Genomic DNA, 285,067 nt, shown 5'->3' on the forward strand with positions numbered 1-285,067 from the left:
CAGTAAGAAAATGCCTCATGCCAGAAGGGTATGTTAGATCTGGTGATGCAGCAATGGGATTTTATGACAGGTGTCAATCTGAAGGAAGATCCTACAAGGAACACCAGCTTGGTGGTTCTCAGTTATTTTCAAATGGTTACTCATGAAAGGACATGACTATTGCTCAGTCCTTGTCTCTGTCAATCTTTTTCCAAGAACACGGGGGAAGGTTAAGAGAGAGATGACTTCACTAAAAGGTCATTGTTACTAGTTAGGGCATTGAGTCAGTTTTGGTCGCTAGAGAATGTGCTGGCTTTCCACTTCCATCTTTTCCAAACCTCATGCTACATCATCAGCTATTGCTAAGCGTGGTGACAGAGGGAGGTGGCAGAGGTGGGATGAGCAATAACTCAATATGTTTGGGTTAATGAAGACAAGGAAAGGGTAACTATGACAGGAGCAGCGATGGGGCAAAAAATTTTTTCTTTCCCTTCCACAAACTACTTAGACACTGTATATTCCCCACCTTCACAGCCTGACTGCTTGTGATCTTAAGGCATGGTCAGGAATTTCCTTTGCCTTAAGATACTGATTCTCAAAGAAAACTTTTTTGGACCACAAAAATTTAAAAATCACTCTGCAGAAATCTTTCTCGGGGACACTAAAATTGTTTCTCAAAAGAAGTGATGTTAGAACTAACCAGCATATTATTGATAGGTGTGTCCTTGTTTTAATTTTGAGACCGATGACTTCATGCTGTTCTCTAACAGTAACTTTTCAATATTTTAAGTGATACTTTCAGACAAAGCTCTAAAGCTATTACACTTTTTAAAAGTCTTGTATTTCCATCTATCTGTGCATAATTTCCTCGGGAGGAGCTGAATTTTAGCTGCACAAACAGATCAGCCAGTCAGAATAAGAGATTCACAGTGTTCTACCCTGAATTTTCACATTATTTGTAATATTTATTAGTTAAACCTTTTTTTATCTTTAGATATTCCTTTCAAGATACTCTTATTATGTAAAAAAGCTGTGGTTTGGCAAAAAGTATTAGGGCATGGTTACCAGTGTAATACTATTTCCATCACACCAACGATGTGACTACAATAGGTATGCTCAGAAAGGGCAATTCCAAAGATGACAGAGAATGAAGAAGATGCAGGATTTTGCATGTCCCTGTGAAACATACGACACAATCTTTCATCACAAAAGGAGGCAGCTGTTTTAAGATATGCCTGAAAATTTAATCTAGGGAGTTTCACTTCAGCTAATTCAAGCCATTCAGATGTAAATACAGGATTACTTGGTGTAACAAAAGCCATAGCAAATATAAGAGATTTCTGATTTGGTAACGCAATATATTTTACCTGTTAATCATTTCCTTAAAACAGTAAATGCAGAACCTAAAACTAATGAGACACTCTGTCAGTTCTGTTCAATTGTTATAAAATTGAACAGGCTGATGGAATTTCTTGTTTCCCAGACTTCACACATTTCTACTTTTTAACTATGTTAATATTTTTCTTGTTTCTTTAGTAAAGACTTCCTTCTGAAATGACAGCATCAATTTGAAATACATTAATTTGGAAACAATGAGGTATGGTATTGGCATGGTTATACCATTAAAACATCCTGTTTTCTTAAGCCAGCTGTGCTATCAAAAAAATGAATGAGAACTAGCTAAGTAGATGGGTTTTTTTCCTTTTTTTTTCCTTTTTTTTTTTTTCTCTAAGTAGTCTCCTGAATCATTATCAAATGGATAAACAGCATCACTTTTAAAAATGCAAATAGCCATGTCAAGAAAATGTCTTTCTTGTCTATCCAGACTGCAACATGTAGGGGTTGCTGTACCAAAGCCAGCTTTGAACAAGATGGTTTACATATTGGGAGACAACTAGTTATGCCTATATAGAATGACATCAGGTCTAATTAAGCCTAATTTACCCTACCCATATTGCTGTGACATTGTTACTATATTTATGTGGCTGTGGTGACTCGGACTCGTGTCACTTTCAGTCTTGATTGGAACTCTCTCTGCCTGTGAGTGGAGCCTCATCCACTGAAAAATCTCCCAGAGATAAAACACTCCCTGGTAGCCCATAGTCCGAGTAGTTACCATCTTTGTGTCTTCTTGAACATAAAACGTGTATCAAGTTCTCTTCTCTGATATTCTTATCTCTGAGTGACTTAGTTTACACACTTCAGAGACTACATCTCCTATCATAGCTTTGACTTTTCTCAACAACTGTAAAGGCCATTGATGACACGAGGTTTATCAACATAGAGGGCTTAACAGAGAAGAGTCCCCACAACTCCTGACTTACTTTTCTCGTCACTAGGAGTACAAACTACATGCAGGTATGATCGGGACTACAAATTCCAGAGAGCGTTTCTACTTATGTATAGAATTAAATTATGTTAGGAGAAAAGAATTTACTATCTCCTCTGGTCTACAAGTGAATCGATTCGTTTCAGTACTCTTCATCTCCTTTGAAACAAAATGAACCAGGTTAGCTTAAACAGTTTGGCTAGCAGCTTTTTTTCTAATGTTCTGGGAGACTGGAGGTAACAGGTCTTGCTCTGAGCATATTTTACTCCAAAATTAAAATTGAGTTCAGATGTCACACGCATTACCAAGTGAGTCTTGAGAAGAAAAAATACTAGATGTTTTGTGAAGAAAATACTTTTTTTATATACTTTTTTTTTCCCTGAACATCATTGATTTCTACCTTTTAGATGTTTTCTGTAGTCTAATCAGCTGCGTCACAGAAAAGCTGTGGAACTGGGAGATTCTTCTTTCTGGAAGAGCCACTGTCAAGAGGCCATAGTTTATCAGCTCTGAGTTCCTGATAAATATATATATATATATTAGGATTTACCAAAATTAAGACAGGGACATAGTCTGAGAAGCACATTATTTGGTGTACACAAAATGTCTCAGGCTGTATACAAACAACGCACCTCTATGGAATTTTCCTGGTATCATTCCCTTTGCTAATATGTTCAATACAAATTCAGGAATGGCTTTTTGCAACTCACGGCAGTTTGAGTAACACCTAAGTAACATTTTGTGTTACAAAGCATCCTGGAAGGAAGCAGGGAGTTAACAAACATGTAACGCTGATGACTATACTCAAACCTCAGAAACCTACGTCCTGATAGCTCATAATTAGGATGAAAAGAGTGTCCATCACCTGACAGTGAGTTACAGCAGTTACTACTGGCCAAAATCCACTGCCACAAAACCAGACTGTCATCATCAGATGGTAAGACGTGGGCCTGTAAAAAATTCTGAGGTAGCCATCCAAAAACTGACAGCTACCTATATTGGACATAAATAAGCCAATTTGGCCTCTTTTTATCATGTCACGAGGCTAGGAAGTGCTGTGAAATATGATCTTACGGAAAAATAATTTTGCTCTCAATGCTGCTCATCCCCATCAGAAATATTCCGCCTAAATTTTGTTGGGGAGTTGGAGCACAGCTGCTGTGTGGTGTAGGTGAGAACATTGCAAAGCCCCGCTGCGTGTGGACGTTGTTGGCTCTTCAGGAGACGCTTACCCGCGTCTCCAGAGGCCGCCCCGCACCGCCAGGCCCCGAGTGAAAGCTTTTGATCAAAACCGTGGGTTTTTTTTTTTTGGACTGTGTTTTTCTTGTTTTTAACTGGCGCTCGAGCAGCGGCGCGGAGCGCGGGGCCGCGCTCCCCTCAGGGAGCACCCGCTGGGGGCGGCGGGCGCAGAGCCGGCAAGGGGCTTTCGGTGGGGGCAGCGGCCGGGGACGGCGGGGCGGCATGGCCCGGCACAGCACGGCCCGGTACTGCTCGATACGGCCCGGTACAGCCTGGTACGGCCCGGTACGGCCCGGTAGGGCCGCGTATGGCAGTGCCTGGTACCGCCCGCCCCGCCTCAGCCGCCACCCAAGATGGCGTCGGGCCGGGCCCTCAGCACCTCACAGCGCCCCCTCCCCCCGCTCCCCGTCACCGCTCGCGTCACGGCCCCGCGCGGCGGCGGCGCCGCTCCCCCTCCCCCCCTCCTCCCCCTCCTCCCATTGGCCGGCGAGCGCGCGCTCCGCAGCCAATGGGCGGGCGCGGCCGGGCGGCCCAGAGCGAGGCTGCCCCTCCCCCTCCCCCCCCCTCCTCCCCTCAGCGCCCTCCTGGCCCGTTCCGCCCGGCCCCGGCGGCAGCGGCGCCCGGAGCAGGCCCGGCGGCGGCTGCGGCCTCGCCTCAGCGGGAAGGGAGCGGAGAAGGGAAAAGAAAGGACCGAGAAGGGAAGGGGAAGCGGAGGGGAACCCATCCCGGCGGGTTCGGGTCCGGCAGGCGGCGGAGGAGGCGGCGGAGGAGGCGGAGGAGCCGCACTCCCCCACCCCCCCCCGCCGCCGCCATGGCGGAGCAGGAGAAGCTGGACAACCAGCGCCTCAAGAACTTCAAGAACAAAGGCCGCGACCTGGAGGTAGGGCCCGCGGGCGGCACGGCCCGGCCCGGCCTGCCCCTGCCTGCATCCGCCTGGCAGGAGGAGGAGGAGGAGGAGATGGGGGGGGGGGGGGGGGGAGGAAGGCGGAGGCCGCGCTCCGGGCCCGGCCGCGGCCGTTGGGCCCCGCCGTGAGGGGCAGCGGCGGCTGCAGGAGGCCCGGCCCGGCCCCGCTGCGCTCCCCGCCGCCACACGGCGCCTCAGCGAGGGGCAGGGCCCGCCGCCGGCCCCGCCGGGCCTCCCCCGGGGCGCTGCGAGCCTCCGTAAATTCCCTGTTTTTCCCCTCTTTATCGCAGAAATAACCACCCCGACCCGCTTTCGTTTCCCTCCGAACAGGGCGAGCGGCGGTGTTGTAGCGCCCGGTCGGGTGGCGGCGGAGGCGGCCGCGGGCTGTGCTGCCCGGCCTGTGAACTTCTGGGCGGCCCCGCTGCTGCGCACGCGTTGGAGGAAGCCAGCCCCGCGGCCCGGCCGTGAAGCAGAGGGGAGCAGGGAGTTAGGGCTGCCCTAGCAGACGTTCACGGGGTAAAACCGGGCACCACGCCTCGCCCAGCAGCGCTCTTTGGGGAAACCTGCGCGTGGTGAGGTTGTGAGCCAGCAGCGGGCCTCGGCCTTCCCGTTTCTGCTTTCCTCCGGCCTCGCTGCGTGTCCCCGTGGTTAGCGTGACACCACGTCCTAGCCTTAAACGTGACGTACAGAGTGCGGTATTTTTTTAAAATAAAGGCAGCGTTTGAGTTGCTGTCATTCGTGAAAACATCTGCCACGTTTTCCCACTTGGGTAATCCAGGCATCAGTAATGCCTCAGTTTAAAACTTTGATCAAACAACGTATTATTCAGTTACATACAGCGCTCGGTGATGCCAAAAAAGTTGGAAGTGAGAATAATTGCTGCAGTGTTTACTGATAGGGTTGTTAGCTTTGTTAGCAACTGTTTGCTAAGATGTTCATTTGTTTTTGTATAAACTGTCTTGTTATCATCAAATAGATAACTCTAAAAGCAGGGAGAGTTTAGAAGGGTGCACGGTAAAGCACGTGCTAGCACATTAAAAATGAAAGTAAAGGGAAAATACAGGCTGCAGTTCATCTGTGTTTTCTATCCTGTGGTGCCTACGTACTGAGGTTTGAGGTAAATCACCTGAAGTGGGAACGTTCAAGGTGGACACACACATACAAAAAAAAATAATAAAACAAAACAAAAAACAGTTGGGCACTTGTGCCTCAGGAAGCAGGTAGCCTCTTCAGTATTGTTCTGAATTTGCTGAAGCATTTAAGCGGCCTTCCTCACCGTGACAGAAGCCCTGGTAGGCCGTGTTAAATTTTAGATACTGACATCTACCCAGCAACTCTTGGAGCATACGCTTGCTACTTAAAATAACTAGCCGGGATGGTTATTTTTCATACGATGGCTCAGGCTTATGGCTATCGCTCGTTAACTGCTTCCGCGCCACATGTGTCGTTAGCGGGTGAGGTGTGGGTGATGTCTGCTCCCAGCCAAGTATCCTATGGCAGCAACAGTTGCTAATGAGTATATTCAGCTGGCTCCCAGCGCCGGCGATCCTGCGCTGCTTCTAGCAGAAGGATGGCTTATTTACTTCGCATAGGAAGCCAGCGTTTGATCTTTATCTCTTCCCTTCATCTTGCCTCCTTCACTCTTCCCCCGTTTAACCTCGGCTGAAGTTGTGCTTTTAGCCATTAGTTACTTCTGCTCAGCGCTGGTGATCCTTCTGTTCTATGACAGTTTGCCTCCATTTGACATATCAGAAAAACTGAAAAATTATCCCAGTATTAGGTTTGGGAATGCCAAATTCACAGGTAATTCTAGAGGCTGTGAGGGCTGGCATGTTGCAAATTACAGACTTATAAAATAACATATATATATGCTTACACATTGCTCAAATCAGCCCATTTATGGTTAAATGCATAGCAGTTGCTCTCAGGTTGTGCTTAGCTTCCCAGTCTTCCCTTCCCAGAAAGGTTATTGTGTATCTTGTAAAATACAGAAAGGGGATTTTCAGTGTTTTAGCTTCAGAAATGCTAAGCATTTATTTAGCTTTTTGAATACTTACCGAGTTAAAGTTGGATTTTCATTTTCCAGTCCATATCAACGTGCTTCTAAAAATACAAAGTCTGGCCTTGAAAAAAAGAACAAAAACACGTGTTTTACGTAGCGTTTAGTGCAATTCCTTCGTACAATTAAGCATTGGGTAAACATGCGTGCACGGACATGTCACCTTGTGAGCAATTGCTGCCATGTGTTTTGAGATGACAGATTGGTGACAACATTGGGAATAGAGAAACACAAACCGTTTGCTTGTTCTTTTTTTTCTTATTTATAGGACTGATTAAGGAAACATTTAAAAGGTTATTATGCTCAGTATCTGAGGAGTCTGTGGCGGGAGAGCAGTAATTTGTGGCTGACACCAGGGCAGTATCTCTATGTACGGTCGCGGTTAGGAGGTGCAGGATGCTGCTAAGCTCTTCCAAGATTTAAGAGTCAGAGCTGTGGGGGCAAAAAAAAAAAAATTGCACTTTCATAGTGAGAAGGAGCTGGCCTTACAGAACAGCAGGAATGGTCACTTGTTAACATCAAAAAAAAACCAAAATCATACTGAAAAGAGTGCTTATTTGTTGTCTTAAATTATGCAAATGCTTGTTTGCTAGGAGAGCTAGGGAAGGTAACTTTACTTTTTTCATCTTTCCTCTTCCATGAGAAACAGGTTTTACTTGGCCTTGATATTTTTTTTTCCCTTGAATAAGAATGGATGAGCTGTTTTCTGTTTTTGTGATAAGAAATCTTGTTTTCTAACATTTTTCTCATTGTAGTACCATAGACCTTGGAATCAAATGCTAGGTCTTTCTCTTTTCTACAAAGAAAAAGTACAAGTTGGTCACTGCATCTGCAGTAGAAAGAGCTTTGTGAATGAGCTGTTTCTGTGTCATTCTGTTTGATGGTGCTGCATGCTGGGGTCTCAAGTATAAATAACCTCGCTCCTGGGAAGGGTGGAAAAGAATTTTTTGCTGTTTTTGTTTCAGCAGATGATTAGAAATTTTATTTTCTTTGGTTGCTTACTGCAGCATTCAAGTTTAACTGACGTTTAGGTTTTCTGAAATGAAATCAAAGTTGTATTTTTTACGTATTATTCCTTTGGAAAGACTGGAAGAAACTGGTGACTTTATGCTGCCCTTTTCTTCCCTTACTTGCCTGTGTGGTTGGGTGAGATATTAAGAATTGCTTTAATAGTGCCAGCACAGGAGAAGTGTCAAACAGCTTTCTGTCCCGTAACTGAGAAACGTGTGGTGCAAAATGAGGCTAGCGATGTGATGCAGGGTACTTCAAAACCAACGTTGGAGCAGCTATTGAGTCTGGGTGCTTGAAGATTAGCTACGGCAGGACTTTTAAGGGTTGCCACTGGAGTTCACTGGGCTCGTAATACTGGCGATGTATTTGGAAACACCAAGGAAGCTTTAGAGGATTGAAAGGAAGGTAATGTCATGAGAGATACTGGCTCCCAGGTGGTTAGAAGCTTTTCAACCTTTTCTGTGTCCCACACAGAGTACTTTGGTTGCAATTCCAATAGGAAGGAACTGAAGGAGAGCAGGAATTTCACTCTGAGCTAGTTAAAAATAGGTTCCATTATGCTGACTTGCAGTTCTGTGATGAAGCTTACACACTTTGTTTAAAAAGTCATACTTCTTCAGGAAAAACTAGAGTGACAGCATGCACCATGTCATTGATTTTCTTTTTTTTGGAACTGAGAGTCCCTGTTACAACTCCAGAGCAGGCGGAGTTGCTGAGATGTGTTTTTCAGGTGGCACCTTGTAGAGACTGTGGGCATTAAAATTCTGTGGGGTTTTAATCCGTGATCTTGAGAGCAGACTATTGCTGTGGTCTGCAAATGACACAAATTAGTATAGGAGGGAAATAGTAGATAGGGGAGGGCCTAACTCACTTTTCTGGAGTTTTACCAAATCCAGATGTGAGCTTGCAGACACCTCTGAGGAGTAATTCCCTAGTTTTGCAGTTCAGCGCCATTTATTTCTGTGAAGAATGGGACCGGGTTTCGTAGTCACTGTGCTGGGCAGCCTGGCTCACAGACCAGCCTTCTCGAACTGTACAGTAGTCGGGCACAGGCCCGTAGCAAGTGGCGCCTTTGACAAAAGCTTCCAAGTGCCGTATAGCCCGCTGAAGGTGCTGGAGGAGTGCTCCCTTTCCCCTGCTCCCCCGTGGTGTCTGTCAGCGGGGTCGCAGACCAGCCTGGTGCTAGGGCAGCTTTGTAGGGAGGGAGATGGCTGAAGCAGCTCTGCCCTACAGCAACTCGTGCCTGTGCAGTCCTGCTATAGGAGCAGTGCCTTTGGCAAAGCGTTTGCTGGAACGGGGGACATAGGTAAAGTTTGATAGTTTTATGTGTGCTGTCAAACCTTTTTCTTGTCGAAGGTGCACAAACAGCTGCTCAGGTGAAATACTTTATAGTAGCATCCCCCCAAAAAGGATGGAGACAGACTGTGCGCGTGGTAGGGTTGGGTTTTTGAGGAGCAGGGATACAGAGAGAAGTAGAAGAGGGGTCAGGGCACGTCAGCTGAGAACAAGCTCCAGCTATGTGCCAGTATCCTGGGAAAGGGTGGAATGCTTCTGAATCAGGTGCTGCTGTGAAAAACACTGGAACGTGTCAGGATCCCGCAGCTAACACGGGATTTGGGTGATCAGCTGCAGGGCTTGAACGGTAGTGTTGCTATTGAAGTCTGGCAAGAAGAATCTCTTCTTGTGATCCATCTTTATGTATGCTAATTCATTACGTTGCCATAACTGTTATGGACGTAAAGGTGTTTGTCCATTCTCACTTGTGTGAGATCACGGGGGCTTGGTACAATTCTGCAGTCTTTTTGAGAGAGTTTTCCTCATTTTATTTTGTACTTGAGCATGCCAGGTCATAGGCTCTGGAGAAATTACACCGAACACTACGTCAGAGGCTGAGAGCAGGAGCCTCCAGCAGGATGTGTGGCTGTAACATCGCAGCGCCTTCCCGAAGCCCCTGCGTGGCGGGTGGCATCCGGGAGCGTGACCGCCATCAGGTTCTCTGGAAGGGCAGCAGCACTTCGTGCGCGGATAAACGACCGAGAGCTTCTCGCCTTCAGCTCTGGTCTTCGGAGCCACCGCTCATCTTCACCGGGATCCCGGGGTCACGCTTTGCTGGGCTCGAGTGGCACGCGGCTCCCGTGGGCACAGCATCCTGCGGTGCCTGCGCTGCAGGCAGGGACTTCCCCATGCCCAAAGTGAGGTGTGCTTCGTGATGTGCTGCGCAGCGCTGGGCCGTGGGCTGCCCTGTGGCGGTGCCAGCAGCCTGCAGCGTGCGTTAACAAGTGCACGTGCGGGGAGATAGGTGCTGAAGGAACTTTTCTGTGTTTTGTGTCAGTATAGGTGTGAGTTGGAGCCACTACGAAATGTTCAAGCTTCATTTCTGTACTTGTAAGAGAAGTATTACAGCAGTGCAGAGAACATCTGTTGGTGCAGAGCTGGATTCATAAACATTTATTATCAAGTACACTTTTTTCCCTCTTTAGAGATTGCACTTTTGAGATTCTCACCGTCACCTGAAGAATTCTAAGAAACATCTGAAAAGCTTATCTGCTGTGGAGAGCAAGTCCTAGCAGTGAATCTAAGCAGCGCTGGACTCCACTATTAATTCTAGTTTTGACTGACCTAGTAATTCTCTGAAGATGTACATATTTTCTGGCTACTTGCTTTGGTGCTTTTTAGTGTGGGACAGGCAGTGTGTACTTGGTTGTTGTGCCTCTGCCCCGGTGGTTCCGGGTGCTGCAGCTGCACTAGGTAGGCACGTGCCTTGCCTTTTATATCACGGGAAGCTGTTGGGTGTGGGTGTTCCTCACCGCTGTCGTTAGCCTGTTTTTCTCATGATGAACTGCATTTTGGTCCTCAAACGATGAAGGACTCCACCTCCAAAGCAGTGGGGAACCGTGCCTGCTTTTCCACTCCCATCCATTCTTTCCCCCTTTTCCTTTAACTCCATCCTTTGAGAAGGTAAAGTATCTTGCTCAGAATCCAAGTTTTGATTCTGATAAAATGCACATTCCTTTCAATAAAAATAATCATGATCCTGAAAGTGGAGCCGTAAACCTTACCTTCAGAGCTGTTTCTTGCCATCACCCAGAAGCCATCCTAGCTGCTCCTCTTCCTCGCATCCCGCGTTAATGCAGTCCCTTATGCTCTGGAATTGCCAGTGGCTCAGTAAAAACGCAGTTGTTTTAATTCTACTCGTTCACTGTAGAGTTTGAAGTATGGAATAAAATCACTGCAGACTAGATCAAGTGATTTTTCTTTTTCTGTTTACGCTCTGGTAACACAAGCACTAGTAAACCAATTTCTGTGCCTGTACAATTCCATCTTCTTCTGAATACTGTAAATGGGAGGCTGTAGAAAACCAAACCGATTTGTTCTTACAGTACCAAGGGTTTTATGTGGCTTTCATTTCTAAATAATATTTTCATAGTTCAACTGTGCTTATTAGGTCTCTTAATTTGAACTTGTTTAGGAACCTATTCCCCAAGGCACAAAGCTAGTTCTGTTTCGTACAGTGGTGAATGTGCACAGCTGAAATCTGTGGATTTGCTGCAGTATCTGGGAGAAACAAGTGGTGGTGCGGAGCCTGGCCTTGGGGTGAGGCAGAGCTCCGGTACAAGCAGCCATGTCTCACGTGGCAGAGGACGCTCACGGGTACGCCGGTCCGAGGAGCCTGGTGGCATCGTGTGGAAAAGGGCGTGCTGTTGTCTGGATCTGCTTATTCTGAAGAATTAATTATTGTCAGTTGTTGCTTTAGCAGCTGTACTTTGTTTATACGAAGGATTACCTGCGCAATCTGAACTTCAGCCTGCTTTTTCAGTATAGTTTATAGTTTCTTGAATCAAGAAAGGGTCATGAATACCAGGCAAACTTAGTGTGCTTTGTTACTTTGCCATGCTTGTAATACTTTCGGTGCTGTTCTGCTTTATATACAACTCCTTTCAACATTGCCCTTTGAGACAGTTGTTTATTCTCCCATTCAGTATACTTTCTTTTTTCAACACAGACCTAGGAGAGACTGTTTTATTATGCAATAATACAGACAAAAGTAATTATTTCAACTTCCTGTTTGATTGCTACTTCTATAGTGAAAATGAAATCTCGTGTATAAGTACTGTTTAAAGTGCATGAACTTGGAAATAGTTGTGCAAAAGCTTAATCACTTGAAAAAAATTCAGAACATAACGTACTTTGGTTTTGATTCTTTTCAGAGTATGAGAAGACAAAGGAATGAAGTCGTTGTGGAGTTGAGGAAGGTGAGATGAACTAGTATTGTTTCGACAAAATGGTATTTGGCTATGTTGGCTCTTTAAAAAATAAAAATTAAAACAAAACCTGTTGTGTGTTCCGCTGCAGGTCACCAGGAACACCATTGTTAAACTAATTGTCTCTGCTAGTTCTGTAGAGGTGCTTTGGTTTAGAAGGAAGCTCTAGACTTACCATACCCCGTACCAGAAGCTTTGTATTTCAGTTTCTGTCCAGAAAAACAGAATTGTATTTGTAATCTACTGAGGAGAATAATTCCTGCTTTTGCAGCAAGGATTTTATTTCTAAGGATTGTAACTTTAAAGATTTTAAAAGGCTTACCTTTTTTCCTTTCAAAACCAGGTGTTATGTCTGGAGACATAAAGCTGTTTTCTTTCCCAAAACTGTAGTTCAGCACTGTTTGGAGTCATTGGAAATATAATTCCTGAGAAATGTAGTCATAACTTGAATTACGTATGGGATGAACAGAAAAGTAGCTTCTGGGAATGGCCTTGTCTTGTTATAAATACTGACAAATAAGTTGTAGTGTCAGTGATGGATACGTGAATATGAAACTTCAACAAAAGTACAGTTAATGCTTTAGATAAAGTTGGAGAATTTTTCAAAGCAAAAGTGATTTCCAAAATGCGCTTCCCTCTATTGCTTTTTCCAACTTCTTGAACATTGGAACTTTTAACAGTAGCGGTGAAAGAATGTCCATGATGCTGGTTTAAAAAAGAAGCTTCTCTTCCATTCTTAACAACCCCCCCCTTCTCTTTAAGAACAAAAGAGATGAGCATCTTCTGAAGAGGAGAAACGTACCTCATGAGGATATCTGTGAAGATTCTGATATAGATGGTGACTTTAGAGTGGTAAGAATTAACTTAACTTTAAACCATGTCTTTACTTTTACTTCAGAGACTTCTGATTTCTAACTGTTGTTTTATTTATTTTCTAGCAAAACACTTCTTTGGAAGCAATAGTACAGGTAAAAAAAAAAAATTGTCTGAACATGATACATATCACGGTGATAAATTCTGAAAGGTCTAAATTCTGTCTTCTTTCAGAATGCTTCAAGTGACAACCAGGGTATACAGCTAAGTGCTGTGCAGGCTGCAAGGTAAGACGCTCTTCTCAAATATACTACTTTCATTCTTTACTATGTGCTTGAGTTCAAACAACGTATTCCAGCTTAATTGGAAAAAATGTGTCGTTTACTGATTAAAAAATTAAAATCAGTGATAAATAGAACTTCAAATAAAATACCTGGGTCTTTGAAGCAGTCAACATTTTTGTTATGTACAAATAAATACTAGGATTCATTTTTGTTCAGTACTCCGTAGTACAGTAAAATATAGCTAGCAGGGCTACAAAGTCTTTACGTTTAAATACAGAAAGAACTGGCAAAATCCTTTTTGCTGGTTCTGTCATGGATTAGGCCACTAAAACCACCTCTTGTTTTGAGAGGAATTCTCTGTAGTTGCATGTGTTGAAGCATCCTAAAATACTTGTATAAATTTTGCTTGCATAAATTCAGTATTTAACTGCTGTTTCATGAACCTCCTGCTTTGTCATTGTAGCAGAGAGCTACAGCTTTCCATTTTTACCCGGTGTGGCTGGGGGATGTGCAAGGGAAGACTTCCATTTCACCTGACTTCTTTTATATCTGGAAGTCAGTTTGATGTTTGGGAGTTAATGTATTTAAAACAGATAAGGGAAAGAGCAGTTTCTATGCTTGTTTCCATTAGGCAACTTGCCTTCTTCAAAAAGCTCTGTCATCTCAGGGTAGTATCGTGTAGAACGCTATTTACTAGAGCTGTTCTAAGGCAAGTTAGACTGAAATATAGTGGATTAAGCCTGTTTTAAAAGGAAATGGGAACATCCATGTGAATGTCTTAACACTAATTTTTTAAAATTGAAAACTAATTTGAAGTTAAGTCAGCACAGTTGTTGGAATGGCCTTAAGTATTTTTAGAGGAAAACAAATGCTTTTCAGCCTTAATTAATCTGTACCACCCTTTGGTCTGAAGTTGGAGCAGGAAGGAGAAATCTTGCCCACGTCTAACCCCCCAAAACAAACAGCTGGAATAACAGGGATAGAAAACTGATTAGAAATGCTTTTTTTTAAAATAAATTTTTAAAAACCACGCTCCCAAAACCTGAAGCTTTAATTGGCTCTTGTAATAAGAATTCTCTACCTGTTTGAGCAGGTGGTTTGTGAATAGTTTGCACTGTGACAGTTTTGTCACTGAGCAAGAAGAAGAAACAAGCTTCTGCTGTTCCTGTCAAAGCAGCCAGGATCGTCTTATCTCCTTTTGTGGGCGAGGGAGGGAGAAGCTGCAGGAGGGTGTAACTGAGTTACTCTGGTGATCTGTATTTTACTGACTGACTAATTCTGAAGTTTATTACCGGAGAAAACATAGTCACTGAAAAAGGCAACGAATGTAGTAACTTCATTTTTTTCAGTAATTTCAGTTTTGGGGCTTAGTTATTTTCCCTTATTATTGAAAACAATCCTGTTTCATCTTTGAGATTGAGGTAGATACTAGGTAGGAAAATTCTCTGCCAGAAGATAGTGCAACACTGGAACAGTTTGTCCAGGGATGTTGTTGAATCTCCCTGCATGGAGGTTGAAGGCATGACCGACCTGATTAAGCATTAGCAATAGCTGCACTTTGAACAGAAGGCTGGACTAAACAACCTCCTGAGATCCTTTCTAGTCCTCACTTGTTGTATGATTTGTCTAAGTTTTGTGTTTTCTTTTCCTAAACAGAAAGCTGCTTTCCAGTGATCGCAATCCACCAATTGATGATCTAATAAAATCCGGAATATTACCTATTTTAGTGCACTGTCTTGAAAGAGATGACAAGTGAGTATTTCTGCAATTCGGAATATTATGTTGTTGTGAGAATTCTCGGAATTTAGCTAAAGTGCCTATGAGTTCCGGTTGAAAACTCATGTTGCAATATTTTTTTTCTTATTTTGTAGTCCCTCTTTACAGTTTGAAGCTGCATGGGCTTTGACAAACATTGCATCTGGAACCTCTGAACAAACACAGGCCGTAGTTCAATCTAGTAAGTCCAACAGTATTTGATCATTGATAAAGCATGCGCTGTAGCTTCCACAAAAATAAAAAGATCTGAATGATACTGTAAAGAGCATCCACACTCCTGTTTCTCTGTATCTCAAGCATGTTCACCAATCCATGTGATAGGCTTGGTCCTTTCATGAGATAGCTAGGATGGTTGAAATTGAGTTGTCAATCACAGGCCCGTCGCTGAAGGACCTGCCCATGAAGTGTCCTGCCAGAAGTTCTACTTCTTCTCTGGCAAGCAGCATCAATTGAAGTGCACACCCGCTTTTGTTCTTCATTTTCTCAGATTTTTAAATTCAGTTGGGTTTCATGATGGTGAGTAATCTCTTCTGGGAACTCACACTTGTAGCAGAGTTATATCTGCTGGTTTTCAGTTTTCAAATATTAAAAAGTCAAAAAAACAAAAAACAAAAAACCAAAAAACAAAACAAAACAAAAAAAAACCCTCATTCAGCTCTCTTCCAAAATCAAGTTGAAGCAAAAACACTACGCTGGCCTTCATGTTTTGAGGAATCTGAAGTTTGGGGTGGAATTGTACTTGAAGTCTGAATTGCCAAGTACTACAAGCTTTCTTCTGTACTTTTAACGTGGCCTAAGTGATCTGAAAAAAAAAAGGCAAAACAGAAGTGTCATAAGAGCTTCTTCCTTGAGACCAATGGAAGAATCAAACATGCGTTTAAACAAAACTGTCTAAAATCTAAGGAAGAAATCCACAAAAATTGCACTGTGAGATACCATTATCTTTAATGGTTGGAATTAGTGTTGTATTGCAGTTTGTGCTGCTGATACTGTTAAACATGCTATGCTTCCAACAATGAAAAGACCCAGAATTATACCTAATTTTGTTTTTTCCCCAACACCACCATTATATATTGACTACTTGGAACTTCTATTCAAAGTAGTAAGTAACTCTAAAATGTGTATTGTGGTTTAAGTGATGAAATACCAATGTTTCTTTTGTTAAGTAATTCTAAAATGTGTGTTGTGGTTTAAGTGATGAAATATCAGTTTCTTCCATATCTTCCATGACTGACTGTTTAACTTGAGTGATTGAGGTAGATTGTCTCTTTTTCATTGTTAGTGCTAAGCAGTTACAGGCTTCACACAACCTGTGTGTTGTCTGGCTTTATATTTTAAAGTAAGAGGTATATACCTCTCTCACAAGGAAGTTCGTAGCACCAGCACCATCTTGTCTGTTAGATGGTTGGGTGGGTTTCATCAGTTCTTAATTGGAAAAATAGGTTAATTATCAATAGCAAATTTGAAGGAATTTAAGGCAGGTGATGTCAGTCTAAGGACTTATTTTAAATGAACGTATGCTTTAAGACTGCATAGTTTGCAAGATTGGTTACCCTTGCTTTTACAAGCTCTGTTAAGAGCCTGTTAACTTCAAGGGTCAAATCCAAGCTTTATCAAAGTATGTATCGTTGCTAATACTTGTGATTTGCAGTTGCATCTAGAATTTTCTTTAGGAAACCTAATTAGTATATATTGTTCCACACCTCTTGATGACTTAGAACACTTCTCTTTTTAAACCTAGCTTGTTGATGGATTGAAGACAAGTGCCAATTACAGTTATTATCTTTGTGATGGTCTTTGATTTTTAGCTAGGTCTGCATGTGTGCTCTATATTAGCTGACCTAATATTTAAAACATATGAAAGTATGTTTTATGTCTTGTAACGAATGTTTTAATTAAAAAAAATGGTCTGTCGTTTTTCTGAAAGCACTTAATAGTTGTTGGGGACGACTTTCTTCTCTTGCATATAGGCATTGTAAAATACCTCTTTAGTAGAAAATATGAATTCTCTTGTGATGTGTATTTTTTTCAAAAAAAGTTCTACATTGAAAGTTTTACTACAAAATACCAGCATCTCTTAAAATTTCATGTGTTCTAAAGTAAATGAATGTTTATTTCAGACTAAACTTTGTCATTAATGTAAGCAAACACCTTTAGTGCTAGGGTTAAAGAAAAGAGATTAGTTACTTAAGTATGGTGTGGTTCACACAGAATGTGCTTTAAATATTGGATCAGCTTTAGTTTTAAACATTAGGAGTATTCTTCTGTCTGACCCCAGCATGAGGTAGAAATGTAGCTGCCTTGATGAGTTTGGGGAGTTTGTGTTATCATTTGGAACCTTGTTACTGCTCAATCAACTGACTCCCTTTTTTGTCATGTAATGGCAGCATTTGAAATCATCTGTTCTGCAGAGATCTGCTAGGTTGTCCCAGTATGTTGGATTACAGCTCTCAAATCGAATACAGTCAGAACTTAGTGGTCTAAAATGAGACTTAAAGTTGAGGATGGGGTATCCATATTAGACCAAGACGACTACCTTCACAGAAACAGCCACTGTTGCAGTACATATACTTTCATAAGGATTGTCAAAAGATGCTGAGTGTAGAGTCTGGAAATAACGAGAGGAAAAATACACAGTGACTTATTTCAGTATCATCTGGGAAGTTAAAGTTCTGACCAATACTCAACAAAGGGAGAAATTTCTCATGCGGTCTGAAATTTTATTTAAGTATTTCAACTATTTTGTCTTTTGAGAGATACATTTCTTAACAATTGCATGGACTTCTGTTTGTATTTTTCAGATGCTGTGCCACTTTTTCTGAGACTGCTGCATTCGCCTCATCAAAATGTTTGCGAACAAGCTGTGTGGGCTTTAGGAAATATCATAGGTTTGTGTTACTCCTGCCACTAAAAACTAAGTTCCTTTAGAAACTGAATGAATAAACTAACTAGGATTTTGTGTTAGAACTTGGAGGTGTACAACTGTAAGATAAAAAGCAGTTGTTGCTGGCAGTCGCCCTGTTCTTAACTTCTTCCTGTTTTCTCTATCATGCGCTAAAGTATACACACAAAAACATGCCTCCACACTTTCATTGCAGGTGCAGGAAAACAAATTATTGGCAAACAGGCATGCAGATTGTTAGAATGAAAACTTGCTTTGGGTTCTGAAATTTGGCCTCAGCTCACATACATTGTATAGAATTGTAGATGAGTTGTGATCACTTGGTCTTTTGATTTTTTTTGTGCAAACTTTAACACCTTTCTGTTAAGAATTTAGTTGTTTTTAATGAGTAGTTCAAAATCAACTGGACAGGAGGCTGTAGGCTTTATGTAAGCATGTAATTGATAGATGTAGATATGTATATCTACATAGTTCTAAAGCTCATATTCTTAAACTTTGTATGCATTGCAAATAATTGGAGTCTTAAATACACAGAAGTTACAGGAGACTGACTCCTTCATAAGCATCGATGCTGAAGAGTGGATCCAGTGTTATTTTACTAAGTAGCCATTATTAATAATTCTTTAGATGTTATTTTGTTGGATGTGTGCAGAACCAGATGATGCAATTTAGTCTCCCAAACAACAAGGTGTTGGACTTGTGCTTATATTATGCTTTACAGCTCAGTGTCCTCAGGTTATCTTTAGGGATTTGCAGCCTGTTTTTAATTTAAGAGGATAATTTTGAGGTGATACTTTTTGTGAATGGAATGTGATGATCTTTGTCTTCATACTTCTTTGATATCTTCAACAGGTGATGGACCCCAGTGTAGAGATTACGTTATTAGTCTTGGAGTAGTGAAACCACTGCTGTCCTTTATCAGCCCATCTATTCCCATAACTTTCTTAAGAAATGTTACTTGGGTCATGGTCAACTTGTGCCGTCACAAAGATCCTCCTCCGCCGATGGAAACCATTCAGGAGGTGACTGAATTACTCACTGCTCAGTCAGTGTAACTAAAGTGAAGCTGAGTGTCTGAATGCCTTAAAAATAACTGTCTGATGGTTCTCTTCCTCCTCAGATCCTTCCAGCTCTCTGTGTTTTAATTCACCACACAGATGTAAATGTAAGTAACGCCACTTTGAGACAGTTTTGTGTTCTGGTGTAGTTTTTTACGTGAATCATAAAGCTTGCCATACTTGAGTAACTTTCTTCTTTAAAAAGATAAATATGTTCCTTCACGTTATGGTAAGCTTATTTTGATATCTCTGTTTTTAAGCAACAGTTACAATTTTGCCTTATATTTCTCTCTGTATTTTTACACGTACTTACTTGAATGTGCTTTCCCTACATTTATCCCAGCTTTTCGCTGTTTTTCCTAAGTTCATCCTGATAGGAAATCAGATTACAATTTCACTTGTTTTTCTGTGAGCATTTATTAACAGATGTGCGTAGATTTTTGACTAGCACTTAAGCTTGTGGCTGTAATGAAAAATCTGTGTGAACAAGAAGAAAAAAATGGGTATCTGCATATATAAAATATTAGAAATGTTAGCTAGTATTAGGTGTTGTTAATACACCTGAGACAGTAAGTATGGTCATTAGGTTATTTTAATATTGAAGTAAATGACTTCACTAAAATTATGAGATTGGTTTAGGCAAGAAGCTGACCTAAGTCAGAACTATTTAAGATTTAATCTTTGCTATAGTGAAGTTGTAGCTCAGTTGTTTAAATTATGGCAGCAGTGCTTTACCAAAATGTTTAAATATAATTAAAATGTGAACTTTAGCTAATATACTGTATGCTAATTCTGTGTATATAAACAGGTGAAAATGAAGCTTATACAAGTATCTTGAGATCATTGTATTTGTGGATCAGTTAGAAGTTGTTAGCTCAGTCATTTTTTTGTAAGCTGTCACTTGAAATATCCGGATCTACTGTTGCTGAAATTTGCTTCTCTGTGTGAATTCTTAAGCAGAAGAAATTCTAAGTTGCTGCTGTACCAGACTTCAAGAAACTTTTTAGCTTTTTTTCTTAAATGTTTTGGCATGATGCCAAGAAAATAACTTGATCTTACATGATGTGTGGAGCACTTGCTTTAGAATGCTAAATGCCCCTAGTTTATTTCCTAGGGCTTTCTCTTATTTCCAGGGGACCATCTTTCATATCTCACGTTGTCCAACAGTGCTTCATGAAAAGGGCAGATGTTTGATTTTTTTTTTTTGGATGGCATTCATATCCTTTAAAATTTTAGCTGTAATCAGCAATTTAGCTGTTGTTCAGCTGTTTTTAGTCTCTGTATTCTTAGGAGCTAGAATAGGTCAAATAGCAGGTCTAGTTCTGAATTGTTTAGAGTGAAAGGTATGAAGTTTGTGGAGCAAAGTAGGTTATGGATATGAATCTGCTGTATTTCATTAGTTCTGGTTTAAATATATTTTTTGTAAGACTGATACTCCTGTGCTAATTACAAATAAATGTTTTTTATGTTAGATATTGGTAGATACAGTCTGGGCACTTTCGTATCTAACGGATGCTGGCAACGAACAGATCCAGATGGTGATAGACTCTGGAATAGTCCCTCATTTGGTTCCTCTTCTCAGTCATCAAGAAGTTAAAGTGCAAGTAAGTTCAGATAACGTGAAGGAAGCGTTACTCAAAATGCAATACTAGAGAAAGTAGCTGGTTTCTATTTATAAACTGTGTTAAGGTGTAAAAGTACCTTTTCCTGTGTGATGTGGCATTTGTATAAATTTTTTTTAACCATTTGAAGGTATAGAATGTGCTCAGTTAGAAAAATCTTTGTTCTTTCCATTTAAAAGATTTTTGTGTGAATGAAGTGAATGTGTTCTGTTTCAGACTGCTGCACTGAGAGCTGTAGGAAACATTGTCACTGGTACCGATGAACAGACACAAGTAGTTCTGAATTGTGAAGCTCTTTCACATTTTCCAGCACTTCTGACACATCCCAAAGAAAAAATTAATAAGGTATGTCACTGCAGAATTTGGACCTGATTGGTAACTCCTTTATGTTTGGCTTAGCTCTCTTGAAACCCACATAATGTAGCGGGGTAGAGATTTGAGTAACTAATTACAAAATACCAGCTTATGTCAAGATCAGATAGGGTGGTGATATTTTTTTTCTTGAATTTGAGATCTGTAGGAAAATCTCTGAGGAGCTGCAAACTTGTACTTGACAGGAAAGGTTGTTTTCTGATTCTTCTAGTTTAATTTCATAAAAATTCAAGCTTTATCTTGTAATTCTGGCTGTTGACTTAAAAGTTAGAATTCTTGGTAAGTGAAACATCATTTTAATTAAACTGACTCTCTTGGAAGTGATGAAATAGAGATAATTGGATGTCTCTTTGAATGGCGAGTGTGTGATAAATAGCATTGAAATGGGGTGGGTGGGCGGGGAAGTGAGTGTGCGTGTGCATGCGTGTATAGAAGAGGCTTTAAATGGGGGCACTGATAATGAAGTGCTGATTCCGGAGTGCATCTGAGGCATGTTGTTAAATTCTGGGGTCCTGTTTTCCGACATTGCCGATGATTAAAGCCCAAAACAAGCTCACCAAGACAGGCCTAGGCATCTTAAATCTCTAACAGGTTCATTAATAGAAGTGATCCTGTGATCTGATCCAAGAGACTCAGTTGAATTTTCAAGTATGGGAATGCGTGAATTTCTGAATCTCATCTTGAGAGAAATAATTGTCCACAAAGTTCTCATCCTGGTTAAGTTGAGAGGAGAGGGGAACCAAGAGAGTGATGGGAAGCTTCTGGCAACGAAGTATATCAACTGTAAGATTAAAACAAGGAGATGGTCTGAAACAGTGACAAATTTTATGTGAAACTGTGTTCATTATTTTTTGACTAAAGTATAGGCTTTGCATTAGGAGGTGGGTGGGCAGGGAAGGGCTCTTTTTCCTTGTTTAACATAATTCATACATAGTCTTTGGCTTAGTTCATCATTTAAATGTGAGGACTGGGAGGGCATACTCGCAAGGGAGGGAAAAACTTGGCTTAAACATTTTCCTAGACACCTCCATTTCTGTTGTTGAAGGGGTGTCTTGGGCTAATAGAAGGGTCCTACAACTTTACAGCATTCCTGAAAAAAAACAAGCATTTAAATGATAGGTAGTGCATTTTCTTAATGACTGACACAAATGAGAAATGTTGTGGAGCAGTTAGTATACATCTTTTACCACTTGTTTGGAAAATGTGCTGGTTCATATTTTGGAGCTTTTCTGACCATCAGCTGAAAACTGCTGTACTGTCCTCAGTAACAGAATCAATTAGAAATGCTCATATGTAGCCTTGTTAAATACTTTTTCTACTTTGTCTGTGGTTTGGGGGTTGTAACTTGGTTACAGTGAAAGACTGAAGAGTCTTGCAGTATTTCCCAAGGCAAGACTGTTGTCTTTGTTTCCTGCAAGTCTAGTTTGCATTAGGGATTCAGATATGTACAATCATTTCTTAGTTATGTTTGAGCATTGCATGAATTGCAGATCCAAAAAATATGAATGTAAAAACTTGCTGGTGGAAATAAAATACAGTATACAATAGTATCCAAATTAATGATTTCTCTAATCTTTTTATTTTGCAGGAAGCAGTGTGGTTCCTATCTAACATCACTGCAGGGAATCAGCAGCAAGTTCAGGCAGTAATAGATGCAAACCTTGTTCCAATGATAATACATCTTCTAGATAAGGTTAGATAACAAGAAGGATTTAACTGTTCATTTCCTTAAGTGGGGAAAATGACACTGAATTCATTGCTTTGTTTTACATAGTACTGTGAAATGGGGGGGGTGATAATGATAATCTCTACCCTTAGCATTTTCATATGTTGCAAGATGTACGTTACTGTTTCGAATGATCTTTCACAAACAGCATGTTGAATGTATTAGGGGAAAGAAGCAGATCAGTCCTTCTTGGTTCCTTCTTAGTCTTGTTTAATTTTTTTATCTTTGTAAAGACTGGGAGCAGAATTCTGTGCCCAAATGTAACACAGAGGTATGGATGGGGAACAGTAACGTAGTTCCTAACGTTTTGCCAGAGTCTAAGGACTTAATTCTCCTTTGTGTTTCCCCTGCCTGATCTGGAAACCTAAAGACATGCTCAATAGTTGCATTTATTAACCTGTTCATTTGTGACATTTATCAAGTCTGAGAGTAGTCCAAGTAATGATACTGTAATACTAGATCATGGAATGGGAATGTCCCATCCATTTTTTTAACAAGTAAACCTATCAACAAAAAGTAGATGGGTGTAGGAAATAACTGTGGGTGGTGTTCAGTTGTTTATTTGCGGAAATGGCAACACGCTGTATGCCTGTATAGATGTACGCTGCTTTTCAGTGATACATAAGCTTGCAGAGATGAAGCTTTTATTGCCCTTTTTATTAAATAGTGAATTCACGTAGTTGCTATCAAACACTTCTGGATGCTTTTCTCGTGCTTTTTCAGTTTTCTCACTGCTTGTGGAGTACCAGGGCTTGAATGCTAATCAGTCATCTTTCTGGGCTTCAAATATCTGTTTTGGATTTCAAATGTAGAACCTTGGTGTCTTTTAAAACACTAGTATCCAAACTGCTTTGTGTTTCCAAGGATCTGCCGTATGAGAAAGAAGGGAGCTAAAAGCATGCTTTTGAATGGAAACAGTACCACGTTATTATCTTTCAAAAGTTTCCTACTTTTTGCTTTACCCATGACTTGATTTTTCTTTCCTGAAGTGTGGAAGGAAGCTGGAAATACCAATCTTGTGATGTTTTCAGCCAAGACAAAGATGGAATGTCTTGCACCTGAATAAAGGCTGGGATTAAGACTGAAGAAATACTTGTCTTTTCTTGTTAGCATTCATAAATGCTAACTTATTGGTCACTGAGAAAAGCATATGGGACACTTCTTTTTTTAAAAAGTTAGAAAACTTGACTAACTTCAGAAGCAGACAGTTATAGTATGTACTAATATAGTACATAGGGTATGTTTATCAAAAGGGACACTTGCCACTTATCGCTCCCTGTAATATATGACAGCTGTTGATAAGGAATGTGGGAGAGGGGAGTGCTATGTTTTTTCTTCACTGTGCTACAAACAAATTTCCTTTGGAAGATCAATAAAAACATGGTTGCAGGGATGGGATGAACACGCTGCAAGTAGACTCAAACATCTACAGGATCTGTTAGTTAACTTCCCTCCTTAATGAAAACTGATATGGTGTTTCTGTGGAGAGTTGAAGCTTTTACTAAAATACTACGTCACATAAGAACTGGAATGTTTACTTCTATTTACTGTTGTAATTTTAGGGTGACTTTGGTACCCAGAAAGAAGCTGCTTGGGCAATAAGCAACTTAACAATCAGCGGAAGAAAAGACCAAGTGAGTCAAACCTTAAGAAAAGGTCCTCAGACTTCTGTGCCAGCATTATGAATGTGTAGATTACTCTCCAGTTCAGTAATTTTTTCCCCTTCTTCCACAAGGGATTTAGGAGTGAATTTAGTTTCTCTTTTTGGAACGAACTGAGATCAGGCATGTCAGTGGGGATTTGGGTGGAGACACTTCTGTTGGGATGGGGCCTAGTAGGTATGAATAATTGCGTTCAGGCTCTGACAAGAATCTTGGTCATTCGGCACTAGTACCTTTTTTCCATTTTTTTTCCTGTTTGGTTAAGAATGTGATAGTTATAATGATGGCAGCCACTGAGTAGAAATACACTAGTTCCCTGTTAACCCAGAATATTAAATCGAGGGTGTGTGTCTTTCAAAGATGAGGTTGAAACTTTTCTAATACTGAAAAACTTACAGTATCTACTACTTGTTTAAGCAGTATACACATATATTGCTATAATATATATATATTGCTATAATAATATATAATATAATATACCCAAATAACATAATTCAGAGATGTTACCTTTTCATGCTATAAAAAACAATTCTGAAAGTGACTGCTACAAACTAGTCTTATCCTGTTTGGTAACTGAGTGCTTTGATTTCATTAAATTTGTCTGTTTGTGTGCTTCTGGCGCGTAGTTTGTCACACTCTTGAGATCACCACTTGTTTTTTTTCCCCTAGGTGGCATACTTAATTCAACAAAATGTAATTCCTCCCTTTTGCAATTTGCTAACAGTGAAAGATGCACAAGTAGTGCAAGTGGTTCTGGATGGACTAAGTAATATATTAAAAATGGCTGAAGATGAAGCAGAAACCATAGCCAATCTTATAGAAGAGTGTGGAGGTATGGTGCTTAATTGTTTTTATACTGTTTTGCAGAAATTGATTGTTTAGCCTCCTACCACGTGCCTTTGTGTGTGTTGGCACAGGTGTTTTAAGCAAATTATTCTTGTGTGCTCTGCACCTGTCTGCCAGTAACTTACATCATGCTGGAGCTACTTGCTGTGTAATTGAGCTACGGATCAGTAACTGGTGTGTATTGCTGCTTCCAAAAACACGTGGATTTGGAATGTCACAGGTCATGGCAACCACACCAGGTGTTGAAAAGATGTTCCTAGGAAAAGGGAGTATGACCTAGTACTTACTGCCCCCGGTCTTCCCCCTTATCTCCAAAGATTCCCCCAACCACACATAGGGGGAGGAGAAGAGAAAACAATCATTGCTGGCATTGACCTTACGACTTTTTTTTATTGTAGTATGACCGGGTGTACTTTTTTGTTGTAGTGTGTATTCCTCAACCTCTGATAGACTTTGCTGAATCTCTAAGAAGCTTTTATGCTTAAGCATGTCAAGCGGGTTTTAATAACATCTTACTGAGATTCACTTTATGCCTAGGTTTGTTTTTAATGATTTTGTATGATGAGGCCTTATGGAGAGGGATGTTTTTTTTTTGTCTGAACTCAGTATTTTAACTTGACTGTCTTTTGTGTGTTTTCTGTAGGCCTGGAGAAAATCGAACAGCTACAAAATCACGAAAATGAAGACATCTACAAACTGGCTTATGAGATCATTGATCAGTTCTTCTCTTCAGATGATGTAAGTGTGTTATAGCTCTGAAATCTGTTTTTGTAATCGTTTGGTTGTTTTCATAGACGTGGTTCAAAAGGGCGACAACAGCTCTAAAGACCGCTTTATAGAAAAGCGCTTGTTCTTTTTTTTTTCAGAATTTTTTTCTACCCAATTCACTGATGAGCACTTACATTAGTGCTGCACATATGTATGCAGAATTACAGACTTATTTCAGGGCATTCATTGAAACTGTAGCTAGCATTCTTTATTAAAATTCCATCAGACCAGTACTGACAGAATATAAAACCAATTCTAAATGTGATTAAATAAAAATCTAAAATGGGCTATTAAGCTCATGGAATTTTTAACTAGATGCCACGGCCTTTCTGAATAGTTGATTATAGGCAATGATGAGAGGCTTTTAGGATTTTGAAGGACATCTGTTTAAATAAATAAAAAGCCTTGTCCTGATCTGTATTCCTGAGTGGTGCAGTTGCATAGATAGCAGAAATAGGATGAGTTTTCATGTAAACAGCCTGCTGGATGTTACCACCATAACCGATGAATATGAATTACTCTGGCCTTAAGCGGGATAACTTTATTATGCTGAATGCTTGCCCTCACTGTTTGGGTTACTTGCATAGATCTTGTGCTTATAACCATGGGTTCTGAAAAGCTTGCCTGTTTTTAGTCTGGGAGAGAAAAGCATTGAGTTGTCCACTGGCATCTTGAAGTGTCATAGCATTGGATTAGCTGGTGTCAATAGCATGAACTAGTTGCTTAAAACTTCATCAGAGTCAGTGACAAATGAGCCCCTTGTGTAACCTGTTGCATATCTTCCATTCTTCATGATGACCTATCTAAAGTTCTGATAGGCAATTTAAGCTGCATCCTGAGGGAACGAAATACTAGCCTTCAAATAGTTCTCTGAACTGCCAGCTTCTGACTAAGCTTGGTTTTCACATCTGATAAGCTCCCTGCTGACTTGAGTAGCAAATCTGAGATTCTGCTCCTTAAGAAAAAAAGATTCTGAATAGTAATTGCAGAGGTAGGTGTCAAGTGAAAGTAAGGGTGCATCAAGTGGAAATAAAGATGGGCTGATCAAGAATGTTGTTTTCAGCTTAAACATGTAATACAAATCAAAAGAGGGTTTTAGATTTGTATGCACTTTAAATCATAAAACAAGCTGACTGCATAGAAGGGGAATACAATAATGTCAGTCTGCATCATGAAACGAGGGTTTTCTTGTTGGCTGAACGGCTTTCAGGAACAGATTACTGCAGAAATGGTAAAACTCGGTAGGGCATGTTTGCAAGTGGAGGTGTTTTTTTGTTAGAGTCCCATTTCTATACAAACAGTAATACAGAGGTCCCTCTTAGGAACTCAGATTTTGTGCATACCACGGGACTTGGAATTTAATATGCTACCAATTTGGTAACCTGTATACTACCTATTTAAATTGAAACTGCAGTTTCAGCTTATTTCTTACTTGATTTAGTGATATTGGTTGCTTCTAAGAACAGTGACACTTTATAAACTGGCAATAAGTATGATGTTTGACTGACAGAATGCTTGCGAAGAGTGAAAACCTCATAAGTGAGACTACTGGGTGCCATGTAGCCTGTCTACTAAATAAAATCTAAACCATTTCAGGCTAACTTAGTGTGTCATAATAGTACTCTTACTAAGTTGAGAAAGATCAACTGGAATTTATGCAACGAAGGAGATCAACTGAAGGGAGAAAAGTTCTTTAAGATTATCTGTCTCTTTAGTGAGGCTTTTGTGTTTCTGTTCATTCTTACGGTGTTCTTGTTCTTTCAACAGATTGATGAAGATCCTAGCCTTGTACCAGAAGCAATACAAGGCGGAACATTTGGTTTCAATTCATCTGCCAATGTACCAGCAGAAGGGTTCCAGTTTTAGAGTGGTATTTTGGAAGTTAGGTACAATGCAGCACTGAATAAAAAAAAGGTTTGATCCATCAATCTTGGCTCATGGGATCCGCTGCTGCATTAAATCGGGAAAGAAAATGTGAAGATTTCATTTGGAATCACAGAAAAGCCCAAATGAAGTCAAGATGGCGAGTGGGTGCGAGTGAGAATGAGTGGCAAAATGTAATGAAAAACTTCACACTGAATGCTTATTTAGATTGTTCAAAGAAAAAGGGCTACAGGTCAAAGATCTTCAGTGCCTGAGAAGGAACAATGACTTACTAGAGCAATTGGGGGGAAATGCAGTGCTATCATCATCAAGCCTTGTAAGCATAAGAGAATAGGATGCCCATATAAGTCCAAGGAGAATGAGCCCAGGCCTTGCTATGAAGCACCGTGTGAATGGACAACATTGAATGAATGTCTGGACTCGATGCTGTGGAGCCAGGCTCATGTTTCAAATCTGGGGCTCTTCAGTCATGAAGCAGACTCCTAGTCCTGGAGTGGCGTGTGTACGAGAGTATGGTTGTGATGCTGTATGTGAACGCATGCAAGCTTGATTCGCCTTCAGGGGGCTGATAATAAACCTAGTAAATCATCAAAATGAGTTCATAAGTGTTAACTTACACTGGACACAAAAACAAAGACCGGTTTAGCAGCAGACTCTGGTTTACTCCTGCAGCCTGTGTTTCTTTTTTGTTGTTTTTTTCCCCTCTTATTTTTCTTTTTAGTTATTTTTAAGTTCTTTCCTGTATGGCTTATTAGTTATTTGTAAAGTCAGAATTTCAGGAAGGCTTCCCTGTGCATTTGCACCAGATGAATGTTTGATGTTATGAAAAGCTTTCCATATCATCAAAACTAATTTGTAGATTTTTGCATGAAAAAAATCATACATTTCCCTTCAAATAGACTGTGTTGCAGTACACAAGTTACCATAATAGTAGAAAGCAGTAAAATGTGGTAATAAAATCTCATCCTTTTCATTTTCAAAGATAACATGAAGACCTTTGCATGTGGTAATCTACAGCATAGTTCATTTTTAGATTTTGTTGAGTCCTGTAACCAAATGTTTCCGTTGTGGTAGAATACCGTGCTGTGTTTCAATGTTACTTGTTTTCAAACTTTGTTTTCTATGAAAATGATATGGAAACTTCTAAAAATGGAATTTGGTGCATATGTACTGCCGAATAAAGACCGAAAAGAGGTGTGAATAGATGTACAAATCAAGTCATGGTTTGAACACCTTTAATATGCCTAATCCAATTGTTTTAGACTCTTTTTATCTTAGATGTAGGCAGCCATGAACAATCTATTTTGAGCCACTTTAGAGAGAACTTTGTATTTTTAAAACTTGCACAAAAGGGATGCAAGTGTTTTTATAATTGGAGTAATGCCTCAGTTTTGAGGTTCTGCACACTAAATTAAAGGTGACATTACAAATTTGTACAAAATGAACTCTTTATAAGGTGGCTCATTGTAGGAAATGCTGTGCCTTCCCCTTTGAGCACAAGTGTTGCATGAACAACAGTTTGCTATAATAAAACATACCAGATTAGCCACCATTAGCATCTATATCTACCTTGTGTTTTAAAATCAACTGGTAATTCTGAAACACTGTAGAATGGATAAAGATTATTTTGTGATCATAACTCTTTGTTGGACTAGAGTATTTTTGCAGCATTCCTTGTCATCAGAAACATGGTTAAAGTTTAAAACTAGAAGCAGCGGAAACTAGCTTGTGAAATTTATCCAAGTAGAGTGCAGGCTAGGCTGTCTTGGGGAAATAAACATTAAAACTTGCAACGGTGTTGTGTGCGGTGTGTCTTTTTGCATATACGCTCCAGTTTTCATGAAAAGGTGCTGAAGATTATGTGGAGAATGTTGTGTTGCTGTTACAATTTCCAAATCTTTGACTGTTTTTTACATGCCAAGCATAGTGTAGTGCAGTGTGTTACATAGGCTTGACGGAAATATTTTTGGTATAGATTGCTACTTTACCTAATTACATAGTAAAATCAAAATAACTATTTTACCTCCTCGAAGGGTTAACTTGGTATAGTGGCTTTTTTAAAAGAAGCTGATGTAAGTAAAATTACTCTTTTTTATTAACTTCACACTAAACTGCCTATGGAGGATGTACTGGAGAAAATTGCTGCATTGTTAGACCCCCTTCTTCTTGGAGAAAGAGAAAAACAGATGTTTGTAGCAATTTGTGTGTTTGAAACTGGAGGGGGAAAAAATCAACCAACACAGTGGCAAGGTCATAGAGCAGTAAATGCTTCCTCCTGACACTTCCTCAGATGTTACATACTTAAATAGGCTTACTTTAACCCAATGCTGTGCTACCTACAGCCTGTCCTTTCTTACAGCTGTCATAGTGGTTTGCTTTTGTTTTAAAATGCAGGAAATTCTTGTCATCTGCTTCACAGCAGATGCTGGCCTTGTTAATACACCAAATTAGTGGAAGTTTCGAAATTCCCGCATCCACAAGGGGGCAGTGTACAGAGTTCTTCAGCAGCAAAACTGAAATGAAATTGTAATGCCATTTTTTCCCCAGAAGTTACTGTGTAAGGTAACTAAATTCCTAGGGAAAGGGGAGTTGCATGGGATGTTTGGGATACAAAAAAGGGATAACTTCACCTTAAGGTTCACTTTTAGGAGCCTGGTCAGGATGACAAAGACTTTAAAAAAAAAAATAAGGCAGAGTTACTTAAGGGTACAACTTGGCATTGCTGTGATACGAGTCCCAGGTTAATTTTCTGCTTACGTGCAATGTTGGATACGTTTTAGCTTCTGACTTTACTGAGTGGTGGAAATGCTTCATCTGCAGAAGGAACTCAGAAGGAACTTTTTCTTTTTTTGGGTATGCTTCTCAAGCTGTCCATTAGCAGAATGCTGCTCTGTGATAATGAGACTCTGTAATCGTGCAGTTGATAACTTCTTAGTCACTGTTCAATTCTAATATAAATAACCAGACGTGCAGAGGTGAGGTTGTACACTAATCTGCCTTGTCAGTATTTTGAAGTAGAAAACTGACTTTTATGTTGAACTTAAGATAGTAGAGAGCTGGAGAGGAGGAAAAAAAAGACCCTGAAATGTTAAAAGGTCAAAAGTTAATCCCTAGTATAAATGATTCCAGGTAGAATATTTACTCCGAAGACCAAATAGTTGTCCTGGGGTTTTAGGACTGGACTTAGCTGACTTAGCCAGGAGGAAGAGTTCTGTGAAGGGAAGAATATTAAATTTAATCTGAACAAATAGCTCAAGAGAAGCTGACCCTGTTTCTTTCTCTCCCGCTACTGGATGTGGAATAGCCCCTGATTGTGTGAGGCGTTTCAGCATAGGAGAGCCATTCACTGGAGACATGAAGCTTGAGCAGAGAAATACCTTTCATCTTTCCTTCGTACAGCTGTATCATTGGGTGGATCACGAGTGTTCCCAGTAAGTTGTCTATTTCTGCTGTTTGGGTAGTGGAATGGGCTGGGCTTGCTATTTTAAAACAACTTCTGGGTAGCGTGTTAAGCTACCAAGCAACATAAAAGGATGACAAGAAAAATTACCTGGCAGCTAAGGTAACTTGGTCCTGAGGAAAAGACCCTGATCGCTTCTCTCTAACAAGCGATCTGCTTTCATACAATTTCAAAACCCTCCTGAAAACAGTGAATGTGCCAGGAAGAAAGAGGGGGGTGCCTTTTTCTAACTGACAGTGAAGAAATCTGCATGTATTTGTTAACAACTCCTATCATACCGTTTATTGCATAACTTACTGAATTGCTTCAGCTGTTTTAAAATTAAGAATGTCTTCATATTAATACTTGCAGACTCTTTGCCACTTTTAACTATAAATGTTTCCTCAACTCTGCGTGTCACCAAATTACTGGCAGGAATGCTGGTCACAATGCTGGAAACAATTACAGAAGTCATGCATCTGGATCAAATAGACTTTATGAAAGGAAACTTAGTAGCAGAAAATGTGTAAAGTTTACAAACTCCTAGTAGTAGCAAGTTTTAGCTACTGCCAGAGTGAAACTTGGAAGGCACAGGCTTGGTTGAAAGAGTTAACATTGTTTCAGTACCTACAGAATAGTGACTGGAAACTTAATTTCCATAAAGAAATTCCATTCTTACTTGTAAATCCTGTGAAATGGGGTTCCTCTATTTATTCTGCTTCTTTGGTGTGTGCTCCAAAGGTAAAGAGACCTCTACGTATGACAGTTTTAATAGCTTGAAGAAAATACCTTTGATAGACTTCTAAGTGTCTATAAAACAATGTTAGTTACTATTACTAGAAAATGAGATGTGGGAAGCTCTAAATGCAATCTATTGGTAAATCCATTACAGAAGCTTTGCAATTTGATGGAGAAGCATGTGGTCTGGAGTCAGGTTTTGTATTGGCAATGCTAGATCACAGTAAGAATGTCATTCTTTGGTAGTTTTTAACATTAAATGTTGTTCCATCTTGAGAATTATTTCTTTTAAGTACATAATAATAAACTGGCTATAAACTAATTACATTCTGTTCTGATCATCGGTTATTTTGTAAATTATCAACAAAAGCTCCCTTGGTTGGGCTGCTACTTCTGTAACTTGTTCCTTAAGACTTTCAAGGTGGGAAGTAGTAGAGGGGAAATTATGATAATTTTTTTATTCAGTCTTATGTAGTGCCTGTACCCCAGAAACAAAATGACTTCCAGGTTGCGTGTCTGTGCCGTTTGGACTCTTGGGCACTGTGGATTACGAGGAGGTGTTTCCTGCTGTCGCAGGGGGCTTAGCGTAGGTCCCTTAGTAAAGCAGCAACATGTTCTCATCCGTCACCACAGAAATTAGAGTATTGAGGAGGTGGAGAATCTTCTTTCAAGAAACATGAAATCGAAACGTAGACCTTCATGAGCTTGGGGCAGGGGAGCGGGGGAACATTCCAATACCATGGACAGCTACAGACTTCGCTAGCCCAGGAGCCATGGTTATCTCCTGTGCGTGGAAAGAGGAGCCCATGTAACTCTAGTAGTTGGTTCGGCATTGAAATCAAGGCCGAAGTCTGAGTGCTTCATCAGCTGCAAGGGTTTTTTTTGCAGTGACTGTCTGTTACCGATCACGTTCTGTGCATGGCTCTCACGGTACGAAGCTTTAAAACTCTTGCCCGAGCAATACCGTGACGGTAAACTTTTGCTGCATCTGTTATGTGCGGTTACTCCCCTCCTTACAACCTTTTTTTTTCCATAGCTACATGCCCAGTTTGCTTCTTTCTCATTTAAACTGTTTGGAATCTGTCACTCTGACAGCTTTGGACCCCTTTGCTCAGACCACGCAGTTCATACCTGGTGTTGTACTGCCTTTGACAGTACTGACTTGTAACGAACCAGAAGCGTGGTAGCCAGCAATTAGACTTCTGTGGTGGAACCAAAGCGTCAGGGTTGCAGCTTGGTTGTATCCTAGGCCTGAAGAAGCGTTTCCTTGCCGAGTGTTGCATTTTCTCCAACTATATCACTTGTTCTTAGCGTTTTCATCTTTCAACTGCTGTTTGTGTGCATTTTGCCCCGTGGACACCTTTTAGAATTGTGTAAATACAGGAATACAGACTTCAGTGGTTTGCCCCCTAAAAAAGTATGTTCCAGATTGATTTGTGCTGAGACAAATGCTGTCCGTGTTGCTGTGCCTATTTTATGTTTGTGGACTTGTGGGATACCTATTTTTTACTAGCTACTTGTCTTCAAAACTTTGTTACAATTTTCATATTTCATCCAATTTAGATCGCAGAAACGTTCTCTAGCGGGTTGTTACTGCCGCAGATCCTACCAACACGGTTCGAAGGGGGCTGTCTCAGGTTAATGCTGTCACAGGGGCTCTGGCGCTAGCACGTTGCAGACTGTCAGCTGTGCAGATAGAGCAGTGGCCAATTGTTCATAGCAATTTGTCAGATGCAGAATTCTGCTCAAAGATACAACTTGTTCCCTAAATTTAATTTGCAAAGATTTGCACTGTGATGCAGTTAATGTAATGCTAGCAACAGAACATCCGCGTGGTTGCAGCCTCCTTTGTACATCAGAGAGAAGGGCAGAAGAAACTTTTGGATGTAAAGATTTGTGTATCTGGCTTAGTATTTTTCTTGTTCAAATAGTAAATAAAATATTTAAGATATTTCTGTAATAGAAAGTAGATTACAGATCTCTCAGTGATCAGTTAGTGAGTGCTCGCATTCTGTGTGGAGGTTCATCTCTGACTTTCTGTGAAATGAGCTATCACTATCTTGACAAACTCACATCAGCTGGTTCAGTGATGACCCGTCTGGCACGATGATGTGCTGTAATCCTCCAGCCAGTACATCAGTCCTCTGAGAAACGGTTTTCTGGTTTGGTTTTTAGCTAGGTACTTAGCAAGCCCACAGAGCTGCGCGAGCATAATGGAATCGCAATAACTGTGTGATAGGCGCAGACCGGCCTGAAACTGCTAGGGGAGGTGGAGGCAGGGGGCAAGTCCAGCAGAACCTGCAGGTCCTGTCCCTGGTACCGTGAGCAGGCAAAATGAGCGCTATTGTCAGGGATCTGTCCACCTGTAAATGAGGGGAAGACCAGGATTTAAAGAATGATTTTTGACTAAATAATCAATTTCTAAAACCTGGTGATTTCAGCTAAGACGGTTTTCTGCCTTGAAAGGATGAGACTGTAAGGTGGTAAAAAGTAAAGGGGGACCTGCAGGCGGCAGTTCACCCCCAAATCCCTATGAAACTAATGCTGACAGATGTACCGGTTATTTACATGGCAAAGTAGGAAAGCAACAACTAGCACCAGCTCTGGATTGATCATATTTTATCTCATGCCAAGCATGATAGGAAAAAATGTACCGTGCACCTGCAGTCTTGTAGCATCCTCTTTGATCTGTTCCTGGGGAAGGTCTGGGCGTGTGAAGGGACCAAAGGAATGCTGTTAGCAACAATTCTACTTTGGGATGTACGGAATAGGCAAATGGAATATGAAATGAAGCGACACAGTTTGAGAAAAAATATACCATGTTTGAACAATAAGAAAAACACTTATTTGCAAAACAAACATATAAAATACAACCCTACTGTAACAATACCAATATGCAAAATTGCCCCCATATGGAAATAAAGCCAGCGTAACAAAATTTCTGCTGTTTTAACCTTCGCTGTTTCAGTTCCACAAATCTAAGGCAAACCTAAACTGAACTAATTATTTGAAGAACCATATCTCATATTTTGGAAATTTTATAAGTAAATTATTTCTTATTTTAGAATTAAGTGTTTTGACTTTTTTTCTTCGTCTCACTTTGCAGTACTGCATCTCTTCTGGGAAGGATGCCTTCTTTTGGAAGATTTTAAGACATTTTACTCCTGTTTTCAAGTAAGGAATGACCTAATGTTTCTCCAAACCACTATTTTTATTTTTTTTAAGGAAGGCTTTGTTTTACAGCATCTTAAGTCCCTCTCATGGCAAAGCAAGAATTTTACTGAAAAATTCTGACGCATAAGGTTTGGATAAATATTTTACTGGGTAGTGTCTGGATAGTTGAGTGGGCAGGTCTCAGAGGGCAATGTAGTCAGTACCTCCATGAAGAGAGGAGCTCTTGCCTGCGTCATTTAGCCTTTTCCTCTATTAAATGGAAATTTCTTTCTCCCATGTTGTCTTCGCTGTTTGGGGGGAATAACCCTCTTCTATTCTGGAGTCAGTCTTCTTTTGTAGGATGGGGATCCTCGGGGACATCTGGGCATGTATTTTCTTGTTTGGGAGTCAAACCTTCCTCTAGCTGGAGGCTGGTTTCCTCGTGGGTGAGGTGGGCACCTTCCTCTGCTGGGGGTTCAGCTCCTTCTTGCTTGGAGGGCAGACCTGGTTCTGCTTGGGACTCCGTTTCCCTCTGGAGGAAGGCAACGCATGCGGCCAGGGGTAGGCCAGTCTCAAAGCAGTGTATGTTGTTAGCGCTGCCGTGCTCATCCACAGGGACCGGGTGCGTCTGCTGCCGACTGGTGCTGGCGAGGCAGAGGGTCACAGAAAGATCAACGTGTGCCCAGGCGGCGTAGCTCCAGCCAGTTGCAACGACTGCTAGGGCACAAGCAAGGATACAGAAGTAGAAGCTTGAGCCAAAGACCGAGGAGTGGCCTAAGAGCTGTGGGCGCTCTGCGGTGCGGAGGCCGTGCCTCGTCAATGCCCAGAGACCGCAGGACGAGAGCACTGCCATGGCAGTGAACAGGACAACAAGGCCGTGCAGGAAAGGGGCGGTCACCCTGCCCACCTTCAGCCCCAGGATGTCGAACAGCATGGCCCCGCAGCTGCTGAGGAGGGCCAGCAGGCAGCAGAGAGCTGTCAAGCTCATAAAGGCGAGTCCCGCACGGCCCACGAAGTGGCAGTTGGAAGAGGGCTCTACGTGATTAAGGACACAGATAATGCCCAGCACGAAATGGAGCGAGTCGACTCTGACCACAACCCAGCTGGGGTAGGCTGCAGTCGTGCACGTCACCCCCAGGGCTAAGCTCTGGACTACAGCTGCCTCCAAGCTGCCCCTTCGCCTTTTGCCTTTCTTGGTGTGCAGGTACACGGGACGCATCGCCGCTTCTGTGGAGCAGGACGGCGGCTCGGAAGCGGGGAGCATGGCCACGTCCTGGCCCTCAGCACTGGCCCTGTCTGGGTGGTGGCGCAGGCAGGCCTTGCTGGGTCAACAACTCCAGGAAAAGCACGGTGCTGAAAAACGGAGAAAAGCAGTTAGTCCTGCTGAGAGCAAGTGCTGTGCCTTGAGCGAAAACCCTCGTGATATATGGCCAGTGGTGCTGTAAGCCCAGGCCCTGTATCAGGCGTACTCAGAAGCAACTGGAGCTGCCAGGTAACACGTCAAATCGCACATGATATTCGTATTAGGTCGTCCAAATTAGCTGAGTGTCACTAAAATATTTGTGTATTTCTTCCCCTCTGTCACCGAGAGGGGAATAAAAGGCGTATATTTTTAATCCTTCCACATTTGCTGTTAGAATGCAAAAATAAGAGCAACCTACCTTCTGTGGAGACTGTGTGGAAAGCCAGAGTAGGCAAAGGCATGACCACAAGGAACACGTATTAGAAACCAATTAGATTCAGGTAGCAGAAATAATCACCAGCCAAGAGTTTTTGTAACAAACACCATGAAACAATATAAGAACTTGGAAATGTATACTTCCTTGGAGCCTTTTTCCTTTTGAGCTTGTTGCACGTGGATGACAGCCTTTATACTGCCACAAGTAGTGATAGAAAGTGCTACAGTGACAGAAAGCACTACTCAAGGTGAAAATAGTGAATAATTCCTACATGACAGGATACAAAGAAGTTAAAAGTGTTGGATATTCGATACTGAAGTGGTGTAACTAGCATAAAAATGAATTTAAGGCTCGTATTATCATAATGCATTTCCCTCCACAAAAACCAATTACAGTAGAAATTATAAACTGCATGCCTATCTGCTAAAGTGTGATGGTTAATTCATTATAGTATGATATTTCTATTATTCCAAACACAATTCCAGATGTTTCCCAGATATTTATGTAAGGTCCTCTAAATGCCAGTTTTAAGACAGATGTTTAGGTAACTTTTGAATAATGACGTATTATGATTTACGTTACAACATTAAAGGAATTCCTTTTTCAGATGCACTGTAAAAGTAACACCTGAGAACAACTGTACAGTTTTGGTTTAGCGTAGTTCAATGGATTGTAAATAAGCATGGAATATTCTGGAGTATGAGAGAAGTCTACACATTGGGTACTTTAATTGATTTACCAGTGTAACAGATGGCAGTAAAACACTGTCAGTAACAGTGATCCTAATCCTTTCACTTTCTACTGCAATCTCTGGTTTTGCTCAGCAAGGAGAAGACAAACTCTACAGTCTTCATTATGGCTGCCCATTTTTAAAGTGTGGCAGTGGCAGTTTTGCTTCACTTAAAGTACCTTCACTGCCTTTAGGAGCCAAGGTAGGTAAACAAGCCCAACATTAAACTGAACCTTAATACTTACCTCCTTTTTTTTATTATTATTTATTTGTTTATTTTGTATTTCTCTGATTAGTACTTGCCGAAGGTCTGTTCCTGGTCTCCCTGAAGCAGATGTCAGAAGACTTCTCTCAGTTTCCAGCTTCAGGGTGAATTTATCCCATACTGCGAAGACAAAGGGCTTTGGTAAAGCACCGGTTGCAACACTGACGCAAAGGTGTGGACAAGGAAAACACGGCTGTATGCCGAGGTGTTTCCCTTTTCGTGAACGCCTCATGTTTTTTATTACTGATGATGGTGACCTCAGGTGTGTTGTTCCTGATTCGCCCTTCTCCTGTGTCTTGCCATACACGTGTTTCTTTCCCTCAACCTTGAAAATTCAGTCAAGTATATAGTATATATAGACTTATATATGTATACTTTAACTCCAAATGACTTCTTAATCACAAATTACCTCCTGGCCGCACCCCAACGGTTTGCACTGTTGGCGTCCAGCCCCAAAGCCTCGGTGGAGCCGTCCCAGCCCGCAGGGGAGCTGAGTCCCTGTCAGCCGCCCCGGGGTCCGCTCCCGCTCTGCCCGGAGCCCCCCCACACGCGGCGGGGGGGCCGTCAGGGGCCGTTCCGGACCGTTACCGGCCGTTAGGGGCCGTTCCCGACCGTTACCGGCCGTCAGGGGCCGTTCCGGACCGTTACCGGCCGTCAGGGGCCGTTCCGGACCGTTACCGGCCGTTAGGGGCCGTTCCCGACCGTTACCATTCGAACGGCGCGGCCCGGGGCCGTTGGGCGCCGCCGCCCGGGCGCATGCGCGGCTCGGGGCGCTGAGGGGAGCGGCGGGGCCGGGCCGGCGGCGGTGAGCGGCGGGCACCGGGGGGGGGCTCTGAGGGGACCGGGGGGGCTCCGAGCGGTGCCCCCGGCGCTGGGGCGAGCGGTGGGCCAGGAGGGGTCGCCCGGCGGAGGAGCAGGGCAGGGGGCGTGGGGTGTTTGTGGGGTGGGTGACGGGAACGCCGCTCGGCAGGGCCGGGAGGAAAGCCCCGAGTGGTGGCTGCTGGTGCCCGGCCCGTGGTCGGTCACCGGAGCCGGGAGCTGCACGGCGATGCCGTTCGTCCTGGCGGCTCAACAGGTACTGGAGCCGCAACCGGGCCTTTTATTTCCCGGAGAGTGAGTTCCGTCACCCTTTACTGCGATAACAGCCGGTAAGTGGGGAGACGCTGGCCGTGCGTCGCTTCGCTTCGCTTCTTATTTGGGCTTCCGTGCTGCTGGTACAGGAGAACTTCACGGCCCCCTGCAGCTCGGGGGCTTCTGAGGCTGGCTTGGCTGAAGCGCAGCAGGGCGCGGCGAGGTCCCTTCGTGGTCCCTTCCCCTCCCTGTCAGAGCGCAGGGAGCCCGGCAGCACCCAGCTCTGCCTCACCTTCCACTGTGACGCTTCCCTTGCTTGGCTCGGCTGTAACCTGCTGCCAAACTCATCTTCTAAAACCCTCCGGAGCCAGATGGGGTCTGTCAGCTTGTTACAGCTGATTCTTATTGTAAAGTGGTTACTTACCACCTAACCGCTGCATTCCAGATAGAACTGTTTCTAAACAATGGCTTGCATAATTAACGAAACGAAGGGTGTCTGGCTCTCTAGGTCAGGAGTGCAGTGCTGTCAGTGAACACGCCCTGTTACTTTGACCTGCTTAAATGAAAGCTGTGCTGGGAAAAAAAAAAATACCCGTGAAGTCTGTACAAAGAACGTCAGACTAGTCATTTTTGAAACGTAGCTGTAGCAGGCATGCTGCGTTACATGCTTTCATCTCATCTGTTGTATCGCTCATTAGAAGAGGACAAAATGCCACGAAGTAGGCCTTCTGTTGTTAGGAGATTTCTGAAACCGGGTGTGTTACTGGCACAATTACTCTTTGAATTTTTGTAGTATCTTCTGGTTTGTGATTTGCTTATACTGAATGACTCTCCTAGTGTAAATACCTATGTACACGTGTGTATTTGCTACCAGAGTTGTTTGGAATATTTAAGGAAAATATCTGCTCGGTACGGGAAAGCATTTATGAGCTTCCTGCCTTTTCTTTCTTTCACTGGGAAACTTTTTTTCTTGTTCTTTGCTTAACTCTGCTGTTAGGTCATCTTTATCTTTTTTCCCTGGCATTCCCAGCAGCTCTGTATCTGGTAACCATCTACTAACTTATTTCCCCTGTTGTTCACGTGCAGGCTATTTTCTCCACGCTGCTGCCGGTGATTTAGGCGCTTCTACCTTCTGCTTCCCCAGCACAGCTGCTGAGTAATCATCTAGAACGAACGGAAACAATACAGGGCACCAACGGCGAGGATCACTGCTGGCAATCAGGGTAATGGTTTTAAACTTCTGAGTAACCGGGCAGGAGAAGCCCGGTCTCTGCCCGGCCAGAGGGGCTGCGGGCAGCAGCGCTGCAGAGCGCGGCAGGTCCCGCCCGGGCGGCCTGGAAGGGGAGGAAGAGGGGCGCGACAGGCAGCGGAGCCGCGCAGGCCTCGGGACTGGCCTGACTTGGACTCGCTCCTGCCTCAGCTCCAGCAGCCGTGCTGCGATGCGTGCCTCCGTTAGGGCTGCGCGCTGCCCCGCCAGCAGCTGCTTGCTTTTCAGAGCCTGGAGGTGGTTCGTGATAGTGCTAAGGAAAGCCTGAAATTGGCTCCTTCGTTTTTCTGGTAGCAGGCAGGTACTTTGCAATTAAAACCAGTTTTTGAAGATTAATTTTATCTTGCCTTTTACGCAGATCGAATAATGTAGACACGCTTTGTAAAGAAAATTTCCCTCCTGGAACATTTTGTTTGAAGGGAACTTACAGCCCTACATTTAAGGGGGGGGCGGGAAGAAGTGGTGTTAGACATAGGGGGTTTTTTAAGTTGTATTATTTACACATCTATGGGAGAAAATAATGAATGAGGGTACTTGCTAAGGATTCATGTTTTTTTTTCTAACCATGAGCAAAACCTAAAAAATTAGTTAAGTTGAAGTAACTTTCCTAAGATTCACTTTAATTTTATCAATATATACATTTAAATGTATTTCCTACAGTAATTAATAATTTAGAAAAAACAACACTTATGTAGCCAGTGTATTAGATTAGTTGCTTTTTCTGTCTTTTTAAGGCAGAAGTTGGAAATACGTGAGTAGACAGTGTTCATCTATGTGAAGATCATTAGCTTAGCTCTTTAAACCATCGATCACTTGCATTTTTCATGTTTTTTCCCCTTGGCAATGAAAATGCCAGCGTAGGTTAGGCTACTGGTTATTAAATTTCACATTGAGGCCTTTAGGTTAATAAGACAACTTTAAATGATTGTAAGAAGAGTTCAAATGGTTTTCTCTTTTTCTTTTGTAGGACATGCATCACTTTGAGGAAGAGTTAACGTGTTCCATCTGCTACAGCCTGTTTACAGATCCCCGTGTTCTGCCTTGTTCCCATACGTTCTGTAGAAATTGTCTGGAAGGTGTTCTTGATCTGTCAGGCAACTTTTCCATTTGGAGACCCTTGAGAATTCTTCTGAAGTGTCCAAACTGTAGGACCGTCGTTGAGATTCCCGACTCTGGCACTGAATCGCTGCCTATCAACTTTGCACTGAAATCTATTATTGAGAAATACCGTCAGGAAGATCATTCTGATGTTGCGACTTGCAGTGAACATTATAGGCAACCGCTGAACGTTTACTGTCTTTTGGATAAAAAAATGGTATGTGGTCATTGCCTTACAATAGGAAAACACAACGGGCATCCCATAGATGACCTCTACAGTGCCTACATAAAAGAGAAGCAGTCTTCTGGAAAAATTCTTGAGCAGCTGACTGATAAACACTGGGTGGATGTATATTTGCTTATTGAAAAGCTGAAAGAACAGAAATCCCAGTGTGAAAGCGTTGTTCAAGATGATAAAAAAGTAGTGGTTCTGTACTTTAAGAAACTGAGCGATACATTGGAGCATAAAAAACAAGCTCTGCTCTCCGCACTGGATGAAATCAACAGACAGGTTTTGGAAGAATATGATCCTCTCATTGAGAATTTAAAAAAAATGAGGGAAGAACAGCTTGAATTAATGTCACTGAACACGTCTATTCAGAAAGAAGAGTCCCCGCTTGTTTTTCTTGAGAAGGTGGATGGTGTATATCAACGGATAAAGGCTTTGAAAGAGAAGCAGCTACCGGATGTTAAACCTGTTGAGATTTACCCCAGGGTTGGTCACCTGTTGAAGGATGTGTGGTCTAAAACCGAAATTGGTCAGATCAACAAGATCCTTACTCCAAAAATAAAACTGATTCCAAAAAGGAAATTACAGAGCAAAAGCAAGGAAAAAGAAAGAGGAAAATCTAAAGAACTCCTCCAGGCTGTAAATCCTCTAACAGTCATGCTTCTTTTTGTAATAGTAGCCATAGCTCTGTTTGCATTTCCCAAACTGGTATCGTCATTTGGAATTGAAACTGTTCCCACTTACATTTCAGAATTCTTGCTATCTATTTATCAAGGTTTTTGTGCTCATTTGCAGACTATAGCGGATGCGCTGTGCCGTAAATTTAATCTACTGGTGAGGTTTTTAGGGATGATTGTTCCTCTTTGGCTATTTCAATGATTAAATTAGAACTTACTGCAGGAATCCCCAAGATTTATTTTTAATTGAAGTTTCTACTTAATAGCTGGGTTGTTAAAACGATACGCTTTTTCTTTCTTTTCCATATTCTTCCTTTTTCTGTATAGGTTTCATCATTTAACTCTTAGTTAAATGAGAAGATTTATAACCAAAAAGACGTGTTCATCTGCTCGCACAGCAAGTAGGTAGGTGGTTGGTAAAACTGGAAGCTAGGCAGAAGCAATGTCTGTGAGGAAGCTGTAGGCAGCCTCCTGATTGTAAAAACTCCTCAACCCTCTATGGTTTTTTAATGGTAACATAATCTAATTATGTTTTTAATAAAAACACCACAACATTAAAAGTTTAAAAAAAGCATCTCAGGTGGCAAAGTGGCTGGTCCTAGACAAGTCAGTCAGTTACAAGCTCTGGTGTACGTCAAGCTTGCATTTAGTGTTTTATTGACCTCTTTCTAAAGGTAATTTAACTGACATACCTGATCTGTAGTCTTTAAATCGTATATTAATGGACCTCGTTTTCATTTTGTATGTTTCTGGTTACTAGTGCCATGATTTCATCCTTTTTTATAATGTGTTTTTTAAATCTCTTTTAAATAGTTATCTCCAGTTTACAGAGCGGTGTCTGCAGTACTTGTGGTAAAGTATTGCGTGCAGGTTTTAGTGCCACCTACGCACAAATCAGGTATTTATTTAGGCTAACGGGGAATTTGCACCACTTCCTAAAATGAGCCTTGAATTTTTGCTGAAAGAATTAATATGTAGTGAAAACAGATACATATTGCAGTAAGTAGCAAAACTCCCTTTGAAATCGGTGGTGTAAGGATTTCAAATGTCAAGAGCCCTTAAATATCTTGAAAATGAGTAAATTTTCAGGCTTTCAGCACAAATAATGGAGGTCTTTACCTTGACCTAGGAGAAAAAATGACAGCATTTTGTTCTGCAATCAAATAATCAGTACCATGCTTTACTTCTTTTGAAGAGGTACTAAGCTGTGCTCTGAGAAATTCACAATGGCAGCAGCCCTTGACCTTCAGTTGTTACTGAGTCAGCTGTAATCAAACAGCCTTTAAGCGCTGCCGTCAGAACAGCAGAACACAGAGGAGTTTACAATGAACTAATGATTTATAAAAACCAAAAATGGACTCTTTATACGTCTAATTATGACTTCATAAACATAATAGTATATTTTAGGATAGCAGCATTCCTTGGGTGCTTGATTTATTATTATTTAAAAATATACGAGGTGTTTAAATAGTGATTTAGTTCTGTGGGTAGCCTTTCGCTACGTGACACGTTAAAACCCGTGCGCAAACCCAAACTTGTGTGTTGCTACCAGCAGGCTCCGGTGGGGGCTCCTGCGAAATAGCAACCGCTGCCACTGACTGCAGCGAGAGGTGAGAGCCGGCTCAGTCCCCCGCTGTGATGCTGGTGCGTTCCTTAAGCCTAAGTGAAGTCTGACGAATGTTGATGTCCTGCTGTTGCTGCATTGCTAAAACGTGAGGTGTAAGCGAAGGGCTGCTGTGCAGCACCCTTCTGCAGCTTGGGGGTTTCTGTTGTGTGGCTTTGACTGAAAGGTGTGAACCAGCAGTGCGCCAGAGGAATTTCGGTTTCTGTAATTTGGACGTGCCTTTTAGCGTTACAGAGTCAAATCCCAGTGATACCACCGGTCAGGTTTTGAAATAGTGTGTAGGTGTGTCCGGGGACTGGATAAAGCGGCACATTGATTTCCCAGTAACACTTTGGAATCGGGCTAGTTGTTCTTCTCTAAAACTCTGCTAGAAGGCTGGCATTTGGCGTGTAAGTCTCTGAAATCCTGGTGCTAACTGTATGCCTACTACCACGAGGCTTCTTTTTTTGACTTACCTTCCTGTCCTTTATTTTCCTAACTTTTAAAAATCTTATGAAAATTTTATAATGAAATTTTATTTTTCCAGACAACACGAATTTGTAAGATGCCTTTATCACTGATTGAAACATTTAGTACTTGTACTTATGTACTATATATTTTAATAAATGCACATACAAATAAAATGTATTCTTACAGTAGGGATGGCTAACACCTTGATTTCTTTACTGTACAGAGTCTCCCTCTAATCCTAAACAGAGCCGGAGCATGGGGCTGAGCTGGAGCCATGCGACAGGAGCAGCAACTGTCGTTGGAGCAAGAACGTGGGTATCCGGCAGTGCTGGGTCTGCTTCCTTTTCTTCCCCTTGCCCCATTTTTTGTAGTACAGACGTGGTGAAGGGTCTCTGACGCAGCAAGCCCTTTAGTCGCTTGATGCAGAGTTCGTGTTGTTTTGCGTTATCCAGCTTGGGCCCCTTTCACTTCTGCCCGTTGGCGTGGTGGATTCACTTCGGCTGGGTGCCAGCTGCCCACCCCTCCTCTGAAGGACGGGGCCAAAATTCGGCAGAGGAGCTGGAGGGCTGAGGTAAGGGCAGGGGCGTCACGCAGCAATTACTGCTGCGGCCAAAACCAATTCACCCTGGGGAAGACTAAGTGCCTGCTACTTGGTATGGGAGTAGATAGTGAGAACTAAAAACAAACTGAAACCATAAATTGAGCCCCGAGCTGTACTTCAAGGTGGTCTAGAGTCAGCCTGAGATGGGGAGAAAACGCATGGCTGGCGTTAGGATGGGTAGGAAATGCCTTGTATTTTTGTCTTCTGCTGTTGTGCACTTCACTGTTGCTGCTCTGTGATTTCACGCAGTATTTCACTGGGTGCGCCACTCCCCTATTCAGGACGTGACAACAAAACCCAGGATAAACTAACTCAGGTTTGTTAACTGTGCTTAGTATGAAAACGGCAAAGAGCTGGAAATGTAAACAAGGACTAAGCACAGAAAAAACAAACTGCCGGTCTAGAACTGTGCTTAGCAAGCTTTTCTACTAACAGCCATTTTATACGCACATCAGTGGTTAATTATTTTTTTAAGGCGATAATAAATATTTGGCTAAGCCCTGCTGACTAACAGGAGCGACTTTAAGTAGCACGTAACGTACAATTATTTTCTGACCAAAGGAGATTCTGACATACAGCAGTGAAGCATCTCATCCCACCGTATGAGCCACGTCTAGTTCAGCGATCAGTTATTACTGAAAACGTGCCAGATACTGGCCTGACTTGTGGAGTAACACATACAGCTCCAGTACTTAAAGTACGAAAAAGCTCTGACTCAAAGCACACCACGTGAACTGAAGCGCTGATGCCGAGTATGGAAAACTTCCTGTAACAGCTGGGCGAGCGACAGGAGGAGGGTGAGGATTTGAACAACCTTGCCTCCTCAGCGGGAATCGTTCAGCCCTTTGTGAAACGATGGTAAGAGCAACAGGTGAGTTACTGCGGGATTAATAAATAAGCGTGCTCTTTCTTTGATGGCATTTAAAGGCAATTTACTTACAGTAAAACCAAAAAAACAAAACCAGGCCTTTATAACTTCATGCGGAACCCAAGCATTGACATAAAGCTTGCCCATGGAATATTAGAATGCAGCTAGGTGGTGTGTAATTAGAGAAAGCTTTGTTTTTTCTAATCAATTCATATAATTAAGACCCCCATAGACTGTATAATGATGATAAAGGAATTTATTTAGAGACTAGTTTTATTAACAAGCTCAAATAGAAGCCTTAAAACTAAAGGAAAAAAAATCTCAATATACAAAGTTTTATTAGAAAAGACACAGTGAGCAGCAATGAGAATGTAAATAGACATTGAGAAGTATTTCATATTCTTGTTTTCATTCATGCTACTTTTATATTACGTACAACACTGCCAAGGTTCGGCCAGTCCTTTAGATGCAATGACTTTTGGGTTGGTTGCCACGCCTTTTGTGGTATTGTGAGTCTTGTATATTCCAATCAGTCTGTCTGCAATCTCAAACATGTTGTTTCGCAGGGAGATGATGATAAATTGTGCATTTTTTGTTTGTTCCTGAAAAATAAGTTATTTGCATTAGCTCACAGGATTTCAGACAGCTATGTTCTTGCATGGTGTCTGTATGCAGGTTTTAGGAGCTGTGGATGTTGGCGATAAATACGCCGATCAGTCACGGTGTCGTTAACAGATCTACAGCCGATGACTGCTCAAAACCTCACAACACACTCGTAGCTTGCTTGGCTTTCAGCACAAAGCACTGCAGTTGACTTGAGCACGAGCTTCCCCTGTTTTCCTCTTTTACATGACCTGTTCGAGTGAGTTTGTTTAAATATAAACGTACCTAAAGCTTCGCAGACATGCAGTTCATCACAGTTTTAATGTGAACTCCACCAGGCTTACTGAAGGTGGGGGTTGCTAACTTACCTGAACAGCTCTAACAAAGGCTGTGTTAGGGACACAAAGCAAAACAAACCTATCTCCACACACCCTTTGATAAAGGGGACAAGCCTTGAAGGCTTGTAGTTCTGGGACACTAAGGCACAAACAGGTAAAATACCTAGAGTTGTTACTGCTTTAAAAATAAAACCACCAGTTTTCTTTAGGAACCCAGGAGTAACAGTGTAAATTCACAAGTGTGACAGTAATGCATTGCTGAAGCAAAGTTTAAAATAACAGTTGCAGATAGGTATCCTTGAATTGCTTTCCTGATTTTAAGTAGCTAAGTCATAATCTTTGGCACTTCTAGGCTGTTCCTAAAACCAGTGGTTATACTTTGGATAATTCTGAAAATTTTAAGTTTAAATCAGCAGTCAGGAATGCAGCCATGTAAATGTTTGCTCAGCTTAACTATGGCCATGACAGAACTTCTAAGGGCCTGAAACAAAAGGCACTAAGACACAGATCAACGCAGCCTCCTCACTGAAGCCTGAGGGAAACGGCTCGTGTTAAGGAAATGGAAGCATAAAACCAAGGAACCTCGGCCACACCTCAGAGTGAAGTCATGAGCTTGGGTACGTGAACACCTACACTAAGGGCATCTGCGCCGACTAGAGCTGATCAGCGAAAGTGTATTTTAAAGAGGAAGGAGTAACGCAAGGATAGGCTGGAATACAGCACCACCAGCAAGCTCCAGCACTCTTTAGACAGCTTCTGAAACTACAGTCAGAGGGAAGACAACCTGTATATCCTGTTAGTAGCCTCATTTCGAGACAGCAACAAACTTAGCAGCTTAGAAAAAAATATGCAGAGAGCTACATTCTAAGCACCTTTCTGGAAATCTGCTTAGTACGCAGTTTCTGCACAGTTATTTGCAAATAGCACACCGCTCATAATATTTAAGTCTGCTTTGTAACGGTGATACCACTTTGTCTTTATGAGCAGAGAAGAAAAAATCTTAGGAAAAAATAGACTGTAGTAGTTAAATACTTACATATATGTAAAATGCTACAATAGACACATTTTTGAAGTCAAGTGCTGCATCAATCTCATCCATAAAATAAAGCGGTGTTGGCTTGTAATGATGAAGCGCAAAAACTAGAGCCAGTGAACTTAGAGTCTTCTCTCCTCCTGATAAGTTAAAGATCTTCTTCCAACTTTTCTTTGGAGGCCGAACACTGAAACAAGTTAGAGTTTGTGCATTATTTCTGTTCACAATCAAAATAAACGTGCTGTGTGAAAAGCGAGTCTGGACAGGAGGGAGTTCTTGGAAGACACAGGCATCTAAAGAAGCCAGACAAACCGTGGATGAGCTGCTTGATGCTCAGTCCTCCACAACCGGGAGGCACTGAGCTGTTCACCACGGGTAGCTCTGGGGGTGCTCACTCAGCTGTTCTCTGGGGGAGGCCTAACACTTAAGAATTGCTATTTAATTACCTTTCAAAAGTACTATTCTATTAAGTATTGAATGTACTCTTAGGACCATTTAAGACAGAACAATCCCCACTTACCCATATGACTGACATGATTCCCTAGGCAGAGTTAAACGACTTGGGAATTAACAAATCTGGGAAATCACTTCAAAGTCAAAGCTTTCTAACTGCTGCTAGTTACTTATTTCTCCAAGCGAAACGAATCTCCTCATTCTTCAATGCTAAAAAGTTTTGGCTTCTGTCAGCATCTCCCAGTATTTGCTAAGAAGTAAGACCGCCTTGGTTTGCTGATGACCACAGAAAATTTACTTTAAAGAAAGTCAAAAAAGCAATAAAGCAAAAGAATTGCAGCAATATCAAGTATTTTGACAAACCTAAACATGATTCCCTCGGAGAACGGATCCAGGCTGTCTACAAGTTCCAATTCAGCATCTCCTCCCAAAGTAAGCATCTGGTAGTTTTCCTTCAGTTTATTCGTTATTACGTTGAATCCTGCCATAAATTCATTTAGCCTTTGTTTCCTCAGATCTTCAAAAGCTTGCCTAAATTTGTCTCTCTCATTGGTAATTTCATCCAATTCAGCCACACGTTTCAAGTATAACTCTTCCTGTAGAAAAAAAAGAAACACAAAACAAACAAAAGTGCAGTTAAAGAAACTGTCTCTATTTGAGATTTTAAGCTTTTTTTTCTTTTTTAATATTTGAAAACTCATTTTCCCCTGAACGACTAACAGCTTTGAAACAAAAAAATAGACAAGAACATACCCTCCCTTTTTTATTTGTTCACTTCTAAAACGGACTCCTACAGCCATTTAATTAACTTGAAGTCCTCATTAAACGAGTGTCTATTTTAGTAGCTCTGTGCTTCAGGTAACCTTATAGCTCACGAACTCTCTGCTCGTAAAAACTATGCGTAGCTGGTGTAGATCATCTCTCAAACATTCTGCAGGAATATTAAAATCCTTCTGGCTCCACTTTTAAAAATAACTTATTTTGTCTTTATATTTATTGCCAGCAATGATAATGATCTTTATATTTTTGTGAGATGGCTTTAGAGAGCAGATAGAAAATCCTCATTTAAAAAAAATAATCTGTTGCACAGTCCAGCAGCTTGAAGTGAGTACATGAGGAGAAAAAGATCTTAGTACAGTGTGCATCTGTCCAGTCAAAACTAGTTGACTCTAAATAAACAAACTTTCACATAAGAAACTTGTCTTCACCTAGCATCTATGGCATCAAATATACAAACAGTCTGTAAGCTCCTAGATGCAACCTTCACAAGTAGCTCAATATGAGCTAACAAATATCCTGCATGCTAGCAACAGCACGGCATGCAGAGGAGAAAAGGGGAAAAAAAAATCAAGTGTTCCATTTTAGTTTTCAGGCGCAACACAAGGGAAATGAAGAACAGGACCACATTTTCCTTGTATGCTTATAGGTATTTTCCCTTCTCACTTAGCTAAGGAGTGTATTTTTGCATGTAATTCAAGCGCAAGATCCATTTGAGCAGTCACCTGAAGAAAAATGCATGATTGGAAAGCTATCTCTGTACTTCACCAATTAATAATTATATTAATATCAAGATTTACGCACTGGAAAACATAAAGCCACGTACAGAGCCTTGCCCTAGCGGAGGGGTGTACCACGCTATTGCGCTGACAGGCAGTGCAGTATCAGAAAGGCGAATCCTACCACTACACGATGGTCATTCAGCTTACCTTCTTCCTGAATTCTGCAATAGCACTGAGGTTTGGTTTCATTTCATGACACTGCGCTTCCAGGAGAGCTATCTGATTGGTGATAATGTCTGGATCCTTGATAGCCTCAAGCTCTTCTTGACTGAGCACTGGAAGTTCTTCAGGTGGCTTATCTTCTATGACGTGCAGTGATAATTTTGATATCTAAAATTCAAAAAGTTACAAGAAAACTTTAAAGATCACATCAGTTATCACATGAACATGTTTCTATAACATTTTCTGTATTAGTATATAGTGAACCTTCCAAACATTCCAAGTTTCTTCACTTAATTCTCTTTAAAATGAAGATTTATTTTTAATTATCAGCTTTAAATTTGGAGTAGGAAGGACACATAATACAATGACAATGTATCTTTATGATCTCCAAAATTCCAACTAACTGACCTGTTTTTCCTGAACGTGTCTCTCTGTGCACATGCCTGATCTTTGCTCTTTCCAGAAATCAGGAAAAACAAAACAAAGCCACCCCTACCATAGTCTTTTGTTGACTCTCTACACTCAACTAGCCTGTGGGCCAAAAAAGTCAGGATTCTGTGCAGAATTGCTTCCAGAAGAATTTAAAAGCCCTACCCCAAAGCTGATCAGAGATGTTTTTGATGAAATTAACACACCAAGAATCAGACAATGCTCAAAACTGGTTTGTTCTAAGAACTGAAACAGTCAAAACGGACATAATGGGCTTTGAGTGGCAAGCAACAAGGTCTGTAAAAAGGCGACCTCTGTGTTCACACTGAGTGTGGGCTGTCAGCAGTCCTGCTCCAACCCCAAATCCAAGAAGCTAGCTGTTGTAGCACCTCGAGTTCATAATTCCTTGTTCCTACTGGCTCTGAATTAACTTATGAGCTGGTTCAGGCAGTGAACTCTGACTAGCAGAGTTTCTCCCTGGCCCCACTGAATTCCTACTGGCCCACATATCTACGGCGAGGGAGTGAATTTGCTGCACCAAATGGGCTGCAAGTTTCTGGTGAGATGTTTTCAAGGGAAAGGTGTTAGTGTGTTCTAAAGAGCATTTCAGTGGATACAGCACTGAATATGGTTATATATAACCTGCCTTTTAGTTATCAGCGTCACACTCCTCAATTTTCCTTCAATGCTCTTAATTAGTCTTAGATAGTGTTACATCAGTTACAGGTAGCCTACCATTCTTTCTTAAGTAAAAAAAAAGTCAGAAGCTGAACCATTTCATGCATATTATCTTTTTTAGAGTTGGCTTTTACAGCTCAAACACCAATAAATCATGAGCTAAATATCATTTTTTGCCTAAATTATCTGTTTTCTACTACACGGTAACATATTAGTCTTTTGGGATCTCATAGATCAAGTTCTATGAACTAAACAATTTCCTTACCTCTTTTTGCCAGTATTTAACCTTTGATTGGTGTGTAGAAATATGACCGTCAATTTGTTCGATTTTAAGTCTTACACTGAGAGCTTCCCTTTGAAGTGCATGTTCATCATCTTGAATAGCACTTATCTGCTGGAGTAAACTGCGATGCTCCTCCTGAACTGCTGGCAGTGCTTCCTACAGAAATGACAAAAGAAATGCATTAATCAGTTGCCTGTGAAGCATTACCAGTTTCTCAGGTTTGTTTTCACTATATTATTCACAGAGCTTACTCTCCACAGTCTTAAGTATTGATGTAACCAAATACACTCTTGTAATTAGGTTGACCTGATCCCTGAATTCTGGAACACCACTTGTGAAAATATGCCACAGATTACGTTTTTAATCTAGATCTGGATTAAACAAATCCTTACCTGAAGATCAGACCATTTACTAGGACTGTTTTATTTTTTATTTATTTTTTATTTAAAGATCACCTTTCATTAATGATTATTTTTCATTAACGATCAATTTTGTAAGAATGCACACAATATATTGTTGGACAGAGAAAAGAACATTCTTTGCTGTTTAATTCTCATATGAATTTTTGGAGAATGAGTAGTAGAGTAACTTAGAAAAAAGGCATTTTAGGACAGTGTCATCAAGTCTGAAGTTCAAACTGCTTTTTAAATGAAGCTACCAGCTAATGCAACCAACCCATTTCCATATGGCTAGGCCTGCCTGGAATGTCTCAGGATGAAGTTTAACAGACATCAGCAATTAGGACACCTTTGGCACAACAAATACTATCTACAATTTATTTCAGAGTGCATTCTCTATGAAGAAATACACCAAATAAACATTATGCTTACTTCAGCTTGCCTGCGCTCATTCATAACCTCAGTGGCTTTGTCTTCTAGCACAGTCAACTCTTCTGTTAAGTCTTTAATTTCTTTCTCATTATCTCCAATTTCCTTCTCAGTGCGAAGAACAGCCTCTTCAGATTTTTTCAGGTTTCTGAATGGATACCAAGGTATTTGTATACTTTACACGAGTGCAAATACGACATAACGTAATCCAGAAACATGATCTTAGAAAGCTTGTTCGCTAGCTGCTGATAACCCAACACGTTATAAATAGTCTCAGTTTGAGGTGAGTCAGAGGTAAGTCAGTTTAGAGAAAGAGCTTATGACCTCCTTCCCTCAGTTTTCCTCTAGCCATAAAGAAGTGAGCACACATCTCCTCCGGCCTGACAGATCTCCCCCGTGAAGATGAAGATTTAATGGTAACCAGACGTGACTTGTGGCTATACAAAATTGCTAGGCTTTAAAATTGAACACATCGATGTCTACCATACCTTTGTGCGCTCTTGATTGCCACTTGGGCTTTAGTAATAGCTGAAGTATGTTCATCTATTTCTTTGTTGATCTTATCAAGTTTGTCTTGGTGTACTTTAAGTTTTTGATTATTGGTATCAATTATGAGCTTATGTAATCTTTTAACTTCGCTTTCCATTTTACCAGCTTTTTCAGCAACGCGCTCATAATCTGTCACAAACAAAATGGGGTTAATGTCATTATGCTGTCTCTAGGAGCACCAGGCTGTTGCAATACATCAAGATTCATGTGACAAAAAGCTCTGCTGTGTTAACATCTTGAGAAATGTACGTATTTCTTTGTACTGCAAAAAATGTGTTTTTTTTAATGTGGCAACAAAAAACACTACCCACATCCTTCTGACAACTGTTACACCACCAAAGCATTTTTGGTGTAAAGCATCACTATAATGTTTATATACTACTTAAATACATGTATAATACAGAAGCAGCAACATGTTCCAAGCTCATTCTTTGCATTCCTTTAATTGGAAAATGCTCAAAGGGGTAAAATTATAAGAACTAGTCACTACTGTTCAGTAGCTGGTATGACCACTTAGTTAGATTCATGCCAAATAGTACGATAGCCTACTCCACCTTCAAGGTAGATTTGTTTCCTTGTTCAGCTTATACTTGCAACTCAACAAAACCATCCTGGTGATTTGAACAGCTTTCAAAAATCAAGATACCTGGCACCATGGTATTTTAAGGGGAAAACAAAATAAAAGTCTCACAGTAAGTTTGCTACAGATTTATAATTTCCTTTTGGGGACGGAAGAGGAAAAGCAGAGAGCCTTCAAAGGCAGAGTGCAGTCACCTCTCCAGAGGACTGCACAGGTTTGTGTCTCTCCATCATATGGCAGAAATATCTGAGAAGATATTTATAACCTCAAATTTTAGCGTGATTGAAAAAGTAAAGCATTCCTACACTCCTGAAGTTTATCGTTGAAAAAGAACTGTGGGGAAGGGAATTGTGTTTTTATTGTGTTCATATTATTCCCCAAGTAAGAAATACAACCAAGCAGTCAAGGTTTACTTTCCTAAGCTACTAATTTCTTCAGGGGAATTATTATTGAAGTTTTGAAAGCAAATTCAGTTTCACAAAAACCCTGGGGTACAGCATACCTTCAACAAAATGCACAGTATTTATTTCATAGAATCACATAATAGTCCCATTAGAGCATGGCAAACGGCTTTACTTGACTTTAATGTCATTACTATCCACATTAACAATTCTTACTCCTAACGAAACTAAAAGAATCTCTGCATTCCTACATGTAATAAAGCCAATTAAATAAAATCTAATCAAATAATCGAAACATACTAAAATTTATGTTTACTTCAGCTTGACCGAAACACAAACAATTGCAAGAAAAAGGTTTGGAAATGAGAATTTCTAGAAGAAGTGCTTTCCAACCTCACCCCCAGCCCTTAGAAGAGGTTCCAAACCAAGATGCTGTACAGCACCAATAATCTGGAAGAACAAAGCCGTAGCATTTGCTCCTTTATTAGTAACTGATCGTAACTCCATTTTTTATTTATAATCCCTTTTTCCACAACAAGTACCTTTTTTGTAACCATCAATGATTTTTTCCAGTTCCTTCTGTTTGTTTTTGTCCGGAGCAGTAGCAATTACGTTTGCTTCAAGTTCCTTAACTTGGCCTTTTAGAAGAACCTCTTGTTCAGAATAATTCTACAGAAAAAACAGCTGTGTTAGAACTCCATGCATTAAAAAAGATCTTTGACACTGACAAGGCCTGTATTAACTTGAGGCTGAGAAACTGGTCTCCCGCACATGCATGGAGAAGCCAGATAGCGCCTCAATAAGAAGCTTGTTCACCTGGATACTTGCTGTATACTTTTCTAAAGTATTTCTCATTTCCCGAACATTGTGGCGTAGTTTTGGTACATCTTCTTCGAGTTGCAATTTCTCTTCTTCACACTGTTCTGCTCTTTTGGAATCCTTCTGCAGTTGAGATTCCATTCTACTGATCTACACAAAAATGAGATGTGATCACTTGCCTCGTGTCACCACCACAAAACACAGCATGTTCTCATTCGTGTGCTAGACAGTCTATGATTTCTTAAAGCATGAGATGAAAGTGAAGTAAAAACTTGAGAATTTGCTGTAGCTGGACAGAACACGGAGGCCGACTGCTGAGAAGATCAGTGAGAAGTGAAATAAAGAGGAGCAAGCATAAGGAAAAAGAAGCTGTAGGATCCCTGTCAAAATAGCTTGTAATAGAAAATTGCTTCACGGAAATAAAAAGAGATTAAGCTTGGAAAGCTTAAGTCAGTAATGAAGGCAGAATCCAAAAAAGATACAAGCAGAAGCTAGATGCAATTTCTATTGTTCTTTAGTTGGTAAGATTTGGTGCTCGTTGGATGTTGTGGTAAGCTGGTTTTAGGAAGACAGGCTTCTGCATGTAGTCACTGACTAGGCGACCAAGTCTCGAAATTCACCTTCAAGAGTAGGAGGAGTAGTGGTTCATTTCAGATCTCAGCCCATTTCCTTTTTCTACATATAAAGAACTGCCTGATAGGCACAGACACGGATATACTTCAGCAAACTGCTGTTTCTGTGTCCTCAGAGGTAAGCAGATATTCAACCCTTGTTCAGAATAAATTCAGAAGGCAAGCTGTATTTTGATTTTTTCAAAAATATCCTTGTCATAAAAAAATTGAAGAAGAATTCTGCCACTTCCTGAGAAATCTTATAATGTTACAAAGCAATGGACCAAATCTGTCTTTTGTGCTGCTGAGCTCTGCACTGCAACTGTTCCTTATGGTCTGTCTCTTCCACACTCTCACACTTACCTTCAATTAATTTCCAAGCTATTAAAAGGCTGCACGATGCGACTAAAAATTAAGAAGGCATACAATGGTAGGAGTGTGAACAAGTGTGGGTAAGTGTGCATCAGCTTTATAAATCACTATGAGTGTGTCTTGCATCTTGTTAACTACTCACACAGATTTAAAAGGACATAGGGCATATGTGTATGAACTGCCAAAACATAAGGAACTTTGAAGAAATTCCACTTTTAATTAAGATTATGCACTAACCTCTTCTTCTGAAACATCAATTACAACCGAGGAGCCCATTCTGCCCTTTATTACTTTATTTCCACCACCAGTCATTGTTCCTAAAGTAAAAAAGAGGAAAAGAAGTTAGCGTACTAATTTTGCATAGATATCACCTATGAAGCGCTGAATATCTAAGTGTAAGTTTGCACTTAAATACCTGATTGCTCGATGACTTCCCCTTTCAACGTTACAACCCTCCACCTTTTATCTTTTTGGAAGGCTATTCTGGAAGCGTCTTCCAAGGTATTAACTACCAGGGTATCACGTAACGCAAAGTAAAAAGCCACACGAAAGGTCTTGTCTTCTATTTTCACCATATCAAACAACCGAGGAGCATTTTCAGGGGTTGGGATTTTTTTAAGATGTTTTTCCCATACAGCCATCTACATCAAAAAAGTAAACAAACAAGTGAGAGGATAAATTACGAAGTCATTTCATTATTGTGAGGTACGTTAAGGATTTAAAGCAAATGTAATCATTCTCTAGTTAAGTGTAACAATACTTCTCAGAATGGTAATTAACTGGAAAGCTTCCTTCCTTAGGGATCTCTACTTACTTGCAGCATAATTAAAAACTCACTGATAATTCATTTGTCCCTTTGCTTGCCAAACTTGTTGCTTAAGTTTCATAGTTTACAGTTACTATATTACTAGGATTATTAAATTTGCTAATTTAAGAAAAAATGAATATAAAAATTACATATATATATACAAAATACATAAATAAAAAGAATAGACTAAATGACACACCAAATATTTGTTGTACACATGCAGGTATCCAAAAAGCTTTGTAATTCTCTGTAATTAAACTTTATTTTTTGCTAGTAGAATATTCTAAGGTACCAACATCCTATTGAAATGTTTTATATTCTACCTTTACATGTATTAATATATATGCAGTGTAATATATCAATATAAGTCATATTTATACATATAGATATTAATACATAATATATCTGCAATATACAGTATTAACACTGTGCACCTTGGGGTAAATCAGCAACATAATTTGTTTTACCAGAGTGCCCATACTTACTTTGTCCAAGGCTATAAACGTGGCAACTCCAATTCCTGTTTTCTTTAAGAATTCCACACATTCCTGTGCAATATCAATTGTATCAACAACGATGTAATCTAAGGCACTACAAGATGACGAAATAGCAACATCATACTTTTCATCGATAGCTCCCAAGTCTCCCTAGTAATTGAGAGGTGGTAGGGGAGAAGCAGAAGTACTCTGATTAGCTTGGCATCAAAGTTTTGTCTTGGTATTGAGAGATAAGACCAAAACTTTACATAAAATGAAATGAGATGAAAACAAATTATAAAATTTTTATTTTATTTTTTTTGTCAAAGAACTTAAACCTTAGTTAAAATTTGCAAATTAGTATCACACCTGACCTCTCCTGCACACTGCTACTTTTATATTTCTCACGTACTTGTTTCCATGATAGAAGATAAATTCATATATTTAGAGCTTCAAAAGTGGTAAGCCTGGCAAAGCAATGTGGTAGCACGTATTTACTGTCTGTAGAAAAAGGTAAATTTTATATGCCAGTATTTTAGTGAGGCAGTCTGGCCTAACAAAATCATTTCATATATTGGTCAGCTAGGTCGGACATGACATTTACCAAATGGATGGTTACCAACTAATTCTACCTTCTGTGGTACCAGAAGATAAAAACACCACTCCACTTCTCTGGTATAGGTGATCCTAATTGTCAAAGGAATCAGATTCACCCCAGCTGTCAATCACAGCCCAAACTCAGAAGCACAGGCAGGACCAAAGCACGGGGAGGTTACATGACTTTGTTAGTATACTTGGCTTGAACATAAGCTTTCTCGTAGCCACTGCCTTTCCTTAGTCCCAAGGATAGTGAATTTCAGTAATTTTTTTTTTTTTTAAATTTATACCAAGCCCAGAGGATTTGCAACTCTGTCCAAATTAATAAGAGAACTGAGAAATTCTACCTTTTACTTATATACACAAAAATACTCTGTCGCCATAAATTTTACGAATAAATCTATAATGGCCTTTTAAAAATTACCAGTCTTCCGTATATTCCACGAATATTTCCAGACTTCTTCTGCTGAAGCAGAGCCTCGAGCACTTTTCCTCGACTGCGATTTTGTGCTAAAGAACTTTTGGCTTCTTCTACTTTTTGACGCAGATTTCGAACAAGATCCTTCACTTCTGTTTCATCTGTTCCCAGCTTCTCAAGCCTATTCTCTTTCTAAAAGTTAAAAGAAAGATGTTATCTTAGCATCAGAAAACCTCCTGTATTCAAGGACATTTAGATTCATGACTGTGTAAGCAATGAAAGTAGCTATTGACAAGGAGAGGTAGCAAAACCAGAAGAATGGCTAATGGCTGAGATTTAGTATATTTTGATATGGTACAATAGCTTATGAATTGGGCTTAGAACAAGGTATCGGGATTTTTTTCTGTGGTGACTGAGAGTGGAGCAAGAAGTGAAATTCAAATGGCTCCGAAACATAGCCATTTATTTACCTCACCATGTCTAATTATTATATTTAAACTGATTTCCTTGCTGAGATGCACAGAATTTAATTTCCCATACTTAATGTTACCATTTTCTTAATGCAAAAAAACATTTGAAAGCAGAGACTTAACTTCAGTTGTTAACTGAGTATCCAAACATATTTTTTAATGCTATTTGATTGGAGGAAGCTTTTAATTTATTTTCACCATGATAACTGCTAAAACACTAGGACTTTGGTTTGTATATCACAGCATTTAATTATAACTCAAAGAAATAATGTATGAGAAAGTTAGGTCTCACCTCCTTTAATTCCTGTTCAGCTTTGGGTAATTTTGCAGATATGTCTTTGATAGCAGCTTTCCTTTCTTTGAGAGTTTCAGAAACAGACGTCAGAGCCTCCTTTGCCTTATTTAAGTGAGACAGAGCAGTGTTGTGACGGCTGAGGTAGATATCAAGCTCTGACTGTGCTACGTCCATCTTTGAACGTGCTTCATTCACCGTTTTATTAAACTCCATAAGCTCCTTCTCTTTGGCCTGCAAAAACGAACGTTACAAGTCAAAACAGACAACTGTGGAATTTATTATGCCAATCATGCTATGTGAAAAAAAAAGAAAATAGGCACATTCTTTTTAGTAGCAGAAAATAGATATGAAAACTGTTAGTTAAATAGAAGATCAAGTCTATCTGAATTTATTAACAAACTTGGGTAATACAGTGAGCGTACGAAGTCAAAACAGTTCAAACCTCTTTTTCTTGCTGAATTCCTTTTGTTTCTTTCTGAAGGCTATTCATAACCTTCTTGAGTTTTTCTTCTTCTTCATCTTTTGCCTTTTCAAGAAGCTCTTTCTTAGATGTTGCATCGCTGATACTTTTTTCACTATTAGAAGATGCATTTTTCAGTTCTTCTACCTACAGAAGGAAAAGATTTTTAACTTTCTCTCCCATTGAAACAAAACACTTTCGCCTTATCTTTAAACCTTCGCCTTTCAATTTCTATGTAGAAGCCAAAGTGTGAGGCCCAATAGGCTGACTCTGCCTGGTATTTCTATCTACTGAATGAAAAGGGAAAATGGCATCAGGACGTGATGAAGAACCATATATATATATATAAAAATATAATATATATATATATATAAAATATAATATAATATATAGATAGATATATATATAAATATATATATATATATATATATATAAAAAATACATGTCCTGCAGATTGCCTTATGCTCCAGTAATCAGCATGCATCTTGCAGTTATCATTTCGTCTTTAGCATACTGGAGGCTTCTATATTCTCTGTCTAGTTACAAGGCATCTTATCTTCTTTTGGACAGCAATCTTCTTTTCGACAGCAGAGTAGGTTCAAAAGAAGATTCCTTAAAGGTACTGACAAGCTTCTCTCAACATTTCAGAGGCACACTGGGCAAGAATATAATTAAGAGAACCCAAACACTTTTGAATTTAATCAGCCTGTATGGTGTGGCAGTACCACATTAATGAAGATCACATTTTTTTTTAAGATTAGATGCATCGTGGCTCTAGCAAGAGGCCTGGATTTTACCTGCAAGTCTTGTTCACTTGTAGAGCCAAGCTGTAGCTTCATGCATAGGAACAAAAGTATCTGAGCCACAATAAGGCTTAATTCTTTCATACCTACTTTCAAAAGGCTATTTTTTGATTCAGTGAGTGACTTAAGATCTAAAACAAATGGTAGCAGCCAACTTGATAAAATATATCCATTAAGTTCATGTAATTAACTATGGAAAGAGAAGAAAAAATGTTTAAAAGGGTAAAAACTTTGAGAACAATATCCCTGTAATCTCAACAAATATGGCAAAAAGATGCTTTTCAAGACATGAGACCACTCAACAGAATTGAGAAGCAACAGGAAAGCTTCTGACTTTGCCTGTAGGCAGGGAACAGCCTGGTACTGCTGGCCAGTCTCCCATAGTAAGATGTGCAAGGAACAGTTATTTAAGGGATAAAAAAAATACATCACAGTTTTGCAAACAAAAATCCCAGCTGCCAAATGACAGAAAATATCTGGCTGAAAAATTTAAAACATTTTTAGGTTTTCTTTGCTGCATGAAGTAGAATTGGTGTCCTTTTTGTTTACCTTTACCCAGCTTCACAAAGATGTTCTTATCTACAGCAACCAATTACATTTCTTTAAGTAAAACAAGTTGTAGCTCACACTACCTTTTCTTTGTCCTTTTGAAGTTGCTTTTCCAATTTTTTAGTCTTGCTTTTAGCATGTTTTAATTTTTCCCTTACTTTAACATCCTGCAAGTCCAACTCCGTAAATTTTGCTTTATTTTCCTCCACAAACGCTGTAATTTTTTTGAGTTTCCTAGAAGGGAAAGAAGAAAGAATTATCTACTCTGTATCTTAAAAAAAGTAATTTCAATAGAGCTTGGCTTGGTGAGCACACAGGATTTAAAGCAATACTAAGTCAGTTTTTCCGAAAAACAGTATCTAACATTTACTATGTTCACAGTGTTTTCCCCAGGTAAATGTTGTTTAATCAGCAAAGATCAACTAGTAAAAGCAATATTAAACACATTTTCAGGAACTTTATCTTTTTCTACAATAATATTTGTGATTCACGTCTCTCAAATTACTATGGTCTCAGAGGATGAGAAGGTTCATACTGTAGTCAGATTGAAGAATAGTACCCAGATAAATCAATTGTAGGGAAATTCAATTCAAAGGTTAGAGTTTCATATGGAAATCAGAGAAAAATACCTACCATTCATGTACCTAAGCATTATAGGTATGTATATAAAAACCGGAAACAAAATTCCAGTTATTTTTCTGTACAGTTAGCATGAAAAAAGAAGTATGTACTTCTATGTCCATAAAAAAACAGATATTTTCCTGTTGTTAACTGTGGATATTACACAGATTTCTCTAAGAGAAGCAAAGTGTCGGACCAAATCAATCCAACTAAAATATCAAAGTTTATTTCTGTGTAAAATACCACTTGATACATGCCAGAAAATCTTTATGTATCCTATAAGTGACTCAAGGGTCCCACAAGGATCATTGAGTCCAACTCTTGGGAGAATCTGATTTTTTTCTGAAAATCCTGGTAATTCTAACACCATATATACGCAGAACATATAAAACACAGTACTCCTAGCTTATGAATCCATACCTAAAATACTTACTTGTCAAGTTCTTTTACAGCTTTATTCTTGGCTTTCATTTCATCTGCAAGTTTGCTGCTCTTCTCATTAATATCTTTTGTTTCTTCCTGTGTTTTTTCTTTCTGCATTTCCAAATCATTTATTCGTTTCTGTAGGTCATAGCTAGGAAAAAAAAAGTATTACAAAAACATCATTTTTAGATAAAATCAACATTCTTAATGAATATATATTTCCAACAATCTGACGGATAATAAAATGATTGTCAAATATTATATCCTAATATCCATTAACATTGCCAATTTAATTCAAAACTATATTGACTGTTCAGATAAAAATAATCTTTAAATTATCTACTTTCTCATTTTAAGTATAAAGCTGTAAGAGGTTAATCTGCCAAACTAGCGTTGCTTGTAAGAAGCTGGCAAGCAGGTTTTCTTCTGTTTTTAAGTTTTTAATGAAAATGATCTATCATTATTTGAGAATTAACTTTGTCACTTGAAGCTAAAAATCACTAGTCTCATACCATTCGACTAACTTTGAATAGCTGATATGTCTGTCAAGAAAAACGAAAAATTTCTTATTACAGATATGGACGCAGAGTTTAACTCCACCACTACCACATTAAAGCCAGATCAAAACTTCAGAAAAGTACTTACATATAGTATTGACAGATTTTATTCTTTTCTTTAAACATTTTATTTTCCAAAGAAAGAAATTCAATGGCTTTATTCTTGTCCGCTTCTAAAGCATCCTTTTCTTTTTCCACCATTTTAATTCTATTTAACTAGAAAAAACAGACAGTTAAAGCTGATTTTAATGCTAGGAGACAGAAGAACAAACCGTGAGAAAAATAAGCTCCAGACCCTTTATAACACACAGATAACACCTCTGGAGAGATGCCGTCCCACAAGTAACTCTGCAAGTCTATTTATTACTGTAAACCTTCTGAAATAAGAGATCACTATTTCCTGAGCAGAGACTGAGCAGAGACTGTATTTTAGGGCAATTCAAACAGTAATTTAAAACTAAAAAGGAATCCTACAGATGCTAGGAACAGCTCAGGCAAACCAAGGAAAAGTAGGTGAGCAATAAAAAGGAGTTACACAGACAGTCTGTACCTATTTTCACTAGCCCCTTTCAAGTTAAATCCCGTGACTACGTCTTTTGTTTTCCTTTCCAGCTTAAAAGAAAAAAATCTACAACATATTAGGATTTACCAAGGATACATCAAGTGAAATAAAAATGAACTTTGATATTTTACTACTTTTAGAACTAAATGCGTAAGTAGGATGCTATGAAAGCAATTTCTGCAACAGATCTGTGCAGCTGAAGTCACGACAAATTTTCTGTAAGTTTCCTCATGCAGTTGGGTGTGCATCACGGTGGCAGTGCTATGTTTCCCTCCTACTTCTCCTACTTGCTGTTTTGCAATACGACTCAGGCAGGGCTATATCTGTATGTATTCAGCTAGCGCCAACCTGTTTTGCTATTCAGTCACTGAGCAGAAGCATTTAACACATGCAGATGTGATCAGAGATGTTCAGCAGGTAAAATCTTGTGTTCCAACTCATGCAAACCTTTGGGAATCAGAAGCCAACGGCTTTGTAAGCGTTTAAAGAAAGGCAACTGACATTGACTGCCCACTTTTATTAGTGACAGAAATATTAAATGCAATAAAGAGTTAAGTTTCACGGTACTTCTACTGTTGCAAAGAGTGCCAAATCTTTACCCAACAAGTCTTTATGTTAACTTCTTCTCTAAAAGATCTAATAATGAAACACTGCAGGTTTATATCTTCAACTTATAATTCAAACCAAACTTTATGAGACTCACCTTTTCTCCTCTCTGTTCATTTAAAACCTCTACTCTGCGACACAGAGTTTGGATAGGTTCTTTCAGTCGTGCAGACCCTATCAAGTCTTCCAAGTATTCGAGCATGCCTTCGTCATGTTCAGTCTGGCCTTTCGGTTTCATCATTGAAATCTGTTCAACTTCCCCCTTGGAAAAGAAAAGTTTAATATTTTCTTAACTCTTTTTCCTGGAGGAAAGAGTTAGCATTCTGAAAACACACAAACGCCTTTGGAACGCACGTATACGGCCGCATCCTAACATTATGAGAGAAGAACAAAATAGTCAGAACTGACTGATCATAGTCGCAACACGTGGGAAAGATCAAAATGAACAGACTTCCTCCAAGCAGTGCATGATGATGTGCGTGAAAAACAGCATCTCTTTTGAAGCCCACAGTCAGGTCTAAATTTTGCTTCATTGCTCTAAATATTCAAAATGTTTTCCCCCAACCTAAAAAAAGAAGAAGAGAATAAAGCATGCCCTCTAGGTCATGTAGCACCCAATAGTCGTTAATCAGGATTGAAGTCCCCGAAAGTTCCCTTTAGAAAACACCTGTAATTCATATAACTGAGACTTGATGGTTAGAAAAAAACACTTTAGGTATTAGACTTCGTTTATTTCATTTTCCTCTATATACAGCATTAGCTTTACATTATTAAGCTGAACACTAACAGCAATTTGATTTTTACAAAATAAGATTTAACAAAGATTAAACTGAGACAATGATGGCTTATTTTACTGATGTTAGCATTAGCTAATTAAAAAAAAATCTGCTGTATTTTATGCTTAGGACAGAGCAGCATGAAATCTTCAAAGTACGGATTATATTTTGTAAATAGCCTGCCATATATCAGAAGGTAAAGACATGAATATGAATATATGTATATTAAAGTCATGTCTAAAGCAAGAATAGATGTGACAGAAGCTGCAAAAGTTAAATAAAGAGAAGACCAAGTACAAACTACTCACTACTCAAAAATTCGGAGAGCTAGGCATACAAGACACCTTCTTTGTTAAACAGATACACAATATTGCAGGATTGTATTGGCCTTTGTGACATGTACTTAAACCCATGATATAACAAGTTCTAATATGATTTTGTTTTAGAACTGTTAAGATTTAAAAACAAGATTTATATTCTAGCATCCAATCTACGTACGTAAAAAAGGCCTGTAAGTCAACGTCCACAGACTGAAAACGCACTCGAGAATTTAGTTGTCACTGTTTGCTGCTTGAGCTGAAGCCAAGTCTCTACAAAGTATGGATAAGGACGAAATTCTCAAGAACACACAGAAGATGGAGTGATTAACAAGACTGCTGGAAAACCAGAAGGGACTGCTTTGACAGAAGTCGACAACGGCTAGGATTTCTAGGCCAGCATGATGAATCAGAGCTGTAAGCAGCTAAGAGAGCTGAGGACGGGGTACTCCTGGACATTGACTAACGAATGCACTAGATTTTTTTTGCCAGAGTAACTTTGTTCCACTTACTCAGTGCACAATGACACCTAGCGGCCCTGTTTTTCTTCCAACCAGTAAATACCATTTGGCTGAGTAGAAGGGAAAAAGTGAAGTTTTGCAAATTTTAAAAATGAGAACTAGTAATTCCTTACACATTCCTTACACATAAGAAATTCCCATGTTAAACTAAAACACAGAAGCCAAAGTGTTATTTTTTTAATTTATTTTAAAATTCTAGAAGTTAAACGCACCTAAGCTATTATTTTTTGATAATTACTGTTTATAAGAAGTGTGAATAGGTTTGCCAAGACACAAAAATCTCACTTTTTACTTCTTATGGGTATTAAAAAGGCAAACAATTAGTTTCCTAATAATTGCAGCTGCATTATGTACAACTCCAACTACATTTGTTTCCTTCCAACATAAGTATGATTTCTCTACCAAAACCACGTGTCAGTGCCATGTTGCTCATGGATAGGGCACTCATTGTAACCTCCCAGATTTCTGCAGAATTGTCACATAAATCTCCATACTGTTTCTTCCTGCATTGTAATTGATTCCTCTGTTTACATCCAAGAAAAAATTGTCACTGAAAATCCATCTTCCATGTTATACACCCTCAAGGTAGGTGCTGCAGTTTGACTTTGCACTTGCTTTCCTCTTCTATTCCCCCCTCCTCTCTTTTTAAACTGGGCACAAACCACAAAATGATGCTGGATTTAACACAAGTACTCTAAGTGGACAAGCATGGAACATAAAGCAACATTTTTTCATAACATGGCTTTTAATAAGTATAATTAACCCTCTTTAAATCATGAATATCTAAGAAAGATAACGTAGTTGTGAGGGTTCTCCACAGCTCACTAAATATAACTGAATACAGTACAACATGCTTAATGATATAGCACATTAGTAATGAAGCTTAACCCTACTGTATCTGAGTCTAATCTCATAAATTAAGAAATCAGAGTTTTGGTGGTCTACATGGTGAATAAATACATCACATAACGAGGAATACAACCTTACCCGTGTGTAAAGTTTAGGAAATCGATACAACAAAGTTTTGAGAAGTTGAAGTGAATTGGGTACTGGTGAGAAGATGATAAACACAAACTGAATTTGTTGGGCTAAGTAGTGCCAATTTTATATGCAACTCCTCTGCCTTAAAAAAGGCAACAAGTTTAGAATTACATAGCGTTCAGATCTTATGTAAAGACATGCAGATAGTACTAGGTACATACATTTTTAAATTCTTTTCTTATGAAGGGTAAAAGTGAAAACAATTGGACTACTTATATGATAACTGAACCCTAAGACTATGAAGTATTATTTAATATTTAAATTACTCACCAGGTTTTCTGTTAAGAAATCAGTTTAGGCTATCCCTATAGTTAGCACGCTAAGAAATCAAAAGGTATCCAGTTATTAGCATTGATAAAGGAGACTGAAAAAGTTGTACCTGATCTTCTTGCAAGTAGTCATGACAATGAGCAACAGGAGAAAATGTTTTGCAGCTTTGCATTCTGTTAAAACTTGATACAGTCAATTTAACTGTTCTCTAATTTTTTAAACACTTGATCCTCTATTATCTGCACTGTATCAAAAATATATCGCCGTTCATTTATCTAGTAGAAGATCTTTCAAAACACGGACAGCATTTCTGAAAGTGAAACTAAGAAGACAGCAGGCAGACATTTGTTGAAAAGCACGCCCAAGCGTGTTTTCATAATGTAGCTGTCACACCTACACTTGAGAAGTCGCAAAACTGACCACCAGGAAATCACATTACCTATTTGCCTCAGCCACCTTCCTCTCGCTTGCAGGCATGAATTCACTAGGGGAGAGGGAGCAACGTGCAAAAAAAGTTAATCCTCTATTTGAGAAGACAATCAAAATGGATGTTAACATTAAGAAATTGGTGACGCTGACAAACAGCTAACAGGACAAAACATCCTTTTTCTATATACGTATATATGAAATATATAATGAAACATATATACACATGAAATACATATATACAAGTATGCATGAAAAGTATGAAAACCCACCAAATATCCAATTAACATTTTGAGAAGGCTGCAAATTTCTAAATGGAAGTACAAACTAAATTTCTCAGTTTCTGCATTGTGACAGACTGAAATTATTGGGATGCTGGCACATTACTAGTGACAGAAGTGGTCAACTCAGACACTGCCTAATAAACATAAAGAACAGTTTCCACAGAACGTCTCAGATTAGTTATCAGAAAACAGTTATTGGTGCATTTTGATGGAGAACACAAGTCAATCAGTGTAAAAAATTTCTGACAGCTGTGGCAAACAATCAGAAAACTCATGTGACAGATGGCTACCAAATTATATATATTTAAAAAAGCAAGAACCTTTCTCACTTGAAAGCCATTTCCTCTAGCCAAAATCACAAGGAGTAACTTCAAGGAATTTTGAAATAGAAGATTCTGCCTTCCTTTGCACAGCTGAATTATTTCACTGCCACGATGTTTAAGATACTTTCTAAGTGCAAATTTCTATTGTAATATTACAGAGAAAAAACTTTAAGGCAAGTAAACTGTAAAAGCCTTCAAAAACCAACATAAGAGTTTCAAATGAACCATTTGAAACCAACGCCTCGGGTAAGGACACTGAGGGGGTCAGCACAGGGTGGAGAAGCTCCAGTAAATACCCTAGACAGGAGAGCCTGGACTTGCTCTGCCTGTCAAGTTCAAGCCCACGAGGACACGGTGGGTGGGTACCCATAAAGATGTCTGCTGAACTGCCAGAAGAGGTGCCAAAATCACTGTGATCTATCGCTATTTAGTTATCAGGCTGCCAAGTCAGCGGTCTGTCTATTTTGAGTTCTGTGCATTTCAGCAGAAGTTAAACTTGCATCCTTTGAGTGATTGGGGAACGCTATACATTCACTGTAAGATATCTAATATAGGCTGAATCCATTAATTTTCAGTTTTCACACTGCATGCACTCTTCTGTATGCATGTTAGACTAAAATTCTCATCAGGGCAAGCACATCTCAGATAGTACAGGCAGCCTGCTTAAGAAGTCACTCTGCTGCTGTATGTACCTTTCTAAAACCAATTTGTGCAGGGCAAGAATTTCACCTGCCACGTAGCCCTCAAAAGGTGGGACAATAAAATGCCTAAACTCTCCATCACCTAATTTCTTAGAACTACTACCTCTGTTTTCTCTAAAATCATACATTCAGTTCTTAAAACAACTAATTCCGCAGAGCAGAAAGCTTTAAATCAGCTTACCCAGAGTTTATCCAAATAAAAATTTGAATTTTAAGCAAAGTCAAACTGCTCCGACCCATTCATTAAGCTGCCTTTCTTCAACTCTTATCACCAGTCCTGAAATCAGAGTTTTTTCACTTTTGCAGATAACTCCTAGCTTGTTGATTTTGGCAGACAGTAGCATCATGTTCCTGCAACCTCCCTTTAGACTGAGAGTAGGGCCTGTGAATTGAAACTCTAGCCCTAAAGCTACTAAGTCTGACCGGTGGCTGTAACGTACTAATCCTAATACTGACGTTATCCAGCTCCAAATGGTGATAAATTGAAGAGGTTGTTATTTTGCACTGTGTACAGACAGAAGTAGTTCCATCTGTCGTAATGCTGGGATTAAGGAGGTTCAGAATAAAGCTCTCAGATTCCCCTTTGAAATTGTGGTATGAAACTAGTAAGTCTTTTAATTTGAAAGATTGCTGAAAGCAGTCTTAAAACTTCTCATGAAGGATGAAACAATACCTTTCTTTGTTGTGAAAATTTATCTGCGTTATGACTAGTGGTTTCTGGAGAGCCTACAGAGAAAGATGCCTGCTTACCAATTACTGCCTCCTCATCCATGAAAAGTTGTGAAAAATAACTTTTAAAGGCAGTGTCTTGCAACACAAAGTTTTGTCAACTAAACCGTTAATGCAGCACGCATGACATCTACTTTGCTAAGACATCCACTGAAGAATTATAGCAGGAAATAGGTAAAAATATTTTTTCCAGGATCTGGGGTTGTCATTTTCTTATGCCATAGTCTGAAGCTGTGAAACAAAGTGCTGAATAACTTAAGATAAATTAGCATGGTCCTATACAATCTAACAAATTAGACTAACGTTTGGGTGTTAAAACCCACACATCAACACTTCAGAAGCATGGTGAAGCATGGACAAAATAAAACATGTTTTGGAATATTTTGTAGTTTGCCATCCAGTAGACAAACGTGAACAGAATTCTGGGTTGAGTACTGGGCAGTTCTGTGGTTGTTTTCTTTTGAGAAGTTTCTGGGGCAGGGTCTTTTTTTGTTTGTTTGCTTTACACTAGTGTAGCGTAACTACTACAGTTACAGTAGTGTAACACTTAACTGAATTGAAATTTATATTCAGCCATACTCATTAGAAAGTTTTAGAGAAAATACTACCTCCAGGATGCAATACTTTATGTTGGAAAAACCTCTCATGTTTTGATACATCACTGAGACCAAGCGAGGCACTACCTTAGAGAGCAGGACATCCTATTTGCCTCATTTTTGCACTTGAACTGTTCAAGTAGAACACAGAAGAAGGCTCTTGAATCCTTTATGGAACTTTAACATGCTTTGTATATTGAAGCCAGGCTTAAAAAAGAAAAAAAAAATCATATTTCCATGATACGAGTAAGTTAGATAAATTCTTTATACAGCTTTTCTTTTTGTTTATATTTTCCCCACCTTTGAGGCACCGGGCAGCAGCAAAGCCACCTTCCTCAAACTGTACAAAAGATGACCACTGCAAATAGGGAGCACCTCCTGTAACAGCCTAGGTATTTTCCCTCCCATACTAAGTTCCCTGAAGTTTCAGCAGTCAGATTTAACTCCCTAAACCTGGGTGTCCAATCTACCTAGCTGTGGTTCTGCATCAATAAACGGGACAGCTGTTTCAGAATTATTTTGCTATCACTGTTTGGAGTAAAGAAAAATAAAATAAACCTAGCTACTGTGGTCTGTCCAATTGCTAACTCCTGCCTTGTGACCAAAGTGCTAAAATATTTAAAGACTGAAATCTATTGACTAGTGTTATGTTCAAAACAGGTAATTTTGTTTCACAAAATTTTAAATATGACAACTGTGGCTATAGCCAGTGGTAATTTTAAGGCAATCACTTTTTTAACGTTCAGAACAACATTGTATTGGTTTCACTGTAATAGTGGCACATCCTTGATAAGGTACTAGCTTTTAAGGCTTCTTAAAGACCCACAAAAATGAAGTTTTGTTAGTGAGCCCAAAATCTTGGAGTGATGAGTATCTGCAGACTACACCGTAATCCAGAATCTAACACCTGTTGCAGCACAATTATAATAATCTTGCAACTTCTTCAATACTATCGGTAGGTATATTTAATTTGGTTATTAAACTAACTGATTAAGTGAATTACAGTTTGCAACTTTCTGGTAATAACCAATTCTGCTTCATTTATCCCACTGACTTAAGTGATGCAGAAATCTAGACAGTAGTCAAGACCATTATTGCATTTACCTTTGTCAAGCAACAACAGATTAATGGTCCTGCGATGCTTGTGACAGTGTATTATATATGCATGCATAAGATTCAAGGTAAGCACATTGAATTTTAGAGGAAAATGGTTTAAACAAGTATATTTGTTCCCCCCCAAAAAGGGCCATTCAAGTCAGGAGGAAAATTCATACCACATTAAGCTTAGAAACAATAGGATTGTCTTTATTATGCAACAGGTAGTCAACAGAACTTGTCCCTTAAGCACCGAACTGAAGCAAATAGTGGACTTGTAGCCTGCACATCCAGAATGCTGAGAAAATAGTACTTGCAGTTACAACAACCAACTCTCATTCAAAGTTTTGTAGTGGATTATAGCAGCAGTAGTCTGAATCTGTCATTGTTTCTCCTACTGAAGAAAAGCATGTGATCAATGTCATAACTTGATTTCCCTTCTTAACTTTTTACCGTGGAATGCTAGACAGAAGCGATCTGGCAAAAGACAAAGTTCTCTTAAAATAATATTAAAGCTTAGAATTTTGAATCTTACTTCACAGAACACAGGTTATTTCCGTTTCTCCCTTAAAACATTTCTCCCAGGCAAGGGGAACGTGGACAAGAGATTTTCTAAGTATTTCATCAGTGAGCTACAAGAGTTGAAAATTCAGCACGTGCAACTTCTTAGCATCACCAGCATAACGAACAGCAATGGCTCATGCAGCCAGCGGAACGAAACCAGTAACATCAGGGATTTGCTTGAAGGAGAAGCCACATTAGAACATCTAGAATGTTTACTATAAGAGCCATATTTCTACAAAGACTACTTACAGTATATTCCAGTTAGTGTTTTTCCATCCTTTGTCTTCTATTCTAACCCACTTAACACTGACATCAGAAGTAGGACTAACACTAACTGCTGCTACTAGGGTGTGGGCTCTTCTGTTGTGCAGCTCCAGTTCTACAGGATTAATTGACAACTCAGAACTACTGCAGTCAGGAACAAAATTAGATGAAAAGCAGTAATGAGTATCAACTTGTATCACTTGGTAAGTGCTAGCTTGGAAGTTGATTAATTCTCAGTTTCTCTGACACAGGCTGTCTCACGAAGTTCTTTCCAGTGTATTTTATGCAGTTCCTTGATATTAAAGGTGCCCTGATTGCACTTTTATCTTACGTAATATGAGCCGCTAAGTTGCAATGCGAGATGAGTCTTCCCATTTCCCTGTATGCTACTTGCACTGTTTTCAACCCCTTTCCCGTTTTTTATTTTTATGTTTTACTCGCATGACAGTGCTCACACAACTTTATTTTTCACTTTATCAAAATGACATATCTCACTTTTTAAGCAAGAATACGGTATGAAGTGTCAAAAACCAAGTGCTAAATTTGCGTACCTCAAGTCTTCCACAGTGGTCATTTCAATTTGACTCAACTTTGACAGTGTGCCCATACTCCACTCTCCATGTAAAGTTTTGACTATGAATTCTAGTCCTACGCAACACTGAGCCTTTGAAATGACGTACATAGATAACTAATTTCTGCAAGCTTATTCTTCTCCTGGAAATTTGTAGCACAGTTCCTCTTGTAAGCCACAACACTTTCTTCCAATTCTGTGTTATTGCTGCTGTTACTTAATGCTTGAAGTCATCTCTCATTACTGTCCTTCAATTTTACCAGATGACAAATAAGCAGAAGACTACGTATCAAATATTCAACTTTGTTTTCTGCCATCCAAGGAAAGTGTTATGAACTAGGTGGGAAATCAAGGAAGGGAAAGAAGTAATAAAGTACACAAATCTACAATGCCACTACTGTCCAAAGATGGAGGAAAAACTTAGAATTAGCCCGTTATACAGCGTTCAGTTGTCTGCACTAAAGTACTACTCTGCATTCTGGAAATAATTTAAAAGTAGCCTTTGTCAAGCTGTTTGCACGTCCGTCTAATTTTAGAAGCTTTCTTAAGGACATTGTTGTATTCAATACAAGAATACAAATTGAGTGCAAGTCTAGAGTCACTTTGGAATCTAAGTCAGCTATTGCAAATTCAGCATACAGTGTTTGACTGTTTTAAGATTATTGGTACATTCTAACTAAACCACCTAAATGATCACTCAATAACACCAAGAAAGCGCATTTTCGCGTCCTCTTTCCATTTTTCCCTATTTTTCCAAAAAAAAGTTTAATAAACATTGGTTACAGTGTTCGTTCGGAATTTGCAAAATAAAAATCATGTAAACTAGCAACAAGTTTTCTGATACCAAGAGAATTCGTTTCGAAATTGCAAGTATAGAAGTATCAGCGTATCTTGTACTGCTCTGTATTCACATCAGGACAAAGCTTAATATTTAAGCAGTGAAATTACTTCTGTACTCTATGCATCAAGTGTGAAGCTTCTATTTTTACATAACATCTTATTCAAAAATATCTGTTTTCATTTGATTATCATACTTGTTTTAATTCTCCCTACCACTTCAGCTGAACTGTCCTTGACCTCTCCAGAACAAACTTCTCTTCACCACCAACTTTGGCAGCATAGATGTCCATTTATAATCCCAGTAGAGCTTTTCAGCTTGTGCTCGCCTTAGATGCTTTAGCTCAAGTGTTGGTGTGCCTCATTAGGAAAGCAGACCTCAACAATTGGGAACTTCTGGCTTATCTCAAAGCGAAAAGAAAATCTGCTCCCCCTCATTTCCTCTCAAATACACTGGAAGAGCGACTCCTACGTTATTTCCACAAAGCAGCAGGTGAAAAACTTGACTAAACTTCCTTTCTGGCAACACAAACTTGCCATAGGATAAGACTTATTAGTACATTAAAAACGCTGTTCCAATCAGTTAAAAAAAAGCATATAAAAATCACTGTAGCTGTTTATACTTGCTTAAGATTACATGGGAGTATTTTAATTGTCTATCAAAAACATGTGACACTAATTAGTAAAGAATTACTTAAAACATTTCAGTTTGAAAGAGATAAAGGTCTAAAGTAAATTGATTTCAATTCATAGAAGTCCTTTATTTAGCACAAAAGCAATTCAAAATCTTGCAATATTTACTATTTCCACAATATTCATCTGCAAAGCCGCTCCGTAGGCGTTGGTTATGAAAATCCACTTTCTTTTTAAAAAGTCTATATTAACTGTACTTCTCTTACCTTGAAATATATCAAAAGCCCATTTCAGCAGGTGTTAACAGTTACTGTCCACAGCTTGTTTCACTCCCCAGACGTGCCTACCCCACGGATGTCCTTAACTGACATTCCTTCAAGTTCTCCCTAGTTATTTAATAATTCTGGAGAGACAAGCCAGCCATGATAAAGAGGCTGAGATTTCTGTCTGGCCTCAAGATTAACCTGCTGGAGGAGTCACTATTGAGCAACAGCAAACACACTTACCTTCTGAGCTTTGCCCAACCCGGTTAGTGCACAGAACCCACAGTTTTCTGCACACTGATGTTCCAAGCATTCAAGAAAAGCTAAAAGACTTATGATTTTATTTGTTATTCTTTAGAGATATACAAGTTACTGAAGCTGGGGTATTAAGTGTGGAAGAGAGAAAAAATAGCAGCTAGATGATAGATATTACCGCAGTGCTCAGCATACTTTCAAAAAAAAGTGACAAGAAGCATTTTTTTTCTGTTGCAGTTTCAGACTGTGGCAAGCTCATTAATGGTGCACTGAACAGTTTTCTGTTCCCAAAGTGCTAAACAGCATACAGCAATTTATTAAAAAATATAAGATATGCAAGCGTTGGAACCTAAAGATCACAAGCAACAAATTTCTGTTAAATGTTGGCAACATCTCATTGTAACCAAAAATATACATATATTTTTAAATAAGATTTTTCTAATTAGCTAGTTCAGGCACAGAACTTATAATATTTATAGAACTGCTCAATTAGTGTTATATATTCTGTTTTTTTCACAGGTGTTTTTTGTAATGTTACTCAGAAGTCATCAGTTTGATTTTAATATTTTCAGTACAACATCAAAAGTACCCATATCCTGCCTTACACAACATTTAAAATAAATAAATAAATAAATTAATAAAAAAGATCTGGCCTAAGCTTTCAAACTTTATCCTAAAAAGCACCAAAATCTGCTATGTCAGAGAAAGACTGCAAAATGGGGGTGGGTAAAGAAACAAACAAAAAAAAGAGAGTCTTCTGGAACACATATTTGCTATTGAGTAATGTTAAAAATGCTAGCAGGACACTAATAAAGTAACTAGAAGTGTTTGTTACTATTTGTATAACCTGTTCTTTAACAACTTTTCCTTTAGTATTACTGAATACTCTGTAACAGATAGAAAATAGCATTTGACAACTGCTTAACTAACATTTTTTCCCAAAACCTCTATTAAAAGTGAAATATTTTTATTACACCCTATTGACAGTCAGAAATCAAAGAGACGTGATTTATTTTAATGGGAAATTTTTCTGACTTGATATTGAACTAAACCAGGCCATTCTAACTGAACTATAACATGAGAGAAGCAAAAGCATAATAGAACTGTCACTTATTCTTCAAACTTAATTTGAAAAACATTAGGGAAAAATGGGCAATGCTTGTCACAGTAGTATGTAGCCTTAGCTTTCTGACATGGTCTCATTTACTTCTAATTATAATTTTCAGTGTTTGGGTTTTCAAGTTCTGCTGTCATTATGTGGCAAACACCGCCGCATTTCCCAAATGGAAAGTACTCAACTCTGTATGGCCCAATCCACAGACTTCACTTAAAAACAAAAATGACACAAACTTACATGAAAAGAAAAAGGCCCTTGCCTCAGTGACACTAAGAAACAAAAAATATCTATGGGGATTCCTCTGCAGTTCATTGTAACACATTATCCACAAAGTTCAGTGGAATGAAAAACATGGTTGGAACCATCTCTTGATGTCTTAATATTGATTATACTTCCCCTGATTTTCCATTATACACATGAAAAACATGAAACTCAAGCTTTTAGGAGTAGATATGTTCCTCCCATTGGTAAATTCCTGGGAAATGATTGTGGGAGAAGAAAAATCAAATTAGGTAAAAAAAATACATTTAAAAAGAAAAGCTGTTTAGCAAAACTCCCTCTAAAATGCTTCCTTCCCCTCCCAATAGAGGAAGGGCATGCTCTCCAACAACAAGCTTTAGATACTTCTGCACCATAATTTCTACCAAAGTTTAATCTTTCACTGCAGTCTCTCCCTGTTAGAAATTTTCCTGTGATGATAATTCTGAAGAACAGCTATAGAGAGAAAAAAGTGTATACTACCAGTTGTTTGGCTGGAGGTACTTCTCCCTCCAAGTTAAAACAGAAAATAGGAGTAAGGTGTTGGATGGAATAATTAATTGGCATGGAGACTTCACAACAGACATATCCTCTTTTTGTGGGTGTAACTGTAAAAAAGGACGGCACAAGAAGACTTGAGGAAGTGAAGCAAAGAGAACTTTTTTTTTTTGATAGAGGGGAACTGGAAGCTCCTTTGACAAAAACAGGCCTAAAATAATCTCTATTGAAAATTTCAGATCTTGGGAGGCTTCCGCTGTTCATTAATTTTCTAGGCCATGATCCTTCAGAGTAGATTTGGGACTTAGTAGTGAAATAATTACAGGTAATTGCACATATATTTACTCAGTTGACTATTTAAAAATTTCCATGAAGTATTATAACCCAATTTTAAGTAGTTCTTTAGCACTAGCAAAATTCTAGATTATTTAAGCACAAGAAAAATTACTGCGTTTCTCTTCAGCCTGTCTTTTAAACAGCAAACATATGCCAGCGAACCTTATAATGTTAAACCCAAATGCAAATGTAAGTTATGTTGATAAATTCTATTATTTTTACAGTATGTGTTGTAAACTGTAGTTTTTAAAACATATCTTGAATTGGCTATAAAGCTGCTCTTCTTTGAGTACCCTGGAGTTGGTAAATAAATGTAAATAAAAAGTACACTTCATGTGCTTTTTTCTTGTAGTCGATTTTTTAAGCAATTAATTTTTATATACATGCTTCCGCAGTAAAACCATGCCTATAATATAAGAACTGTACGTAACTTAACAGTAGAATCATTAAGATTTAAGTTCATATTGATGCACTTTTATCTAAAGTATAGACAAGTTGCTGAATCTCTGCCACGCTTAAGCAGCACAATAATATTGGGGTTTAAGGTTTATTTTACTACACCAATATTTACGTGCTGCTAGGGCGGAACAAGTATGACAACTCTTCTATTCATCCACATGTCAGGAACACAAATTCATTAACAGAAAAATTTATGTTAGCATCTTCAACTGGTTCTCTTCCTTAAATTTCTAAAGCAGCAAATAATGATTCGCATCTTTATTAGAGCATGCAAACCATGATGTGCTGCTAGAGTACTTTAAGGCCTCAAATATAAGACTCAAATTCTAAACGGTATTTTGGTAACTGTAACTGGAAATACAGTTTTGCTTAAAATTGTTTTTATTCATGCACCAACCTGTAAAATCAAGAATCTGTTATGGTCCAGATCAATTCCATGACTTCGAAGAAGAATACCAACATCTTTGAATGTTGACTTCTTTCCATTAATGTGATAGACAGAAGAATTATCTCTATAGGCAGTTCTAGATACACAAAAATTGCTGTTAGGAATGACTTCATAATCATCTCCTTCCTGTTTTGAGGAAAAACAATGCCAAAAGAACAATTAGTATATCACAGGTTTACCTCATATTTCACAATTAAGCACAGAAATTTTATCATGTTAAGGCTTAGGCTTACTGCACTCTGGGGTCCAATAGAAGTGGGAACTGCCTTAAAGATATATACCTCAAAAAAATATCTTGAGAACTGGACAAAAATACCCCAAATTGTTTAAACAGCATGGCCCTCATATTATGCCTTTCCCATCTCCAACAGAAGCTATTGCTTTGAAAATACGTAAATTATTCTCTTTACCACTGCTTCACATCACAAAAGAAACAGCCTACTTCAACTCTAAAGTGCCTTTGATATTCTGCCCTTTTAATTTTAGTTTAGGAAGTCTTGAATGACTTGCCACCGTCTACATTTAAGCTCTTTTATAGTGCTAGGAAAAGAAGTTACTCTTAGCTGAGGAGCTCTAAAGAGAAACTGTAGAAGACAAAAAAGCAAAACATTAGAGATGTGATAAATATGATATCATCAGCTTCAAAAGAACTTACCTAAAAAGCAGCAGCTACAGTAAAGCTGGTACTATACTTTTAAAAAGTTCAAATTGTTGCATGCTTCTTGTATAGACTAAAATTGCCCTGCCACTTTCCCAGATTAAGCCCCAAGAGCATAATGAAATTTGTATATAATGCATTCAGAAGTTTTTAACATCATAAATTTAGCTTCTAGATGTTAACAAAGTCAAGTCAAAAATAAGAATAAATAATTATTGAATCTGGCTCTTACAGACAGAAGCAAAAGATGTGTAAATGTAGATCAAGTCAAAGAAAAATTCTGTTTTAAAACAGTTCCTTTAAAGACTGTATATATTGTTATCTTATTGCCACAAGTTTTGAAACTTCAATGTACATTTCCCACTATATTGACTAACCTCAAACTCAAGATGATACTTCAGCCAGACTAAGTGTCCACAAAAATTAAATTAAAATCAAGTAAAATAAATTGTTTGCACTGTAACTGCAACAGACAATTGTCAACAAAATTGTACAGAAGTTTTTAACCAATTTGTGAAGTGGCAAACAAAATAAATATTTTTTAAATTGTCAACACTTTCTATTTCATTCAAACAAAATATCAGGTTCAAAAGTGTTTACTCATAGGGTGTGAAGTGTAGAATTTTTTTTACGAAAAATCTATTTTAAAATTGCAGGCACGTTTATAGTATATGAAGTGTAAATAAGAGTTTCAGATTAATTTTACATTTTCTAAATTTTCTAAAATACTTTCAATTGGTTTGAAAAGTTTTGCTTAAAAGGGTTTTATCTCTTAATCTATATGCTTGTAATATAAGCTTAAGAATATGCAACATGTCCAAATGTAGACTTAAAAATTTTTAGAGGTGTTGTTAATTTCAGAAAAAAGCTTTATTTACTTGAGGTAAAAGAAATGACAACTCTAAAACGATTTCTTAAAATGACTATCACATATTTCTAAGTAGCTTTAAAATGAACATGTTCCAGATAGTAGTGTTGCAGAAAAAAAAAGAGAAGAGCTCCTATTAATATTTTAAGAAGTGCACTACTCAATAGAGGATTTTTAAGCTAATTCTAAACTTTGAATTGATGTTTTACATCCCAATGGTAAACTAATTATGCTATGAAGTTTTCCCCAGCTCAGACTAATCAATTATTAAAGCCGTCAAATCCTTAAAGAAAATAAGTCTCCCCTGCTCTGAATAGAGGAATACATACCTTGTCAACGATCTTTTGGAAGTGGACTTCCACAGAACAACTCTGGATGTCCATATGCTCATCAGAACTATGGATCAGCACAGAGAGTTTTTTGGATCTGATTTTTTGTGCTCGATACCCAAACACAAAAAGCATTGCATCAATGATATTGGATTTTCCACTGCCATTTGGCCCAATAATACATGAAAAACGCTGCATAGTAAAAGAAAAAAAAAGTGACAGTCAAAGGGAAATAGATCCTGGCCAGTGTAACATCATCTACTTCATTTGTGAATAGTTTAAAACTACTATTTCTAGTGAAGAAAACTGCAGATTATTTGATAGCTTAATCTTCACTGCCAAAGGTAGAGCAGTACAGCTTATTTAAGAAAAAAACACCTCAACTCAGCTCAGCTTTCTAAATTTTAACTTGTTAACTCAAAACGATACTGCACTTAGCAAGCATGTTCGCAAGGAAAGTTTCATGATTAGCCACGTAAGTCTCTTGTGGGCACTAAAAAATATTCTCATTCTTCAGACTTACCCCTAAAAATTCCCCAGTAAACGAAATAAAGAGAAAAGTGTGCTTTTTTAAGGTTTACTGACAAATTAAAATTGTACATTATCAGAAAGTTGCACTTAACTGTTTTCTCTTCTGTCCAACAACTAAAATAGAGAATATCACCCTAGAAGCAATTCTAAAACCTAAATATTCTTCAGTTTTTCTGAGGTAAGGTTATGTGAAAATACAGGAAGGAATACCAGCACTGTGAAGTCTTACCTTCATTTAGGAAATGATTAAGGTAAAAGAAAGATACCTTATGAAAAGGTCCCAAAGTTTGCTCCCCTGCATAGGATTTGAAGTTGTGGTTTACAATATGAGTTATCATGAGACGAGGAGCACCAGGTTCATTGGTCATTGCTGGAGGTGGGGGAGGAGGGATGCTACCCAAAATCTCTTCTAAACTTCGATTTTCAAGCACCTCATCTGAGACTGCTAAAAACCATCCAAAATAAGCAGAAAGAAAATTAAGACTATAAGCTCTCAATGACTAGACACCTTGTAAAGTGTTCAATTCGATAAGCAAACATCGTTTCCATATTAACCAGACCTGTACATTTGAGTGCAATTATTAAAATAAGCTAAGTGGTATTAAAATCCTCCTTCCAATGAACTGAATCTTTAAAAAGAGGTACTTAAGATGTCCCATCGATTCACTAGTGGGTTTGTTCTTTCATTATGTAATTCTTATTCTAACACACTTTAATAGGCACTCTGTAATTACAGTTGCTACAACCGTCACAATAAGCCTACAAATCTGAAACAGGCAAAGTCTTTCTAATTAATAAGTGCAAAGCCACATTTCAAGCGTGCTCGCAAGTCACTCTGCAAGATTTGGGGATCGCTGCACAATGCTCTGAAAGCTGTAATGACAGCACAACTACTCTGCAAAGACAGGAAGTTTGTTACGAAAACAAACTGGCCCCCTGGATATCTGCTAGTTGTAAGCAAAGCAGCTTTTCAACAGTTACTAGCAACTTTTTCTTCAAATAGACAGCAGTTTTTGCCACCAATTTCAACATATCAATCCATTTGTCAAATACCTTTGCTTTAATAACTGCCTATCTGGCTACCGAAAAAGACACACGCTGCTGTTTTTCCAGACATTTTCAACAAAAACCTCAAGGAACACAAGAAAACACACTGGTTCATGAAAAAGAAAGTCAAATCATTTTAAGAGTTAAGTAAATAAACTTGACATTTATTCCATTCCAAGAAAACCCATACCATTGGCTGCATATAAATTTGAAAAATCCTGCTGTTGTATCATAATCTTAAGTACAATGTTATAGAACAGGAATACGAAATAGGCTTTATTAGGAGAAAACCTACAAAATTGCTTTTGCACTTGTACTGTGTCACTGGTCCAAACACTTTAACTCTTTGCAAACCCTCTTTACCACTTTAAAAGCAGTTTAAACTTGCCAGGAGTCAAGGCTTTCAATATTCCTTTCTAAACGAGAAAGGAGTGAATCCCCATCTGGCATAATCAGTAAATTCAACTGAGCATTGTTGCTAAACATGCACTATCGTCTAGTTTACATGCCATCGGAACCACAAAATTCAGACCTACCTTGTGGTCGTACTTCACCAAGCTGTCTGCCTCCTTGTTTTTCCACTTCCATGTCACTGGCGGAATCCTCTAAAGGCTTCCTGCCCTTCTGATGGGCTGCTGTGGATGTTTTGGTGCTCTTGCTTGCCATGGTTATCTGTTGGCTGCTCCCCTCCAACTCCAAGCAATCAAACTACTGAAGGGATCTACCTCCTTTTCTGACATAAACAAGAAAACCCTGTGATCTACGCGTTGAACTACAATCCCCTAAGGAATATACCTATGTGTTAATCCAGATGTTTGACTATCGTGGAAACTAAAGACTAGATGTATTTTGAAGGCAAAAATCCAAATTCGAAACGAAAACAAAGGCTGAGCCTCGCAAACATATCATCCATCACCCCAAAAAACAACGGACCCACCCTAATCTGCAGAAACAGTACGAATCTACCTACTGAAAACTCACACGGCCATGTTCAGTGGAGTTAGCACGCTCAGAGAAAGCAACCGTGATGCTGGGGGCCAAAGAGTTAAAGACGCATTTGCAAAACAAACTGAAAAGCCATATGTCTCCCCTCTCCTGGAAGCGCTCTTCACATACACCTTTCAGACCTGACACCCGCTTTACTTTCAACACTCCATGCTGGCTGTATGCGTGTACACAAACAAAAAGAGCCGTGTAATTATAGCAAACGCTTGGCTCTTAAGCGGTTTAAATCAATACGCTCGTTTCACGAGATATAACAGCCTCTACTGCTAGCATTCAGCATTTAACAGAGAAAGCAAGACGAAATACCTTCATCTAGTTCTGATGTTCACGTTATCTGATCAAGAAGGAAGCGGTACAAAAGTCCATCAGCTGGCACTTAAGCACAGCTCCCCAAAAAAAGTAGAAATAGAAAACAACCGATGCGAAGAAAGACGGCCGCGGGAGCGAAACTCTCCCCAAAGAGTTTAAATCGCAGCAAGTGGCGAAGTTACTTTGCAGAAAAAAACAGACATGAGAAAGTTTACTTCTCACAAGATAAAAAACTGACGTGGTTAGAAAGTCATCTTACAATTGGTGCCAATCATTTGACGTTTTCAGACCTACCCCCAGCCCACACTCTCATGAGAGCCCTTCATTTGGGACAATGGGGGAGGGGGGGAAACGAGCGAGAGATCTCATTTTAAGGCAATTTGAGTCAGTGCCCCGGTTCAGAAGTGTTCCGCAATGGCTGTCTCAGACAATTAGAGCTCTCAGAGCACCAGATTTACTTATTTTTTTCCTCAAAAAACCGTTCCGCTCAAGCGGAATGGCGCAATACGGACCCATCTACCTTATCGGCCCCTTCCAAGCCGCACAGCCTTCACCAGGAGGGACCAGCCCGATCCCTCACCTCAGCCTTCAAACCGCGATGAAGCGGCCGCCGGCTCCCTCACGAACTTCCCAAGCCCGTGCCCAGTCCCCCCCCCCCCCCCCCACCACCTCAGGCCAGCCCCGAGGTGCGGGTTGAAAGCATCTCTCGGCGACCCCTCGCCCCGGGCAGAGCGAGAAGGAGCCGGGCAGAGAGGCTCCCTCACGGCTCCGAGGCCGAGAGCCGGTGTCAGCGAGCAGCTCGGAGCCTTTAAAGCCACCCCTCGCCCTGAGGGACGCGGCTGCAGCCCCGCCGCGGGCTTTTCAAGCGGCTTAGCCCTCGGGCTCGGGGCACGGAGGAGCAGCGGAGCTGGCTGCGGGAAGGTCCCCGCTTTATAAGCGGATCAAAGCCCGGCCTCCGCACCCCGGGGCTCGGCACCCCGCTCCCCCCGCCAGTCCCTAGGGCGCAGGGGGAGCGCTGCCTCCCCTACCCCCGGGGCTGCGGACAGCCCGCTGCCACCTCTCCCCCCAAAACCCCTCACGCAGCGGCGCCGGGCACCGAGCCCCTCGCAGCCAGGGGGGCTCCGCCGCCCCTCAGGGCTTTGAGGGCAGCGCCCGCCGCCCCCGCTCCCGGCCGCTCTCCTCACCGCCTCAGCGACCCCCGCCGCTCGCCTTCCTCAGGGACGCCTCCTCCTCAGGAAGCTCCCCGCGTCCCCCTGCCCCGGGGACCGGCCGCCGGCTCCCCGTCCGGGGCGGCTCGGAGCGGCAGCGGGGCTGCGGGCCGGGCTGGCCGCGGCGGCTCGGCGGCTGCCACACTCGAAAATGGCGCCCAAACGGCGAACTCGAACCGAAATTCGTTAGAAAGGCGCGGGGCACGCTGGGAGGGGCGGGGGCCGGCCCGCCGCGCGTTTGAAAGGAGGGAAAAAAAAAAAGGGAAAAAAAAAAAAAAAAAAAAAAAAGCCCCGCCGGGCGCCATCTTGGCGCCTCACCGCGCTCGGGGCCGTTTTTAGGGTGTTTTTTTATTTTATTTTATTTTATTTTTTTACGGCTTTTTAACGAGGGAGGTTGAGGCGCGATAGGCGGTGGTTGAGGCGCCTCAGCCGCTCCCCGTGCAAAGGGGCCGGGGGGGGTCGGTCGGGTTTTGGAAGTAGGTCAGTGGGCGGCGCCTGGGCGTGCGGCGGGACGGCTGGGCCGAGCGGACGGGGCTTTTACGAGTACAATATAATAATAATTAATTAAAAAAAAAAAGTGATAATAATAAAAATGGAGCGGGGTTTTCAGTCGGCGCTAATGAACGGGCGGCGCGGGGAGCCGCGTCACCTGGTCTGTCACGGCCCGCCCGGGCCCGTGAGGTGGCGGGGCGGGGGGGGGAGGAGGAGGAGGAGGAGGAGGAGGAGGAGGAAGGCGAAGTCTCGCGGGAAGTCGCTATAGAGACGGGGGGGCCGCGGACACGCCGCCTGTGCCGGGAGGCAGGCGGGAGCCGCCGGGGGCCGCCTCAGGCCGGCCGCTGAGGGAGCGGCCGCGGCTGTCTCCGCTCTGCTCCCCCCGTCCCGGCGCAGGTAAAGGCGGCCGGGCAGGGGGCGGCGGTGTGAGGGGGGGGGGGGCTACGAGCTGGGACCCGCGGGGGTGCGGGGAGAGCCGCGGGCAGGCGGGCGGCTGGGGACCGGCTGGGGACCGGTGGTCCCCCGGCTCCACGGGGGTGCTTGGCGGGAGGGAGCGGCCGCTGGGGAGCGAGCTGGGCACCGGCCTCGGCCCTGTCCCTGAGGGAAAAGGGGGGGCCGCGTCCCTCTGCCTCCCTCTGTCCGCCGCGCACAGCCTTGCTCAACCTCTCCGGCCCTCTCTGAGCCCTCCTGGGCCCTCCCTGAGCCCTCACTTCTCGTCCGGCAGCTCCGGAGGGAGAGCAGCTGAGGGGAGGAGAGCGCAGGATGGGAATTGCGACGAGGAGGCACGGGGCTGAGGTGGTTTTTTAAAAAAGGGCAACAGTTTGAGGCCGGGAGAAGCTGAGCCGAGCTCATGTAGAGCAACTTGCTGCCTGCAGTTGGTGCCCAGCCGCCTCCTTATTGCCGTATCTTTTTTAAAAGCTTGTAGGAAATGCTTTCAGCTGATGCGCTAGCAGTTAGGCTCTGCTGAGTTCCTGCCCTGAATGCATGCACGAAGGGTGTAGGGTGAGAGGAGTCGCCGCTGTCCGAGCTGTCCTGTGCCCCTCACACCTCCCCTGGCGCTGACAGGTGCAGCCGCACGGCCGCGGAGCGCTCTGCGAGTATCTCGGGCAAGGGGAAGCGTTCGTGCCGTTCAGGTGCACGTAAGGAGTGTTTCGAACTGGCCTTTTCAAAAATCACGATAATTATTTCATTCCTTGAAAGTAAATTAACAGAATTAATGTGAATTCATGACGACACATGACGATTTGTTTGGGGTGTCCCTGTGGTGGAAGCTGGCCATACCAGCACGTCTCCTGAAACTCTCAAGTGAGAAATAAGAAGTTAAAAACTACCAAGAAGCAGCTGAAAGGGTGGGGTTAAGTGTGGAAAACATTGCAGCGTAGGCTGAACAGGTATATGGCCCCGCTGAGCAAAGGCTTTACTACTATATGGAAGTCAGGGACTTGATTAAAAGTTGGAAGTTGAGCACAAACTTAGGCCCCTTCTAAACGCCTGCATGGTGAGTTTTTTGGTTTGCCACGCAGTTTTTGGTTAAGGCATGAGAACGAAATTAGACATTCAAATATGAGAGAGAGAATTATTTAAAAATTACATCGATTGACACACGCAATAGTTAAGTAGGGTTGAAAATTAAGTTATTTTATCCTTTGGGCATACTTTTAATGTTTCTTAAGTTCTGCGTAGTACATGTTTGACACGTGGTCGTTTTTATGATGGAAAAAATTCCAGGAGTTCAGAAGGTCGCGTTGTGTGTCATTGTGCTCTCCTGGAGCATACCGTTTGCCCCAAACCTCTCGCACTCACTTCTTTCCATTCTGAAGGGAGAATGTGTTTTAACCCGGATCAGTGCCTCCATCCTGTCCAGGCACAGACTCGCAAGGCTTTTGCTGTTAAAAGAGGGAAGGGGATGGGACTGCGGGACCTCTTTGAACTGGTTATGGAATTACTGCGTTGCAGTGAAGTATCATGAACATTACAAATAGCGGTGGGTGACAGAGTAAGATATTGTATAATTTGGTCACAGCAGGATTGTTTTCATAACATAGCTTTTCTCATAGTGCTGTCACTAAGCACGAAGCTTCTTGAAAAGTTTGTGATTCCAGGTTTTCCCTTGCTACTGTCATGGCTATATGTCTGCACAAGGCTACGTCAGTGTTTCAGCTTACAACATTCCAGCAAAATGCTCCTACCATGAGTTGTTCTTTAAATTGCCCAGTGTTTATACTCAGCAATCACGTTAAGTATGCAGTTGGGTACTGTACAAACAGAATTCCCTTAAAACTCAGGTTCATTTTGGTGCTTATTTTGGCACAGTGCTAATGCAATACTGGTCATTCAAAACTTTGTCTTGCTGTTGGTATCTTCCTTTTTAGTTTTGGCTACTTATATATGTTTGCTTTGTTTTATTACAGTTATAATATTCCTACGTACCGTTTTTAATGATACATCTGAACAACTGAAATGAGACTGAAGACTTCACTTTTAAAGGAACCAAAGCATATCCTTTGTCTCAGAATAAACCACAGAAAAACATATCATTTTTGTTTAGTTTCTTTTCTAGAAAGGGTTTTATTTATCTTAAACCTTGTAGTAAAATATTTGTAAATTGCAGGTCTCTTTTTTTTAATCTCACCATCTAGTACAGTCTTTAAGGGCAATGTTTTAAGAGATGTGGAACATTCTTCAGAAGCTGTCAATGTTTTGCTACTAACTTTTGAGTTTTTCTTTCCTGTTTGTAGTGATGTTAAATCTTTCCAAGGCAGTAAATAGGAGTAGTGATATTATATGCTTGCTTGTAAGAGGATGCACACATAGCAGATATAAACAAAAGTGTGATATTACATTTCTTAACAAATATGTCAACAGTTTAAATACATTGTGGTGTTAATAAACCAACACCACGTGTGTTGATGTGAACAATAACAGGGCGATTTGCACTTGTATTGTTCACTAAGATGCTGTACAGGTGTAACCCAACAGTTCTGCAATGTTTCAATAAATAAATATATATCATAGTAATTCTATTTTTGCATGATATGGCTTGTCTGCTTTATATCCTGGTGAATTTCTATCATCTCTTTCCTTGATACAAAAGAGCAAAGAAAAAAATGAAGAATTATATTTCCTATATACGAAACATTTCATGTAATCTTATGAAAATAATGTTACTGTACTGAGATATTGTGTCCATTTTTAATGATTAAAATTTTCAGATTTCCTTAATTTAATTATACATAAGGAACTAGTTAGCTGTGTGGGATGGACTACAGCTGATGAGCTATATTCCTGCAGTGATGACCACCAAATTATGAAATGGAACCTTTTAACTAGTGAGACTACCCGAGTAGTGAAACTCCCAGATGATACTTATCCCATAGATCTTCACTGGCTTCCCAGAAGCGTAGGTGGGAAGAAGCAGTCCCATGCTGAGAGCTTTGTTCTTACAAGTTCTGATGGTAAGTCAATTAAAAATACTTATAATGTTATACCACTTTGTGCTTATGTCACAAACACTCACAGAATTATTTGCATGTAAATAATCTTCAATAAAACAATTTCAAATACCTATATAGGAGTTGCACTGATGTAATAAAATAGATGTTTCAAAATTAATACATTGTATTAGTATAGTTTTCACTGATACAACATTATTAGACATACTTCTGTCAGCAGATACATAATTGTATACGTAAAGTTAAATTCTGTCATATTTCGCAGCTCGTTTCCCATTTGTCTATTTCATTATCCAGTAGCTTTAAATATGTCTGGACTACTCACCAACATAGATCCCAGATCACTTACAGCTATCAAAACAGAAGATACCAAAATTGCTTAATTGTTATGTTTAATATCAACGTAGGCTATATCTTGGACATACTACAAGAACACGTCTCGTATCTGCTTTCTCTGGAGTCTTGAATATCCCTCTGAAGTAGCTAGTTCTGGCTGTCATCAGATCTGTAAGACTAGTCTGTGTGTCTGCTATGGTGGCAGACGTGTATACACACATATCTGCTGTGTGCTGCTGTGTCTCCAGTGTAGTCGTGTACCGGACTGGACTTTATGACAGTAGTGACTGTATTCCAGTGCGCGGATTCTGCTTTGTGCAAGGGAAGCGGGAGCCAGGAGGTTTGATGATTGCTTGTTTTCTTTCTTCCTCCCCAAAGAGACGTTAATTTTTGTCCAACTTAAACACAGTCAAAAATTTTTCCTGTATGATGGCAAATTTTTCATATCCCTGTTTCAGTGAAGAAATCTTAGGTAACTAGTTTCATTATTATTTTACATTTATTATGAAGCAGTCCATTCAAGTCATGTCAGACTTGTCTCCTTTCTTCCTGGTGCTGCAATTGGGATTATGATCCATGCCATTGACAGTTTTCTGCATATATTTTCCCTTTCTCTTCTTCTCTTATCCCTTTTCTTCGTTAAGTAAAACACTTGGATTCTACATTTTTTTAAAAGAAAATATGAAAAATAACAGCAAAGAGAAATTTTCATCCACCCCCTTTTTATTTCTGCTGTAAAGAACCTACGGTGTGGAAAGCCAGTAATTTAGACTAGGGTGTTTCTTCCTGAACCTGTCAGTTTTAAAACTAAGACTGCAAGGTGTTTGATCCTTTATGAAATCTGCTTTTATTTTATCTTACATTGACCTTGTTATTGACCACGAGCCTGCTGATGGGATGTTAGTTTGGGAAGGGTTTCTAACACTTCCTTGTGGTACATCCAAGAACGTGGCGAATGGGGGACTTGGAAAAGCTCTGTGACTCGTTTGCAGAAGTTGGGCAGTCCTTACATAGATCCTAACATCTTGTACCTTTGTTTTAATCTGTTGAAAATGCAGTGAAAGGTTTCAGAATAAGTCAACTAACTGTCGCGCTGACAGCGTTAATTATGTGCACAAAGAAGCAGATCACACGAATCTACTAAACTGAGTTCATATTCTTCTGCCAGCTGTCAGAGGTCTTGGTGGTAAAGCTGCGTTCCGACACAAACGGCAGCGATGGGAGTTTCTCAGCAGTGAACTCAAAGCACTTCGCTGCTTTAAATCCCTGCCAGCTCTTTCAGGCAGAACAGATCGTGGTCAATTGTAGAGTTTCCATCAGAATAATAATGGCCATCAGTCCCTGACCTTATCGATCGCTTTCACGGGGACCTGTTGATGGTTTCAGTGGGGCTGGTGGATGATTTCCAGTTAACTTCTGCCCGGGTTGTGGCCAGAACCTTGGATTTGTGGGTCTAGTATGTTTCCTTTGTGAGGGCTGCCTGTGTGCCTAGCTTCCCAGCGAGCCTGGTAGGGAACAGAGGGTTTGTTACTGGGCATTAGCAGGCCGGAGCTGGTGTGTCCACCGTGGCTTTCTGTATGGATGGGGAGAGATAACACCTGCTTGAAGAAGGCAGGGAAAATTGATTCCTTGCATGAAATTTTGTCAATTTCTCTGGCTGCTAGCAATGGTTGCACTTTACAATAAGGAAGGATGAGAGTTCAGTTCACAGACTGGAGGCCAAGATCTCTTCAAGGTATTTGATATGTAGATGAGGGCTACAAATACCTTCATGAAAAAGATGACTTAAGTCCGGTATGCAATTTTTTTTCTCTCATTTTCCTCTGGGTTTTGTATCAGTAAGATACATGAGGAAAAATAAATTGTATCCATAGATTAATTGAAAGGTTGAAAATCTGGTTTTATTTTTTTCAGAAATCTTAAATAAAAAATGAAAAAAGCATGTTCTGGTAGCATCCCTTCTGACATGCTTTAGTCTATACCCCTTGCAAATTTAGGTAAGGTAGCAGTTCTAGTTGATGTAGCGTCTAGTAGGTAGGGGTGCCCTTCTCCTGCAAGTGGGTTAATTGAACTGCAACAGAGCTACCCGTTAGCAATAAAGAGTCACGAATAACATCATGTATAGGTAGGGCCCCGAATCTTATCTGGGATTTGTTAGGACTTTTTAAGGCTGTCACTTAATTCTTAGAGGTTGGGATTACTCTAAGTGACTTAAATCAATTGTAGGGGTTTATAGTGAGGGGTTCTTGCAGCCTAGCAGATGATTCTTGTTGCTGCACGAGATTTTAGTTGTCTGACCAACAAATTCTAAACCAGTCCCTTAATCTTGATCTGCATTTTCCTTGATAACTTTTTTTGTTCATTTGTAACTTTTACCAAACGTATTCTGTCTAGCCTAAAGTTGTCATTTTGGGATTCTAGCTAATGTTGGAGTACTTCGTAAAGATTTCAGCTGCAAGGAATAGAGACAAAAGGGCCAGGAAGAATGCTGTCTCTTCCATATTTAAAAAAGGTGGGGGGGGGGGGGGGGGGGGGATTTTTTTTTTTATAAAACATGTAAACAATCATGTAACACTGTCTCAGAATCCATATGCACTTGAGAGTCTGTAAACTGTCATTGTCCAGCTTCTGGAGATCAGCTTGATTAACTTTCACTTTCTTTTAATGCAGCTGTTTCTTGCATGCAGTATGAACTGATTTGGCTGCCTCTGCCAACTTGCAGAGGGATTTTTTTTATTGCTCAGTGGGATTTTTTTTTTTCTTTTTACAAACACATAGGCCCTTTGGATTGTACAGTTCTCGGCACATTCCTAAGGCTTATCACCTTAACGGTGTTACAGCTGGAATAGGTACTGTCCATTCAAAGTCTGCAGTCTCCTGGCCTGTCTTGTTTCTCGGGTGACAGAAGGTTGTACAGAGCAGTGGACACCCTGAGGTAGGAGGGTAACATAGGATATTGCATAAGGAAGATAGGGTGTAGTTTTTATTAAACTGAATAGAGTAAATCCCAATTTGTATATAAGCTTCGAGTCTAAATTTAAACAAAACTGAATGAAAAAACTGACCTAGAAACTTTTTTCCCTGTTCCCTAAGAAAAGAAAGAAAGTGGGACTCCATGGTCAGACTCGGAGGGGGCTTGCTGCCAGGTAATCAATAACTTTGGAGCTAGCTCCAGAGAGACAGAGTGCCCTCCATCCCTACAATTTTTATGGAAAGGGGCAGCAACGTGATGAAAAAACACTGAATTACTGAACGCCATAACGAGGGGGCAGCTGTGGCACAGGCTGGTGACAGTCCACATGGAAGAGTTGTCACCATCCCCGCAATGCTGGGAGGATTCAGCTGGACTCCCTTCTTAGGCAGTAAAATTTGATTAGCTTTGCTAATCATGGAGTTAGTTATTTTTATCGTAATTAATTCATGTTTTTTGTCTTGTATAAGTCAGCACTTTATCTGCTTTCTCACAGACTTTTTTTTTTAACCTAGTAGCTGTTGTTCAGACTAAGGGGTAAGCTCCTAGCAACGAGTGGTAAATTCAGCCTGAAAAGTTGATTTTTGGAAAACTGTTCCTGAAATGTATTAGTCAAAAAAAATTATAGTTTTGTTCAATTTTACCCAATGAAATAGAAATAAAAAAAAACAGTGCTAACCTAATTTGGAGAAGAATAAATGGAGATAAATCTTGATGCAGAAATTTTCAGTTTTTCTCCTAGTGTAACCTAGCACTTTTAATGGATATAACTTATCTTGAAAAGGTTTGTTTTTTTTATGCATGTGTGAGTGAATTACTGCATTGTAAGTGTATAATCAAGTTTTGTTTCTGAATTACTTTTTTTTTAATAGTAAAATTTTAAATTTGGTTTAGCTACTACATATATATCATGCCTTATGTGTCAAGCCTGCAATTTTCCTGCAGCAGCTAATTCGTCTCTGTGATAAGGATTCCTGGAGATTTGCTGAATCTGATGGAAATTGAGTATAATGTCTTTACAGGGTTGCATTTAATTCCTGGTTCAACTCCAGATGTTTGTGAAATTAGAGCAAATGTAAATTTAATCCTCTTGGGTGTTCTTCTGAGTTTCATCTCTTGTGGGATATTGTTCTTTTACTTCCTACTTACATTGATTATGTTACTACTTTATTTACAAAAATAAAGAATATGTTCAGTTTTATATTGGATATTAAGCACAAATCATGAGGGAATAGACCTATTTTTTAACTCTTTTTTTTATTAATAATTTTGCATTAGGTCAGCATTTAAGAGTCTGTGAAAAGTAATGAACAAAACATACATCTTTTTTATTCTGTATTTAAATAGGCTGCTAATCTCCCACTTGAAATTCCTCCAGAACTGGAGAGTCACTTTAGGCTTGAGGACAGCTTCTGGCTTCAGTACTTCATAAAAATCAGGGAACAGTATTCTACAAATCTCAGATTTAAAGTAAGGTTAAGTTGAATCACTTCTATCTATTCCAAGCATATAGCTAAAATTTTCCCTTTCTTAATTGTGTATAAGAAGGCAATAACTTCTATTTGAAAGCCTCTACTACTTGAATGTTAAATTGAAGAACAGAAGAGAGAAGAAGGCAGAGAAATCCATTGAAAATTGCTTTTGGAGCAACTTCCATGTAAGAATGCAATGAAAAAAATGTATTTAATGAGTCGCATTGATTTGACTATCATAAGTTGTAAATTCATGTTGGAAAAGTAAAGAAATTACAGAAATAAAGATGACAACCTTGAAGATTTTGATTTGTGCTTAGGTATTACTGAACAGTTTTTAAACACACGATCCTCTTTCCAGATGAATTCTTAGCACCAAAGATGGACCTGTTTTTATTTGAAAATGTATTCTTTCCTACTAGGCCACAAATTGCTACGTTTTATTATTTGGAAGATGTCTTGTGAAAAAGTAGGAGCTGGCAGACCGGGAAGGGGTGCAGAAGATGGATCAGCGAGTTGAATGCCTCCCAGTGTCACAGGGCTTTATCCTGTACAGTGACATGGCCCATTGTTTTCCCGATAATGTGACTTAAACCCAAATACTCAGTCACTTGCCAACTGTCAATTTTTTTGTTGTTCTTTGATTTTTGTTTGTTTGTTTCCTGGTTTTTGTCAGGTTGCGGGGGCGTCTTAGAGGAGTACCGAGGCCTTTACTGAGTGGTAATGAAAAGCCAAAATGTGTAGTTCAGTGTGTGATCTTTAAAATGGTCTGTTCAAATAAACTGATTTATACAAACCATTCTTTTTCTTCAGTATTAAGTCCTTAGCTTGGAAATCCTGCATTGGCAGAGAGTTGGCTGGATGCTTGTGCCTTTTTGTTTATATGCTTAAAATGAAGACAAAGCGTAATTGTACTCATTTGAATAATACTAGGAAGAGCGCTGATGTCCGCCTGATGTTTATTTACTGACAGATCTACCAGAATGCTTTGTGTTTGCTTTTAGGCTGCTTTTGTTTTCAAGTTTTGTTTTTGTTTTGTTTCTTAAATTGAAGTGCAAAATAAAACACAATAAAAGTCACTTCAGGCTCCTGGAAGCGCAGGCCGCTTGCACAGTAGCCAAGATTGGTGAAGTGTTTTTGTTTTTTTTTTAATGTGTGTTTAGAGTGGTGGTGTCTAAGGTTTTACTTTCTGTGTGGTTCATAGCTAACTCCACTCTCACCTGCACACACATACTTGCCTTGATAACGTGTTTCTTTACTAAGATAGACAGGTTTTTAGTCTGTTTTTCTGCCCCCAGCTCTTTGTGCCAGGCCCGGCCCGTGCTGGTGGCGCGGCCGCCTCTGCCTGCACTCAGCCGGGCCCTGTCTCACTGCTGCTGGGTTTTCTAGAGATGCTCCTGGCACCTCTGCTGATGGCTTCCATCATCCAGTTACTTCAGGGGCCGTAGCCTACCCTACCAGCTTCCCTGGGGTCAGAGAGCCTTCCTCCACCTCCGGCAAGAGGCAGCCGACTTCTGCGCTTTTCCTTAAGGAGCGCTGAGCCCGGCGGTGCTCTGGAAGCTTTCCCATTAGCTGGTGACTGCTGAAGGGTCTTTTTGCTGATGTCAATATTGTAGTTCCAGCTAGGTATCTAGTTCTTCTGCACAGGAGATACCTCATTTTGGCAGGTTAAGCTGCCTTCTTTTTATCCATTCCTCTCCCTCAAGCTTGTCATAAGGGCAATGACCAACGAAAATACCTTTGGGCACTTATTTCCACGCCGTTCTTAACTCAAAATATGCCCCCCATTTCTCTCTGTGTTTTCTCAATACGTTCTGGGATCCCACTATTTAACCAGACCAGGTGTGGCCTGTCCTATAATTCATACTCCCAAGCAGGAGGCTCATATGTGTATGTTATTAACGGAAAACTGATCCCATCTGAAGTGACGGAGCATTTGCGTGCGCTTGGTGTGAGGTAGCCGTGTAGTGTTTATTTCAAAGAATTCTGCTCACGCTGAAAATAGCTTTTAGGGGCTTACTGGCAGATATTAGATAAAATAATTTTAAAAGAGTTTTGGTTTTAAAGTAGTTAATTTGAGTTGCTGAACTATTCTAAGCCACACATTTGTTCTGCCACATGTTTCCAAGCCCTCCTTTGTCTGCTCTTTGGTCCAGTTTAAATTTGATCTTCCTGGATTTAAGCAACATCCCTCATTTGGAAAGAAAGACTTCCTCATGCTTCTGTTGAAATCATTAATAGCTTTGTTTTTTGGCTTCTGTGAATTTCCATAACAGCCCCATAATGCAAGCAGTAGGACTTCCTCAGAGAAACGCGCTCGCTGATGGTCAGATTGTAGGAGCTTTTCCATTATCCTTTTGGTGTTGAGTGATTTTTCAGATCTTAAAAAAAAAGAAAACCCAAGGACTCTGCTGAGCTGCAGCGTGCGTACCTCTGTTTGTTAGCTTTCGGACAATGAAATAACAGCAGGCGGCTGCGTCCCCAGAGAAACGCGCACACTTTAGAGGGGCACAAGCAAAATGAGTAGGCAAAACAAAGATTACGTATACCAAAAGGGGAAAAAAAAACATGTTTTAGCTAGTTTACAAATGTTTCTTCTGCAAAAGTTCATTTGTTTGGGCTAATCATAGTTGTGAACAATGTAATTGCGCTTTCTGTTCTTGTTTCTGTTGGTTTCTTCATCTCGTTCTGCGTGTGCATTGTTAACAGAAGAGAACAAAATAAACACCGATTTGCAAAAATAGGTACTCAATTTCTGTATTGAACTTTCGTTTAGGGAAGTTCCACTTAATTTCCAAATCGGGAAGAGTAGAGAAAAGCGTGGAAGCCCACTGCGGAGCCGTGCTTGCAGGAAGGTGGAATTCCGAGGGAACAGCGCTGGCCACAGGTAAGCGCTCCTGAGGAAATGAAGTGGTTTGAAAACTGAAATAACAGAAGAGAGCTCTCAAAATAAAGCCGTTTGTTTTTTTTTTTCATATACGTAGATGATATGCCATGAAGAAGTGAAAGGGTACAAAAATGTAGTATTAAAATTTATGAAACATTAGTGCGTAATAAAATGTGTAGAGCATGAGCTTTACGCTATAGGATAAACCCAACAAAATGTTTTGGAAACATAGCTTAATCCCTGACATATATTTAAAAGATGTAGTCCCAGATTTCTGGCAGGTATTCTTCTTATATTGAATTTGAATGAATAAAACTGAGTCTATTAAAGTGTTCACATAGTGGTCTAGCTTGAAATTCTCTCCCTTGTGAGAAAGGGGGGAAATGGAAACACAAAATCAGTAACAAGTAAAGTGTGCCAAAATAAGTTGCTTTTTTTTTAAGTCTTTGTTATCACTCGAGGTATTATCACTTTGTTTAATATAAATTAATTTTGTGCTGTTTGATCAATGCTGTTTTAGAATATGATTCGCTACCTTAATACAAAAGTGAGTAAAAAAACATTTCTGTTTTATTGTGATGCTGTTTATTAGAAGTTATCCTATTTACTTGAAAGTAAATGTTTTTAATATCAATGCTTAGAGGCTTTTGTAAATATTGAGTACTTCGTAAAGGAGAATACTTGTGTGTTTTTTTCTTGTCTGTTAAAAAAAAAAAAAAAAGGTCGCTAAGTTGGCACGTTTATACCTGCACATGTCATTGGAGCTTTTGGGCCAGCAAAGTTTACTGAGGCCTCATGAGCATCTTCGATGTTCCTGTGCAGCTCTTCCTTGACTGTTTGGAGTGGCGCAGTCTAGCTGCTGTCTAATTCTTTTCTCTGTCGGTGCTGGAAGAGTGATCTCCTGGTGTCTGCATCTCTACGTGTCTTTTTTTCCCCTAAATCTTTTGGTAATTAATTGCTTTTGTCACTTTCCTCAAGAAAACCTATCTTGATGTTAAGGGGAAGCTAATTATGTTTCCTGTGATAGACTTCTCCTTGATTTCTGCTGGTGTCAGAATTTTCTGCAGCCTCCTGTTGATCTAGCACAGCTGATTTCTTTGGACAAGATCCAACTCAGTCCAGAAGTACTGAAGATAATTTTGGATCTGCTTGTTTCCAGACTCAGTCTGTCTCTAAAATGGTGCTTTAAGGGACTCCGTCTGGCATGTTCCTCTTAAATCCCAGAGGAATAGAAATATTGTTCTTTTTAAAGGCAAATTTGCCTCAGGAAGTTCTCCAAAGAAAAAGTCAAACTTGCCTTTCTATTTTTTATTTATTTATTTTTTTGAAAAACTGCATGATGCTTATGGGGAATGTGTGAATTCACCTCCACATCCAAATAGCATACTCTGAGGTCAACCACTCTTCTCCTGCAACAACAGAGTTGAATAGAGAATCGTTGGTGATACTGTATCAGTTAAAATGTCCTTTATGGCTCTATTTTTACAGTATCAAATGGGCACAGGATTTTTTTTCATAGTGTTTGTTACACTTTTAATACTATCTAAGAGGTAAATCTTCCATATATAAAAACCTGAAGTCTGGAAGTAAATTATCTTCAAAAGAAAGAATGGCATCAAGGGTCCAGGTGCACCTTTTTCCCGATCAGTCGAATCAGGGGGATTTAAATAAAGGCAAAGAACTGTGCATTTTAAATATGATAACACCTTAGAAAATCTCTGTTCTTTTATATGTACATAACTAAATCTGCTGTATAGCATATAAGAGTTTTGATAAGTAAATTAAGTTTCTTGGTAGCATGCAGTTATGTTATGAAATTTAAGCCTTCCAAATTGAGCCCCCAGTTATCTTCAGTTTCACCATTTATCAACTGTGAAGCCTCCAGTTTAATACTTAAAATCTGCGCCTTCTCTCTTTGGACTCTTAAGAGATTCATTTAATCAGCCTCTGGGACATTGAACTGTAAATAGATGCAGACTACTAGCAATGCTAAATAACAAATACGTAACTTAGAGTGCTTGAATAGGGATGGACTTTCTCTTGCTAGGAGCAGCTTCAGATAAGACCATAAGGAGTTTCAGGAGAGGAAGAGACTTGTTGATAACAGTAGAAAAGGACTTAAATATTTTTCTTTAAAATACTATCTATTTGCATGTTAGGAAGACTATGTAAAAACTATATTACTTGTGTAAAGATCCAGGCTTATTTTAACTTCAGTACCTCCCAATAAATGCCGTAAGTTTACAACTGCCACGATTGTTAGACTTATTACTGCTTTTAAGTTGATTTCTGTGATAACTTTTCAGTTGGTGAAGATGGGCAAGTGAAAATCTGGTCTAAAAGTGGAATGCTGAGATCCACGTTAGCTCAGCAAGGTAAGTTAATTTTCTTAAAGTTCAGTTAGAACTTTAAATTTGAGGCATCTAAAATATATTTAAATAACAGACCCTAAGCCTGGTTTGGTTAATGATCTTTATGCCCAGGTAATCTTCACTAAAATTAAAGATAAATCATGGCATTTTTCAGCAAATATTTTCAAAGCAGGAGCTTCTCTGCAATGAAGAAGAGCTTCTATTATCCGTTTTGTCTTTTTTTGAATATCATATCTCTTATGAATTTTTTGTCAAGTGATTATTTTTTTTCAGGATAGAGCACAATCACCTTTTCCTACTGACATGCTAACTACAACCTGTAGAAGTTTCTCAGTGGGTGTTTGCCTTTTGTTTTGTCTTGGGCTGGATAAATTGCTAAGATGTAAGGAAAATGGCAAAAATATGTTTAATTTTTATTACTGAACTGTGATTAGAAGTTCTGAGTATGAAATAGTTTGTTTTAGATTCCAGTTTTCCTGTTTTTTTTTTTTTTTTTTAACATTTGCTTTTCATCTGAAATGGTTTGTATTCGATCCCTCCCTCCAAACTGTTGTTTTTATATGATAAATTTAAAGGAAAAACTGTGTAGCTTGAATTTTCAATAAGATATTTTTCAAGAAAAAAAAGGTAAAATTAAATGTACTGTTGCAATATTTTCAGACAACAGTTTCAGTTCCACGCTAAGGATTCTGGAGAGACTAAAGAATTAAAAATAAGAAGAATCAGTTTTAAATATTAAGCCACAGACTCTTACAGCGAAACTGAGGAAAAAAAAGTTACTAAGAGCATTGCAAGAATGCTTGAAAGATGCAAAATGTATATAGGTTAGTTCCTCTGCCCTTTAAAACTCTTAACAGCCCTATTTAACCCAGTAACTAATTTAATATATGCAAACAGTCTTACAGAAGTGAAACCATTCCTGTACTTCATTTCTTTGTTGAACTGGGGCTGTGGAGACCTAACCTTGATCTTGGCTTTGCAACTACAGTTCTATGCATAGTAGAACATTTCAGTTATTTTTATTAAATCAATTTAAAATTACATTATTGTAAAAATACAACAGTGCAAGCTGAAAATACGTATTTATACAAATGCAGTTTGGTATTTTTGAAATGCTGTTTTCTTATAATTACAATTTCTAACATTTCTGTACTATTTCAGTGAAGATACTGAGCTAGATTTTGTTTTTCAGACTTCATACATTGAGATCATGTGACCTTTTGACATTTTTTAAGAAACCACATGCACCTGGGGTTGGGTTAAATGTCAGACCCTTATCTCTTTCTAAAACAAATTATCTAAATTCTTTCAACCTGTTGAAGGCATCTTAACCACAGGAGTGAATGTAAAATGTATTTCAATTTTGTTGAGGAAGTTCATATTCAGATGTAATATTTTTTTTTCATGCTTACAATGTAAAAAGGTAAGCTAACTGAACTGTGACTTTTGGAAAAAAATGCTTGAAGCACAAACTCATCTTTATTTTTCAGTTATATGTTTTAAGTTTTTTTTGTGTTTTTATATGCTTATTTGAGGTTTCATGTAGATTCTAAAGTAAGAGACATTCTAGTTTGAAATATGCAAGTTGAATTTCCATTGATTTGTTAGAATTTCTGGTACGCTATAAGAATTGGGTCTGCTTGAAATAATTATCTATGTATTTGTGTTTTAAGATAAGGACCTATGAGGCTCCAAAGCCCTTTAAACGTGATAGGATCAGATTCCCACAGACCATTCTGTAAGCTGCTGACATACCTAAGGTCAGAATAGGATTCTGCAGAAATGTGTATGTTGTTTAAGAGGGTTATATTGGGTTTGAGCTAATTTTTCACTTCTTTATCGATAATCTTGAGAAATGCAAGGATTACTGTTACTAACATTCTAGTCATTCCACTCTTTGTATTAGGAATAAATTTTCAGGCTCTTATCTTTGGTTGATGGTCTACGTGCCTGTTCTATCTTTGGATTTTCATTCACTAGAAAAACATGAACATATATTTTCCCCTTTTTTTTGCTTTTTCGGAACTTATACGGAGTGCAGTGGCCGCGTGTCCTTCCGTTGTGCCAATGCACGGAGTCAAGTTCGTGTGAGCCCACGGCCTCTGCTGCATCCAGCCTTTGGCCATCATGTGCTGCTCTCGTTGCTGTATTGCTCTTTGAGCACGAGCTCGCTTTTTCACCTGTAGAGTATCTTCATCTTCTTCCTTTACCTTTCTGGCTACTGGAAGCAAACTGACAACATCTGGACTGGAAACAGTCTAATTACAAGGTGTTATGAAGTGGAGCTTACTTTTTAGGGGACAAAATGTACTCAAAATGTACTCAAAATGTACTCAAAATGACACTCCTATTATAGAGCTGCAATAGAGACATACGTTGTATGAATTATATTTCTACTCCTGTGAATGGGAGAGGTCTCACACAGACTTGCTGTTGTACATACCAAAGTATCTGCTGTGGCTGAAAGCGTCTGAGTGGCTGCTCCATCACTCTGGCACTCAACCTTAGCTCCTTCTCTGCTACACACAGTGGCCGCTGGGATGAATCGCTGGGGATTAACATCTGCGAGAAGAACACTGAGATGTGAAGAAGCCCACCCTGCATGCTTCGTGCTGATACTCCTCCTTCGGATCTTCCCTTAGTCCACCTTGTCTGCTTTTATCACATCTTTTGTCACAGTACTTTGTCCTCAAGCTGTTTATCACCAGTACAATTCACTGCAGTTTCTGTCCTGCTGAACTTTTCTCTGCACAGCAGTGCAATGTGTTGGCAGTCTTTTCCCAACCAAGTTCTTGTTAAGTGCAGAAGGAAATGAGTTAACTTAGCTCCTGCTGTTAAGCCCTGGAAATTGTGGTTAAGTAGTCAGCCATCATAAAAAAGTTAAACATTTGGTTTAAATCTAAAAGTCTTCTGATTGTTAAATCAGCATCAGAGCAGGACAAAAATTAGTTTATTTAGAATTTCTGTGCAGCTGGTGACAGAATTTGTCATTTTAAGCATAGATTGCTGCCAGTAGGATAATAGCTAGTGCCAGATTTGCTTAATGCATGCTGTATGTTTCTGAGTTGACTCCTATCATGGTTGACAACAAAAATTACATCATCCTATATTTCCAAGTAACATAGAATAAATGACTTCATAAAAGCAAATGTGCAAGGTACAGAAATATTCAGGAACAATGACATCACTTGCAGTTTAGACTTTTGAGTATGTGGAAGCTCGAATCAAGTTTAGTGTGTTGAATTGACGTTGCCATAATAAAACCTTTTTCTCTTCAGAGAGAACATCTGAAGACCGAAGTGGTACGATATTAGATGATTTTAAGAAAGTCGATATGTCAGTTCAATTACTTAGCTGTCTAAATCTCAAAATATTCCCGTTAAGAGGTAATACCTAAGTCATTTGTTTTTTGAAATGGAGCATAATTGCCAGAAGTATATTTGGAAAGTTTACTGCCTACGAACATTTCTCAGGCCTTTGTTTTTTTTAATTACCATAAATGATAGCTATACTAAAAATGGTTTATTTACTCAATATTAATTCATTTGATCAACTTGATAATTAGTTATCAGCTAAAATATGCAGGAATCCCTAAGAAGTGCAGATTTCTGAGAATTCAGGAGAATTGCTTTCTGTGTTCCTCTTCTAAAATTATGAAGTCATCAAATACAAATATTTAGCTTGTAACAACTACTCTTTCTGAGGTTTCTTATTTCTCAGGTAGAATTTTAGGCAATCGAACCCGTCTTCAAGGGCCTTATTTCTGCCAGTGAGGATGTTCAGTCAGTAGGTGAAAAACAGGCGTGAAATAAGGCTTCTCTTTCCCATTTCAGAAGATGCTGAAGCAAGTCTTACAAAAAGGAACAATGATCTGACAGGGAATTACTGCCCAGTCCGTCTCCCTGCACTTTTATATGCACAGTTTCCATGCCTTGTACTGTTGAGGCTGTGCTGAAACTTGCTGCTCATTGCTACAGGGCTTTTGCTGTGATAGAAACAAACGTTTGGACATGCTCTTTACTTATTTTTTTTACTTCTATTTGCAAGGAATCAAGCACGGTAATACTTTGATTCTTCTTGAGGGGAGACTAATCCTGTCAAGTACTACGGAAAATATTTGCATAGTTGGCAAGTCTGATTTTTTTTTTTCCTGGATGCTTTTTCAGTGCAATTTTTCACTTTCTTCTATTTTCAAAAAAGGTCATTTAAAAGCTGTAACATAACATGTGTTTAAAACAGAACAGTCAGTTTGATTCCAGATACCTCGTTGTGGAGTTTTCAACCTGAAAAAAAAATCAGTTAATTGGGAAAAATCTATGAAGTCTGCAGGCCACTCTTTCTAGTGTTATCTTTTGTCATTTGATTTTGTAAGCTGCTTGTATGTGCAACGCTTGCTTGTTTTATAAGTGCAGCAAACCAAAAAAAATGTGTTATGTTAGAGGATTCTTTATGGATCCTGGGCATCTTAAAAAATATTTTTGGTGCAATACAAAACTGCCTACAACAGTAATAAATCCGTATACATTTTTCTGTAACCCAGGTGTAGCATTGGAAAAGCCATCAATTATTTATATATTTTTGTAAGTGTAGATGTTTTGTTCAGAGGTCAGTTTTAGAGTGGTCCAACTGAAAGTGGTAGGTGTTCATTTCTCGAGTGGATTTGCCAGGGCTTCACTCCGTGTATTTTTGTTCCCTCGAGGAGTGCGGGAAGGCTGCGCAGTGCGAGCTGAAGGTCCTCAGGGCTGGTTTTCGGGGTCGTGTCCATGTTACTGCTGTTCCTATGGCTGTCTAAAACATGAAGTGAACCAGTAAACGTGGCTGTGAGTGCAGACAGACACATGTGGAGGACAAATGGTTGCCTGTAGGCTGGCTTTCTGCTACTCCTGAATCTTTGATGTGTGATTTGAAGTAACCAGTTTGAAGTGGCTGTTGCAGTTTCTGCATAATTTGATCAGTTAAGTCATAAGAAATGTTTTCTTTGTGTCTACAGGAACACCGGTGTACTCAGTAGCCTGGGGACCTGATTCTGAAAAGGTTCTCTATACTTCAGGAAAGCAGCTGATTATTAAACCTCTCCAACCAAATGTTAAAGTTTTACAGGTATCATTAATACATTAAGGTCTCACTTCCCATGTGAAAACTCTTTTCAGTTATCTATAGCTTTGCCAAACATTGAACGTTTGTGCTAAAATTTTCCAGGCAGCATGCATGTGGCTCTTTTTTTCTGTCCACCTCCTATTTCAACTAAAACTTCCTTTTTTGAGAGAGAGAGAGAAAGTATTTACAAAAAGGGAAATGCTTAATCACGTGCCTGAAGAATATCCACAATAGAAATTGTCAAATAATTTTTAGTTTACAGAAATGAACAAGGAGGAAGCAGAAAGATGCAAGAGCCTTTCCCTTTCTATTTGTTAGAAAAAGGCTGAAAGATACAGCAGCAGTCCTCTGGAACGTTCTTTTCGTGCAGATTGTTAGGCTTTCATTCGGCCTTGTTCCAGGCTGTCTTTAATTTATTCTTCTACAGAAGAGAATAAGCCCGTGCATTTGTATTGTTGGAAACCTTGATCTACACTGGAGTGTGTGAATGCTACTAAATGATAATTAATGGTAAGTATTAAACATAGAAATTCTCAGACTTGTTGCATTTATGTTTTTGTTTTGTTTTTCTGTTTCAGTGGAAAGCCCACGATGGCCTTATTTTAAAAACTGACTGGAACTCAGTCAATGAACTTATTCTTTCTGCAGGTGAAGATTGTAAATATAAGGTGTGTACTGGTTAACTTTTTAGGGGAAACTAAATTATCCAAAACATATTTGTAGGCATTCTGAAGTTTTCTAATCTTAATACCACTGAGAAGCTCAAAATTAAATGAGAAGGCTTTCAGTTTTCAAGAAAAACTTGTTACTCTATTTACATTATTTTTAAGCCTCACTCTGTCTAGTAGCATAAAATTAGAAGCGTGTCTGAAAAGGTATGCTAGAACAAAAATTAGTAAAATGCAACTGAAATAAACTCCTACAGGAAAATACGTAGAACTGTAAAAATGAGTACTTGGAATAATGTAACCTAACCTATGACATATTTGACATATCTGAAAGGAGTAATGACAAAATTAGAGGAGGTAAAGCCACTGCAAATGACTTGATGCTATTAATTGACTTCTTGGTCTTCTAGTGGTTACATTCAGTGAGAAAATCTGTTTGGTCTAGAAATTTGAGGAGTACCTTGCATTTTTGGGAAGCAAGTGCAAATAAAATAAACCTTGTCGTTATGTTACAGACTTACAGTAAAGTACAGGAAACAAAACTCATTATATCAAAATATTTTATATAGAGAATAATGTAATATTTGCCATAGCAGCAAAGTCAAGTCCATTGCATTAAACTAACCAATATTGATTAGGAGCAGCCTATAATGAAAGATGAACTATAATACGATGTGTGATTTTTTTTTTTTTTCCAGTTACACAACAGCACACTAAAGTAACTAGGAGACTGTATTGCTCTAACTTTTGTAATTGTGAGGGTTAGGTCTAGAATACATAGAGGTGCATGCAAGGTGTGGTCATATAACGTTTTTAATATATTTTTTTAAGGTATGGGACAGTTATGGGCATCTACTGTACAGCTCACAGCCCCATGAATATCCTATAACATCCATTGCTTGGTCTGGGGATGGAGAATTATTTGCTGTGGGGTCTTTTCATACTTTACGTCTATGTGATAAAACTGGGGTAAGTAATAATGCTGAGAAACGGCAGATGTAGAACTGTGCAAATTTATTGATAATACAGTAAATATTCCTGGGGTTATACTTCTTGATCTGCCTAGCTGCACATCTAAATATGTTCTGGTAGGTAAAAATTCTTTAAATAATATTGTCTTTCAGGACATTATACTTTTTTGTTTTTGTTTGCTTGTTTGTTTGTTGGCTTGCTTTTTTTTAAAAAATTTTTTTTCCTTTAAAACTGTAAGAATTTACAAGCATATCCTGTAAGGCTATAATGAAATGCTACTAACTGAAAAAGCAAGTAGTGAATGACAATGAGCTGTCTTAAAAAAGGAGATAAAAGAACAATGTCCATGGGGAAAAAAAAAAAAAAAACCAAGAATAAAATTTCCTATGCATATATTATTTAGCTTATTTTTCCTTAAAAAATTCTAAGAATCGACAGGCATATTTTATAAGATCACAAAATGCAATTGTCAGACATCAGAAATGATAACGCTAAAGCAGTAGTAAAAGAGGAGCTAAGAGAACATTTATGATTTTGTTTCTAATGGATGGACAGGGCATAATTATTCTAGCTAAGATATACTTTAATCCTCTCATCTGAGCTTCTCTATTACTACCTGACTGTAGAATAACAGAAGAAAGACGCACCTAAAGGAGCTAACTCTCGTTTTGTTGTTGTTGTTTGCTTTTTTTTTTGACTTGCAGCTTTACTCCGAGTTTGCTGTTGCTGACCTAGTATTTTTTTTTCTTCCAACTTGGTCTTCAATTAAAATTAATGTGGTTTCATCTGCCTTCGCTGGTATTCTAAAAAAGTTAGCCCAAAGCACAGATTGACCTGATTGTCTCTGTGGATTTCCTGTGGTTCTGCATCTTTTTGTTCAGACTCGAATTGCATCAAACCTTGCCGGTTTGGGACTTTCATTGACCCATTCTCTACCTCTTTTGTTGTTGCATTCATTGCACTTTTGCTCAGGTTGGGAAAGCAGCGTTTGCTGTGGTGTCTGGGGGCATCCTCAGTACCTCGGGTTTTTCCCTGCTGTGAACCGGGACGGCACGTTTCAGGTAGCTTTACATTCATGAGAATAGCCTTTAAAAATTGTACGAGAAGAGGCGTGCAGGGTAGGATCTCTGAGTCTTCGTATTTCACTTTCTGTACTGATTCTGATTTTGGTAATCTTCCCTAAAAAAAAATAAATGTAAATGAGGCCTTTAAATTTGAAGCGGGGATTGCTTCAATTTTCTGTGCCTTTCCCTCTTGCTTTGAGAAATTCCTCGTGCTACTTAATCTGTATAAGTAAAATTTGTGTACAGTTGTCTTGAAGGAAAGCACCTCACATGCAATTTTCTTCTGGAAAGCATTACTCTGCAGATTTTTTGTTTAATCTGCTTTATTTATATCTGATTTTTTCAGATATTTACGTTAAGGAGATTTTTTTGATCACCTATGTGTTAAAAGCACACTAGAAAGTTCAGAAGAGTAAAGTTGAGTTGGAGCTTTATTAGCTTGTGCAAACGAAAACAGGTAACTTTCACATAGGTTTAAAAAAAAAAAGTTACTGAAGTAGGTATAAAAAATATAGAAGTAAAAAAGGTATTTCCTGTCTCTTTTTGGTATATGTTTTGAGAACAAATATACTGTGAGAAGTTTCCTTTTATCACCTCACATTTCACGTGGATTATACAAAGCAGAGAAAATGCATATTAAACAGTGCAAACATCGTTACAATCGATTGCAGTTTCCATCGTGTAATGTTTTTCATCATTGAAACTATTCTTTTAAAAGCAGGTATATCTTACTGTTAGATTTCTCTGTCTACGTTTTGTTCAGAGTTAAATACTGCCTCTCTCAAGAAAATGGATAAATACTCTGTGCATGCAATCATAACGATTGTGTGGTCACCTCTCAACTGTCAGACGGTGGGACGTTCAGATCGCTGTTCACAGTCTCTATCGCCGGTGGGGACATCATTTCTTCTCCTGGCATCCTTCTGGTCGCGTTAATGTTAGGCGTGGAGAGTGTGGCATTGTCTTTTTGACTGCCCCCAAACTTTTTTTTCCTAGGCGAAGTGGATAAGAGGATTTGTCTCCATTTAATATGCCATGTAACTCTATTTAAAATGTAATTAAAGCAGTAACCTGCTCTGTTGCCTTTCCATCTGCCTATATAAATATGCCATTGTAGAAGTGTTTCTATACATATAGCATATTTTGCAGCCAAATAAGTTATATTTATGCTAGTACAACTACATCTGTGTTGGACGATGTTATGTAACACAGGACTTTAAACAACCAGACTGGCCGCTACCACTAGTATTCTTCCTCAAAGAGCACTTTAAACCGTGCTCTCTTCATTCACAACCACTTTCCGCCTCCTTTCTGAGTACTGGGATTACGGAGCTATATTAGCAAATGGTAAACTGAAATACATATGCTCTTTTGTGGGTGGTGCCAGCAATTTAAATAACATTTTGCACTCAACATAGATTTAAGCTTAAATGTGACGAAGACTGATGTACTGGAAAAGGAAGACAAATACTAGATATTTTTTTTCTGCCATCTTGTAGGCTGTTTTGTATAGCTTTTGTTTCTGATCTCCAGGGCATTACTGTTTTTCTTGCTAGCCATTATATAATCTAATTTATTGTAAGTACAGTTGAAACTCCTACTAACTAAAAATGAGTAATTTTTTAATCAGTATATAATAAGAAGTCTGCTTGTGGACTTTAAAAAAATGCAGATAGGTTTATTTTTTCACAAAATTAAGGGCTCTTTTACCTGGTTTATTACTCAACTCTCAAAGAAATAAAGGCATGTACAGTAGCTAGTGCCAGATGTTTTTCTCTATTTAGCAGCTAGCAATGATAAATTATTATCTTCAAAAGTCGTGACTTTTAATGAAAGTTTCTTTCCTGACATTAAATGTAAATAGTTACTAAAGAACTAGCTTTGCTAGTAATGGGGGAAAAGGAAGAATGATTCACATACCACCAGAGTGATGGAGTTTGAAGAGAACCAGACCTGGCTTTTACTGGTCAACATAGACATTTTTATTATGTCTGATGTAATGGAGCTATATTGGCAAATTGCTCCTTAGGGAGCCATCAGGCGATATATATATCATTAACTCTTCTCTAGCATATGTGTTCAGTTTTGGGACATAATTAAATTAAATTCTGTTAGTGTATGTTCTTTTCTCCTATTCTTTTTTTCTTCCTGGATACTTTGTTCTGGCAGCTGTACGTTAAGAAAGAAAACTAAAAATATAACAGTAACTCTTAGAAAAGTTTTATTTCTTCATTTAAAAATCACCTTTGCTCTTGATAGCTTTATTTATCTAAAATAAATTATTATGGCTACCGTACAGAATAACAAACAAAATATATTTACTGTTGGAATTTGTTGTCTGCCCTAGTGTCTGTGATCATTAATCCTGTAGAGGCTACTAAGATTAATTTTAAGGCATAAATATTGAAATGTAATGCTGGATGTGTTGAGAGATAGACTTGAACCCTCCTGGTGTTCGCAGCTTTTCCGAATCTAATCACTTGGATGGAGGGCAATGCTTAAAAAGTTCATTTATGTAAGCTATTTCCTGTGGCTCTGCGTGCTTCCCTTGACATTACTGATCAGGTCAAAATATTTACACAGTAAGAGATGGTAAGAATGACTGAAATTCACTGATTTCCTCCTTCTCCACTCCACTCCCACGTAAGTGCCTTAGAAAATGGACCCTACCCATCTGCTCCTAAGACAGGTTGTGTTGTGAATGCTTTGGAGAGTAGAAGAATAATATAAAAACCACAGCAATAAAATGTAGGGAACATTGCCTAATATCTGTAGAAAATAAAGGAAAAAGATCTGCACATGTAACAGCTATTCCTCACCCCATTTAAAGCAAGTGGAAGTATGGTGCTATGGCTCTGTTGAGCTCTGTTGTTACATGGTTCTTTTCAGCTTTTTCTCAAGAAGACAAATATAATGAGTTATTGCATTATTTGTTGCATTATTTGATATCCAGAATTGGTCATATGTTAAATAGTTAGCGGTGTTTTTTTTTCCTTATTTTTTAAACTATTGATAAATGAGGGGAAAAAAAACATCTAAGGATTTTAAAACTACAGTGTAGCAGGTATCTACAGAGAAGCTTTGAAAATAATTTAAGATTTATCTTTAAAACCATGATCCCCATTCAGGACAGTGAAGTGTGTGACTATTGTAAAATTAACGTTATGTCTTTTATATTACCATTAGATATTAGACTAATATAAAAAAGATGGCAAGATTTTGAAAGTGGCTGTATACAATGCGTGTGTTTTCGTACCATTCAGAATTGTCCTAAACTACAACACTGTAGAAATCACAGCAAATCTGTTTCCTATAGAGTTACAATGAGCTTTGATCCCATTACATTTAGTCTTGCTTCTCACAGATATGCATTTGGCACTGTAGCAAAATAAGTTTTTGTGTTTTTTCTTCTGCGCTGTCTCTATTTCATCTACCTTTATTAACAATCAAGATTCTGAATTCTTTGTAGCTCAATAAAATAAAAAAATTTACAGATGGGTTTCCCATGGAGTTATGTTGCTGACCAATTCTTTCCAAGCTGACATATTTTAATTTATTAGAATTGGCTAATGTGACTTCTGGAAGAAAATGAAAACATGTGGATCATCTATGGAAGTAATAATCTATATAAAGAATTACATCAATGTTTCATTTTCTAAGGTTAAGAATTTATATGGGACAGTTTGTCATCCTATTTTTAGTTCTTCTGGGGTCCAATAATTACGAGAGCGTGCTTGGATTTCAGGAGAATTTTTGGAAAGCAGCATAATACCTCCCCTGGAGGTACTGGCTTAGTCGTTTTTTTGATAATTAACTTTAATTACTAGAGCTAAGTCCAACAAATGTTTGAGAAGGCAGCAGGAACCCTTCTTAGTCCTGTGCTTTCTTCAAGTCACACGCTGAGGAAAGTTTCTCCTTCTCAGGTAGTAAATTGCTGTATCTCCACCCGTAGCTCTGGATTCCTTACCACCAGTTATGCGTGTTGTCTGTGGTCTGTAGGATCTTCTGTGGATGCTGGTGTGGTGGGAGTTGGAAGCCCGATAAGGGTGTTTTTGGTACAATAAGCCTTATGTTTTATACTCAGTAAAATAAGGGTGGAGTCGCGTAGAGACATACGCATCCTACAAGCTAGGTCTGTATGTGTATGAATATTCACGTGCTTCTAAAGCATCCGAGTATAGATTTGCTTTGGATAATTGATTTTATAATCTCGTAATATTTGACGTGTCTTCTGTTATATGATAAAATTAATAGGCATTTTCTGAAGTGAAGCTTCCAGGCAGTTTGCACTAAAACATCACTTGCCAGCCTTAATGGGCATGCAGACTGCAGTAAGTTTTGAGATATCAGCTACCAGTGCACTAATGTGAATTCCCCAGCAGGGCACAAGCCAGACTGGTCCTTCACTTTAAAATAAACAAGTAGAAGTTCTTATTTAGCAGGAGCTGAGCCTTTGTGCAAATGTCAGCCTGGTCGGGCTGCGCGGGGCCAAGAGCGTGCGGTTCCTCTTGGTCCCTTCTGCTCTATGAATCCTGGAATGGTCTGCAGGGGAGATCGCATGTTTTCTTTTTGTAAAGAAAGGCAAAATTAGCAAAGATGATAGTTAAAGCCGGCTGATTAGGTATGTTGTGCAGATTCTGACTTCATGGGGAGGCTCAGCAGTATCAGCTTTAGTTCAGCCTGTGTCAGTGCTCCCTGCACCAAGCTCCGCGCACTTGTAAAGAGACCCTGAACAGAGACCAGCCAGGAACAACGAACCATCCACGGTTGACATTAGTATTATTTTTATCATTTAAAATATAACAGAATGCTCTTTCTTCATTACGTTTCTTTTCAATGTATTTATGCAGTGGTATTATGTGGATAACCATTCTTAACTTACTGCACTCGGTCCAGAAATAATAACTAACTCGATCCTTCATATTGAGTCTTGATCTATCAATATTATGCATTTGAAAGGCTATCCTTGTTCCTCTGAATTTGCTCATTAAAATTGACCCACGTCTCAAGAGCCTACTCCGTTTCCATTTCTGGAAGTCAGACAATATTCAATGGCCGCAGTGCTTCATCTATTTTTACTACATTGTGTAATCAGAAAAGGGAAGCTTAAGTTATTGCTTTTAGGTATTCATTTAATATAATGAAACTTCTATAACTACTGGTTTTGTTCTTGAGGGTAGTTCATTGAATTCAATAAAGAATTAATTATGACACAGGAGAAGTATAAGCCAAAGAGTAATACCACAGGATAAGATTGCAGCATTTCGGACAATGTTGGAAGAACATTCGTACAGTCATTCATACAGTCATAGCCATATCCTGTTTTTTTTAACTCAGTGTATGGAGGGGATGCATAACAGTTTGTAGAAATTGTTTCTGTTTTGCAAATGAAGAGGTAAATTATCTTTATTTATTGGAGCTTTTTGTGTGCACGATGTATCAGACATCTTCAGGGAGTACGGATCACAGGAGTGCTCTGAATTACATCAGGTGCTTTCTGAAAGGAATAGGAAATAAAACTTTCTAACTGTTTTATATTTTTAAAAATGTATGTATTTTAGGTTGTAATCTGGAAACATGTTAGTAAGTGTTTGAAATACCTGAAAGAAAAGCAGACTTTTGTCCTATAAAGAGGTAATTTGGGAAATGTATGCTCTTTCAGAGGTGCAGTCTATCTGCTCTGCATAAAAAAGTTAGCCCTAAAGCCAGATGCTTCAAGCTCCATGATGTGGTTCTTAGTTGATGGCTTGAAGCCTTTATCTGACGTAAATGGCCTTAGAAAAAAACTCTTGTCTGCTTGAGAAGATCCTAATACCCAGCTTTGAAATAGTTCTTCTTCACACTCTTTTCAGACCACATCTGGCCAGCTGTGAAAAATGTCTCAGATGTAGGAGGACATGTAGAGCATTCTGAGTGTGCCTGTTGCAATCATCGCATGGCCCTACAAATCAAGAGCTTACTCATTCCCCATGTAAGGATGTCAGACACAAATTAAAGATATGCTTTTAATTACTACGGAGTGTCTCATACAGAGCTCATCCTGTTGAGGCAGAAGAGTAAGTTATGGACTTTTCTCCAAAAAAGAAAAAAAAAAAAAAGGAAAAGTAAAAAGCAATTACCTTCCCCAACTGCAGATTATATAGGCAGTGAATGGTGTGTCTGAGCCAAGAGGCATGGAAGCTGAAACCTTAAAATTGAGTGCTTGAAATTGGAAAGTCAGTCAGTGCTGACATTGTCTTTCACTTGCCCTCGTGTGCCTCGGCCGTAAAAGAGCCGTAACTCAGTAAGTCATCTCAGAGAGTACGCTGCACATCGTCAGCACAACTGGGAGCTTGAATTTCATCCCGTTGTGTTTCCTTGCTATTGAAAGTTGCTCCGACACCTTTATTTTAATACGATTTTTGTGATTTCATTTTGGATAAGTCATACAAAGACTTTGCGTGAAGGACTTCATATTTCTTTGGTCTTATGGGTACTGCAAAAGAAATCAGAGTATGAAATGTGTTAGAAACATTAGGTGAATATTTTCTTCCAGCTGTCTCCCCTTTGGTGTAATATCATGTATCTGAAAGTCACGAGAATCCAATGTCTACATTTAACTTCGATCACATGTTTTTTCTTAATGATTTGATTCTTAAGTTTTCAAATGTGTTTGAATATTCAGGTAGTTCTGCAAGAGCTAAATGCTATTAAAAATATTCTGTTATACAGTTCTGAAGGGGCTATAGTTGAGATTTGCTTCTCCTTTTAAACTCTGGTTTAAATTCTTCCTAGAAGTCCATAAAAAGGTTATTTCATTTTTGTCACCCACTTTCAGGGAAACGCTTGTTCTCAGGTTTGGGATGACTTGTTTCAACTGCGTTTCTGAGATGCAAGAAAGAGAAGATGGGTGTCTTGGTCTGATAATTCTAGTTTTTGACAAGAGTGTATTGACAAGGATCCACCTAAATTTAGAGGAGTCTTGCACATAAGGCTGAGTGAATTTGAGAATAAAGGTTTTCACTGGAGAAAATGTAAATATGGGAAAGGAATAAAATTAAGCTTAGCATTAAATGTAAGCTGCTCTAGTTCTCTCCAAGGCTAGGCCAGATCTCAGACTGTGGTTGCAGTAATGTTTCAACTTCTTGTTTTTGTTGCAGGCATAGCAACTGGAAACGTTAATACATCTTTCCCCTTCAAAATAACAATAACAGAGACTAGGGAAAAAGGCGGGCAAGGTATCTAGCATCTTCCCGTGCTAGGAGAGCGATGCGTAGGCATCTCTTTCAGTGCTTCTCTCCATCCGCTTAGGTTGGCAGCATGGTGAGGAGCAACGGCAGCTCTCTGTGCAGCAGCAGTGGCTGCTCTAAGCTGATTTTGCCTGGGCAGTGCTAGTTCTGTGTGCAGGAACGGCCGCCGCTGCAGCATAAGCTGAATGCACACACTTAGGACTGTAGCCTACTGTACCAGCGTTACCAGTGTCATTGTTTCTAAGGGTGCTTCCTTAATTTTCATGTAGTGATTGCCTAGGTTTATGGATGGCTAGGTACGCTTTAAATATACCGTGTCTAGTTAACTTTTACCTACTGTACTTCAGGCACTGGGACATTCTTCATTTCTGCCGTATCTGATGGTTTCCTTTTTTTGTGTCCCCGCTTTTCAAGTAATCTGATTTAAGAATCTAATCTCTTTGGTTTGCTTCTTAAAACTGTGATAAAAAGTTATGCCATTGATACATTTCTGTTAAAAAAATGTGAATAACTCTGTAACTATTTATTACAATCAATTATTTCCAAAAAGTACAAAACGGTTAAGAATTCTTTTCTCTTTTTTTCTGCAAGTGGTCCTATGCTTTAGAGAAGCCCAACACTGGCAGCATATTTAATATTGCTTGGTCTGTTGACGGCACTCAGCTAGCTGGAGCATGTGGCAACGGACACGTCATCTTTGCCCACGTTGTGGAGCAGCGCTGGGAGTGGAAGAACTTTGAAATAACATTGATTAAGAGGAGAACCATGCAGGTAATCTTAACTATGCAGAACTCTACATCCCGAGTAGTCGCTTTCTAAGGCTTTTCTCAGTACCAGATTTGAATTTTTAATCCTCAAGTAACAAATATTATTGACTATCCTTTATTTCCATGTATATATCACTGAAAATGTTAAGATCATAAAATGGCCAGAGTTAGCAAATAATGTAAATAGTTATCCCTTGTACAGAAGATCGGATCTCTGTAGACTAAACCATACTGCCAGATGAGCCAGAAGTACTTTATCCTCCAGAATAAAATAAAGCCCATTTGGAAAACATGTGAAATTAGCTGTGGGAGGCAGCTTATGAGAGATAATTTCAAGTGTAATGAAAATGTTTATGCAGAAAACAATACAAATACGTGGGCCAAAACCAAAGCATGGTATTATTTCAATAGTGTTACAGTAACTGTCAGCAAAGATGAAGCTGCCTGACTAAGTGTAGGCAATACAGAGGAACTTTCTTTGCCTTACCTGCATTCATAAGATGCTGGAGGGACTGATGCACCTCGTAACAGCTGATCCTTTAGCTAGGCGTGCTGTGCCCATGTCGTTAGTGAAGCTATGATGAATGTTGCTGTCTCAGCGAATTTCCAGATACATTTGGTTGCTGGCTGTAGCTGCTTATCTGCACCACGTGCTGTATCGCAGCCTAGATCCAGATCTTCCAAAGGTACAGAACTTTGTCATGCATCATATATCACACATCAGGTACCGGCTTGGTGCTTCCAGCCCCTGAGTGCCGAGCCATAGGCACCGAGCTCCGGGGGAGCTGCCAAGTCTCAGCGCTGCTGGAAGCCAGCAGGCCCTACATGTGGTTTCTGGAGCTTAAGCTCAGGATCCTTCCTTCGAAAAATCTTGGCCCGGATCCACATTTAGGTTACCAAATATCTGGGAATTAATACAAAAATATGAATTTTACCTTCTAACTTGTCTTCTGTGTTCCCAGACACTGACTCACAACATTTGCTCAGTGGACAGTGGGGTAATATAAGATTTCCATCTTACAAATTTTCCAAATTACACATTTGATATTAGACACCAGGCCAATATTTTCAATATCAAATTCAAGTTCCTAAATTCCTAATTAGGCCCTTAAATGTTTTTTGGTCTCAATTCTTTCATGTTGACTATGTAATTGGGAAAAGTTGTAACAACAGGAATGCTGTATAACAATTGTGTCTAGTGGGTGGGATAATATGAGTCAGTGTCTGGGAACACAGAAGACAAATTAGCAGGTAAAAATTCATATTTCTTCTTTCATTCCCAGACATCGACTCGTAACAGATGGGCTCTGTTAATAACTCCAGGGAGTTTGAATATGCAAACAACTGAGGAAGGATAGCTAACCCTGATCCAAGATTTTATTTTATTTTATTTTATTTTATTTTATTTTATTTTATTTTATTTTATTTTATTTTATTTTATTTTATTTTATTTTATTTTATTTTATTTTATTTTATTTTATTTTATTTTATTTTATTTTATTTTATTTTATTCCTATATATTTATATAGAAAAATCTTACCCACAAAATTTCTAGATGCATTCCTTTGTCCTTATTATTACAATAGCAAAGTTAGTTATGGACATATCACTGCAGTGAACACAAAAATTAATATGCCTTTGGAAATTGTTCTAGACCTCCATAATAATTGAGTTCAATCCTCGTTTTGCAATTGGTTGAAGAATGGAGAAAATCAAGGAGAAATTACCACCCTAGTAGATTTCATGCAACTACAATCTAAAGGCATTTTTGAGCTCAAAAATCTGTGTTGATTACAAACTGTGATTTTCTTGTAACATTGTCATCTGAGCAAATTTTCACAGAAATGACACGGCCTACTTAATCAAGGTCATATCCTAAATTTCTCTTAAAGTATGTTAAATAGCCAGAACTGTTTAATAACAAGACAGCATATCTTTATCAAAACTTTGGTTATTGCTAAGTGTTCAGATGGGATCATGATGGGATCACTGAAGTATTTATTACATTTCAAATTGTTTAACCAGCTGAACAGTGAGTGTTAAAATGGGAACTTTCAGACATCCTTGATCACAGATGCTTTTATCAACTCCATGTATTATATTTTGCTTATACCTTCTGTGTTCCAATTAAGCATTAATTATTCATTTCTTTCTTTTAAGGAAGTCTATCCAGCTCTTGAGTAATTTTTATTCCTTGAGCATTCCTGCTGTTGTGCTTTTTCTGTTTTTAACGATTGACTCTTGGAGTACCCAGCTGTGATTATGCTATTGATTTTTGAATAGAACATCCATTCACAAAGACAGAAAATTAACAGATAAAAATTACATTTAAAGCAAAATTTCTTTTTTTTTCCCCAAAATTTGTTTCAAAAGCATATTCATTGTTTATTCAGATTTTATAGAACCTTTGCATTTTAAGTTTTCCACCAGTACTGTGCAAGTGCCTATTCCAACATAATTGTGTTCTTCTACTAGTGATATAATAGTATCAGCATGTGCTTATAATAAGAAAGAATATAATATTTAACAACTTTCATTTCATTTATTGCCATTTTATTCATCTAAAGATTTCTCTCAATTAGGTGCACAACGTTATTAATGATGCAGTTGATTTGCTGGAATTCCGTGACAGGGTTATCAAGGCCTCTTTGAACTATGGGCATTTGGTTGTCTCAACTTCTCTTCAGTGTTACGTATTTTCGTAAGTAATACGTATTCATGAAGCTTTTTTGAATTTATTTAACTGTTGTAAGAAAGCAGCAGAAACTTTATTTGAAGTACAGTAGTTCATGACCTATTTGTTTTTGAAACTAATTGAAATACTCTATCTAGCATCATATACAACAAAACGTATTTGAGTACAGTTCCCCTCCTTCTGTCATCCTTTCTTCCAGCTTCTTCTAGCTTCTTGTACAGCCAGTCAGTGCACCAACATGTGGGTAGAAAAATTTCTGCTCTTTTTCAGATAGAGGCAGCTGGATGCAAATGTATTTGTCCCCATTAGGTGACTCCATCCAGTGACTTTATTTGAATACTGCTTCTGGCATGCCAGTTGTTTTGGAATAAAATCAGAATGATTCAATCCTACATCATTTTTTAAGAACATGATATTCTGTTTCATATGCTGAGATCTAAAGTTTACTGCTGAAGCAACCAATCAGCTCAGTGAGACGACTGATGTTGAACAATAATCCAGCCTGTAACAGGGCGTGCATCCTGACTCCAGATCACTCTAAGAGTTGAGCTGCGATTTAGAAGTACTTTAAAAATTTACTTGCTTCATACAAACGTGATTTTTCTGTTCACTCAGACACCTAGGTCAGCTACAGCTAGTGTGAAGGGATGCAAAAAAGAAAGCAGAAGTGTTACTGGATCATACTGCACAGTTATCAGTGTTACTTGGCTTCTTATATGTCGTTTTCCTTGTTGAAAAACTCCCTTTATAACAATATTAAATGATTAAAATGTGTGTGCTTTACTTAGTGAATTCAACTTTGTATTTACGATGGTGTGTTACGATAATGGTTTTAACAAGTGACGAATTTCTTTTTCCTGTAGTACAAAGAACTGGAATACACCACTTATCTTTGACCTGAAGGAAGGAACAGTCACTTTGATTCTACAAGCAGAAAGGTAGCTTACTGTAATGTTCATTATTAGATACTTCTTGAGATGTGTTTCTGAAAAACTTTGCCACCAAGTTCTTAGGAAACAAAACAAAACAACACACAGATTTTAGAAATATACAAAAAAATATACAGTATTGGTAAGTAGCTTCTGAAGGCGTAGCCAGTGTATTTGACATACATCTGTGATGGTGGTAATGAATCTTATCATATATTACATGTGTATGGCTATACTCATTTATGGAAGAACGTAAACCTTCCTCTATTAAAGTAACATCTCTTTTTTATGTTCTATATTGCTTTTTTGAAGTGGAATATATTTTATAGAAATTATCTTAGGCCTCCAAGTTTTATTAGAAACATTGCCAGGTATGCAAAATAAAAAATAAATGATGCTTTCATTTTTCTTACATATATGTACTATGTTTACAAGAAATTACATTTTTTTTTCTCAGTTTAAAAATGTTTTAATCTGTATTTCCTGAAAATCATTTGTCAGAGATCTTTACATGTGCTTTTGTAGGAGAGTCTTTTAAAGGACTACGAATAGGAGCAGAATTCAAAAATCTTCAGTTTCAATTTTAGTCTTAATTCTCTTGGGCAAGTATTCTTGGACAGCTTTTCCAGCATAATGCAGTGCAATACTCCCTGCGTTTTTGAGTGCCCCAGATTAAACACGCGTGTCTTGGACTGCAGAGAGACTGCAGTACAGGAAAGGGAAGCAAGTAGCCAGGATTCTGAAGATCGAATTCTAGATTTGAAGTTTTGTACTGCTAATTAAAAGTATAGTTTGCAAACACGATACAGGTTCTATGGCAGTGAAGGTGATCCCTACTCCACAGAACTGAACCTAAGATTTTAGTAAAATATGTCTACATTGGCAGACCTGTGTGCAAACAGATGGTGGTTCATTTGGTGCCAACGGCAATGATATTTACAATAGTTGGGAGTCTACCGTTTTTTTTTTTAATGGATGTATTTTGTGTCTATGAACTATAGATACTGTACTTAACAAACAATTATTGTTATGCAGAAGTATTTATATTCTATATAAAAGATTGCAACGTGTTCTGGCAAATAATTTATTTCACTGAAGCTCTACATCTAAATAGATGGCAAGCAGTTTGTTAACAGTGTCTTCTATTTTCTTTACGTTATAATCCAGTCATAGTGAAGGAAATGATGCAGATAATACTCTTTCAAAGCTAGCCCTAAATATTAGGGCTTTTTCTCAAATATATGCACAAAGTACACAAACCGATGGTCAGGGTTCTCTTGTGTGGTGATGTGCAGGGAATACTGTGTGTAGTTATATGCTGTGTCATCAGGCGTCATAAGATTAAATCTTAAAATATCTATAACTGATAAAATCATAGTAGTTCCAGATAATAAATATTTCTTATGGAAAAAGATAACATTCACATTAAAACTGAAGTCATCTGCTCAGAGCTTTCAGAATGTCAACTATGTAAGGCTTAGAAATTATGTCATTTAACTGAAAACATTTGCAGAATAATAGACAATTGTCTTCAAATGGTTGAAATGGTCATCCTTCTTTTCTATATTATTAAACAATTAGCTTTTTTTTTTTTTTTTAGGCATTTTCTTCTCGTAGATGGTGGAGGACTTTATTTATATTCCTATGAAGGGAGATTAATTTCCTCTCCAAAATTTCCAGGAATGAGAACAGACATTTTAAATGCCCAGACAGTATCTCTGAGTAATGATACTCTGGCAGTAAAAGACAAAGCTGATGAAAAGGGTAAGTTCTCAGTTCTGATAGTTCCATGTTTGCTAATAATTTATTGTGAAGTTTTCAGCATCTGTGCATTTAACTTTGTTTTCCATGCTTAGCATAATTATTATAAAACGTAAGCATACAGCATGAAGATTTTATTGATGGTATAAATCAAATATAATAATATAATAAAAATGACGTAAAATGATGGGTCTTGTATAACTTTGATTAAAAAAAAATGAATGAGAATATATATGTTTCCGAACTTCCAGCTGCATGTAATGCATTGGAAAACCATGGAATATTTGCAGTAAATACCTGCACGGTGGCTCTTCCATAATAATAAAATGGACTTTTATAAGTAACAATATATTTTAGTGAAATGTATTCAGAAGAAATAAGTGGTTTTCAAAACAATTATAAACAGGTAAGTGAAAAGTTGGATTTTTTCTGGTCTTTTTTACTCTGTGTATTTCTATTGCACAAGTGTATGTATGGTTTTTTATATATTAGTATGTATAACACAGACTTTATTGCCATATTGACACCTTTGATGCAGTTAGGATAAAAACAGTAGAAGTATTATGGATAAATGAAGAAAACGTGGAAAATTCATACAAGAATACTGACTGCTGTCTGCATCTGTATCTACACAAACTTTGGATTTTGATGGTAAATCCACTCTCTGGCCCTGTTCCTTTGGCCATCATCCTGAATAAAACCCAAGAGCATCTCCAGCTCCAAATCATTGCTATTAGTGTCCTGAAAATCTTGTCAGCCAGTTCTGCACACAGGCTGATCTTCATCAAAATTGTAATTTACAGAGTTTGGGTATCTGGCTATGTTTTCAAAATAAGCTCACCAAATGAAACTACTGATAGCAGCTTCTGTTCTGCTAATAAGTAGGGATTTGTATTTTTATTTTTCCCTATTCTTGCTACGAATCCCACCAGTAGTGGTAAAAAGCCTTATAATATGCCAGCACATGGGAAAACAGATTCTTGGCACAGGAAGCTGTGGCTTATCTAGGCCTGTTTATTCTTCTCAACTCACCCTAGCAGAAGCATTTTTTTCTTTGCCCTATTTTGAGGGCAGGTCTGTTTTTCATAATGCAGTGCATTATAGAAATATCTAAGAGCTGAGCGTGCTGCAGGAAGCAGTTTGCACATCAGAGCCAGGAGCTCTTTACAAGCCCATTTACTCCCAAACACAGACAGGCATAACTTCAGCGTCGTTATGTGGATACTCTCCCTCTTCCAGTAATCCAGAAAAAAAAGATGTGTATCTATGCACTTAGTGTCCTTCCTCATTCTCTAGGGAAGCTGGAGGAGGGAGGAGAGCTTGTTCTGAAAAAGGAGCTCCTGGCCCTAGCTGTGACCAGCTATTCCATGAAAATACGTGTGTGTTGAAGGCACACAAGAGCTGTTCTTTCTCGGACTGGTGAAAGAGATAATTTAGCTTCTAAGTAATGTTAAGATTTCAAGATATAAAAAACCAAAAACCACACACATACACAAAAACGCACTTACCTGAAATATCATAATAAGCATTGTAGATAGAAAAAGTTAATCAATTTCACTTGCCAGCTAGGTACAGCAGATTTCTCTTACCCCCCCTTAATCTCACTTCCTATAGCTATTATAGTGGCAGCAGAATTGGTTTGTACAGCAAGATCAAAATAAACATCATGCAGGGAGCCATGCATAAAAGTGAGAAAAATACCACTTCTCAGGAACAACTCATTTTCTTTTGTATATTTAACCAGCTGCCAAGAGTAATGCTTGTGCAAAACCCTTTCTTTTCCTCCTCTGCAAACTCGACCGATGCTTTCCGAACACCTGCTCTTACAGTTTCTTTTTTTTTCCTGCCTAAATAACCACTGACCTCAAAGCAACATCCTGTGTCCTAGTGAGAGAAAGACGCAGCAGGATTAACATGTTAACATCGCCATCCTTTGGAGTGAGCATGCATGTTCATTTTATGGTGTGTGCTTACAGGTAGCACGTCAAATCCTCAGGTGGGATGTGTTATCAAGCATCTGAAATGCTGTCACATCTGTGTTTTCCATGAACTGATGCTGAATCGAGTGTTTAAATTGGAGTTTAAATAGGCAGTAAAGTGCTAATTTTCTCATTATATATTACAGTGGCTATCAGCACCCTGAAAATAACAATGTTTGGGAATTTTCACAGAATACTCTGACTGCAAAATGAGAATATTCCTGCCTGTGCTCAGCAGACTACGATGACTGCATTTTCCAAACTAAGATTCTTGTTTGACCAGAGCGTGAAAGTTTTTGGTAAACTAAGCACACAGTAATATGTATCCACTTACAGTTTTATCATACTCTGAAAACAAATGGAACTTATTGAAAAGTCTGTAAAGAACTGTTGATTTTAGCTAATAAACCATATTTTTGTCCTTCAGTTATCTACATATTTGATGCTTTGTCTGGAAAGCCACTGGGTGATGGAAAGCCTCTAACCCATAAGGTAAGATGAAAGCTAGAAAGTCTCTTTTTTGTTATATTTTGAAATTAATAATCAATAATGCTTTGCCTGATGTTAATATATTTAATAACCTACTAAAGTTTATGATCTTAATACAGAGCAGCTTGACAACTCTAGTTTACTCTTATAAAATAAAAAGTTAGATTCTCTATGCAGTGTTCATGTACCAAGGGATTTACTCTAGGTTATATTCAGTTCCTGGAGAGTTTTTCACCTGCACTTGAGAGACTGAAACTACAGGGGGGATCAACATTTATGTTGCTTTTACTTTTGGACTGCCATTTCTATTTCTGTAGTCTTCTGTAGTAAATTCCTAAACTCTGAACTCTTCTCTGCTGCAGTTCTATCTCACTCTGCATGAAATTCAATTTATGTAATGCTTCATTCAATAGAGAAGACACATTAAAAAAAAGTGTCTGCGCAATCCAGTTTTTCAAGGGTTTTGTGTCTTGTTTTTAGTAAATCATTTGTTTGAATATCATGTTCTCCATGATATGAAATTCCAAAATAAAAATTAGATATTTTCATATTTCTTTTTAGTCAGAAATCATGGAGATTGCTTTGGACCAGAAAGGACTTACAAGTGAAAGAAAAATAGCTTTTATTGATAAGAACAGAGACCTTTATATCACTTCAGTTAAAAGGTTTGGGAAAGAACAGAAGATTGTCAAAATAGGTGAGAAAAAAGTCTAAATAACTTTTAATCAACATGTTACCAGGGAAACAGATTTTATCTAGTATAAGAGACAAAATTTTGCTTTGTAATTATTAGTGAGATTGGACTTGAATAAACATTGGGAATAGTTCTGTGGCTTTCATACGATACAGCAATAGCAACAATTTTAATACGTTTTATCTAAATTCTGATAACTCTTTCATCAGTTACATATAAAGGAGTTGTTAACATTTAATTGCTGCTGCAATTAAATTATGTTTTAAATTATGTATTAATTATGTTACTGCATAACAGGGTAAGCAACTAAGAGGATATAGCAGAGGGATGTATTTTTCAGAAAAATTCAAGCTGTTTGAATACAGAATATTTCAGACATTTTCTTGTAAAAGCAAACACTTCGGTTTATATTTTTTTAATTAAAAGTCTAAATTCTGTAGACAGATGCATGATCCAGTAAGTACTAAGTACTTACTCCTCCAGTAGAGTTTCAAGAAGTATACATTTATTTTGAAGGTTCTTGTGCAACTGATTCTTATTCTGTTACCTTTAAATGAAGGAACAATGGTTCAAACGTTGGCTTGGAATGACACATCTAACATACTTTGTGGGATTCAGGATACCCGTTTTACAGTCTGGTACTACCCCAACACGGTCTATGTAGATAAAGATCTTTTGACAAAAACTCTATATGAAAAAGATGCAAGGTAATATATCCTTTTTGATCAAAGTGTAGTATATTTTTTTAACTAGTTTTCTCATTCCTTAAAGGATTATATTAGTTTTGGCAGTTGGAGGAGGAGAAGCCAGGTCGCATCTTTCAAAATTACTTCAGTGTTAACGTTATTTGATTAGGAAGTAAGGAAAAAGTGTTTTAGGAAGTGAGGAAAAAGTGTCTTATGAAGTATACCATAAAGTTTGGAGTTGAAGTAATGATGCGCAGTTTAAAAGTAGAGTAACATCTTGATGCAGAAGCAAAATTTTAATCAGACATCTCAGAATAATGTCTTAGTTGTTTAAAAAAAGAAAATTGATCAGTTTAAAGTATCTGTTGTAGATCGATAGTATCAGGACATCTGGTCACACATAACGTTATTTCTAGCTCATCGTGTTTACTTTCCATGTTTAATTCAGCATGTGTACGTGATAGGAAATTTTTCATAAAGAATGCCTGAATTCATAATTTCATTCTAAGAGTTATGGGAGCCTAAATATATTTCTACTGAAAAAACATATATAAACTAGTTTTTGCACAAATACACGGTTTGCATTTGCCTAACAGCCAGTGGATGTGCATAGCTATCATTTTAGTTTTAGAGAACAACAGAACTACAATAGGTATAACTGTTGAATAACTAGGTGCTTAAATTTGTATATGCTTTGAAAATAAAGTATAATCATGCTGTAATTTTATAAATAAAGATTCCTTTAAGTTGCTAATTTTCTTTTCAGTACAAAAGAAGTGAATATTAACTGACTTTTCTTTCTCTACACAGTGAGTTTAGCAAAAATCCCCAGATTGTACATTTTGTAGGAAATCAAATAACAATTAGAAGAGCAGATGGTTCACTTATTCACCTTAATATTTCACCTTACCCTGTGATTCTTCATGAGTATGTTAGTAGTTCTAAGTGGGAAGATGCTGTCAGATTATGTCGCTTCGTCAAGGTAAATTTTAATAATTGGCAACATTCATATACAATTTCACTGATGTGTTTTGTTTGTTTTCGAATATTACTTTAATAATGATGATTGCATGTAAGACGTTAGATCTTATTTCCATTCTGCTTTGTTGTTGATGATTGGAGGCTGGTGGTGAAAAATTATATAAATCTTATTTTTATTCTCACCTCCAATAGATTAAGCACAGGTACTCAAGGAAGCTGGTAATAAGCTTAAGTTTTAGGCCTTAGATACGACTGATTAAAAATATTCTGTATCTCCACATACAGTTGTCTAGTATTTTTTCATATTCTATTTCACTTTTTTTTCCTTCGCTTCCTTTTGTATGTATTTAGGCAACAGCAACAGATGAGGTGAGTCTGGCAGTCTTTAAACAAAGAAAAATCCCACTAAACCATGCCTCCTTCCCCCTATTTAATAGAATCATAGATTCATAGACTGGTTTGGGTTGGAAGGAACCTCAAAGCCCCTGCTGTGGGCAGGGACCCTTCCCACCAGCCCAGGCTGCCCAAATCCCATCCAGCGTGGCCTTGGGCGCTGCCAGGGATGGGGCAGCCCCAGCTTCTCAGGGCAGCCCGCTCCCATGCCTCACTCCCTTATAGTGCAGATTTTCTTCTTAATGTCTAATTTAAACCTACTCTCGTTTAGTTTAAAGCCATTACCCCTTGTCGTGTCACTGCACTCCCTGACAGTCCCTCCCCAGCTTTCCTGCAGCCCCCTTTAGGTACTGGAAGGCCCCCATAAGGTCTCCCCGGAGTCCCCTCTTCTCTAGGCTGAACGACCCCAGCTCCCTCAGCCTCTCTTCATAGGAGAGGTGCTCCAGCCTCTGGTCATCCTCGTGGACACGCTCTGACAGGTCCGTCCGTCTCTTTCTTGCCTGTGAGCCCCAGAGCTGGACGCAGCAGTGCAGGTGAAGGCTCATGAGAGCACGGTAGCTCTAGCTATTCTAGCTGCTCTGCTTGCTACTCCTAGAAAAGAGCTTAGCACTTCTGTATGATTATCATGACCTGAAACGTGTATTTGCTTTATAAATCAATACGTATCCAAATAATTGAGAAATATAATTATTTTTTGTGTTGCCCTTCTAATAGTAGGCTTCTGTTCTGGTATTTCTTAGTGGGAACTGGGATTTTCAATATAGTATAATGTTAACTTTTTCAACAATCTAATTGCAGCATCTTTAAAAATAGAAAACAAAACCTCTGTGTAAGTAGTAACATTAATAGTATTGTTTCTTTCTGTTGATAGTGAAGCTGTAGCTGTAGGTAAACTTTTCTGTATTTCATTGACTTTACGGGTCTTACCAGTTGTTTTTCATACAAAAGTGATTATAAGTCAGGATATGGGAATATGTTTAGAGCATACTCAATGTGGCTGTTTATTCTTACTTAAATCAGCAGTTCTCTCTGCAGCTTTTAAAAACATATTTACATTACAAAAAATATTTATTTTCAAATTTACTATCAAACATGCTTAACAAAAACATTAAAAACAACTTAATTCTGAGTGCATATGGACTGACAAGTGCATTCAAAATTATATTTTTGAATATATAACCACCTGCTGGTTTCAGATATTGTATCCTAAGATACTCTAAGATGTTTAAGTAGTAGGTCTTTTGTTGTAGTGTAGTTAAACGTAAAAAAGGAGGACACGAAAATGTTAGGATTTTCCTAAATGTTTTTCTGAGTCTGTGGGGTTTCCTTAAGAATGCCCAAAAAAAAGCAATAGGCACGAAAATAGAGAATAGGGTATAATATTATTACCATTACTACCAAGCTTTTCTAATTTTTAATTCTAAACATAAAATGAACTGAAAATATCACAAAGGAGATGGAAATTTTGAAGCTCTTATTTACTTTTCAGCAGGTTCATAATCTGTTCCACTATCAAGTATTTGTTCCTTTCTCCTACCTTTATCGTAAGCATACTATATATGAACAATTATTGCTATTGTCAGCATTATGGTTCCAGTAGTTATTTGTGAAGCCGGGTTGGTATGAACCAAGTTAAAATAATTATTTTAACCTTCCTCAGTGCTTTGGTGTCCAATGTAGTTCCACAAGTAGTGATGGGGACACCAATGATGAGGTCGTAAAATAATACTATGGCAAGAGTTCATTACTGCCTGAGATGGTGAAAACTAATGATTCATTCGGCCACACTGTCAATCTCAGCTGATCACAACATCAGAGTTCTTATAGTAAGGAATTTCTGAAAAATAATAACATAGGGGATTTCTAATAAGAGACTTAGACCACAGTGCAGTGAATGGCATACTGAGAAATATTGTATTTTTCTACGTTATTTTCAGAACCTATATACTTGCTTTGAGAAGTCATTCTTGGTATAAAGCTAAATATTTGAAGTTTGAGGAATTACTTTTTTTTCTTTTTTTTTTTTTTTTTAATTTCAGGATCAAACTATGTGGGCATGTTTAGCGGCTATGGCAGTTGCCAATAAAGATATGGCTACAGCAGAAATTGCCTATGCATCAATTGGTGAGGTAAGAAAATGGAGTTAACTATTTCCGAGTTAAATAGCTGCAAAATGATTTAATTAATTGATTTCCCTTATTAAACTATTATAAATCTCATTAACAGATTGACAAAGTTCAGTATATCAATTCCATCAAAGATCTTCCATCAAAAGAGTCGAGGATGGCTCATATACTCCTCTTCAGTGGAAATACACAAGAAGCTGAAACCCTGCTTCTTCAGACAGGCCTTATTTATCAAGCTATTCAAGTCAACATTAATCTTTACAACTGGGATAGGTAGTATTTCTTTAAACACAATATGTTTATAAGCAGTCTTACTAAGGTAACCTGTAATTTTTTTAACCTGTAAATTTTTTTAGTTCAACTGTGTTATTGCAGATGCTTTCCTCAATAATTTTCTGTCTGTGATTGCCCCAAGCTGTAAAAAGATGATCACAATAACTAAAAAAGTAAAATTAATTGTTTTCTATCAGATTTAGAAGATAAAATTATTCTGTGATAAGAAGTCTGAAACATGCTTAGAAGCATGTTTAAGTAACATTTTACTTTTTTATGTTGTTAACACAGAAAAGTCCCTAGCAATACCTCAAATTGTATGTGACCCCCAAAGAATTAAAGCTGTTTTGAAATGTCTTGTTGCTAAAAATAGGTGTGTGGCTGTTCAGACTCCCAGCACTGTGTAGGTGGATGAAATATGAATTAGGAATGAGAAAACAAAGTAGGAATTTCTCCTTTAAACAAGAACCCCACGTTTTCTAAAAGAATCTTCTGAGGCTATTTATTACTAATTGCCCTGCTATTATGTGCATTTTGCTGTGGGCAAAACATTTTTTCCCCCTCGTATCTGTATTTTTGATCGTGTTGCTTAATAAGCATCATGTAAAAAGTAAGCTTTTCAAGTGTTAAGTATTCCTTATACAATTCAAATGAAAGCAGACATGAGGGTAGTCAATTATCCTAGTCCAATGGCTAATCTTTCCTACCTATATAATATTCTTAAGTGCTGTGTAGCCTATGCTGTAAATACATATGTTAATTCCTGACTATTATAAAGTTATTAAAAATGATTAATTTTGCCCCTTTTATCGAGTGCTGAACTCTAAGCATTCTTATTCTTTTTCCTTGAAGTAAAGATTCTTATTGTCAAGCTCCAATGATGTGATGAGGTTGTCAACAGAAATAAATTGTTGGATATTTTTCATAGCATGCATCATAAAGTAGACAGTCACATTTCACTGGCTACTTTTAACCTATCAACCCGTGATTGATACTAATGGAAACCGCTTGGCACTACAGATTAAGAATCTTTGCCTGCAGCCCAAATGCTGTTCAGCATATTGTTTTGCAAAACCGTGGTGATTGTAGTTGTGCCAGAACATTTATATAGCCTGACAAGCCCGTTTCTGTTTTATTCCAGGGCGCTAGAGCTAGCAGTAAAGCACAAGACACATGTTGACACAGTCCTGGCTTATCGACAGAAGTTCCTAGAGGACTTTGGTAAAAAAGAAACAAACAAAAGATTTTTGCAGTATGCAGAAGGTGTAAGTATTCCTTGGGATTATTCCTACAGCTTTAGGTCAGCCTGTTCTTTGTAGCCATTGTGAGGGTGGAGTTGTTTTTGCATTTTTCCTTCTTTGGTTCAAATGCGGACACAAATCTCAAGATTTTACATCTGATTGAGTGCAAATTCATGGCTTGATGTGTGGCTACTTGCCTAGTCATCGTTGTGCGTGTGTTTTATTTGAAGGCACAGATATGGAATGTACATATTTAGTACCTGGCAAAGATTGTACAAATGAAGGCACAGTTGTTTTCTATAAACAGGGAGCTAGAACTTAGTATAGTTGAATGCAGACCTCTTAAATGTCTTCAGCATTTTTACATACTTTTATGGATAGCAACGATAACAAACTTTGAAAGTAACCATATATATGTTAAGAGTGGATTATGAACTGTTCTGCCAAATATGATAAATAGCTATATATATTTCTTCAAACCTCTGGAAAGTCTCTCCATAATCAATTGGTTATTTCAATGTATTAGCATTTCACAGATCTTAAAGATTGAGGAGAGATCTTACTGTTCATAAGCTAAAAGTATCTCAGATTCCACCAGAGTATCTTCAGTGCGTTACCTTGATGAGAGGTACCGCATGTGTACCTTAGGTGGCAATTTCACTGAGCAGCCCTTATGTCCCTCCTGCTCTTCCCCTTGCTGTTTCTAAGCATTTTGAGGGTGCAGCTATGAAAAGAGACGTGTACTTCAACAGATCCTTTCAGCCACAGTCGCTGATGGGTCAGGAACTGCATCTGAGCTGTTAGCTCAGATCCTTTAATTGGACAGTGCCCATTACTTCCAATAAAGCTTGATTTCTAATGTAAGTCATTAACTTTTAGCACTTCTGAGGATGTCTCACTTCATAAACAAGAATAAAAATCTGCACAACATCTAGCTGCCTGATGAACTGCTCTACAGTACTTTACCTAGGAAATGCAGAAAAATAACAGAACGGATTCCAACCACTCTTACTGTGCAGCATTTTCAGCTGCTGAGCCAAAAGTTTGCCTTCTATGTACTTTAGATCCATTACTGAGCAAAAATCATATTAATCCCCTGATGCTTCTGAAAGACACTTTTTAGATAATACTGTCTTGTCTTTAAATCATCAAGAGAGCTGGAAGGGTTCCTAAGCAATAACATCTTGTCAGTGACAGGGTGTGAGCAGAGTGATGTGAGTAGAGCCTATGCAGGGGTTTCACCTTACACTCAGTCTTGAAGATTGGGTGTTAGAGTGTGGGAAGTTCCTGGAGTCAACAAGTCCTCGAGCTGTATTCCCTGTCCATGTCCTGGAGCTCTTGTCTGCTGGATCTGAAGCTAGGAGGGGACCTACCTAATGAAGTCAGTTTGATGCTGTTGGCTACTGTGGTAACTGAATTCCTAATGCAGCCTGTCAAACTCAAGCAGCGAATTTAGAATAAAATGATGAGGACGACAAAGAGAAAAATCAAGATTTTGCGTTGCTATTCCATCCCTGGGAAAAGAAAGATCTCTCGCTTTTTTTTCTCACCACCAAAAACTCCTCCAGGCTTAAGAACCGAGGTCTTTATGTCTTTTCTATACTGCAGCTGAGACCACTGATCTGCGATCAGATACGGAATCTAAACAATGTGCTTAGTTGTTATATCTCACATCTTTATATATAAGGTATTATGTACCTAATATGTATACTGAGAATCCATATCTTGGCAGTTACTAGGTGTCACTGGCAAGGCTTGTTGGCTTCACTGGCAAGTAGCTCTCTGGGCTAGATGGTAGAATTAGCCCTTTCCATGGTATGTTTAGCATCTGCGTGACATCTGTTAAAGCAAACACATTCTTTCTTAGAGCTCCATAAAGATTTCAGTCATCAGATCCAAAGCACCTGGACCCAGCAAATGCATCCTGAATTGAGGGATTAACCTTTTCACATGAGAATGTGGGTATTGCAGTTACATCTTCCCTGGCAGAGAATCTTCCTTATTTCATGACTTAGTTAACAGGATAACAGCTACTCTGGAAATTCCCTGTGCAGCAGTTGAGATTTTTTCCCCATCCCATCTTTGACAGTCTTCATTCTCCAGCAGGGAAACTGAACTTTGCAATTACTTTTTTGTCCAGTTTTTGGGTATGTTTTTGTAGTCATCAAATGCACCATGATCCATGCTTTCTTGTCAGGCATTTTTGACACAAAGACAACTATTGTACCCAACTGTACCATGGATATCGTACTGTATCTATTGTCTGAAGTTTCACTGAAGTAGAATACAACCAGAAGACAACAATTCTCTGCTGCTGGAGAAAAGCCTAAATAAAGCTAAAACACTTCTTGATATAGAAAAATTTCAAGCAGAAGTCTCATTTCTGTTATATTAAATAACTAGTGTAATATGCCAACAGTTTACTTGGTGGGCTTTAGGTGCAGTCAAAAGATGCTACTGCATGTATTATTGATAAAGGTATAATCTGAGTAATAGGACACATTTCATTACATTTAAGTTAGATGTAAGATGATCCAAGTTATTTTCCTGTTTTAATGTTGTTGGTGTTTTTTTTTCTTTACACATCAAGATGTAAATATTTTTTAAATTATGTCAAGTTTTCTTTTAATTTAGAGGTGGAAAGCTCAGTTTGCTAGAACTCAACTGTGCCTTGGTACATTCCATTAGTGTAAGTTGACATCCATGAAGAGCTACATAAAGAGCAGTAAGGTCACTTCATAACTTCAGATTCTCCTGCCAGTGAATAGCTGTCTGACCTATCTATACAATATTATTTGACCTTGTTGTACTCGCTTTTCTGTTCTTGCAGCTGGAAGTTGACTGGAATAAAATCAAAGCCAAAATAGAGATGGAAATTGCTAAAGAAAGAGAACGAGCAGCAGCTAGTGCCACAGTGAGAGCTAGTGTGACTGTGCAGCAATAACTGTCCTTTTGGCAATATTAGTAAGTGCTTCTTGAGTATTTTGTACTGGCATATTTTGACAAACAAGTAAAAATCAACAAACATTTTGCAGGGAACGGGAGTTCGAGTTGATGTAGTTCTTGTTAATTGTTGGATGACAGGCAGAATTATTTACTACAGTGTCACTTCGGGCTGGATTTACTTTCTGATGCCCTAACTCCAGTGAATAGTTACACCGTAGTCCATAATAAGTACATACAAGAAAAAAGGGGAAGTTAATTTTTGTCTTTCCATTATTGGCTTTTAAATTTTCATTGCCATTAAAATTGTTTAACATTGGTTGCCCCTAGTTGAGTACTGATTTCCCTGTTTAAGCAACCAGTTAAGTAACCTGGGTATTGTAATCTGGTTATTCCTGCAACCTCAGGGAGCCTCTGAGAAGACGTGTTTAAATTGCCTTGAAATGAACTGTAAGCATTGAGAATTAAAAAAAAAAAGAGGTTGCACTTGTCAGTTACAGAACATTTCACTTGCAGTTGTACAGTTCTGGTAGTACCTAGTTCTGCTAATATCTATCTATTAGCAAGTTCTTCAATAGATGATTTCAGATTGCTTCAGCAACTCAGGTTTGTCTCTTAGCAAACAATTTCATAATAAAGAGTATTTTCCAAGGTAGTGTAAATTGTTCAATATACTGTGGAAGTTGCTTTGACTGTTGTTTGAAGTAATGAACAACGTTATGGGTTGGTTTTGTAGCATCTAGCACATTTAATTGAGAATGATACTCAGAGCTTCCTAAAGGTTAAAATATCATATTCACTTAAAATAGGCAAGAGCTTTACACGTATTTTCTCTGCCCAAAGCATTTGATTTTAAAAAATTGTTTTTACATGTGTGCTATTTCATCAGTACATACTTTTTTGTCTTCTACATAAGAAAGTGACTGCAAATGTTAGATGCTCTTTATAGAAGCCCTTTGCAGTATAAAGATGTGAGCAGGTTATTCAGAACTGATGCTTTAGAATAATCTTTCAAATGTTACCATCAAAATGTTAAATATCTATATATCAGGTGAATTTCTTGTGTTTTATAAATGACTATGTGACACTTCTTTTGCACAGTTCATAATTTTCTTAATAAAAATAATCAAATAAGTGTGGGCTTTTTTAATGTAGCTGATAGATAAATTATTAGGCGATCGCCTAATTGATTTGCCTTGTTGCTAAATAAAACAACAATTTCGGTGTAGCTCCTTTGAAGCTCCCAAATACATCAAGTACATGTGACAGCGAACACCTTCTTCACCTTCCATTGACTTGCAGAGAGCACTCACTAGTTCTAGAATTGAGCCCAAAATATCACTAACGGCAAGTGTTTAATGTTAGATTTATAAAGGCTGGCTTATATTTGTGATGCGATGTAAGCAATTTGTGAAAACCAGCTAGTGGTGATAAAAAGTTCAGTATCTCAACTCAGTCTTGCTCTTCTATTCCTGGGCCAGCTGGAAGCGCAGTAGAAGCAGCAAATTTGTTCAGCTTCTTAAAAATGCCTGGTGCAACAATTAGCAATTGTAAAGTCTGAGATAAAACAAGGGAATGGATGTTGTGCTTGCAAAGATCCTGTGTTAAAGTGTCTGCCCTTCAGGTTGGTGTTTGCATTGTCCGCAGTGATGCAGCAGTACTGCAAGCTGGTTTTCCATGTCTAAGTATGAAGAAGTGTTGTATAGTTACGGGATGGAAAAGGTGGTTCTGTACCTAGACGAAAGCACAGTGAAGACCTAAAGGTGTTTGCCACTGAGATTCATTTCTTTTCTGTGCTCTTCCAGACCTGAGCTACGTGCTATGCTGAGCACGTTTGTGCTAAATAGAAAAACAAAGAAATTGTAGGTAACAACTTGCTCATTGAGTGTTGCTGTCTTGAGGGCTATATGTTATGACCAGCTGACAACTTGAAGGTGTAAATTGCTGAAAATTATGTACTAAATGTTTTGGAAGGGAATATGAAAGCAAGGGTAGGCGTCAGTGGTGACTGATGAAGAGCAGTGACAAGAGGTTTTAGCACATCCTCGTGGATTACCAAAATAAATAAAAAATATAAAAGGAACTGCTGCTTTAACATTGCTTTGCATCGCGTTTAGCTTTCATTACCATCTTGGCTGCGCTTATTCCAGGTGCTGCAAATGGTAAGATGACTGTAGGTATCTTGTGTTTGTACAGGGGGCCAGAAGCTGTCTCGTAGCAGCAGCCTTGAGGGAGGTGAGAGGCAACAGCAGCGAGAGGTGGGAGCTGGGAGCTCCAGGCTTCCACTCTACCTGTGGCTTCTCCGTGGCCTCTCCCAGCCTCGCTTTTGCCGTCTGCAGGTGGGAGCCCTGTAGCTGGCTGTTGCAGCGTGGGTTTGGGGATTCCAAGAAGTTAATGTGTGTGATGCGCTTGGAGAGCGGAAAGGCTGGCAAATTGTAACTTTGAAGGATTTCAACCCCCCAAACCAGGAAACCTTAATGAATGGCATGGCACTTGATGAAGATGGCCGGTGTTGTTATTCCCTTCTGGACAGATGAAGTCACTCACCTGTGCTCATCCAGCCAGATGCTCATCCACACAAGCTGGACCAGGCTCCCTGTGCCCGCTGAGCTTGGCCCTACCCAAGAGAGCTGGAAGGGGAGCATCCTCGTCCCTGCTGGAAACTGGCGGAGTTGGTGAGGACCATTGACGGGCCAAGGAATCGGTTGGCAAAGCAGAGGACTGCTGCAGCTGTGCAGCTCTCGCCAAATCTAACAGAAACTGCCCAGAAAGGAGCTGACCCGGGTTTCAGAGGCGAGGGGCTTCGGTGAGATGCATACAGTTAGCACAGCTGTGCGGGGAGCCTCCCCGGCTCTGCCTTAAGCTGCACTGGGATGTCATCCAAACCTGTCAGCCTGCACTCTGGTAAAAGATAAAATTCGCTCTTGTAGATAGCAAAAAATGTCCTGAAATCCTGTGGGACTTGGTCTTGCTATTTCTTCAGAAAGCACGTAGCTTCTATTTAACAGTGAATGGAAATACTGATGGTAGAAGGGGGACAGAAAAGAGCCTTCCATAGAATTATGATGTGTCGGTGCTTCGGGTTCCAAAAGAAGCAAAATAGGAACCGAAACGTTGCTGTTACACTGACAAAGTGGGTCCTAGGAATGGAAAATGCCTCAAAGCTGTGAACTCCACTCCTTCAAGCAGTGAAGTAATTTAAGAGCTGTATCCTAACGGCCTGGTGCCAGCCGTTACGTGATTTTGGGGGTATATCTGGCAAATCTGCCCGAAAATTAATGTAAGCCCCCACGGTGTTTGTTTTGGGCCACTCAACCGAAATGATAACCTCCGTTACCATTTAGCTCTCCGGAAAAAGGAAGAAAAAAGTTGGGAATTTTCACCACGTAAGAACAGAAGGCAGCGCTCTGGCAAGACGCGGCTGTCTCTGCGCGGCTGGGTGAGGCCAGAACTGAGCAGAATTGGTCCCACAACTGAGGCTGAGCAAGGGGCGCGAGGCAAACCGCTGCAGAAGCAGAGGTGAAGTTCTGCGAGGTGAGCACGGCAGCCCCAGCAGCACCCGACTGTGTTCTGCCGCTTGAAAAGGGGACACATTTCAACTACATTACAGCATGGTATGCTGGGAGGCCAGTTTGGCTCGTTAAAGCCGCATTGTTTTCAGTCGCCTTATTTCACTTCAGAATAGTCAAAGCTATAAATAGCAAATAATGGAAGAGCTGGCAGCTTTTTAAAACAGATCTCGTGGTAAATGTTGGTAGTATTTAGAAATAGAACGAAAAATGATTTAAAAAAATCATTTATTTATGTATTAATATTTCAGGATCGACTCAAGGCATTAAATACAGGGCTGGGGCAGGGATGGGAGCTGCCAAGGTACCCAAGGGCATGGAGATAAACGGTACCGAGGGCAAGAGGTACCCAAGGACATGGAAATAAACGGTACCCGAGGTACTGGGATGAGCAGTACTTGGAGACGTGGGGACAAGTGGTACCCGAGGGCATGGGGATGAGCCTGGGGTTGTGGGGACAAACGGTACCTGAGGACACGGGGATGTACCCAAGGATGCGGGGCTGAGCGGTACCCAAGGGCACGGGGATGAGCAGTTCCTGACCCCTGAGTGCCCGTGCTGCTGGGGGCCCGATCCACCCCTGTATCCGTCCACGTGTTCCGCAGTAACCCTGGACCTCAGCTGTGTTTTTTGCTGATTCCCATCAGCTCAACTGCAAAACTCCTCAGGCAACCGGGAAAGGAGCGAGAGCTCTGTTCCAGCCATGGAAAAACTTACTAACGTGAAACATGGCAAAAAATGACCAGCACTTTTCTGCTTGGCTTCCTCTTAGGCGATCAGGCCAGATCTGATACGCAGCAGCTAAGCCACCTACGTGCTGTCACGTGTGCCGGGTCAGCTTCCTTTGTCCTGTTTACTCGACCCGCAGTGATTTCAGTGCTGATACCCGTAAGCGATACTCCTGCTGTCATCCTCGCGTTTGGGTAGTCTCACACCGACCGTATCTGCTGCAGATTTTGCAGGGCTCAGGATCAAGGACGGTGAGAAAAGGTTCCCTACAGAGCAGCACTGGGCAGAGGCTGCAACGAGCAACGAGCTGAGCACAAGTAACTCATCACCAGCTCATCGTTGTGCCTCCCCCCAGAGCTGCAGGTGCCCGGGGCTCCAGCAAATGCCCGGGCTGCCGAGCGGTTTCTGTGAAGGAGCCGCCGAAGTCACTTTCCTCCAGTTTTTGGGGGATGTGCAATTACCGATCCTGCAAATGACCCCTGCAGAAATGCATCGATCCCTTTGGAGCAGCAGATCGTTAAATACTTGACCTCCAGATCTTTCAAATGGTGCCAAAGAGCTGACCGGGCACAATAATTATTTTATAGTCGGCTTAATTTTCCCAGCGACCATTGGCACTTGTGTAACTCCAAACCTGTCTTCACGGGAGCCCGCTGCATAAAATGCTCTCTTTGGCACGATGCTTCACATCTGCCTTTCCTTTTCTTTTATGTTTCCTCCAAATATGGGAAAACTAATTGGGAGAAAGCACGCCGAAGCAGGGGCTTCTCCTTTTGGCAAGACCCTGGAAGCCTCAGCGCAGGGAGCAGCACTGTGAGAAGTAATCCCGTGGCTCGTGGATGACAATCTAGGTTTGTGACAGAAACGAGCTCAACCCTTGATGGTCGTCACAACGTTCAAAGCGTTTTGCCAAAGAACAAGTATTTTTAAAAATTTCTGTAAAAACAGAAGCTCATAAAAATGCCCAGCCACAGCTTGCTTTCGAGCGCTGCTCAGTTCGGGCGAGCTCTGAATTGCTTGAATTAAAAACACATAGCTGGGCTCTATTACTTCATATTTTCTGAGCACATCTGTAACTGCAATAAGGCTTAGGAAACAAGAAGATGACTCTGCATATGTATGAAAAAAAAAAAGCCATTACCTCACAGCCCAGAAATCTCTACTGCCAGCAAATATTTTCTTTTTAGACTATTAAAAAAAGGGAAAGTGAGAGAGAGAGGCTCAAACACTCATGCATGACTGCGATTCCTTCCCAGACTAGGTCATTTCTTCTGCTTAACGATTCTGGATGTTCTCCAGAAGCAAAATGTGTTTTCTTCAAATAAATAAAATGTGGAAATATCGCAGCAAACTTGTATCGATATCAAGCGTGCTGTCAGGCATCCCAGTTTCCATGTCGCAGTTAACTTACTCCTTTTTATTCCTTCTATTCAAAATAAGCATCAGCAAAGTTGGATCGTGCCAGTTCTCCCCCTGCAATACCTCACTGCGACTGGGACTCGAACCCTTCGATCTGTGAAGGCTCCCGTTCATTCACCGGCCTTGGCCGAGGCTTCCAGCGCTACAACTAGCGAGCACAACACTCACACAATGAAGCCGCTCGTGTAACAGGCACGATTTGCTCCCATGGCTGTTTGCCTTCTGAGCCAAAGGTATTAATTTCTGCAGATGATCCAGGATTATGGCCGGGGTTCAGCACCGTCCAGGAGCAGAGGTTTCGTTTCGAGGCCCCTGCTGGCAGCCCATCGGGGCGGGCGCGCTGCCGGCCGCGGTGTTCCACTTCAACACACCAACGCCGAAATACATTAAAGCGCGGCAACAACTGAAAGGCAATAAAGAACAATTTGTCACGGTTGGAAGGATCGCTGCCGTGGCCTGGAATAATGAAATATTTTTTTTTTTTTTTTAAACAGGGGGCAACATTTTTCCAAGCCACAGTCCTCGTTAGTCACGCCGGTTCTCAAGGGGCGGCAGCGATACAGTCATGAATTTCTGAGATGATTTCATCTCACTGTTATTTACAACTTAGCCCAAAAACTCAGCCTCTTCCTATTATTTGTGGTTAAATATAGCAGCGGATTTTTTCCCATTCCTTCTTCTCTCGGAGCGGTTTCTCTGCCACCCACACGAATCGCATGAGTCAGAAGGCACACGAAGGAGCTGTTCCCATCTGGCCGGGCCCTCGCTGGCTGCGCTCGCACATCCCGAGGTCACCCCGAGCATCGGGAGGTGAAATAATGTCTGTCTGCTCGCAACCGGGGGTTAGCTGGGGTGCCACGAGCCCGGGGGCACGGGGACGGTCCTGCCCTCCTCCGGCTCCAAATGCCCTGCCGCGTCCCAGCCACTCTCCTGCATCCCCGTGCAGGGGTTTCAGGTGCCCCAGTTTTTATCCCTGCCAAGCAGGGGGTCACCAGGAGCTGGGCAATGCTCCAGGCAAGCTGGAAAACCTCTCCTTTTCCCTTCTTGCCCTTCCCTTCTGCATCAAGATGCTTTCATTGAGCAGAGCATTTCCCACCCCAGTGCTGCCAGCACCACTCCATCCCCGGAGCCCCTTTGGGATACGGCAGTCAGAGGGGTTTTTGCTGGGGATAAATCCAACGTCCACCCGAAACGAGGCAGGTCAGGGCATCACCTGAGTAGCAGGTCAATAGGATGTTAAAAAAAATCAGAAAAAGGAGAAAAAATGCCGGTGGCTTCAGTGGGAGGTGAGGGATGCGCTCAGCCCCGGCACGGGCTGGCGGCCATCCCACCTCGCTCCCACGGAAAGCATCCCTGCGCGATGCTGCTGGATAAAAACCACGGAGAGCTCAGCAGCGAGGCCGGGGAGGCTGCGGTGACGGGCGCAGAACGGAGGCTCGGCCTCCGCGGGGGAGGACGGCGGGGCGGGGGCGGTTTGACCCTGCTATTTTTACCGCGGCGTTTATTCGCCGTAACTAACCGTGCCGGCACGGAGGCGGCGCAGCGGGGATGCGATCGGCTCGCAAAAACAGGAAAGGCCTCGGCGTGGCCCCCGGCCCCTCCGTCCTCGTGGGCTCCTGCCGGTGACCACCCAGCAGGGCTCCGGCGGGGCTGTTTGCGGCAGCCCACGGGGCGCTGGGCCCTGTTGTGAAAGGGCAAACGTTCAGGGTTGGGAAATGAGGCGCGTGGGTCCCGTGAAGCCGAAATAGCTGATTTGCCATCTCCCCTCCACCTCTGAACCGGCCCTGGGCATCTGCACACGCCGGATTTATTAATTCAGTCACATCTGGGGCAGCTGACATTTATGTTCTGGAAGTCAGGACAAAAATATGTGAAATGCATCACGGTTTTGCTGCTGAGGAAAACTGCAGGATGCCGTGTAAAGGGTTCTGCCGTGAAGCTCGGTCCTGTTCTCACCTGGCACCATGCATGGGCGCAGGGGCTATAAGGGCAGGAGAAATCGGCTGTTTGCAGCTGCAGTGACGCACCACGTGCATGGAGGAGCTGAAAACAGGGGCCTGGTACCCTGGAAAGCCGCTGGCTCTGCACAGGGACACAGTGGGTGTCCCCTCCTGGGGCTGAGTGTGTGGGTCCCGGGGGGATGGATGCATCCCAAATCCTAAAACCCCTAAAATCCACGGGTATTTGTTGTGGCCTTGCTCATCCCACTGTCTGCTCTCCTGGGGGGGTCTCTGGATGACATTTGGATGGGAAACGCTGGCTCCCTGACCACGGCTGCCCCAAACCCAGCGCCGCCCCTTTCGATACATTTGATCAAACCGATGTGTCTGGGGCTAGAGCTCCGTTTTTCCTCTTTTCATTTTCATTTCCCCCTCGCGTGCAGGCGGCCTGGCTTGCGGCCCGGCTTCCTGTTTGCCACGGGCCGCGGCCGGGCCCTGTCCGGCCTTCCTGCCGCTCCCCGCTCCCTTCCCGGCCCCCTTTCCCCTCGCCGTGCCCTCTGTCCCCTCCTGGCCCACAGCAGCCAGGAGCAGCCAGTCCCTGCCTTTTATTTAAGGAAAATAAATAAAATTTTAAGGAAAGTAAATAAAAAAGCACCAAAAGCAGCAGAAAGGTCTCAGCTCGCTGCCGTTATTTCCAGCCGGCAGCACCTGCTCCACCAGGAGAGCTGAGCCTGCAGCACCTTGGTGCTTCATTGGGGCACAACCCGCAGATCCCCGCTGCCACACGTGCCATGCCATGCTGCGCCAAGCCGTGCCAAGCCGTGCTGTGCCGAGCCGAGCTGTGCCAAACCGTGCTGTGCCGCGTGGAGCCATGCTGAGCCGAGCCGTGCCGTGCTGAGCCGTGCCAAACCGTGCCACGCGGAGCCGTGCCGAACTGAGCTGTGCCGTGCTGAGCCATGCCAAACTGTGCCGTGCCAAGCCGTGCCGAGGCATGCCGTACTGTGCCGAGCCGTGCCGTGCCATGCCAAACCGTGCAGAGCCGTGCCAAACCGTGCCGAGACAAACCGTGCCGAGTCAAATCGTGCCGAGCCGTGGAGCCGTGCCATGCCGAGCTGTGCCGAGCCGTGCCGAGCCGTGCCAAACCGTGCCGTGCCGGCCCCAGCCGTGCCGAGCCGTGCCGTGCCGTGGAGCCGTGCCATGCCGAGCCGTGCCGTGCCGAGCCGTGCCGAGCCGTGCCGAGCCGAGCCGTGCCGGCCCCAGCCGTGCCGAGCCGTGCTGCAGGCGAGGAGCCGTCGCCCCCTGCCGGCTGCAGCCGTGCCCGCGGGCGGTTCGGAGGCGAGGGCCGGGGGGGGCCGGGGCTGTGCCCCCTGCCACGGCGCCGCCGCGGTACCGGGCGGCCGGGGGGGGCTCGTGGGGGAGCTTCGGGACCTTGCACGGGCTGCAGAGCAGAGGGGTGAGTTGGTAACGCCAGCTGTCAGGCTTCCTATTTCTATACCTACACCTATACCTATAGCCATCTGTACCTATATCAATCCATCTCTATCTCTATCTCTATCTCTATCTCTATCTCTATCTCTATCTCTATCTCTATCTCTATCTCTATCTCTATCTCTATCTCTATCTCTATCTCTATCTCTATCTCTATCTCTATCTCTACCTATACCTATACCTATACCTATACCTATACCTATACCTATACCTGTATCTATCTATTCCTATTCCTATTCCTATTCCTATTCCTATTCCTATTCCTATTCCTATTCCTATACCTATACCTATACCTATCTATTCCTATTCCTATTCCTATTCCTATTCCTATTCCTATACCTATACCTATACCTATCTATTCCTATTCCTATTCCTATTCCTATTCCTATTCCTATTCCTATTCCTATTCCTATTCCTATTCCTATTCCTATTCCTATTCCTATTCCTATTCCTATTCCTATTCCTATTCCTATTCCTATTCCTATTCCTATTCCTATTCCTATTCCTATACCTATACCTATACCTATACCTAATCTATCTTTATATCTATACCTATACCTATAGCCATACACCTACCCCTATACCTATACCCCTATATCTATTCCTATACCTATACCTAGAAGCACCAGGCTCCAGCAGGCCTCCTGGCCGCTGCCTCCGGAGCTGAAGGCAGCCCGTTCCAGGCCGAAGCCAGCAGCGAAGGGCTCCTGTGCAAGTTGCGTGCCCCACTTGTCGCTGGGATGAAAAGATCTGGATTTTCTGACAGAAGGCGCTCAGCAGCACAGTACAACGTACTGTCCTGGGCGAACAATAAAGCCCACATCTCGAGCTTGGCACAGGACGCTTTCACAGCCGCCTGTATGAATGAATATGTGAGCCACTATTCTTTGAGTACATTCAGGCAAATTCTCCCACTTTGCATACATTTTAAGGATCCCCATACATCTCTGGAACACACGCACCCTTGTGCTGGTGCACAGCGCGCCGAAAGCAGCAGCAGAATCAAATGCTGACTTAGCTTTTCTTAAAAAAACATGAGCCCGCTGTGGGGGTAGGCAATGAACTGGAGCTCTGAAAATCCTGCAGTGCTGTGACTTGGTGTTCTGGGGCTGGCTTGGGCAGGAACATCTCTGGGACCACCAAGTTCACTAGTCCGGAGCATTTGTAGCAGTTTCTTTGTGTTTCTCTCTCCCTCTCTTTTTTTACAGCATATTGACAAATACATTAGTTGCTGAGAAAGAAAGTGTGTAGACTGACTATAATAACTATATAGTAGTATATATGATAGTATGTATTTATTTATTTTATATTTATTCCTGGCGAGGAGATCCCTGCCGCAAGGTGCCCATGGTGCAGGTAGCAGCTCGGGGCTCTGGCCCATGGCAGCTCCCAGGCTCGGGTACCCCAAGCCTCTTCCAGGATGAAAATCATCCTGCAAGCAGTGCCGGCTGGCCGGGCATGTGTTCCCAGTCCCAGCTGCTCAGAAAGAGCAAGTGCCGTTACGGCTGCCCATAAATCACCGCTAATTGTCTGCTGTCCTGGAAAGAAAGATGACTTCTGCCTCCAAAACTGACTGCAGGCCTTGCTCCGCTGCTGCGTGGCTCCAGTTTAAACTGGTGAAGGGTTGCTGATGCAACACTGGAATAGTATCCAGCGCTGGGGAATCAGGCCCGCTGTGGAAAAGGCTTAGTTTGAGTGTTTTGGACCGGGCGCTGGCACTTTGAAAGGCGATCTAGCTGCTCTGTGACTCTACAAACAATGTGTGCTGGGCTGGGCCTGCCACTGGAATAATTTAAGAATACTTTGTGTTGGCATAGTTATCAGGGTGTTTATTGCGTGGATATATTTCTTCACCTCCGTGTGAGGGTGCCTGGAAAAAGTCGGGAAAATAATGGCTCCAGACAGCTACCCTCAGCAAGCTGCTCGGCGGCCAGGGACGACGCCAGGACCATCGGCTCTGCTTCTGCCCCTGTCCAACTGTGCAGCGCTTTGCAGCCCCCCGGCAGCACTGGTTGGGTTACCTGATGACTGGCCCAGGAGCACGCCAGCCCCACGCCACCGATGCCCCGTGCACCACCTCCAGCTCTCCCACCCGTGAGTGTCTGACAGCAGGACGTGCCAGCAGTATCCTGCAATTTCGCTGTAAAATAAACACTCTGCTCTTCTTCAACGGCTGATTATATCTAGCCTACAGCCTTTCTGGGAAAGGCAAAGCCACAAGCGCAAACGCTGTGCATTATATGGCTGTCTTTGGTTTCTCATTTCTCCTGTTCTGTCTTGCTTTTCTTATTTACTCTTCATTGTATCCTATTTTGTGAGCACTTATTGTCACTTACACACCCCTGTCATTGTTCCTGCTCCTGCGCTCAGGAAATGAACTTCTTCTGCCTCTTTTCACTCTGTTACAGGCTTGACTTCCCGGTGCTGATCGCCAGGGGATTTCCTATGGCAACACAGCCACCCTTTTCCTTCTTCCCAAACTGACCCCTGTGCGTCGCTTTTCTGGTGTTTCATGTGAAGCTGCTTTCCATCTCATCAGGCTTCCATCACACTCTTATGAACGCTCTTCGCAGCCCAGGCCTTGCACCTTGTTCCTGCAACGTCTGCACGAGCATTTTGGATTTTCCAGAGCTATTTAGACCCTTGGGGGTAACAATACTGGCGGCGTGCGCGGCCGCACCCAGCAGCCAGGCTGGCAGGGTGTGAGGGCACAGGGGCAGCGCCGGGGGGGCTCCCGAGACCAGCTCCAGCCCATTTGACCCCCGGATGGGAGGGCATGGGAGCTGAGCACTTCAAAGGCGCCAGAGCAGCCTTTGAGACTGTGTTTACTTAAATACTTGTGCTTATTTATACAGCTAACCTTTTTTTTTTTCTGTCCTTTGCTCGGGGCAGACGCGCGAGCAGCGGGGTGTGCACGGCGGTACCCAGCTGTGCCCAGGAGCTGCCCGTGAGAGGGGGCAGTGACACCAGACCGTGCCACCCGCTCGCACACGCCAGCGCAGTGCCCCGTGGAGGACTTTGTGCCCCGCTGCTGACAGGAGAGGAGAGGGTCAGAGGTTGTCGCGCTTGGGGCAACGCAGCGGAAGGAGGACGGTTGTGCGATCGGGGCCAGGGGGGCTTCTGGCAAACGGGACAGCTCAAAAGCCTGAAGCGCTTCCTGAAACACCCCCTTCCGAAGGGCTCAGCCACGGCCCCAAGGGCCTGGTGGACACCGGTGTGTCCCTCAGGCAAAGAAGGCTGGCGGTGCCTGGTGGCACGAGGCCTCGTGCGGCCGGCAGGCCGAGGGGAGACCCTGCCCCTCCGTTCAGCGCCGGTGAGGCCGCACCTGGAGCGCTGGCTCCTGTTCTGGGCTCCCAGGTGCCGGGGGGACGTGGAGCCGCTGGAGCCCAGCGCAGGGCCGCCAAGCGGGGCCTGGAGCCCTCGGCTGCGGGGAGAGGCTGCGGGAGCTGGGGCCGCTCAGCCCGGAGAGGAGGTGGCAGCCGGGGAGCTCCCCCAAGCACAGAGCAGAGCTCAGGGGTGCCCGGCACCAGGGGCAGAGGCTCCGAGCACAAACCGGAGCCCAGGAGGCTTTTTTCTGGGCGCAGCACCCCCCCCCCCGGCACCCAGGGCAGGGGGCTCCGGGTGTTCGCTGGACTCCGGGAGCACCCCGCCACCAAAACGCGCCAGGTGGAGAAGCTTCTACCTATCACCCTCTTGTTTAATTAACACGTCCCTGGTGTGCTGCTGCAGGTTTGGGCCGGCTTTATTCTTGATTCCTTTTTTTTTTTTTTTTTTGGTGCATTAGCAGCTGTGCCAGCACCACCTGCACAGGCACGTCCCCCTGCCGGGCAGCCCGGTTCCGGGGGGGGGGGGGAGCCCAAATACCCCCCCCTTGCTCCCCTTCCCCCCCCCCCCCCCGCGCTGCGGGGAGGGGCAGGGGGGGCCGGGGGCGGTCCCTTCTCTCTCCCTCCTCCCTCTCCCCCCCTCTCCCTCCTCCCTCTCCCCCCGGTCGCTTCCCGCCCGCCGCGATGTCCCGCCGCCGGCAGGAGCCCGACAGGTGAGCGGGGACGGGACCCCCCCCCCGGAGCCCTCCGCCCCCCGGCATCAGCCTCCACCCACCCCCGAGCCCCCCGCACCCCGAGACCCAGCCCGGCCCCGTTCCCCCAGCATCCCCCCCCCCTTTCCCAGCGTGGTCCCCACCCGCATCCCCCAACAACCCCCAGCTCCCCCCAGCATCCTCCTTCACCCCCCCCTGCAGCCCCCCACCATCATCCCCTCCCCATTGTCCCCACCTCCCCGTTGCCCCCTCCGTTGCCTCCGCCTCCCCATTGCCCCTTCTCCATTGTCCCCCCCCATCCCATTATCCCCCCCATCCCCAAAACAATCCCCCAACCCCCCCCATCCCCAAAACAACCCCCCCCTCAAACGCCCCCCCATCGCCTGGATCCCAGCGAAGAGACCCCATCCCGCGCCGGCGCATGGCCCGGCCGCTGGGCACCCATCCTGCACCCCCCAGGACGTCTGCGGGGCCGTGGGGTGCAGGATCCTGGCCTGCCACCTGCAGCGGGGGCTCCCCGGGCCCCCCACTCGAGGCCAGGGCCCGGCCGTGCAGCCGCCCGCCATCCTCAGATCCGCTCGCCGTCGTCTCCTCCGGCAAACAAAAGCGCTCGGCGAGCCCACCGCGCTCCCGCTCTGCCTCCCTGCGCCCAGCACCCCGCTGCACCCCGTGCCCTTCCCAAAACGGGCGGCAGCTGGGGCGGTCTAGGGGCGAGCGTGTTTATCTCCTGCCTGCAAAGCTGCGGGCACCAGCGTGGTGAAACTGTTTTGGTTTTGGTTCAGCAGGGGCCGAACAACAGAGCCGCGCAGCTCTCGCGCGGCAGGAGCTGAGGCTGTGAAGCGCGTTTCTTCCCGCGAGTAATTAACTGGTTGGGGGCAATAATTTGTTAGCCCGAGCAGGCCTGTTTCTCTTCCTCGCCGCGTGTTTTTTAAGCTTAGGAGGAGCAAAGCGCGGGGCTGGAAGCCATCTGTAAACCTTATTTAGCAGGGCAGCGCTTGGTGCACGGCTGCACAAGCAGCCCCTGGCTCGGGCGCGCGCTGGGCTCTGTCCAGGCTTTTTTCCAACGCTGCAGATACTCCCAGTGTATTTTCTTCAAGGCAGTTTGGGTACGATTCCCGCTCCTGCCCGCGGTGAGACTCTCACCCAGATGCCTCTCCGCGTCTAACTCTGTTTTCCCCGGCCTTGATGGAGAAATCTTCCCGCTTCGGGCTGCGTGGGAGTGTCCCTGCCCAGCCGCCCGCCCCGCCGCGCTTCGCCCGGACCTCTCCTTGCGTCGCTTCCTCGCTCCTCAGCCCCCAGTTTTAAGGGTTGTTTTCCTGCTGCTGTCGTCGCCCGCGCAATGCCGCGCTTCGGGCTGGCTGCTGGGAAAGCAGAGATACTGGATGGTGTTGGCTTCTGGTTCCAAAGCGAAGCAGAGCTGGATGTCACCTGCTGGTTCGCGGTAACTGCACCCGGAGCGGTTCCCTTCCTAATCGGATGCTTTTGTGGTGGTGGTTCAGCGGGGACGGCGCTAGAGAGCTTTGTGGAGCTCCCTGGAGAGGTTTCCAGATCCGATGAAGATCCATGAAAGATAAAAACAGCAAATTTCCCCTTTTCAAGCAAAAAAAAGGACAATGAAGTTGGGTCTGGATTTGCCGTGGGTCGCCAACAGGTGATCGGATTGGAGTAATTTGCCACTTAGGGGTCATCAAGGCTGTCTGAGCTCCATGTGTTGCTGAAGAAGATAAATAATGTCAGCATCCTGCTGCTCCACCCAGCCTGAAGACTGAACAAAGGTCTCAGAAACATCAGGGGCTGTGGACAGGCTCCTGCTCCTGCTCTCTCCTCTTATTTCCCTTTGTTGTCTCAGCAAGCCTTTGCTCTGCTGTACTCACCCTGATGCTTCCCTGCCCTACGAGCGCTGATAACCTTCTTGGCTGCTTGTCAAAGCAGCTGTTTGTGTCCTGGAGAGCCTGGCTTTGCAAAAGGGGCTGGGGACCAAGGGCTTGTCCTCGTGGGAACCCCTGGGGCAGAGCCAGGGGGCAGAGCCAGGTGTCCCCAGCATCCCTGCAGCAAGAGCAAGAGCCAGGGTCTGGTTGCATTGAGAAAATCCATTTTTTAAGCACTGTCCCCCCCCCATCATTACTGCTTAACTTGCCTTAAAACCTGCTCAGTTTCCTCAAATTCCCTGGCTTGTATGGAAGGGTGGCAGAAGATTGTCAGGTCTTCTCATGCATTTCCCGTTTTGTCTTCCAGCGGAATCGAATCCCTCTCTGCAGACGAGCAAGGTACAGTAACTTTGTGAAGTACGTGGCTTCGTTGGGTTTGTTGTTAGAAATTCCCATCCTTCTGAGAGAAAATCACAATTTGATAACTACTGGCTATAAAAAAATAAACGTGTAATGCTTTAGTTTCATGGATAAGATTTTTGAGATTTTATACTTGTTTACAAAATTCATGTTATTTTGTTATTTATTCTTTTCCTCTTATCTGCATAGTGCAAAAATGCCAGGAGAAGAGCTAGTCTTGCACTGAAAATTCAGTAGATGGCTGCCGAATCTCCGTGCATCCAAGCCGGAGCACTCGGTGAGCACCATGGGCAGAGCTGGACCTGCCAGAGACCTCGTGCCAAAAAAAAAAATAAAAAATCAGTGCATGATCATGCGGAGAGGGCTTTTATTCTGCTAAATGGTTCTGTGAAATCTCTTAACACCCCTGCTCGGAGCACGGAGGCGTGCGTGTCGAGGCGGTCTGGCTGGGACATCTGGTGTGGGGTGGAGGACGTGGGACACCGGTCCTCGCCGCATCTCTGTGGTTCCTCTTGGCTGGCGATGACAGTCTGGTGTTGGGCACGTTTTTTCGTGTCTGTTGGGAGTCGGCAGCCGTGGGCTGGCGCTTTGCTCTGCCTGCTGCGGTGGGTGCGTGGAAGGGGGGGGTCCGTGGCCGTCCTTGCAGCCCCTCTGCCCTGCAGCGCACCGTGTGCCGCTCCCTCCTTGCCTTTGCACCTTCGGTGCAGAGCCCTGCACACCGCTGCAGACGCCGGTTTAATTCAAAGCGAGAAAACCTGCTCGGGTTTTATCAGCACAGGAAGCGGTGGCCCCGTCACTTTCCTGGGCTGAGGATGTGTGAAGCGTGTGACGCTGCCAGCCCCAGAGACTTTGATTATAGGTGTTCAGAAGTTCCTTTTTCTCATGCAAAACACGCGCGTAAAACCCACCGGTTTCCTCTTCCAGACTTGGAGGCCTCCTGCGAGGAAGGAGCGGGCTGTGCCGAGGGCTGCGCCGAGGGCTGCGCCGAGGAGCTCCCAGCAGGTGAGCAGCACCAGCCCGGCCGCGTGGGGCTGGGAACCGGGTCATTTGTTTTCCAATATTGGTTTCTCTTCAACTCACGTTTGTACGAGTGGTTTATGAGAGCCGTGCGTGGCACAGCCCCAGCCCGGGGCACTCCCTGGTGGCACGCACCCGTCCCCGCCGGTGCTTCTGCCGGCTCTTGTGCGTGCCGTGGGAAACCGTGATTCAGCTGGGGGAAGTGGGATGTGCCGGGGCGAAGGGAGGGCCCAGAACAGTCCCGGTTTGTTTAGGACATCATAGATCAAAATTAAACGTTGAATATCACGTGTACCCTTCAGGAGGGCCTGTGCGACCCCTGAAGTCTCCGATGCTGGGACGTGAGTCTGTGCCTAAGCATGGCTCAGTGTTTTCTTACTGTCATGTTACCTAACTTGCCCACCAAACAAATGTATTTAAACTTCTTAACGTATCCCTTACTTACCTGTGGGATAGCTTTACTTACTCCTTCCTGGCACTAACGGGGTGTGATTTTGTTCAGGAGAGAATGGTTCCGAAAGCAGCTCCAGCAGTAGCTCAGAAGATGACTCAGGTGAGTGTTGTGTTCCAGTTTATTTAATTTCCCTCTTTGGAAAACGTAACTTCAGTTTAAATACGCTGCTCCTTATGGGAATAGTCTCGAAGTTACTGTACAGCGCTGTTAATTCGATGATTGAATGTGGGAAAGCAGAACGATATTTCTGTGAGCGCATTATTTCCTAGTCACTCAGTTCTGAGCCTCGCAATAATAGAGGAGCGGCAGCTCGTGTGGCACTGGCCTTCGCTCACACAATGCCTGCAGATGTTTGTACACCGCAGTAGCCGTCCAAAGACCGAGAGGCTATAAATCTGCATAAAAGTTGGCAGCACAAGTGGCAAAACAGGATGGACAGGAAAAGAATTAAAGGAAGTGTTTGCCGTTGATGAAAAGCGTGTGGGTTTTCGCTTGCGCGGGTTACACCACGAACAGTTTATTCTGCTTTCATACAAGACTGAGAGTCTTTACTAAAGAATTAGAAAGCTTTTTTGTTTTATTTTTTTCCATCAGATACTGAGGAGTCTGATACAAGACGGTCGGGTGAGTGTGCTGCTTTGTTCCTTTCCTGTACCTGCCTTAGGAAGCCGACACGGCTTCTTACCGGGATGTGCGAGGGCAGGCAGACAGCGACCGAGCGCTGGCACAGCCGCTGCCAGCCAGGGCCCCTTCTTTTGGCACAGACACTTGCTGGAGGGCATTATCGCGCGGGCCGAGTGCATGCGTGGTGCGTGCGAACATGGCAGCACCGCTAACTAATGAGCAGCGCTGCCGGAGCTCAGCCAGGCTTCCTCTCCCGCGCGGGGCTCGGAGCGATGCCAGCGGCCGCTCCGTGCCCAAAATAGTGCTCCAGGACGGGGTCCAGCTCGCTGTCATGGCCTGGGTGTTTCTGTGATGGCTTCCAGGCAGCTCAGCACAGCGTCGGATAATAATAGATTTTTCTTCCTCTCCCACATGTGCCTACCTGGGAGGTGTTGACGTGACGGGATGACGGGGAGGGCCTGCCCGCAGCCTGGTGTGGCTGGGCTGGCAGCAGCGGCGGTTGCATTTCATCACACCTTGCGGCGTGAGCTCTGCCAGTCGCGTTTGCACAATTTGAACCTTCAGGCCAAAAACTTTTGCCTCGTGTCAGCTCCGCTTGCTTGCTTCTGTGTTGGAGCTTGGTGAGGCTGATCCAGGTGTTTCAAAACCCGCTTAGGGCCAAGTGTGCCGCTCTAGCGTGGCTCCCTTCTCGCTGGGGAGCGTGGTGCACGGCTTCCATGCAGGTGGTTGGCGTTCGTACTTGGCAGGATGAGAGGTCCTGGGGAGAGGTTTCCCCCTCGCCATGAACATTTCCAGGCCTTTGGGCAAGCTGTGAGCTTTGGACAAATCTATCCTGGTGCCCAGCCTCATCCCCAAGCTGCGTGCAGGCACAGTAGGCCTAAGGGTATTTTCCTTTGTGTTTTTTTCTAAAGTAAGCAGATGAAATTGGTGTGTTGTCCTTGCTGGGTATGAGAGCAGAGACCTGCCTGGATGCTGATGGATGTATTTGCTAGGCCGTGCATCGCTGCAGCCCCCACTGAGAGGGGTGCAAATACTAAAAATCCCAGGAAGCTTGGGTGGGCAGAACCAGGAACAGAGACGTCTGTCCCCACTGTCCTTTTGTTATGTAAAAGCCACAGATGGCCCTTCTCAGGGAGCTCTTTTGCTATGTGTATTAATATGTGCCTTTAAAACTGCTTTATGTAGATGAAGAGCAAGAAAAGAAAGAATCACAGCCAGACCGCAATGAATCTGGTGGTAAGAGAGCTCTGGAGTTCTTCCCCCCCTTCCCCCCTCCTTTTTTTTTCTGAGCATTTAATTGCTTTGATTTTAATGAGCTGATTTTCCTGTTTTCTCCCTAGGAGTGAACTGTCTGCCCCACTGTGAGCACTGCAGAAATGAAAATGTATGTTTAGAAAAAGAAAGCCATGTATTTTTCACGAGATAGAATTACAACTTGCAGGTTTTCTCTCGAGCTTTTAAAATATGTTTTTTTATCTATTTATATAGGCCCAGAGGGAGCAGGTGACCCCTAGGAGACTTGCTGGAGGACAATATTTGTATGTGTGTTTTTTTTTTTTTTTTAATATAATGGGTATACATTTTTGTTGTTCCCATCGAGATACTTCTTCAGATTAAGCGGGGAAAAAATTTCCTACGCAAATGCATTTGTAGCTATTACAAGAGATGCCCCCAAGTCCTTGAGAGCAAACAACTTGCACCAGCTGCCGGCGCTGACGGTAGATCCTTGTCCAGGACTGCCCTCAGGGTGGCTTCTTGTGCGTCTTGTTTCGTTGCAGTAATTAATGTTAATTAATAATTGTGAATCATTACAATACAAATAATTCATTATTTATTTAATAACAATAATTAGCACCTGCTCTGCAGCGGGCACCAGGCTAACTCGGCGGGTCTGTCCCGGCAGGCTGAAGCTGGACGCGGACGGCACGTACCAGTGCAGCGTCACGGGCCTGATTTTTGAGGTGACCGAGGCGGTCACCATCAGCTACTCCCTGCTGTCCTGGAGCAAGTACGCCGGGCTGGTGAAGCCGCCGTGGGTGGTGGGCGGCCCCCTCTTCGACGTGCATTGCAAGGCGGCCTCCGCCCTCACCTCCATCGCCTTCCCCCACTCCCTGTGCCTCGGCGGTGAGTACCGGCCTGCGGTGCGGGTGGCGGGGGCAGGCCAGGCTGCGGGTGCCGATACCAACGCCGCGTGTCCCCACAGATGGTGACTCCCATCCGGCCTTCAAGGTGCTGCACATCAAGGGCGCGGGCGCAGCCATCGAGCCGTCCATGGACTACTCGGCCTCGCACGTGCGGTGGCTGGTCAGCTCGCTGTCGCCCGTTGGGCCGCTCATCCGCAGCGAGGAGCCCCTGCTCTACCACGGCGCTGTTGTCCTGTACAAGGCCGTCGACAGCGACCCCTCCTTGCTGTTCCGGGTCTACGTGGCCACGAACAACGAATCCTTTATCAAGGTGGGGTTGGCCACGTCGGGTGTTTTGCTCAGGTGGTGCTTCGGCAAAGAGGTGCCCTTCCCTCCCTGCAGTCTGTGCACGCGAAGCTCTGGTGGCATTTCCACATGGGAAAAGGCTCTGGCACATTAGGGTTTGATACGTAAGCAGTTGTATTCGCCCACCTGCTCGTTCACACGCTGCTGTGAAAAGTACAGAAAATGACAACACATCAGAAACATGTTTGCCTCCAAGTTAGCAGGGCTCAGATCTGCACCACTTGTCCCCTCTCACCAATCCCCCCTTAGGCCAGCAGGAGAAGGGGGTAGCAGCTAACAATGCCTGCTTTCATTTGGCTTGCAAAACCCTTCTAATTTCGCTGATGTAGCACAATTCATTTTTTATTCTTATTTATTTTGAGGAATGGAGGCTTCTGACCCCACATGCGTTGGGTTTGGTACACAGCATCTGGTAAGGTTTGCTGTGTGGCACAGGCCGTGGCCATTTTGTTAGAGCTGTGGTGGCAAAAAAACACAAGGAGCCCCAAATAGTGCAGATTATAAATGTGACTCCTTTCACCAAGGGGTGTAACAGACTGTCTTTTTAAAATTTCAGGATATAGCAAAAGCAGTAAAACATTCAAAAAAGAAGTTCATTAAAATCGACAAGCCCCCTGTGTGCCAAAAATTACTACAGAAAGGAAAGAGATACAGATTACTCTGCGAACCAGAAGCTGAAGTAACTCCGGAGGTAAGTTCCTCATATAACTGTCATGTTGTGCATCCCATTTTGATTTGAAACATGATAGAAGATAGCTTTTCCTTTGCACTTCTGCTGAGTGTGGGGCTTGCTCTGGCTTTAAGGGCAGTTTTCACATCCATTCGCAATTGCCACAGAAAGCATTTGCCTCTTAAAGACCTAAAACTTTGGGATGAAATCCTTAACATTGCTGAAGTTGATGGCAAAACTCTGGGGAGACAGGAGTTTGGATCAGATCAGTGCCGCCAGCCAAATATGTCCTGTTTAATTTATGTTTGGATAAATGTTTATTTTAAACATAACATTTTACAGGAAATTGAATTTGTTGATGGATCTCTTTTGAAACTAAAAAGTTACATTGAAGTCTATTTGGAGAAACATGAAGACTTCACCTTGTCTTTGATTGAACTGGAGTCTGAAGCAGTTGTATGGAAAGCAAAGCTAAGAGAAAGTAGGTATTTTGTGTTCTGAGTAGCAGTTTGTTCCCGCTGAAAAGAAGCGTGGTTTGGGATGCAATTCAGCCCGTAGATTAAATTCTTTAAATAACTGCAATTACTGCTGTTAAAATTGCAAGGTTTGGAACTGGAAGTGATAAGAAGAGATCCAAGAGGTTGCACACTGATTTTGGAGTAACCTGCACAAGCCCCTGCGCAGCACAGACGTCAAGGCGATGGACAAAGTAGTGTCTCTGAAGCCTGTGCTGGAGCAGGTGCCTTCAGCCTGCTGGCAAACGTGTCAGTGCTGTGGGGTGGGACAGGAGGGTGCTCTGCTGTATGTACCAGGAGCAATATACGTTTTATAAGTGGCGTGGTAAAATGGGAGAAATCATCTCATTCTTTTAAATCTTAGCTCAGCAACACAAATCCACTTAATAGTTTGTTTTCATGCATGGTTGGATATAGGGCACAGCAATAGAAATTCCTACCTGACCTATTGTTTTCTTTGAAAACTGTTTTCCAGGTGACTGGATACATTATGATCAGAACAAAAATGAGCTAAAACGAAATGCAGTCAGTAAGTCCATTGGAAGATAATTCCGAGTTGCTTGTCTTCTGTGTGCCTCAGTTGCTGTTGTTGCTCAGGTGATGTGCAAGTGAAATGAATGAAATAACATCGATTCTTCCTTGCTCCTTAGGCATCAAAAGACGGAAATCAACCAACAGCTTTTCCGAAGAAGAGACACACTGTGGCAAAAAGCAAAGGTCTAACAGTACTACAGGTAAGCATTTCTGTGTCATTTAAAATACTGAGTTTGGGTTGTGTTTTTTGTGTGTTCTTTTCTATTTTTTTATTTTTAATCCCATGATTTGAAGTGACACTGAGTTTTTTATACACTTCCACAAACTTGACCATGAAATATAGGAGGAGAAATTGCTGCTTTTGTAGCTACAGAATTTGTGCGTGCCTCACTTGTACACCTCTGTACACTGCCATTCATTCAACAGGTAAATGTGGAGAAACAGCTAGGGAACTTGACTTATAAGGGGCAGCTAAAATGGTGTTGTCTTCTTAGACTGGGAAATAAGGGATGCTTTTAAAAGGGGTTTCCACTACATGTCTCAGATTTTGTACTCAGAATATGTCCTTAGCTGTAACAGGCTGAAAAAAATCAGCTCCCATCTCCTGTTGACATATAATGTCCTGATGTTCAGAAATGTTTGGTGTCTGGGAGCTCCCAGAGAGAAACTACTAATTTACTAATAGTCATTTCAAAAAGAAAAAAAAAGAAAAAGAAATACAGAAAAAAAAAATCACAGTCACTTTCTGAATCAAATAATATAGCTGGCATCAGGCTTCACATGTCAGCAAAAATAATCATGTATGATGTATGTATTTATTTATGGGTGCATGTAGCCACCAGAGGGAGAGCTTTCATCGTTCAAAACTTCATTTTTAAATGGTGATACAGAAAAGGAAAACGGCTTAGTCCATATAACCATGTAGGCTGAGACTTCTTAGCTACTGTAATTAAAAGAAAAACAAACCTAAACCTCCTGGAGCACTGTTAGGTTTTGAGGAAAAGCAGTCATCTGAAGTAGTCAGGTGATGGCGAATGCTTAGCATGTTAATGCTAAGCCTTGATGTTATACATCACAAAATCTCTGGGTGCTTGGTAACATAACATAACACACCGAAGGAGGTTTGTGTTCATACAGTTCTTATACTAGAGGAATAGCTGCTTATAAGTGGAGGGGAGGAAAAAAGCCTTCAGAGCATACAGCACAAAATCAGAACTTAGCATCTTTACGAGCCAGGCTTCTTAATTCTTCAGGTGATTTTCTACAGTGCTTGACTTGATGATTTTAGAGGGTTGGATTTTTTTTTTCCCAACCTAAGTAATTCTAGGTGATTCTATAATCCAGTTTTGTCTGCGTGACTAAGGTCCCCTTCGTTATATGTCCCCTGGCCCTGCACAGAGCCAATAGTGTCATTTAGTTAGAAGGCTAATCAGAAGAGCAATAATAGATCTGATTTTTTTTTTCTGTGTGTTTACAGATGGAATTAAAACAACGAACTTACTAACCGATCAACAGCTGATGGCGATCGCAAAGTTGTTTGGTGCAGAGTGGAAAGAAGTCGCCATCGAATGCCTTCAGATGGAAATGAAGGACATTCAGCAGATTCAGGCGAAGGAACAGGAAGTCAATATGCAAAAATTTCTGCTGTTAAGCAAGTGGAGAGAAAGAGAGCAAAGCAACGGAACCGCACAAAATTTGTACAACAGACTCGGCGAAAAAGTATCATATGATATAGTACAGTTACTAGAAGGTATCCACTTCTCATATTTGTTTAATTTCATCACTGTGTCTCAGATGTGTTTTAAGAGTTCACGTCAGAGAGTTTACTAAATACCTAGTGCATATTTTATTGTGTGGGTCAAAATTGTCTCCTTTCTAACATTAATAATGATTTACTTTCTTGTAGCATTTGTATATTTCCCTTCAGAAACTGATATAAAACGAGTCACCTTTTTGTATTGACTGTTCAGAATACTTGACCGTGACCAGACTAATTGGCATTATATACCCAAGCAGGTTGTTGGTTTGTATCAGGAAGCCCAAAGAAGTCCAAAAAATAATGGTTTTGGAACAGGCAAAACTTTGTTCTTACTTTGCTATCCATAAAAGCAACCTGGCTCCAACAGGAAGACAACTGCTGCTGTTTCCTCACTCATCTGACCCTTGCAAACACGTATATTGCCATACCTTGCATTGTTGTGCATTTTTATACACAAATTATTCAACGTATATACTATTTGATCTCTAGAAGTTATTAAAATACTAATGTGCTTGTGTGTGTTCATTTCCCCAGGCTTTATGGCTCAGTGATGAGTTCAAGAAGAAGCTGATAAAAAGCTCGGGAACTTTCCCCATCCAAATGGTTAAACTTCTCAAGCTGTTTCCCTGGCATTTCACTGTGATTCAGTAATGAAGATGCAAGTCATAATCAGTCAGTGGAAAGTTTAGACAGAGTCTATGAAAGAAATGTGAATGAAATTTTGCACTGATGTAAGTGCAAGAAGTGTTTTCAGGAGTAATTACTCATGTGGCTTTTTCAGGAGTAATTACTCATGTGCTTGGATGATGCCATCATCGCAGCCGTCGAGTCAGGATGGAAGTGCCAGGCTTCACGTGCCCCAAATTTGCTACAGAATTTTGTCTTGTTCGAGCCAGTCCTAAAAGACAATGAACACTAGGAGAAATTGGTTTACCTTTATTGGGTATAAGACTATTATCTTGAAACATTTTGTTTACATCAGGGAAAGACAGGGAGAAGAGTTGTGCAGCAACTTTCATCCCCCTAAAAAATAATGGAACTGTCAAAATCATGAGGTAAGTTACATTTCATACAGATGCCTACGATCAGGGAAGAATACTCTTAAATTTGCAGACAAAGTTGTTTGCATAATTGCTGTATATATGTAGCCACTGTATATATTTGCGCATGCTCAGCCTTTGTTGGGCTGTGGTTCTGTTTTCTAAAAAAAAAAAAAGACCATTTTCAGAGTAGCACTACTACTAACCACAGGCAGCTTTGAATTTTCTGTGGGATTTTCTTGTTCACTCTTGTCTTGTATAGTCTGTCTCAATTTTTATATTGTTTATGTTTTGTAATTTTTTTGTGCTATGAACTTTTTATGCATTTTTTTTACATGAACAATTTTAACTTGAATAGAATGAGGTGCTTAAGCTGAAATAGAAAAAAAAAAATCAAAAAAAACCCCACCTCATATTTTGAGTTTTAGAAAACTCAACTTGGAAAACTCAGGTTTTCCAAGAAGAGTGTTACTCTGTGGGCAATACCCGTAGTATTGTAAGTAGTACAGTAGTAAGAGATCTGAAAATAATGTCATTTGCAGAAGAGAGCAGCTACCTGATTGTCTTATTTTTAAAGACACGCAGTTCTATGGATCATCCTCCCCTGTGTATGTTTATGAAAGGAAAAGCATACTTTTAAAAATCAGGATTAAAAAGGAAACATTCACACTGCTTGTGTTTCGTTTTTTATTTTAAGTGTTTGATGAAATACACCTCTTTTAGAGGTTGCCTGCTGGCTGCCTGCCATGGGCCATCTCGTCCACCCTTAGTGCTGCTGTGCCAAACGCTGTCGGGTCAGGGCATGTTCCCGTCCACATCTGCCAGCCCTCGTGAGCTGCCACGCAGCAATAGCATTCTGTCTCCATCCCTCTCCAGGAGGGATTTCTCCAAGGAGAGTCCCGAGAGGTTTCCGCTGGCCAAGGGAGAGGCTGTGGCAGTGCCCCAAGCCCTGTGGGCTCTTCTGCTGATGGGGGGTTTAGGGAAAACCAGGCCAGGTGTGTTGTACGCCTCCCCATGTGGATGCAGAGCTGTCCTTGGCTCTTTCTGCGCCAAGCAAACAGGAATTTTGCTTGGAATTTTTGCTGGTGTCCCCAGCCCCGTCCCTCCGAGGGCAGTCTCCTGCTGGCTGCAGTTCCTCACATCATAGTTGCCAGTTTTCGCTTCTTTTGCAGTGAAAACTGTTTATTTCTTTTTGTTTTTGTGGTGGGAGACCCCTTGTCAGTAAGCGGAGCAGTGATGAGCTTGGAAGAGGGAACGGGAGCGTGTTTGTCCCCGCATCCCTCCCTGGGTTTTCAATTTAAACCTCAGGTCTTGTTTCAAAATGGCAAGGGGGTTTCTTTTTTCGCTATGTAGTGATTAAACACGTGCTGTTCCACATGTGCAATGCTTATCCACTAATAATAAAAATGCAGATGTCATTATCTGTTTTTTTCTACTAATGAATAAAGCGATTTATCCCATAAAAGGGAGCATTAAGGGGATAATTTCCCAAAATGTCAATACTAGTTTTACTGCTAGCTAATGGTTCTATTGAGTGCAGATGCTAAATTACAGCACAAAATGCTTTTGTTGGAGAATATTAGTGAGTTTAGAAAGGTAAGGCATACCCCCACTGTATATTTTGTGAACGTACAGGCCCCTTGTACTGGTGATCTCTCAGGCAGGCTGCATTGGGCTCACAGCCATTTGCACGTACTTGGTGGTGATTTGTTGCAAATTAGCTAGATTCTCAAAAACGAGTCTTTCTGAGCATGCAAAATCAAGGGGTTTGCAAAAACTGAGCAAGACTTTGCCTGTGATGGAGAAGGAGGAAGGGGAAGGCTGCTCCTGTGTGCCCCAGCTGCTGCGAGAGCTGCCAGGGCACCCAGAGGGGACGAAATGCAGACTTTAGAAAGAAAAAGGTAAGTTGCTGTGACTTCTCTTTGGCAAGAAGCTTCCTTGTCTACAAAGCCAACCTCAGCTCGTAATTTTGATGTGGCTTAGGGAAAAAAAAGAAGTTCCAAAGGGGCTCTTATTTTAAAGCTAGCTGATTTTGCTTGCTAACTAAAAGATCTTGTTCTCAAAATCTGTATGTTACACAGCACCTGAGGATTTTAAGATACCTGATACAAGCAGTGCTCTGATAGGACTCCCTGGCCAAAAGCAGAAATGGGTCAAACACAGCTGGAAGTGGGTTGCCTGCTTGTAGGAACGGGGGCAGTGCAGCAGATGGTCCAAAGATACAATACTTCAACGCTGCAGTTCTTTAAATCAAAATCAAGAAACTTTTTCAAAACACGTATTGTATTTCTGGTCGTCATGATGTGGCTCTGTCTGTGTGACTGCCGTTCCTGCAGGAAGGAGGAATGGAAGCAATACAACGAAGGCCATCAGAGCACCGAGGTGTGAGGCTGCTCTTGCCTTATGTCCGCATTACGGGCACGCTGTAGGGGTAAGGACCACGGCTCTGGTTCAGTTAGCAAGCTGGGGGAGGTTATAGGATGGCAGCGTGGGGGCTGGCATGGTATGCAGGTGACACTGATGCTGGTGGGACAAAGAGCAGCAGTGACGTAGCTTGTCTGAGCTGATCCCAGCAGAGAAGAGCAGTCCTCCTCCCACCCCGCCTCTTTTTAGGCCGGCTTTAGCACTGGAAGGAAGAACTTGGACAATAATCACCCAGTCATCCTTTCTGCCCTTACGAGCTCTGCCCCAAATTCTCGCACCATTGAATTAAACAGCGCAGCTGTTGTTTTCCCCGGGGCCAGGCTTTTCACCCAGGAAACCGTGCAAGGGGCTGGAAAGGGCTGTGAACAAGACTGGCTCAGTCCAGAGAGACAATCCACAGGAAACGCAGCTGGGGGAAGGAACAAGAGGGAAATTGGATTCTTGAATTTGCCCCCAGGGCTGGGTGGTACCGTGGTACGCTGCTTAGAGGGGGGCAGTAGCCAAGCACTTTAAGAGTCCGGTCGATACGATTGTCTTATCGATTTGTGTCATAACTCAAGGAAGAAAAGGTCACCGTGTTTTTTTTTTTATGCAACGTGTAATTTTATTAGGCAATAAATAGAATAAATAAGGAACTTCATAATAAATAAATCAGGAATATTATAAATACGTTTCAGTTTCTGAAACCTGAATAAATAAAACATTTAAGACAGGTTACAGCTGAGTGTTCAGTGGTCTGAGAACATTATCGTATGATATAGCTTATTGTCTAGAAGTGTAGAAATTTAACAAGATAGCTTAAAAGGCACTGGCAACAGCTCACTAAAACACGCCTTATAAGAAACTCGGTAAAATGGGACGTGCTCGCTTCCTACAAAGCCCCCAGCCGAGTCGCAGGACACCCACCGCGCCATGTCTTCTTCCTGCAACCCTCCAAGGCAGCTTCGGGGGCTGCCCGGGGGGCTCACAGGGCGCTCAGGTAGTTCATCATCCTGTCGATGGTGACGGCGCGGATGCGGAAGGCGTGCAGGACGCCGCAGAGCCTCATGCGGTCCTTGAAGGAGGTCAGCGCCGCGCTGGGCGGCGGCTGCAGCGCGCCCGGGCTGCCCGGCTGCAGGGCCTGCGGGGTGCAGCGGCGTTAGGAAGGGGGACAGGGATTAATTCCGCGTCCTCCCAGACCAAGGTGTCCATCGGGGCGCACGGACTCTTCCCGCTATCCCTAAGAAGCTCTCTGCAGTCAGCCCTGCGGTGGTGAGGCTCTCCAACCTCTTTGAAGATGCACAGGTAATGATTTTTTTTTTTCCCCTCTATCAGCTTTTGTGAAGCTAGCAAACCCAACGAGCCCTTAATATCTGCCTCCTTTACCTTCTAGAAAAACCAGTGACAGTTTTCTGAATTATCAGAAATGATCATTCACTCTACAACTAACTGCAGAACAGAACGCTCTGGGTTAAAGCTCTGGTTTAAGGCAGAAATAATAGAAAGGACCGAGGCAGAAACGCTTACTTTCATCATCTCGTCAATGGACGTCAGCACCTTCTGGTCGCTGAGCTCTGCCCTGTAGGCTTTCAGATCTTCATAGATCCCCCGCAGGCATTTGCGCTGCGAAAGTCAGAATTATTAAGAAATGCTGGAATTTGTTGCTAAAAGCTTCAAATGCAAACCAAGCAAAATAAGTGATTCTTTTGAGAAACCTCCAGTTTACCTTATCAAAAGTAGAACTTTCCAGCACTGGACAGTTTCCAGTCTGCAAATGAAGGAAGAAACGATACATGCATTAAAATGTGGAAATGTGAGTTTCCTCATGGCTCTTCCATGACACTGGGATGCTGAATCCTGATCGTTTGTTTTTACCCTTGGATCCTCAGATGTGCACGCCTTTATCGTGTTGATTTTATCCTTAGTGATATCTTCGAGATCAACCTCTTCCAGGGTACATTCAAATCCCAGTGTCCCATGTTCCTGCGTTAAAAAGAGAGAGAAATAAATAAATAAATAAATGGGGGTCATTGATTCAGCTCCAGAAGGTGGCAAACGGACCAAGTGTCTGAAGTGGAGGAAAATGTGGCAGTTGTGCTAAACACGCTCAGGCTTTGTTCTCTGTGCTGTTGCTGGGTGCATGTCTCCATTACTTTAGCAGCACAAATTGTTCTCGCAGACGCTGAATCTGTGGAGAACTTTGTGTCACTGTAATTTCAGATGTAAAATTGTCTCCTAGGAAGTCAGAAATAGCAAATACCACCCGCACTTAGCAGTGCTCAGTGACACACCACAAGCGTTGTCCAACCACACTACACCTATTCAGTGGCTTTCTTTAGGGCTTCTCTGAGATGAAGCTTGCAACAATAGCAGGGAATTTTAGCCAAAAAAGGGAAAGAAAAAAAAAAAAGTCCCCCTGGTGCTGCTGCCAGGGGGCTTTGGTGCGGGAGGGTGTTGGGGCAGCAAAGTGACAGCACGCAAACGCAACGCCAAGGTCGGGAGCAGGTACTCCCAGAGCCAGCTGTGTAGCAGCGTCAGAGAAAAAGCATGTTCCAAACTGGGAGCGGTGCAATTGGCTGCCACCGCGCTGAGAAAGGCGGAGCTGAGAAAGGCACCTGCCCAAACCCAGGTGCTAAATTCGGGGAAGGTGCGAGGAGCGGTTAGAGAGGCTGGCAGGGAGCTGAGACAGAGCACCCTCCCAGCTGGGAACCACCACTGAGCATCCCTCCATCCCAGTGCCCCCACCAAGCATCCCTCCATCCCAGTGCCCCCACCGAGCATCCCTCCATCCCAGTGCCCCCACCGAGCATCCCTCCATCCCAGTGCCCCCACCGAGCATCCCTCCATCCCAGTGCCCCCACCGAGCATCCCTCCATCCCAGTGCCCCCACCGAGCATCCCTCCATCCCAGTACCCCCACCGAGCATCCCTCCATCCCAGCACCACCACCGAGCATCCCTCCATCCCAGTACCCCCACCGAGCATCCCTCCATCCCAGTGCCACCACCGAGCATCCCTCCATCCCAGTGCCCCCACCGAGCATCCCTCCATCCCAGTGCCACCACCGAGCATCCCGCCATCCCAGTGCCCCCACCGAGCATCCCTCCATCCCAGTGCCATCACTGAGCATCCCTCCATCCCAGTACCCCCACCGAGCATCCCTCCATCCCAGTACCATCACTGAGCATCCCTCCATCCCAGTGCCACCACCGAGCATCCCTCCATCCCAGTGCATCCCTCCATCCCACCCCCAAGCATCCCTCCATCCCAGTGCCACCACCGAGCATCCCTCCATCCCAGTACCACCACCCCATCCTGGGTCCCACCACCCAGCATCCCTCCATCCCGGGCCCCACCACCTAGCACCCGTCCGTCCCAAGTACCGCCCCACCGCCCCATCCCGGGCACCGGCCGTTCGCCGCCCGTCTCCCACCTTGAGGCTGAGCAGCGAGGCTCTGGCCGCGTCCAGCAGCGCCCGGGAGCGGCGGAGCTCCGGGACCAGGCTGGGGCCGGGCGGCGGCAGCGCCGGGGCGGGCAGGGGCAGCGCCAGGCAGAGCGCGGCCAGCAGCGCCCAGCGCCCCGAGCCCCCGCCGGTGCCGGTGCCGGTACCGGTGGCCCTGGCGGTGCCGGTGCCCCTGGCGGCTCCTCGCTCCTCCATGGCTTTGCCCCGGGCTCTCCGGCTGCTCTGCGGGGCCGCGCCGCCTTTATAGGGGCGGCGGAGCAGGACTTCCCCGGGGCGCTGTTCCTTTGCAGGCGGGGAGCCGAAAGCCGCGGGGCCGCCGGGAATCCCGCAGGGCACCCAGAGAGCCCCCGTGGGCGGCCGGGGGGGTGCGGGGGGCCCCGGGGGGTGCGGGGGGCCCGGGGATGCCCGGGGGTAGCAGCGCGCCCGCCGCGTCTCTGCGCTGGGAGCAGGTGGGGCAAGGTCTGGGGGAGCCCCCCCCCGAAACCCACGCTCAGAGGGGCAGCGGGACAGCAGCCCCAGGTGGGGCAAGGTCTGGGGGAGCCCCCCCCGAAACCCACGCTCAGAGGGGCAGCGGGACAGCAGCCCCAGGTGGGGCAAGGTCTGGGGGAGCCCCCCCGAAACCCACGCTCAGAGGGGCAGCGGGACAGCAGCCCCAGGTGGGGCAAGGTCTGGGGGAGCCCCCCCCCGAAACCCACGCTCAGAGGGGCAGCGGGACAGCAGCCCCAGGTGGGGCAAGGTCTGGGGAGCCCCCCCCCGAAACCCACGCTCAGAGGGGCGGCAGCCCCAGTGTCACCGTTTTAAAGAGAATTTCCAAGGCCGCCTGTTGGATCGCCAGTGATTTCTGCACAGTCCTTCGCTGCCCAGAGGGGTTGTGTGTGTGTGTGGGGGGGTCTCCTTCTTGGAGGTATTCAGCCCCCGCGCGGATGCCGTCCTGCGTGAGGTGCTCCGGGTGACCCCGGTGGGCAGCGGGTCGGAGCAGAGCATCTCCGGAGGGCCCTTCCCAACTCAGCCGGATTTGGGGATTTGTTCTGCTCACCTGGCAGCACAGTCCTGCTGCACAAGTCCCTGCAGAGCACCCGAAGAGCGGGCGCTGAGCTCCCCGCTGTCCCACGCCGGTCTTCATCTCCCTTCCCACAACGCAAGAAGTGCGGTATGCGAAGGGGGCAGCGAGAACTGAGCCCTCCCTGCACCCCCCAGGGCGTCACAACCGCCGAGCCGCTGCTGTTCTGCTTCTTCCCACCGGCCCACCCTGGGTTGCTAACTGAAATTTACATTAAAAAAAAAAAAAAAAATCTTTTTCAGGAAAACTTCAGGAAAAAAAACAGAATTACTTCAAGTATTCGTGTGACACGTAGGTAAGCATTTCCATTTTTTATTATTAAAAATTGTAAACGACGTGGCTTTGATGAAGGTTTATACAAACCTGCCTGGGAAGTTGTTTTTTACTGACCTGCTTGGCACAGCCACCAGATGGCTTGGTGTTTAAGTGCGTGCTTACACGGCCGCTCCCAGCCTGGCCACAAGGCTGCAGAAAACGTTTTCCACCAGGACTGCCACGAAGTCCACGGGAGTTTTGCTGTTAGCTTAGAAAGGAGCGGGATGAATCAAGACTTTTTTTATTGACTTCTCAGATTCTTTTTATTTTAATTGACATCTTATTTCCCCTAAGAAGGCTGTGGTGTGTCTAGAGCCCCAGCCTGCTAGCATACCGGTGCCGTATGATTTTCCAGTTTTACTGTGTGTTTTCCATTTCTGTGCTAGTCATTAAGCTGTGGGCTGTGGTTTTAATCTTGTGTAGGAGACTTGTTTTTCTCACCACGAAGTGAAACAGACTTTGGGAATAGGCAGGCACGTTCTTGAAAAGGCACCAGTTTGGCTTTCCAGGTTTCCTTGCCCGGCTCTCCGCTGTAGCCTTGCCTTTTCGCAGACGGGGGGGGAGGTTTCTCCCGAGGTGCTGGCACAGGGCTTGGCCAACACCTTCTCGTTCGTGGCGTTCCTGGGCTGCATTTAATCGTGCAGTGCTCCACAGCACGGGGAAGTCGGTGAGAGGAGCGATGCCGAGCTCAAGGACGGGCGGGGGCTCTGCGTGCAACCACTGAACGGCATCGAGCGTGCCGCGACTGCCTCGTGGGGCTCAGAGTCCCTGCGCGGGGTGAGCAGCGCCGGGTTTTGCTGCACCAGCACAGCAAGCCCACCCCTTCGGTGTGCTTCAGCAGTTGCTGGTACAATGGGAAATATCTTAATCACAGGGATGCCGCAGCATTGCTCAGAGATATTTTTTTTTTCCCTTGGTAGAATAAGGACTAATTGAAGGTGTTGCTGCGTGTGGTGTTTTACAGCTGTTTCTCGAGTATGTGTAAAGAGCCTTGCCCAGCCGATGTGATTGTCAGCACTCGTTTGTTTTCCTATCAGGAAAATAAATTCAAGTGAAGTTTTTCACCCGAATCTGAAGCCCTCCCCACGTGGGTCTGACAGAGACCCTGTACACCTAATGCAGGTAAGAAACGTTCAATCCGGGGCAGCTCCAGCACTGGCGATGATGTTGTGCTGACCCAAACCTCCCTGGAGCAGCAATCCCACAGATACTGCTGTGGGACCCACGGGTGCTGCCTGGGGGTACCGCGGTGCAGCAGCTCTTGTTCTGCTGCTTGGGGTCGGCTGCAGGTCCAGCCTGGCCAGTTCCTGCTGCTTTTGCCTGATTTGTGCCATGTTTGTGCCCCCTGCCCAGCCACAAGTGACTGTGTGCAGAGTGCTCTTGTGCAAGGAACCAGTACCCAAAAAAGAGAAACAAGTTTGCAGACTCATGGCCTCATAGCCTCGCAGAATAGCCCGAGTTGGAAGGGAGCCACGAGGATCCTTGAGTCCAACCCCTACGTTCCTGTAAAACTGAAAAATCCACGAATCCATGTACTTCTTATTGCATATGTTGTCTTGGTCGCAGATACCCATTTTGTCAGGGGAAAGAAGGGTTATGAAGGTGGAGCAATACTTTTGTTTTTAAAGCAACAAGTATAGGGATACATCACGTATGCACTTAGCAATACAGTGCAATGATTGTGTATCAAAAAACTGTTAAAAGATCTACGAGTTTACATGAGAAACTGTAATTTCCCTGCCTTTAATTCAATCATAAGTTGCTCATGCTGAAATTAACTTCCAGAGAAAAATAGGAGCCTTTCAGGATGCTCCTGTAATCAAAACTGGGCTAAATGGTGTTCTTCACCGTGCTGCATGCAATCAAAACAATACTTTAAAATCCTATTTGAAAAAGAAAGGAAAAATAATAATAATAAAGAAACCCAATTAGAAAAAACCAAAACCCCGAGGATCTTTGCTCAGTTTAGTTTTGAGGACTGCCTATGCGAGTGATGAGAAATAGGATCTTCTCCAGCCACACTGTTCTAAAAAACTAGGAAGTTCCTGTAAATGTGCGATGACATAAGTGGTTGTGATACTAACCTTCTGTGTCAGTCCTGGCTTGCTCTCTCTCCCCTTACAAACAGGACTCGCCTCTCCGCCTCCCCCTTGCTCTCCAAGTGCTAACTAAACAAAAATCACCTTTTTTCCAGAGCTCTGGGCAGAAGGCGAGTCCCGGCTGTTGGCCGATCTTCCATTTTACTGCCTAATTCCCACCCGTTCCCGGAGACCTCACCGGCCTGGGAAGTGTTTTGGCACCAGGGGCAAGAGTTTTAGGGGCCTCCCAGTTATGTCGTGTTACTTCTGTCTCGCTGATGTGAATGTTCTTCATCAGAAGGCCAAATCCCGAGCCCTTCGCGAAGGTCGTGTCGCACGTGGACTTGTACCTTGTCTTCAGCTGGAAGAGCTGGGTTGTTTGTAGGAAAGTCCTATTTCCCGTAATTATAATTATATATAATTATGTAATAATTACGTGCCTGTATATAATTATGCAATAATTATATATATATAAGTAAAGCTGCAATAAAAATAAATCACAGCCAGGCTGGCAGTTAATTGTAGATCGCTGCTGCATAAAAAGAACTGCAAAATGCCAAGGCAGAGCCTACTCGTGTGGGACCAGACTTCTGGATGCTCTAATAAATAAAGCTAATTTTTGTACTTTTTGCAGCTCTTGGAATATGCGGGGCACTGGTCGAGGGCAACGTTTTATTGCTCCTGTGTATTTTTTGGGGGGAAGATTAATGTTCAAGTGGCTTACCAAAGTGGCTTCGCTGACAGCGAGCTTCCTTCTTGGCAGCTTTGTGTCCCCAGGGCGGCCGGCTGGGGTGGTGCACGGAGCTGATGGTGAGCACTGTGCAGACACACGGGTACACCACTGGTCGCGCTGGGGATGAGTAACTTCTCATACGCAGGTGGCAGGATTGTTCTAGGAGTGCTCTAGAAAATGGAAAAAAAAAAATGAAGAATTTTCTGAGTCGCTGCTATGAACGGTCTGGGATTCTTTCAGTCTCCGCTGAGAAGAAAAATCTGTATTAAGCTGAATGAGAGAGATCTCTTTAGTGGAAAACAAACGCAGGCCAAGCACAGAGGGGCTGAGGTGCACAGTGACTCTTGCTACCCCAAACTCTTTTCGGTTGCCCCTGCCCCTCCCCGTGGCCGGGAGCCCGGTGCCAGCCGCGGCACCTGCCCTACTCGCGCAGGGCTGTGCGGGCTCCGCATGGCGCGGGCAGCACCAGGAGCCCTCCCTGCAGAAACGGGGCTGGTGGTGTGGGTGAAACCAGTCCAGCCCTGGGGCTTTTGGTTTAAAGTTTGGCTACACGAACAGAAATAAAAGGGGCTGCGTCCGGTGAGCTGCTTGCAAGAAGAAAGCGCGCGGCGCTGGGTGCTTGCCTCTGCACGGCTTTCACTTCCTCCGCTCATCTCGCTTTCTGTTTCCACCCTCTGCCGCGTTTCTGCCCTCCCGGTGCTTTTTTCTTTCCATTCATCTGTCCCTTTTATCTTTCATCCCCGGGTGCAAAAGCTCACGCAGTTTCAGCTCTGTGGCTCTGAGCAGCCAGCCACGCAGGACGGCTGTAACCACGGAGAGGGCGAGCGCAGCCTGGCTTCCTTCTTGCGGGGTCCGCGTTCGTCAGTTCAGCTTTTTTTCCACAAAAAAGGGCTTTTCACAAAAAGCCCTGCACGTGTCCAGCAAGGACACGCCCACTCTTGAGAGCAATTCTCATGCTTACCAAGGTTTTGTCCTTCAAGCAGAACTTCTGCCCTTTGGATGTAAACTTGGAAATGAATGAAGGGATGGTGGTAAGGAAAATCAGGCGTTCGGCTGTGCTGCCTGTTAAAGCAAACCGTAAGAAGGGGCACTGAGGTTTGTTGGCCAGGTGATGCGCAGGTGCGGCACTTCTTGCATTTCCCGAAAGCAACAGGATTGCTTGAATCATGTTAGCGATGAACTCAGGCCTTCACTCTCGTCCTGAAGGAGCAGAATATGGAAGGTATCCGTGGTGCGGATGCTGGGCTGGACGGGGTGATTCAGTGCATGCGGATCCTTACCGAAATGCTCTGCCAGTCTCGTGCTGGGGGTGCCCAGGACCTCACCATGTGCTTTGGCACCAAGGCAACTATCGGAAGAAAGCAATGCCTGTCTGTAGGAGAAACCCAACATGTCTGGCAGCACATGGAAGCAGAGCGCTTTGCATTTTACTCTTATTTATATTCCAGCTTAAAAATAAGTTCAGATAAACAACTTAGACACTTGCAAACCACAGAACAAGTTTTGTCTGCCAGTTGTGTGCTGGGGGAACGGACAGCAATGGCTGAAAAATGGGCAAAAGTATTCACAGAACAGACGTGATTTTGAAATTATTTTTAACGTAGGCACACCAAGTTTTGTTTCCCTTCTTTAAGGTAATCAAAGCAACAGGAATGTCCGGATTTGCTTTGTTTAACCTCTTCGCAGCTGCACTTAAACCAGAACTCCCTCCATGTCGTCACCACGGCTCTGCCACGGAGCATCTGGGTGCAGCTGGAGCCCGGCCGCGCTGCAGAGCTCCCGGCAGCTTCGGCTGCGGCCGGCGGCTCTTTCGGGGGAAGCGGCGGTGGGAGGCGGTGGCGGGGAGGTGACGGCTGGCACCGGGACGCTGGTGGCCGGGAGCCCTTTGCCGCTTGCCGCGTGGCCGCGGTCCTGAAACCAGGAGCCCTTGGAGAGCTGTATGTGTGTGGTGGGAAGGTTTTTTTTCCTTCCTTGCTGCTTTTTTGAGCCTTCCTGAGCAGAGCGGGCTGGAAGAGGAAGCCGCTGCCGGTAAGGAGGCTCGGTGAGCGCGGTTGGCGTGGGGCAGGTCCGTGACCCTCGCGGGTCCTGTGTGTCACCTCTGGGGTGGTGCCAGGGGGAGCTGCCTGGCTGGGGACAGTGGTGAATGGTGGCACAGTCCAGGTAAATGGTGTGGCAGGAGAAAATGATGGACAGGATGGGAGGTCCCAGGGGTCTCGGGGCACAAAACCAGTGACTACAAGGAGCAAAATCAACCCTAGGGAATAAGAAGCCCTCAGTTTGCAATGCGGAGGGGGCTGGTGGCACTTCCAGGCGATGTCTCTCCCTTTGTGAAGGCACCAAGAGCATGGAGGCTTTGTTTTTGCTTACACTTACGTCTAGCTGCTAGACCTGCTTTGCAAAGAGCCAGGTCACTCTGCTGTGGGATGGGACGAGGGCAGGCTGCCAGGGTGATGCCAAGCTCAAACATAGCTATGTGTACCTGCAGGCAGCAGACAACCCGCCCTCACGGCTGCTAGCCCAAAATGAGAAGGGAGCTGGGAGTTTTCTCCGCGCGGTCCCTGTGACATTCGCACCTCCAGGAGCTGACACCTGGGAAAATTCCTACCCCCACACCTCCACATCTGCAGGCGGTTTCACGGCCGGGCCGCCGGAGAAGTGCTGAGCAGGCTGACTGGAAACGCCTGCTGCCGCGGGCCGCCGGCCCGGCCGATCCGAGCGAAACTCTGCAATTCCCTTTTTCATAAAATGCTACGTATTTCACTTTTCTTTTGAAAGCATGTTTCTTCCCCAGAATTGCCACCGTTAGGAAGCCAATGGTTAGGTGGGTACGGCGGTGACCGGCGCGGTGGCCGGCCTCTGCTGTCCGTGGCTCCAGCCAGAGACCGCAGGCCCTGGAGGCTGAGGGGAGCTCGGTGCTGTTGGCAGAGACACCAGGGTCCAGGTTTGCCACCAGATGCTGAGCTTTGGGACTGAGAAGAGGTGCTGACAGGCTGGTGGCGGCCTGAGCAGGCCCGTGGAAGACGAAGAGGCCATCGAGCCGAGCCGCAGGGCCTGCAGCCGGTGTTCCCCGCCGCCTTTGTGCTGCTCGGTGTTAGCCACGAGGAGCCGGCCCCGCATCCCGCACCGGCGTCAGGCGAAGGCCGCAGGGTCCCGCACGCATGGGTTTCGCTTTGTTTTACAATAAGAAGGAAGAGAAACTCCCCGGCGCTGGGCGTGGGCTCCTGCAGGGAAGCGAGCTCGGACCGTAAGCGCTCCCTGACGGCTTTTCCTTGGGGGGTGCCCTCCGCAAGCGGGGCTGCTCCTCCTCGGGAGCCGCACGGCAATACTTCCACACCCATCGCTCCTCTCCCTTCGAACAAGAAAACAACAGCAGCAAAAGGCCTCACACACGTGTTCTGCTGTGGTTCGCCATGCTCCCCTCACTCCCTGCACATCACCTCAGTGCCCAGGGAGATGATGTGCAGAAAGGGCCGGGCCTCCCCGGGCTGCGTGCACATCACGGTGATGCTTGTGGATGAAAAAAAAAAGGGAGAAAAAAGGGGAACCTAAATGGCAATATTTGCTTGACAGGAAGCAGCTGGCTTATAAAGCACATCTCTATTCCAAAGGACTGCTTTAATTTTGGAGGGAAGTTATCCCTGCAGCTGTCTCAAATTTAAAATAATATATATTTTATTTTATTGAGTGTAGCATTTCATGCTTTTCAAGCACAGATGAGTTTGGGACCAAGAGACGGAATTAAAACACAAAGAAAATGAAATGTTCTGTTGTGAGACCAGGTGGAGGCAAGCAAGGAATTTTGTCAGGGAGCGTAGTGATAGGACGGGGGTACTGGCTTTAAACTGAAAGAGGGAGGGATTAGATTGGGTGTAAGGAAGAAATTCTTCACTCCAAGGCTGGTGAGGAACTGGCACAGGTTGCCAGAGAAGCTGTGGCTGCCCCGTCCCTAGAAGTGTTTAAGGCCAGGTTGGATGGGGCATTGAGCAACCTGGGCTGGTGGGAGGTGTCCCTGTCCTTGGCGGAGGGGTGGAATTAGGTGGGCTTTCAGGTCCCTTCCAACCCAAACCATTCTATGATTGTATGAAAAGTCAGCGGATTTTCTACTAGCATGCAAAAAAAAAAACCAAAAACCAAACCAAACCAAAACAAAAAAAAACAAAAAAAATCCACAAATATATATACAAATATAAAGGAAATATATATTTCAATAGCTAAAAACAAGCTCTGGAATTGCCTCTGGTCGTTTCCCACTCTGTGCTGTCACTGCCCCTGCAGCAACGGGGCCCACCGGGGCCACACAAGTCCCGCAGCGGTGAAGGGCTCGTAGGGTGCCGTGTCCTAAGGCAACGGAGGGCGGCTGTGCAGTGTGTGCTTGCTTTTATCCACATGGAATTAAAACACTTGCGGTAAATAAATGACGGCCTGTCACCAAACCCCCTTTTTCCTTCAACAGCCACCGCCAGGGATGTTTTCTTCTGCTCATTCAAGACGAGGTGGGACGGGGCGATGGTGCAAAGGGCAGGTGCTGGCCACATCCGAGCTGAGGGTTGCATTTATCTGCACAGAACGTGGCCCAAGCATCTCCTGTACATAACTTGCTGGGTGTTGCTTGTGACATTTGGGGGCTCCTGCCTGAAAATCGAGATTTCCTGACGATGCCCCTGTGGGCAGGGGGGGCAATGGGGTTGTTCTGGGCACTCATGGGTGGGATGCTGGGTGCTCGTAGCCCGGGTGGGCACCGTTGCTGCTGTCAGAAGAGAAACCACCTCCTACCACCCATGCTGATGTCACCCCCTCGAAAGAAACCGTCTGACCAAGGGCTCTTTCAATCGCTTTTGGGGAATTTGGCTCCACGGTCAGAGTACTGATAATGGGAGTCCTAAGTGGAACCGTGTAAATGCCCCATTCATAGAAGGAAAGCATCAAAAAAAGCTACGTCAGGAAAAAAAAAAAGAAAACAAAATAGTCCCCACATCTCTGGAGCGCACAAGCACCCCAAATTCCCCCAGTGCAGGAAGCAGCAGCTCCCCGTGGGCGTACGGGCATCACGGCAGCCAAGGCTCCGGCAACGGACAGCCTGGTAGAGCCTCAGCATCAATGAGCTGCTACAGACAGAAAGAAACTTTCCCGACTGAGAAACAGCCCAAGGGAGGGAGTGCAGGGGAACTGAAAACACGCGGGAGACTGAAAAATTGGGAAAGGAATGGATGACGGAGTACATGTTCTGGGGAAGTCTATTTTTAGGTTTATGTTAATTAATAGGTACCCTAACATGCAAATTTAGGCAAAGACTTCAGTCCCCCCCCCGGCTTCCCAAAGGCATAGGCAAATCATCCAAACTTTTTCATTACTTCAGTGTTGAATAAACAGCAGACTGGAGTCACTGAATCGGGCTGCACCACACGGTTCGTGCAGTTTGGCTCCAGCAGCATTTGCTCGGCCACGCTCCGGCTCGGTGCCGCTGCTGCAGGGGTGGCCCCGGCCACGCACAGGAGCCGGAGGCAAATGCTGGGGCTGGGGCAGCAGCTCAGAAACCACACAACACATTTTTCTTTCAAAAACGTAATTTAATCCATTAATTCCACAGCATTGCCATCATACACACCAGCACGATACCGTAGTACACTGGACAGAGATCCAAGAAGATGCAGTTACCCAGCAATACTCTTTTTTTCTTTTTTTTTTTAAATCTTTTTCTTTGTTAAAAACCAAACCCTTAAAGATGGAAAAACCGCTGACCGTCCTCGACAGCAGGTTAGCAGAACGCGTGCGGTTCGCTTCTCGCCAGCAAGTTAAAGGCACTTATCGGGTGAGCACAACCCCGGGCTGACCAGGCTTCCTGACCCAAGTGCCCGAAAATCTGAAGCACGAGCCGGGGGGGCCGGGGGCGACGGCGGGGAGGGTGCGGGGGCGGTGGGGACCCTGCACCGTCCCCGCTCGCTGCACCCCACTGTCACGCCTCCGGGCTTTTCGGTTTTAAAGCTGAGCCCAAGCTTTTCTGCGCCCCGCGGAGGGTGGGGATTTTGGCCTCAGAGGTGAAAACACGGACGTTTTACAGAGCAGAAATACAAAACCAGCAGCCAGCTATCGCCACATGCAGGTAACAGCAGCAAGACAACCAGGAGATGCAGGGAAGCAAACACCCCCCAAACACAGGCATCTTTTTTTTTTCTGCATAGATTCCAAAAACGCAAGTGAAATGAGCGGAGTTTACGCTGCCAGCCTGCAGGCGAGCATCTTGCTGTCAGAGCGGGCTCGGAAAGCACCTCGGCGAGGCAAGGCAGCCCCAAAGGGCCCCGGACCCCAGCCCTGCAGGTCTGGCGCTCACACAACCCGGCCTGTGCCGCTTCTGAGAAAGAAGGGGAAAAAAAAAAAAAAGCGATAAATCATTTCTGTAAAACACATTTATGGCAGGGGATGGAATTCTAATGCAGCTCATGCGTTGCTGCAAACACCCCGAACAAGCCATCAGCCCAACACTTGGTTAAGAGGAATTTGTCACTGAGGAAAAAAAAATCGAAGTGCAGGCAGCGGAGCTTTCTGCTCCCGGCCACGGCCAGCCCTGGGGTGGGAGCTGGGGCCCTGCTCCGGCGCTGGGACAGAGAAATTAAGGCCGGAGACAGAGCTCCCAGCTCGCCCAGTGCCCGTCCTCCTAAAAACACGGGGGGCAGCAGAGGGGGGCACAACGGACACCACGGTGGTGGGGACGGATAGCAGACGTGAGGCCAGCCCAAAGGCAGAGGTGAGCAATAACCATATATAATACATTTAATATGCTGCTTAGATTTTTAACATAGATTTTTTTTCTTTTATTATTATTATTTCTGACACTGGTGAGTCATTTAAATATTTAGCCCAGACAATAAAATATAAAAACATCTACTGTATGTGCCTGCTGATTCTAACAATAGTCACAATATTAGGGCCCGGTGAATGTTATTATAGAAGAATATCTTAAGTCCATGTCATACATACATTATGAACTTACAAATAAATAACTCTACAAAAATCCTGTCTTCTCTCCATAGTTTTATGTGATCGGCAAAAAAGGCTCTTTCTGGTGATGGCAAATTAGGAATTGCACATTTAGTTAGACGAGTACATTACTGGTGCATCACCAAGTCAACCACTAGTCAACAAAAAGACATATCATATGAAACAATTTTTTAAATTTTTATTTTACATCTTTATACATAAAACTTCCAAGGTAACTCTTTGAATCCAACCGAATGTTAATAGCACATCTAAAAATGAATGTCAGGTAGTCAACATTCACAAAATGTTGAAAACTGATTAAAATGTACATATTACTGAAAGCTACAACTTCACTACGAGGCAGGCATGTATTTTTTGACTTGTATAGCACCGTCAAGTACAGTCTCTTTATTTAAAACTACAGTGAAGGATAAAAAAGTAGTCAATGGTAAAATATTGTTCAACTTAAAATCTCTAAGCAAACAAAAATAAAGTTAAACTACCCTCTCTTCTCATCCATGATTTATAATGTTATAAGTACTGTACATTTTCTGTAATAATATTATTAAAATGCCTGATATTTAGTGGCACGAGTAAAAAAATTAAAATAAATTAAGAAGCAGAGGCCAATCACCGGACATAAAGCTTCGGACACGACCAATGACTAACACTGATTTTCTGGTGCGCCACCGTGGACATCAGCATTTGTACAGACACAGAAGCGAAGGACAGGCGAGCTCCATCTCTGCTCTGACGGCGTCCCGGTTTACTTTGCCGGCATCTTCTCTGCCATGTGCTTCTGCTGGCTCTCGGCATGTCTGGGAGGAGGGAGAGAAGCTGCCCTGTTACTGGCGCTCAGTGGGAGGGAGGCAAACCCACACCGACAGAGGCACGGCCACAGCCGCGCCGCTCTGGCAGCGCTTCCCGAGGAAATGCAGCCCCGAGCGAGGCCACGGGCGGGCTGGCCCGGCTGCTCCAGGTCAGGAAGGGAACGCTTCCCCCGCCAGGAAACACCTTCCCCGCGGGGTCTGCTTCAGCCTCGGGCACTTCCTCCCCTTCCGCAGGGAACTGAGGCGTCCCCGGCCGCAAACAATGCCAGGATGCGGCACCGCCACCACGGCGCTGACCGGGCTGCCAAATTCCTCTGCTTACTGAACCCCCGCTCACTGCACTTTGGAAGCAAAGTGTTTTTCCAAAGCACAGGAGACACCTATGCAGGATCAAGCCTGCTGTTCTGGCGCTCGTCTCCCTGCAGCTCCTGCTTGTGTGGGATTTTGTCCCACAAACCCTGAGTGCTTTGTCACCGCCAGCCCAAAACCTCTAGGACTGAAACTCTGCTAAAAGAAGCTCCGTCCGTGTTGCCACCAGGGAGCCAGGTCCCGAGTGAAGGGAAACACATGCAGGCCCCCCTCACCTGGTCAGGTCCTCGATGTCCACCAGCATCGCGTCCTGCTCCGTGTGCAGCTCATCCCGGATGAGCAGCAGCTGCACCAGCTCCTCGTTCAAGCCTGGGGCCGGAGAGAAAGGCGGGGAGTTGGTGCTGTACCCGGGGGCAAGCTTGTAATATTGTAATTGAATAAATTTCTTGGTGCTTCTGGGGCTCGAACCCCGGTGCTACATCTTCTGTGTATTCATGGGGAAGAGTTCTGAGCAATAAAAACTGCAGCAAGCATCCAGCCTGGGGATATTTAGGCACCACTTGCACCCCGGGCAGCATCCCTGCCTGTGGTGTGAACATGGGAAGAGGAGCGGCCACTGCTGCCCGCCTGCAGGCAGAAACCAGGGGCAGTCACCGAGCAGCTCAACATCCCTAGCAGAGGGCTGCGAGGCTGCCAGGAGGGATGCTAATTAACGAACGGGAGCAATTACAGAGCAGCAAGGGAGCCCAATAAACATTTTTTTCATTTTTTTTGACCTACAGCCACCAGAGAAGTTTCCTCCAAGATTAATTAATCGTTGGCACTGGAAGGTGGAGATGCCTGGGGGAAAAACCCTGGATCCTTTGGAGAGAGCAAAGACAGACAAGGAGGCAAACGCAAGGCCCCATGAAACATGTTAACTCGCTGCAAGCTGCCTGAGCAGCACGTTCACCAGAGTCTACGTGCCCAGGCTGCCTACTAGACTGGAGTTTCCCCCCTTGTGGATGTTCCTGATGCCACAGCACAGCGTCATAGGAAAACGCAGCCATAAAGCCGCATAAAGCCATAGAACTGGCAGCATCTTCCAGATGTCCCAAGACTATTTTTACCTGACAGGGTTTTGAGTTACAAACGATGCGTCAGGTGCTGGAGCAGTGCTGCCACCACCATCCCTACGTTACAGAGCACTCGAGTGCTTTGTGGAAAAAAAACAGAAGGGAAAAAGGAGCCAAATCTGGCAAAAAATCCACCTCCAGCTTCTGCAGTGCAGCTCGTATTTGTGCTACTGTAGATTTACCAACATTTTTATGTACACCCAGAAGTAGACAGGACATGCCAAAGAAGAATTAAACAAGTACCACTTACTTTCTATCTGCGAGTGGAGATCATTGACGATCACTTGTAGCTGCCCGATAGTCATGTCTCTCAAATCAGTGGGTTTTAAGCTTCTCTTCATCAGGCATTCGCTTATATGAGGCATATGTGGCAGCTGGAAATAAAGTTTCAACTCTTTAATTATTTCCCTGAATTATTTGTAATTGTTTTTATTTGTAATTATTTACGATAAAGCCAGAGGAGCAATGGGCAGCGGTCCCAGCCCTGCACTTACAAGATCGGCTACCGGAGATTTCTTCCTGTTCTGCTTTTCCACCTCCACCTGCATTTTGGCCATGGGCTTTGCCATAGCCAAGGCCATTTTGGCTTCGGCTTGGAGTTTCTTTTGTCTGGTGAGAAAATCCATGTCATCGAGGGACTCGGACTCCTCCTCGGTCGTGTCTCTGTCGGAGTAGGAAGAGCTCTGCTTGCTCTAGGGAAGCAGACACGCAGCCGTTACAGCCCGGCACCACCACCGCCGCCGCCAGCGGGGACAGAGCAAAGCATTTGGCTTGCACCTTATCGCCTTTTGGTACACTCACAAATGGTATGATTTCTACAGACAAGGTGAAACATACATTTTTTTTTAAAAATTATTATTTTTTTAAATTAAATCTGCAAGATTATTTTTAAAAACCAAACAGTGATTTTGCCTCCTTTGAGTACCAGCGGCAGCTTGAGCACATGAAATTCAAAGGAGAGCCAAGCAGATCAATAGGTGTTTAGAGGACGGGCTGGTTAAGCTGGAGGAAAGCCTAGCACATGTCTGGGGCCTCTGTGTTATATTCGCAGAGGAAAAGAAGAGAGGAAAGCTGGTGGGAGCTGATATGGCTTCGAATCCATTACTGCCCGGGCAATTATCAGACCCATGGAGAAAGGAGGGCAGAGAAGGGACACTGCCCACGGAGGAGGCTGGTGTCTGCAGCAGGTCTCTGCTACGCAGGGGCAATGTGCTATCTGCCTCTCAGCACCTTCCATTTCTTTTATTGACGACTGAAGATGCTGCTCTGGGGTTTAGCGCTGCAGTTTTAATAGGCTCAGCTCTCCACGGGTTCCCCTTAGGGACGGCGTTAAGGTTTTTGTGCCCTACACCCCTGCGAGAGGCGCTCCCAGACCTACCATGGGCGACAAAGGCGTGTCCAGGCTGGTCTCTGTCTTGCTGTCATCAGCGTCGCTGTCCTTGTCGCTGCCGCTGTCGTTCACGAAGCAGATCTGCAGGTTCATCCCGCTTTGGAGCCTGCAGGGGAAGGAGAGGTGTCAACTCGGGGATGGGGACGGGGACAGGAATGGGGCTGGACACTGTGCTGGGATCCTGCGCTTCTCCCCACCGTGTCGACAAGGCCTGCAGGCGAGGTGCTGCAGCACCGGCAGCTGCAGGCCCTGCTTGCCTGATTTTGCATTGACCTAAGAAAAATACAACCACTTGCACATTTTTTCCCTACGAAGACGGTCCCAGAGCTATTATTTGATGTGGAAACACACCCTTTTACCTCAACTCTCACGCGCTGAGAGGAACAACCTCGGTGCCAGGCTGCGGCCCAATGCAGCTGCCTCTCCCCCGTGGCCATGCCCCGCGGAGGACCAGCAGCACAGCGATGCCCTGCTCGGCCCCGAGCAGCCCCAAAGCCCCACCAGCAGCAGACCAGGGCCAAATGCTGGTGCCGATGGGGACAGGTCCCAGGCAGGCTGCCTCCTCTGAGCCAGGCCAGCGTTTCTAAGGGGCATCCCCCAAGGGACTGAAAACGCCCGGCTCCACAACGATACAAAGCCTCTACCACCATCTATTGATGAACTTCAGAACTGCCGAGATACCGCAGAGCTTCGTCATCGCGGGCGGCCTTTAATACACGATAACGTGGGATGACCAAAATGATTTATTTAGGAGGGTAATAAGCCTGTTCGTGGCCAAGAGGCACTGCTGCACCGCACGGCTGCTTCTACGGCTGAAACCTTCCCGGCTTTTGCTCAAATAACCACAGTTAGCGATCAGCTCCTAAGTGAGAGGGAGAAGGGAAGCAGCACAGCCCTAACCCTGCTGCTGAGCAAGGCAAGGGCAGGAGGGAGGTGGGGAGACACCCCTGTCACCCAGCGCAGCCGCCCGAATCCCAGACGATTTCACTCCCGCTACCCTTCGCGTTACGAGCTGTGCTATTGCAATTATTTCCAGCTCATCGATGACCACATTCAGCAGCCTCAGGCCAAGCATCGACCCCTCCGGAGCCAGCACCGGCCCTGCTGAGTGCAGGCGGTCTGCTCCCAGTTCAGCCATTCCCACAGGTCGCCATCCCAGTCAGGCCCGTGCCGCCGACTGGCCGGGGCAGGTTTGGAGCAGCAGCCGTGGTGCACCGAGAACCGGGTGAAACCACTTCACCTGGTGCCTCTGGTCAGATAAACATCTCGTAGTGACTCCTTTTACAAAACCGTATTTGCGAAGCCCCACACTGGCGTTCATGGGGCACAGCAGCCGACGACTGCGATTATCAGCCTTCCCGCTGCGTGTCCCGGGCACCCGACGGCAGGGCCGGGCCCATTTGCCTCCTACAGATCCCGCTCAGTCTTTGCTCTTATTCCAAATTCATATTAAAAAATATACCCAGGAGGCAGAGGTTTCTGGGGTCAGCACCACCAGGCCCCACCACCACGTGCCTAAGATGGGGCAGGCCCACGCACAAGCTCTGCAACAAGGGGGATTATATGGGTACTTACAGGCAGCAAACTCCAATTTTATATTTGATGTAGTGGTATTTTTTATTCATCATCACTATACGATAGCATTAATAATTACGCACAAGCTTTTAAGCCAGGCTAAATACATGTGGGTACCCAGGACGGGGAGCAGGATGCTGCCTTCGGCTTGGCTTAAAACTGCTTCACGCAGAAAGGGGAGAGCAAGTGCAAAACGGGGCCTGCGGGATGCCTGCGTGTCAAGAGCGTGACCTAAATGCCCAAACCACACGTCTCCTAGCAGAGAGGCAGACGAGGCACCTCTGGGAGCACGGGAGCGGTAGAAACAGGATGCTGGCCGTGTTGTAAAAAGCCTGGATTAAAGCGGTGAGCAGCTGGGAGGCAGCGACCGGCCTGGAAGAGGGTGCTGCAGTGCGTGGCTGCGCCCTGTGCTTGCCTCGTGGTACTGGGACAAGGACTGGGAGCACCACGTGGAGGTACAGGGACTGCCACCCCCCTCACATCCCGCCTGTGTCCATGTGGCACCCGAAACATGGCCCACGGGAAGCCGAGCGGTGCCAGCCCCTTCTCCGGGAGCAGGTCAGCCTCTGCTGGTTCTGAAAGCCTGCAGGTGTCCTGACACGTGCCGCGTGTACCAGCGCTTCGCCTGGACTATAAATACTAACAAAATGCCAAAGCACTCAGGTACACCCGGTATTTTCTCAGGGCACAGCTGCCAAACCCTGCTGCGCAGTGTTAATTAGACCTGCACCATAATTACGAGGTAGTGGTTACTGGTTTAGCTGTAACTACGCAGCGCACCACAGCTTTCCCTTTCAGATGCCTTGCGGCTCAGTCGAATTTTGCGATTGCACACCTCTCTGCTGTACTAGCAGCATTCCTGCTGCTTTTATGCCTCTCCCGGCTTTTTTCCTGGCCATGCCGAGGCATGGGACCCAAGCGTGGGAAGCTTTCCAAGAGCTGTGGGCCCCCCTCCGGCAGCCGAACACGTCCAGGCCCTCCCCGGCACACCTGGGGCCTGTCCCCATCACGCCACGTCTCACAAGCCCCCAAGGCTGCTGCCCGGGCCAGGACCACGCTGCCGCTCTGCTCCCCGCACGCTCGTTTCCCCAAATTTCTTGGCTGGAAAGCCGGAGACCTTGCCGTATCCCAGGGGCAACACTGACGACACACGCTGCAGGTATTTCAGGAGGCAGCTGAAGGTAAATTCAGCAAAGGAGAAGAAGCTCCACCAATACGCTACCACCAGGGTAATTATCAGAGAGAGATCCACTTCTAGCAGGCTGCCACCTCCCGAACCACCCAAGGGAGATGTGTTTTCACAACCGAGTGTTTTTTTTTTTTTCATGAGCTTTCACCAAGCTAACCCAGGAATAACTACCAAGCCCCTCCTGCTTCGGGCATGCACGTCTTCCACTACGACATTCAAATTCTGAGGACTTCGCAGCTCAACTCAGAGACTCCCGTGGCAAACCCCGCTACCCGGCCCTTCTCCCGGCCCCAGCCCCGGCTCCCCCCACCATCACCCGCGCCCCACGTACCGGGAGGAGAGGCTGGGCTTGCCGCTCTTGCTGCAGCTGGTGTACAGTCCCGGGCCATCGTCGAAGAAGCTGCCGAGCGCCAACTTCTGCCTGATGGACTCGCGCTCATTCTTCTGCGCCTGCGAGGGAAGGAGCGCGGGGCAGCGTGAGGCGGGCGGCGGGGTCACCGTGCCCAGCGGGACGCGGCCAGGCCCGTGCACAAGGGGGCTCAGCACCCGGGGAGCCTTCCTGATGCACGTCTGCGCTTATATCTGCTGAGATCTGGGGGTACACACAGCCACCGAGGCCGTGCTGCCACCAGCAGTGCCTCCACTTCCCCCAGCGGCACCTTCCGAAATTACACGGCCCCCTGGGCAACCGATGTGCAGGGGGGTTTTTAACCTTTGCCATCAAATTATCCATGGCTTTAAAAATGCATTCACACGTATGCGTACCTGGGATAAAGTCAGGCTACACAACGATTTACAAGGAATCACCCATCGATGGCTACGGAGAGGGCGGTGTGAGTAATCGGCGTGCGACAGATGAGAATCACGGATCCACGCCCAAATTAACAGCACTACCGCACCGGGGGCTGCCGGCAACGGATTATGCGCCGATGCTGGCAACGACTTCTTAAAAGAAGGCGAATAATTGGCAGAAGGAACTTTTGGGAGCCCTGAAACGTTTCATTGCAAAGTAACACAGAACAACTCCTCAGGGATACCCAACGGCAGAAGACGTGCCAGGCAGGCACGGACCGCACTCCATGCTGCTAGCATAGACGTGCCTCCCGTATTTTACCCGACTAAAACAAAGTATCTTTATCTGACAGAAGGAAGTGACACGGAATGAAATGCGAATTATTAGCTAAAAATAGCTAATCATTTAATGTGACTCCAGTACCGGCCGCCTATCTTACAGCAGCACACTGCCCGTTACACTGCCAAGCCCTTACCAACACACACGCTTCATCTGTAACCTAACTCCTCTTTCACCTCTACAAATAACTTAAAATATTAAAAGTAACCCCCATGGCATCAAGGGGTACTGAATTTCCCACGTTCAGCTCCTGTTCTTGGAAGTTACGCCTAGATATATATATTTTTTTATGTTGTTTTTTAAGCTTTCAGCAGCCAACAATCCCGAACTGAGTCGCCTTTCGAGGAAACACAGCCAGCCCTGCTGGCGGTAGCAGCACAGAGACAACAGTACCGATCGACCAGAGACAACGCTTGAAGAACATAAAGCAAACACCCTCAAATGATTTTTTTTTTGTTTTGTTCCCCATGCAAACCACCGTGTAGTGAAGATGCTCCCGGCCCGGCAGCCTGCCAGCCCTCGGGGAACTCGGGAGAGGAGCCGCTGTTTCGAGGAGCAACCAAGGAGAGACGAAGCAACACGACGTACCGCAGGGGGAACGGGTTTTTCAGCGGAGCAAGGGCAGGGCGGGGGCTGCCCACGCGTGTCCCTCGTGCTGCCCATCGCGGCCCCCCGGCCACACGCGAGCTGGGCTGGGAGCAGCACCGGTAAACGTACACCCTGCAGACTCCCTGCTTCAGAAAGAGCTTACTAACGCCCCGGCTCCGAGCTCAGCTGCTTCCGAGTGCCAGATGCATCCCCGGGTACGTCCCCAAGGCACGTTAATATTTCATGAAAGCACGGATACTCCTCCTCCCCCCTTCTGCCACGGAGGCGATCCTCGCCCTTACCCCCCCATCTGCCTCTTTTCCATGCCCATTCTCGTCTCGCCCAGACACTGGGAGCCAGAGCCGCCTCCACGGGCTGCTGGTGGACAGAGGACCCCATCCCATCCCATCCCATCCCATCCCATCCCATCCCATCCCATCCCATCCCATCCCATCCCATCCCATCCCACCCCATCCCACCCCATCCCACCCCACCCTCCACCCCTCAGCACGCGCAGAAAATCGCTGTTTTGCATTAAAACACGCAGATCTACAGAGCGCTCTCACGCATTTTTCCCCCTTCAGCCGGTGCTCTCTCTCCAGAGCTTTTATAATTTTGCTCCGTGTCCCGAGGAGGCTGCAGCTGCTCCCCGTTTGACATCTGTACATTTAATCAATGTGCAATTTGTTTTCTCTTCCAGGCCATTACTGAGGATACTAAATAACAGTATTCCCAGTACCGAACTCAGCGTCTCCCATTTTATAAAACAGACACAGGATAATGACCATAAAGAAATCGAGAGCCCTATTTGTTATTATAAAGTAGGGAACAGTTACTAAGAAATATAATATGCCTGAGGGAACTGAACTTTATGCTTTAGACAAATTACCCACCAGCTGCATTATACATCCTGAGCGGAGCGCCGAAAACTGGAAATTGAGAAGGAAAATTGCATGTGGGTTTTTTTTTTTTTGACTATCAAACATACCCACTTTGTATATAAAAAATAATGCATTGAATAAAATGTAAAGGTACTAGCAAGGAAAATATAAAACCGCGTTATTTAAATATGCACTTTGACACTGAAACGAAAAATACACGTGTTTCCAAACGGGGGGCCCGCCGTGTCGCTGAAGGCTGCTCTGTTAGCCTGTGGTTTTTACGGGACGAGGCAGAATTCCTGCTTCCCCACGCCGGTGGGTGAGGTCCCCAAGGCAGGTGGGAGCATCTCCACGAGAGGTGCGGCGCTGCGCAGCCCCCACGAGATGAAGGCAACTCGCCGGGAGAAGCTGAGGCTGCTCAGGAAGGCAGGAGCGCGGGCTCAGCAGCGCCAGACGCTGCAATTATTGCCGCTCGCACGTCTGCTGCAATTTTCTCTCCGCTCTTTGCTGACGATGCAGTGCGATTTGGGCTCTACATCACCGCTCCGCTCCGCTCCACATGCGCCCGCCCCGACGCATCGCGGCGCCCCGGCCCCCGGCTCATCCTCGCGGCGAGGCCATTGCGTTCCTTGGAGAGAGCCACCCTCAGGACAGCCAGTGGGGAAAAAGATTTAAAATATATATATTTTTTTTTAAAAAAAAAGTTGCTGGGTTGATAAACAGGAAAAAAAAATCTGATAGGAAGCTGATGCGATAAAAAAATCTGGAAAGCTGTGAATTTATGGGGACTTCACACCTTCACGCCGTGTTGGAAAGCTGGGAGCTCCGTAGCTCTGAGCTGGCACCTGCAGTGACGCTGTGGGACGCGGGCCCTGAGGACACAAATTGGGACAGAAGCCTCGGGGCGCCCTGCGGCCGGCAGCACCGTGGCACCCTCCTGACGCTGCCAGGGTCCCTCCCTGCCGTCCTGCGCGGGCCGCGTCTCGGCCCTTTCAATTTTAATCGCTTTTATAACAACCGGTGGCCTCGGCCTCCATCCCGCCTGGGACACCGGGAGATTTTTCGCTGCTTTCTGCCCGCAGCCGTGTGCCTGTCCCAGCACCCTGCTGCCTCCCGCAGCTCCTCCGGTGCGAGGGCCGCGTGGCGGGGGCCGAGTGCCGCCCCGTTCCTCAGCGTTAGGCCGCTACGGCTGCCTGACCCATTTTAGCTCTTCCTGACCCATTTTTTAATATATTTCTCCTGCACATGCAATCGGTGAGCACGGGAATTTCCAACGCTCGGCTTACACAGACGTTCATGCCTATCTACCCGTAGGCATGGCGTGTTGATTTAAATGCGGAGGCACCGATAAAATCCCGCCCTTGACCAAGCCCCCGAATTTGTCCGACGTGTGCCTGCCTCCCACACAAGCCCTGTCCCGCGGGGCGCATCGAGGCGATCCCAACGGGATTTCTGTGTTTTCTGGGAAGACGAGAGAAGCCCGCCCCGTATCCCTCAGGCTGTATTATTTATGTCCCTCGAGAAGCAGCAACGGGGCCGCTCTGTTCGTCCACCCCGCTTGGCTGGCTTACTTAGCACGCAGGCCGCTGTATTAGCGGCCTTCACTCATCGCGGACGTCCCCCAAAATAGCAGGCAAGAGCACGCACGAAATATTTATCCGCGATTCAGGTGTAGCAGCACTTTGCCGGGCTCCACCATCGCGCTTCGGGACCATCCACCTTCAGCGGCGGCTGGCGGGGACGTTTCTGGGGCTGGGCTGATCGATACAAGCCAGGGACGAGCGCAGGCAGGGGCCGTTAGCACGCTGCCCAAAATGTTTAGAAGGAAAGAGCCACGCAGCAAATACCAAGCTGATGGACGCCGTAAATATCCAGGCAGGACCAAGCGCCTGCAGGGCAGTGCCACTCCTGTCCGACCGAGGGGTTAAAAGGGATTTGTGAAGGTGGGGGACCTCAGGGGACATCAGGGGACATCAGGGGACATCGCCCCACCAGCCCAGGGCTGCCTGGTCCCCACGGGAGCGCCAGGCACAGCCAGGCCACGGACGCTATTTTTTGCCGGGGTCTGTCATTACCAGACATGGACAATTACTATATTTAAAGTCCCAGGCCCATACACGGGGCCTTTTTTTATCTCAGTGAAGTACAAAGGCTATGATTGGATTTACCGACAGAAATTGTAATTATACAACACTTGTTTTGATGGATGGGTTTGCCGTAAAATACAAAATAAGGTCAAACCTTCACATTCTCTCCAGCCACGTGGCACGGTGCCTTAAAAATTACGGGTCTCGCGGTATGAGAAGGTGCTTGGAAAGCTCTTTTAGGGAAAAGCTGGGATGAGGACACCCAGAGGAGGGGGGAGTTTTGCCAAGCAGCACATCACACCGGGGACAGGGCATCAGCGAGTACATGAAATTGGCATGTCACAGGCAGCCCAGCTCTGCGCTCCTTGCACCGTGAAGCTCCGTGCCTGCAGCCCCGTGCCCCACAGCCCTGTGCACGACAGCCCTGTGCCCAAACCCTGTGCCCAAGCCCCATGCCTGTAGCTCCGTGCCCAAGCCCTGTGCCCATAGCTCCATATCCAAGCCCCAGGCTTGCAGCTCCATGCCCAAGCCCCAGGCTTGCAGCTCCATGCCCAAGCCCCGTGCCCACAGCTCCGTGCCTAAACCCCATGCCCACAGTCCTGTGCCCAAGCCCGTGCCCAAGCCCCGTGCCCACAGCTCCGTGCCCAAACCCCATTCCCAAGCCCCATTCCCAAGCCCCATGCCCAAACCCCGTGCCCAAGCCCCATTCCCAATCCCCGTGCCCACAGCCCCGTGCCCGAGCCCCGCGGCCCCGTGCCCAGCGAAGGGCGCTCGGCAGCACCCGGCCGCGCAGAGCGTGCAGACAAAAGGCTCCTTTCTGTCCCCTACCTTTTTATAATTCCCCTCCACGTCCCGCGCGGATGCCTGCCCGATGATGTCAGCCATTCCATCACCGGCCCCGCTCATGGCCCCGGCTGCCGGGCGCTCCCCGCCGCTCCCCGCCGCGCCGCGGGGACATGGCAGCGTGGCCCCGGGCACCCCGCTCGCTGCCGCCCGCCGGCGACGGGGCCTCGCTCGCCGGGGCCTCGCCGCCTCCCTGCCCGCGGCTTGCCCTAATAAAGTCAAAGGCAGCGGCCGGGGCTGATTAGCGGGAGCCGGCGGAGGAAAGCCGAGGGCTCCCTCCAGCCACTGGCAGCGCCGGGTAAAAATAGCCCCAAGCCCTCGCCGGCTGCGCAAGGGCAGGAAAAATCCCGGTGTCTTATGTCAGAGCCAGGGCCCGGTGCCGCCAGGGGACGGGGTTTTTTCTCCCCGGGTTCTCTCCGCGGGGATCGTCCCAACACGAGCTGGCAGCGGGGCGTGGGTCCGTCGCGGGTAGCAGGGAGCTCCCAGCGGGGTGTTCCCAGCCCAAAGCGGTTCTCTCAGGTGCGGAAAAAAAAAAAAAAAAGGTTTCTAGGAGGTAGCGAGCGGAGCCCCAGCAGCCTGGGCTCGCCACCCGCCCCGCGGGAGCAGCTCCGGACGCGCAGTTCTATAGGGGACCCTTCGCAGGATGGCCCTCCCGTCCCGTCTGCCCCGCGAGCCTCCGAACGTGGCGCTGCCGGCGCAGAGGTGCCGCTTTCTGCTAGGACCCAGCTACAGGTCCATCACAGCCAGCTCCAACAGCCCCGCAGCCCAAACGGCGGAGCCAGGCCCTACCGACCTCATCCCACCCCAAACGCAAACCGTGCGGAGTTCACCGGCTCCGGTGACACACGAATTACGCCTTACTCTGCCCTGAAGTGGCAGGAAAAAAAAAAAAATAACACCACGCAGGATTGTTTAATCCAATTACTTTCCCAGGACGGTGCTTTGTAGCTCCTCGCCTCGGTTGGGAATTGCTGCTGTCCGGGCATTTCATTATTTCTGGCCCCCCCGCCGCTGACTCCCTGTGTCATTTCCCGCTGCTCCTAAAATTAACTTCCCCTCCCGACAATGGGGATCCTGACGTCCGCTCTGATAACGCGCCTTGGCTTCTCCGAGCACCTTTGTTCGGAGTACAATGAGGCCTACGGCACTGCGCCGGTAGGCCCCGGCCCTCATTTCTTCAAGAAAAGGGTGTTTTTTGGTTTTTTTTTTTTAGGATTCTGCAGACACGATCAGCCTGGGAGCTCCCAGGGAGGGAAGGCGGCGCACCGGGGAGGGGAAGGAGGGCTTACGGCCGGGATCCTGCAGCCTGCGGTGCCGTTGGGGTGACCGAGCCGTGCAGCCCCGTGTGAGGGCCCTGCCAGCTGCCCGGCCCCCGGCAGCCCCCCGGGACCCCCCCCGAGCAGCCCGGTGCGGGAGGAACGTCCGAGAGCGTCCCGCAGATGGGGTCCCTGGATCCCCGGGGACAAGCCCGGATCTGCCAGCATTTTGGCGCACGGCATCGGGAGGGAAACCAAACGTGGCCGGAGGTGGTGGTGGGAGCACCCCCGCAGCCCTGTTGAGGGGGATTTGGGCGTCCTCCTCGGCGGCTGCTCGCAGCCGAATAAAAAGTCGTCCCGAGCTCCGGAGAGAGCTCAGCCCCGGGATGGGGGCCCTTGGTGGGTGTCCCGGCGCAGGGAGCCAGCCGCTGGTGTCCGCTCCTTCCCCACGCGACGCCGAAGGCCGCCAGGGGTGCGCAGCACCAGCCCCACGGCCGTCCCTCCGGCACCCGGCGTCCTCTCGAGAGGCGCCCACAGCACCCACGGCGGGCTCCCGCGAACAAAAGCAGCAGCGGCACGGGGCCGCGCTCCAAGGTACGCTCGGCTTGGGCATCGCCGGCTGCCGAGCCCCCCCCCCCGGGTACGGGGGAGCACACGTCAGATTGCATCAGCTGCGAGGCGGCTCCATGGTTACAGCGGCTGCTCCTCCATTCGGCGACGGGCGATGGGAGCGCTGGGGAGAAGCTGCCAGAACCACCTGAGGCCGCTTTGCTTTTTATAGCACAAAAGGAAAACTTGTAACGGGCACGGCGAGGGCGGCTCGGCTCGGGGCTGCGCGAACGGGAGCGTGCTGCCCCTGCCAGTGCCACGGTGCTGCCGGGTGCTGCCGGGTGCTGCTGGTGCTGCCGGGTGCTGCCGGTGCTGCTGGTGGCCCCGCGGTAAGGATGAGGCCAGCCGGGGAGGCCAGCCTTCCAGTCGGCTCGGACAGGGCAAGGAAGCAGGCCGCTTTCATGTTTCATGCACTTTAAACATGCCGGTTGCTTACGAGCGCGCGAGGATCTGAATTTAACCAGGCCACGCATACCTAACGTTTGTTTGGGTGAATAAAAAGCTCCGAAACATTGCTGGCACGTGTCGGCCTCCTCCACTGGGGGAGGCTCAAAGAGAAGCCTCCAGCCCCTTGCTGCTCAGGACCAGCTTCCAAACACCGCCGGTTACCGAGTTACTAGGTACAAACCCCAAATTCCCAGTGAAGTTCAACGAAAAACACCCAAAACTCTCCCCACAAAGCCAGTGCCGGTGCCCAGCTGGGACCTAAAGGTGGCCTCCACCCCGCGGTCTGCACACAGCCAGCACCGGCCGCTTGTGCGCCCTCCCCACAGATATTTTTGAGGCGGATCACTCACGGAAATCTCACCAGCACCACGTCACAGGACATTTATTTTATCGTAAAGGTCCGAGTAAACCTCCTGTGAGCAGCCCCTTCAAACCGCCGTGCCCCTGCACCGCAGAGATTTGTTAAAACACAGCACTGCGAGCGGAGGGACGAGGCCGCCCATGCCCTCCCTCTGCAGACGCCTACCTGAGCGCCGGCACATCCAACGCTGTGCCGAAAGGCGAGGAAGCAGGGATGAGGCCAGCAACAGCCTGAGGAGCCCAGTTTTGGGGCCTGCCACGGTGCACCTCTTGGGCAACGCCGAAAATAGGCGCTCACAAGACGAGCCGAAACGCCGACCAAGGCTGCAAGGCAGCGCGGTGCTGCTCAAACACACGTTAGGACAAAAGCAAACGACTTCGCCTTCACTGCAGCGTTAAGGTCTGGACTTGCACGCCGCGCTTTCCTTCTGTGCAAGCTCAGGACCTCACTGAAGCCTACCCAACGTGCAAGAGCCGGCACTGTTCTTGTCAAATAGTAGGAGAAAAATGGAGCCCTGAACAAAATATTTGGCACGGGAGAATTAAACAGTACGAAACGGGGAAAGAAGCAACTAAGAGGAAATCACTTTTATCCTTTTTTTTCTAACGCTCGGTTTATTTGTGGCCTTCAGGGAGCGTGTCCTCATTTAGCCATCCCGCGGCGGTCTGTACGGGGCGTTTTTCCATCAGTTTTTAGAAAATCCCCGTTGGCGGAGGCGGCGGTGGCCGTGGGTATCGCTGGGAGCCCCGTGGGCACAGCAGTGTGCGGCTGGATGGGAGCTGGCACTGCCAGCCCCGGCCCCCGGGGACGGAGAGGCCAGCGGCCACCTGCTGACACCGGGCAGTGGCCCAGGAAAGGCGCTGGGGCCTCCTGGCCATGGGGCAACCAGGCTGAGCTCAAAGCGAGCGGGTCCCCAACCCCGTCCAGCCCGGCGCCCTCCTGGTGCAGGGCTCTTCTCCCAGCCCCGCTCAGGTCAGAGGTTTTCTGCTGAATTCCTCTAAACCAAACATGCCCTCGGCTTCTCCCAGCGCGTCGGCTTGTTCCTCTGTTTGTTTTGCAGCTCTCATAAATCCCAAGCAGCTCCGGAAAAGGCATGTGGGCAGGGATGCGAGGAGCGCAGCTACGCACCGCCACCCTCCTCCCCCCGCCGTGCCCAGGGCGGCCGCCAAAATCCCATCATTTCTGCCTCCGGTTCGATCCCAAACCCGGGCTCATCAGCCACGGGGGGATTAAAACTTGGCCTGTAGGTTAATGGGCCTGGGGGGCAGGGTTTCCCTGCCTCTTCGCAGTGTTTTGGGACAGATTACATCCAAAGGACCGTTTCCGCGAGCTCCGCATTCTTTCTGCCTGCCTCCGCTCTCATATTTATCGTTCGGGAGGAGAGAAAGCAGCTCGTAAACAAGCGGAGATTAAAACAGATCCAACGCGGCGCTGCTGCCACGGCACAGAACCGGGGCTGCAGCACGCAGGGAAGCTGAACAGGCCGGCACGGCCTTGGGATGCTGGGCACCGGGCACCAGGCACCGGGCACCGGGCACCCGGGAGCCCCAGGGTCTCGGCGTGCCGGGAAAACATCCGCCGTGCACAAACAATGGCACCATTTATTGAGGGACGAGAGCAACAGGCTCGGAGCCGCAGAAAAACCAGATCCCCTCAAGCGGGGAATGAATAAACGGGATTATTATTATTTTTTTTTTCTCCAAAGGAGCTAAAAAGGGAAATTCATTTCCAGAAGCATTTGTTACGTTGAAAACACTCACTGCCAAAGCTTCTGAACCCTTTTCTCTCTCTATATACGTACACTCGCAGCGGTATCTTTTCCCTGCGGGATGGATTTGACAATGATGGCATTTTGCCTTGAGACACGGGCTGAAATTGGGTTCAATGCAGCTGAGGGGACACCGAGGCTGCGATGCTGCCCTGGCCAGGGCCCGGTCGGTCTCTCGGGTGCCGTCCCCGCCGGCCGGCCGTGCCCCCGGGGCATCCTGCAGCACGCACTGCACCGCACGTCCGCACCGCCGCAGCACGCTGATATTTGGGGGGGGGGGGGGGGCAACAACCTCCCCCAGGCGATCAAGCCCCCAAAATGCCATTCCCCAGGCAGGTGCACCCCCCCCCCTCTATTCCAGGGGCCGCAGCAGCCCCCGGCCCCGCTCTCCCCACCCAAAGGATGCTCGGCACACGCAGCCACCGCCGCTGCCCCCCCCCAGCTCTGCTGCCGACCCCCCCCCGGGGGCCGGGATGGGCCTTGTTGGGGGCTCAGGGCCGGGATCGTGGCTCCCCCCGGGCCGCCCCCGCTTCGCTGGGGGCCGCTGCTGGAGCTCAGCACCCCCGGGGCGGGCCCGAACCCGGAGCACCTGCATTTGGCACGGCTGTATTTGGGGGGGGTCCTGTATTTGGGGGGGGGGGGGGGGGGTCCTGTATTTGGGGGGGGGGTCCTGTATTTGGGGAGGGGGGGGGTCCTGTATTTGGGGGGGGGGTCCTGTATTTGGGGGGGGGGGGTCCTGTATTTGGGGGGGGGGGTCCTGTATTTGGGGAGGGGGGGGCCTGTATTTGGGCAGGGGGGGCCCTGCATTTGGCCGGGGGCGCTGCGCTGCAGGGCGGCGGGGGTGGGGGGGGGAAGCAGCGGGGCCGCAGCATCACCACCGCGCAGCCCCCCCGCAGCGCCCAGCCCGGCCCCCCCCGCACCCCAAAAAGCTGCGGGAAGGCGCAGCCCCCCCCTCCCTTCACCCCCCCCCAACCCCTCCGGCTGCTGTGCCCCGCACCTCCCACTGTCCCCCCGCAAAAGCCCGGCCCCTCCCCGGCCCCCGTTCCCCACGGGACCCCCCCGAAAGCCCCGCAGCTCCCCCCCCCCGAGGCTCGGGCCCCCCCCCCCGAGGCTCGGGGCCCCCCCCCGGCACCTGGTAGGGGCCGCTCTCCTGCAGGACCATCTCGGAGCATCCCGCGGGGAAGATGGACGCTGCCGCCCGGCCCCGCCTGCGCAGCGCCGGCCGCGGCTCCGCCGGGCTCGGGGGGGGGGGGGGGGGGGCGGTGATGAGGGGGGCGCCGGGCCCAGCGCCAGCCGCCGGCTCCTTCCCTCCCACACAAAGAGCGAGCCCGCCGCCGGGAGAAGGGGGGGGGGGGGGGGGGGGGGGAGAACGAAAATGGGGGAAAAAAAATTAAATTAAAGCTCCCCCGGGTGAGGCGGGGAGGGGGGGGGGGGGTTGCTGCGCAAAGCAACGCCCCCGCGGCGCCGCCCCCGCCTCTCCGCGATGGGGGTGGGCACGGGGGGGGCACGGCGGCGGCTGGGAGGGGGTCCCCGGTCCCCCCACGGCCCTGCCCTCCTCAGAGCCCCCCCCCCCATCACCGCCCCAAATAGGGCCGGGGGCTTCGCCGGAGGCTGGGGCCTGGAGGGCTCCGAGCCCCGGCTCGGCCTTACCGCTCCGACGGCCCTAAAGCTGGTGACAAGCGGGGAAAATGGGGACCCGGGCGGGTGTCCTCCCGTCCCTGCACCTGCAGCGGGCTGGGCTGCGGGTCAGCCACGGTTCGGCTTCGCCGCTTGCTCCCCGGGGTGCTGGGTACCCCGAGAGCCCCGGCGCAAGGCCTGCGGCACAGCGGGTCCTGAGCCTTGCTTGCTGCTGGATGGGGCCCATCGCAGGAGCACCGAAACACCCACAGAACCCACAGGGCACCACGACGCGGGCCCTGAGGTGCTCTGGCCGGCAGCTGGAGGCACCCCGGGGCCTGCCCTCCGTCCTGGGGTGGCCGCGTGCTGCAGGACCAGCCGTGGCCGGCTCCTCCCGCAGCCAGCTGCGGCCACGTTAGAAACGGCAACGACTGCAGAAACGCTGCACTTGCTCACAGCGCGGCTCGGGTTTGATTCCCCGCACCAGATGCGCCTCCAGAAAAAAATCGGCCTTCGTAGGAAAAAGGGCCCTGCCCCGGCTTTCTGGGCTCCTCCTTCGCGCAGCCAGGCCGGAGAAGCTGGAGCAGGGGTGGGTGGATGGAGTGCCCTGGTCCCTGTGCGTTTCGGTGATGTGGATGGAGAGGAGACCCCGGCTCCACTGCTCCCACTCACCACAGCAGGGTTCAACCCAGCCACGAGCCCGAAATCCCCTGGGAAAAGCGAGCACAGGAGCGCACGCGCCTGATCGGCAGCTTCACCACGTGTGGAAGGTGCTAATAAAAGAAAAGAGCCATGGAAGCTCTGTCTCTTGGGATTAGGTTTAAAAACGAAAGACGAGTACCCCAAATGGCCCGAACACAGGCTCAGATGGCTGCTCCATTTGAACGAAGTGAGCCACAGTGTCGGCAGCCCTAGTTATTGGGGCCTCACTTCAACAAATTCAAAATAAAAAACCATACTGTGAGTAAGCCTTAAAGAGAGCCTGGTTTGCAGCCAGGCTTTTCCTCCAGGCCCGCGGTGCCCTCAACGGGGAGCACACGGAAGAGGCCAGACATCGGCCTCAGCCCAGGGGTTTGCTCCTCTCCTCCGGGCCGGTTTGCCATCGCCCGCTCGGCAGCGAGTCAGGCGGGTAGGTAATAATTAATGCAAGGCCTGATTAAATGGAGGGAAAGCTTCCTGGCGGCCGTCCAGGCGGGTCAGTGTGGCACGATGCCCCCGGGTGCACCGAGCGCTGCTGCCCTCCGCACACGCACGACCCAGCGGGAAGACCCCAAAACACCCCAGGACCCCCAGTGGCCCCTGCCAATGGGGAAGAGAAGCCCGAGGGCATTTGCACCACCTGCTTTTGGGTTTCCTACTGAGGCTTCTTCTGCCGAGGGCTTGGGGAGTGGGGAGATGCCTGTGCTGCAGAGGGGACAGCTCCTCCTATGCCCAGCATGGAAAGAAAACGCGGCTTTACCAGGCACTGAAATCCCCGTGGTTAAATGTTAGGGCTTCGTTGCTTATCCCCCTACAGAAGGAGAAAACACCCGGCATCCCCAGTTCTGGGGGAAAATATGTAATTTCCGATTCTTTCAGGATTTTTCTTTAACCTTCCAGTAAGCCATCACTTAATCGCAAAGCACCACATCCCATGCACTGGCCCCTTGCACACCCGTGGGGCACGCACGTACCCAGAGCTGCCCGTGCTCAGCCCCGGGGCCACTGGAGCTGGGGAACACATGCAGGTTCCCAGCGCTCCCAAAGCCATTGCTCCGCAGGGAGCAGACCCTGCAATACAGCTGCACCCTCGCAGGAAAGCCGAGCACTCCTGACTGCGTAGCCGGGGCGGGCAGGGAGCGGGGCACGTTCTCACCGCCGCGGGAAGGAAGCGAAGAAATGTGGGTACCTCACAGGAAGCCGCAGCCAGCCCTTTCCTTGTGTATTCAGAACTTCCCACTGCCCCACGCGTCTATTTTTATGCGTGCCCCGCACCACGCGCTGAGCCCCCGCGAGCACCGCTCCTGCACTGAGCCAGGGCCAGCGCTGGAGTTGCTTTGCCCCGATGAAAACCCCACCGAGCTCCTACAGGACGGCGTGCCCCAGCCTTCACACAACTGGGAATCCCATATGGCATCACGGGATTTCATCTACATTTGCTGACGATTTACTGGGAGTTATGGATTTAGCTCCTCTTTAAGCCAAGCTAAAGCTTCTCCAGGGTTTAAATCTAGCAAGAAAAAAAAAAAAAAAAAAGATTATTTTTTTAATCGGTTAATACTAGAAATCTCCTTGGAAAGGGAAATACTTGTTTGGATTACATTCATGTGTAATGCTGTAGACCACTGCTTCTTTATTGAGGGAAGACGATGCTGAGCTGTTTTCCATCATTTTGGACATGTTACTCCTCCTTACGAGGAGGTAATTCTCAGGTGATTTAAAAATCCAGACAATGCCTGTCCCTCTTCCATGGACTTTTTATTTCCACACAGGTTTCTGCAGCCTTTTACAGCAAGAAGCTTTATAAAACCCTCCCAAAGCACAGGGGTGCCAAAGATAAATATTTAGGATAAAATCTTGTGCAATGAAACATCAGAATAAAACTCTTCTTCTTCCTCTTAGAAGACCAAATATGGCTTTATCAGGAAAATACAGGAATAAACAAAACCAAAAACATTCTTCAGTGAATTTCTATTCTTTTGGAATTCGTATGAGTTGGGAATGAAAGAGCACCAGGAAAGGTGCTGTTGTGTTGTTGTGCTTCACAAAAACCTCTGTCGTGTTCTTATTTTGATGCAGAAGTTACGCAGAGGTTATGATGCACATCTTGCAACCTTAACTTTCTTGCGGGCCATTTTCAGGGGTAAGAGATTTACGCGGAAAACTTTCTACGTGTCCCCCAGACAGCACCTGTGGCTTTACACGACCCAACCGCAACTTTCTATTCCCTCAAAACACGGAGCAGAAGGCTGCAGAAACTTCGCTCTCCCATTATGATCCCCCCCGTGCACAGGACGGTGAACGCTTTACGGCGAATTAGGGTGATTAATTTCAGCCACCCAAGTGTTTGCAACTTTCTGGTGATCCAAAAGTGAGGAACCATGCAGCAAACTCTCAGACTTTTCCACGGAGCTGATCTGGAAAGACGCGCTGATACAGCTGCATGGGCTTAATTTTCAATTGTGCGATTCATAAGCTGGCTCGCACGTGCTTAATAGAGAATTTACAAATGGCCTGATGATTAGTAGGTATGATATCCCACCAGTTATTTACTGCTAATGAATGGAGAACCATTTCTCCATTCTCATTGCTAATGAGCACGGTGAGATAGCAACAGAAAAGCTATCGCTGCCTCCCTGCAATTTTATTTATGTTCTTAAGAATGAGCTGTTCCTTCAGAAATGCGATATTCACATTATGCAAAATGCTATGGCGAACGCGAGCTTTCCAACAGAACAATATAAAACTGTACGGTTTTCTATTAATATAAATAAATTAAAATGCTACAATCCACCTTGCTCTGCAGCGCTGTTTCTTTGGGAGAGGATTTGTAACGAATTCCATCGGCTACAAATAACTTTCCGCGCTTTTGGCCTGTACCCACAGACGCGCACGGTGCAGACCTGATGCATGTTGGAAAGCTGCTTTTCGGGACCAGCTGCCACAAGCCCCGGCCCGTCGGTCCCAGCACCTCATTTCTACATCCTCTCACCCGAACCAAAATTAAACCCCGCCCGCAGCACAAACGCGGGGCAGCACCAAGCACAAGGCCCCCTCAGCACCCTCTGCAGACAATTACACGACTTCACTGACCAAAGATCGTAGTTTTCCCCTTTCGTGCCCTGCTGCTCGATTTCCGACAAAACAAGGCTATATTAGTCCTGCCCAAAGGTGGGGAGTGGTAGGGAGGCAAAATAAATGGGCTTTCCTAACATCCAGCTGGATGGCGAGAAGGAGTAGGGGAAAGTAGGGGGGCACTTACAGCTCTCACTCTCGGGTTTTTGCTCAGCAAAGCCCATTTTCTGCACTAAGGTGTGCATTTTAATGGCACGCTAGGAGAAGAATTGGAGCATTTTCCAAAGATGATGAGAAGAAAGGAAAAAAAAAAAAAAGGTATGAGAAGAAGGGGAAGAGGGAGAGAGATTTCCCCTGAGATGATGAAGAACCGCGTGGCTTTCAGCTTCCCCAAACGGGGACACGAGGAGTTACACGGAGACGTTCATGAGTCAGGTGCAGAAACCCAAACCCCATACCCCGAGCTCCGCGCCCAGCAGCCCTTCAGCAGCCTGGGGATGTGGGCACCAGGGCAGCCAGGAGCAAGTTTGGGATTAAAGCCTTTAAATTGTGACAACGTCCCTGAAACTCCAGCCCGGCCATGCAGGAGCACAGACACACGTATAACCTGCGTTTATACCCACAGGCAATTCATTTGTCTGCGGCGTGCTGCATGCCAGCAGGCTGTAGCTGCTCTCGTCTGATAACAAAAATCAGCCCCCAGTTATCAGCGAAGGCCCCGAGCCCAGAGGACCGTGAGGGCAGCACATGTGGGTGGCGCCAGCACCGTTCTGGGATTATTCTGGGATTATTCTGGTATCGGTCGCCTCGAGGCTGCCTGTCCCATTCTGTTCCCCTCCTGCTTTCCAGCAGGGAGCGTCTGGGAGGCTCGGGTAGGGGCTGGCTTTATAAGGGAACTCACTTGAATTGCCAAGCAGGTGGTAAAAGCCCGGAACAGGGACTTAGAGGCTGAAGAAATACGCAGACCACGCTACCAAGACACTCGGAAATTAAAAGTTTCTTTTTCAAACCCAGCCAGATCCTATAAACACGGAGCACGAGGACACGCCGATAAGAGCAGTGCCCTCTAACTGCTTCCTGAACACAGGCAGGAGCGCACCAGGACAGCCCTCGTCTGAGTCACGGGCACGACAGAAATAAACAGGCGGGGATTTCTTGCCCCGTTTTGAAGTTCGCTGTCTGTAACTCAGCTCCTGCTGACAAAGCCTAGCGGAAATCTACTTTTTTTTTTTTTTTTGGTCTATTTATCCTATGCACACACCTTTCCAAAAATTAATAAGCCCTCACAGAGCTTCACCCCCCTGAACTGCTGAGATCGAGGCTTTTTGGAAGTCTGCGATTGCCGCGTGGGAGCAAACCCAGATCTCAGCCCTCAGAACCCGGCTCTCGCCGTCTGTTTCACATTTGCGATCCTTAAGAAAACGGCTGCAAAGTCAGTCCTGCGAGCTGGACTCCCGACTTGAGAAAGCAAAATAAATCTTGGGGTCACATTTAGGAGAGGGGCACGTTCTGAAACGCCGCCGTCAGCAGCAGCTCCCTGCCCGGGCCTGGCGCCTCAGCTCCCCACGCAGGACTCGCAGGCAGGCACAAGAGGGCCGAAAGCACGGCGTGCCGTGCCGTGAGAGCCGCTGACAGGGCCGGCACGCTGAGCGTGAGGACGGAAGACTCTAAAAATAACAGGATAAGCAAGGGTGGATCCCAGCTGAGCCTCGTTAGTCATGGAGAGAGGGAGTCACAGCCGGCGGCGAGGCAGCTCCATATAAGAGCAAGAGAAGGATGCTCCTCGCCTCCCAGCTCCCATTTTTCACTCCCCCACTCGGCCGCAGGCTCCTGCTGCCAGCAGGCCGAGCGCTGGGAGCCCGCAGCTCTTACAAACCACAGAGCATCCCTGCCTGCGGGTTTTTAGGGCCAGGTGTGACGTGAGGTATTTCCTCCGTGGGGTGTTTCCTCCCTCCTGAAGCCGAGGGGATGGATCGATAACCAAACACCAATGATCCGGGTTAACCCCTCCAAGCCCTGACAGCCCCCTAACCCCCCTCTCCTCCCCCCATTAGTGCAATTAGGGCACTAATTGCAGGCCCAGCAGCCTGCAGCCCCCGGCCTGCCCGGCTCCACCCGACCAGGCCCAAAGCCAGCAGGAACGTGCCCGCGGGGGACACACGGTGACAGCCCCGGCCCTGCGGCCTCCCCCAGCGATGCTCAGCTGGAGGGAAGGAAACGTGCCTGGGGCTGGCAGGCAGCAGCTCCTTGTTCCCGGGCCAGAAAGCAGAGAATCGCCGCCCTGCTGCGGGCAGGGGCCGGCTGCTGCCTGTCTGGGGGCTGCCCTGAGCAGAAGAGGAGCCGCAGGCCGCGTTCCTTTCCCCAGCCCCGCTTTTTCAGGGGAACTCACGTGCACACCTTTTGCAAACAAACCCGTGTTTTTCCAAAGCCTTTGGAGCTCCGCAGCAATCAGCCAGCAGCACGGCTACTGATACGCCTTTCTCAGAAGCTGTTTCTATGTCTCAGACTCCCCCTACAGAGAAATGACAGGCTGTATTTTTTTGCGGTTTACCAGGCTACCTCTGCGAAAGGAATGGGGGGAAAAGCTGCCCATGGGAAGAAAACGGTCAGGGCAGGAGGTTCTCGTTGTGCCACGCAGCTTCCCTCCCCATCACCCCCGACAGGAGCCACGGGCCATGAGCAGAAGGCCAAGCAATGGCATTTTAACTTGCACTGACCAGGCAGAAGCCACATTGCCCACTGCAGCTTGCACCGGGCTGGGGGCTCTGCAAACCAGGCCCTGGCTACGGGGCAGCCCCTCTGCAGGCCCGGGCTTTTGGGATCGCCCAGCAAAGTGCCCCCAGGGCAGCAGGGACCTGTCCCCGGAGCGTGTCACCAGCTCGGAGCAGGCAGCAGGCCTGGCCTGAAGCTGGTGGCACAGCTTGGTTTTCATTTTGATGGGGGAGAGGGGGAACGGCTGGCGATGCTCTCGGGCAAGTACCTGAGCCGTGGGAGGAAAAAGAGAAGGCGATGATAATGCTGGCTACTACAGCAAAGCAATGCCAACCCGCAGTTACACAATAAACGGCCCTGGGAGCAGGCGGGTGTCAGTCCCCGATGCTCAGGGGGAGCAGCTCTGCTGCAACGTGGGAAGCAGCAGCAGTATGGCCAAAATGCTGGGTATTTCTGGTCGCCCGCACTCGGGCAAGTTCACTTTACCAGAGGGTGTTATTTCCCCACGAAACACGTGCTCTTGGATGTTTTCATTCACCAGGTTTCATCCAGACACATTACTTCATCAAGGAAAAAACTTCCCATGAAGCTACAGTTACTGCTTCGAGCCAGCTGCCCCTGTCTCAGGGCTGAAATCCTGTCCCTCTGGCACCGCGGGAGGGCAGGGGCTGATCCAGATTTCGGACAGCTCCGGGCTCAGTTCCAGTTTTGTTTGGTGCGAAACACAAACATAAGAGTAATTAGCACGCATACCGTAAGCAGTATGTCATGTCCTACAGACAACATCAGCAGTAAGTTTAAATATAAATCCCCTGCTCCAGAAGGCTCTGCATCAGGACCAGGATGTGCAACGAGAGCTCTGCAACCCACAGAGGGGTGCTCACACCCCGTGCCTTCAGCCGCGACGGCGGGGACGCGGCCACCCAGCTGTCCCAGCTCTTAGGACACCTCCGTGCACACCACCATGGCCACTAAACCCAGTGGCCACCTCCTCAAAGCCCTCCAGGAGCTTTCTGGCACCGCAGAGGCTCTCCAGCATCTATTATTAATATCAGTAGTTTCAATGTTATGAACCTTCAGCTAATTCTGCGTCCAAATCCATTTCATTAGTACTCAAATATGCAGCTAACAAGGTGGGAGGGACTGTGAACAAACTGCTGGAGAAGATGGGAGCTGGGAGCGACCCTGGAGCTGCAGGGTGGCTCTGCAGGGACAGCATCGTGTCCTTAAAACAGCTCCACACGGGAGGCCAGAACGGGAAACTGCCCAGGAGCAGCACTGCAAAAGGGAACGCGTATTTTACAAGACTTTCAGTGCGTGCCCTGATCAGCATGTACTTTCCACTGCAGAGCACCAGGCAGTTGGGAAGCTCTTGGAGATGTTTCTTCAAGGTTACAGCTCCCAGGTCAGCCTCCGTAAGTGACGAGCTGGGAGATATTGAAGTTAGGAGCCCAGTGCTGCCGTGCAAGCACCAGGGCTTGCACCTCTGTGCTCGGCCGGCCGAGCTGCCGGCTGCCCTGCGGGAGAAGGGCGCACATTTGCATCTGTCTTTTCTCGAGCATTTTGACATTCCTCTTTTCTCTGCTTTGCTGCAGCACGACATAAATCTTTTTGTTAGAGCTGTCTGCCCAGGGGAAGGCTGGAGTCAAACAGCATTTAAGGCTCGAGCACAAAGCCTTCACCCAACAGAAAATCCTATTTCACAAGGTCCAGGTGAAAACTTCCACCCATCCTCTGCCAGTCACTCGTGCTCAGCCCTCTGCTGTGTCATTGCCACACCGCTCCCGCGCGCGTCTGTGCAGCCCTGTAACTAAATGGGCTTGAGCAGCTCCTCATATTCCCAATCCAGAAAAAAACACCCAACCCTCCCCATAAAAAGTCTTCCCCATAAAAAAAGGGCCTCTTTCACCTTTGCAAGTCACAGCTAGAAGTTGGCTTTGCAGTTTTCAGCCTGAGAAATAAAAGATGAGGAAGCAGCAGAAGAAAGAAAAGGCCAGCCAGCTTGTGTCAGCCTGCACGCCAAGCTATTAGACATTGACTATTAACGTCTCTATGCAAGGCATAGAGAACTCAGTGAGGAAACATGATTCACAGATTACTTGTTTTTAAACTGCGAAGATCAGTTTATCATCAAATTCCTATCAGGCACGGAAAACAGGAAACACGATGGCCACACATGACCCAGGTACTGAATCCTGGTATTTCCCCAGGTCCCTCTTTAATAAATTCAATACAGGAGTTACATTAAATAAAAAGTTTAGATTAAATTTTTAATAACTCACTAAAAGCATTTCAATCCCCTACGGACCGTACATACTACCAGCTTTTGTATGCAGAGAGAATTAAGCACTTTAATATAGTTTTCTCCCTCTCTCTCTCTCTCGGTTTTGCATTGCCACCTACTAACCGAGAGCATTACATCTCATCCCCACACTTCCCTTTCCCCAGCCCCTTCGAATTGCAGTTATGTCCTCCAGCTCAAGTGAGCGCTTGGATTTCATTTTAACAAAGCACAGACAGGTTCAAATAAATGGCTTTCGTGCAATTTTCTCATTTAAAGGAGATCTATAGATCACTGAGCAGGAAACCGAAATTGGTGATATAAATAAGATCTACTACTGCTGTGACGCAAATGACTCCATAGGCGTGACAGGGAAAGACAAAGTGGACGAAAATGATACAAGTACTTGAAAAAGCTGGAAACCCTTGAAGACAGCAGCTATTACGGAGTGCTCCCATCTCAGGCAACAACTGAAGCTCAGGTAACACAACCCAGGAACTCATTTCCACCAAAGCCATTAACGCTTTGCTTACAGAATTAGGATTGATTTGGGATAAAGGTTAGCTGGAAGAAAGATTTCCAAAGCTGGCGCTGGTTTATTTCAGTTATACCTAAGGATGCTTCTCATGCAAAAGTGGAATTATCCGACAATTAGCGGCCAAAATGTACTGAGCTCCACTGCTGGAGAAATTGCAGCCGCTGCTCAGAAGTATTATTCCTCCGTGCTACTTGTGCCTGCTCCGCCTGGCTTGGGTGACCTTACTGTAACAACAGCCTGCAGCCATAGAAACTCACCGTCCACACTGGCACACGCTGGAAATCACTGAACTGACCAGATTATGTGATTATCCTGAGCAGCTGCTTGCTGTAGGAGATAAATATCTATACAGAGGCACGGGGAGAAACCGGGATAGCAGACTTCCTTCCAGAGGCAGCTGTAGCTGACTTCCATAACCGCACCGTGGAAGCACATGTACCCTAACAACAGCCTTTCCCTTTGAAAAACAGAAATAAAGCCTGTTTTTTTTTCTGACCAAATACGACGTTTTCAGCAGACCTGTTTAGCACTGCCAGGTTCGCAGGACGTGGAGCACTGGGTACTGTGGAAGCAGCATTCCTAGAAGCATGTCATATTTAAAAGTAACCTCTAAAATACATCGTGCTGTCTGGTAAAATGCCCATTTCATTTAAATGTAATACTTCAAGCAGCTCCTGCCCCTCTGCGTTGGCAGTGGGCACCGATGGCTGGCTCCGTGCTGCCTACAAGACCTGGGTGCAGCTACCACGCGTGGCTGAGCAGCCATTTCCAACTGCAGGAAATCCCAAGCAGCAGGCCCTGCGGAGGGTCAATTTGCATGGCAAAACCTACGTGTTTATTTGTTAAACTAGTTGCCAAACACGAGTTTCTTAAGGCAAGGAAGAAATCCTTTCGTTTCAGCAGGGGGAGTCGCACAGCCTTCTGAACACAAAGCGCTTGGGCGCTCAGAAAGCTTATTTTACGTGCTTAGCCAAAAGACTGGAAAATGGTTTGTTTCACACATTAGCGTTTACAAAACAGATCACACAGCGCAGGGGAGCCCATCCTTGCTTTCTGTGTGTCCTTTGCTTTCTTAGGACGAGAGGCAAACCCCGAGCGTCCTTCACAAGGCAGCCACCCCGAGAGGCGCTGGCCCTGGGCCGCGTTCCCGGAGGAGAAAAGTTCATTGCCAAGAGGGAGAAAACAGCGCGTGCTTGGGCGCAGATAAGGGCAGCGCTGCGTGCATGTGTGCCCACACAGAGAATAAATCGTGTGGGACGGCAGTGACGGGACACTTCTCCAGGCGGTGTGGTGCTTTGCCCTGCCGCCCGGCCCCCGGCCTGCGCTGCGGGCAGCGCGCTCGCCCCTCGCTCCTGGCCCAGTGCTCCGTGGCACAGCCACCAAAGCCTGTCCCCCGGTGGCAGTAGGCATGTGGAAAGCAGGATGCCCCTTTTTGCTACTGGGGGAGATGCAGCAGGGCCAACCCCTCCCAGACACCGTTCATCAGACCAGGTTGTGGTGGGAGAGCCACGAAGCTGCCCACCTCAGCGGGGGACGGGCGCCGGGCTCCCTGCCCCGCACCAGGCCTGGCCTTCTGCTGGCAGCCCCCAGCCCTCGCCCTCCTTCCACTTTGGGCACAAACTTTGGAAAATAAGCGAGGAGGCTGCTGCGGGATGGGTGCTGGATCACAGGAAGGGCAGCGGCTGCCCCGTGCCCGGTGCCCTGCCCACGCAGCTGCCGCAGCCTCTGCCGGCTCAGCCATCGGCCCTCCCGCTTGCCATGGTTATTTGATTCTCTTTTGCCACTTTCCCACAGGAGTCCGAGGGGCTGGTGGGCTCTGTAGCTGTATTCTTGAGCCTTGGGCTCAAGGCTTTGCCAGCAGCGGCCCTGGCAATGAGGCCTGGCCTGCAGCTCGCCTGGCCTTGGAGCGCTCCTCCGCAGATCCGAAACGTGTTTTGAGTTGCACCGAATAAATACTCGGTCTTTCTATGCCTGTTAATACACTCCGCCTGTAATTTCTCTCTTCCCATACACCATGATTACACACGCACCAGCCCTGGGTAAGCACCAGCCCTGCAGTAGCTACCGTCCTTCAGCGGTAAAATAACGGGTTTTGCACAGCACAGGCCAATTCCGAGAGCTGAAAACCGCTAACCCCTTCACTTAGCACACCCAATATGCAAGAAAAAAAAAAAAAAGCCTAAGTACATAATTATTATCCTATCAAGTGTTCCTGCTGCCTGCTGCTGTTTCAACCCCAGGTATCGCTTCTGTGTAAGTGGAAATCTGGGGCAGTGCTGGAGGCGCCGGAGGGCAGGGGACGCGGCTCCTGCGGCAGAACGGCTCCGTCTCGGCGTTACGCTGGCAAAACCCTGCTCTAAGGCAATCCAGATTTTGACTTGCATAAAAGCCGACTTCTCTCTTTAGAAACCTTCAGTGTTTGCTATTTTCTACATCAAATACCCCAAAATCTGCTTAAAATATGCTCAGCGACCTTACGACATGCAGCATCACGAAGGGCGTTTTTCGGCATCGCACACGAGCACATGGCAGAGGGTTTGCTGCTGCCTTCGCTGCTGTCAGCATTTCACTCACCCCACTTCTCAGCTCGTTTTGGCGATTTCTACATAACGTATGAAACGGTCACTTACCAAACGGCCAGGGAGCACCGCCAGCTTGCTGGTGTCCATAACACAGCGTAGTTACCATAATATTAATACTCAGATAAAGGAGAATCATTCATCAAAAAGAAATCCGCATGCTGTCACCCCACGTATTTAGCACTTTCTATAATGAAAGGCTTTGCGGCAGCAACGGAGATGGAGTTTTTGCCCAGGATTATTAATCGTGGTCATTTTGCCCGGACGGGTCTCAGCAGCAGCAAACATACATCTCCCCCATCCATGTAATTACCGACGCTCCTCCCGAAACAAGCCCTTCAGAGTACCTGGAGCTGTTTTCTCAGCTTAATGACACAGCACACTTTGGCAGGACCATTAATATCTTGCCAGCCTCGCCTAACCTTTGAGCTGGGTGGAAGGCGGCCAAAGTACGCTGCCAGCTGGATGCAGGGGCGGCCGCCACGCGCAGCCTCGCTGCGGCACGTCACCTCGCGGGGACACCGCGCGCAGCCACCCCGCTGCCTGGCCGAGTTACGCCTCTGTCCGAAAGGCGTGCCTGCCTCGTCAGCTGGGCCCCGAAACGAACGGGCTGACCCCGGAGCACCTCTCTCACCCAAACACTCACGTTCCTCTCTCCAGTCGCCGTAGGAGGAGTTAACGGTCAAAGCCGGTAAATGGAAGAGCCCTGCTGCATGCAACTGCTGCCAGGTGGGGACAGGAGGTCTGGCAGTGCTCCTACGCGGCAGGAATGACAGAAATGCAATTTCTTGCAAGCCACGAGTTTGATTTTGAAAATGAGCGTGTCAGAAGTTAACGCACTGACAGTTCTCGTCGGGGGAAGATGCCTGCCGGGCGTCGCAGCCCTGCCGGTTGCTCCCTGCTCTCAGCCAGCATCACACGTCACCGAGGGACGGAGAGCCTAACGCTTTAAGTGAGCTCCATCAAGCAGCTCTTACTTATTTTAAGTGAGAAGAAAGCCACTGCCAACCTCGCCAAGCAAACATTCGCTCCCTAAATGCCGGAGACGAAGCACGCAGGCAGCGCACAGAGCTCTGCAGCGAGCAGCACCGCGGCTCCCGTTTGACCCCAGCCCGTGACCGACAGCCAGACACTCCACCAGAGCCAGACCCTGCCCTGGCCAACTATTAAATCATTTCAAGATTTAATCCTGGACCATAATATCTACTTTGAAATCGTCTCCATGGGCAGCAGGCCACGGTTAACCGCTCCTTGGAGCGGAGCAGGAGCACTGCGCCCATCTCCTCTAAATCACGACAGCCTGGAGAGCCAAGTGATTCAGAAGGAAACAAATTTAACTTCCCAACACAGTGAGCATGTTCTGCAGAAAGCAGGAGCCCACACGCCCGAGGGCGAGGTACAAGCCTGGGCAGAGCGTGCTGAGGCACGACGCGTTATATATACCGCCAAAGGTACCGGGTATCTGGCATCTGTCTGTCTCGGCAGCTTACGTAGGAACATGCCAGCGATGAGAAGGGAAAATACAGACTCCGACACACTCCCACCCGTGCACAAGTCCTGGAGGCTGCAGGGACAAGCTTTTATCACTGCCTGCAAGGAGCCTGTTCTGCGGGCAGCACCGTTCATTCGGCAGGGCCATCCATCTCCGGGCCGTCACAGCGCCGAAGCCCCGTTACGGAGACGAGCCGCCTGAGCCACCTCCTGCCTTGGGAGGGTTTTTTTAATCGACTACGGAACGTGCGGATATTATTTTTCAGAAAGCACATGCCATTGATTGTAATTACCGTCCTCGGAGATGCAATGGAAAGAAAATGAAAGCTATTAATGCTGGTTTTGACTTCATTAGAAGCAGCAGTGAAACTGCGAGCACAAGGCATTGCTTCCTGCGCACCTCCGCGGCCCCGAAGCGCCACAAATCGCGGCGCGGCACATTTGTTCCTGCCTCTGATACGGGCAGGAGGTGGGCAGGGAGAGAAACCCCGGCAGCGGGCTTCCTGCAGCCGCCTGATGAGATCGGTCCCAGCATGTCGCCAACCTTCAACCCCCTTTGAGAACTGACGGGATTTCTCCTCCAGCAGGCGGGAGAGCCGTCTAACGCAGCGTGACCTGGCTCGACAGACCGGGCTCGCAGGTGGCCCCAACACGTCGGCGAGGCCTGTCCCAAAAGAAACCGTCCCCTGGGAAGCCGGGAAGGATGCACAGCCACACGGCCCCGCTGCAGCAAGGCGCCGTGAGCTCCACCCGGCCTTCCTTCCCTTCCACCTCGCCCAGCTAGGGACGGGAAACGCTCGCCCCTCGTAACAGAACCGGCAGCTCTCGAGTACTTTTTTTTTTAAAGTCTCATTCTCAAAAAACGTCACAAAGGAGACACGGCAGAGCCGTGAAGCCGAGAAGCAAACAGCCTGCTGCCCTCCCCAGCACCCTGCAACCACCGCACGTCCGACGGCGGCACGGCGGGACCAGGCTGCAGCAGGGCGCAGCCTCCCCGCGGAGCACACTGAAACCCAACCGGAGGTAGCTCCCTGCAGAGAAACAACTCCTCTCCAGTTTCACAGTTGCTCGGGATTTTGTTTTTCTTAATAAAACGTCTACGCTGGGCTCCTGTTAACATATGCCAGCCGAAGACACGCTTCCCCTCCCAACAGCGGCAGCTCCCTACCTCGTCCCTGTTGACGAGATCCTTCTAGAGCACGCCGACCAAGGCCTTAACGCTGAAATTTCTCTTTTTTCCCTTTTTCAAACCGATTCGTCTCGCGGTTGGAGCCAACTAGCCCATCGTCTTACTGCCTAGGTCCACCTCGCGGTTTCCATGCTCACAAACGCTGGGGTTTCCAGCAGGCAAGACAAAGACAACATTGCGTCATAAACGGCAAGATGCCGAACCTTAGGAAAATGTCAGGGTCACGGATAGAAACAAACAATCAGAAAGATTTTCTCTTCGAGCTGACGGCGGCGAGCCGTTAAGGCACTGCGTCCCCCCGTCCTGGCGTCACCTCTGACATCCGCCGTCACTCCGAACCCGAGCCATGGGAGGTCTGTGGGACTAGGAGGTGCCACCCGGCCACGTGTCCCACCCCAGCAGGGCCCGAGAGGACTTCGATGGAGAGGAAACGCACCTCTCCCGCGGGGAAATCAGAGCAGCGGAGCTCGGATTCCTCCTCCCCCTGTCCTGGGTGTGGGTGGACCCTGGTCCCGGAGCCTCCAGGAGCATCCCAGGCTCCTGTGGGACAGGAGCGAGCCCGGACGGAGAGGGGCAAGAGCATCGCAGCGCCACAAACCACAGGAGCTGTTGCTCCTGGGGCTCCAAGAACTCCGTCCGGGGTTTGGGTGGAAAACCGAGGACGGGGGGGTTTTCCACCTGGGCTGCCAGCTCAGGCTGCGCAGCGGGGAACCCGGGCTGCGGGCAGGGCAGGAGACCTTGTGCGGGCACAGCGCTGGGTGCTGGGCCTGACGGCACGGCCACACAGCCCGGCTCGGCGGGGCGAGCCCAGGAAAAGCCTTACGGGCACGATTCCGTAGGTGAGACCTCGCCTCGCACAGCACGTAACCGGAGGCAAAGAGTTTCCAGCAGTGCTGCTGCTTCCGGCAGCCGGGGCGGCAGGAGTTTATCTGATAGCGCTGCAGAGGAAAGCCTCCGAGCCACAAGAAAAGCACTTTTTTTTTTTTTTTTCCTAAAAAAAAAAGCTGAGTTTCTGCACGAACGAAGGTTACCTGTCTGGGTTCCTCCGAGCACCGAGGCCACTCCATTCAGGCCTCGGAAGCGCGGCCGCCCTCCCGCTGCTCTGGGAGGGAATCCATCCCCGCCAGCACCCGCCCAGATTTCTCCGCAATTAAGTTGCCGAGCCGAGGATTTCGGGGAAAACCCCCGAGCTCCCCGCGGCCGGGAGATGACTCCGCAGGACGCGAGGGGCCGGGGGGCAGCCTCGGCAGGAACCGAGCCCGGGCTGCGGGGCGTGGGCGCCGGGGGGGGGGGGACTCGCTCCCGGCTCCCCGCCGCCGCCGCACCCCGGCGCTCCCGCAGCGGCCGCGGGGAGGAGGGGGGGGGGGGGATTCACGCCGGGCCTCCCCCTCCCTTCCCGGACCCCCCCCCCAACCCCCCCCCCGACCCCCACTCACCGAGGCGGGGCTGGCCCGCTGCCCCCGCTCCTGCTCCCGGCACTGCAGCCCCGCCAGGTGCCTCTCCAGGGCCGCCCAGTCCATGGCCGGTGGCTGCGGGTCCCGGGGGGGCTGCGCCCCGCTCCCCCCTCGCCCCCCGGAGCCCCTCTTCGACCCCCGGCGCCCCCCCCCCGGCCCCGCCGCACCCCCCCCGGACCCCCCCCGCTGCTGTTGGGGGGGGGGCAGCGGCGGGGGGCGCTGGTGCGGCCGCGGGCGGGGGGCTCCGGGGGGCGGGGGGGCGCCGGGGCGGGGGGGGCGCTTCAAGGAGCCGGGGGAGCCGCTGCGGGGAGCGGGAGCGGAGCGGCGGAGGGCATCGGCGGAGCGGCAGGGAGGCGGCGGGGAGGGCAGGGAGCCCCCGTCCTCCTCCTCCTCCTCTTCCTCCTCCTCTTCCTCCTCCTCCTCCTCCTCCGAGTCGCCCAGCGCCGCCAGGTCCAGGCTGCTGGGGGACGGCGAGGACTTGCAGTCGGAGCACGGCGTCACTTTGCTCGAGTTGGACTCGGAGCTGGAGCGGCTGCTGCCGGCGTCGCTCCCTAAATCCATGCCATCCTCGCGGGGGTCCTGCCGGGGAGAAGCGAGAGGCTCCGCGTCAGGGATGCCCGGCCCGGACCCGAGGCCACCGGGCTGGGGTGGGGGGGGAAAGAAGCCGGGGGTTTGGAGGTGGGGGGGGGGTTTGGGGGGGGAGCACCGGAGCCTCCGCCGAGCCGCCCCGACGCCGCCGCGGGGCGGCCGGGAGGCGGCGCCGGCCCCGCGCTCGCAGCGCCCCCGGCGGCTGCCGGGCCCCGAGGGCGGCCGGGGAGGGGGGGGGGGGAGGACAGGAGCTTTCTTCCCCCCCCTTTTAAAAAAGCAGCCCGAGGGGCCTTTAAACAGCCCCGCTCCGAAAGCGGGATCCTCCCCGTGTGTGTTTGGGGGGGGGGTGAAGGCGCGCCCCCCCCGCAGGTGCCCCCATCCCCATCCCGAAATGGGCTCCGGGGAGCCGCATCCTGCCGGGTGCTGGGTGCTGGGGACACCAAACTTCTCGCAGCCCCAGGGGCTGGTGGAGGGAGAACCGGCAGCTCGCCTTAATCACGGTGGCGTTTGAAAATCCATCATTTAATTGCATTTGGAGTTTATTTTTTAACAGAAGGGTGGAGACCTAAGTGAGACACACATCCCTAAGGCTGCACGGGGTTTTAAAATGCCACCTTGCATGGGATTGAGGGGTTAGTGCCTGGCACCCGGTTCTGCCACCCCCCCTGGGAGCATCGCCCACAGGCTGGTCCCAGAGCTTGCACTGACATACTCGGTTTTAGATGATGGGATTTAGATTTGGATGACAAATGCTGGGGGGAGCTTGCTGAGGTCAGGACACACTATCAGTGGGCGAGCAGCGTCAGCACAGAGATCTCAAATCCATGTCTCCACAGCTCAGACGCAGCCACCACCTTCCCTTTATTACTGGCAATGATCTGCAACACACAAGGAGGTGGCTGTGCTTAGGGGATTGTATCTGCTCGGCCGATTTTGGTGTCCCGTTCTGCTCCCATCCCTCTGGTGACAGGGGACAAGTGACACAGAGATCCCAGAAATAGACACCGGGTGTGACAAACCTACACCGTGAGCTCTCCTGGGCAGCTGGAAACACTTGCGCCTGGTGGCGTGGCAGACCCGGCGTCCCAGCCACAGCTCAGTACGGCTGCAAGGGGGCTACAGCACCAGTGAAAGCCTGGTCACAAAGACAGGATCTCTCTGGACGTCACCAGGTGCTATCCAGGCCCCAGCACGGAGTAAATCCTGGCACGCTCCAACTAACCCAGAGCGGCCGTGACCAGGGCTGCTCCCCCCATCCCGCCCCGTCCTGCTTCCCTCCCCCGGCTGCTGGCACCTGCAATGGGGCTCATAAAATCAGTGACTGTGCAAAGTGCACTTGTAAAAATAATCCCAGCGAATGACGGGAGGGAGCAAGAGCTAAGCCTCCATCCTGGACATGGATCACAGTGCAAAAATCTGTGCCAGCTGCACAGCTCTGTGGCTGGGGGGTTGCGTTTGACATATCTTGTGGGGCGTATTTCTGTATTTGAGCGTATTTCTGTATTGCAAGGCGGGGGAGCAGCCTGATCGGTTCCAGTCTGGTAGTCACAGGCTGCGGAAAGCTTTATTTATAGGATCTCACGGCGCGCGTGATTGATTAGGAAGATTTCTTTTCTTTCCTGCGACAAGTGTGAGGCTAACATCGCGGGGAAGAGGAGGGAGCTCCCCTGCCGCGAGGCACACTGACTTCTCAGGGCACTGCCTGTCCAGGCAGGACTCCGTGGATGCTCACGGTCCTTTCTGTGGTCACCTGAGTTCCCTTTGCACTTCCAATGCGTTCAAGTTTCGTGACAAGAAGTCGCCACGTGCCCAGCAATGCAAGGTTAACACCCGGCAGTGCGGCGCTGCCGCCTGGGCCTCCAGCAGCCGCTGGAGTGTCGCAGGGACACCAAGCCCAGGGGTCTCGCTCCAAGGGTCCCATTCCAGGTGAAACTAGCTCAGTGGGGGTGAAAGGAGAAAAAAAAAAAAAAAACAACACGAGAGGAAGATGTGTCCAGTTCGATACCTGAAGAAAAGCGGCCCCTGACAAAATGGGGTCTTGCCGTTTGGCAGACGAGGAGCAGGTCCTCGTCCCCCGTCCCTGCCAACCCATACCCAGGCCTTCCTTCAAGCACGGGCATTCCCTCGTTGGGTTAACCAAAATACGTGTGCTTGATGATTTTCTAAGTTTCTCTCTCTTTTTTTTTTTTTTTTTTAACTTTCTCTGCAGACAGATGCAGTTGTTTTACCCTTGTAAAGTAGGCCCTCTGCATTCCTAATTACAGACGGGGGCTACGTTTCCACTTGACCCTTCAGAAGAAGCTGGTTATTGTTATTCACAACACACATGTAATTTCTTCTCCTTTACAAGCCTACATCAAATAAGTTGCTTCTCCAAAGCGATGAACGGCTTGAAATTCATATGAATTTTACGGGGTGGAGGGTGTGAACGCAAGCCCTTGTAGATGAAAGAATGTGCTTTACAGTTATTTTATTCAGTGCAAAGGAGGTTTTAATACAAACAAGGCTGGTTGGGTTGATTCTGAAACAGAAATATATCACAAAAATAGAGTCCTTACTACTTCCCCCGAATGAATGCAGGGCTGGTTTAAAAGGCAACTTGCTTATTATCATAAGCCGTTAAATTTACTTCATTTTACCATTTTGGCACTATTCTAGCCTCATACTAAGATACATTTCAGCTGCTTTCTCGCTCATGCTAACCTGCAGAAGCTGTTAGGGAGGGGAAGGAGGGAGGCAGGCACAGCGAAGGCCCAGGCAGCCTCTCGGGGCCTGTGCGCCCAGACCCAGAGGCAGGAACGGCACGGGTGGCAGCTCTTCCTTTCACTTCCCGTTCAGCACTCCTGTCCCCTCCTGAAGCTCCCAAACGTTCGCCCGACATCTTAACCCAATGCTTCTGGATTGTGGTTACCTGAAATTTTGGCAGGGGCAGAGTTGCCCTTCTGCAGATGGGGCCTTGCCAGGGAAATGGCGCTGCCCTGCCGTGACAGGAATGCCCCGCTTCCTCTGAGCACCAGCAATTTCTGCATTTCCTTCAAGAAAAAGGAAAAGGACCGCCTGGAAAGCAGTCCTGGTCGTTCCTTAAAACCAACCCAACTTCCATCTTCAATGGAAAGCCAATTGGCACTGTCCCACCCCTCCAGCCCCTTCCCACGGCTCTTTTGCACCGTTTCTGAGGGAAAAGCACCACGCTTGGTGCGCCGAGAGGAGCAAGCAGGCAGATACCATGGTGACAGACACCTTCCAGTACTGCGAAATCAAACAGGAACTCAGAAATCTGTGTTTTAAGGCCAAATTATATATAGGAGCAGCACATGCTTGACATCTGCTGCTGTTTCCTATTAGTGTCGTTTGCCTGATTAATCCCCCGCAGCCCGCCCAGCACAGGGAGGGACCGCTCGGGCTCTCTTTGAGGGATTCAGCAAACTCCTGCACAGGCCAGCCCTGGAGGAGGATGAGCCTTGCCAAGGTCCCACCACCAGCTAACAGGATTTGGGATTTGGGGCTTCATCCCCTGTGCTGCAGGGCTCCCAGCCCCGTGCTGCTGTCCTGTTTGTGCCGGGGGTGCTCAGTCCCAGCTACAGCTGAGCTGGCAGCTGCAGATGATTTACACAGACGTCAGAATAAGCACGGGAATGGAAAAGGTCAAATTTAAGGCTGAGTGCTGCTGGGAAAGGAACATATCACTCACACTGAAGCGACGGCTGCAGCACATCTCTGGGTACATCCAGGAGAGAGGTGCCCTGCCCTCCGCCAGCCGCTCGTGGCCCCTCACTCCTTCATGAACTTTCAGAGCTCGAGCAGCCAAATGCCCTTGCGTGCTGCTGACTCACCTCACCTGGTATAAGGTTGCATTGCCTTTGGTATTCCAGACTTTTTTTTTTTTTCCCTGTTTTACTACTGCTTATTCAATCACCAAAGTCCATCTCCTCTAGAAACCACCAACACCAGGCTGCAGTCGCCACAGACTTGGGTGAGCCCTACCACGTGCCACAGCCCCGACGATTTTGCTCATCGAGGAGCACAAGGCTGCTGCATCACTTCGCATTTCCTGGGCAGCCCTGCGCTTCCGTGCAGCTCCAGTAACCACCCAGCCACCTGCCCGCAACACTGAAGCACAAAATAATGCCGTTCCCACTTAAAAATGAGCAGCGTGCAGCACGGCAGATGCCGGGCAGAGGATGGAGGCAGTGCATGGGGCACCTCACTCCCATGGCCACGGGAAGCACTCGGGGATGCTTCCACGCAGGTTGGCAGGCTTAAACATTTAAATTTAGCAAATTAATCCTTTGCTTAATTTAGAGGGGGGATAAGGGAGGGTTAACGGAGAGGAGGAAATCACGCCCGGCAGCTAGAGCCTAAGTGACTGTGGTCTTATTACAGCTCCTCTGCCGGCAGGAGGAGAGGTGGAGGGCAGGGAGAGCACGGGGCTCCGCAAGCACTGCCAGGCTGGTGGTACGGCCACGCAACAGGCCCGCAGAGGGTGTAGAAATGGTGCCCAAGTGGTTTCCCTCTAATTAATTTGCTGCAGGCAGGAGGGTGAGCGAAAGGGCAACGTCAGATGGACCAGGAAGATTTTTAGAGAGCCTCTCTTAAGTTTCTTATTTGACTCCTTTCTTATGCAGCCCTGGCCAAGCCCGGTGGCAAACTGCCCTTCTCCCCGCTGGGGAATTCTCCGAAAGATAACGGTGGGAAGGAAATAAAAAGGCACGCCTCTGCTTTCAGAAGCACCTACCGCACCTTTCTGCTCCCGGTGGGTTATGAAGGAGGAAACAAGGGAGGAAAAAAAACCCCTTCAATTAAAATTATTTCTTGGCCATTTTAATAGGGCAAAATAGAAAACTGCTGAGACCCCTGAGACTTGTCATTCAGCACGCCAAAGCGGCCGGTCAGGATGACTAATTTTATTCCCAGCCAGTGGGAAATGTGCTGATACGCACACCAGAGGTTTTATCACCGCTTGGGCAAGGCAGGGATTACCACCTGAATACGGTCAAAGTGAAATTATGCTGAAATCAGTAGAAAGCAAACACAGCATTAAAGGCAATTACCAAAAAAAAATACCCTTCAAGGACTAAATGGGCTGCAATTACGTTATTAGCAGCCCAGTAGCAGCGCTGCCCCCGGAGTGCTCCGCTGGTGCCCTCTCCTCTGCAGGCGAGGAGCGTGGCTCTGCTGCCCCCTTCCCCTTCGTCCTTTGGAGTGATGCCCGCCTCCCCCTGCCCGCTCCGGCCCTGCCCATGGCCTGGAGGTGACACCCCGTGACACCCCGTCCCCAGGGCTGGCACACAGCGCTTGGGGAGCTGGGATGGGTGATGCAGATGTGCCTGGTACCTTGGGAAACATGGTCTTTCCTCCTCTTTCTGCTCCTCCTCTTCCTCCTCACGCAACGTAACCAGGACCGTGCCCGCTGTCACATACTTTTCCAGCAAGGACACATTGCTGGGGTTAATGGAAGCTCAGTGAGGTTGTGAATTCCCCTTTCCTCCGGTATTCCTCCTGCTGGGGCTGCTTCCCCCGGTCCGGGCAGTCACAAGGAGCCAGCAAAGCACTCGGAGCAAATGCACTTGGTAAGCACAAAGCGAGGTCAGGAGGGATCCCCCTTATCTCCGCAAGGACCTCTGGAATTCGCTGTAATCACCAAGGCCATGGAAAAAAAAATGCCATTTCCTAAACTGGTTTCACAGGCACGTTGGTAAGGAATGCAGCGGAGGAAATAGCTGAAATAGTTCTGCATGACTCCACAGCAGCACCGCCACATCTTGATATTTCTGGAGTCACCCTAAACCTATTAACTCACGAATTCCAGCATGCGCGGAGGAGGTTACTTAGTGCCAAAGGTCAGCGCTGTGACAAAACCCATCCTGCCCTGCTCCTTGGTGTGCATGGGGAGCAGAGGGCAGGGGAACGGGGAGGAATCGGCCCCTTAATGACGTGTGGGTGAGGAGCTGAGGCTGCTGCCTCCATCAGCTCCACTGGGCACCAAAACTGGGGGCTGGCGGCATCGTGGAGGAGAGGGAGGACAGTGCGTGGGTCCCGCGGTGCCGCAGCTGCCTCCAGCCCAGCTGGCTAAGCTCAAGGCGACAACACCGGGAGCAGGAGCCAGCGCTCAGGAATTTCTCCCGAGCTGTCCTTGTCGCTTATCGGAGGTTGCACACCTCAGGCACAACGAGCCGAGATGCTCGGAGAACTCACCTGCTGACGGACACAGGCCACGGTTTGGGGAAAAAAAGGTTCGGATATCCCCTGCACCGTGTCACACACTGCCGGTGAGCTCGGCCCAGGGAGCACCCCTGCTCTGAACCCACCACCGCTGCCGATTCCCAGCGTGCAGCCACGGGCAGCTGCCTGTTGGTTCTCCTCTGCCTCTGCGTCTTTACGCGCCGGCGTACATTTCGACGCAGTTCAGGTTCGCGGGGGCACGGCCTGCTGCTTTGCTTTCCTCTGGTGAGTTACGATGTGCTTCGTGCAGCCTGCTGGAGCAGCGCGTGGGCACGGCAGCTCCACAGGCAGCCCGAGCCGTTCCTCGCGGCGCCCGCCCGGTGCCCACCGCCCTCGAACGGCTCTCCAAAATCTACGGGACAGTTCAAAGCCTCTCCCTCCTTCATCCCAGGGGACTAATAACCAGCCTGCAAACGCAGCAGGGCCACGCCAACCTTATCTGCCAGCTCTGAGGCTGCCTGCCAGCCTCGGACCTGCTGGGGACTGCAGGGCGTACCGAAGAGCCGAGGGCCGGGGACGGCTGATTTACCACATTAGGAATCCGCTCGGCCCTCTCTGGGAAGTATTTTGTTACCAATCTGTATTCCAAATAAGGAACGCAACTTCAAAAAAAAGCCAAAAAAACCACATCATGGCACAAAAAAAAAAACAAGGAAAATAAAATATGTAACTACAGCACATGTAGCTGCGAGGAAACAAAATCTCTTCCCTGATGATGAATTATACTTCGCTTGCAACAGATGCAGCTCTTTATATTTGTTTTCTGCATAAATCTACATATTAGCCTGAAAGCAACTGTATGTGCTTTGTCTTGCCTTGGTTACATCAGTCACTGCTCTTTTTAGCTGATTGCCTTCGAGTGCCGGGCTGGGGCCTCCGAGCGCAGCTTCGCTCCTACAAATGGCCCTGCCTGGGAGCTTTTCCAGCACCAAAAGTGCCTGGTGCTCCTGCAGGGGCTGTGCCGTGCCATGCCACGCTGAGCTCTGCGTGCCCGGAGCTGCCTCCCCGCCGTGCGGGTGTAGGAACAGCCGGGGTCTGCTTCTGCGCTGTCCTTTACTCGCCATTTATAATTTATCCCCGCTGTTTAATAATTTGTAGCGCTTGGAAATTCCTGCCGCATCCCTGAGGCTGCAGGGACGCGGGGACACTGCTGGGGAACCTCCGCCTGCTCCCCGGCCCAGGACAAGCAGGGCCTGAGGACACAGGGCCCAGGAGCATCCCTGTCGGCGCAGTTGGAGGGGTGGCAGCAGCCCCCAGCCCGCCCGGTGCCCGTGCCGCAAGGGAGGCAGCAGCGGGTGCAGGCAGGGGCTGGATTCTCTGCAGCCTCCGCCCGGAAAAGGGAAAAGCGCAGGTACCGAATATAATTACCTTATTGAACGGTGAGCACATTTTTTTCAGCTTTTCATAATCTCATTTAGTGCTACTGGGGTCAAGCGAAATTATTGTTAATTGTTTTTGTTTTTGTTTTTTTTTTTTTTTTTACAAAACGCGCCTGATGAATTTGTTTTTCTCTACAGGATCGTAACTCTTGGGGAGAATCATTTTCCTCTCCCCACGAAGCCTTACTTAACATCCGCGTGCTCGAAATCGAAGTGACAAAGCAAGCAAACAATTCCTGCGGCACTTTGTTAACGGGAGCGGGCTCGTTCTAAAGCCATGCCCTGGGAGGAAAGCCCTCCTGGCTTCGCTGCTCTCCCCGGGACACCCTCTGTGCTCGTCAGGGGCACCGCACAGAGGCCGGGTGCTGCGGGCAGAGCCAGCGGCCACCTCTCTGTCCCCACAGCCTGAACCTCTGCAGAGGTGCGGGAGCCTGGGGGCAGCGTGGGGAGGAGCATCCCTGCTTCCCCCCGTCCTGCGAAGCCATTTTTTACAGTGGTGAAGGCGTGCAGGAGCTCCGGCCAACGCGGGCTGCAATCGGCTTAAGGCAGGACAAGGACAAGCTCTCGCGGGCGCCAGGGTCACCGCACGGCAGTGGCAGTGCTTGTGCTGGGCAAAACCCTGCCCGTGGCTCTCAGGGACTTGGAAACATGCTTTTGGTGGTGGTGGTTTGTTTTTTTTTTTTCCACATGGAAAATTGAGAAGACCTGCAGAGCCGTGTCTGAGCTCTCTTGCTGCCCAAGCTGCGGCTCAGACGTACGCTCAAATCAGCGCGCAAATGCCAGAGCAGGACGGCAAAAAATAGAAAGCAAATTGCCATGACCTATTACTGCAGAGAAAAGGCCTATTTCTAATCCATGCACTATTTCAACAGAGGTATTTCCAGCTAATCTCCGACAGTAACCCACTTAGGCAAAGCTTCGTGCAAAAGCAGCATCGCTGCCAGCTGCCGACTGCTCCTCGGCAGCACCAGGACAGAGCGGCGCCCACCCAGGCCGTCAGAGAGTAACAGCACGGCAAATATTTCACGGCTGAGTTACCGGTGGGCACGGATAACATCCAGGATCTCGGGCTGCAGGCCTGGCAGGCGGCAGGGTGGGCGAGCAGATCCCCTCCAGCGCTGGGCAAAGCGGCTCTGTGCCCGGGACGAAGCCTGGTGAGGCGCAGGGAGGACAAGCGACGCTCAGGAGGGGCTGGCAGGGACGTGAGCCCCCAAGCCCCTCGTGGGGAGCAGGCAGGACCGCTGGCACTCGGAGAGCCCGGCTGCAAAGAGGATGACCGTCGGCATAAGCTCTTGGCGCTCCCAGCCCTGAGCCCGCGACGCGGCGGCGGAGAAAAGCTCGCAGCGTGATGGAGAGAGATGTCACTGCTGGCGGCGCCGCTCCCTGATCCGATTCCCAGCGAGGCTTTCAAGCCACAGACTGAAAAATGAGGCAGGGGCGCTGGTATTTGGGCTCAGCGAGGCAGCAGCGCGGAGCGGCAGACGCGCGCGCGCTGCGTGCGCCGCAAACGCCTGGAGGGATACCAGAAGCGCTGGGCAGCTCCGGGCGGCTGCAGACGCCCGTGTCCAAAAATTTCAGCCGTTGGGGTGACACCCCGTCCAACGCGAGCGGCGGACAGGCCGCAGCTCCGTGCTCCCACGGCCGCTCCAAGAGAACATCTCGAATAAACCACCGGTGCCTGTTTAAATGCCTTGATGACGACACACCCAGCGCGGCGGCTCCGTTGCAGAAGTGATAGATGGAAGCCAGCTCCTGAGAGCTCTGTTTATTTTGCAGAAGTCCTGCGAGGCACAAACTTCATCCTCAGCTGTTCCCAAGCGGCAAGGTAGGCAGCTTGGGTGTTTTTTGAGCGTGCCGCAAGAAAGCGGGGTATCAACACCCGCATCACTCCGCGAGAGGGCTGGTTAGTGCAGCTGGGGCACAGAGGTCCCTCGCAGCACTACGAAGCCTGATCCTGCGATCTGTGAAAGAAAAGCCTGGGGCTGACTTCCATGACCTACGCAAAATGGGTACCGAGTAGGTCAAAGAGAGCCGCAGGAGTGGGGAAGGCACCGAACGAGCAAATGGTGGGAGGAGGCAGGGGGCACGGGGGCTGCTGTGCTCTGCTCTGCCCCGCTGCTGACCCAGTGCTCGAGGTGCCCCCACTGACACGGGAAACCAGCGGCACAGAAAGCGAGCAATCCTCTTAGCAGCCCCGCGCTGCGCTCCAATTAGCGCCGGCAGCTCAGCCTCGCTGGGGGTTTATTAATTACGGGAGGAAGCGGGGATTGAGGAAGCTTAGCGCACGGCTGCTGGGGCTGGGAGAAGGGAGGGGTCCTAAAATAACCCAGGGCCCTAAAATAACCCCGAGGAGAAAACACCTTGGAAGCAGAACTGAGTCGGCACAGCTCCCAGCACCGCTGCTCGTGCCGGCCCGCTCTCCTTCTGCCCCCAAAGCTGAGTTCCTTCCCGGGTCGTCGTGTACCACACTCCAGAAAATACCCCCAAGCCTTGCTTCTGCTCCATCAGGACGTTTAAATTGGAAGTGACATTTTTCACATCTCCAGCTCGGTGTTTCTCAATGGTTTTCACGCCGTGGAGAAGCGAGAAGCTTCCCCCGGGCGTGCACAGGAGGAGCAGGGGGGAGCTGTGGGGTCTGCCCTCCCGCCCCAAACACAGCCCCGCAACGCCCGCGCCCCAGCTCCAGCCAGGGCAGCTCCCATCCCGCCCCCCGGCCCAGGCAGTGTGAGCATTTGCCGTCCTCAGGAAACCCATTTGGGAGTTTTAGCACACCTCGCAGCTTTCCCATTTCACAGAGGAAACCCATAAATAACGAGAACATACCCGAAATAAAAGGCAGCAGTGAAGTTAAGCAGGGAATTGCTTTGGCAGGCCCAAACGCCGCTTTCTGCTGTGCTGCCAGATTAAATTGTGCTCGTCTCCAAAGGCACACGGTGCTTCAAAATAGGTAAATGGGAAGGTTGCAAGGAATTGCAGGCCGCCTCCTTGTGCGCCTCCATTTTTCTGTTTTAAAGCAGTCTGGGGGAGAAGAAGCCACAAACAGCCAAGAAGTTGCAACTCTGCCCCCAGACAGACCTCCCCGTACGGCTGGGACATGCAGCCCCTCCGCGACACCAAGGATTCAGCTCCATTTTACATTTAAGAGCCCTTGGCACTGATACCCCGCTGAAAGGAGCTGAACTGCACCTTGAAGTCAAAACCTGTTGGAAGGACACCCAGGTAGGGGGAGCATCTGCCCAGCACCTGTAGCGCTTGCCTGGGAGCCCCCTCTCCTGGGCAGGGCTCGTTGCTCAACCCCTCAGCGATAACGGCAAGGTGCTCCCCTCACACACGGGCAGGTTTCGTCTGCCCAAGCAGAACCCGTCACAATGAGATATCCAAGCACCGAAGGGCTCCTGCGAGGCAGCGAGATGCCCAAAGGGTCTCCCTCACACACACAAATGACCACAACTCAAAAAGCTGTGCTGGAGTAATTTGCTGTACCCGATCTCGGCCGCCAGACACAGGGGCTGGTCTCAGGCCACGTGTCCTTGATGGACCCCTTACGAAATAAAAGTCCATGCAAAATTTATTGGTAGACCAAACGAGGTTAAAAACGTTGGCTTAGGATGAATTCGGATCTTTCCCAAAGCTCTGCCAGCTTTGCCTGAACACATCTCTGTAGGAGCAGTGCCCTCACACGGGGCAAGGGCTTTTTGCACCCACGCCCACCGTATATCAAAGGGGTTCCTGTCCCGCCTTTGCTGACACCTCCCGGCTTACGTCGCTATTTGTAAGGCGTCCAGTCACGTTCTCAGGCATTCAGACCATTTGCACGTTATTTACAGGATTTGTCTCCCCAGCTACGTTTCTACGAGAAGGGAAGGAGCAGCGCGAGTGCAGAGCACGGCTCGCCAGTGTCCGACGTGCGGGGTACTCACGTGCATCTTCCAAAGCAGCCCTCCTCTTTCAAGCCATTTTCTGAGAAATCCCGGTCGCTTGCCGGCTGCCTACGGCATCGCTGCCTCCTCGCCCTGCCCGTTCCTGCAGGACCTGGGCTCCAAAGCAGCCCTTAATGCATTTGGCACCGAGACGCAGGCTTAACTCTTCCTGGCGGCCGTGGGGAGGGAGCTCGCTGGGCAGTGCCAGAGAGCACGAGCCGAGCCTCCCAAATCCGGCCCTGTTACGTTCGCCGACCTTGCAAGGAAAATCCTGTCTCGTCTGAATTATTCATAATACTTTCTGTTCTGCCAGCCCCGGCGTACGGTTTGAATCATTAATATGTCATGACTTTTCATCTTTTCGTCTTTTATCTTCTCCCCTACACGACTCGCTTCTTTAAAAAGAACGCAACCGTGGGTATATTAATTAGCATTAATCTGATCCACCTAATCGAAAACCCGTCCCCGTCCTGATGCACGTCCTTCCTTGTGGGAAATACCACTTTAACAGCTCCGGGAGCAGGGATAGCGCTGGCTGGTTCTATCTAAAGCAGTGCAAAACATGTTTGGATTTCGCTCTTTTGGCAACACTTCCCGAGCCTGCAAGCCGCTCTAGTGATGGGAAGCGGGGTGGGCTTCCAGGAGAATAAAGGGAGGACAAGGTGGCTGTGCCGGGTGCTGTGGAACAGCTTGTTTTCCTCCTTTTTAAGCAGAGCTGGTGGCAAATCACGGACCCGACATTCAAAGGCATGGAAAAGAGGGGTGGCAGGGCTGGCTGTGCTCCCCGGGGGTGTCCCTGCCGCTCACACCGGGAGCTGCCCGCAGGGTTTTCCCCAGCGATTTATCCCTATCCTGGGAGCAGGTTGTGTTTTGGGGATGAGCAGAACAGCCCTGAGGATGCTCACCGCTCCGGCACGGGTCCCAGGCCAGGCTTGCAGGAGCAGCCGAGTGCTCTCCCCTCAGTCGGGTGGTTCGGCTGTCCCCGTGGGTGGCGATTATTAATTTAAAGTCAGATCCAGCAATTAGCGCGCCGACGGGGGGCTGCTGCTTCCCACAGCTCCCGCTGATCGGGTCCAGGCAGGCAGAGCAGGATCGCCCATCCCGGTCTCCGACGAGCTAAACGGCATCTCAGCTGCAGGAAGCTCCTGCCGATAAAAGCACAGCCCGGCATCACGGCTTTCCTTTTCCCTTAAATTATTTTCCGTGCTGGAGGTGGGCTTAGCGAGGAGCCTGGGCTGGGTGTGCGGGAGGAGGCTGGGCTCAGCCTGGCCCCCAGTGCCCCGTGCTGGCTGCTGCAGCTCTGAGGGAGAAGAAATGGATGTACTCACCCCCTTCCAGCCACATTCCCCACTTTATCCATTTCACATAGCAGCCACACCTGGCTTCGTAAGAGAAAGGCATTGGGAACCGGAGCCATTCAGCATGATGCCCCTAAGGTGGTTCTGAGGTTAATCGCTCATTTATGCCAGCTGGGATGAGGGCTTTTAATTCAGTTTGTTTCGGAAGGGGAGAGGAGGAAGAAATGCGGTTGTCTTAGAACAAATCACAAAAATCAGCCTATTCTGGGGAGCCTGAGCAACACGCAGAAGTCAGCGGGACAGGTCTTGGTGTGCTGCAGTTGATTTTATTTTTTTTAAAGAAGATTCAAACGCTGTAAATGTTTACACAAATGTCCAGAGCAGCTGAAAGTGCAAGCGTACGCTTTGAGGCAGCCTCAAGCAGCAACCAAAGCCGTGATCCAAAGCTCTGGGAAAACGTTTCTCGGATTTCAGGGGGCTCTCAGGAATCCCTGGTTGTGAACCAGGAGGTAATTTCCGACCGCACGGCTGGGAGCTGCTTCCCGATTTCCATCAGGCGATGGAAGGGGGACGCACGGAGGAGCCGGGCCCTGCCCGCCGGCCACGTGCGTTTCGGAAAACGTCTCTCTTGCTCCTGACCTCCCGTCCCCCTGGCTGGGAACAGTTTGTGCCTGACTCGCTCGGCGCCGTGAGGGAAAATTAATGAACGGCTCATGATGTGCCACAAGTTCAGCACACGAATAGGATAAAACACACGGCGTCTCGGTGCCTGACCTGCTGTATTTGAGCCCGAGGGAGAAGCGACAAAGCCTTGCCGGGCTCCATGTGTCAGAGGTGCCTCCGAGGAGGCTCGTTTCCAGCCCTCAAAGCACAGCCCCCCCTTGGTGGGACCTCGTCCCGGACCAAAATGGATGAGCCTTACAGCAGAACAGCCAGCAGCAGCTTCAGCTGAGCGTGGCACGTCCCCGGCACCACGGGGGACACGGAGCATTAAATACATGGGGCAAAGCCCGGGGGCTGCCCTGCCGGGGCACTGGGTGCTGCCCGCACCCCTGGGTGCCCCCGTCCACCCGCCAGCACAGCCACCTTGGGAAATGCAAGCCCAGACCCCACGCCATCACTCAGGGGCTGATTGCCGAAGGAAACCCGCGTCATATTTCAGGTTTCTTTAATCCAAAGGCTTCGCTAAGTTGACCTGGCATAAATTGATAGCGTGGCCGGCTTGCCCTGAAGGAATCCGCATGCATATTTCATCCAGTCACCTTTAAAAGTGCTGAGGTGGCAGTGCTGGCATGGCCCGAAAGACGAAAATCCACCTCTTGCTGCTGCCTCCCCAGCCTCTCCATCACACGTAGCCCGGGCGGCAGCCACCAGCTACCCAAAGTTCACAGGTTTCATGCAGTCCCTTCTGTTTTAATTAAATCCCACTGACGTTTTTATTTCCTGAAAATTTTGCCGTTTCAGTCTGCTCTCCCAGCTCACGCCTCGCTATGTAATTAGGACCAGTCATTACGCCTCTCCCTGGAGTTTTTGATGTTAGCAGGTTTCCTCGTCCACTCCAGGCTTTCAGAATCCAGTAATAATAATTTTGCAATGAAAAATGCACAGTTCGCTCCTAATGCTTAGGTCAGCGCTCGTCTGCGTCCGACCTCTCTCGTGCCTCCATGTTTTATTTCCTCATCACAAGTGCATCATGACATTTAATTGGCAGGTAGGTAGCGGAGCGGGTTGAAATGCATTAGCATTTATTGCAGTCTTTATTGCAGTCTCTGTTTGCCTGCTTCCATTTATTCTGGGCCTTCTGTAACTCAGGAGCAGTCTGGCTGTGGAGCAGCCACCTTTCAAACGTGCCCGGCGAAGGCGTGCGCGTGAACGTGCAGCCTCACCTCCAGCTAAAGAGTGCAGCCTACACCCAGGATGTGAAGCCTTCCTATGCGCTCCCACACTGCCTGGCCACCTGCAGGGACAGGGGCAGGAGCTGAAAGTTTCTCGGCTCACCAGCAGATGTTGACCCGGTGCTTTGGGGATGCTCGGTGCCGTGCCGCTGCCTCCGATGTGCCATTAGGGTGGCTGCGAGGGACAGGCAACGGCCACCTCCTCCACCACAGAGGTGCCTCGATCGTGCACGGTGCTGGCTGGGGGCTAAGAAGGAAAAAAAGGAAGGAAGGAAGAGAGATGCAGGGGCAAGCTCAGGTAGTGGGGAGGCTGCCCAGAGGCACTGGGCATGGCCAGGGGTGCCCAGCACGCTCCGTCCCTGCTCTGCGGCACCACCAAGCCCCCACGTGTGTCCCCCTGTGGTCAGACAAATTCAGGCTTCCAGCTAAGGCACTGACCAGGGGCTGTCCCCAACGAAAATAACCCTCTGCTAGGGAACCCACCTGCCTGATAGCAGAAGTGCTGAGGGCACCCGGGAGGTAGAATACAGATGCGCTGGGGTTAAGCGTTTCCAGGCCTGGGAAGACTTAACTGGTAAAGCCACGTCTTATTTCTCTGAGCTATTCTCCAGCTGTTTTCAGGATGTCCGTGTCACTTCATTTTCGTGTCTTTGTGTTGCTTGGGGCTTTGAAATATCTTCTTTGCCAGCAGACGCCGAGCTTACAGTAAGCCATCTATATCAGCCCTCCCGAATTAATGCCGAGCACTCCCAGCTCGTATTTCCTTCATCAAAAGAGACGTTTGAGGGAGATCCCAATAATTCTTTGTCCTTTGTAACAGCATTAGGATGTGAAAGTATTAAAGAGCAATTACGTGCTATCTGCTACGTAAACTGCTGTAATTCGAATTTATGAATCAAGTCCACTCCTACAGCTGCTGAGTGGTGGCACCTCACGGGGCAGGCATTGAGAAGCACCCGGGCTCGTGTGTTCGGGATTTCTCCTGGCCCGTGGTCGGGTTTCCTGGTCCTGTCCTGCAGGTGTGTGGGGATGGGATGGGATGGGATGGGATGGGATGGGATGGGATGGGATGGGATGGGGGAGACCTCGGCCAGAAGTCCCCTCCCTGCCTCTGCCACCAGCAGTGTTAAAAACGAGCAGGAAAACTGCTTTTCAAAAGCCAAATTGCCACGCTCTATTCCCTGCACGAGGATTTCTCGAGCACGTTAGCTGTGCAGGACGGTGGCTTCCTCCCTTCCCTCAGCTGCTCGTGGTTTGAATTATTGGTGCTCACACAGCTCTGGCACCCAGACGTGTAACCACCTGTCCAAGCAAGAAAAGAAATCCCAAACCAAACCAAGTCAAGATTCCTCGAAGGTTTTAAGAAAGGGTGGGGAAAAAGTCATTCAAGAGAAGATTTTTCATTTTCAAGCATCAAAATGTATCCCAATCGAACAAAAATAAGCTACACTAAAAAAAAAAATAAAACCCACCAACACATAATTTGGCATTCTGGGTCCATCTGCTGTTGAAAATATGCAAATATCAGGAAAATATTCTGGCTACAAAGTGTCTCCAGCACAGACAGCTAGTGGGAAGCCCCACCAAGCAAAGTGAGAGGGAGAGCCACGCTCAAGGAACCAACAGGAAAAAATGGGGTGAAAGGATCTTAAAAACCTTAGAAAGAAAGAAGTAAGAGTCAGAATAGATGTGGGATGGTGGTGATAAAGAAGGTACAGAGTGGGAGACAGAAATCTCCAAATAAAATAAGAATAAAAATAAAGGGACCTGTCTGAGGTCTCTCCAAGGCCTGCAGCGCTGCTTGAAAAAATATTAAAGCAAAAGTAAGATCATTAATTATTAAATGGTGGGAGAATTAAAAATTGAAAGAAATGTTAGATAATTTAAAAAATAAAATAGAGCCGTGCTGCACAGGGTGTAGAGGAGGGATGCTGGGCTCTGAAAAAGCACGAAGAAACGCTTCGGATCGGTAAATAATTGATGTTGCATTTAATTTATTCATATTTCTTTACTTTACTAATGTTCCATGGAGAGAAGCAGGACCCGGAGGATGGGGCGGGTTCACAGCCGTCAGTAATGGCCCTGTCCCTTGCACAGAAGGGGATGGTTGAGGCGTCCCTCCCTGTCTGCCACCGCCCCGCCAGGCACACGTTGTGCAGCCCAAGGGCACCCTGAGGAGCTCAGCCGCCTCCGACAGTCAGCTCTTTAGCCATTGCACTTTTGGGGCTGTTTTTTATTTGTTTGTTAGGGTTTGAGCCCCGCATCGGGCCGGTGCCCCAGCCCGGCTGAGCATCACACAGCTTTTTTTTGGCCAGGGGGACGCGATGTAGGGGGCAGGAGGGTTACTAACCCAGTACCCCATCCGTTACCCTTCTGGCTCACTAAAACTCTCCAAGGGCTGCCAAAACTGGCTTTTTTGTTCTCTTCTTCAGATAAAACCGAGGAAAGAGCCACCGCTGCCCATTAATTCCTGATTTTCTCCCTGAACTTTTTATAACTGTCTCCTCTTAGTTGGGGGAGTAAAGTATTTCCCTCAGACACACATAATAGGCATAATCAGCAAAGCCCTGTCTCCCCATCCCCTAATTTGCAATGTGATATGATGGCACTTTTTGGCAATAACCGAAGTGATCTATGGTCACGAGGATACAGTCCTCGGGTAGAGGCAGATTTATGGTTCTGGCTATAACAGATATTTTACTCCTCAGCAGCAATAAAGGCATGGCTGAAAGCTCTACAAAATCAAAATAAATGCAGAGAATGAGGAAGCTTGTCAGGTAATAACAGGAGTTCTTTAAATCAATGGCAAGTTTAAGGGAAAGGTGACTGAAGTTTCAGAGCAAGTGCTGCACAAGCCCAGGAGCGCTGCACAATTACTGCCAGCAACGCAGACTTTTACCCCGTCCACCCGCGTTTAATGCTACGTCTGTTTTATAGGGAGCTTAAGCTTAATTAAAATGCTTTTATAGATAACATTATACAGTTTCGCAGATCTTTATTTGCTCCATGGCAAACAAATACCAGCCACTGAACTGCACGCTTGGTGTGAGCACTGAAGTATCCGGCCCAAACGCCACTTCTGTGAATAACCCCACGTTGGGTTACAATAAAACAAAGCAGAGGAAATCCAACAGCAAGAGCTGATGTGCATGTGCCTCCAGCTGAACAAATACACAGCTTTATTGCTGTGCCACGGTTCTCCCCATCTGCCATCCCTTCCGAGTTTTCATTTCCCTCCCCGTCCTTCCCACAGCTACCGCACGACACAAGAATTGGGAAAAACGAGTCACGTCGTCGGCTTCTGCACGGAGCCAGGGGCCCCTGCTGAAAGGTTTGAGGGCTCGAGGTGAGGCAGCGATAACAAACTTCACCCGTCCGCCAAAACGAATGAAAACAACAGAGAAATACAACACGACACCAAGCTCCTGCCGAACTAGCCTTGCCTAACCAGCGAGTAACGACGATGTTCTTGCTATCATCGTTAATACAAACATTAATGACCGATCTAAGCTAGCTACGCGGTTCCCTTTGTGCTCAGCAGGAGGAGGTGACCCATCCCACCCCGCTGGTGCCCACCCGAGGGGAACAAAGGCCTCTGGTGCGGTGTCTGCCCTGCCCGCGGCCTGAAACGTTGTCTGACACCCCGCTGTCACAGCTCAACCCCAGTGAGACAAACGCCATGAGATCGGGGTAATTTTTCCCTCCTGTTGGTTTAGCATCAGCTAAAGTGGTGCCCTAAATTGGTGGGTTTGGTCCCTCCTTTCAACAGGCAGGGACGGGCACCAAGCAGGCCGAGGGTTCCCTCACAAGCCCTCCAACAAAACCTCCCGCGTCAGCTCCTGGCGACACCTCAGGCCCTGTTTGGCTCTCTGCACCTGCCCGCGTCCTTACAGTATTTGTACGGGCAAAGCCTCAAAGGGGGACGTGAGCGTAAAAACACGGCTTTGTGCTCCTCAAAGCATTCCCCAAAATCTGAAGCACTTCCCGCGGCGCTGGGATGTGCAAGACCGCAACCCCACCATCGGACGCGGCCGCAGCACCGCCGGCCGGGGCCCTCGTTCCTGCTGCCCAGCCCTCAGCGCGCTCAGCTAACGAGCTGTGCTTTGTCAAGAAACGCGCCAGGGCCTTCCTGTTGTTGCTGCCTGTGCTGCAGCACTGGTGCTGGTTATGAAAGGGAAGCACGCATTTGCCTCCCTCGACAGGAACCGGTGAGGGCCGTCAGGAAGGAGGAACCAGAGCGCGAGCAGCTGGCGCACGCTTAATGATGCATCGTTGCGCTGTTAACACAGAGCTGTTACATGCCTTGATAAACACGTAACAGGCCTCGCGAAATTAAAAGAAAATTAAAATGTAAATGTTTGCACAAGATCTATTTCCCCTCTTTTTTTTTTTTTTTAAGCACTCGTTCACCTGCCTGGCAGCCGGTGTTGCCCTGATGCTCCCAGCGAGCGAGCCGAGGCTGCCCTACGCCGATTCGGAGCGGTACGGTTACACCGAAACCTTCAGGAAGTTATCTACGGGGCTTCAGGTATCACTTCTTACCATAATTACCATTTTAATTCAGGTCTTTAGCCAGTTTTTAATAGACCGCCAACACAACATTGCTGTCTTATGTTTGTCATAGCAAATGCCCCGCTTATGAAAGACTTATTTTGCACCTGGTTGATTTTTCTTAGAATTTTATGTAACGAAAATCCATTCAAATTCGACTGCCGTGGCACTCTAACAGCAGCTGCCCGTAACCTTCCCCGTGGTGCCCAGCAGGGCTGCTTTCCTGCAGAGCTGCACCAGTGCACGTGCACGGGGTAGTCGTGAGGGGAAAGGGCGGAAAGTAGAGAATTTAGCTCTAGGGTGTTGGCCAAAACCACTGAAAATTAAATAACCACCACCACAAAAACCTCTGATTTTTTCATTATTTAAAATTTTCTCTATCACTGGAAAAAAAAGAAAAGTGACAAAGGCCATTTTACAAGCACTTAATAGGGAAAGTATGCAGGATTTGTATCGACACTTGCATAAGTTTTAATGGAAAGAGGGAAAAGTTCAGCAACTACTTGCATGGAGGTACTTGAGCTCGCCATTCCTGTTTCTGATGAACTCCTTGTTATTCTGCTTTGTACGAAGGAGAGAGATTTTAATTTCTATAGAATTCACAGCACTGAGAAACACAACTGTGCCTGCTAATTTTTAAAAAGCAGGGCAACCCCAGGTCGGTTCGTTAGGCTTCTTTTTGCAAATGAAAAGAGATCAGGTAGCATAAAAGGTTAACTTCATTTTCAGTTTGGTGCAAGCAAATGATTGCTTTTGCACAGATCCTGGCCGCTGATGCATGGCTTGTCATTAAATCCCTTCACACCATTTTTCTGTTCAGTGATCAAAACAGAGCAACTTAAAACAAAAAAACAACACCAAAACCCCACTCTACTTCACAATATCCAGTGAATGACAAAATAATGTTTAAATTCATAGCATTAAAGACTTTGTGCGGGTGAAATTATGTTCTGCTTGAGCCTGGAGGAGTGCTGAATATTTAAAGGCAATAAACTTCTGATCCTAAAGCTATTTTATTCTAAAACCTATTTTATATTTATCAGGTTACTTAAACAGAAAAAAAAAAGAAAAAGCCACCTGGTTTTAGATGATGCAAATCTAATCAATAGGATAATTCTATTTTACTAAATGATAATCATGTTGTAAGACACAGGAGACAAAAGAATACTTACTGTAAATGCGTATTCCCTCCTGCCCTAATGTTACAACAGCCTATTCTTAGCTCAGTCAAATAAATATTCATATTTAATTTGCCAGCAAGCTCAGGTAATCAGCGAGCTCAATTCAGCTATAAAAAGTAAGTCAGCAAACACGTTAATTTGCATTTTTTAGGCAGCATCACTCAGCAGCACCGACAAAGCAAACCTAGGCTTTCTGCTCACGAGTGCTGGGGCCCCATTTAATGGCACGCGGGGCTCGGGTCAAGGCGACGCCAACCTCATGGGGTGTGATGTGCTCCCCTGGGGCTGCTGCGGCGCGCGGGAGCGCGGTGGTGGAGGGCCCGAAGCTCAGCGAGACCCTCTTTTAACAGGGAACCCACGAGAAGAGACCCTGATAAAGGCGTAGCTGCAAACAGATGGCTTTAATAGCCCGAACCAGCCAGCTCTGGCAAAGCCGGTGGAAATTTGACCGTGCCCAGTCCTGCAGCATCTCACCCTTATTAGCCGGGCAGGGTGCGCTTTGCGTTTTATTTTTAGGACAAACGTTAAACAGCCCATTAAGACTTCGTTCCTTTGGGCTGACCTGAGCCATCGCTCCCCGTGGCTCAGCCAGCCACACTTCCCCACCTCCCCTCCCCAGCCCCACGACAGCATCGGCCCCTCGCGTGCCACCCCCCCACCATACGCCGACACAAACTGATTGCCTCCGGTTTGCTTCCCCCGTGCTTTTGGTATCATTATCTGCACAAATTTTTTTTTTTTTTAAGACGCAAGTGAGAAAATGCCAACATCAGAGAAGCTGCAGGCAAAGCTAATTGCTTGATCTGCTTACGTAGATCTAATTTAAAACAGGCGTTGAACTTCTGGAACCGCTGCTTATTTCCTCGGGGGCACATCCATCCGTCGGTGCGGCGTGAGGGATTGCAACGTGCAGGAGACGTTGTTCGCCCTCTCTGGAGGCGTGATTCTGTTGCAGGGGCGAGCACGTGCCTGTGGGCACGCCGCAGAGCCTGCAGCCAGCCTTGCCTGAAGGAGGGATGGTCACAGGTGAACCTACAGTGGGTGCTCCCCCAGCTTGGGTTGCTGCTGAACCCCCACCGCAAGGTCCACGGGAACGTACGGAAGTGCACGTGCGGCCTGATTAAAAGAAAATGTTGCATTTCCACGGTTTAATCAAACTGTAAAATTAATCAGTGTTACGGCTTATTCTACACCGCTGCTTACAGAGAAGGGGATGCAATTAAAACGTTGCCCAAATTCATAATTGCTGAGCTAGTGTAATAAATGCGTACGAAAAAAGGACCCTTGAGACACGCGTTTGGGCCCCAAATTGCCTTTTTTTTTTTTTAATTCAAGAAGAGCCCTAGCAGCACCAAGAACAGCCTGCCTGTGACAGCTCTGCTGCTAATTACTTTAGCAAGACCTGCTGTATCTAAAAATAAATTAAAAAAAAAAAAAAAAAGCAGGTGCTGAGATCAGACCTCGTGGCAACGTCGCAATGTTCATCCCTCACCTGGCAGCCTCTGCCCAGGGACTGTTCCACATGAGGGGTCCCCAGGGAGCGTACAGGCGACAGCAGCTGCTGGGGATGTGCCACCAGCTCCCCCGGAGCCCCCCACCAAAACGCCGGCCGCTATGGGAAGCACTGCCACCACACCAGTGATTTATCCCTAATAAAAGTCCCTAATAAAAGCCCAGCGTGACTCAGCTGTAACAAAAATTGCTAATATTGAATATAAAAAATGGGCTACGTGAAACTTTTTCCTGACATATGGAAAAAAAAACCCATGGAACGGGTCAACCAGTAATTTCAGTTATTTTCTGATTGATATTTGGCTATCTGCTATAAAACCTGTGAATATATCCTACATGTGAATCATTTCCACGTTAAACAAATACTGTGCAGGCAGAATCAAGGAACTGGAATCCTACAGCCGTTAGGATGCCATTATGTGGCATTTTCTGGTTAAATAATTGAAATGTAACCGTTTCTTAGGTAGCTTTAACCAAGGTCCTTTTCAAGCTGCCTCTCCTACACCCACATTTACCTCCCCAGTGGATATTTTAGGCACAACGCACTTGGGCACCTTCCTCCAGATTCAAGGGGTGACACCAGAGGAACCGCGGGCTGAGTCCAGGCAGGGCTGTCCCCACCTAGGGCCACCGAGCCCGGGCCCAGCCTTGCTGCCTGCCACTGCCCTGGATTTTCCCCCTGGCATGCCAAGTCCAGTGACAGCCAGCAAGGCAGAGCTCCAGCACCGCTCCCATTTTGTGGGATTACACAGACCTAGGAAAGCCAGGCTGGTGCCCCTGAAAGTCAAATGAAATTCAATGCTTAGGAGGAAGAGGCAGCGGAGTGCATTAAGAAAAAAAAGAATAAAGAAAAAAAAAAGAAAACCCTACAAACCCTCAGCTCCCCCAGACAGACTAACACAATCTGGTTTCCCTTTAAGGTCCCTAACCTAATAAACCCAACATTAGCGACAGGCTGTAATGGAACAGATACTGCAAGTGAATGCCGAGCGGTTACACGATGTCAGGAGGCCACAGCTTGATCTGGTGTTTTATCACCTCACTTAAATGCTTTGGGGCCGGAGGGCACCGCGCACTCCCCCCCCCCCGCTTCCACGAGGACCTGTTTTAATGGCGTGCCATTTCCTGCCTTGCAGGGGTGCAGGAGGCTTACACCGAGTAAACGTTATGACCAGAGACATGCACCACTTGCTTTTCAGTGATTACAAACAAAAAGCTGTTTACCAAATTCCTTTATATTCAGAAAAAAAAAAAGAGGAAAAAAAACCCACAAAACACACATAAAAACAAACAAACACACAAAAAAGTTGAATCCGATGATCATGACAATGCCACCTCCTGGGGGAGAAGTTTTGCCTTGGTTTCATAGGTAGCTGAAGTACATTAGGTAGCTGAAGTCCTTACATGATACACCAACCCCACAGCCAAGGGGAGGTCTCCCCCTCGTCCAGCCCTTTGTGACCCCAACCCCTGGGTTTGGCCTTGTCCCTGCTCCCCCATAAAGCAAACGGGGTGGGAGACAAGCTGCCTGGGCGCCAGGGAGCTCCTGGACCATGCACATCATCCCCCCAAAGTGATGGAAGTTTTCTGCTGGGGAAGCTGCCCTACATTTCCCAAAGGGCATCCCAGAGGCAAGATCAGCATCACCCCGAAAGTTGCCTTGGTCTACGACAGAGGGGCGGTTCCGACCTCAGCGGGCTGCCTGCATTTGCAGCAAGGAGCAAGTGGGTGGAGAGCGGGGCTGCAGAGCACGCGGCTTCATTGCCAGTGGCACAGCCAAACTCTCAGCGGCAAGAGCTCCAAACTGAACGCGCAAGCTCTTAATTGGGGTGACCCCTGTCAGCGTTACTTTCATTTATGTATATAAAATGAAAACACCGAAAGTAAAACACACACACACACACACATTTTCTTTCACTCCCAGCCACACACGCATTGCTAACGGCTGGTCACAGCAGCAAGGCTATCCCATGGACACGCCGTGCCCAGGCACTGGTCCTGTATCTGGACACCAGGTGAACAGATGGGCTTAGGGAAACGAAAATCCATGAGCTAGCAAAGGCTTCGGTCGCTGGGTTCATCCAAGCTGCTGGGCGGCAGGAGCAGCGGCGTGCAAAATGGTGTCGACGTGGCACACGTATGAATTTCATCCACAGGAAATGCAGCAACAAAGAACTAATGGCTGCACAAATGCAGTCCAGAAATACCATTGATCCTAAAACATTAGATGGGAGCATCAGATAATTTAATGAACAGTAAAGATCTTTTAACAGCAGCAGCCTGTTTAGCACTGCTTATTTAATCTCTTTACCATGCGAAGCTGCACATCTTGTTCAGCCCATATTGTAACACCCGTTGTTTAAACACTGACGTACAAACTGTATCTGGGCCTATAAATTCTTATAGTATTTTCTTAGAAAAGTTTTTATATTATTTCCCTCGCCAGATATATTGCTGGGGCTTCTTTACTACAGAGCAGACATTTTCTGCAGCAGTGCACCGTCAACTCTACATATGCTTGTCGTTGCAAAGCATCTTAAATAACATCTGCTGTGGTCTGTGTGAGACTGTCTCTATACCTCCAAAGCCGAAGGTTCATTTTTCATCAACTCCAATAGGAGCAACGCCCGACCTAGATATGCCTGCGCATTAGTATTGCGGGGAACATCCACGCGATCACACGGCAATGCATCAAAGACGCTGGATTTCAAAATAATATTGATCTGCTCTGGAGATTTACAGTACCTGTTAGAGTATATCTTCAAGGTGCACGCAGCAAAAGCTCCAAGAACTTTGTGCACTTGTAAATGTGTAGGAGCATGTCACAGCCAGCCACGAGGCTTACGACAATTAGCCAACGCTTTGCTCTGTGTCCCTGGCAGAGCGGGCCAGTACGGAGAGACGTGCTGAGCACTCCAAGTGTGGTTGTCTCTGGTAAAAGACTTACGGATGAGCAAAACTCTCAGAAATTCAACATCAAACCTTTTAGTCAAGGCCAAGTTCGTTCCTGGCTCGCTTCTAAAATAAAGTAATAATAATAAAACTTGTATATTCAACTAGTGCTGACTCGCACCCTTCTGTTCCAAAAACATCCCTTCTTAAGAGCCTGAGGGATAATCCAGGTCGGATTTCCTCATCCTAGCTCCTGCACCTCTTAAGTTTGCAACAATTGTTTGTCGTCAAAACCTCGCTTCTTTCCAAAAAAAAAAAAAAAAAAAGGAAACAATGAAGAGCTGCACAATACGGAGCGAAAAATAGTAAAAGCAGGAAAAACAAACACGCATTTCATTACCATTTTTGATGAGCAGTTCCCGAGCCATAACCTATAACAGCAGTAATTAAACCACCAAGCTCTAACGCAGGCAGTGCCCAGCCCCGCTGCACGCCAGGGACCGAACGCGCGGGGCAGCTGCGAGCCTTGGGATGCTGTCGGGAACATCGGGGAACAATAAATGTGATTGAAGAGCTCGTTTGCAGGGATGGTTAAAATGCTCCCCGTCATACTGTGAGCAACAACAAAAAGGGAAAACAGACTTAATTGTTTTCGTTACAACTGTGAGAAAGGCAGGCTACTTGGTAAAGCCACACGCAGGCTCGCATTGCCCCAAAACCCGAGAAATACTGAAGCCCATGCTGCTTTAGTCTCCAGCTGTCATTGTGAAAAAGGCATTTTCAGAGCATAAACAAACAGATTTTGGTACAACAGCTGCTTCGTGCCTCTTGGATGCACAAATACAACCCCGCGTCATGAATCCAGTTTCCCCAGTACAACCTCATCCCTCAGGCCTCTGCCCTTCAGGCGCAGCTCTGGTGCCTTACTGCTCCTCCCTTAACCCCTCGGTAGCACGAGGTGAGGACCTGCACTGCCACGCGCAGGGCCTGAAAGCCTCGTTGGAGATGCTTCTTTAAAACAAGAGGAGAAATGGGAACTGAGGCTTGGAACACAAGCCCGTCAGGGAGGGTGATTTGAACACAAACACAAAGCCCTGCCTCACATCTCCAGATGTGTGCAGGTACCTGACAGGTGAACCCTGCGGCCTTCCCCTGCCACCCAGTGCCCCCAGGGCAATCCAGCCCCCAGCACACCTCAGAGAGAAGCCGTCCCATCGCACCTGCCCCGGCTGAGGACCACCTCGTTCACCCCTCAGCCGGCCTCCTAAAGCCAGCGGGCTCCTGCACCAGCCCGTGCAGCACGGACCCATCGCACCCCGTCACAGCTCTAGGTTCAACCCGCACTATTTACTATTTCCATGCTACTACTGAAGGCGGCGGGATTGATTAAAGGCAATTAGGTGTCTCCTGATTACAAGCTGCAGGTGTGGCAGAAGGGGCCGCAGCCCCCGGGGCTGGGCCTGCCCTCCCTCCAGGCCCTGCACAGCGCACCAGGGAGGGGATGCTCTCGCCGCTACAAGAACATGAAGGCAAACGGCCTTTCTGCAGCCTTTCAGGAGAAATCACCAGCCACAATACTGTAACCAGGCACAGCAGAGCTCCCCCCGCCCTCCACCCCAAAAGTCCAGCCAGCATTGTCACCCACCTCATCTGCTTCTCATAGCCAGGCATCTAGTGGCATTCGCTGCAAACCCTTAATGAGTTAATCTTTTTTTTTCAGAAAAAGAAGAGAACTCCGGGCAAATATATACTCCAGAGGAAATTTTCCAAAGGCATTGCAGCCAGTAAAGTACAAATCCTGGCAGCTGGCAGCTCTGAGGCAGGGTCTCTGGGTCCGGGGCTCGGCGGTGCAGCGGCCTGGGAAGGCAGCGGCTGCCTCATGGGGAGCACTGGGAGCGCTGGGGGCAGCCGTGGCCGTTGCCTGCGGGCACGCCGCTGTCCCTGTGAGCCTGCCAGGGACGTGCACGGGGGCTCCGTCTGCCCGCCGATGCATTCAGCAGGAAGGCAGCGATGCTGGGACGCGGTGCTTCTGCTCCTGGAGGGAGCCCGGTGGGAAGGGAAGCGCTGAAAAATGCGCGTTGGGCTGGCGGCAGCTTCCGAGGGGAAACGCAGCAAGAGAGCACGCGAGGGCGGTGGGTTTGAGTTTGTCTTTTGAGGCAGCTGAAGCTGAAGTGCGATTTTATCTGCTCTGCATTTCACATGTTAACAACTGTGTTTGTGTGTTTATACACGTATTTTAAAAAAAAATAGCAGGGGGAGGCACTTACAGCCCCCTGGCCCTCAGCTATAAGGTACCTCCTGGAGAGGTGAGCACAGCCGGGGCAGGGCACGCAGCGCGAATGCTCAGCCTACCCGGCATCACGCCCAAGTGAAAATACAGCATCGATTTACCCCCTTTAAGGTTAATACGATAGGAACGGAGTAGCCTAATTTTAATGAATGTGAATAGCAGTTGAGCAGCCTGCGACTTTTTAACTGATCTGCTGGCTTGAATGTAAAGTGAGCTCGGGCAGAGGCACAGCAGCTGCAGAGGAGCAGTGCTCCCGGGCCCCTTGCCCTCACTTCTCCGCTGGCCGGGTCCCAGCAGCTCCCACCTCCCACCGATGCCCTCCTGCCCATCAGAGTCTGGTGACCCCCAGGACCTGTTCCTCTGGCACGGTGTCCCCAAGGGCATGACGGATCTTTCATTTTAATCGTGAGCCTTTCTTATTCCAGGCAGGGTTCATTGCTCCTTTACAGCGTGCGTATGTGCAGGATGTGTCGGCTGAGGGATTCCTGTTCTTGTTCGGGCTGAAGGAAAGATCTCAGGTGGACCAGGTGGGTACCGATACGCTGGGCCCAGGTACTGCTGCACCCGTGTAGCCACATGAGAAATTCCCTTGGAAAAATCCTTGACTGCCACTTTTATGGTCAGACATCAAACACACTGGTCAAACGCACTGTCAGAGGCGACGGAAATTTAATAATTTGCAGCGAGTGTAAAAGCTGTGCCTTGAAAATGTTTTTAAATCCTTCTTCAGAGCTGAAGCAGAAGTCTTCCCCATAAACAGGCAGCGCTATTTGCTGATACGACAGAACATTTTATTCACAGATTTGGAGATACTTCTGAAAGAAATTTCCTCCCCTTCTCCGCAGAAACTCTGCTGAGCCCTTTCTCTTTGCAGTAATGAAGAGAAAAATCAGTTCCAGGCATTTTTGTGCCTTCCCTGTTAAAAAGCAGGTAGATCTGTGGATCTGATGGTACCGCTTCCTTCTGCTGCTGGAACAGCCACTGCAAATGTGCTTGCAGCAAGGACAAGGCAAATACACCATCCTTACAATTTGTGGTGGTTATGCTGGCAAGGCTGAGCCAAAATATGTTCTATGGCGCTTGCAACTAAAAAGAAATAATGCAAATATGGGCCAGCACCTTTACAAATTTCCCAGAAAAGCTACCCTGCATCAAAATCTTCTACCAGCCCAGCTTTCGCACAGATCAAGGGCTTTAGATCAAGGGATTTTTCTTTGTGAAGAACTGCAGCCACGGCCCTTGCCTGGGTGCGTAGCGCAGCTGCCCGTGGGCAGCACATCTGTGCCAATAAATACTCCTCTGACAGATACTAGAATCTATTTGCATAGCAGAACAGATAAAATATTAAGAAGAGAAAGAGCAAAGCAACTCATGATAGCACCTATCGCCTGCCTGTGCTCAGGCACAGACACAATGCCCAGGAGATACGAGGGGAGTTGTCCCTGCCCGCTCACAGACGCCTGATCACAGCATGGGGCCCAGAGACACCAGATAACACCTCCAGAATAGTGACGCACCTGATCAGCGACTTCTCATCTTTTTCACAACCACAGGACTTTTCTCCATTTTTTCTCCTTTTTCTCTCTCTCTTTTTTTTTTTTTTCCTTATGCTATCAATAACAAGCCTTAGTGCCTGACCGAAAATGGCAGTCCTCCGACAAGCCTCCCTTCCTGAGTCAGGATTCACTGTCATGGAGTTATCACATCCTCAGGGGCAAAGGCAAAATGATGCAAGGCGCCAAACAACGTGTAATATCTATTTCTTTCTTTTTAATAAAAAAGGCTTATATATATATATACACATACACACAGTAAATATAGTGAAAAATATTGAAATCTGCAGTATATTGCTTTCTTCCCTAAACCAGACTCTACAGAATTTGTAGCCTTATTTTGCCCCTCGGGCTCTGACGGGCGGTAGAGGCACCATTTGCTCTGGTGCCAGTGAGCCCCCTTCGGTCCCACTTCACCCCTGTGGATTTCAGCGGGTCGTGGACACACAGGCATGATGGAGCAGTGAATTCACAGCCCAGCCCTCCTGGGTTGCAGTGGGCTGGGAGACTGATGCTCGCATCGCTTGAGCTTCCCGTGGAGGAAGCCAGTTTCAAGCTGGCTTCAGTAAAATGATGGCTATCATTGAAACGATAAATAACAGCTGAGAGTGGCGTATCTGGGATTACCCTAAGTGCCACAGCCCTACCCGGGAAAGTTATGTGGAAAGAAACTCAACAAACAATACAATATCTGTTCAGAGAGATAAATGATCTTCACGGTAATGACTTTTTTATCACCAGGGGGGAAAAAAAAAGAGCAATTTACTTTGCTGGTTTCCATTTCTCCATACACTGTCTGACAAAATAGCAGGCAGACACTGAACCTTTTCAAACGAGAGCTGGCAGGTTCAGGGGAAACTACTTTAAATATATTTGAGACTAACACTCTCTATTTTATATTGCTCACGGTAAGCATGATCTGCAGCTCTCACAGTGTCAATTTTTTCTATTAATTGTTAATGAAACAGCCAACTCTCCCGAGGACAGAGGGAGGTGTTGTTTTCTAATTTTTCAAATCAAGAATATTGTAATAATCCCTCATTAATTCAATCATCTTTCTGTCAGGTAACTGCTGTGTAATTTAAGGGGTAAGGTTTTAAATAAAGATCTTGGCAAAACCATCAGATTGATTTAGAGCATATCCTCCATCTAAGTGAAACTCATAACCCTCAGAAACAAATTAGTCTGGAAATCAAAGGTAGATGGCAGCCGAAAAGTCATAACTCTTCATATATGCCTTCTTTTTTTTTTTTTCTTTTCTTTTTTTTTTTCTTTTTCACAATCTAAATGCTCACTATGACGCACCTTGGCTGAGCACAGGGTGGGCTGAGGGCTCGCCTCTGAGTTGTCGGCTCGCTGCTGCTGCTGGGGGGAGATTGCTGAGACATGATCTTTGGGGGTGGGAAGGCACCAGGCACAACCAGCCCCATTGAAACCTTCAAATTTTGCCTTCTCATTCATCTGCAAGCTGCAATTGGTAACGGCTGCTGTATAACCAGGTTCGGGTCGATCCTTGGCAAACTGCTTTATAAACGGCACTGCCTAAATTATAGCCTCCTGTTTAGTGGCTCTGCCCAGAGTTATTTGCTGAATTATGCAAGCGTTCAGTGCTCCAAAGGCTGAGCTGATAAAACTGGGTAGCACCGAGCTGCTGGGGATGCCTAGGTCTCCACTGCAGAGAGGGGAGGTCTTTTGGGACGCATCCTGAGACATCCTGTACTTATCGCAGTGCTAATACCAACTAACCTCCTCAGAAATACTACCCAGTTTATGTAAAAGCGTGTGGCATTCAGTTTCCTCGTTTTCCCCCTCTGGCAGATGCTGTCCCTCGGGGAGCACCCTTAGGAGGCCCTTATCATGCAGGAGGAGGAATTTGCCTTTCCTCCGCTTGGCCGGGCTGGCTGCGCGCTTCCCCCCAGCACGGGATGCTTCAGTAAACCTGGCTCTTATGGAAATTGAGTCAGATTATAGGAAATTATTTCTCCTCTGGCCGCTATCTCAAAAGATTCAAATTAAGTGCTTTAAAAGCCAGCAAAGTGTGCCTTGCTTCTGAGGCAGGCCTTTACGCCGGGTCACACATTGTCTGCATTGGGGTTCATATTTCCGCGAAGAAAACCACCACCATTCAGCGAGTATAATTAAAAGATAAACTCAGGGAGCTTACTGTTCAAGTGGGGAAGAAGGCCTGTTCAGCTAAAATAAACTCCAAGGCCAAAATGTAGGAGGTTGCTCTTGCAGAGGCTGTGTAAAGAGGAAATACCGTAGAGTCACAGTAGCCACCACGGTGAGTAGCACAATGATGTCTTCGAGTCATAGACCCCACGCACGTGTCCCCAGTCCCGAGTGGCTCCTGCTCTCTGGTGGGTCGCAGCCTCTCCCCCTCTTCTCTTGCCACGCATGAAAAACCCTAAAAGGTCCATGCTGGCACAGGCTGAGAGCAAAATTTTCAAAACTAGCTGTTTTTTGATTATGAATTTTCTTGTTTTCAAGTCATGTCAAAGTACGGCCACGTGCTCAGACTTGCAGCTTCTTAACTATGTCATCCCTGACAGACAAGACTGTGTTTTATTTTTCAGCTTAGCTGGCCAACAAAAGTTACCAAAGCTGCCCTGTCTTAAACCTTCTTAACTGAAGGTCAGCACATTTCCTAGCACCTCATCTCAAAGAGAGAGCTCTTCTTCAAAAATAAGATAAAATAAAATAAACCCCCAAAACATTCAGTACTTTGGGCTGATGTTGAACTACGTTAAATCACGGAGAAAGTGCCAGCAGCAAAGTCAGTGCTATTTGCCGTGAATACATTACTGGGAGAGCACAAGAGGATGGCGCTGTACTTCTCGCAGCGATGAAAATGATCATTCAGTGTAATTCTATGCTTTCTTTCCCAGAAAATGCTGCTCTTGGTGAGAAAGATCTTCCGTTTTTGAACCTTGCAATTTACTCGTCAGGACGATCATTTTAACGTGACACATCAAGTCGTTATTTGTAATTAGAACTACAAATCAAAAGACATAGATACTTAAAAATAAATCTGTTTTCCAAATAGCTTCCTAGGTAGAAAGAGAAAATGAGGATAATACAAAGAGTAACAATGCTAATAGGCTTCGTAGATGAATGCAAAAAAGCCTGGGGACACCAGAAGAGAGCAGGCCACCCGTCACGCCAGCTAGGGCCAGCCAGCCCCAAGAGGCAGCGGAGGGTATCTGGGGTATGAGCACTGCAGCGTCTTCCCTTGGAAAGGTTGCTTTGCTTTCCACCCCCACAAACAGCAGCTTTCCAAAAAAAAGGCCGCCGAATCTGGAGCAAACCTCCTGGGAAGCTTCGTAAAGTGGCAGCCTGCAGGTTTGCCTTCACCTGGTTTAAGACAAGAGGTACCCACCGGGATGCTGTCTGAAAGCTGGCACTGCCAGGCACACAGGGAGCATGAGGCTCGGAAAGGGACCTACAATTAGATCGTTTTCTGGATGCACAGTGGTCAGAGACATAATTAGCATTCTTCCGGTTGCTGGAGCCCCAAAGTCTGAAGAATCGGGTACTGCTTCCCTTGGCTCTGCAGAAATATGCTTCTCCAGGGCACGAACAAGCTCAGACACCTATTTCTTAAAACATGTGCTGGCTGATGCTGCTTGAGCTCCTTCGCACGCACTGACAGTTGTAAATGCCTTACAAATTCCTCTGAGAACTGGGGGATAAGGGGAATTGTTGGGAAGATTGCAGGGATGTGAGCATACGTGTCCGTGCCCGTGCATGCAGGCTGTGTCCTGTGTGTGCCTGGAATGCCCCAATGCTGCTATGTCTGATGCTGGCTGGGCACGTGAGGTCCTGACCATTAATTCAAATTAAAACCCGGTGAAAAACATGATTAAAAATACGTGCTTGTCCTTATTTTGCCATATCTTATGATCTCCTCCTTAATTTAGAAGTTTCTCTATGGAGTTTTACACTAACAATTTTTTGAAGGTCTAGCTGGCTTTGCACATCGCTTTCACACCGATTGCTGCGAACAACATCAAGGCAAAGAAGTGGGACCATCAAAGTCTGGATTCGGGGCTTCTGTATATGACTGAGCTAGCTGACTTGAAATGCCGTGGCAGGCTCTAGCTGTCACTGAGCAAATACAAAGTATGCAGGTTTGATTTATTTCTTTTTAAATACTGGATCCTGTCTGTAACTGTTGTAATCGATTTTAATATCTTAATAAGTGGTAATTGGAAATATCAGCTGTTTTTCTCACAGAAATAAGACCTCCAGAGCTGTCTTCCAGCTGCTACGCAATAAACAGCCCAGAAGATTCTGGGTCCTATGGAGAACACGGCGAATACAGACTGTCTCTGGCATCAGAGATTTACTTCAGAGTCCTGCAAATATCACCTTTCCCTGTAATGAGTCTGGCTTCAGACCTTTGTAGAGGTATTTTTGAGGTATTAATATCTTTATGATCATATGAATTACTGTGAGAGGATTTTAATATTCCAACTTATCTTTAAATTTCTCTTAAATTCTTTAGAATACCGAATACTACAGGTGTTAAATTGCTGCCTGCTCCTATTTCAGCTCCTGTTATTATTTTATATGGACAAAAGCCATTGCAGGAGAATGTTGTATATCCCACCTCTATTTTTCAATGCTCAGGATAACTACTCCCCTCCTGGTGACTGCTGCTGGCTGGTACAGAGCAATGAGGGGCAGGTAATCGAGAAGTCTGGATCCATACGGTGCCTTCAGGGCCTGATCAAGTTGCTGCTAACTCATTTATTCAGTAAATCTGTAATAATAGATGATAACATCACATGGCAATTGCAGAAAACAAATATGTGGCCAGAAAGGTTAAACTGAAGACTGCTTCATTTGTATAAAATCATTGTTTTCATAAAACGGGTAGCAGATTACGCTGTGAAATAGCAAAAATAATTCCTTGAAGAGCCTACATTGCTCTCTTAAGACTGATTTTTATCGGCGGAGGGGAGAGCACGTCCACTCTAATGGAACAATTTAAATGCATAACTGTTAAAGTAAACTCTTTAAAGTATGTCTCCACATTCCTTATGTTGACTAGCGAGACATCACTTTTTCACAAAATACTGTATAACTGAGAGGACTTTAAAGCAGCAAAGGAAAAAAAAAGACACTGTCTATCTCTGGCTGATCTATAACAATTTCTGCACTTACAGGCGTGATTGACTGCGTGAAAGGTAAAACTAAAATACACTTTACATAGCTTTGCAGATTTAAGCCTCCTTTCTGGTGTAACTTATACATATGCAATGTTCCCTGGGAATATGCTTCTGCAGGAAAGAATAAGGCAGCATATAAAATAGGTTAAATAGGTTAAATAAATTAATCTGCATTTAAGCAATTTTATTATCTGGCTAATTCATTGCAATTTTATCAGGATGGAAAGCTACAATGATTATATCAAAGTCACAGATAAGGTGGAAACAAATCAATGAATTAGAACGATCAGACCTTCTTCATCAGCCATAAAACAGATCCAAGGATGAATCTGCAATGACGAAGAATTATGGTCTGCCAGGGAATTGATGGAGGCTTCACCCTCATTTCAGCGTATGGTCCTGGCTTGAACTGGGACGGTGTCAGGGTGAAAACGTCTCAACATTTTACTTCAGAAACAACTGCAAATGCAATTACTCCAAGTACAAGGCAAGGAGACTTCTTTGGGAGGGCTGGAGAAAAGCTGATGGTGATGGGGTTTATTTGTACTCCTGAGTTTTCTTTAAAAAGCCTAGGAAAAAAAAAATGCAATTCCTGATTTTTTTTCAAAAGAAAATGGAAACTATGCATAGAAAGTAGCTTTCTTCCTAGAAAACCTATTTTTTTTCTTCATTAAAAACCAAATCCTCCACTGCTTTTCCAGGCACAGCTAGCAAGCCCCAAGCCCTGAGCTTCGGACTGTGTGTGATGCAGGGGGCTCTGCCCATGCCCCCGCTTCCCCCCTGCAGTGTGCCTGGGCTCACGCCCACCCGCCTGCCTGCCACCATCGCCTGCACACTTGCACGCTCCTTCTGGCTTCTTTTTTCCCAGCTTGGTGGGCTCCCCAAGTCAGATAAAGCTTTAACTACCGGTCGGGAGAATTAAGAGTAGTTATTTCCAGTAATTACGAGTGATATCAGTCAATTTTACGCATGGATGGTTAAGGCACCAAAGGCAATAAAATCATATGATAATGAAAAGAACAATCCTAACAGCTTTTATTTATTGCCTTTTCTATCGCTGGAGACCACAACCGCTGCTGTAGATGTGTAAACAATACCAGTGAAGGCTTTAATGCATTTTATCACCGATTTCCATTGTCGGGAGGGCACCGGGACAGGGCTTTGTGCTCCGTCTATTGTGTAATTAAGATCCTTTTACTGAAAGGCAAAGCTAAGACAGTCATCAACTAATTTATGTAGGAAACGGGGAAGTATCTAGCACAAAAATACATAGCACAGAGGTAAGGCTTTTGTAGATATTAGACACTTAATTGTGCCCATAAAACACTTAGTTGTATCAGGGGCTGCAGACAGCCCCCCCGGGCTGCTGCTCATGCTCGTGGTCAGAGGATGACAAATGCCAATAAAAACAGCAAAAAGAGTTGGTTTGGGGCTGGGTAGGTGGGAAACTTTTTTTTTTTTTAGGTCATTCCACACAGATTAGCCAATCTACAAAAAGCCTTCCTTCTAAAAACGCTGCCCAAAGAAAATGCATTTCACACGTTTTCTAAATGCTGTCAGATGCCTTCAGGCTAAACATTCCTGAATTAATTCTGTTACATCTTTTCTGGCTGAACTATAATTACTGCTGCAGCGGGGATGAGTCATCACTAGCTGTGGTTTATCTCCTGAAATATAGCGAGTACTGTACCTAATACTGTGCGCTGGAACTAAATCAGCTTCTTCCCCCAATATCTTTATTATAAAGCAAGAGCCCAAGGCAGGATCTATCTGTCATTCACACGCAACGCGTAGCACAAACCCTTAATTTGCACCTTTTCTACAAGCATTGTAATAAGAGATTTCATCGTCAGTTTAGCTATCTCTGCGTCCCATGCGTACAAACAACGAGCAACAATCTGGGGAAAAGAAACTCAGAAGCTGGCGAGGCAAAAGCGGGAAGGAAGGAGGAAGCCCTGCTCCGGATATTTTCCCCCTGGGCATGGGGAGACTGCGGGTGGCGAGTGCAACCTCAGCGTTAATATTTTATTTGTACTTTTCCAGGAGTTCAAATTTCCTGGCTTCATCTGCAGCCGAAGCACCTTCATTTAATCTTCCTGTTTTGTTAAATTAGCTTCCACATCCTAATTAACTACTTGCGCACTTCAGAAATGTAACCTCCTGTTTAAAGAGTAATGGCTCTTTCCTCTCCTCGGTCCCCACCTAATTTATTCCCTGCCAAAGACTTTAGAGATAGCGGCTATTAATTACACGAAAGGTAAGTCACCAATCTGGCCATACCGCCTTGCTAAAGATTCCCTTCGCAAAAGTTATCTCTGGGGCTTATGGCACCGAAGCATTCGAGATCTGCTGCTGCCCTTAATGGGATAACCAAGGAGTGTGTCTGCTTCTGTTGTTAGTTTTCTCACTAAAACCATCTTTCGGTTGGATCTAAAACGCCTCTTTTCTTGAACAGCAGGTCTGCTAAGAAGTCCCTGTTACAAACACGCCACTTCTAAGGAAAAGCAAGAATGTTTCCACGACCACATCAGCTTTCCCAAACCAAAGCAAGGACTTGCAAGTAAAACACCGTGACACCAGGCAGAAACGCAAAGCTCGAGTGTCTGTGCAAGTGTAACAGGAGGGAAGGGCATGGATTTCCCATCCTCAGGGGCAAACTCCCTGAGGACAGCCCCATTCGCCCGATAGTTTGAAGCACCTCCAAAAGCACCCACAAGATGGGTGCCCAGCCTGGAGCACCTGGGGCCAACCCCCCCCCCCAGATCACACACAACACAAATTTTGGCTGCCCTGCCCATGGGGCTCGTGGTGCCGGGAGGGTCCAGCCAGCTTCACGGGCAGGCAGCAGAGCCGCCGTACCAATGCCATTCCGGATGGCAGCGGAATTTTTTCCGCATTTCTCCTCTGTTTAGTCTCAGCACTATATTTTAGAGGATCAGTTTTTGCTAATGAGGTTGTCCAAAAGGATTGCCTGAGGGGTGCCTGAGGGGTGCGATTCCGAAGCTAAACCTGTCAGGTCCATGAAGCAGTTAACGGAGCAGTTCACAGAGCTCTCCTCTCCTTTCTTGCTTCTCCCCGCCATCATCTGTGCATTTAGGTAGCAGTTATTTCTAGAAACAGCAACACCTCCCAGCACTTGGCCACTCCCAGCGAGGTTTCTCTCTTCCTGAACTTAGCATAATCCTTGTACACGCGGGCAGCGAGGAAGTCCCAGCTGAAGCCACCAGTTTTCGTCCCTGACATTAAAAGGTAGGCTCTGGCTTTCATCAGCAGAGCGACTTGAGCTAAATTAACTTTCAGTTTGGCTTTTGATGGATGTATAATGAACTGCGCATTGTTCAGCTGGAAATCTTTGAGCTATTTCTCATTCCAAATGTCTTCTGAACAGCACGTTTGACAGGTTATTAAGATTTTAGTATCATTGTGGAAACATTTTTCTAGGTTTCATGTCTAGGATCAGAGAGGTTCACTGCACCTTCCCCACCTCCACACCATGGCCGTATCCTTGTCCAGCTTGCTGATCACTGAAACCACCTGTTTTCTATTTACTTATTTAATTCATTCAGGTTTTTCAGTTTATACTGAGCGTAGCAAACATTTTAAAAGCTGCAGGAGCTATAATTTCCAATTCTGGTTTCTTTGTCCCAGTTACCAAGCTGCGCACAGAAGGGCTCTGACATCATTTAATTTAGCTGCTTAGATGTGGGACGTCTAGCTGCCTGCCAGCCACCAGGCAAGGTCAGCTTGCTCTGAAAGGTCTCTGCGTTACAGAGGCAGGAGGATGATGAAGGTGAGCACGTCCCAGAACTCATCCCAAGCCCTGGTCCGACACCATCCCGCTGCCAGGCCCTGGGAAGGCTCGGTGGGAGGCCAGCGCGTGCTGACCACCCCCGGCTGGGCTCTCCGGCCTGAAAGGAGGGGATTTTCTCGTCTGAATCACTTAAACCTCTTCTGCTCACGCACTGTTCCCATTAATCTCAATTTCATACAGGTTTTCTTGATTTGCTCTTTCTTTGCATTTGCAGAAGACGTTTTGGGTTACTGCAAGGACAGCAGAGCCAAACTTTCCTCTTTTTTTTTTTTTTTCATGTGCTCTATCTTTAGTATTTATATACTGAAACCAAAACTTTTCAACTGTAAAAGCATCAATCACAATGAAAAAAGTGAAATAGTTTTGGATGGAAACCAAAGAAAAGATAAAAATCTTCACATAATGAAGGTATTCCAGCAGGTTAAAACCCCAGCCTCCCTGACGCCCATGCAACCATCAATTTCTGCTTCTCCCGCACACTTTAATTTTGGCTATCAAACTGACTTGCTGGTAACAGAGTAGTAACATTGCGCTGTCAGCTCTGAGAACAGTATTTTTCTCCTCATGTTTTTAACAATTTCCATGCAGTTTTACCTATCACACCGTGGGCTGCATTCAGGTATTAAGTGAAAATCCACTCCCGGGACAGATTCAAACTCTTTCCTGTACCTCTCTCAAGGGATGCAGAGGGATGAAGAGGATGAAGAGGGATGCAGCAGCCCTTTTCCCGCTGACAATTCACCTGTGCACGATGGGTGCAGAGAGGGAAGAAATTTGTGCGGAGGTAGAGGACGAGGCGAGCCCTGACGGAGGGAGGGAAGAGGGATGAGAAATGGGCTCCAGAGGTGGTTTCCCAGTTCCCAAGGCCTGCACCTGGTAAATGAATTTCAGAGCTCTTCAGAAAGCGTAATGTGATGACACATAATATCACTTCCTTGAGTAATAATGACAAGATGGATGCCTTTTGTTCACTCTGTTCTGATATAACTATTTCTTGCTGTCTGAGTCATCTCGTCAGCCTGCACAAGACAGATATATTTACTGGTTTCCAATGCCATCGATTCGTGCCCTGTATTTCAGAATTTTATGAAAGAAAGGAAAAAAGGGCCTGACATTCTTATGAAAATACCTTTGCACTTTTTGTCTTTTAAGAGGAAACGCAAAGAACTCAGAGCACGCCAACATCAAAGAACCACTGGTGATAAATCATTGATTTTCTTAAACTCCTCAGAGTTTAGAAGTGCCACCTCTTTACCTCTGATCCACGCAGAAATGTTGGAGAACTATGAAACGTACGAGAAAGAATCATCCACAAGTGAAAAGACGCCACTGCCATGCAGGTGGAAGACCTACTACTACTACAGTGCTACAGATCTGCCTGACAGACAAGAAACCAGGCAGACACCCTCGTGCTTTAATGCATCAGGGAGAGAAATGCAAGTCCGTTAAAGACAAGAGAGCTCCACAAACCCTTTCTATACCTATATATGTAAAATGCTTTCAGGACAACAGGTATGAAGTAAATTGAATACGTACAGTGAGTTTCTCATCGGTATTTAAATACCTTGTTACTCTGAAGATCCCAAGTAATTAAGTGAGAAAATATTTTAAAACAGGATATTTCTAAAATTATTCCTTTTTATTGGCTTCACTCTCCTAAAATGAGAAGGTGAAATACTATTTGCACGAGGAGGAACAGGGAAGGTGCCCAAGCTCTGAGGGTCATTTGAATAAATATAACTCCACATTCAAACCTTTTCAGCTAGTGAGGAAGATTAAACTGTGATAGCTCTGCTTTTAACAACCCTAATCCCCCCTGCTCGCACCAGTAGATCAGTTGTTTGCACCAGGATACTTGATGAACAATTGGATTTTAATATTTTCTGTCATGTTTTTTCCAAATGCTATAAATCAGCATTTTGTGAATGAATAAAAATCCTATTGCCAGCTCTCAAAAATCTGCTTCCAGGCTATGATATCTAGGTCCTCTTATTTCACGACTGGTGCCACCAACAATAAATAAGGTTGTTAATTCAATTAAGGATATTTTAGGCTTACTTTCTCAAAAGGAACTGCCGAAATAAACTGCTCAGGGCATATAGCACTTGCCTTAAACACGTCAGCAAGTGGGCGGCCTCCCTTCCCAACAGCCCCAGCTTGCCTTTTGATTTACCCTCTCCCTGCTCTGAGTGACGAAGGGTTAATTAACACTGTGATGACCACGGCACAGAAAACACGGGAAACTCGCAGTTGGTGGGTTGAGATAAAGATGGAGATGGCGCACCTGAAAGTGCACTGAGCTTATCTGCTTGGGCATCACCACGATGACCAAAGCTGGGAGGATGGCGTTACACGAGCCCCGCTGTGTCCTGGAGCCTGCTGTAGTCAGCTATAAAACACAGCAGGAGAGCAAAACATTAACGTTTGGATGAGGTGAGATCACTCTTCTGTGGGTTGTTGAAGAATAATTTACACACGAGTTAAAAAAAAAATGGCATATTCCTGGTGTTTGTAGAAGCACGCGCACACATTTATGCACCTTCCCTGCAGTTGATACGGAGCATCCTGTGCCAGCATGAAACGGGGATTTTGCTGCAGAGCTTCGGACCTAACAGAAATTTTTCTGAAAGCGATGCATGTCAGAACATACATACATCCCTGCCTAATTTCCATGTACAGCTATTATTTGCGTGGGCAGCAGCAGCCACTGTGCATGCAGATGATTAATGAAATGTGTAAAAAAAATCACATTTGGTTGCTAGGAATGTCACGCTATCTTAATAATTTTGGTCATAGTTTGTGTCCAAAGCACATTTCCCCCCACACTACGCCCTTTAAAGCCAGTTGGAGCACTGGGAATCCATCCCCCTCACTTTTAGTCTCATGCACTTGAGATCAAGATAGCAAAACATAGTTACGATTTCTCTCTAGTAATATCCCTGATGTCCTGTTTAGTCTGGGTTCTGGTAAATGGTCACTGATTATGTTACATATTATGCTAATGTACCATAGGATTAGGGGAAGTAGGCTATTCCCATGCTTGTCCTGATCTCATACAATATTACCCAAGAAAAAATCCTTTCCTAGTGCACGTGCCCCTCCAAAACTGGAAACTGTTGTCACTAAAGTAATTGACGCACAGCACTTCTTGACATGTCTGCTTTTAATTAAAGCATGTTTTAATTAAAAAAGGAGAACAATTTTAAGGGAATCTGTCTGCCAGATGGTGATCCCTAATTTACCTCAAATGTGTCGAATGCAGCACGATTCATTCCTGATTAGCTGAGGTTGGTCAGATGTGTGAAATTATGGTTCTGCTACGAAAAATAATTTGAAAAATCCCCACTTCCTTGCGGAATGACCAGGTGGGTCTTTTCTTCCATTGCTTTCTGAGCTGTTTAAGAATTAATGGGAATTCTGACTTTGTCCTAAGACTTTCGGAGTGACAAATAACTGGTTCAGCAACTAAGGATGCTGTGAGACCTTTCCGCTCCTCATCTGCAGATTGGCAGAGAATACACTAGTTATATTCCATTAAAAAATTGCAATGAACCAACTTAAATGTGACTTCAGCTTTTCCCACTGTTAAGACTTTAATAAAATATAAATACAGAACATATTTCCTCATATATCATGTTTCTGCTTTGGAGTAATTTGTACAAGTTCTGCTTGTGGCCCATGGAGTTCACAACTTCAGCTCCAGCAAAACAATTTTAAAGAAGTAATTGGAAAATCTGTGCTACAATATGGGTGAATATTAGAAGGCTCCTCCCACTTTTACATACTTTCATTTCTGTCAGCTCTTAATTTTGCGTGCTCATTGATGGGGAATGAATTGACTGCACCATACTGAAACAGCAAATCATGCACACAATGAGCATTAATACTTCCAGCATGTAAAATACCCCTTACACATCAGTGAAATAGTCGCTTTATAAATTAAACTGAGAACACAGCCATGATTTGGCACTATATTAGCAGATTATGAATTGCAATTTATTGCCGTGGCTGAATGCCAGTCCAAAAACTCTCAAGTTTGGATCACCCTCGGCATACTTCAGACTCTCCTTTGCTCAGCGGGATGGCATGTGTAGATTTCCACTTTTTGGATTATAATAATTTTTTTTAAACACCGAGGATTGAAGATAATTGCCTTGCCAGAACTGGTGCCAGTGCTGCAGCGAGGGGCCAGGATACAATAAATGCTGGAGAGGCTACAAATCCCTTTGCTGCTCTGGTAAATACGGGCTTGAGAATTGGGCAGGATTAAGTACCATTAGGTTACAGGGAAACTCGCTGCAGTCACCACATAAACTCAAGCTAGCTTGAGAAGTTTTTATGTTAGGGAGTAAATAATTCTTAAACAGATCTGACCACATGCACTGAGGGATTAGTGTTTTATGTGTGAGCAGGAGAACGGAGAGATGTGGGAATGGGACCGGGCTGTGAGTGGGTGAAGTGCTGTTGCCTTTTAGCTTTCCTCCAGCTGTTATTTCTTTCTATGACTCTGCCCAGAGCTTCACCTTAGCAGTAATTCACATAAGATATAACAGGTAGGAAAACAGATCTTCAATATCGTGATACTTGCCACTGCAATACTATATCTAAGGTTAGCTGACACCTGAGACCCTGACCCTACAAGCTGGATCACCGCGAGCACACCCCGCGTGCCCACGCTGGCCGTTTTACAATCAGGTCGTTGCTGACTACCCGGCACGTTAATTTGGTGGTATTTACACATCTCTTGGATCCTTAATATTCAGCAGCCCCCTTGGAAAGAAGCGGTGCTCTTCCAAAGCTCGATAGCTTCCTGTGGCACTTGCCCAGCAAAGCAGAAAGTCCCTGCAGGACAGGTGGCATTCAGGATTTCCAGCTCACTTTTCATACCACGATGGTCATCCCCTTACACACTGCCATGACAATACTTGGGAGCCAACGCAGCTCAATACTGCTTTGCATACTACTGTATTTCTTAGAGGGCAAGGTTTTCAGTTTCAAAACTTTTTAAATTTGCATTTCAAAGTAGCTATAAAATATGAATTCCAGAGCAAGGCATTAGCATAAAGCCATTCGGCATTATATATTCTGTCAAAAGCGCCAGGAAGAGTTCCACAACTATTGCATTTCCATCTGGCAACATCTTTCTACCCCGAATATTTGCATAAAATATTTCTGCAATAAAGAAAAACTATGAAATGTAAACTCTTTACATTAGTTCCAAATAGATAACTTCCTCACGATTGTATAAGCCGAGAAACCCTACTGCTGCAAACGACTTCGCTCTTTTCCGACTATTTCAGAACTCTTTCAGAAAAACACAATCTTCTCTGTCTTGCACTAAAACGTCTGGCTAGATTTTCAAATCTGTAAGATTTTGGGGTTTTAAATCTATAAGAAATCAATGAAGAGAGGCTGAAAAATGAACTGATGTTCCGCTGCTCGCTGCTGTTTGTAGCTCAGTCCTACCTCCAGCACTGATTATTTGCAATTTAGGCTTGCCAAATTAGCGCAGCAAGTCGGCGCACAGTGTCATTTTTTTCTCCTGGTACTTAATCTATTGCATTAACCCTAAATTTTCACAGACGCATCTTTGCAAGTTAACGTTTAACCTGTTATTACCCTAAGTCACAGCATTAGACTCTAAATACTGTATTTCCAGGGGGGCTGGGGACCCCTGTACCACATCCACCACGCTTACCCTGCTCGTATTGAGGCAGGTGACCAGCCCTGGTCGCATTTTGGGGAGGAGTGAAGCTTAGCTTGGGCAGGAGCTTGCTATCACACCTCTTTAGCCCAACAGTGATACGAGTACGATGTTTGTAACCTTGGAGAAAAGGCCACATGGCAGCAAGGTAAATAACACAGCATTGCAGTGCTGTCTGGGAACGTTATTCACGCTGGTTCTGTTCAGAGCTTACTTTGAGAAAAAGGTCATGTGTGTTTCTGTCACAGGGACTAGGAATTTTGATGCAAAGCATATTTTCTTTCTTCTAATATGTACATCTACCTAATCCTTTCTACGATTACGTGATTATGTGCCAACTTCCTAAGAAAAGGAGGAAAAAAATGCAAAAAAAAAAAAAAAAGTTTGTGTTTTGCACATCTCCATGCAGGTTATATGGAATAGGAAAACATCTTGCTCATGCAATTATAAATTACTTCTCAGCTATAAATAATTCTATTAAAATACAGCTACATTTTCCAGTTGGTTACATCAAGGTTAATTCTCAAAAACTCATGCATTTTCATGCTTTAAATGAAGTTCCACAGAAATTAGACTTATCTCGGGCACAAGTCGTTATTTACCAAAGGAGATAAACATGCAGAGACTCTCTGCCAGCTCCTTAGGGATGCCCGGTTAGTACAAATGCCTGAACTCAGAGGAGTGGTTTGGGGCTCGAGGGGACAGCTGACAGCGTGTTTAAAACACGCAGGAGAAGCCAAAGAGCCAGCACAGTAAGAGTTCACTTTCAGAGAGCAATCAATCCACAATACCCAGTCAACAGCACTGCAGTAAAAGCACTGAGAGAATTGGAAATGTCGCGTATCCCTGCTGGCTTTGCTGCTCAGGGACTAGGGCACACGCTGAACTGCACCCTATGCAGAATAAAACAACAGATGCGGTATCAGACTTACACTCAAGTTCCTTTTTAGTCCTAATCAAGGGGGAAAACAGGAGAAAAACATGAGATTATGACAAAAATTACTTTTAACCCCACCACCTATTGAGTCTAGCCTTGCACAAAATGGTAATGGTAAAAAAAAAAAAAAAAACATAAATCCCTCTTTGAAGAGCCACGGTTGAGAACAAACCAAGACACCCAGGCTGAAACAAGCCTGCCCAGACGTGGTGAATTCTGGCATGTCCTGAGCGAGCGCTCCCTGCCAACCTGCCTCTCTCAGTACCGCACTCTGCTCGTGCTGATGCGATAACACGCGACGTGCAGTGGAGCTCAAGCATCCAGAAAGAGATCCCACCGATTCCCGGCACATTTCACGTTGCTGGCGTCAACTATTTGATCGCCCAAGAGTTCCACTGTACAGCAAATGCTTAAGAGAAAAGACAGTGATGCTGTGGAAGGCCCAAACAATGCCCTTCAGTGATGCTAGAAAATGCACGCATTGAAGGCCAGTGGGGCTGGCTTTTTTTTTTATTTATATATATATTTTTTTTTGCAGTGAGAGGGAAGCAGTAACAGCCTCCAATTTCTTTGGCATGACTACACAGAAACCCAACTCTTCTGCTGTGTGTGCCTCCTAACACATGAAATAATGCCTTTCTGTCCAAGTGAGAGCCAGGCCCGTGGCACGGGCCATGCAGAAACACGCTCCCAAAGACAAGGACGGCTGAAAGGACAGCGATACCACAGACAGTACTCAGGAACAAAGCTCTGCGCTTATGCTGAAGGCTGTGAGGGAAATGAAGTATGAACATTTAAAATTAAAGTATCTCTTCATTGACAAAATGTGAATATTCTTAATTTTCTGGATCATTAATCCTCCTTCTGGGAAGTCAGTTAAGAAACTTTGGGATATTTTTACTGCTTCAAGTTGGGTTTGGGGATGTCTAGTAACATGATGATTCAAGCTTGCATTTGCAGGTGATTTGTGCCCTCAAAAGCTTTCTCCAGGAGGGAGCAAGAGTTTCTCCTGACGGAAAGGTCACAAGCAGTGCTCAAAGTACCAGTTGCCAAGTTTCCTCTCATTATGGTTAAGGATCATGAAAGGATCTGCTTCATTAGAAGAGAATGAAGAAGTCACTGCAGATATAATTAGCAACTAAGTATATTTGGATTAAACATATTGGATGGAAAAGGAAAACACAAACTGTGAGTGGTTTGTATGTGCAAAATCTAAGCTTTTCTGAGCCTCACTGGTTCCTACCATGCTGTCTTAGAGAAGATTTATGTCTCAGTGAAGGTCTGTTTGGTGGTGGTGGTGTTTTTTGTCAAATTCAAGAATGCTATGAAATGGGGAAGGACCGATAGACATCCACAGTCACCTGACAACCAAGGTAACTCAGCCTCATGAAGTACTTACTCAAAACTTAAAATGATCTCAGAACAAAGTATAGAAAATATCATACCATCAGGAAGAGAAACAACACAATGGGCACCAAGAGGGCAAGAAGCCACACCAGGATTTCCAGTGATGCTGTCTGCAGCATTTTGCCTGTCTTTGGTAGAGAAGTCATGGTCATCATTTGCACCACTCTGCATGATGCCAAATATAGTTCCAGAGGCAAACCTCTGATTTCTCCACAGCATATCCATATTACACTTCAATTTCCTTACAGGTAGGGAAGACTGTTTCTGAAATTTGGCTTCAAGATTCAGTCTGTGGATTTTCACTCCAAGTTGGGAAATCAAACACAGGAGACAATGTAAATAATGAGCACTCTGGGCTGCTGAATTACCAGGAACGTGGGCAGCAGGTTTTTACAAGCCAGGATAAACAGCTCTGCATTGTAGAAATATACCATGCAGTTAGCATGTAAAGTATTACCACATGTTGATCTACTTATAGTTCACCATTGCGCTTATTTTACTTAAAAATAAAATTACAAGGAAGGGTTTTATTCCTGCATGCAAAACCTTCATTTCCTTTCCATCCCCAAAGTGCTCTTTAGAACAATATGCTCCTTTTACTCCTCACTAAAATGGTAATATTTTATCCAACAGGCAGCACAATATCCAAGACTTCTGGACACTATCATAGTAAAATATAATAATATGATATTCTTCTTAGCTCCTCAGAGTACCAAAGTCATTCTATTATTTTGAAGATGGTTTGAAAGCATCTTAACTACATCTTTATTGAAGCAACATAAATGTCTTTAGAGCTATCTTGGTGCAAATGTATCAAGAACACTCCTGAAATTCCTTGTTATACCTTATACCTGAAAATCTATTTGAAACATATTCTACTGTATTGAATTTCTGTCTGAAACATCTGATTTAGGCAGCTGATAGAATATGGCAGGTGCCCCATTCATTGCGTTATCATTTTATACAGTCTGTCTGTAAAAGCCCCAAGAGAAGGATGTACTGTCTGTCCATGAAAAATAACCCACTGTCTGTGGCTTATGGGAACAGCAATAGAATTTTAAATACCTTGGAAAGACCAAAGCTCGACCATTTACATTATTCTAGCAGCATTTTTCGAGCTGAATGGCCATATTCAATCTCACAATGAGAGGAATAATGCAATTAAACCAGCACCATAATGAGGAACTGGAAACATGGGTCTTAGTTTGAAAAACAAAAGCTTCTAAATTTTGAAATAATGAAGTAACATGACTGCTGCACAAGATGTGAGGAATGCATTATTAGACAGAGCAGTAAAATGTCAAATATAATATATACAGCAATATTCTAGGGTTTAGCTATGGCTCTTTGTATACCTTGTACCCGTGTATCTCCCGATGTTAACTGCTCAGTTTTGCTGCCCCTGCAAGTGCCCTGGTCCAACAGGAGGAATGCTGTTTAATTAAATGTCCCCAGCAAGGGACAATTAGAGAGATCCAGGCCTGCCCTACGTAAGAGCTGTCTCACAGGCAGGTGGGCCGAGAGCTGGCACGGCTAACCCAGCAGGCAACACAGGCCTCTGCAAAGAGCAATGCGCAGGAAGGGATCCAAGTGAAAGGGTAAGATGTTAAAAAGGATAAAACCACTCCAAAAGGGCAGAATGAAATCTAAAATATCAGAAGACACCCCTGACGTTTCCTTCCTTGTGCAGGAAGCCAAGAGTTTGTGCCATCAGCCTGAGTATGGTTTTAGGTAGCCTGGCCACCGCCAACAAAATGTCACGGCCCCCTGTGCCCCCATTACCCCCATGTGCTGCTGCTTTCCACGCTGGGGAGCTACGTGGTGTAGTGGCTGTATGCATAGGGTGGAGGTGATGGAGCCAAAATATATGCTATTTAAACCCAGGTCATCTCTGAGAGAGTATCCATAACAAGTGTTAGCGAACCAGGGAAATTAGGTGATAATTTCATATCCTATATCCACAATATCACTTCTCAAACAAAACAATGACCAAATACATCAGAAAATTGTATCTTAATCCATTTAAGTAAAAAGTTATTACCTCAGGAAAGGCCCTGCTCGCAAACCTATTACTATTGGCACCCAGTTGTGCAAGAACTCATTTTTGAAACGATTCTCTGCTGCACATTAGTGGCACAGAGAAATAATGTATGATCACTTTTAATAGAAAAACTGACAGACAGTCTGGATCAAGCTGATTTTATAAAGTAATTTGTTCTTGGAATTTGACCAAAGGAAAAATGGATAGATAACATTAAGAGGTCAACCAACCAAATAGCAATTTACACTTAACGAATTCAAGTTGTGACTAAGACTGGATAATTCCTGCATGGAAAGTTTATGCATCATCTTAATGTTAAAATTAAGACCTTTTCAAAAGTACCGAGAGCTCCTAAAACGCTGTTCATACAAAGTCGATCTGTGCTCGGTTAGGCTGTGCTGGGGCCGGCCGATCACCTCCGCTGCTCTCTGTGCACTCGTGGATGTAGCAGAGCCACGGTCGGGCCGTGACGCTGGAGGCACGCTGAGCTGCTCGGCAGTTGGCAGAGCTGCCACATCTCCCCAAAATCAGCGCCCTTCTGGCCTGGGTTTACCTCTGCAGTGTGCGGAGCAGATGGGAAATGAATCACCGGCAATGAGGCACTTCTCCGCTGCGCTGGGTTTGTCCCTGCTAACGTTACAATGGCTTTTCTTCCAGTGGGAAATAATTCACTGCTTGCAGAGAAATTACCTAAGAAAATAAGGGCTTTTTCCTTAAGTATGTTCTTTTGGCAGAAACATTCAGCACATTCTTCCTCCCAAAATGTCATATACGTCGTACTAATGAACTTTAGCTGACCCTAAGAAGTTATTTCGTATGCATAAGCAGTAAAGCTGGCTCGAAAAATGCAGTTACTGAGATAGATTTAGAATCTCCTGAAGATCAGGACAGTGTTTGCTATATGGTTGCTTAATTTTGTGACAGTGATAGAAACAGCTAACATTGGTGGTATTTACTCAGGTAAAAATACACCTTCCCGGTATATTTCATATAAAATTTATTTTATGAGCAGAAATAACTACTCTCTACTTTGGGAGGTTATAAGCTGAATGCACTTGGAAAGGTACGCTCTTCCTTTGTAACAGACACCATTAAAGTGATGCTGCCACATTTCAGTGTTGATACAGCCACTGATTTAATTTGGATCTGGCTCTGTCTATTCCAACAGGCTTCTCCCTACATATTAACAAGTTTGTATTACATGTGTTTTATATATTTAATTCCTTCTGGTCCTGCTAATCAAACTGCGTTGCCTGTTACATAAATTTTTGTCTGTGGGAATTGGTCTGGCTGGTCTCCCTCCTGTGCCGCAAGGTGTGGGAAGGGCCAGGGCACTCTGGCTGGGGTTTGGCAGGGCCTCTTCTGCCCCAGCACATCCCCGGAACTGGGATTAGCGTGTTCTGTTGTATTCCCTCCTCATCCTTGCCTGGCTCCCAAACTGCCACTGAACACCAGAGTACTCAGCTCTCAGAAAGTGGATTATAAGTGGGGATAAGTCAGATACCGTAGTTAGCATTTTTCTCTAATTCTTTGGCGTAGAAAACATACATGAAGCATTCAGCCTTACTTTCTAAAGTGCCAAGTTCTCAAATAAACTTGCTATTTTTAAAACGCATCAATACCAAACACGGTAAACCTGTTGTTAGATGTCACACCAAAGCCAGCCAGTACACTGGGACAGGTTTTAATTCTCTCAAGCAGCACGCCCCTGCTGAATATTCCTGCAGAAGCGTAGTACAGAAATGTCTTGTTAGACATTTTGTCATCAACTGAGATCATTTTTGAATTGATTTTGCTGCTACTAAACTGAAATGTATCAAATTGATTAACCACATCAATAGTCAACATTCAATATACACACACAAAGAAAAAGAAATCTATTGGCATTCTGCTACCACCAGCAGAAACAGATTGAGATGGTCCCTTTGTATCAGAGCATTAAAAAGCCCCAGGGGAAATTACTTGTAAGAGCGTTAGATGTACATATAACAATCTGGAATGACTCTGTGTGTACACGTATATAAACCAACACGTGGCAGGAACTATTTCTCCATAAAATGCCTGTTCAAAAGATAAATGCCATATTAGGCCAGAAGCATCACATAGACTCTCTTACACATTCAGGGCTAAAATTATCTGAAGCAAATTAAAGGGATTGAAAATAACATTTGTTTCCATGTTCACTTCATTTCAAACGTTATCTTATAGCCCACACCAGCACTAATGTTTCTCACAAAATCATCAAATATTTGATTTCTAATTAAACCTTTTTCTTTTCGGTGCTGGATTTGTCTTCCTGATCTTTAATTACATTTCCATCTATGCTATTCAACAGCAAAGATTTGCATTCTTACGTTCTACAGAAATCACTTTGTAAATGTTTATCAAAGACAGCTCCTTTGCCCTCTTGCTGCTCTCAGATTCACAACGCCAGCCTTATAGGCACGAGACACTGCTCTCCATAGTAATGCTCCCCTTCCTTTTATGCCTATCTTTGTAAACACAAGGCATTACTTGTTATGATTGCACTCGCTTAAATAACTTGATATTCCCTTTCACCTCTGCTGTCTTCTCATCACTTCTACACGTGTAAAATGTGCCTCTGTAACCAGTTTCAGCACACGCCTGGGGAAAGTCACTGACTTCAGTTAGACGAGGAAATTCAGAATGATTTTTGGTTACAAATGTGGAACTCTAATTTTGTCAATGTATTTATTAATGCATTAGAGTGTACCCTCCTGTTCATTTTTGAGCAGGATACAAGGGCAGGATCGGTAAGAATTGCTTAAGCAGATGGAAGGAACAGAACAGAAAAGACTCCACAAGAAAAACAATTAGGGGGAAAGCGTCAGTTGAGGGTCACCATTTCAATCAAGAGGGAGGAGGTGTGGTGAGAGGACTATTTAGTACCTATGCTATAGTCAAATAAAGACAGAAAACATTCAGTTTCACACAGGGGGAGGATGTAGCGGGGGATTACTGCACGGCTGCAGAAATCAGAGTGAGGTAGGGAGTAACAGAAAGGGAGGAAAAATGGGAGGTGGAGGAGTGAGGTGTGGCTAAGAAAAAGCAGTTACTTTTTTGTAAATGTGGAGGAAAGCCCCAAAGACCAGATTTGATTAACCTGGCCTTTTTCTTGTTGCACCATCTTCAGTCAGTTATTAGAGCAGAGCTTCAAAGCATCCAAGGGACTCTAAGCTCAGGGGCCTGCACTGCTCTATCTAGTAAGAACTACAAAGCTCCATGGTTTGTGTCGTCGTGTCAGGGTGTGAGTCCTATGTCAGAGCAGTAATTAAAGTTCAGGAAGACACTAAGGAGCGGGATAGCACAGCCACAGCTTTGCGGGACAACTAGGGGAGTCAGCGATAGAGGTGAGAGGACCCTTCAGTTTGCGTAGCGTCTGTTAAGGCTTTTGTGCAAGCAAGCACACGGTGGCATCTGGGTTTGCCACTTCCCCTTTTTATACCTCTGTTTTAACTACAGCGTGTTGCAAGTTCCTTTCAGACAGGATAAAGCAGGACACATGAAAGTCTCATGGCCGCAACACACAGAAATATTTTTAGCCTCCAAAATGAGCAAAATGAACATTCAAGCAACCCACGCTATAAATGGGAACAATGAGACGATCTGTCTACAGGCCAGAGGGTCCAAACCCCATCAGAAAGTTCAGGGTGGAAATACCACTATTGCAAGTCCTTTCTTTTAAATCTCAAAAGCAGTATTTTGATCGAAGGCAGCTTTCTTTTGAAAATGTCTTGTTTAAAATTATGTCAGGCAGGATGATGTATGATTTTCCGTCAGCGTGAGAAAAAAAGCATGAATTCATGAACTGAAAGGACCTTTTCAATCTTGTATGTTAAATTCCAGAAGGGTTTTGGTTTAAATATATATGCAATTTTAATGTAAAAAGATCCCAACATCCATCTTCCAGACACAGGCCCTGGGGGCTGGACTCTGGCCACATTAAGTCAAGAGGAGTTTTAAGGCTGCTGTGAGTGGAGGCTACATTTTACTCTAGACCTTTTTCTTGCTTCTAAATAGCACTGCATTGCAGTATACAAAGCCAAGATCACTTTAGCTAAAGGTGACATGATTTATAAATATATGATGTTATAAATTGTTCAGGACACTTTTTTCCTAAGCCACAAGGGCGACAACTTCTAATAGAGCAAATTAAATTTGAAAACACATGGCATTGTGCAAGACTTTTTTTTTTCTTCTAGAAAACGTCATATTTCTGGACTCTCAGGCTACTCTGCAGTCCCAGATCACCAGAGGTAACCAGTACTAAAACAAGGGAATATATTTAATCCAAGTGAGACTCAGGGTTTAAATATAGCATGATAAAATAGCTAAAATAATAGGCTGATAAAATAGCTAAAAGGGAAGGTAACTGCTATTAAAGAGTTAAATAATTTTCAGTGATCAGCATGTGGTAACAGTCTAGCTGTTTTTTTTTTTTCTTTGTTCCATCTACAGAAGTTTGGAAGTTATGAAGAAAATGTTCTGAACTGCTGAATTTCTGGAGAGATACCCGCCCACACACCGCGAGTACTTGCGCATTGTAAATTTTACGTTTTAATGAAAAATAGTAACTTAAATTCTGCCCACAGTAAGTAGTTATGGATTTTACTAGTAAATCTGCACAAAAAGTTTACTATTCCAAGTCTGTAGTATAGAAAATGACGTACGCACAAGATAAGTGGTAGAACCTAGCAAATCTGCACGTGCACCAGTATTAAAATAATATTAACAAACTTTTACACAGAAATCAAACACCTGTGTCTTTTTATTTTACAGATGATCCTTTCCTCCTCCAATAGTAAGCTTAATACATTATCTGCGAATTCTTACTAAGTGGAAATGTTTTTTTATTACAGCTCAAATTCCCAAGGCTACAAGATAAGAAATTCAGCCAGATAAGAGACCTAATTATGAATACAATCAGTTGCAAACATTTTATTACCTTTGATTCAATATTATGCTCCAAGTCCGACTCTTTCATTCCCATTATCTTACAGACTCAAAGAATGGCTGAGGTTGGAAGGCACCTCTGGAGGTCACCTGGTCCCACCCCATGCTCAAGCAGGGCTACGTGGAGCAGGTAGCCCAGGACCATGTCAGATGGCTTTTGAATATCTCAAAGAAGAGAAACTCCAGAATGTCTCTGGGCAGCCTGTACCAGTGCTCAGTCTCCCTCCCAGTATAAAAGTATTACCTTACGTTCAGACACAATCTCCTGTGCTACAGTTTGTGCTCATTGCCTCTTGTCCTGAACATTAGAGGATGAATATTAGGTACTGGACACGGCAATGGACTTAAACATTACTTTCATTGCCAAGACAATAATATTATTTTTATTGTTGAGACATTTTGGGAGACCAAGTCAGAATCTCATGCTTAATGTGGATTTGTTTTATGTTGAATTTGCAGCTACTCCAGCTTGGAGGGAGGGAGAAAAACCTTGGAAATTACTATCTGTGACTTCAACCAGTGGAGAAAGCCTAGAAAAATAATCATATGGTCACATTTGGAAAAGCACGTGAAACGTGCTTATACCTCTAAGAAGAGGATTTAATAGTAGACAGCAGCCTACCCAAGCACCGTGCTCCAGTAAGAAATGACCATTCTACAGAGTCAATAATTTCCATCCTCAGGAACGTCAGAAGGAACCTGGTATGGGAAGGTGAGTGTGGGGACGGAAGAAGGGCCCGGGGCCGCTGTCCGTGGTGCTGAGCAAAAAATTAAGAAAAAAATCTTCATCCCACAGAAACTCTCTAAGAGTTTCATACCTGGATGCAGGTATGTCTCACACCAGCTTTCGTTTGTCTGTTGAGGACTATCAGGTTTTCTGTGGCTTTCATAGACTATGTCTTTGAGACCGAAGCGTTTGAAGAGACACAAGGATGATATCACAAAGACAGATCATAACCACAACCACATGCTCATGAGGACATATCTGGCATCATCATTTTTTCTTAGTAACTATAGATACAGTTTATTTTTGTGGGGAAAAAAGCAGAAATGTAGCCACACACCACACAGGAAGGTAAGTTTTGCTTCCTTTCTACACAGTAATAAGAAATAAAGAACATTATTTTCAAATCTATTATTTTTGTTACTTCTATTTATCTTATTAAAAATAAAATGCAAAAGGGAAACAGAAGCAACTGAAGATTGTCCAGTTACTTCTTTTGTACTCCTGATACAATAATCTAACAAGTGATTGACAACAGGTCTTTTCCAACAGTAAGAAAACTGCCTGTACTGTGTACTACATACACATTGTTGGCAAATCCCTTCTTTGTGGCCTACAAAGCAGTAGCCTAACAGGAAAAGTGTTTCCCTTCTCACCACTCAAGCTATGTCCTTTCTCTGTCATTCTGCCCATTATATCTGTTCTCTACTGGGAGGCAGGCCCAAGGGAACACTGTGTACTATGGCACAAACACTCTGAGTTGGCCTCATCACTTTTTTCCCCCAGTGTCAAGAATGATTTATCCATTTGTACGCAGAAAGCATGACCCATTACCTGATAATTTGATCTACCTGAAAGGTTCTTGTAGTAAGAGGTTAGTAAGCATTCTGGCAGGAGGCTAGGGAGCTAACAGTGCTTTCACTGAGCACATGAACGTGTTTTAAGACAGTGACAGCCTTTGCGATAGTCCTGCTGTGGCTGGCCAATGTAGTTTACGACAAAGGAGCAAGCCAAATGGAAAGAAAAAAAAGAAAAAAAGGAGGGAGATCTGTTCTTGTATCAGGTAGGACTTTACTAATATATAACTGGTATAAATTATGGGTGAAATCAGTGGAGTCAAATCCACATAAGAGCAGGTTAGCAGACACTTAGGTAATTTGGCCTGACATTTAAAAAGAGAATTAATTTATTTGAAACATGAGATGAAATCACGCAGTGAATGCTTACAGATCTTTATCCTCTTAAGTTTATCTCCAAAATACTAAAAAGTGAAATTCTAGACTTCATAAACTCTACAATGGATATAAAAATGTTGTAGTGGCAGTTATAAGCAATGACACAGAAGGCATTCATTTGCCCTTCAGTGGTTTATGGTACCTTGTATGACCAAAGAGTAGAAAATTTTCTATGCCTTCGATATTTAAGTTCACTATTTCCTGCCCACTCTTAGCCATGTGTAAGTATTGATACTTTTGGGTTAAAATCATTTTACCTGGTTGTGGGTTTGATCACCATTTTATTCTTTTTTTTTTCTACATACCTGATAGGGGATTGTTAGTGCCTTTCATTGTGCCATTTTATTATGCCTTGCATTACGTCCCTGAATGACGGCAGATGAATGCATGTTAAGTTTTAACAGACATACGTGTAGATTGGGTATGAGTCTCAAAGAAAAAATATTTTAGTGACAAATTATCAGATCAAATCTAGTGTACTTAAGCTAAAAATATGACGTATATATATATGCTCCCAAAGTAATTTTTCAGAATAGTAATCATTCATTTTGCTCTCTCAGTCACTGCATCCCAGAAAAGTAGTACTAATCTTTCTGTCTCTTAAACTATTTCATCTGTAAATACGTTTATTGCAATTGTGGAGTCAGCTAGCTGAACCAAAACAAGTTCAAGCACGTCAATTCAATGATATCATAATTAATGATTTATCAAGCTACTGAGTCCTAGAAACACAAAATTAGGTTGTCTTCCTGGGCTGAACTGTGGTAACCACAGCCAGCAGGGCTAAGCTACAGCTTTTCAAAGCCACATACATTAGAGATCGGTGAATCAGTCCATATATAATGGATTGATTACATGGCTGGCAACTCACAGTGGCAAGAGACAAAGCCCACTTGCCAGCTATCTCCATCGTATGAAAACCGCTAACATGGAAGTTGTGGAATATCACAGAGTTTTAATGATTACAAATGAATTAGTGTCAGCATATTAGCAATGCCCAGCGTGCCCGCACTACATCTGCCAAGGCTCAGGCCAGCGTTGCAAATTCTACCTTGCCACAACTGCTGGTCCCACGTTCCGGTACAAACAGATGTTTGGTGTGCACAGTTTCAATACACATCCTGCTGCAGTAATTTGCATTTGTTAGCTCGTAGGATAACAATTTTTTATTTTATGGACATGAGATCCTTTCTGTCTTTCGTTATTCAAGTAGCTGACTACCTTTTTTGCCATTGAAGATACAGCTGGGGACCCAGCAAAGCAAAGCACTGGGAGGCTTGTACTGAGAAAGGAAATTGAAAACCAGGATTAGATTTCAGCTGAATTAAGTGGCTCTGTTGTGACAGTGGTTTCTCAAAATACTTCATAAATTTCCCTCTCCCATCTGTATAACTGCTTATTGCTAACATATTTTGGGATGTTAGTTTTGGCATAGTTGCTTTCTGCCTTTTTGGAAAAGAGAAGGAAAACCTCCCCAGAGGGTCTAGATTTCATTTTGACTTTCTCCCTCCTCCCAATATTTGTTTGGGAGACTCCATACTGCTCAGCACAGTGTACTTTTACACAAAAAGCTAACCATAAGTATATTTCTTAGCGCACCAGCAACACTGCTTATGCGAAAGAAATGGAGTTGTAATGAGTTTGCCCCATTTCTCAAAGTCCTTGTTCTGGAATGTAGGCCAAGTTGAGGACTTGGCAAATGGATTGGTAATTTCCTTACTCTGCTCACCTGCTGCCAGCTTGGATTTTCTAAACATGAAACTTCAAGAGAGTGCAGAATTACAGACTGCTCCAGCAGTGGTTTTTCTGCTCAGAAGTTTCTTTCTCCATCCTCAATTTACCTCATGCTACAGCAAAAAACTTAGCTCACACTCCAAATGGTGCATTTAATTCAGCCCAAGCCTTTTTATTTGTCTAAGACAATCAATTACTCTCCCATCCACATTTCAGCAGCTCAAGGTTAGTTGTCCCTGCTTTGTTCTGGCCTTATGCCCGCCCTGCCCGAAACCTGTCAAGGACACACTAAATGGACTGGGTTTTCTTGGCCTTCAGCAATGGTCCCTGATTTTTCAAAGGTTATTGGCACTCGGCGCTAGAAAAGGGTAAAACAATATTGCCGTCTTCCTTTGCATTAAACGAGTGCGATGCAGAAGGGAGGCGATTAGCTGCCTTAGTGCCAACTAAGCGGCAACGCCAGCGTTCCGGCTGCATTTTCCACACCAATATGCAACTCCCAGATGTACTCATTTTCCCGAAAGACCTCAAAGCATCGGAAACGGTTTTCCAAAGACGGCTGCTGATGGAGAAGCCCTGAGAGCTTCCAGGAGTCTCTTGCGCTGGGTTTGAGGGACCTCTTGTGGTGGCCGAGCCGCTCCAGAGGCGGATAAAAACGAGACCCACATCTATTTCTCTCATTACGGCAGCTCGGCTCGTTTAATACAAGAGACATCAGCGCATAGCCCAATATTGAGACACAGTTTATCATCCCCGCCTCCAGCTATGAACACGAGGCATATAAAAATAAAACGATGCTCGGTAATATTTCAGTAAATGTTTTCAAATCCAGTGCAGCCCACCTAACCGAGGCGTCACAAAAACAATGGCAGCTGGAAACAGTCCACCTAGCTTCAGTTTTAAACTGGCTGACTCTGAAATTGAAGGCAGAGTTAAACTAACAATGACCGCCTCCTTGTGCAGAGGCTTCAGCTGCTCTGAGAACCCCGCTAGCAATGATTTCTAGACTTCTAGTGAATTTGGAAGCCACCAAGCACTGCCCCGTGACTGCCAACAAAGCTTCACGTAGCTGACCATCACGCACTTGTAGCAAGGACCCGAAGCACCCGCTCACATCCATCCTGCGTGGCCCAGTCAAATGGTGCCATCGATCTTCTTTTATTTATTTGTCTAGCACACACCATGGCAAATTTTATCTCCTGTGTTTTTTGGAAGCTATTGAATTATTTTCTGCACTCTGGTCCACAGCTTCCTCAAAACTGATGTGTTCTGTCTCAAAGCTGAAAGCAACGTTTATAGAGTCTATATCTCTCTGTTGATTTATTGACTTAAAAATCCCCCTCCTGGGACAGTCACAAAGCCACGTAATATTTTCAAAAATTGGCTTTATATTTGGATTTCCAGTTTAGAGTCACTGTAATAGGAGAACTACAGCCTGCAGCCAGTTGCCACCCGGTATGCAAGGTGTTGTATTTCTTCCAAAAACGAGTTTAATTTTTAACCCCTAGACCAACTTCTCTACATCTCTTTTAGTGAAACAAAACAATACCAGAAACCATGTTGATTTGCTGGAAAAACACCACAGTTTGCTACATATTGCTGAGATCTGTCTTCCAGTTACACAAGCCCAAGGCATGGTCACACATTTTGCCGTACATGAACGAGGCACATTACTTGCATGTTCATTTGAGACACTACTATTGCCGTATAAGTCCCTCCTTAATGCTTAGCCAACAATTCAGCTTTCATTTATCCGAAGTCCAGGAACCCAGGAAAAAGGAGGCAATAGGAAGACGCGCCCAGACGCGGCACTCACCGGTGTGCTGCTGTCGGAAAAGGTGTTCATGCTGATGGACCTGCTCATCTTGTCCGAGGACAGCGAGGGCGGCGAGGGGCTGCGCTTGTCCAGCTGCTCGTGGTGCAGGTCCTGGCGCTGCAGGTATTCACGCCATGCTCGCTGGATGCTGGGGCGAACACCAAAGCACAGCGTTAGGGAGAACGCAGCAGCGAGAAGGATTTAAAATACACATTCTCAATGAAAGAGGTGGTTTTTGGCGGTTTTACTTTTGCGCACTTTGTTTTCCTGTTTGGGAAATTATGACACACGGCTACCTTTTCTTAGCCACTACTTAGAGATACTTGTTAAGTGGAAGCAATTCTTTATTTCGAAGCCTTAAACTCACAGAAGTGACTTAAATCTGAGCCTATGCTTAGCTCAGCAATTCTCTTACACTTTGCACAGAAAAAGGCAACAATCTGCTTAGAAGAGTGAACAGCCTTCAAAATCTTTTATTCACGCCAGCTTTCAGTACCGCAACATAGACCCGGCTGGAACTGCAGCATCCTTCGCAACCAGCTCCCTCCTGCTGTAGCTGGGGACCCCAAACCTGCCGCCAGCGGGGAGCCAGGGCCGGGCTCGGCAGGTGGCAGTGCGGGATCACGGAATCACAGAGGCAGAGTCGTTAGGGTTGGAAAAGACCTCCAGGATCATCTGGTCCAACCGTCCCCTTAACACCAATGTCACCCACTAAACCACGTCCCTAAGCACCCCGTCCAACCTTTCCTTGAACACCCCCGGGGACAGTGACTCCACCGCCTCCCTGGGCAACCCGTCCCAGTGCCTGACCGCTCTTCCTAAGAAATTCCTCCTGATTTCCAACACCCTCCTGGTGCAGGTGCTGCCCAGCAAATCCGTGCCTGTAACAGCAGTGGCAGGAACGCAGAGCTAAATTCTGACCCCAGACTCAGCTGTGCTGCTGCAGCATAACAGGGCTGAAAAAGCTCCTCGTAGGATGCTTAAGCGGTTGAGATTGTATTCAAAATAAATATGAAAATATTTAATATAAATGTGGGCACCAGCCCCACGTGCTCCCAATGGCCTCGGCACGCTCAGCACCCAGCCAAACTGTATTGCAGTAAATACACTTTGCTTTTTATAAAAATCACACCTTCACACCTCAAGCATTTATACTTTGCATTGTCTCAGCTCCGTGCTCCACTGCAAAATATAATCAAGTAGTATTTATGTATTTACACACACTTTCCATTTTAAATGAGTAATATTTTTTTTTTTTACCCCTCTCAAAAGCTCTCTGAAAATTTGTTCTTTCATCAGCCTTAAATTTGCATGACTAAAAGACACTGGCTGGATTTTAATTCGAAACTTCTTGTCCTTTAAATATTTTAACACGGCATTAATATTTTAACCACCTTTACAGCGAGTTAGCTGCAGTTTTCAACTGGAAGCGAACTTCAGCATGCGCTGCAGCAAGGCATACGGCTCTGTGCAGCACTACACCCGGGCCTGTCGTCTCAGAATTTTGCTACTGAATTGTTTAGGGCTTCAGCATAAAGGCATTCACATTTTTGAGGCAAGTGAAGCCTTGTTTCCAGCTTTCTGCTGGGAAGACCAGCAGCAGAAGCAGAGAGCTCTGATGGATACCTGGGTACGTGCTAATTTATATCCCTGGTATTCCGCGTGTCCTGACACAGCACAGACAAGCCTTTTAGAATAACTGACCCCGTGGTAAACTATCAAACACATGGGAAATGTTTTACAAAGGATAAAATGATGGCGTTTGGGAAGCTGGAGGAGTTTCTTAGCGTCAGGTGTGCACCGTGGCTGAGTGCTAGCTGCTGCTTCGCCTTCCAGCCAAGAGCTTAACTACCTTCCTGAATTGAGGCTTTTTTATACTTAGAGTTACACAGAAATCTGGGATGGACACAATCTGGGTTCCGAGGTTCAGGAATCTGACAAACCCGGCTGCATTTAAATGCAGAAACCCCATTCTTGGGTACTTACATTTTCACTTTTGATTCCAAGGGCTGTAAGTTGACGTGGTACTTTTCAATATTATTTTCTTCATCCATGGCAAGCTGATGGCTATGAAAAAGAAACGAAAATGGGTTTAATGCATCTCAGCATGACACTTTTGCAATCACTGTGAATTAATTCAGAAAATTTGACAGGCCCATACAAGAGCTGCTTATTTTAAAGTGTTGCTGTCTTTGGGGAAAGGCATCTGGGTCCCCGTGTCCAGCCCCGCTTGGCTGTTAACAAAAAGTAGGAATTTGGACCCACTTTTCAGATTGAAGCCTCCCTGAATCCTTGCAGATTTCTGCACTAAACCCTCCAGATGCCAGCTCCAGAGACAGGCACACCCAGCAAAGAAGCTGCTGCAAATAAAAACACTGGCAAATATAGTAGATATTCTTGCTAAATTAACTTGTATCCCTGGGGCTACATTCGAAAAGCTGGAGAGTAAAATGGAAGGTAACAATGGTAATGCTGGTAGCAAATGAATTACATCAGCAAAAGCCATACAAGAATATGAAGAAAAAATTCTTTGTAATAAATGATGACCAAGGAATCGGCGCTGCAAACTGATTGCTTTGAGAAAGCAATTTTAAAATGCTAGAAGATAAAAATCAAACACCTTGGGACGCTGCTTAGGATGGGACTGGAAACATGAATGAAAGGCCTTTGCATGGAAATTTGTAAGATTAGACCCCAACCTGTGGAGTTTTTTTTGGGACTTTACTGGACACTTAATTACATCAGTCAGCAGCAGTTTTCAGAAATTATCCTCCTGTAACTAAAAATAAGAATCGTTTATGGAATAGATGCGAAATCTTGAATATTCAGTATATTACCTAGTGAGAAATAATTACAACAAAAAGGCCTCAGAGAGGACGTGTTGCCTTATAGAAGCCATTTCACTTTAACACAAGCGAGATATCGCGGAAATCACAGAGTTACCTTTGAAGCAAGTATTTGCCATCGTTGACCTGTTCCAGGGTGTTCTGGAGCCTTTTGAGTTCTTCCTGCAAGAAGAGAAAAAAAAAGGTTTCAGTGTGCTTGCGGGGTGCCCTTGGCTGACACCAGAGATTTTCCCTCAAGCTCCCACCGCTGCGTTCCCTCGGGTAACGTCTGCAGGGTGCGAGTCCCAAGCCGCACATCCAAACCAGCTACGCAGAGACCGAGGCATTTATCAGCATATCCAGCACGTAACTGTGAAAGAAAATATCAGACCTACAAAGACAATAGGCAGGGCGAAAGAGGAAAGTGTTCTTCCATGCGTTAGGTGTGTGGCTGCTTTGATCTGGGAGGAGATGGTCTTGGTACGAGGCAAGCGAGCACCAGCCGTACTGACAGGCGCTTCTCTTTGTTCTGCAATCAAACTGTATCCAATTGCATAATTAAGAGTGTCACCGGCTGAGATTTACAGCCTGATACCTTTACCAGGCTATTTGCATCAGATCCTGTTTCAACAGGAGAGATGCCACCGACTGAACTGCGGAGCTGGGGTTCCCTGCGTCCATGCTATGGGGCCGGGACAAAGCCCCCCGTGAATTTCAGCACAGAGATAGGGCTTAAAAACTAAGTTGTGCCTGGCTTTGCTGTTCAGAAGGGATAGGAGTTGAGGGATGGGGGAGATCTGTAACTGACCTAAAACTGAAAAATGCTGCAAATAATTACTGATGAAATGTAATAAAAATAAATAAGATTTTTTTTAAAAGAAAGCTGGCACAAACACAGAATTCTAAAAGCAGGCTGTATTCCATATTAAATTGTTTTCCTGTTACCAAAACACACCTGTGGGCCACCAAGGTGGCTCACAGCAGGACGGGGAATGCCAGGCCACGTGGCAGAGCCGTTTCCTGCAGCGTTGGCTTGGCTCGCTCCCAAAGCCACCGGTGGAGGTGGCTGCCTGCCCCATTCCCACCCAATTTACTCCTAAAGGTGCATCTCTCTGCCCTGATCGTAATACATAAAAGAAATATCTTGCTCAAGAATTTCCAAGGGGCAGCACTGTCGCTTTTTAGCTGTGTTAAAATGATGCCAGGAGACCGACAGCTTGCAGGCAGAAGTGGGATTCTTAGGAAGGCTGAGACCACAAAAGGAAAAAATGAGGGTATTTTCACCTCGTATAGCTCATCGGACCCAGGGATGAATCCAGCATTTTTGCTTCCAATGAGACCATTGCTGTCTCCAGGGGCCCAGCAGATCAGCCAGCACTACTGCTTGCTTTCTCAAATACAGCTGATTTTGTGAAACAGAGAAATTTTACCTGGTGCTTTTTAATCTTGTACAAGGTTCTGCGCCATTCGACATGAAACGAGATCACAGTTGGTAGCTGATTTACTCCTAATGCAACTTTCATTCCCTCACAGCCTTGGACGGGCTATTACTGCAAAATATGTTTTATGCATAACCTAGATTTGTCAAGCTGACAAGTTGGATTTCTCCTCCGTCTTTGCCCCAGTCTTTGGCCCTCTGGGCCTCTAATTGCAGTGCCGTCCTGTTGACACGCCGAAGCTGATAAAGCACCACGCGTGGTTCAGGGGGGCCTGGCTGCTTCCCGATAATCCACCATCGGAAATGATCCAGACGTGAAATTTCTTCTTATTTTTGCCTTCCTTTTTTAATATATTTTTATTTTTTGCCTGCTCTGAGGAACTTCATCTCCTGACATATTAAGAATAAGCAACTTTCAAAATTATTTTCTTTGAAGCAGAGTTCAGTTCAGAAGATAACCTTTTACTCTCCCTTATTATTCCACTGGTCATTTTTTCAGTGTATCCCAGAGCCATGGAAGGTAATTTAGAATGTGAAAACAATTTGCAATTGACTTTATATATAGCCCTGGGTGACGAAACCTGCACGACTTACATAAATCATTTCTTGTGTTTGACATCATTTTCTATTAACCTAAGGGTGAAGACTGAACAAAAAAAGTAAAAACTAAAATTGGTTGTGACATTTTTGACTATTCAGTCTTTCAATTAAACATCACCAGACAGTCTGTATAAAAGCCGTAGCATAAGGCAGCGACAAAAGAGGCACGGCAGCGTTTGCATAATTGGGAAGAGAAGGAGACATAAAATCCATACTAATTTCAGTTTTGCGTCATTAAACACGAAGTATTGATTATTGCTCCTCGCAGCCAGGTTTACGAAGCCAGTCCGCACAAAGCGTGGCCAACGCCGTGCCCTGGGGCCCGCCGTGGCACCCGGCGCCTGCGGCTGCTGCTGGGGGCTCGCAGCCCCGGGTCGGCGCCGCACACGTTTCGCCAGGAGCGACCCAGCTGCAAGCTCGGACTTCGGAAAATTGAACTGGAAGAGATCCATACTTCTGTTGGAACACACCACGAATTACCGTGCCTCTATAAACCTTGTTATAATGTAAACATACTGTAAAATTTACTGCGGCTTTCGTTTTCCTACTCCAGTTGGATGCGGACGTCAGCGGCGCTCGGGGAGCTGCAGACAGACGTGGGCACCTCAGGAAGAGAAAGCAGTGAAAGCCCAAAGTGCAAGACTGGTTTAGAAAGCAAACTAAAATGGCTCCTCTAGCCTTTAATGTGTATTTCTGTTTATGCATTGATTATTTTTCAGCCTGTAGATGTGCACTTTTAGGAACCCAGGCTCTCGCAATGACATTGCGACGGGGAAGCCCATAACCCTACCGGGCAGAGGAGCCCACGGCGCTCCATCTGCAGCCTCGCACCAGGGAGGACCCAGCACAGAGGAGCCGTCCTGAGCCACACCGAGCTGCCCCAGCACTGTCCTCATGCTACAAAAACCTGCCTGGGCTTTGCTGCCAGAGGTTACGGGTAGAGCAAAACAGCTCCGCCACAGACTTTGCTCCTTGTCGAGCCTCACACGGTGAAGCCGTCTCACGTTTTTGACCAGCCGTGGAGACAGCGGATGAGGGGTGCTTGGGGCCGGACCAGATGCTGAGGAGCACAAAAGTGGGTTTGGGAGGTGCTGAAGCCGTAAAGCCCAGGAGCCCACGGACAACACGCGCCGCATTGCACCGACACCTCCCAGGTGGGGAGGCCCCCCCGGTGCTGAGTTTGCAAATCCTGCCTCCGCCGTGCTCGGGGCTCCCCTTTCCTGCTCGGCCGAGGCAAAGAGCGGTGACTTGTGCGCAGGGCCACTGAGGAAGGAACGCGTTTCCTGGATGTTTCTAGGCCACGGGTTCCTTTGGGAAATAAATATTCAAACAATCGAAAGGCACCAGTCCCTAAATTCCTTTTGGAGAAGCATGCTTCAAAAAAAGCCGTTACTGGTGTAAAGTCAAAGGAAAGAAATGTGCAGACATTAAATCACGCCTGGATACATATTTACCTCGAACAGCAGGCAACGAGGCTTTGTTGTTGCTGTGCCCCCAAAATATCCGTTCAGATCAGCGGAGCTATTTATACTCGTGGGTTTATACTAGCGCAGAGAAATCAGGGCAGAGGCCACATATTAAAAATTAATTTTCAAAATCCTTTTTGGACACGCGTGCTATTGTTTGAGCATCTCTGCCTAAGAGGTCTGTCCATCGCTGCCGAGCCAAAGTACCACGGTGCTTCCCGAGAGGTCAGAGAGATGGAGATTGGAGCAGAAAGCTCCCATTTTAGTAGAACCACAGCCCAAAAATAGCAGCAGGAAAGGTTTGTTTTTCCATTTTATAATTAAGAGCAAGTACAGCAATTATTCAAACATGTCAGCTTTGGGTAGCTCTCTATTTCGCTGATGTGCTTCCAAATTTTAATTGAAATTTTGTCCAATGGTTATTTTAGACTGAGGTTATTCAGACACATTTTCCTCCTCCCCTTGCCCACCAGGCTCAGCCCAACCACGACCACGAAGGAGAACGTGTCACCAGCCTACCTCGCTACGCAGAGACCTTAATTCACAAATACCAGTGAGGAGCACCAGTGCTCTCAGCTGCTCCTGCCAGCGAGCTCGGCACCCCATCCCAACACTCCACAGCATTTTAAAGCACGTCTGCGACTTCCCCACAGCACTCACCCACTGGTGGTTGCTCTCCCAGCACAACACGGCTGGTAGGAGAGAGCTGAACGCCGGTGGCCGCCAGCACCAGAAGCTGGGCAGCATCTGTCCCCCGAGCAAGGCCACCTGGTGCCTCTTCCCCTCACCTATCAGGAAGCCAATTTATAGCCTTAAATACCGTCGCCTCCTGCCATTTACCTCTCCCGTGGTCATCAGAGGCGGGTACAGAACAAAGAAATCCCCTCTGCTGCTGCCCCTCGCCCCAGCCCGGGGAGCTGGGAGCCGAGGCAGCCGCCCCACCTGCTCCCGCATCCCAGGAGTGTCCCTGGCCCTCTGCTCCTTTCTCTCCATGAAACGCAGACGTGCTGCTCATCTGTGCTGCTCCCCATGCTCAGGCTGGGAGGACAGAAGCTGGGTTAGACTTGAGCTAATAGCCAAAAAAAACCGCCACATATTATTTGGTTCCTTAGTGCAGAATCTCCATACGACGTCACCAAAGCTGCGCTCGGCACCAGCTCCGATCCCTTTGCCATTCGCATCCCAGCACAGAAGCAGCAGCCTCAGCTGCTTCTCTAACACCCCAGAAAAAATCTAGAAATATGCTTTGCTCACTTTTCCCATGGAAGACAATGGCCCCTGTTTTAAATGATGCAGCGTCCACGTTTCAGTCTGACAGGGTCTGTAAAACAGCATCTCAATTAAGCCTCTAAGCGTGATACAAGTCTAAAGAGGATAGGAAGATCAGGACCCTTTGTGGTGAAGGCTTTTACTCAACTTTCCTCTGGGCTGGCGTGGAGGGGCTGCTCCCATGGGAAACGTGCTGGATTTCATGAGCAGCCCCCTAAAGCTGCTGCCACCTCTCTGTACACATCGGGGTGCTTGTCCCCGGAGCAGCATCTCTGGTGGCACCCGCGTGCCAGAGTGGGGCTACAGCAGAGGCACAAGGAGCCCCTGTTCGGGCAGACACCAGAGATCTGCATTAATGCCCACGTTTCAGGGATGCGGGGAGCCTTCTGCATCCCATCTAGGGGCTGGAGCATAAAAGCTAATGCGATGCCCTGAGTACGCTGAGCATCTGGTAAAGCCAGTAATTAAATGTCAGATGGTGGCAACAGCTCCATATCTCAGAACAAAAGACACATCAGATGATAGTGGCTTTTGTATATCGGGGGTGGGAGGGGGAAACCCTACCAGGCAACCTAATAGGGACCTTGAACATTTTAGCTATGAATATGCAAGAAAAGTACATTAACTGCACGAGATTAACATAGCTACAGGGGCCCTGCGATCCACAGCTGTCAGAGCAATTTACCAGACCACATTAAAAAAATCATGCCATTAACAGAGTTACCTAAACCTACTTAAACAAGTTGCGCATTCAGATTTAGAAACAAACTATGAATTAGCCTTGCTGAAGTGGGCTAGCTGGTACAGAGAGCCGCAGCGTGGGCGACCAGGTCGGATCCTGCACCCTCGCCTGCCCCTGACTCCGGTGGCACCTCGGGGCCCCCACTCTTTCTGGGTGAATCTTGCCCATTTGGGTCAGGACACCTTCACGGAAGGAGCAGCTCTTATTGTTTGCTTGTACATCGGTGCTCTGAACTTGATTAGCTAAAATGGACCGTGGTTATTAACCACTAATTAATAGCAAGCAATTCAGGCTCTCCTATCACTCTCCCATCAAACACCGCCTGCATTTCCCATCCACGTCCCATCCTCAGCGCAGGGGACCAAAGTCCCTCCGCTACAGATGTTGCTGCATTTTGTGTGTTTAGAAATCTGCTGCACCATCGGTTTTGGTCATTTCCAAATATATGATGTCCCCACACATCCAGCAGTGGAGCATTGCCTACAACGCCAGTACTGAGAAACCTTCTGCCTCAGGGACTCCTTGTCCCTGCAGGCACCATGCTGATCTGAACTGCTCCCAGACTGGCTTCTGAGGTTACCCACAGGGCTTCAGGGTGGAGCTAGGGGTGCAAGTCTGGGATCATTTCAATTAGGAATTCCTGTAAGACTGTCCCACAGAGAAAAAAAAAACAATCACAACCAAAATTCCCCAGCATTTCTGATTATTCCCGGACTGCTTTTTGCAGGATTCAAATTGCTAACCCAGGCAGCAGTGCTGGGGCTGTCTGGGGCTTCAGAGGCTGGAAACCAACGCTGGGTTGTGGGTATGTCCCTCGGTCCTTTCTCTGAAAACCCAATGAGTTGGGTTTATCTTCGGCAGAACAGTAACCTTGCTGCTCTAGTAAACTCCACACTGCATCGTTTGTCAGTTTTACTCGTTGCTGTTTAGAGTTCCCATGGGATGCGATTGCCTCATATTCCACAGGACATTTCCATCACACAATACATGAATTGGTGATATTTTAATTTTCTTTATGTAAACCCCCTTCCTCCTTTTTATACCCCATGGACACACTACCTAATTGTTTCTCTTCCCTATCTTGTAAATCACGATGCTCTCTCCTCACCGTCATCTAATCAAGATAGGGCTTGAAAGGAAACTGCATCAACTAAATGTAGACCGAGCACAGAGAACAAACTGCTGAAAGTCCTGGCCTTCAGACATTTGAACTACGCTGGTGCCTAATCCTTTTGCTACGATCCTGGCTATGCAAGGATGCCCAGGTCAGCTGATAAATTAATTCCTCCGATGGTGAAAGGCCAGAACGGAAACGCGGCGAAGCTGGTGATATCTCCCAGGGGACAGGAGCACTCACAGGATGACCCGTGGAACTCTTCTCCACTTTCTGTGATATCAATAAATTGTTGTATTTTTTTTTTATTTTTTTTTCTTCCTTCAGATCTGCCCTCAGGAAGAGTAATCTATTGAATCATGGCTACGGAGCATTATTTCGTAGTTGCAGCAGCTCTGGAAACCTTGCACGGGGATGAACACCATTAAGAAGCCAGGTTAGATTCTTTTTAAAAAGCCTCTTCTTTCTGATGCAGTCACTGTGGTCAAGGCTTTCAACGGCACCACTTCTGCCTCAAAATACACAAGCTTTTAACTTTTGCAGGCAGAACCACCTAACGAGAAGGAAGCCTCTTGACATCCTGGCTTTTCTGCAGCTGCAGCGCTTCTGAAACTGCAGCCAGGCTAAACAGCGAGGGAAACGTCGGGAACAACGCGAGTGCTACAGGAGACCCTGCAAGGAAGGCATCTGAGAGGCCACGCGTCAAGCCAAAAATATAGGTACGTATATATATTTTATACATGTGCACACAAATATACACACTGGGATTCAAGCGCATGGCAAGAAAGCTGATTTCTCGCTGAAGGCCAGAAAAGCTTTGGACTCAGACACGGCAGCTGCCCTGCCAGCGGCAGCATGCACCGCATCGTTCATTCATGCAAGGAGGAGATGCTATAACCCCTTCCAGGATTTTAATCCCATTTTAGGAGACCTAACGTGGCAGTGCAAAGCCTCATCAGCTGCAGCTATGCTTAAGCAAATAACCTGCGTATACTTTGCCCACTATTCTTTACCTTTACTACCGTGACAGCCTCCACGGAGCTGGAGCTGGTCGAGACAGCAACTGGTGTGCTGCAGGGAAGTGATTTTTCAAAGCGAGTTCCTTTACAAACGAAGAACACAAATCTGCAGCCAACCCCCTGGAAGAAACCCCCACCATCCAGCACCCCGTAACCCACGAAGGTTTTCATCGCAAGTTACGGCTGGTCCAGCTTAATTTTGAGAGACACGTGATGAGATTGCAACCAGGCCGGCGTGGATTTGAGCATGCCAGGAAGGGGAAGGCAGGGGGAAAATCTGACATGACAGATCCATCTCCCGAACTCCCAGCGGAGGTTTCGTTTCCCCCAGAAAAAGTAAGCAGCTCTTTTTATAGCTCGTGAGCCTATTACTTCTAATGACAACAACAGATGACTGTTTTAAAACTGAAAAGAAAGATATTAATCCAATTTTCAGCTTTTCAGCATGTGGTTCTGTCTACTAATTTGCACAAAAGAGAAGACGGATGAACTAGTTTAGGAATCAGGAGGTTGCTGTGCAAAAAACCACATGTCTATTACAGAAATGCCTTCTTACACTTCTCACATCTCGGAAAGTCTCATTTAGGCCAAGAATGATGTATTTGGTCCATAACCGAAGGCGATGCTTTTAGGAAAGGGTGCACCAGTATCTGTGACACCGCGCTGTGGCAGCACCTACCAATGGCCCCCACACCACCACCCTCACAGCCACCACCTGTGCTTGTAGGACACGTCTATGGGGTTTCATGTATGGGGTTTGGTGCCAGGAAGCTTTGCCCTGCGACGTGGCGCACATGGGGACACACATCCCTGGTCAGGAGGGGGCCACTCGAAGCCTCTTGTTGAGGACCCAGAGAAGAGCAGCTGGAGCTACAGATTTCAGGTTCACGGAGGACCCTGCACACCCACAGAAACATTATTTCCTCCCCTGTGATGAACTACAGACCGAGCAGTTTTGATGAGGGTCTTAATCTCTACGTATATTGTAATTTCCACCACACGCTCTCCTGTTTGTCTTCAACATGAGAAATAGCTTTTCCACGCTGATAATAATGAAACTACTCGCTCATTCTGATGCTTATAACTCTGCAAACGTGCTAAGAAGGCAGCAATGCACGTATTAATTTGCCAGCTGAGCTGTGCTCACTAGAGGCAGCAGACACAAGTTCTGTCAGCCTCCACCCCTGCGCTACCTTCCTGTCCATTCCCAGCATCTCTTGATCATATAATATACTATTTTCTAATACAAGTAGAAAGTGGTTTATATTTAATAACCAGCAACTGCTCAGCCATAAAGATCATTACAACTTCAACAGGAAAGAAGTCCTCCGAAGGCAAATCCCTCCAGCAGGACAGCACCCGCATCAGCCCAACCAACATCCCCCAGACCTTACCTCCCAGCAGACAGGCACTGACAAACATTCACATTTTTCCGAGCAGATCTAACCGCAAGTTCCTTAAAGCTTTCTCAGCACTCTCAAGAAGTAAATCTGCATCATATTCATTTTAAGGATGGGCACAATTATGCTAAGAGAGATGCACAGGTCAATTAAATCGGGAAGAAGATTAGCGAAAGGGCTGCCTGGGCTAACATGAACCCCGTGGTCCTTCTTGCATCCCAGCACTGACGGCATTTTAGAGTTGAGCTAAAAGCCACCAAACTGATCAGTTCGATTTAGCAGAGATTGCTTTTCTCCTCTCCTGTATCCAGCTTGCTGTATGCCATACATTTTGCTCTGGGTGGCAAATTCATCAAGGTAGGGGCCCCACTCTGATAAAAGTCACCGCCTGTATGAGGCTTCATATACACTGAGCACCTTGCTAAGTGATTCTTTTAAGCTCCTCCAAAAGATTTTTTATTTTTTTATGCCCCAGCATTTCACCCCAGCGTGACTGGAATGGCCGCACTGCGACTTCAGAAGGGGATGGCAGCAGAAATTCCTCTAACTTTGGTAGCACTACTGGGAACCACTGTAAAATGGTACCAAGCTAATTAGACAAGTAATAAAGATGCTCCCCTGGCAGTCTCACAGGTGAAATAATCTAATCTTCTACACCCTGCCTTCCTAGTTAATCACTTGATAAGAGTCATTAACACAATTGTTCAGTCTACTGTAGTCCCCTTATAAAGTGCATATAATTTACAATCCCATTAAAAAGATAGCCACAGAGAAGTCTCAGAGGCAAATTACAAAACTCCTCAGCTGTGTTTTTAGCACATTGGCTATAGCTAAATGAATCCTGAAAAAAGTCACTGAACATAGCAGGTTTCAGAGCAAGTATACCCATCGAAATCAACCCGATTTTCTGCAACTATGTTTAATTTATATTTACATTTAATATATTTATATTAATATATTTACATTTACATTTTTATTATATTAAACATAATTGCAGATTGTGGGGTTCTCTGGTCAGCAGCTGAGAAAACCACAGAGCCTTTTTTCTTCTCTGAATAGCTACGCAGAACAAGTACCAAAAGAGGGCAAAAGGTATACAAACTTCTTTCATTTAAAAAGCTAGGATTTAGTTACTTCACTGCTTATGCTAAATTTCTCCTGCTACGAAGCATCCAAATCATATTCTGTCGTGGTGCAGGATGATTGCAAGTATTTGGAGTTTCAAAATAATGGAAAAGGTGAAAGCACTGGACCTTGTAAAAATATAATGAAACAAATGTTTACCTTTTTCTGTACGTAGGCTTCCTAGTATCAGTCTCCAAAATCCAGCATGCAGAAGTACGAAACATCAGCTCCTTTTTGGAGACTGCTTTAACCCAGGTATCACAAAAACATCGTGAAACATTGGCCACAACAGTTCCATGGTCCTGCCTGGGATCTGCAGGCAGCTCAGGTAAGGTTTTCATAGGCTACGAGAAAAAACACTGAGATCCTATTTGTTTTCAAAACAATTTAAGTATTTGAGCATTTTGGAGATCAGAAAACCGGACTTCCAGAGTTTATAATTATTGAGTTTCCCCGTGTAAAAGGCCTCTCATCCTCATGCTTCCACCCCTCCTCACCCTGCAGCAGCACATCACCTTCCCAAGGGCTCTCCATTGTTTTGCTTTTGTTTTGTCTTCCACAAACAAGAAACCAGCTGGGGAATTTCAGCCACCGCAAAAGCAGGCAGCAAGCGCCCCTAGTTTGTAACAGAAACCCCCTCGTATTTCTGCTCCAGCGTTAGGGAGGCGCACTAAAACTTCCAGGGCTTCCCAACAATGACCTCGCGCTGCTTTTAGGAGGAAGCCCCAGGAGTTTGTGGCGCGCAGGAGGCTGTGCTTCTGAGATTTTAGGTGAAGGTGTGCATCAGTGAGTGCTGGATCACATAAGCAGCCTGCTGTGTGCGTTTGTCATCGTTTGGCTGTGACAATATGCAGCGATCTCTACTGAGGCACAGGAGATGCTGGGGGCTCTGGCAGCTCAAACCCTGACCCACAGCAATGGGCTCCACGTGGGAGCAGCTTGCACAAACTCCTGTCAAAATCTAGGCTTTTAAAAATTTGTTTCGAAAAGTTCAGCTATTCAGAGCCTACTTAAAATGAGCATTCCTCCAGCTCTTGGATTTGAGCGGTTTTGAGGCTGGGGGTGAGCCTGCTGATAGCCGTGCTTCCCAGGACAAAACTCCCCAAGTCCTAAGGTCGGAGGTTGGCTCCAGCACCTCTCCCTCTTCAGAGCTGTCTGATTTTAGACAGGTGTCTGCAACTCTGAAAATACTTAATGATAAGTATGTGCAGGAGCCGCATTGTTAGCCTAGGGAGGAATAAAACACTCCCAAGCTCTGCATTGTTGGTGATACAACAGCCACCGCCGGCATAAAGGAGGGGGGAATCTACAGCAGTTCCTGCTAGGTCCAGGGGTTGTTCCTGCCTGAGCTCCTGAGGAGTTAAATCTAATTCCTTGTATACTGCAGATATCTACGAAGATGTTTTAATTGAAGGCAGTTGCTTAGCAACTGCATCCCGTGTGCCGCAGCAATGCCTTTCACCTGGAGCAGATAAACATCAGGACGGCACTTTACAGATCTGATTAGGGGCAATGAAATAGCTGGCTAGCGTAAACTGCAAGTGCTTTTGCAGAAGTTATGCTTCTAACCTGATACCCATCAACAGGGAAAACCCAATGAAACTCATTCTCAGGTTAGAGGAGCTCCCTTCTCCTCCCGCCCAGCAAATGCTTCCCTCTGCTTCTCACAACTGGAGCTTATCGAGAGGGAGATAGCATTGGCAGGATTTTTCTTACTCGAAAGATTTTATTGCAGTTGAACACATGATGTTAAAATACTAGAGGAGTTGCAACCATGCACAGATGTTTTTCTCAACAGGCCTATGATTCTTTGAAAAGCATCAAAAAAAGGCATTTTCTAGAACCAAGAGAAAAAGATTTCCTCATAACTTTCTTAACCGGACATTACTGTTTAAAGACTTGTGCTGTACTAGCATTTACAAGCTGTTTAAGAGCCGGTTGTTGTGCTACTGCTGTGTCTCTAGCAAAAGGTATTAAGCCCTCGGATAGTTCACTTCCAACATCTTTGCACCATGATGTTAGGATAAATGTTAACATTTTATCTTACTTAGCTGTGTTCAGTGATTTACTATATCGGGGTCCAGTGCATGGTGACCAATTAACCCTTTGAGGCCCAGAAAAAGATCCACGTGCTTTTTCCCATCCACTGCAAGTCAGGAACATGTCCCAGCCATGATGAGAATGCCACGTCTCCTAATAGCACTCCAAAGTAGCGAGCCCAGGACATCCCTACCAGCTCAGCGGCAGTTTGAGCTATTTGCTGAAGTCCAGTTTCTGGAGGATGCTGCTGTAACGTAGGAAAGTTAAAGCACTGCATCCCTGTAGTGTCACAAGTTTCTTGCGGGGAGGTCGGAGGGGTGGTGTGACACCCTCATGCACGTAGACATTGTGATGTCTACATTAGCAAGGGGATGGAACAGGAGCAGATCTGCACAGCAAAGCCAAGGGTCTGACAAGCAGTCTGGGGTACTGATAATCCCATCCATGACAGCCGTGACCAATGTAATCTGTGCATTGCCAAATGTTCTGAGTCCACGTACAGTAAAGGAGAGCCATCAGGAAACTTGCTTCAAAGACACCCTCCTGATCCAAACTAAAATGCAAACATTGAGCTACCGGTGTCAATCTAATGTCCGTTTAGCCCTACGTAGGTCTATGGCATCGAGATGCAGAAGATTTGTAAAGTCAACATATTGCATTTGGAACAAAAATAATAAATACTTTTTTCTTGGTGGTAGCAGTTCAAAGTCAAAGCAGAACTATGGCATCGGTTATTATTATTTCCATTATAATAATTTCCATTGGTTATTATTATTATCCATTATTTCCAAGGTTTATTATCTCTTCAGTTATTACATTCCCTTGTTTCCTTGGCTCACCCTCCCACCAGATGCCTTATTTGCTGTGTGAAACCCTCAGTATTAACCACAATGCAGGTTCTTAATGTTTAATGCGTAGCTGATAGAATCCTGCAGCATCCAGCAGAGCCTTTGTATAAAGGGCACCCTATAAAAAACTTAAATGCAAACAAAAAAGCAGCATGTGAAACCATATGATAGAAGCTGGTCGCATTCAATCTCTGAAAGCAAAGAGCCACAGTTTATATGAATAATTCAAAAACAGCCTCAGACAAATGATCCCAGGTCTATGAGGAAATAGTAAAACCTCTGGAGTCTGCAGCTCTTTTTATTACAGCCTGGTTCATGCCGAATACTGTTTTCTCTGGGGTTATTTTTCACTCTTTTTTTGTATAAACGAACAGTCAGATAGGATGTTCAGATAACATATACAGCAGACCCCAGAGAAATAGTTTAATTTTATATTCATTTCTGACTTGTAAATTATTCATTAACATGGATCATGCAATTGGGTAAAAATTAAAAATTGGCAAATTAGTTTTCATTTGTTTATGTTAATTATTTAGTGTTCTTCCTTTTTATTAGAAAAAAAAACACAGTGAGATTAGTCTTGTTCTGACGATCTGTGTTTGCTCCCTAGACAACCCACAAATTAGCATTGCTATGGCTACTTTTATGTATGTCTATAGAAATAGGATTCTACTGCCCAGATCCATTGCCGAGACATTGTGGCATATGCTGGGTTTCTAAATTGCAGATATGCCTTTGGATATATTTCAGCTATGCTTTGGAAGATAGGCTGTTGGGTCTTTATCTACAGATGAAGTCAAGGATCGTTTCCATACCCATGCTAGAATTCAGCCGCTGCTCCCCAGCGTGCTGCTGTGCCCTTAACCTCCCGAGGAACTTCCAGCCTGCGGGACGTTTACCTCCAAATTAAGACACAGTCATTCCTCTTTGATGCTAGGTTTCAGAGACAGCGGATCTCCTCCATTTTAATATCCGCTGTTGGATTTAGCCACACGGAGAAAAACCTGAGCACTAAGTGTCACCACGTTACCCAGAGCAAGAACCCACACCGCACAGCAAGAACCGCTGTGGGCTTCCTAGGCAATGCTCACGAGTGGTATTCACGTATTCAGGACCGTTTATCCATTATAACTTTTAAATATTTGTTACATTTTTCTGCAAGCTCTCTCTCTTTGGGAAGCGAGGCCTGTGCCTCACCCTCCACACCAGAACAGCGGGACCAACGTTTTGCAGTTAGCTGTGGGGCTGGTGCTGCTCAGCTCCCACACCACCACGGCCTGGGCACCCGGGTTTATTCAGCCCATCTGCACTTGCTGCCAGCCCCAGATCCTGGGGAGGCGAACCAAACACACTCCCCAAGCAATTTTTCCACGATACGTCATTCACTTGCAATAAAACCAATATTCACCTGGTCCTAGTGTGTTTGGGTAGACATCAACCAGTGATGGCCCTTTCTGTGGTGCCGAGGTTGTGTCCCCCATCACCACACGCTGGATACTGAGGAACATGTCCTTCATGGTCAGTCTTCAGCTATGATGTTTGATTAGCTATACAGCCAATTTTTATACACAATAAGAGATGAGAATCAAACAAAAATGTGCTAGATAGGCTGCCAAGGAAAGCAAGTAACCACAAACATAGCGCGATTCCGGTACCTAAAAGGTCATCTTAGGTTAGAAAAGAAATCCACAACATTCCCCCCTACATTCCTAGTTACTTTGGATGTAAAAATCAGTGCTATGGGCTGCATGACAGCTACAGAGGGCTGCAGATAATTAATGATATCATCAAATTAAGAAGAAAAATAATACATGGAAACCATAATCACGTTTGTAATGCCAGTCCCTCTTTTCCCAAATATTTAAAGCTGTTTACAAGATAGCGTCTCCTAAGGTGTTAAGATGAGAACAAAGAAAGAAAATCCCAAAGCCCAACACACCACAGAGAAAGTTATGTCAAAAAGAATTTCTGGCATTTAATTTGAACATGACACGTAAGGATATGGGTTAATTTTCTTTTTTTCCCGAGTCTTTAACTCTGACATTGGTACAAGCACCACCTTAATCCAGTTACAGTGGGTTGATCCTCAAAGCAAACACCACCACTACAGCTTTTCAAAAGAAATGCCGCATGTTCCTTCCTCCAGCTGCGCTAGTGAGCCTGGGTTTGGAGAAATAAAGAGCAGCAAGGGCTACCCGAGTCCTTCCAGCAGCTGGTGCCACCCGAACGCGCGGGTGCCCAGGAGGAGGTGGCACCGTGCTGCAGGCACGGGGGCGCTGAGCAGCTGGGGAGGTTTGCTGGAGCTGGCGGCAGAATTGGCCCCTGCATTAAGAGTACTTACAAGACAGCAAGGCAGACTAATTTCATCCATTTATCTGCGTTCATTTTGCCGCATAATAAGTATTAATATAAATAGCCCTCCAAAATACACTGCAATTCTGAATTAAAATTTAGTTCATGGCAGAAAGCAGAAGCCCTTTTTTATTAAGCAGTTCATTAAAAGCACGTTTCCTCCCTTGACCTGTGCTTAACGCAAATACAGCACATTAAAGTCATCATCAGAAACAACGCCCAAGTGTGAGCTTAAACCAATGATTCATGCTCCACGTTACACAGAGAGGCACAGTGACCTTGCTACGCCTCTCCGTGGGGCCCCAGGGCCCTGCCGGTTGGGTAGAAAAAAACAGGGCTGCTCACAAGTAAATCCTGAACTTCACGTTATGCCTATAGTGACAAATTGCAAGTCCTCCTCTGAACCTTAATAAAATGAAAAGAGAGGAAAGGAAAAGATTATACCCACGTATTTTCAAGCACAGTTTTGTAGACAGTGTATGTGCATTTGTATACGCAGAAATTCAGCGTATTGAAAAAACATATGGAAAACAACCGTTGAACAATCTTTTTTTGTTGTTGTTGTTTATTTAAAAAAAAAAAAAGGAACATCACTGATATAACCACCACACTGCCTATGTTCATGCACCTGTGCATCAGTCCAGCAACTCCTGAACCCCTTGGCCAAACACCGAATGAAGGACTTGCATATCAAGCAGCCAGGACACTTTGGCCATGAACTGAAGAGCCCACAAATGTCCCTGTGGCTGGAAACCAGCCCATCTCTGTTCACTTTGAAATAATGAAACTAATCAAGGTCCAAAGCACTTTTAACGGAAAAGAGGATTTCTCACATACGGCAAAAATAAACCCAAGAACATTTAAGGCCAGCACATGGTAAAGGTTGTAAAAGCAGATTGGAAAAAGAATTTTTCCTCCCCTCTCTTCTTTTGCAACATAATGAGGAAGGAGAACTTCCATCTAACTAGAAATATCTTCATACAAATTAAGTTTTGTGTTAATTTAGACTTTGCCACCAGGAAGCAGATGCATTCAGAAGACAGAAGTAATTTATGAACTCTAGCAGCCTTCATTGCAAAGTGAAAAAACATGGATTTAAATAGTTTCAAGCATTGTTCTGGCATCACATGGATTGTTTTCCCTTTGGACTTGTGTGAATACAGTAGCTTAAAGAAAATTAATGTGGACAGAGTGTGTTCATAAACAAGAATCCCAAATGCAGGTAACTTTTAAATAGAACTTCACCTTTAGAAAGACCAGCTATCAAGGTCTGCTCTCTAACACTGTGGAAAAAGGAGGATTCCAAGCTACTTACTCTGTGTTTCTCAGATCAGATCTTTGAAAAACAAAACAAAACCAAAAAAAAAAATCTATTAATTTGAATAAAAATTTACCCCTACTATAAGTAGGGCTTGGCAGTGTTAGCAGAAACCCTTCGCTTCTTTTAGCTGGCATAACTGGTACTGTATAAGGACAAGATACAAATAACTAGCATCAGAATTCTGTAGAAGTTATTTACATATTTGGGCCCCAAACTGAAATTATAATAACCAACACTAATTCCCAAAATGAATTCACAGTTTCTTGTAACTCTAGAAACTGGGTTGTCATGGTGAATATTTATGAGGTTGATAAATCTGAACAACCTTATGGGATGTGTTCTCATTCAGATGCGTATGATGCGCAATAGGAATTTCTGATTTTTCATACAAAAGGGTCTGTTAAAAAGGAAGGTTTCCGTAGCCCATCAGTTCCTGCACAGCTCCACATCCTCTATGTGCCCACAAAAACAATTTGCAATGGTTTAAGGTATTCTTTTCTGGGACTTGCTGCCTCTTTTAGAGGTCGGATTTCCAGGAGGGCAGAAGATGAAGGGCCACAGGTAGCCTCTACTTCTGCTAGGCTGGCTAATGCAACGGGGCAGCTCAAAGGCCACGCCACGTTAGGCCTCCACTAAACCAAACATCGAGCTCTCAGACACCGAGGAGACCTTTTTGCCACTTGGGAATGTTTTATACACAACATTTGCTCTCTTCAGCTCTCTGCACTGTCTCTGAGGCTTAAACAGCTCCTCTGTAATCTACCATTTTAAACATTTGCTTAATGAAAGAAACTGAAGCCAGGCATTGAGTACGGCTCCTGGGTGATGTGCACTGCCACCTCCCTGCTCTTTGGCTTTCAGTGCTGTGAGAACAAGATACTCAAAATGGTTCTTTGAATTCTTCTGTTGAAGTCACCCAAGATGAAAATCCTGCTGGGCAGCAGTTATGGATTGTCCCCTTTCAGCTGTGCTGAATTCCACCCATGGAAGCTCTGCAAAGACCCCGTGCATTAAGCTGAGTACTTCTGCTACTGCCCAGCTTCTTGCTTTTTGCTTTTGCTGGAGCAGAATGTGCACTTCGGGGGAACTTGAAAATATTCACATGCAGTTGCATACCTCCCAACAGCTAAATTCACTAATTGGAATGAGTACCATCAGAGGTGATGGTTGCTTGTACCATGGCTTGTGAACGTGAAGAACCTTGGCTTCAAGAGTTTGGTTGACTTTACTTTGCTTCTACATATCCTGAGACAGCAACGCTGCACTGAATGGTGTTTTACAAGTGGAGCTTCCCCAGCACACTAACGTAACTCCGAACACTGGTTCCTTGTTTTCAAATGGGAATTTTAATAATTTATCATTTGGATTACCAGAGCTGCCTTATCTCCACTTCCCTATTAATAAGTCTTAATGCTGAGCAAACTGACACCGCACAAATCATCCAAACAATTTCATTCTTTATATTTACAGTTATAATTGCTAACAGGGAAACCTCGTTCTCTGAATGCTCTGTTGACTGATTTCATTTATTTAAAGTAACACCTTCACACGGGCCCAGAATGTCTCACCTCCAAAAACCTGAACCTTACTCGCTGCCCAGAAAGAGTCAGGCTCTGAGCTATGGAAGTAGCTGCCTCCTTTTTGGGATTTCTGGGGAAAGTGTGACTGGCACGCATATGGTTATCTTTGGTCAAAATTTATTCTTTTTTAATTTGGAGGAAGATGAATGTATTCACGATGGGATCATGTTTGCTGCCTTCCTCTAAAGTGTTTCTGGTTCTGCCCTGTCCTGTTGGGACACAGGGGCACCACTGCATACATCAACA

The 285,067-nt window shown here is 45.2% G+C and overlaps 7 protein-coding genes, 3 long non-coding RNA genes and 1 other non-coding gene across 33 annotated transcripts in view; 5 read left to right on the plus strand and 6 right to left on the minus strand.

Annotated features, from left to right (window-relative positions):
• The first annotated feature begins 4,149 nt into the window (after positions 1 to 4,149).
• Positions 4,150 to 29,288, plus strand: KPNA4 (karyopherin subunit alpha 4). Its single transcript, XM_067002083.1, has 17 exons — positions 4,150 to 4,427; positions 11,730 to 11,774; positions 12,546 to 12,635; positions 12,722 to 12,751; positions 12,831 to 12,883; positions 14,537 to 14,632; positions 14,752 to 14,837; positions 17,458 to 17,544; positions 18,411 to 18,580; positions 18,679 to 18,723; positions 20,089 to 20,220; positions 20,455 to 20,583; positions 22,199 to 22,303; positions 23,899 to 23,970; positions 24,667 to 24,829; positions 25,487 to 25,581; positions 27,379 to 29,288. Exons 1-17 carry the CDS (start codon positions 4,359 to 4,361, stop codon positions 27,475 to 27,477), a joined length of 1,566 nt encoding a protein of 521 aa, XP_066858184.1. The 5' UTR covers positions 4,150 to 4,358; the 3' UTR covers positions 27,478 to 29,288.
• LOC125182289 (small Cajal body-specific RNA 7) lies at positions 20,926 to 21,237 on the plus strand. The gene has a single exon (XR_007161746.1). It is a non-coding gene; the product is annotated as a small Cajal body-specific RNA 7 (non-coding RNA).
• Positions 29,289 to 34,975: 5,687 nt separating the features above from the next.
• Positions 34,976 to 38,263, minus strand: LOC106043504 (uncharacterized). Its single transcript, XR_010833475.1, has 3 exons — positions 37,909 to 38,263; positions 37,538 to 37,619; positions 34,976 to 36,178 (listed from the first exon to the last, which is right to left on the minus strand). It is a non-coding gene; the product is annotated as an uncharacterized lncRNA (long non-coding RNA).
• Positions 38,264 to 38,343: 80 nt separating this feature from the next.
• Positions 38,344 to 44,103, plus strand: TRIM59 (tripartite motif containing 59). Of its 2 annotated transcripts, none has more exons than XM_013193038.3 (3): positions 38,344 to 38,647; positions 39,657 to 39,793; positions 40,805 to 44,103. In XM_013193038.3, the coding sequence occupies exon 3, from the start codon at positions 40,808 to 40,810 to the stop codon at positions 42,041 to 42,043; it is 1,236 nt and encodes a 411-aa protein (XP_013048492.2). In that variant the 5' UTR covers positions 38,344 to 38,647; positions 39,657 to 39,793; positions 40,805 to 40,807; the 3' UTR covers positions 42,044 to 44,103. The 2 variants fall into 2 exon arrangements, with proteins under 2 accessions (XP_013048492.2, XP_013048493.2); XM_013193039.3 differs by lacking the exon at positions 38,344 to 38,647 and adding an exon at positions 38,965 to 39,325.
• Positions 44,104 to 45,622: 1,519 nt separating this feature from the next.
• SMC4 (structural maintenance of chromosomes 4) lies at positions 45,623 to 82,429 on the minus strand. 6 transcript variants are annotated; one of them, XM_048059348.2, is made up of 25 exons: positions 82,240 to 82,429; positions 81,053 to 81,236; positions 80,278 to 80,474; positions 78,961 to 79,139; positions 78,164 to 78,355; positions 76,258 to 76,434; positions 62,824 to 62,988; positions 61,647 to 61,774; positions 61,012 to 61,152; positions 60,041 to 60,191; positions 58,588 to 58,752; positions 58,143 to 58,376; positions 57,387 to 57,572; positions 56,375 to 56,536; positions 55,497 to 55,722; positions 55,319 to 55,398; positions 54,096 to 54,248; positions 53,822 to 53,948; positions 52,238 to 52,427; positions 51,753 to 51,897; positions 50,905 to 51,078; positions 49,518 to 49,700; positions 48,175 to 48,407; positions 47,362 to 47,545; positions 45,623 to 45,986 (listed from the first exon to the last, which is right to left on the minus strand). In XM_048059348.2, the coding sequence occupies exons 3-25, from the start codon at positions 80,405 to 80,407 to the stop codon at positions 45,813 to 45,815; spliced, it is 3,879 nt and encodes a 1,292-aa protein (XP_047915305.1). In that variant the 5' UTR covers positions 80,408 to 80,474; positions 81,053 to 81,236; positions 82,240 to 82,429; the 3' UTR covers positions 45,623 to 45,812. The 6 variants fall into 6 exon arrangements, with proteins under 6 accessions (XP_047915305.1, XP_047915304.1, XP_047915307.1 ...); XM_048059347.2 differs by lacking the exon at positions 81,053 to 81,236 and having other exon boundaries at positions 80,278 to 80,469; XM_048059350.2 differs by lacking the exon at positions 81,053 to 81,236 and having other exon boundaries at positions 78,961 to 79,136.
• A 564-nt stretch (positions 82,430 to 82,993) lies between these two features.
• IFT80 (intraflagellar transport 80) lies at positions 82,994 to 130,367 on the plus strand. 4 transcript variants are annotated; one of them, XM_067002080.1, is made up of 21 exons: positions 82,995 to 83,151; positions 83,674 to 83,848; positions 85,167 to 85,251; positions 85,988 to 86,210; positions 93,763 to 93,873; positions 96,180 to 96,248; positions 101,236 to 101,345; positions 101,921 to 102,010; positions 102,842 to 102,979; positions 111,867 to 112,046; positions 114,625 to 114,743; positions 115,601 to 115,675; positions 117,267 to 117,430; positions 119,834 to 119,898; positions 120,457 to 120,592; positions 121,149 to 121,296; positions 122,086 to 122,257; positions 124,689 to 124,778; positions 124,876 to 125,048; positions 126,190 to 126,313; positions 129,120 to 130,367. In XM_067002080.1, the coding sequence occupies exons 3-21, from the start codon at positions 85,216 to 85,218 to the stop codon at positions 129,231 to 129,233; spliced, it is 2,337 nt and encodes a 778-aa protein (XP_066858181.1). In that variant the 5' UTR covers positions 82,995 to 83,151; positions 83,674 to 83,848; positions 85,167 to 85,215; the 3' UTR covers positions 129,234 to 130,367. The 4 variants fall into 4 exon arrangements, with proteins under 4 accessions (XP_066858180.1, XP_066858181.1, XP_066858182.1 ...); XM_067002079.1 differs by lacking the exon at positions 83,674 to 83,848 and having other exon boundaries at positions 82,994 to 83,151; XM_067002081.1 differs by lacking the exons at positions 82,995 to 83,151; positions 83,674 to 83,848; positions 85,167 to 85,251; positions 85,988 to 86,210 and adding an exon at positions 93,489 to 93,509.
• A 2,650-nt stretch (positions 130,368 to 133,017) lies between these two features.
• LOC136791432 (uncharacterized) lies at positions 133,018 to 139,965 on the minus strand. The gene is made up of 2 exons (XR_010833476.1): positions 137,545 to 139,965; positions 133,018 to 135,352 (listed from the first exon to the last, which is right to left on the minus strand). It is a non-coding gene; the product is annotated as an uncharacterized lncRNA (long non-coding RNA).
• Positions 139,966 to 142,318: 2,353 nt separating this feature from the next.
• LOC106043564 (uncharacterized) lies at positions 142,319 to 154,475 on the plus strand. Of its 7 annotated transcripts, none has more exons than XM_067002089.1 (17): positions 142,319 to 142,413; positions 144,649 to 144,680; positions 144,891 to 144,978; positions 145,626 to 145,703; positions 146,221 to 146,271; positions 146,767 to 146,796; positions 147,982 to 148,032; positions 148,113 to 148,180; positions 148,285 to 148,334; positions 148,700 to 148,920; positions 149,000 to 149,250; positions 149,842 to 149,976; positions 150,298 to 150,436; positions 150,946 to 150,999; positions 151,121 to 151,204; positions 152,482 to 152,754; positions 153,298 to 154,475. In XM_067002089.1, exons 3-17 carry the CDS (start codon positions 144,939 to 144,941, stop codon positions 153,312 to 153,314), a joined length of 1,542 nt encoding a protein of 513 aa, XP_066858190.1. In that variant the 5' UTR covers positions 142,319 to 142,413; positions 144,649 to 144,680; positions 144,891 to 144,938; the 3' UTR covers positions 153,315 to 154,475. The 7 variants fall into 7 exon arrangements, with proteins under 7 accessions (XP_066858190.1, XP_066858188.1, XP_066858185.1 ...); XM_067002090.1 differs by lacking the exon at positions 142,319 to 142,413 and adding an exon at positions 143,045 to 144,188; XM_067002087.1 differs by lacking the exon at positions 144,891 to 144,978 and having other exon boundaries at positions 142,341 to 142,413.
• Positions 154,476 to 156,824: 2,349 nt separating this feature from the next.
• IL12A (interleukin 12A) lies at positions 156,825 to 160,003 on the minus strand. The gene is made up of 5 exons (XM_067002095.1): positions 159,639 to 160,003; positions 158,082 to 158,189; positions 157,933 to 157,974; positions 157,734 to 157,829; positions 156,825 to 157,347 (listed from the first exon to the last, which is right to left on the minus strand). The coding sequence occupies exons 1-5, from the start codon at positions 159,861 to 159,863 to the stop codon at positions 157,192 to 157,194; spliced, it is 627 nt and encodes a 208-aa protein (XP_066858196.1). The 5' UTR covers positions 159,864 to 160,003; the 3' UTR covers positions 156,825 to 157,191.
• An 11,010-nt stretch (positions 160,004 to 171,013) lies between these two features.
• SCHIP1 (schwannomin interacting protein 1) overlaps positions 171,014 to 285,067 on the minus strand; it is a 138,363-nt gene continuing 24,309 nt past the window's right edge. Inside the window, exons 2-11 of one of the 8 annotated variants that reach the window (XM_067002732.1) lie at positions 266,626 to 266,690; positions 265,669 to 265,749; positions 263,683 to 263,830; positions 204,827 to 205,423; positions 177,569 to 177,687; positions 174,462 to 174,579; positions 173,578 to 173,775; positions 173,334 to 173,457; positions 172,244 to 172,337; positions 171,014 to 171,647 (exon numbers count right to left, since the gene is read on the minus strand). In XM_067002732.1, coding sequence (XP_066858833.1) covers positions 171,596 to 171,647; positions 172,244 to 172,337; positions 173,334 to 173,457; positions 173,578 to 173,775; positions 174,462 to 174,579; positions 177,569 to 177,687; positions 204,827 to 205,423; positions 263,683 to 263,830; positions 265,669 to 265,749; positions 266,626 to 266,690 — 1,596 coding nt within the window. In that variant the 3' untranslated portion in view covers positions 171,014 to 171,595. Of the gene's footprint in view, positions 171,648 to 172,243; positions 172,338 to 173,333; positions 173,458 to 173,577; positions 173,776 to 174,461; positions 174,580 to 177,568; positions 177,688 to 182,753; positions 183,268 to 188,341; positions 188,459 to 204,421; positions 204,564 to 204,826; positions 205,424 to 205,550; positions 205,672 to 206,046; positions 206,122 to 210,766; positions 210,978 to 216,953; positions 216,975 to 263,682; positions 263,831 to 265,668; positions 265,750 to 266,625; positions 266,691 to 285,067 lie in introns of those variants that run through there. The other 7 variants (XM_067002734.1, XM_067002733.1, XM_067002736.1 and 4 more) reach the window with 7 other exon arrangements.
• Positions 218,644 to 231,920, minus strand: LOC125182273 (uncharacterized). The gene is made up of 3 exons (XR_007161686.2): positions 231,477 to 231,920; positions 220,630 to 221,448; positions 218,644 to 220,393 (listed from the first exon to the last, which is right to left on the minus strand). It is a non-coding gene; the product is annotated as an uncharacterized lncRNA (long non-coding RNA).

This window comes from Anser cygnoides, chromosome 9 (assembly GCF_040182565.1).
Source record: "Anser cygnoides isolate HZ-2024a breed goose chromosome 9, Taihu_goose_T2T_genome, whole genome shotgun sequence".
NCBI classification, from domain to species: Eukaryota; Metazoa; Chordata; class Aves; order Anseriformes; family Anatidae; genus Anser; species Anser cygnoides.

Bases quoted from the DNA above. Each gene is read 5' to 3' on its own strand.
- KPNA4 (XM_067002083.1), top strand. From the start codon at position 4,359: ATGGCGGAGCAGGAGAAGCTGGACAACCAGCGCCTCAAGAACTTCAAG. The intron at 12,752-12,830 runs GTAAAAAAAAAA...GTCTTCTTTCAG, and splicing joins CTTTGGAAGCAATAGTACAG to AATGCTTCAAGTGACAACCA. The intron at 18,581-18,678 runs GTGACTGAATTA...CTTCCTCCTCAG, and splicing joins CGATGGAAACCATTCAGGAG to ATCCTTCCAGCTCTCTGTGT.
- TRIM59 (XM_013193038.3), top strand. From the start codon at position 40,808: ATGCATCACTTTGAGGAAGAGTTAACGTGTTCCATCTGCTACAGCCTG.
- SMC4 (XM_048059347.2), bottom strand. From the start codon at position 80,407: ATGGCAAGCAAGAGCACCAAAACATCCACAGCAGCCCATCAGAAGGGC. The intron at 78,356-78,960 runs GTATCTTTCTTT...TTTACTATGCAG, and splicing joins CTTTGGGACCTTTTCATAAG to CGTTTTTCATGTATTATTGG. The intron at 58,753-60,040 runs GTAGTGTGAGCT...TTCCTTCTGTAG, and splicing joins TTCAAAAGGACAAAGAAAAG to GTAGAAGAACTGAAAAATGC.
- IFT80 (XM_067002079.1), top strand. From the start codon at position 85,216: ATGAGACTGAAGACTTCACTTTTAAAGGAACCAAAG. The intron at 101,346-101,920 runs GTATCATTAATA...TTTCTGTTTCAG, and splicing joins CAAATGTTAAAGTTTTACAG to TGGAAAGCCCACGATGGCCT. The intron at 102,980-111,866 runs GTAAGTAATAAT...TTTTTCTGCAAG, and splicing joins GTCTATGTGATAAAACTGGG to TGGTCCTATGCTTTAGAGAA.
- LOC106043564 (XM_067002084.1), top strand. From the start codon at position 144,590: ATGGAAGGGTGGCAGAAGATTGTCAGGTCTTCTCATGCATTTCCCGTT. The intron at 146,272-146,766 runs GTGAGTGTTGTG...TTTTTCCATCAG, and splicing joins TAGCTCAGAAGATGACTCAG to ATACTGAGGAGTCTGATACA. The intron at 150,437-150,945 runs GTAGGTATTTTG...ACTGTTTTCCAG, and splicing joins GAAAGCAAAGCTAAGAGAAA to GTGACTGGATACATTATGAT.
- IL12A (XM_067002095.1), bottom strand. From the start codon at position 159,863: ATGGAGGAGCGAGGAGCCGCCAGGGGCACCGGCACCGCCAGGGCCACC. The intron at 157,975-158,081 runs GTAAAAACAAAC...CTTCATTTGCAG, and splicing joins GCACATCTGAGGATCCAAGG to ACTGGAAACTGTCCAGTGCT. The intron at 157,348-157,733 runs GTAAGCGTTTCT...TGCACCCCGCAG, and splicing joins CCATTGACGAGATGATGAAA to GCCCTGCAGCCGGGCAGCCC.